General features: G+C 40.6%; 3 protein-coding genes, 1 long non-coding RNA gene and 2 pseudogenes across 10 annotated transcripts; 3 read left to right on the forward strand and 3 right to left on the reverse strand.

Annotated features, from left to right (window-relative positions):
* Nucleotides 1-15,338: 15,338 nt before the first annotated feature.
* On the reverse strand, nt 15,339-42,199 carry LOC101412438 (zinc finger protein 665). The gene is made up of 4 exons (XM_058279403.1): nt 41,247-42,199; nt 40,169-40,255; nt 24,902-25,028; nt 15,339-20,511 (listed from the first exon to the last, which is right to left on the reverse strand). Exons 2-4 carry the CDS (start codon nt 40,181-40,183, stop codon nt 17,900-17,902), a joined length of 2,754 nt encoding a protein of 917 aa, XP_058135386.1. The 5' UTR covers nt 40,184-40,255; nt 41,247-42,199; the 3' UTR covers nt 15,339-17,899.
* Nucleotides 42,200-49,285: 7,086 nt separating this feature from the next.
* LOC101415947 (zinc finger protein 665) lies at nt 49,286-131,828 on the reverse strand. Of its 6 annotated transcripts, XM_071209628.1 has the most exons (5): nt 131,445-131,826; nt 73,120-73,195; nt 65,587-65,646; nt 57,288-57,414; nt 49,286-51,425 (listed from the first exon to the last, which is right to left on the reverse strand). In XM_071209628.1, the coding sequence occupies exons 4-5, from the start codon at nt 57,406-57,408 to the stop codon at nt 49,942-49,944; spliced, it is 1,605 nt and encodes a 534-aa protein (XP_071065729.1). In that variant the 5' UTR covers nt 57,409-57,414; nt 65,587-65,646; nt 73,120-73,195; nt 131,445-131,826; the 3' UTR covers nt 49,286-49,941. The 6 variants fall into 6 exon arrangements, with proteins under 6 accessions (XP_071065729.1, XP_071065727.1, XP_071065726.1 ...); XM_071209626.1 differs by lacking the exons at nt 65,587-65,646; nt 73,120-73,195 and adding an exon at nt 58,795-58,835 and having other exon boundaries at nt 131,445-131,523; XM_071209625.1 differs by lacking the exons at nt 73,120-73,195; nt 131,445-131,826 and adding an exon at nt 58,795-58,835 and having other exon boundaries at nt 65,081-69,643.
* Nucleotides 85,033-89,761, forward strand: LOC131274221 (uncharacterized). Its single transcript, XR_011646438.1, has 3 exons — nt 85,033-85,123; nt 88,909-88,981; nt 89,523-89,761. It is a non-coding gene; the product is annotated as an uncharacterized lncRNA (long non-coding RNA).
* On the forward strand, nt 104,943-107,832 carry LOC101415230 (spermine synthase pseudogene; annotated as a pseudogene).
* A 22,321-nt stretch (nt 131,829-154,149) lies between the features above and the next one.
* Nucleotides 154,150-188,201, reverse strand: LOC139436937 (zinc finger protein 665-like). 2 transcript variants are annotated; one of them, XM_071209622.1, is made up of 4 exons: nt 187,845-188,176; nt 167,849-167,932; nt 166,742-166,868; nt 154,150-156,958 (listed from the first exon to the last, which is right to left on the reverse strand). In XM_071209622.1, exons 2-4 carry the CDS (start codon nt 167,849-167,851, stop codon nt 154,656-154,658), a joined length of 2,433 nt encoding a protein of 810 aa, XP_071065723.1. In that variant the 5' UTR covers nt 167,852-167,932; nt 187,845-188,176; the 3' UTR covers nt 154,150-154,655. The 2 variants fall into 2 exon arrangements, with proteins under 2 accessions (XP_071065723.1, XP_071065722.1); XM_071209621.1 differs by lacking the exon at nt 167,849-167,932 and having other exon boundaries at nt 187,845-188,201.
* An 18,738-nt stretch (nt 188,202-206,939) lies between these two features.
* LOC111763228 (endoribonuclease YbeY-like) lies at nt 206,940-207,846 on the forward strand (annotated as a pseudogene).
* The last annotated feature ends 27,380 nt before the right edge of the window (nt 207,847-235,226 follow it).

A 235,226-nucleotide genomic window follows, 5' to 3' on the forward strand; every position in this document is an offset into this window, starting at 1 on the left:
TCCAGTTTCCAGTAACACATTCGTCATTTCCTCCTAAGGCCTCATGGGAAGTACCTTTAATGTCCATATTTCTACCAACAGTCCCTTCAGAGCTGTCTAGGTTTTTTCTATCAAACACTTCACAATTCTCCCTCCTCTACCATTACCCAATTCCAAAGCCATTTCCACATTTTAGGTGTCTGTCATGGCTGCAGTCCTCTTTTCCTCACAAAAGGAACATGCCTCTTGTGGGGACCATGATTCTATTCCCACCACCACCACTATTCCTGATAGTTTCAAACTGAAAACAACCCATAGGCCCATTAACAGGGGAAGGTCTAATCTAATATTTGGGATTTACACAACAGACTTTTACACAACCATGCTAATATAGAGTCCACAACAACATGCAAAGTTAAATCCACAATCAACCTAAGGAAAGAAAAAGTCCAAATACAAAAGAGGTAATGCTCTATTATTAATATAAAAATTAAAATGAGTAAAAATGATCTAGGATGTTAGACATCAGAAAACACTATGTGCATACAAGGATGTGGATAAACCAGGAATTTCCTACATAGTTGATGGATGTGAAACTTCATCCAAACATTTTGGAAAACTGTTTAGCAATATCTCCTACAGCTGAGCTAGCATGAGCCCATGATCCACAAGTTTCATGACAGTGTATACACCCAACAAAAATTCTCACGAATCACTAAAACATGTTCTATATTTACATATGAGCAATATTAATAATGGCTCCAAACTAAAAAAAACACTCATATATGTATCAACCAAGGAATGATAAAACTGTTTGTTTGGGTGGATATTTACACAATGGAATTTGATCACCAGTAAGATGTAAAAATATAAATTCACAAACACATGGAATTTAAAAAGACAAATACAAAAGAATTCATGCTTTATGATTCCATTTCTATAAAGTACAGAATTGACAACAATGATCTCTGCTGTCAGATGGCAGAATAGTGCTTGCTCTTGGCAATAGTGAGTGGGAGCAGGCACAAGGAGACATCTGGGGGCTGATGATATTTTGTTCTTAGATCTAGGAGCTACAAACACAGGTGTGTCCACCTTGTGAAATTTCATTGAGCTGTGTACTCATCATGACCTGTGCATGTATACTTAAAATTTTTAAATGCTTATTGGCAATTAAAACCTAAGTTGTAAGAAAGAAACCTAATCAATGTTGGAAGCACTTTTATTGTTAGAGTACGTGTTAAAGGTATAAAGTAATTTTATATCTGCTTATTTTTAAAAAGTATATCGTAATTTCTATTTTAAAAATGCAAAGGGAGCAGATGTAGCTCAATGGTTTGAGCACCTGCTTCCCAGGTACGAGATTATGGGTTTACTCCCTGGTATCTCCTAAAAAAAAGAATATATATATATGCAGAGATACTGAATATATAGCACCCAGGCAAAATGGTAAAATGCAGAATTATTAAAATAAATGAACACAGAAATGAAGATGGAATAAGAAAATAAAATAGGTGTTATGAAGAGCACAAAAAAGTTTTGGTGAATTCTTCCAAAATAGAACAATTTGGGAACTCTTTTATTAGGAAGGTTTTATGTTTATTATATTAAACATAAAAGACTAATTACACCTGTTAAAGTCAAATATTGTTTGAGTATATTCAATTGGTTATATTTCCAAGAGGTATACGTGAAACAGAAGAACTAAAGCGGATAAATGAAAAATAGATTCCCTGTGATTGTAACTATTCAACTCGTATGGCAAGATAAATATCAGATAAAATAGATTTTGAGTTAAAGCATTTTGTCATTGTTGTAATTAGCAATATTTTACATTGAGCATTCTAAAATTTAAATGTAAACTGTAAGTAAATATAAGTAAATTACTTTAAAGTATAATTTCCCAACATTATTGCTTGATGGGTAACAACAAAAATGCACACGGAGACCCATGTCTGCACACGCTCAGCTACACATACTCACTTCTATGCTCCTGCAGGTACCACCACTTGCTGCGATAGACTGTTTCATAATTGTGCTTAGGATTCTGTGGGAGATAAAGGAGTCAACAAACAAACCCTGTGCAATAACAAACCATTTACATTTTCCTGGTAAGATCAGGGGATTTTGTGATTCTTACCCAGGAAAAGCAGAGTCTGGACACCCTGGGGTCACGGCTCAGGAGCACTAAGGGCTGACATTTGGGAAACAGGCAGTGATCAGTGCAGAAGTGCTCACCAGCCACCAACTGGGAGTATTTAAAAGAACCTGAACAACTCGCAAGGAGGAGGAGAGGGTGTGGAAACCACCAAGGTGCTCATCAGGACAAGGACGGTGTGGGGGGCTCTGGACTCAGGAGGAAATGGGAGAGGCTGGTCCCATGAGGGTGTCGGACCTGCTGCTTGTGCCTAGACTCAATGGAGACCAGGGAGTCGCTGGCCCAGAGCCTGAGCCCCCAACATCAGCCTCAGGGGCAGCGGCGGGGGCAGCAAGGCTGCAGGCCATGAGTCTGAACTTTTGTCAGGAGGCTCAGAAGAACAGTACCCCATATTTTCTAGTTCTGATGGTACCATTTCTCCAACTGCCAGTCACATAACAGGAAAGTGGTATTACCAGCAGGAGAGGAGCCAGCACAGGGATATTGGAAAGGTGACGTAATTGGGCACTTTCCCTGTAAGCTCTGCCCACCTGGAGTTCCCAGGTCACCTGGAAGACACTCAAGGGGTAGTAAGTATAGGGCAGAATTGGGACTTAACCTAGCTGGGCTGGTAATAAAGATAGAGCATTGGCCCATGGTACTATACTCAAAAGCAAATATGCTGGAGAAGTGGATGTGACTCAACTGATAGAGTGTCCACCTACCATATAGGAGGTCCAGGGTTCGAACCCAGGGCCTCCTGGCCCGTGAGATAAGCTGGCCCACACGCAGTGCTGCTGTGTGTGAGGAGTGCCCTCCCACGCAGGGGCATCCCCCATGTAGGGGAGCCCCACACACAAAGAGTGCGCCCCACAAGGAGAGAAAGCACAGCCCACCCAGGAGTGGCGCCGCACACAGACAGCTGACGCAGCAAGATGACTCAACAAAAAGAGACAGAGATTCCTGGTTCCTTCAAGAATGCAAGCGGACAGAAAAGAACACACAATGAATGGACTTGAGAGCAGACAGCTGGCGGGGGGGCAGGGAGGAGGGGGAGAAAAATAAATTTAAAAAATCTTTTAAAAAAAAGCAAATATGCTGTGTTCTTCAAATAATCTACACTTAGTATTTTTACACCTCATCATTTTGGTTTATATTGAAGGTATTTCATGATTTTTTTGGTAACAAGTTTCCATTTATTTGGATGGATTTACTCTGTAGGCCAATATGAAATATGAAAAAACTTTAGATAACTTCATAATTACATAGACACATTGTCTGCAATAAAATCCTGTAGGAACTTGCCCCAAGACAAGCTGGATTTAACGAATGCAAAAATGGCTCAATATTAGGACAGCAACAGGAAGACTCATTTGCTTTTATGTCAGGATCAAAAGTACACGGCACCTATCACAGCTTTTTTCTTTTTTTTCCAAAGATTTATTTTTTATTTATTTCTCTCCCCGCTCCCCTCCAATTGTCTGCTCTCTGTGTCCATTTGCTGTGTATTCTTCTGTGTCCGCTTGATTCTTGTCAGCAGCACCGGGAATCTGTGTCTCTTTTTGTTGCATCATCTTATTGTCAGCTCTCTGTGTGTGTGGTGCCACTCCTGAGCAGGCTGCACTTTTTTTCCTGCAGGATGGCTCTCCTCATGGGGTGCACTCCTTGCATGTGGGGCTCCCTACACAGGGGACACTCCTGTGTGGCACGGCACTCCTTGTGTGCGTCAGCACTGTGCGTGGCCCAGCTCATCACACGGTCAGGAGGCCCTGGGTTTGAACCCTGGACCTCCCATGTGGTAGGCCCTATCAGTTGAGCCAATCCACTTCCCCTATCACAGCAATTTTTTCTTTTTGAGTTAGGCCAGTAATTTATTCAGGTAGGGAGGAAAGAGAAATGGGAGAAAATTACAGATCAGGGATCCTGATCTGTAATCAGGAAGATGGTGAAAAGTGATAAAGAGGGGTTGATTAACAGGCTACGATTTCCTATTATAGGTTATAAATGCCCAGGTTTTACTTGTCTGGTGATTCAAGTTGGGGAGAAGCAGCTGGAGTCTGGGTCCAGAGGCAAGAGTGAACGAGAAAGCAAGAGCCTACCACAGCTTTTATTAAATAATGTCCCCTAACCAATGGGACATAAAGCACTAATTATATCCATGTATGACAGAAACTAAATTGTTACCAATTTCACATCATAGGCATACCTCTTTATTTGTATCTGAACTAAGTAAGTCTATTAGCAATGAGGTAAAATTTGTGAAGATATTAAAATAGAAATGCATATGCAAAATGGAAGTTCTAAGGCATGAAATCTTCTGCATTTTACAAACAGAACTAGGTTTTTTATTGATATTAAAATGTCTGAAACCAGGGAAAATATCACAATATACATGAGCCTGAGAACTGCTGCCCCAAAGCCATAACTACAATGGGAACTTTTCTTTAAATGTTGCTTCCCTAACTTTAAGAGGGTCAAATGACCTTGATTGTTTTCAATACAGACACAATTTCTGTCTCTACTAATTGTAGCATACACACAGAGTTAGAAAAAACATTTCCACTGAAGCAACTGCTATTCCAATTCCTTCTTCCTGCACAGGATTAGATGACTCCTGTAGATTCCTCTGCCCTATTCTTTATTATAAACACAGAGATTTTATACGCACACCTCTAGTAATCCAGTGGGTGGAGCACTGCATAGATGAAGGGGGTGAGCCAAGATGCTGCCTCACACATAGAGCAGCCCGGAAGTGACATTGGAGGAAAATCAATTGTTCTAAGAGCCTTTTAAATTGTTTCTCTAGACTGCTCTGGCCTCACTCTCCCTTACACCCTTACAGTCTCTCTGATAAGCCCACCTTGCTGAGACTCTTAGGTGAAAGTGGATTCCTTGGGAGATAATTGAAGGGAAGGTTGAATTCCATGTCTGTGTCTATATAAGGCAAACTCCAATTTATGGGGAAGATTGAATTAAGGACAGAGGAAATCCTAAGGGTATAAACCTTGGAAATAGCACAAATTGTTGAGAAAATTTCAGCCTTTAAAGGCTGTGGAACTGGTAGGGTAAAGCCAGTATCTCCAGGGGGTGAGCAAGACCTAGCTGATATATAGATTACATGCGGGGGGAAGCGGACTTGGCCCAGTGGATATGGCGTCCGTCTACCACATGGGAGGTCCGCGGTTCAAACCCCGGGCCTCCCTGACCTGTGTGGAGCTGGCCCACGTGCAGTACTGATGCGTGCAAGGAGTGCCTACCACACGGGTATGCCCCGAGTAGGGGAACCCCACGCCCAAGGAGTGCGCCCTGTAAGGAGAGCTTCCCAGTGCAAAAGAAAGTGCAACCTGCCCAGGAATGGCACCGCACACATGGAGAGTTGACGCAGCAAGATGATGCAACAAAAAGAAACACAAATTTCCATACTGCTGACAACAACAGAAGCAGACAAAAACAACGACACGCAGCAAATGGACACAGAGAACAGACAAATGGGGGGGGGGAGAAGGGGAGGGAAATAAATAAAATAAATCCTTAAAAAAAATTATTAAAAAAAAATAGATTACATGTGGGATAAATAAAAAAAATTACCCCAAAGCATATGTTTTATATTATGACTGGAAGAAGGTGGAATAAATAGAGCCCTAAAGAGTGGAGACATTGATTTGGCCCTGTAGGGCTGGAATCTGCTGGAATTAGTCAGTGGCAGGAGAAGCCATAGGGTCGCTTTCTCCTGTTTGTCCTTTTCCCCACTCAGATGGATCCTTTGGGTGTTTTCCACCATTCTGTGATGCATGGAACTCTAGTCTGTAGCACACATGCTCAGCTTGTACTATAGAGAATGGTTACTTTTTCTCAGGAGAGTTAACTACCTTTAGGCGGAGTCAAGTTTGACTTTTGCAGCATTCCTTTAATTTTCCACTTCCTAAATTGGCTTCTGCTGCTCCTTCTGTTTCTCTACCACCTAGATAGGAATCAATTATTATAAACATTTGGGAAAGCCAGAAACATAGATCATGTAAGGGATAACTAGAACCAGCCCCCAGTTTAAAATTAATTTTACACATTCCTCTTCCAACATCACTACATCACCTTGCTATGGAGACTCTCAGGAAAGGTTAGAAGCATCCTTTTAGACAAGCAGATTGCTCAGGGCAAGGTGAGAGTGAGAACCAGGACTTCTGTCCAAACAGCCCAGTCAACCTGTACATGATGGAGAGCTCAAGGAAAACTCCAGAAAGACTGTTTCAGCGATCCTGGAGGTTATTAAGAGGGAAGGACACATGCAAGAGAACAAAGTCTGAAAACTAAAGTCTCCAAAGGTAAAACAGTAACCTCCATTAGTGAGGGTTACATGAACTGATCCGGGTAGGGTCTAGGTCCTCTAGCATCTCCCTACAAGCTCCGTTCATCACCCAGGAACTGATCCTTTTTTTAGCACTGGACCTGTGGCTGCCCCAGAGAAATCTCTTTTCCAGACACGATCACTTACCCAGACTACCTGGATGTCTCCTTCCATTGCAGACTAGGCCTCTCAGCCTGAAATAGAGCCCCTTCCTCTGTAGGGATGGTAGCTCAGTATGATGTGCTGCTGCGTTTTGAGGAGGGAGGCAGCCCGACACTGAGATAAAGGTTTATAATCCTGTCCCTCACCTTCTCAGAGAATTGCAATGATCTTGTCATCTGCAGTGACGAACTGTGCAGGCTTGGGGAGCTGCAGATATTTTAGACTGATTTGCCAGTTTGCAGAACAATTGCAAGTTCCTAATGACCGTCACCAAAGAGACATCACCCAGCTCTTTCTGTGATCCCTGGAGGCAGATGGGCTCACAATTTAGATGTTTTTCATTCATCACCATCCTACCTTAAAATAGCAGAGATATGCAAGACAATTGTACTCTTGAAACATGTGATCATAATATCAATTGTATTTTAATCATTTAAACTGTCAATGCCGTGTTATAATTACATGACAATCATTTAACTGTCATGTAATTACAAATATCATATCAAGGACTTTCACAACTGGGAACATTACATTTGACATGTTCAGGGATGCAACAGAGACTTTACGTAGATTTCTTCATGGACTTAGAATATATTCATCTGAGGGTGTACATTACAAAGTTATTTTAATGCTACATTTATTTCAAATAACGTGATATGATTCTGTTATCAATGATAATTTTTCAATTTTTTAAGGTATTCATAATCTTAGCTACAAATAAAATATTTAGGAATTGTAAAAATCAAAAATTATATTAAAAATCTATACTGAGAGAATGTCCATTGAAATATGCTTTTTCTCACTGGATTTTCCTCAATAAGCATTTGTATTATTTTGGGGCTTATTCTGATTTTTTTTTTTTTTTTTTGGCTTGATAGCAGCTTATTGGCTCAGTCTGATGCTAGAGAGCTGCTTCCACCCAGGGCCTGTGTGGCTGGCGGCCGACCATCAGTGGCGTTCCTTTGGCTTTTCTATCACATGGTAACACACATGGTGGCATCTTTCTTTTCTGGGTTCCGCTGATTTCCAGCATCCTGCCACTCCCCATGGTTTCTCCCTCCACATCCCTTGTCCTTAGCTGTTGAGGACTTCAGCCATATGGATAAGGCTCCCTTCATTCAGTCTAGGTACCTTAACCAGCAGCACCTTCAAAGGCAAAGGGGCTAGTTCAGACCACAGAACAACAAAGAGTTTTTATAGCTCACTGAAAAGAGTAATCCACATACTGGGAAGGTACGTTTGAGGTATGCTATAGCAGTGACAGACTCCTCCCCTCCAAGGAAAATTAATAGGAATGAACAAGTGAATCAGCAAGCCAACAACTGAACTGCCCAGGAGGCACCTGCAAGCAGTGTAAGCTGAAGTACTGTGAAGGCGAGGCTGGACCAGATTACATTCAAGAATGAGCTCCAGGTCCTGAGGAGAGGGTCTGCTGGCCCTGCAATCAAGGGCAGATCACTCTGATCTTCTCAACTCAGGGTCCCTGCTTCCCTGATGAATTGAGGCCTGAGTGACAGTGTGCAGAATGAAGCCAGTTATAGGCCGTGCCCCTGGGGAGCACTCAAATGCCCATTTCCTCCCACCTGCCTATCCTGAGGGCTTACTGTCGATGGTAAGAGAGTAATAAACCTCTTCAGGAATCTACTTGTTCTTTATGGCTGCTTCCCCCAAACCCTTTCAAGATGTTTCTCCTTTGCACCTGGTGCCCACACTCCCTCTTCGAAAGCCCTTCCTTGGAGGCTCCTTTTGCCTTCCTGGTGGCTGCACTGGCCTTCTGGTTGCTCCCCTTGTCCCCTGAGGATGTTCGCATTGAGCTCACACCATCCTCACAGTTCCTGGATTCACCTAATGACCCTGCCCTGGACTGTGGCCAGCCACTCCAGGTCTCACCCTGGACTTTACCTGTGACTGTTCTACCTGTAATTTCAAAAGCATGCAGCACTGGTTCAGACAGACCCTCCCCATTCCCATCCCTCCCCAGGCAGAGTTCTACCTCATCAACCTCAGCTTATCCAGATGACGCCTTAGACCCCATGGCCCATCCTTATTTCTCCTGTGCATGTCATCTTAACTGCCCTGCCTCTCTCCCTGTTTGTACTCCTATGGCAAAAGCCCCAGCCCCACATCAAGTGTCTTCATCTAGGCTGCTAGATATTGGTGAAAGGGAAAACACACATGTGCACGTGCACATCCCCACACCCTCCTGACTAGGCTCCTACTCCACATATTCCTTTAGCATCCCACCTTTAACATAGCCTAAGTCATCTATTCTTGCCTCCAACTTCCTTGAGTCCTGTATGTTGTGGGACAGTCCCTCCTCCTAGAAAAGGCCCCATCTCTCCTCCTTTATCAAGGACTGTTATCCTTCAGTACCACCCCCAACATCAGCCTCCACTCTCAATCTTGATTTTTGCCATTTATGCACATATGTTCTACCTCCTTAAACAGCTTCCTCCACTCTTGACCCTGATTTTTTTTAAGCAAATTTTTTATTGTCTTTTTAAAAAGATACACAGATCATACAATATGTTACATTAAAAAATATAAGAGGTTTCCACATACCTCACCCCCACTCCTCTCACATCAACAACCTTTTTCATCAGTGTGGCACATTCATTGCATTTGGTGAATACATTTTGGAGCACTGCTACACCATATGGATTATACTTTACATTGTAGTTTACACTCTCTCCCAATCCATTCAGTGGGTTATGGCAGGATATATAATGTCCTGCATCTGTCCCTGCAATATCATACCTCCTCCTTAAACAGCCTCCTCAATCCCACATCCCTCTCCATTTATACCATCTCTCTGCCCTTCAGGACCAGCTTCTCACATGATCCACTTCCTCATGTCTCATGTACTGAGCCAACTCATCTGCTTCCCCTGACCAATGCTCTAGAATCTTAGGGAGTAGGGTCTATGGTTGTCTTATCACTAGAGCGCCAATACCTTACAGTTCTTGGCATTCGATAGGTGCACAATAAATACTTAATGAAAGAACTGAAAGGTCCTGAGGCCCAGCTATGAGCCCTTCTTTCCTGTGAGGCTCTTTTTTTGCAGGGCAGAGCTAGACAGGGACTGGGTCAGTTGCTTTCTGATCTACCCAGAGTCCAAGGGGTCCCAAATATAAAAGCCCTGGGGAAAAGACACTAGGACTCAGAGGTTTCATGTCCAAGGTTGTTCCAAGGAGACTGCTACTTCCTCACTGGTTCCGCTGTTTGGGCAGGGTGGGGGGTGAGAGAGAATCAGGGTTTAGTTAGGAGTCTCTCATTTTGCAGGTGCCAACTGTCTTGGCCACCACTCAGGTAACGGTTGACCACTTTCAGGGGGCAAAGAAGCTCATGTGCTTCTCTGTTCTCCCCCAACAAGTATGAGCTGGTTTAGACCCTAGAGAGATGCTATGTCCACCCCATGTTTGGAAGCCCCTCCCCAGCAAGAAGGATGTAGTGGCAAGCCAGGCCCCACTCCTGTCAATTCCTGGTTAAAATGGACACAATGGGGGTAGGGTTGAGCCTGTGTGTTAGTACAATTGTACATTTGCATGCTGGGGGGTTACTAGGCTCTGTGTGAACAAAGACACTAGGAGGAAGCAGGCTGTAAGTTTGCACTGTCCCTGAAATGATGTGCAGATTTTTGCCCCTGGTATTGCACACACTTCTTTTAATCCATTATCGTCAGTTGACTCCCAGGCCCAGAAGAGAAAACATTACCCTTTTCCTCCCAGTACCAAGCACCTGATCTCAGGCTCCATGCAGCCACGGAGGGCTGTGTCTAGTGATTAGCTGGGCTCTTAAGGCCCGGAACAGAGCCAGACTCCAGCAGTCCCAAGGCCTGGAGGGCTTCCAGCAGCTGCTCCTGCACAGAACCAATAAAGGAATTCAACAGGAAGGCAGGCAGTCCTCCTACATCATCCCACAGAGGACCCGGGGGCACTCGCACCAGGCGGAGCACCTCACCTGTGAAAGGAAGGGAACAAGGGACTCTAGGAATGCAGGTAGCCCATGGCCCCACCCCCAATCTCTCCAGCAAAATCTTTCTAGACAGCAGCCTCACTCATTAGCCTGGCAGAACAAGGTCCAAGGTTCATCCATCAGTGGAGCCGAGAGGTCGCAGCCCGGTGTAGGACATGATCCAAGACCTGCTATCCGGCTCCATAAATCTGAGTCCTTCCCCCCTACCCCCCTCAGCCTTCAGCAGCCCCATCTCCAGGAGGTATGCTTAGCCCTCACCAGAGATCTCAGGGCATGGTACCCTGACCAGCAGCACCACTTGGGAACTTATGAAAAATGCAAATTCTTGAGTTCCACCCCTATCCTGCAGCAATTCTGGATATGAAGCCCAGTAATGAGTATTTTTAATAAACTCCCCAGATTATTCTGATAGCTGCCAAAATTTGAGAATCGCTTTGTAGCAGTTTGACATAGTTATGAATTCCAAAAATAGAAACTGGATTATGTTTGTAAACTGGTCTGAACCTGGGTATGATTAAGTTATGATTAGGGTTTAGCCTAGGCCATGTCATTAGGGTGTTGAGTCCCCACTCCTTGGTGGATGGGGACTCACAGATAAAAGGCATGGCAAAGGACAGAGTTGAGGGTTTCTGATGTTGGAGTTTTGATGTTGGAGTTTGAATGCTGAAGCCTTAAGCTGGAGCCCCAGTAAGTCAGCATGCAGAGGAAAGAGAAACCAGCCTGAGGAAGAGAGGACCTGAGCCAGGAGAAGAACACAGAGGAATAGAGATGCCTCCTTAGACACGGCAGAAATCTCAGGGAGAGACAGCCATTCACCTGATAGTCTACAGCTGACCTTGTAGAGACAGGCAAGTCTAGAGAGCCTCATCGTCTACAGCCGACCTTGTGGAGGAAACAGAGGAGCTGAGCCCAGAGGACTCCAGGAAGCCTGAACCCTCACAGCCATTGGTAGCCATCTTGTTCCAACACGTGAAAATAGACTTTGGTGAGGGAAGTAACTTATGCTTTATGGCCTGGTTATCTGTAAGCTCCTACCCCAAATAAATACCCTTTATAAAAACCAACCAATTTCTGGTGTTTTGAATCAACACCCCTTTGGCTGACTAATACGTGCTTCTATACACAATCTGTCCCCCTTCTCCCCTAGCCTTAGTGCCAAGTCTTCTCCTCAAAGTGTCAGACCATATCTCCTACCCAAGAAAACAAGGGCCTAGGGTACTGCACCTGGCCATTATGCTGAGAGCACTAGGGAACAGGAGATAGAGCCAGAGGCCAGTGAAGGGGACAAGGAGAGACCAGCTGGCAGTGTGCTCTCACCAGGTGAGGGATGACACGCTTCCACCCAACCTGGGGAGAGGATGAAGTTGGAAGAGAGGGAAGGGGAGGGCTCGGGAACACTGGCTGTGGGGCCTGGCCTCCACGGTGGCCAGCTGCTTGGGCGTCAGGTGCCCAATTAAGAAGGAGCCATGACGTGCAGCCCTGCGCCCCAGGAGGAAGGCGGCTGCCTTGGGCAGGGCAGCCCCTGGCTTAGCCTGTCCTCCAGCCACTATCCTGTGTGTCCTCGAAGCCGTGGGGAAGCCCAGGCGCCCAATGAGCACATTCGCATCTGCGGGAGGAGCGGATTTGCTTCTCGCACCAAATAGTATGCCATATTTAATATTCCACGCCCAGCATTTCACAAATTGACCAGATTCCTCTATTAGAATATAATGACCTTCTTAATTCTTTTAACAGCTTTGGTGCACACAGCCATGTTTCCTGGCATTTCTCAGACTCTTTGCTTGACTACAGGGAAGGTCTTGTGATTAGTTTTACGGAATGAGTGGCCATGAAGACTCACTTCCAATTCAAACCACTTAAAGCCATAGCGTGACCTTCTTGCTCTCTTCTTACAAAATAATGACAGAAGCTCCCTTCTGGGATGGACAAAATATGACATGAAAACTCCTGCACTGGGGATTTAACACATACACACCAGAGGATCACCCAATGCAGAGTGGAGTAATTGTTAGAAAACAATCCATTTATTTATTTATTTTTTAATTTCTCTCCCCCTACCCCTCCCAGTTGTCTGCTCTCTGTGTCCATTCGCTTTGTGTTCTTCTGTGTCCGCTTCTATTCTTGTCAGCGCCTGGGAATCTGTTTTTGTTGTTGTTGTTGCGTCACCTTGCTGAATCAGTTCTCCATGTATGCAGCGCCATTCCTGGGCAGGCTGGACTTTCTTTTGCGCTGGGCAGCTCTCCTTACAGGGCACACTCCTTGTGTTGGGGTTCCTATGTGGGGGACAGCCCTGCGTGGTACAGCACTCCTTGCACGCATCAGCACTGTGCATGGGCCAGCTCCACACGGGTCAAGGAGGTCTGGATTTGAACCGCCGACCTCCCATGTGGTAGGCAGATGCTCTATCCATTGAGTCAAGTCCACTTCCCCGTTTATTTAAGTCTCTGGGATATTTTAAAAATTGTTTATATATTTTTACACATCACAGATCATTCCCATCTCAATCATATTCTTCACAAGGGATTTTGGAGGCAAAACTTTTAAAATTTGCTTTACCAACCCCTCTGTATACACTGCCAGGAGTAAAGGGTGACATAGGAAAGAGCAAGGGCAATAAATGTTGTCTTCCAACATCAACTGTTCCTCAGTGCTGCTCAGTGATTGCTATAAATCTGTCAGGTTTCTACTGCCCATCTCTCTAGCTATTATCTATTCTCTAAGACCACATTCTAGTCATGTGACCATTTTATTAAGAGGATAATACTGTGGCTGCCCCAGTGAAACTGAATAAATTGGGGTCCAATTCTAATTCCCAAAGTTTCAAAATTCATCTCCAACTTTGACACTAATTATGTCTCTGTGTCTTTCATGAACTGTTGTTCTTATGTTCCATTTTAAGGCTGGGGGCATGTTTTCCTGATGGTTCTGGTTAAACTTTCCAAGTTAGGGAAACCTATTTGGAATTTATATGGAAGAAATGAAGTAGAGGTTAGTCATCGCAGAACAACCTGTTGACCAGATGCAGACTTTGCAGATATCCCCACCAGCTCTAACCTCAGTCTAAGCAGCCAGAAGCTTGGAATTCTCCGACACTGCCATTGGCTCTGGCTTTCACTTCACTGTGAAGGTTCATGAAGAGGTTACGAGCATTAGATGTGTGATCCAACACCAGGAATCTTCCATACATTTTACTGCTCATGCTCCTGCCTAATTCATGCCTAAATTTACATCATATCTGTTATACTCAAAGTAACTGTAAGCATAAATTCCTGATCTCAGAATTACAGCTGAAATTTAATAAAAATAAATGGATACTTAATGGAAAGTTGAACATATTTTCAGGATATCCTTTCATTTTAGGGTTAGTTCCTGGAATATATTATATGTAAATTTTATATATACACACAATTTTTGATTGAAATGTTAATGTGCTTAAAATAATTTGAAACTTACACTCAAAGGAAAATGACTGCAACTGTAATTCAAAAAGGACATTCCTCCATTTTGAGAAGGAAAGGGTTGACAAAATTTATTCAGCATTCACTGCTTACCAAGCATTTTATTTAGTGCCACTAACAATACTAATGCAGCAAATACTAACACAGATTTTTTAAAGTTCCTTGCCTTATGGGAGTTTTCAGTCCAGAGCAGATGAGTGAACAAATGATTACATTAAAGTGTGATAAATGTGATAAAAGAACAGAATTCTAAATGCTTTTGGATCACAGAGGAGTGGAGCAAAATTCTGAGCAACCTGGCAATTTCTTAGAGGAATGACAACTGACCAGTCAAAGAAGGGATTACTTTCCAGGGAGTGGGGGAGAACCAAAGTAAGCAAATTATTTGTAGTTAACAAATGTGTAACCAAACTTGGGCTGTAGGCAAGGCATTAGAGAGCCAAGATAAGAAAAAAATGTAGATGCAGAAAAACACAGGAACTATGAATTTGTTTTGTCTTTAAACTATTCTATTTTGGGAGGATCTTAAGTTTAAGAAAAACCATTCCATAATATTGCATTATGTTTTGTTTTGTTTTTGATGTTTCCTTTCATGTAATTATAGATACTGTAACTAAAATAACAAAACTATTTTTAATGTTCAGTGTCATCCCAAAATCAAATCAGTTTTCATTTGTCCATGTTTTTATAACCTCAATTTTGACATATTTACATGGAAATCAGAAATAGTTTATTTTCTATATTATACGTTGACCTTACACTGTGTATGTTTTTCCATTTTGCTACAGTGATTTAATGAAAATTTTCTCTACAACCAATTACTGGGCCCAGTGCCCAGTTTTGAGCAACCAGCAGGACAATCCTAAAAATCCTGGTTTGAGACCGCCTGACTTTGAAACATATTACAAAGCTACAGTGGTCAAAATTTTACTTCCCTATCCTACAAACTTATAGAAAACTATTGGACCAAAGAGGGTGCAATATAGCCATAACTTTGTTTCCTCATTCCTGGCTTCAAATCACTGTTTGAAGTTTCAAACTTGAACAATACTTTTGTCACAATGTACAGCCAGGTATGCTATTCCTGGTAACCCTTAATCTACTTTGTGTTTCTACAAATTTGCTATTTCTAGCTATTTCATATATTCATATAAATGAAATCATACAGTAAAAAAAAAAAAAAAAAAAAAAATTACAACTGGGACACCTGGATATTGGCATGCAAAAGAATGAAGGTGGCCCTAATGTCATAGACAGAGACATAGAGAGACATTAAGAGATGAAGAATTTTCTCATTTTTTTTTATTATGATAGAAATAATGAAAATGCTCTAATAATGACTGAAGTGATGAATGCACAACTATGTGATTATACCAAATACCAAAGATTATACACTTTGGATGACTTGTATGCTTTAATATGTATCAATAAGATTGATTTGTTAAAAAAAATCAATTGGCCATACATGTGAAGGTCTGTTTTTGAAATCTTGATAAAAAAATAAAATGAATGTGGACTCCCACCTCAAATCATAGACAAAGACAAAACTCAAAATGGATCAAAGACCTAAATGTAAGAGCTATTAATAAAACAATCTTAGGAGAAAAGCTAGATGTAAATGATTAAGACATTGATTTAGGTGATACTCTCTTGGATATGACACCCAAACTTCAAGCAACCAAAGAAAAAATAGATTGTGTGGATGTCATCAAAATTAGAATTTTGTTTTGGTTAAAGGACACTATCAAGAAAGTGAAAGGACAACCCACAGAATGAGAGAAAAAATATAAATCATATATCTGCTAACGTTTAATATCCAGAATATATAAACAGCTCTTAACAACTCAATGATAAAAAAAGACAATTTAAGATGGGGAAAAGATTTGGATATTTCTCCAAAGAATGGCAAGCAAGCACATGAAAAGATGCTCAAAACCAACAGCCACTAAGGAATAAAGATGCAAACCACAACGAAATAACTTATTAGGACTTCAACAACATTAAAATAAAGTTATTTTAAAAAGCATCAGTCAGTGTTGACAAGCACTTGCGTGCATGTTTCCCAGATGGGAGGTCCTGGGTTAGGTTTCTGGTGCCTCCTAAACATGAAAAAACAACAAGCAAACAAACAAAAAACAACTTGGGAGCCAATGTGAGTGCTGGCTTCTCACATACAAGGTCCCAGGTTCAATCCCTGGCCCTGGTACCTTAAAAGAGTAACCATATGATCAAACAATATGACTCCTACAAAGAAACAAGAGAAGGGAAGGCATGCCAACAAAAACTTGCAAGTGCAGTTCATAGCAGTGTTGTTTATATTAACAAAATAGTGAATGAATCTACATGTGCAATTATGGATATATGGATAAGCAAAATATGAAATGTTTATAAAATGAAATATTTAGTCACAAAAAAGGAATGTAGTACCAATAAATGCAACAACATAAATGAGCCTTGAGAACACTATCCTAAGTGAAAGAAGGCACACAGGATAACCCCATATTGCATGACTGCATTTAGGTGAAATGTCCAGAATAGGTAAATCCGTAGAGGCCGAAAGTAGATTAGATGTTGTCAAGAGCTGGGGGATGGGGTTGATGGTTAGGGATTGGGAGTGACTGCTAATGGGAACAGGGATTCTTTCTGAGGTGATGAAAATGTTTTAGAAATAGTGTTCATGGTTGCGTAACTTTGTGAATATACTAAGAAACAATGAGCTGTACATTTGAAAAGAGATTTTCTGATATGTGTGTAATAAAAAAAAGAAAAACATCTAAGGTTCACATTGAACTCAACTTTAAATCTACTGACCCTGTTCTACAAGGACTTTGAGCCACATAATACAATAGCCAGGATCCATTATAGGAAAGGAGGGAAGAGATGAAATGATAATGGCAATGATAATGGCAACAAGAGGATCTAGAGATGTGTTTAAGATCAAATGAACATACTCTGTTCCCAAGGTCCCAGTGTGAGAACTGCAGGTCACCTGCCTCCACTTTGTAATATTTCAGTTCATCATTTTACATGATTCTGGTACTTTCATAAACTAAACATAATCTTTCTTCAGATGACCTATGTTGTATGTGTCACAGCCATAGGTGCTTTCTCATATCACACAAGACTTAAAATAATCCCTTGATTTCTGGATCCATTAAATATTTCACTGGAATAACATAAGGAAGATACATATATATATCTTGGAAATTTATTAGATTTGTAAAAGAGTAGTGTATCATAATGCCATAGTCACATATTGAGACTTTAATGTCTTCAAAGAATTGAACTAGTAAAATTATTATATTTATTGTATAAGTAGTCCACACATTTAGTTTTTTTAAAACAATTTTATTGATACATATTAATAAAACATACAATTCATCCAAACTATACAATCAATGGTATTTGGTATAATCACATTGTGCATTCTTCACTTCAATCACTATTAGAGCATTTTCAATATTTCAATAATAATAAGCAAAAAACAGAAATTATGTCGCAGTCTTGTAATGTCCTGGCCTGTTCTGTTTCCTGGTTAGCTAGAAGAATCCTTTCTGATAATCCAGTGGCCCTCTTTTGCACCACCAAATCTGTAGAGGACCCTGAACACATCGACGATAACTTAGATCATAGCTGTACATATATTCTGTCACTCCTAAAGATCTTATTCGTTATTCACATACAATATTGTATTTTAAAATCCCAAACTCTTATTCTACCATGGAACACATTACATTTTTAGTTTCTCTCTACTATAAAATTTTCTGATGATCCTCAATGCTAGAGCTTTGGATAAAAACAATGTTACATAATTTAGATTCACAATCTTTATTTTTCAGTATGTATTTAGTGATGTCTATTCAGCTGACCAAATTGGGTGTGAACTTTGTCAAACTCATTACATTTGTAAGATTTCTCCCTGGTATGAATTTTCTGATGTTTCACAAGGTTTGAACTTTTGATAAAATCCTTGCCACATTCATTACATTTGTGTTTTTTTTCTCCAGTGTGAATTTTCTGATGTTTCAGAAAGCTTGAAATTTGGGAAAAAGCCTTGCCACACACATTACAAATGTGTGGTTTTGGTCCACAAGGTGTATTCTGATGGCGAGAAAGGTGTGAGGACTGACTAAAGGCTCTGCCACATTTGTTACATTTATAAGGTTTCTCTCCAGTGTGAATTCTTCGGTGGATCTTGAGGCTAGAACATCGCCTAAAGGCCTTGCCACATGCAACACATTTGTATGGTTTCTCTCCAGTATGAGTTCTAACATGATCCCAAAGGTATGAACTTTTGGTAAAAGTTTTACCACAGTCACTACATTTGTAAGGTTTCTCTCCAGTATGAATTCTCTCATGATATGAAAGGTATGTACATTTGGTAAAAGCTCTACCACACTGATTACATTTATAAGGTTTCTCTCCAGTATGAATTCTCTTGTGATCCCAGAGTAATGAAGCTTTGTTAAAAGCTTTACCACATTCACTACATTTGTAAGGTTTCTCCCCAGTATGAATTTTCTGATGTTTCACAAGGTTTAAACTTTGGATAAAAACCTCGTCACATTTATTACATTTATTTGTTTTTTCTCCAGTGTGACTGCTCTGATGTTTCACAAGGCGTGAACTATGGACAAAAATCTTGCCACACACATTACAAATGTGTGGTTTAGCTCCACAAGGTATATTCTGATGTCGAGAAAGGTGTGAAGACTGCTTAAAGGCTTTGCCACATTCGTTACATTTGTAAGGTTTCTCTCCAGTGTGAATTCTTTGGTGGATCTTGAGGCTAGACCGTCGCCTAAAGAACTTGCCACATTCATTACATTCGTAAGGTTTCTTCCCACAGTGAATTTTCTGATGTTTTACAAGACTTGAACTTTGAATAAAAGCCTTGCCACATTCATTACATTTGTGTGGTTTTTCTCCAGTATGAAATCTGTGATGTTTCACAAGACTTGAAATATGGGTAAAACTCTTGCCACAGTCATTACATTTGTGTGTTTTTTCTCCAGTATGAATTCTCTGATGTTTCAAAAAGCTTGAGATTTGGGAAAAAGCCTTGCCACAGAGATTACATATGTGTGGTTTCTCTCCACAGTTTGTATTCTGATGCCGAGAGAGGTTTGAGGAATAATTAAAGGATTTGCCACAGTCATTACATTTGTAAGGTTTCTCTCCAGTGTGAATTCTTTCGTGGCTCTTGAGGCCAGAACATCGCCTAAAGGCCTTGCCACATGCAACACATTTGTATGGTTTCTCTCCAGTATGAGTTCTAACATGATCCCAAAGGTATGAACTTTTGGTAAAAGCTTTACCACAGTCACTACATTTGTAAGGTTTTTCTCCGGTATGAATTCTCTCATGATATGAAAGGTATGAACGTTTGGTAAAAGCTTTACCACACTGATTACATTTATAAGGTTTCTCTCCAGTATGAATTCTCTTGTGATCCCAAAGCAATGAAGCTTTGTTAAAAGCTTTATCACATTCACTACATTTGTAAGGTTTCTCTCCAGTATGAAGTCTCTCATGATCCACAAGGTATGAATGTCTGGTAAATGCTTTTCCACATTCATTACATTTGTAAGGTTTCTCTCCAGTATGAATTCTACAATGAATTGCAAGGTTTGAATTATGTCTATAGGCCTTGCCACATATGTTACATTTATATGGTTTCTCTCTGGTATGTATTCTTTGATGTGTTTTGAGCTTTGAGACCTGTTTGAAGGCTTTGCCACATTCATTACATTTGTAAGGTCTCTGCTCAGAATGAATTCTCTGATGATTAGTCAGGATGGAGTAATGGCTGAAAGCTTTCCCACATTCATCACAATTGTAAAGTTCTTCTTTAATGGGAGTTTTTTGCTGTTGTACAAGCAATGACTGATACATGAAAACCTTCCCATATTTACTGCACATATTTTTCTTGACACTAGGTGGAAATCTTTCAAGTGGGGAAATAGAGAAGTAATTTTTGATAGAGTTCCCAACTAGAGTATGTTCACAATTTTTCTCTTCAGTTTGAAATCTCTGCATTTCCACCAGATGTGGCTGAAATCCATGGCTATTTTCAAAACATTTGATATCCTTGTTCCCTGCATAGCTAATGTCATTTTTTAGCTGCAATGAATTCCTTAAAAATGTCTTTTCTTGTATGAAATACTGATTTGCATATTTTCTAACAAAAACACTCTGTTTAAGAAGGAAATTATTATAGGATTTGATGTGTTGATCTCTCCCCCAAGTGACACTTTTATTTTGGTTCTTAGGCACTTCTTCGTAAATTCTTTTTCCATGTCTCTGCGGACTCTCAAATTCATGCATACTTTCCCATACATCCCTGAAGTCAAAATCTTTAATGCCATGGCTCTTCAAAATCCCTGGTTGGCATAATTCTCCATTATTAATGTCTTTTTTGAGTAAAAATTCCTTGATTGCACATTTAGGAAAGATATCTGAAAGATTAAAAAGACCATAGCTTCCCATTAGCTAGATTTGGAAAAACAATATTTCATATTGGAAAACAAATTATTACAGCAAAAATGATACTTATAGTGAACAGAAGTAACAACCTTCTGAATCATGGTCTTCAAAATGTTTAGATTCACAGAGAGAAGATCCTTTAATAAAGATGATTACATGCAAATCAAATTATTTTATGGGAAGCCTACTTTCAAACCACTCACACTATGATAACTTACATAGGTCCTAAAACAAAGATTATTTTTCCACTGCCATCTCAAAGCACAGACCAACTGAAAGTAATTATATGGGTACCTAATATTTGGAGAGAAACAGATAGTGATTATCCCATACTTACTGCATCATTGCTGTATGCAAATAAGGAGGCACAACAATATGTAATGTAATGGTAAATAATACAGAAAACACTTATGTCATGTATAACATAAATGAATGGAAATTCAGCATTGCAAAACTAAAATGGTAAGAGGAAAATTAGGAAGAACTTAGAAAAACCATTGGAAAAATGTAAAAATATTTTTCTAAACATCTGTTGTAATTTTAACTATGCAGCATAAGCATGGCAACATTAATACTTGGTGCCTTACAATTATATTCCACAGTACATACTGGAAACCCATCACCTATAAGCCATAATAAAAGCCAAGCAATAAAACATTTTAATAACTCAAGCTAAATATCATAAGAAAAATAGTAAGTAATCACAACTTTACTAAATCATACTATGCGTAACTTTTTTTTCCAAAGTAGGCACCAGGTATTAAGGTCAGGATTTTGTACATGGGAAGCAGGCGCTCAACCATCTGAGCTATACCTACTCCCCATAAAATTCTAGAGTGTTTTTTAAAAACGTTTTATTTAAGGATGTACCAGGAATTGAACACAGGACCCTGACATGGAAAGCAGGAGCTCAATGACTGAACTATGTCTGCTCCCCAGTTTGTGGAATTCTAAGACATTCTTCTTTAAGAACAGAAGAAAGGACTTATGTTGCAGAAGGAGCACAAAATATGAAGAAAAAAAAAAAAGAAATTTTCCCCAAGGAAGCCAATATATTGGACTGTACATCACAAAGAATTTTATCAACTAGTTAATTACATTCCAATAACTAAAAGAAACCATGTACAAACAGGTAAAGAAAACAATGAGGACAAGGCCTTACAAAATAGACATTATAAACAGAGGAGTTATAAAATGGAACGACTGAAATTTGGCAGCTGAAAAATACAATAGCTGAGATGAAAAGAAGATGTGGCTCAAGCATTTGGGTGCCCGTTTACCACATGGGAGTTCCAGGTTCAGTTCCCAGTTCAGTTCCCAGTGCCTCCTAGAAAAGATAAGCAAGGCAGCAAGCTGACCTGCCAGGCTGGCGCGGGCTGGCACAGAGAGCTGATACAACAAGATGACACAACAAGGAGACACAAAAAACACAATGAGCCATAACAAAGCAGGGAATGGAGGTGACTCAAGCGATTGGGAGTCTCTCTCCCACATGGGAGGTCCCAGGTTCGGTTCCCAGTGCCTCCAAAAGAGAAGACAAGCAAACACAGAAAGCACACAACATATGGACACAGAGAGCAGACAGCGAGCATAAACAACTAGGGGAGGGGAAAATAAATGTATTAAGCAAAAGTACATGGTACTATATCAACGTGAAAAATCAGCCGTGATACTATAAAACAACAACGTGCAAAATGAAAAGGAAAGTAAGAAAACAATTTCGCTTATAATAGTTGTCAAAGAAAACCATATTGAGGAATAAAAGTAACCAAGGAGGCAAAGGAAATACACTGACAAGCACAAACACTGTTGAAAAAAAATTAAAGACTCAAATAAATGAAAAAATCTCATGTTCACAGACTGAATGAAGTAATACTGTAATGCTGGCAATATTCCCGAAAGTGACATACAGATTCAATGCAATCCCTATCAAAATATGAACGGACTTTTTCTGAGGACATGGAAAAAGTTGATCATAAAATTTACGTTGATTTGCAAGGCATCTTAAATTTAAAAGTTGGAGTGTTTAAAATTTCCTGATTACAAAACTTAAAATAACAAAAACAACTGTAAGCAGGGACTTGAACAGATGCAAACCAATGTTCATAATGACATTTTTTGCAATTGGCAGAAGATGAAAGCAATCCAATTGTCCATCAAGAGATGAATGGATAAATAAACTGTGATGTATATATATATAGTGGAATATTATTTAACTATAAAAAGGAATGAAGCCCTGATACATGCGACAATATGGGTGAACCTTGAAGACATCATGTTGAGTGAAATAAATGAGACAGAAAAGGACCAATATTTAGTATGACTACTCTCACTCGGCACAATTAGTATAGGCAAACTCAAAAAGTCAGAAACTAGAATACAGGTCACCAGGGGATAGAGACAGGGAATGGGAAGTTCATGTTTACAATGTATATGGTTCCTATTTAGAATAATGGAAATGTTTTGCTCATGGATGGTGGTGATGATACACAACATTATGAATATAATTAACAGTACTGAACTATATATTTGAATGTGATTAAAATAGGAAATGTTAGATTATATATATGTATAAAAATTCTGGAAAAAGTGAATGGAAACACACTACACAAACAGTGAACCCTAAGTGATACCATGGATGATAGTTAATAGTACAATTATAAAGATGTGCTATCATCAATTGAAACAATGTTCCATACCAAAGCAAGGTGTTAACTATAGGATATATAAGGGAATCATGTATTTTATGCATGATTTTCCTGTAAACCCACACCTTTTCTAATAACGGGAAAATTTTTCATAAAAAAGCTACAGTAATAAATATAGTATGCTTAGTAAAAAGAAGATATATAGATCAATGGAATAGAACTGAGTGTTGAAAAATAAACCAATATACCTATGGTCAATTCATTTTGACAAGGTGCCAAGACTATTCAATACCGGAAAGAATAGTTTCTACAAGTGGTACTGGACACCTGAAATCTCTATGTAAAAGAATGAGTTGGACACTACCCTCACATCATATAGAAAATTTAACTCTACATGGAAAACGATCTAAATACAAGAGCAAAAGCTATAATATGATAGAGGAATAGAGTAGAAAATTTTCATGACCTTGGGTTTGGCAATGGATTCTTGGATATGGCACCAATTGCACAAACAATAATAGAAAAGATCAATAAATAGGACTTCATCAAAATTAAAAACTTTTGCTCTGCATTAGGAAACCACAAAACAATGAGATATTACTTTAACCTTACAAAGATGGATGTTACTAAATGAAAAAAAAACAGAAAACAAGTTAGGAGAGGAAACGAAGAAAGTGGAATGGTGGTGCATTGTTGTAGGAATGAAAAATGTTGCAGTCATGAAAAGTAATATGGTAGTTTATCAAAAAATTAAAGATGGAATTACCATGGCAATTCCACTTCTAGATATACTATATGGACATAAAAGAATTGCTATAATGACACATGCTCAACATGGATGAAATCTGAAAACATGCAAAACAAAGAGTGAGTCACAAAAAACCTTTACCTCATATGATGATTCCATTCATAAGAAATGTCTCTAATAAGGAAAATCTATAAAGTCAGAATATAGTGGTTGTATAGGACTGGAGGAAAGGGAGTGATATGAGGATCAAAGCTGAAGGGCAAAAGGCTTCTTTCAGAGGTGACGCAAACATCTATGAATCTACTAAAAACCACTGAAAGGTACATTTTAAATGAGTGAATTCTATAATACATAGATTATACATCACTAAAACTGATGCAAGCAGTTGTGGATTAAGCAGTTGGGTGCCCACCTCCCACATAGGAGATCCCAGGTTCAGTTCCCAGTGTCTCCTAAAGAAGACGAAAAGAAAATGAGATGACTGCACTGAATTGATACAACCAGGAGACAAAACTAGGAGATGCAACTAGGAGACACAACCAGGAGACAAAAGCATGGAGTGGATGTGGCTCAAGTGAGTAGGTGCTGTCTCCCACATGGGAGGTTCCAGGTTCAGTTCCCATTGCCTTGTAAAGGTGCTAAGCAGACACAGAGAGCAGATAGCAAGTCCAAAAACAATTAGCAGACAGACAAGGGAGGGGAGAAAATTTTAAAAAAAAAAAAAGTTGTTTAAGAAAAAAGTTTTACATAAGGTTTTGTGCTTAGTCAAGCCCTTAGAACCACCACTAATCTAGCATGATGTATGCAGTTAAAGTTCAGATGCTATAATATGATGCTTTTCATTTCTGAAATCAATACAATTTAATCTCGGTTAAAAGCAAAGTTGAGGATTCCAAGTGACTCACAAAGAAAAAGACGAAGATACCCAAGGGCACCTCCTGACTTCTAGAAGGAAGTTATGCTCACCCAGGGAGACCAGGTTCCTGTAGTTCTCCATCATCACATCTCTATACAAGGACCTCTGCTCAGGGTCCAGGCATTCCCATTCCTCCTGAGAGAATTCTATGGCCACATCCTGGAATGTCACCAGTCCCTGAAATGAAAAACACATTTCACCAAGTCGCCATGGGGAGAGTTCTTACCCTGCACAAAATAACAGGAGATGTGTTAAGGATCAACTCAATTGATGTGAATGTTTTCACAGATCCATGGAAAGATAATTTTCAGCAAGATATATATCCCTAATTTTGTTTCACCATGCTTTTCACTAAAGGATATGAAATACACACAAAATCATTATGGATTTCAAATTTTTTAAAAACAATCTGATTGATACATATTAATAAAACATATACCAGTTTGCTTATCCATTCATCTGTTGATGGACATCTGCGTTGCTTCCAACTTTTGGCAATAGTGAATAATGCTGCTATGAACATTGGTGTGCATACATCTGTTTGTGTCCCTGCTTTCAATTCTTCTGGGTATATACCCAGCAGGGGGATGCTGGATCATGTGACAGTTCTATAGTTAGCTTCCTAAGGAACTTTTTTTTCAGTTTTTGTGTTTTCTTTTATTAATAAATCTTTTTTATTTTTAAAGAACCTTTAGATTACATAAATATTACATAAAAAATACAAGGGATTCTCATGTGCCCCACCCTCTCCCCTCCCACACTTTCCCACATTAACAACATCCTTCATTAGTGTGGTACATTTGTTACAATCGATGAAAACATTTAAATATTGCTACTAACTATGGACTACAGTTTACATTATAGTTTACACTCTCATACAATTTTGTAGGTTATGACAAAATATTCAAGGGCCTGTATCAGTCACTACAATGTCATGCAGTACAACTCCAATGTCCTGAAAATGCCCCCATATTACATATACCTATTCTTCCCTCTTCCATCCCTCAGAACCTCTGGTGGCGACTGCCTTTATATCAATGAAAAGAGTTCTTCCATTGCTAGAATAATAATAAGTCTACAGTAGAAAAATAAGTCCACTTTAGAACACTGTTCATTACCCAATCTTGAGAAGTTTGGGATGGAGATACCCACTCTGCTTCTAATTGAGAGAGAGCTTTTTTTTTTTTGGCATCTTTCACAATTGCCAAAAGATGGAAGCAATCCAAGTGTCCATCAAGAGAGGAATGGATAAGCAGACTGGTATATACATAGAATGGAATATTACTCAGCTGTAAGAAGGAATGGAGTATATTAACCCATTGGATAACATGGATGAATCTTGAAGATCTTACATTTAGTGAAGTAAGACAGGCACTGAAGGACAAATATTACTTGATCTCACTGATAAGCAAACAGCAGATTCATAGAGCTAGAGTTTGGAAGACAGGTTTACAGGAGATAGAAAAGGAGTAGAGGGTGGTGAGCCAATGCCTATATGGGCAAAATACATGATAAAGTAAAAGGCTGTAGTTGGGCAATGGTGCAATGTGATTAGGGCCGGCCATGCTGGTCTGTGAGGGGCAGTAGGTTGGGGGTGTTGCTTGGACTACTGATGGAACTGGAGGGAAGATCATGGGAAGGAGCAGGTGAACTCTGGGGATTTGCAGGTCTGTGGTTAAAACTACAATGTTGGGAATCTTCTTTTGGCAAATATGGTGTAGGGTGTCGGGTGTGGGGAGATATACAGAACAGGGTGTACCTGAAGCAGACTTCTATGGAATATGTAAGTGTTCATCTTGTGTGTGGGTGGAGAACCACACAATAAACAAGAAAATATTAAACTATCCTGGGGAGTCCTGCTATGTTCTCATTAGAGGGGCAACAATCTCTCAAGAACACAGGCAGTGGCTAATAAAAGAAAACAGACCAGTATGTCAAGCTCTCAATATTATTCCAAGTAAGTATGAATCTTATTATTCAAAAATTGAAAGTTAGTGGTTACCACAGGTTTTGGGGGGGAGGGGTAGAATAGAATAGATTGAACACAGGGCATTTTTAGGGCATTAGAATTGCTCTGCATGATCTTGCAATAACCAATACAGGCCATTTTAAATTCCATGAAAACCTATGAAAGTGTATGGTCCAAAATGTAAACCATAATGTAACCACTGACCATGTCAGTTGTAATGCTTCAATATTTGTATATCAATTTTAACAAATTTTCCATCTGCATGTAAAATGTTATTAATAGAGGAGAGGCAAAAGGGGGGAAGGCATTAGGTATATGGGAATCCCCTATATACTCTATGTGACTTTTCTGTAACCTAAAGCTTCTTTGAAGATAAAATGAAAAAAATAAGACATTGGGGGAATATACAGATGAAAAACTTACTGTACATACAATATAACATCTTACGTGATGAAAGACAAAATGTCAAAAATTTTTATTTAAAAATTTTTATTTTTTTGTACTTTTTAAAATGATTACTTCATTTTCTAATCAATTTCAGTTGGTTATTTTGTTGGCTTCATTTTTGGATAGGTTTTGAATAACAGAAGAGTCACAACTGTGGCAGGGGAGGATTACTGACTGATGGGGGATGCATGTGGAGGGGTACATCTGAGGCATGCCTCTCAGGCATATGAATATCTTCAACTGTTTATGAGGCATATTCTTGGTGGCTGCAGACCCACAAAATAACTGAAAGAATATTGAATTCCCAACCTGGGGAGTTCTGCTACATTCTCTAACAGGACAGCAAGAATCCCCTGAGTACAAAGGTAGTGCCTAGTGAAGGAAGACAGACTATTATGTCAGGCCCTTGATAGTGATGATTGTACTTATGAACCTTTTCTTGTGAAACTGAAACATAGCCTAGTATTACATATTGCCTAAGAGTTACCTCCTGAAAGCCTCCTTATTGCTCAAATGTGGCCTCTCTCTAAACCAAACTCGGCATATAAATGCACTATCTTCCCCATCATGGAACATGGCTCCTGGGGATGATCCTCCCTGGCACTGAAGAATTACTACCAAGCGCCAACTAGCAATGCATGTGGAAAGAGCCCTTGAACAAAAGGAGTAAATGGTAAATACAAATGAGTTTTTATGGCTAAGAGATTTTAAAGTGAGTAGGAGATCATTCCAGAGTTTATGCTTATGCATGTCTCAGCAGGATCTCATTGACCGCCACAGTAAACAGTGCTTCAAATAGCGGGGCTCCTGAGGGCTCTAGTGACATCCAGATACTATAAGCAGGGTAAACAGCTCAGAAATTCAGCATCCTTTCAATGGGCCTTATTTTGGAATTTATACTCCCTAGTATAACCAGAGTTAGAATCATTTATAGTTTACCTATACATGGCTCTTCTGCCCCTTTTATTTGAAATTATAATTAGCACTTGTTAAATATATGTCCTAGAGACTTAAATCTTTGGTCTGTCTCTGTGCCAGTTGAGCCCTTAATCTCAGCAGAATTCCAACACCAACTCTGAAGAGCACTGGACTCATCCAAGAGATGATGATGGACAATGACCACCCCAAGGAATGGAGTGTCTGCAACTGCAAGCAAGATATTTCCATCCACCTGCCCCATGGGATCTAAGCTTCCTCTCAATTAGAAACAGAGTAGGGGAAGCAGATGTAGCTCAAGCAGCTGAGCACCCGCCTACCACATGGCAGGTCCTTGGTTTGGTTCCCAATGCCTCCTTAAAAAAAAAAAAGAAGAGAAAGAAAAAGAAGACGAACAGAGACCACAGTGAGTGCAAATAATGGGGAGAGGGGGGATAAACAAATCTTTAAAACAAAACAAGTCAAAAAAGAAACAGAGTGGGCATCACCATCCCAAAATCCTCAAGATTGGGGAATGAACAAAGGACTAATGTAGACTTATTATTATTCTACTATAGACTTACTTTTTCTTTTTAAGATTTATTTTTTATTTATTTCTCCCCTCCCCCCCCCGCCTCCATTGTCTGTTCTCTGTGTCCATTCGCTGTGTTTTCTTCTGCATTTGCTTACATTATCAGGCAGCACTGGGAATCTGCGTCTCTTTTTTTGTTGTTGTTGCGTCATCTTGCTGCATCAGCTCTCCATGTGTGCGGTGCCACTCCTGGACAGACTGTGCTTTTCTTCACGCAGGGCAGCTCTCTTGAGGGGCGCCCTTGCATGGAACGGCACTCCTGTGCGGCAGCACTGCATGTGGGCCAGCTCACCACATGGGTCAGGAGGCCCTGGGGATCGAACCCTGGACCCTCCATATGGTAAACGGAGCTCCATCAGTTGAACCATGCCCGCTTTCCTAGACTTACTACTAATCCAGCAATGGAAGAACTCTTATCATTGATATAAAGGCAGTCACCACAGAGATTCTCAGGGGAGAGAGAGGGAAGAATAGGTGCAACATGGGGGCATTTTTGGGACACTGGATTTGTCCTGATTGACACTGCAATGACGGATAAAGGCCATTATATATTTTGTCATAACCTACAAAATTATGTGGGACACAGTGTAAAGTATCATGTGAACTGCTGTCCATATTTAGTGGTAATGCTTCAATATGTACCACACCAATGAAGGATGCTGTTAATGTGGCAAAGTCTGGGAGGAGGAGGAAGTGGGGCATACAGGTATCTCCCATATTTTTAATGTAACATTTACGTAATCTAAAGCTTTTTTAAAAATTAAAAAAAAAATAGCGCTTTTCCCTTTTGCAGACATGGCTGAAGCGGCAGAGGCCAAAATGAAGTTCAATCCCTTTGTGACTTCTCATCGGAGCAAGAACTGTAAAAGGCATTTCAATGCAACTTCCCACATTTGGAGGAAGATTATGTCTTCCCATCTTTCCAAGGAGCTGAGACAGAAATATAATGTTTGATCCATGTCTGTCCGAAAAGATGGTGTTCAGGTTGTGCAAAGACACTACAAAGGTCAGCAAATTGGCAAAGTAGTCCAGGTTAATGGAAGAAATACGTCATCTACATCAAACAGGTGCAGCGGGAAAAGGCTAATGGCACCACTGTCCATGTGGGCATTCACCCTAGCAAGGTGGTTATCACTAGGCTAAAACTGGATAAAGACCACAAAAATTTCCTTGAACATAAAGCCAAATCTTGCCAAGGAGGAAAAGAAAAGGGCAAATATAAGGAAGAAACAATTGTGAAGATGCAGGAATAAAAGAATCTCATATACAATTTGAATTAAAAACTGCTAAAATGAAAAAAAAATTAAATTAAGTTTAAAAATTAAAAAAATAAAATAAACAAAAAAGACATACACTCAACCCAAAGTGTGCAGTTAATGGTATTTGGTATAATCACAGAGTCACGTATTCATCACTTCAGTCAATATTAGGGTGTTTTTATTACTCCAATAATAATAAATAAATAAACAAAAAACAATCACCAGGGAAGCAGATGTGGCCCAATGGATAGGGTGTCCACCTAACACATGGGAGGTCTGCGGTTCAAACCCCGGGTCCTCCATGACCCGTGTGGAGCTGGCCCATGCACAGTGCTGATGCACGCAAGGAGTGCTGTGCCATGCAGGGGTATCACCTGTGTAGGGGAGCCCCACGTGCAAGAAGTGCGCTCTGTAAGGAGAGCCGCCCAGCGCAAAAGAAAGTGCAGCCTGCCCAAGAATGGCATTGCACACATGGAGAGCTGACACAACAAGATGACGCAACGAAAAGAAACACAGATTCCCGGTGCCACTGATAAGGATAGAAGCAGTCACAGAAGAACATACAGCGAATGGACATAGAGAGCAGACAACTGGGGGGGCGGGGAAAGGGGACAGAAATAAATTAAAAAATACATCTTTAAAAAAAAAAAATCACCACATAATCGCCCTATCCTTTCCCTGCCAGACATAGCTGTTTCAATATAATTTATTTGTATTTACATTTTGTATAGATGGAATCAAGCAATATATAATATGTATTGTCAAGTTTCTTCCACTTAGTTTTTTTCCTTTCTCTTTTTTTACCAATAATGGAGGACTATAATATATTAATATACATTATGGTCCATAGTTTGCTTTGCTTGCGTATGTTTGATAATAACACTTGTAACATTAATGTTCATTTGTTCTGTTTCAAAGAAAAACAGTGTGATATATGCATTATTACCTGTATTACTCAGCCAAAGGCGTGCTGATACAAAGTACCAGGAATCTGTTGGTTTTTATAAAGGTTATTTATTTGGGGTAAAAGCTTATAGTAACAAGGCCCTAAGAGTTCAACTCAAGGTTGGTTTCTCACCAGTCAGTTGTTATGTATTGAAGCAAAATGGTTGCTGATCTCTGCAAGATTTCAGCCTTCATCTGTCTGAGCTATAGGCTGGCATAGGGCTTATTTCTTTCAGTCATCTTTCCCCAGGGCTCCAGGATCAAACTTCTCTCCTCTGTCATGTCTACGGAGCTCTCTCTCTTCCTGTGTGAGTGTCTGTTTTTATCAGTCCACCAAGGGGAGAGGGACTCAACTCTGGGAGTCACACCCTACTAAAGTGGTCAAATCAAAACCCTAATCTTTTATCAAGTAAACCTAAAACTTTTGAGTTTAACACAGTCAAAGGGTATCACACCCAGAGGAACAAACCAGTTTACAAACACAATCTTTTTGGAATTCATAAATAATCTCAAACTGCCACATGACCCATATTCATATTTTTAAAACTTATTTTAATTTTAAAGAAGCTTTAGATTCCATAAATGATATATCAAAAATATAGGAAGATTCCTACCCTCTCCCCTTCCCCCACCCTTCTCTGTCAAAAACATCTATCATTAGTGTGGTACATTTGTTAAAATTGATGAACATATACTGAGGAAGCATTGTTACTAACCACAGCCAACTGTTCACATTATAGGTTATACTTTGCACCACATATTTTTACAGGTTTTGACAAAACATATAATGGCCTGTATCCATTATTGCAGCGTCACTGAGAACAACTGCAATAACCCAAAAATGCCTCACAATGCACCTATTCTCTCTCCCTCCCCTCAGAATCCCTGTTGATAACAGCCTTTATATCAATGATACAAGATCTTTCATTGCTAGAATAATAAGAAATCTACTTTAGTCCAGAGTTGCATTCCCTGTCTGTTCATTCTTCAATTTTGAGTATTTTAGGATGGTGATGCCCACTCTGTTTCTGATTGAGATGGGGCTTATATTCCCATGGTATTCATATTTCAGATGAGGTTTTGCTATGCTGTACTTTCCCAATTTCATTTTTTGGCTTTCCTTTTAGTAATATACAGGCCCTTAGACTTTCCCTTTCAATGAATATCATCATCATGCTTTCCCATCAAAAGGTATAAAATGCACACTAAACAACTATGGATTTCAAATTTTTGTTGTACATGCTACGGGATAGTTTCTAAATGAGCTAGAGCAGGACTACTGTCCTCAGGGAAAACAAAGTCCACAGTGGTTCAGAAAAGCCAGAATATACAAATTGTTGGGGGGACAGCAAGAGCAAACACTAACAGTTTTTGAACACTCATCATGTGCTCAGCATTACTCTAAATGCTTTATTTGACTAACTCCTATAATGACACAAAAATTTATTTAAAAGAAGATTAAATTTTACCTTAGAGAGGTGACAAATGAGTCAAAAGTATGTAGAAGGGAAGCAGATTTGGCTCAACTGATAGAGCATCCACCTACCATATGGGAGGTCCAGGGTTCAAACCCAGGGCCTCCTGACACATGTGATGAGCTGGCCCATGGGCAGAGCTGATGTGCGCAAGGAGTGCCCTGCCACACAGGGGTGTCCCTTACATAGGGGAGCCCCAGTGCAAGGAGTGCACCCTACAAGGAGAGCCGCCCTGCGCGAAAAAAGCACAGCCTGCCCAAGAGTGATGCTGTACACACGAAGAGCTGACATAGCAAGATGACGCAACAAAAAGAGATTCCCAGTGCTGCTGACAAGAATGCAAGCAGACATAGACAGCACACAGTGAAGGGACACAGAGCACAGACAACTGGGGGGGCGGTGGGGGGGGGGGAGATTTAATCTTTAAAAAAAAAAAAGGAGACATTGAGTGAACACGAAGAATTTAAACTCCTGAACAGAAAACTAACAGAGCACATGGGAATTGCAGCAGCTTGATATTATTTATGAATTCCAAAAAAAGAGAGAGAGATTATCTTTGTAAACTGGTCTGTTCCTCTGGGTGTGATACCCTTTGGTTGTATTAAATTCAAAGGTTTACATTGGCTTGATTAAATTAAGATTAGGGCTTTGATTCGACCACATATTAAGGGACACTCAGGGTTGAGTCCCCACGCCCTTGATTGGCTCTATAAATGGACATGCACACAGAAGCAGGCATGGGAATAGAGAGCACAGCAGACACAGCAGAGGAGAGAACTTCATCCTGGGGACCCAGAGAGAGATGAGTTATTTGCCTGATAGTTTGCAGGTAAGAAGATCAGAACATGAGCAGCTGAGCAGGCCTGAAAGAAATGAGCCCTCCAGCTGACAGCTGAGATCAGAATAAGCTGGCCCACCAGGCCTTAAGAGAGAGAGGAAGGCTGAACCTTTGTAGACATCACCTGCCATCTTGCTTGAACATGTGGCAACAGACTATGGTGAGAAAAGTAACATTGAGTTGGACTTTGTAACTGTAACAAGTTGGGCCTTGTAACTGTAACATTTTACCCCAAATAAATACCCTTTTTTTTTAACCCCTAAAAAACATATTTCTAGTACTTTGCATCAGAACCCATTTGACTAGCTAATATAGGAAGGAAAGTCACAATAGGTGAGATCAAAAGCACATTTGGGAGGTCCGCGGTTCAAACCCCGGGCCTCCCTGACCCGTGTGGAGCTGGCCATGTGCAGCGCTGATGCGCACAAGGAGTGCCCTGCCACGCAAGGGTGTCCCCCGCGTGGGGGAGCCCCACGCGCAAGGAGTGCGCCCGTGAGGAAAGCCGCCCAGCGTGAAAAGAAAGAGTAGCCTGCCCAGGAATGGCGCCGCCCACACTTCCCGTGCCGCTGACGTCAACAGAAGCGGACAAAGAAAGAAGACACAGCAAATAGACACCAAGAACAGACAACCAGGGGAGGAGGGGGAATTAAATAAATAAATAAATCTTTAAAAAAAAAAAAAAAAAAAAAAAAAAAAAAAAAAGCACATTAGGGGAAGTGGATTTGGCCCAACAGATAGGGCATCCGCCTAACACATGGGAGGTCCAAGGTTCAAACCCAGTACCTCCTGACCTGTGTGATGAGCTGGCCCATGCGCAGTGCTGCTGCGTGCAAGGAGTGCCAAGCCACGCCGGGGGTGTCCCCTGCATAGGGGAGCCCCACGTACAAGGGGTGTGCCCAGTAAGCAGAGGTGCCCAGCACAAAAAAAGTGCAGCCTGCCCAGGAATGGCATCGCACACATGGAGAGCTGATGCAGCAAGATGACGCAACAAAAAGAGACACAGATTCCAGGTGCTGCTGACAAGAATACAAGTGAACACAGAACACACAGCAAATGACACAGAGAACAGACAACTGGGGGAGAGGGGCGGGAAAGGGGAGAGAAATAAATAAATAAATAAATAAATAAATAAATCTTAAAAAAAAAAAAAGCACATTAGAGGGAAGCAGATGTGGCTCAAGTGATAAGGCCTACCATATGGGAGGACCTGGGTTTGATCCCTGGGACCTCCTGGTGAAAAAAAGGAAAGCACACCTGCATGGTGAATCAGTGCCTGTGCGGCGAGCCAAGTGCCCACATGGTGAGCCAAGTGCCCACGCAAATGTCTGTGTGGTGAGCTGAACGCCCTGTAGCGAGCCGAATACCTGCGTGGTGAGCTGAATGCCCATGCAAGTGCCTGAGTGGCAAAACAGTGCCTACACGATGAGCTGAGTGTCCGTGCAAGTGCCTGCATGGCAAGCCGAGTGCCCACGCAGCAAGCCAAGTGCCTGTGTGACGAGCCGAGTGCCCACACAGCAAGCCGATGCCCGCTCAGTGAGCCAGTGCCCATGCAAGTGAGTCACGCAACAAGACGATGATGCAACAAAAGAGAGACAAAGGAGAAAGACAAGGTGAAGCACAGCAGAGACAAGGAATTGGTGGTGCAATTGACAAGAAACCTCTTTCCACATCAGAGGTCCCAGGATCGAATCCCGGTGAATCCTAGAGGAGAAAGACAAGAAGAGAAGACAAAAAGAGAAATAGATACAGAAGATCACACAGTGAATAGACACAGCAAAAAACAGCAAGAGGGGGAGGGGCAGAAAAAGAAAAGCACATTAGAGGCATACAACAGCAGACTCAAAATGATAAGAATAATTGGTACCGAAGACAGAACAGCTGAAATTGAAGTGAGAAAAGAATGGAAAAATTTTTGAGCAGGGGCTCAGGGAGTTGAATGATAACATAAAATGCAACAACATACATGTCATGGGAGCTCCAGAAGAAGAAAAGAGAAAAGAGAACCCATAAAAGAATCCACCTTTGCAGGAAATATTAAAGGAAGCCTTAGAGACTGAAAGAAAAGGAAGAGAGATGTTTGGAGGAAAGTAGAGCAGAAAATATTGCACAAAGGACAACTAGAAGAGGAAAAAGACAGATGAAAATAAGATATGACAGATGAAAAACAAAGAATAAAATGGTGGCAGTAAATAATGCATTTACAGTAATATCACTGAATGTAAATGGACTAAACTCCCCAATCAAAAGACAGAACCCAACAGAAACGATTAAAAAAACATGAGCCATCCATATGCTGCTTACAAGAAACTCACCTTAGACCCAGGGATACAAACCGGCTGAAAGTGAAAGGTTGGGAAAAGATACTCCACTCAAAGAGAAACCAAAAAACAGCAAGGGTAGCTATACTAATATCAGACAAAACAGACTTTAAATAAAAAAGTTATAAGAGATACTAAGGCCATTATATATTAATAAATGGGACAATCCACCAGGAAGATATAACAGTCATAAATGTCTATGTACCTAACCAGGGTGACCCAAAATACATGACAAACTGGCAAAACTGAAGGTAGAAACAGATATCCTTACAATAATTGTTGGAGACTTCAATAAAGCACACACATCATTAGATAGAATAGCTAGACAGAAGATCAATAAGAAAACAGAGAACTTGAACAATATGATAAATGAGTTAGACCTAACAGACACGTAAAATGTTGCATCCAAACTCAGCAGGCTATATTCAGTCCATGGATCTTTCTCCAGGATAGACCCCATGTTAGGGCACGATACAGTTAAAGTCAATATAAGAAGATGGAAATTATACAAAGCACCTTCTTAGGTCATAGGGGAATGAAACTGGAAATCAATAAAGGATACAAAAGAGGTGTTTTTGCAAATGAGTAGAGGCTAAACAACACACACAAATAATCAGTGGGTCAAAGAAGAAATTGCAAGTGAAATAACTCAATATATTGAGACAAATGAAACTGAAAACAGAACTTATCAAAACTTAAGGGAAATGGAAAAAAAAATAGAGAAAAATCAACAAAACCAAAAGCTGGTGTTTTGGTTTTTTTTTTGACGATCAATAAAATTGACAACCCTCAGCTAGACTAACAAAGGAAAAAAAAGAGAGGAGATGCCAATAAATACAATCAGATGAAAGGGGGGAAGCTATGACTGACTCCACAGAAATAAAAAGGATAAGAAGAGGATATTTTGTGAAACTGTATGCCAACAAACTAGACAACCTAGATGAAATGGACAATTTCCTAGAAAAGCACAAACAACCAACACTGATGCTGCAAGAAATTTAAGAACTTAACAAACCAATCACATTTAGAGAGATAGAATCCATCATCAAAAATCTGCCAAAAATGAAGTGTAGGACCAGAAGCCTTCACAGGTGAATTCTATCAAGTATTTTGAAAAGAATTAACACCAATCCTGTTTAAACTCTTCCAAAAAATTTGAAGAGGAAGGAAAATCACCTAACACATTTTATGAAGCCATCATCACCCTAATACCAAAGCCAGATAAAGAAAATTACAGACCAATCTCTCTAATGAACAGATACAAAAATTCTCAACAATATACTTACAAATTGAATCCAGTAGCATATCAAAAGACTTATACATTATGACCAAGCGGGATTTATTTCTGGTATGCAAGGCTGGTTCAACATAAGAAAATCAATCAATGTGATTTAACACATTAACAAACTAAACCAAAAAACCCACATGATCGTCTGAAGTGATGCAGAAAAGGTATTCGACAAAATCTAGCATCTTTTCTTGATAGAAACACTTCAAAAGACAGGAATAGAAGGAAGCTTCCTCAATATGATAAAAGGCATATATGAAAAATCCACATCCAACATTGTACTTAATGGGGAAAGGTTGAAAGCTTTTCCTCTAAGATTAGGAGCCAGACAAGCACACTGAACCAATGTTCTTCAACATTGTACTGGAAGTTTTAGCTACAGCAATTAGACAAGAAAAACAAATTAAAGCAACCAAATAGGAAAAGAGGAAGCTAAAGACTTGAATGGATATTTCTGCAAAGAAGACATAAAATGGACAATAACCACTTGAAAAGATGTTCACCATCATTAGTTATTAAGAAAATGCAAATGTAAACCACAAGGAGATACCAAGTCACACCCACTAAAATGGCTACAAATAAAAAAATGGAAAATAACATGTTGGAAAGGATGTAGAAAAATAGGTGCACTCAGTAATTGTTGGTGGAAATCTAAAACGGTGTAGCCACTATAGAAGAAAGCTTAGGAGTTCCTTGGAAATTTGAGTATAGAATTACCTTATGATCTGGCAATCCCACTTCTAGGTATAATATATATACCTGAAAGAATTGAAAGCAGGGAATTGAACAAATATTTGTACACTAGTGTTCATAGTGGCATTATTCACAATTGCTGCAAAGGTGGAAACAATCCAAGTGTCCATTAACAGATGAATGAACAAAACGTGTTATAAACATACAATGAAATATTTTTTCAGCCATAAAAAGGAATTACATGACACAACATGGATGAATCTTGAAGACATGTTGAATGATATAACCCATACACAAAAGGAAAAATAGTGTATCATCTCACATATATGAAATTCATTAAGCCAAAAACTAGAATATAAGTTACCACAGGCTGGGGCCAGGTTAGGAAATGGGTAGTTAATGTTTAATTGGTAGAGTTTTTGTTTGGGGAGGTGGAAAACCATGGTGATGGTAGCACAACATTGTGAATATAATAAATAACACTGAATAGAATATGTGAATGTGGTTAAAAGGGAAATTTTAAGTTTTTTATATATATGTTACCAGAACAAAAATTTTTAAAAACCATGAAATTGTCCAATACAAAGAAAGAACCCTAATGTAAATCATGGACTAAAGTTAATCATACAATTATAATATTGTTTCATCAATTGTAACAAAGCTACCGTATTAATGCAAAGTATTACTAATAAGGAAAAAAGTTTGTGTGAGATAGGATAGATGGGAATTGCATATTTTTTGCATGATTTTTCTGTGTGCCTACAACTTTTTTTTAAAAAAAGAGGAAAAATAAAACCCAAATGGAATCCTAATTAACAACAAAAGTATCTAAAAATACTTTTGGTCTCTGAATCATATATTTCCAGTAAAAAAGACATAATAAATAAATCTTTAAGACTATGGAAACCATATGACTTATTTCCAAATGTTAATATAAATATTTATCTTATTTATGAAATGACAATATATCTTTTATACACACCATGGGCTCCTGGTCATGCACATACACATACACATGCATACACATTTAATTGCAATAAAAAGAGTAATCTGAGGACAGATTTTCTTGGGTTTTCATGATCTATCATTTTATATGCATATACATTTCCGTATTTTGGGGACAATGAACACGCACAAATTGCACTTAATTGTAACTAGGTTGTCATCATTACTCTAGATAACCTAATTAAAAAAAACAACAGTGGGGGAGTAGGTGTAGCTCAGGGGTTAAGAACCTGCTTCCCATGCAGGAGGTCCCAGGTTCAATCCCAGGTACCTCCTAAAATACAAAAACAAACCACAAAGGTGGAATCTGAAATTGGACACATACAATGATAAAATTGTCTGCTTCAGTGTGTTAGCTGAATTATAGACAGTTTCACCTACATAATCTGCTGCATGAGAGTTCCTGTGAGAATGTCATGGTCTTCTTCAGACGGGGTACTGAGAATGATTTAAAAGATTCTCTTACTACTAGACAATAGGTGGATTTCATATTTTAAAAGCAATTATGGAATGAAACACCCTCTATCATTGCTGTCCATCCCGAACCATGAATATTTGAGTCAAAAACACAGTGATTCACATGTTTAACTTCAAATACATTATAAAATCAGGCAAAGCAAGTATTTCATCACTCTTTTTTTTACAGAAATTTCTAGTGTTCCAGCATATTAATTCAGCTTATTAGCTAAATGCAGAGACAGTTTGAGATTACTTATGAATCTCAAAAAGAGAAAGATTATGTTGCTGAACTAATCTATTCTGCTGGGTGTGATACCGTTTAATTATACTGGGTTCCATTCAGGGGCCCTTGATCAAATTATCTGTTAAGATTAGGGTTTTGATTCAACTTGGTCAGTAAGGCATAACCTAGGTTGACTCCCAGCCCCCTTGGTGGGGATGATATAAAGGGACACTCACTACAGAAGGTACAGGAGAGAACTTTGTCATTTTTATCCTGCCATGTGACAGAAAGGAGAAGGCTCAAACAGCTTGACCCACAGGGAGAGCAGAACCATTTGGCTGACCTTGGGAAGAAGCAGCTATAGGAATCCCTGAGAGTAGCCTTAATCAGGAGAGATGGAGGACTGGAAGTCCAGAGGGAAAAATGAGGGACTCCAGAGAGAAAAGAAGAGACACCAGGTGGATATCAGCAACCAACATGTCGCAAATAATGTTGGTGAGAAAGCAACCTTGAGTTGGACTCTTTATGGCCTTGTAGCTGTAAGCTTTTACCTATAATACATACTCTTTATAAAAGCCAGCATATTTCTGGTACTTTGCATTGGCACCACTATGGCAGACTAATACAGTCAGTTTCATTAACTGTAGTCTACACGGAGCTGACAGTGCATTCGGGTGTGCATTCCTAAAGAATTGCTGGTGCCCACCTTGACTGACACCATGCAAGCCTTCCCTTCTCCACTCCATGCCTGGGTGGAAGCTTCCCATGGTGATCCCAAATGAGTATGAACAAACTTGTTAGGCAGGAAGCTTCAGAATCAGAGAAGATCAGGAAATTCAAGAAACGGCATTTAGGAAGGAGACAATAATCAACCAAGAATACGACTGTTACCTGGAGAAGAGACATTCTTGACACTTCTTTCTCAGGTAAGCTCTCCAGGCTTCTTTCTCAGGTAAGGTCAGTCTTGAAAAGTCAACCCTGAGTGTTGAAAATATGCTGTTTAATACTTTGATTGAACATGCCCCATTCCTGCGCCAAACCACACATAATAGAAGGACCGCAAATGGAAAAATACGGCCTTGCCCTGGCAACTGTAACAGGAGGTATGCAGGGGCAATATACTCCTTCACAGAAAGCAGCCGTGAGATTTCCACTTTCTTCTGAATGTCCTCCCCTCATAGTGAAACCAAAAACGTTGTTGCAAAACTGGGGATTTGGGCTGCATGGCAAAATAGATTTTTTTAAAAAAAGTAATCTGATGTACTGAAAGACTGGAAGAGTGTTTTAAATCAAAGGTTCAACGTGTCGCTGATAGGAAAAGTAAGATGACAAGGGAAAATTAGTAACTGGATTTACAAAAGGGGAGGTCTTTGGTGATTCTGAGAAAGAATGTTATCAGTGGAATGGTGGACGTGAAAGCGTCAGTATTTCCAAAACAGGGGTAAGGTCCACAGAGGGGCAGGCCAGCACCAATGGGTCCTGGTGAAGGAATTAAGAAGGGTCCTAAAAACTTTCCTGATGGCTCCCAAAACTGAGCTATCCTGGCCTGCCCAGGAATACAGCCCTTCAGCTAACGTCCCCTGCATCTGAAGAACTGCTGCCGTCTCTAAATCCCCATTCCCGAGGTCTCCCCACAGCGCTGCGGGCCCCCGGCTGAAACCTACGGCCCCACGGCCCCTCGCACACTCGCAGCCACTCACACCCCGCCCGCCTCCAGCGACCATTCCGGGCCTCCCAGCCCGAGGTTCTCGCGCCGTTTCACTGAACCGCCCTAATCCCCCCGTCCTGTATGCCGATACCCAATGAGGGGCGCCGTCTCATCTGGTACGACGAGCTAAAGGGATGAGACCTGGACGCAGATTGACTGTCAGCCCTTCCGCCCCAGCAAAGGCCGAGCTTCCTCCTCGAGGGCCTCCCGGGCCCCCAGGCCCCCTCGCCGTCTTTCCCAAGGCCCCTGTGTCCTCCCGACCTGCGCATCCTCGTTGCAGTGCTCGTTTATGACAACCGCGCTGGGGTAGAGCAAGTTGTGACTGTCCACCGCCGCCATCCTGTCCCCATCCCCGTCCGGTAGATTGAAGAAATGGCCCGTTCGGGTGAAGAAGGAAGCCTGGGAGGGGCGCTGGGGCCCTTCAGAGGGCCTGCCCCGCCGTCATTGGCCGCGCCACGCCCAGCTCTCGCTTCTTTGGTCCGGGCAAATCAAGGCCCGCTCGCAGCCCACTTTCCATTGGCCGAACGGACTGGCCTAATCCTGTGGGAGGGTACGCCTGAGGTGAGACGAAACTCTCGGTATCTTAGTAACAGAGGCCGTTCCCGCCTGCGTCGCCGCTGACAGTTGAGTGACGAGCAGTTACTCTCAGCCAATAAGAGGCGGGATTGGGCGCGGGCGCAGTCTGTTTCGCTTCCTCGAGTCCGGGAAGAGGCTTCTGCGCGTGTGCCGCTAGTGATGCCTGAAGTCGCTCCGGGGTGTTAGTAGAGGAAAATGAGAGATTTTTGCAAGACGAAGATCCAGAGGTCGAGGTCTGAAGAGGCAGGGGGGTTGTGGTCCGCCGTGCCCTCCTCAGCGAGGCCGCGGCGTTGGGGCTGTGACCCCAGCCTCATTCCACTGAGCCCCCTCGCCCGCAGTCTTAGGACCACCCTAAGGGGAGCAGGAATTGAAGGCCTAGATACCCCTGCCCCCTTTATCATGCCCACCTGAAGGGTTGTACTGAGCTAGGACCCCTGGACAGGTGTGAAGACTGCAAGCCTCTTTTCCAAATACTCCCATCGACACCGATCGGGAAAAATCTCCCCATAAGTGTATGTAGGAGAATTGCCGTCCCGGTCCTCCAGATTCCCAGGCTTCCCCACCGTAGACGCCGACTTAGGGGGCTTGCTCTAATATCAGACTGCACAGGGTCTTGGGTTGAGGCCCTTTATCCTTTAAGTACCTAGGAATTTTCAAAGATAAAACAGCAACTTTAGTAAGAAATAGCCAAATTATGGACCCTTAATTATGGTAAATTCCACTTCCTCACAACAACGCTTTAAGATGGGTCAAGGACCATTATTACCCCCATTTTATGGGTGAAGAAACGGAGGTATAGAGCATTTGAGGAATGTGAACCTAGGCAATCTGACTCTGAAGTACTGGTTGAAGAAAAGGGAAGCATTAAGAATAATAATGCAATTATACTTATTGTGGGATATGGGGTTGGTGGCAGATGCATTAATACAAAACAGCAAGAGATTCTGGGATTGGGAAACAATGTTGCTGCTTTTTTATGCTTTATAAAGGAGATTTATTTGGGGTAAAATTTTCAGGCCATAAAATGTCCAAACGAAGGCACCATCAGAGATGATGTCTCACTCCAGTCAGCTACTGGTGACCCTGGAATCCTGCCATGTGACCATCAAGCAGGTGGCAGGGCTCTCTCCACAGCCTTAGGCTACTCCTTTGGCCCAACCCCTTGAGGGCGTTCCATTCTTTCCGTGCCTCTGTGCTCTATTAATAATAAAACTGTGAGTACGGGGAAGCTGTATGGGAATTGTTTCTGTGTTAATTATCTGTAAACTTAAAACTTATTTTTTAAAAATATGTATATAACTATCAAAATTACTTTTGTGTGCTGCCTCGGCATTCATCTTAATTTGGCTGGCCCACTTAATAAGCTGCTTTCCACCCCTGGAGCCTGGACTCTCCAGAACCCAAACTCAACCTGCGGCCACTACCGACACCACCCGTACAACTCACTTGGAACCTATAACTGATTCCAAATGATAAGGTCACCATCCCCACTACCCTTGGACCCCCAGTTCCTTTCCCTTTGTCCTACATTTGCTTTAACCAGTCCTTGGCTTGCACGGGAAACCTACAAACTCCACCTTGGACCACAATAAAGGCACAAGCTCACAGGTCACTCACTGCTCTTGTGCTCCGCAGCTGCTGGTGCTCCCCCAGGCCAATTATGTTTCTTGTCAACCCCGCAGACCCCTCCCCCTGGACCTATGAGTAACATGTTGCATTTTCTTAGGGCATTATGGCTTCGGTTTCCTATGTGCTGCACCTGACCTCCACCCAGGCCCAAATTTAAAATCCAACTTAACCAACTCAAAATGTCTAAAACAAAATATCTATCTAAAAGTTAAAAGATGGGCTCAGCTGACATATCCTTCAGTTATTTTCAATGACCTTTTGTGCATCTATAAAGGCAAAACAGAGAAACTCACAACCTAATAAGTAGCAATCTATCCTTCAAAAAAACAAAAAATAAAAAGTTAAAAGAATCTCCGTGAATTCATGCTACCCATTAATGTGACTCTTTCCCTGCAAATAGTATGTTTTTATTTTTTGGATTAACTAACATGCTATAATCTTGATTGAAGCGGTGAATGCAGAATGATTGTAATAAATACTATGTACAGTTCACATGGAATGTATGCTTTATGTTTCAATAAAATCAATATAGTATAAAGAATCTCTGAATTCATGCTATATATGAAAAACATGAAACACCCCTTTGCTGTGAATAGTATGATTTTATCACTGTTTAATGTTAGGTGTTTTGGTTACTACCCTCCTATGTAAATTGTTTTTCCCATTCATATTCATTTCATTTTGAGAAATTCCTCCCTCATGTAGAAGTTTGATAGCTTTGATTATCTAGTTTTGCTTTGACTTCTGTTTTACTCTCATGTCATTGAGCTGTTTTGCATCTATTTTGGGCTAGAGCATAGAGTGTAAGAGAAAAACATCCCCAATACATAATTATTCTTTATGAGTATGCCCCAACTACATATAAATTTAAGGGCATTCAAACTTTTTATACATTTGACTTTTAATTATCATGTGTGAGAATCAATACATTCTGGTAAATATCATTTTTCCTGTCACTGATGAATGGACCAATCAAAACCCGACAACCAAGGAAGATTTCAGATACCTCTTTGTTGTAACCTCAAAATCATACAATACCTACTTCAATACTGTTAACAAAAGAACTGACTTTGGAGGAAGTTCAATTGCTATAAGAGGATTTTAATTGTTTAAATTGTTTCCCCTAGAGTGCCCTGGCCTCACTCTCCAGGTATGTCACACTTACAGTCTCTTTGATAAAGCCCACCTTGCTCACTGAGGCTTATGTGAAAGTAGATTCCCTGGGGGATACTTGCGGAGAGTTGAGTTTCATGACTGTGACTATATAAGGCAAACTCCAGTTTTATGGGGAAGACTGAATTAAGGACAGAGGAGATCCTAAGATTGTAAACCTTGGAAATAGCACAAATTGCTGAGAAAATGCCAGCCTTTGAAAGCTGTGGAACTGGTGGGGTAAATCCAGTATCAAAAAGGTGAGCGAGACCCAGCCGATACATAGATGAAACATGGAATAGATAAGAGTTATCCCAATGAACATGTTTTATAAGATGATTAGGAGGAGGTGGAATAAAGAGGCCTAAAGAAGAGTGGAGAAATTGAGTTGGCCCTGTAGGGCTGGAATCTCCTGGAATGGTGGGTGGGGGCAGTGGCCATAAAGTTGCATTGCCCTTTTGTCCTCTTGCCTAAACTGATCCTTTGGATTACTTCCATCATTTTGCGATGCAAGCCTGGAACTCTACTCCGTGGCACACATTCTCAGCTTGTATGCCCAGTGGCAGAAATGGGTTTCACATGATGGAAAACGATTACTTTTTTCTCAGGACACCTACTACTGCCTTACGGTGGAGTCAAGGAAATTTGACTTTTGCAGCATTCCTTTAATTTTCTAATTCCAGTGTTGCCTTCTGCTACTCTTTCTGTTTCTCCATCATTTGGACAGGAATCAATTCTTATAAATACTTGGGAAAACCAGAATCCCAAATCATGTAAGGGATACCTAGAACAAGCCCCAAGTATAAAGTGAATTTTATTCATTTCTCTTCCAACTGCACTAAATAAATTAAATTGGTTCAAAGAGATAACTTGCTAGGGGCACTCTCAGGAAGGGTTAGAATATCATCCTTCTAGGAAAGCAGATTGCACAGGGCAAGGGTCAGAGTGAAGACCAGGGCTTCTATCCAAATACCCCAGTTAATCCATACATGGTGGAGAACTCCAGGAAAAATCCATCAAGTACCCTGGAGATCATGAAGAGGGAAGGACACCTGCAAAAGAACAAAGTCTGAAAACTAAGGTTTACGTAGAAAAAAATAATGACTACCATTAGTGAGGGTTACATGAACCGATCTGGGTAGGGTCCAGGAGCTTTAGCCTCTCTCCGCAAGCTCCATTCATGAATCAATAATTGATCTTCTTTCCTGGGTGTCTTTGGCAGGGAATGTGTGGCTGCCCCAGAGAAATCCCTTTTCCAGACATGATCACTCACCAGACTCCTGATAGGCCTTTGTCCCTTACAGACAGGCCTCTCAGACTGAAATAGAACCCACCTGCCGTCAGGTCCTTCTCAGTATGATGTACCACTGCATTTTGGCGCAGGAGGCAGCCAGAACCTGAGAAAAAGGTTTGGAATCCTGCACCTCACCTTCTCAGAGATTGCAAATGATCATGTCACCTGCAGTTATGAACTGTGCAGGTCTGGGGAGCTGGGGATATTTTTGTCTCAGTTGCCAGGTTTTAAGAAGAATTCCAAGTTCCTAATGAGCATCAAGAAAGAGACATCACCAAGCTCTTTCTTTCCGTGATCCCTGGAGGCAGACACAGGTTCACATGGAAGGGAACAGAAAACGCTGAGGTCATCCCACATTTGTGGGCCCAGCAGTGAAACACATGTATCTCACTAGAATCTGTGCTTCCCGGAAAGTTCTACCCAAACTAATTAAATAATTTTAAGACCCATGAACTTCACTGTTACTTAAGTTGCAGGAGCTGAAATAGAATGTGATATCAATCATTGTTCTTAAAATCACTAAAGATTCATTTTATCAACTCAGTACATACTTGTGAGCTTTCTATTTTGAAACTTGCATTGACTACAGGTTGCAAGCATTGTGCAGAGGTCGTAGGTGCCCTTCCATTTTCCCATGGTTACAATGGTAGCTACTAATACTGCAATATCAAAACTAGGAAACAGACATTGGTAGGATGCGTATGTATGTTAGCAATTTACATTAATTTCCTTGGAGTTCTAAATAACTGAATCTAACCAAACTAGAACAGTTTTCATGGTCATAAGATATTCAGCTTCTATTAGCAGGGAAGGACAAAAGTCATCCAATTTAGATCTTTTTCGTTCACTACCATCCTACTTTAAAATGGCAGAGATATGGAAGACAGTTATACTCATGAAACGTGATCATATCAATTGTATTTTAACATTAGACAATAATAAAAGTGTCATGTAATCATAAATATCATACTCAAGGACTTTCACAACTGGGAAAACTACATTTGACAGGTTCAGGAATGCAACTGACTTCAGGTAGATTTCTTCATGGACTTAGAATACATTCATCTGAGGGTACACATTATAAATTGTTATTTTAATGCTACATTTGTTTCAAATAACCTGAAATTATTCTCATTATGTTATCAATGTTTTTTCAATTTGTTGGTTTTTTTATTTATTCGTTTTCTTTGCTAAAAATAAAATGTTTAGGATTTGTGAAAATCAAAAGTATATTAAAAATCTGTGTCTTTCTCACTTTTGATTTTCAATAGGAAAACACTTGTATTATTTTGGGATTTACTGTGATTTGTTTTTCACACTAAATAGTATGCCATATGTAATATTCTACACCCAGCATTTCACAAATAAAGGAGATTCCTCTATTAGAATATAATGACCTTCTTCATTCTTTTAACAGCTTTGGTGCACATAGCCACATTTCCTCCCATTTCTCAGACCCCTTGCTTGACTAGAAGCAAAGCCCCATGATTAATTTTACTGAATAAGTGTGGACATAACAACTCACTTCCAGTCCAAATCACTGAAAACCATAGAGTGACTTTCTTACTCTTCCTTTGCGATAGTGACAGAGGTTCCGTTCTGAGATGGACATGTCATGGAAACCCCTGCCCTGGGGATTTAACACATAAGCACCAGAGGATCACCCAATGCAGAATGGAGTAAATGATAGAAAACAATACTTTCATATAGTTGACCAGATGCAGACTTTGCAGATGTCCCCACCAGCGTTAGCCTCACACTCAAAGCAGCCAAAAGCAATACCTTCTCAGATACCTTGAGCTCTGGCTGCTCTCCCATTGTGTAGATTCACAGTGAGGTTAACAATATTAATTTTTGTGATCCATCAGATACATTTTTCTATTTATATCACTGCTCATATTCCTCCCAAATTCCTGCCTAAATTTATATAATAATTCTTATACTCAAAGTTTCTATATGCACAAATTCCTGACCTTAGAATAATAGCTGGGACAATAGGATATTGGGATGCAACAAAATGAATGTGGACCTCTACTTCATATCATAAACAAAGAAAAAAACTTAAAAACAAAAGACCTAAATGTAAGAACTACTAATATAATAATCTTATAAGAAAACCTAGCTGTAAATTCTCAAGACATTGGATTAGGCAATACTTTCTTAGATATGACAAACTACAAGAAAACAAAGAAAAAAGAGATTGCATGAATGTCATCAAAATTAGAAACATTTGTGATTAAAGGACACTATCAAGAAAGTGGAAGGACAACCCCAGAATAAGAGTAAAAATATAATATATCTGCTAACGTTCTAATATCCAGAATACAAGAACAGCTCTTATAACTCAACAATAAAAAGAGAAGCCAAGGTAAAATTGGGCAAAGGATTTGAAAAGCTATTTCGCCAAAGATATACAATGGCCAGCAAGGACACACAAAAAAGGTGCTCAATATCATTAGTGACTTCAGAACGCAAATGCAAACCACAATGAAATAACTTTTTAGGACTTCAGCATCAATAAAAATAAAAAGTTATTTTTAAAAATGCATTAATTAGTATTGACGATTATGTGGAGAAATTGGAACTTTCATACATTCCTCGTGGTAATGTAAAATGGTACAGTCTGGAAGTTCCTCAAATAGATAAGCATAGGAGTTACCATATGATCGAGAAATGACTCCTACAAATGTACCCAAGAGGATGGAAAGCATACAAATAAAACTTGCAAATGAACACTCGTAGCAGTGCTGTCATTATAGCAAGGAAAAAAATCTAAATGTCCAATAACAGATGCACAGATAAACATATGGTATATTCATGAAATGAAATATTTAGACACAAAAAGGAATGAAATGGTGATAAATGCAATATGGATAAGACTTGAAAACATTATTCTACGTGAAAGAAGGCACACAGGATAGCCCCATAATATATACTTGTATTTTGATAAAATGTCCTGAATAGGTAAATCCATAGAGGTAGAGAGTAGATTAGATGTTGCCAAGAGCTGGGGTTGGGGTTGATGGTTAGGGATTGGGAGTGACTGATAATGGGAACACAAATTCTTTCTGGAGTGATGAAAATATTCTGGAAATAGATAGTACTGATAGTTGCATTACTTTTTGAAAAGACTAAAAAACTATATTTGAAAAGAGATTTCATGGTATACGTGTAATAAAAAAAAAAAAAATCACCTAAGGCTCACACTGAACAAATAAATTTTGACCTACTGACCCTGTTCTACAAGGACTTGGAAACATATCACCTAATATCCACTGCAGTAAGGGAGGCAAGAGGTGATATTATGATGGCAATGACAGGAACTAGAGACATGATTTAAGGGAAAACAAACATACTGTGTTCCTGAAGTCCCAATATGAGAATTGCAGAGGAGTAACAAGTCACCTGCCTCTATCTTACAGTATTTCAGCTCATCATTGTACATCATTCTTGTACTGTCATGAACTAAAGATGTCCTTTCTTCATCTTTTAGAGAGGACCTAGGGTATATCTGTCATGGCCATAGGTGTTTTCTCGTATTACACAACTCTCAAAATAATCCCTTGATTTCTGGTTCCACTAAATTTTTCACTGAAAATGATATCATTACAGTGATATATATATATAAACACACACACACACATTAGACATGTAAATAACATGGAATTTACTAGATTTGCAAATGAGTAATGTAACATAATGCCATAATCACAAATTGAAGTTTAATGTCTTTGAAATATTGATCTCCTAGTAAAAATATTACATCATATTTATTATATAAGTACATCCAAACATTTAGTTTTTGTTAAACAAATTGATTTTATTGATAAACATTAATAAAGCATGCAATTCATTCAATGTATACAAGGAACAGTATTTGGTATAATCACATTGTTGTGCATTTATCACTTCAATCATTATTGGAGTATTTTCATTATTTCAATAATAATAAAAATAAACAAAAATCAGACAAATGTTTGTGTTAATGTCATAATGCCCTGACCTACTGTTTCTTGGTCAGCTGGGAGAGGTTCCTTTCTGATTATCCAGTTGCCCTCTCTGGCACCACTAAATCTATAGAAGAGGGCCCTCAACACTTTAGTTATAACTTCAATCATAGTTCTACATACAGTCTCTCACTCCCCAAGATCCTATTCATTATTCACATTCACACAATATTGCATTTTAAGATCATGAACTCCTGTTCTTCCATGGAACACATTATATTTGTAAAATGTCTCTCTACTATGAATTCTCCAATGATCCTCAAGGCTAAAGCTTTGGATAAAAACTTGGTTATATATTTTAGATTCCCAATCTTTCTTTTGGTAATATCACCATTTGATGATGTTTACTCAGGTAAGCAAATTCGTTGTGGACTTTGCCAAACTCATTACACTTCTCCCCAGGATGAATTGTCTGATGTTTCATAAGGCGTGAACTATGGAAAAAACCCTTTCCACACACATTACAAATGTATGGTTTCTCTCCACAAGCTGTATTCTGATGCCGAGAGAGGTATGAGGACCAACTAAAGGTTTTGTCACATTTGTTACATTTGTAAGGTTTCTCTCCAATGTGAATTCTTCGGTGGATCTTCAGGACAGACCGTAGTGTGAAGGCCTGGCCACATTTGTTACATTGGTAAGGTATCTTCCCACAATGAATCTTCTGATGTTTCATAAGACTGGAACTTTGAATATAAACCTTGCCACATCCATTACATTTGTGTGTTGTTTCTCCAGTGTGAATTCTCTGATGTTTCACAAGGTTTAAAATACGGGTAAAAGCCTTGCCACATTCATTACATTTGTGTGGTTTTTCTCCAGTATGAATTCTCTGATGTTTCACAAGGCCTGAAATGTATGAAAAATCCTTGCCACACACATTACATATGTGTGGTTTCTCTCCACAGTTGGTATTCTGATGCCGAGAGAGGTTTGAGGAGTCTTTAAAGGATTTGCCACAGACATTACATTTGTAAGGTTTCTCTCCAGTGTGAACTCTTCGGTGGATTCTCAGGCCAGAACATTGCTTAAAGGCCTTGCCACATGCAATGCATTTGTAAGGTTTCTCTCCTGTATGAGTTTTAGAGTGATCCCAAAGGTATGAATATTTGGTAAAAGTTTTACCACATTCATTACATTTGTAAGGTTTCTCTCCTGTGTGAATTCTTTCATGGGTCTTGAGGCCAAAACATCGCCTAAAGGCCTTGCCACAAGCAACACATCTGTATGGTTTCTCTCCAGTATGAGTCCATGTGTGTTCCAGAAGGCGTGAATATATGGTAAAAGCTTTACCACATTCACTACATTTGTAAGGTTTCTCTCCAGTATGAATTTTCTCATGATATGAAAGGGATGAATATCTGGTAAATACTTTCCCACATTCATTACATTTGTAAGGTTTCTCTCTGGTATGAGTTTTCTTGTGATTACAAAGGGATGAACGTTTGGTAAAAGCTTTATCACATTCACTACATTTGTAAAGTTTCTCATCCCTATGAACTCTCTCATGATCTGTAAGGGATGAATGTTCCGTAAAAGCTTTACCACATTCATTACTTTTGTAAGGTTTCTCTCCAGTATGAGTTCCCTTGTGTTTCCAAAGGTATGAATATTTGGCAAAAGCTTTATCAAATTCATGCATAATTTCCCAGACTTGCCTAAAGTCAAAATCCTCAATGCCATGGTTTTCCTGGTTTTTCAATATCAATGGTTGCCATAATTCTCCGTTATTAATGTCTTTTTTTGGTAGTAATTCATTTATTGCATACTTAGAAGATATATCTGAAAGATTAAAAAGAACAGAGGCTTCCTATTAACTAGAGTTGGAAGATTAGTATTTTATATTAGAAAACATAATATTACAGCAAAAGGGATACTTACAGTGATCAGAATTAACAAACTTCTTAATTATAGTCTTCAAAATCTTTAGGTACACAGAGATAAAAGGATTCTTCAATAAAGGGTGATTACATGTAACTCAAATTATTTTATGGGAAGCCTACTTTCAAACAATCTAGGACCAAACCACTCACACTATATAAAATTACATCTGTGCTAAAACAAAGAGTATTTTTCCATTACCATCTCAAAGCACACACTGATTGGCAGTAGCTTTTATGATATTTGGGGAGAAACAGACATTTTATTATTGCATATGTACTACATCATTGCTGTATGTAAATAAATACATAAATAAGTCAAAACACTATGTAATGTAATGGTAAGAAATACCAAAAAAACTTAACTAATGTATAATATAAATGAAAGGCAATTCAGAGTTACAAAAAATGGTAAGAAGAAAATTAAGAAGAACTTAAAAAAGAAACTATTGGAAAAACACCAAAATACTTTTCTGAACTGTTATAACTTTATCCATGCAGTTCAAGTATTACAACATTAACACTTAGTGCCTTGCAATTATATTCCACAGTCCATACTGGAAATCCATTGTCTACAAGTTACAAGAAAAATCAAGCAATAAAATATTTTAATAATTCAAGCTAAATACCATAGCCAAGTAATAAGTAACCACAATTATACTAAATTACAGTATGTGGAATTTTTTTTTTCACAGGAGGCACTGGGGGTTGAGGCCAGGACCTCATCCATGGGAAGCAGGAGCTCAAGTACTGAGCCACATTGCTACACAGTCTGTGGAATTCTAAGACATTGTTCTTTAAGAACAGAACAAAAAACTTATGTTGCAGAAGGAGCACAAAATATGAGAATTTAAAATAAGTTGGCGGCAGACTTGGCCCAGTGGTTAGGGTATCCGTCTACCACATGGGAGGTCCGCGGTTCAAACCCCCGGCCTCCTTGACCCATGTGGAGCTGGCCCATGTGCAGTGCTGATGCGCGCAAGGAGTGCCGTGCCATGCAGGGGTGTCCCCATGCAGGGGTGTCCCCACATAGGGGAGCCCCATGCGCAAGGAGTGCACCCCGTAAGGAGAGCCACCCAGCGCGAAAGAAAGTGCAGCCTGCCCAGGAATGGTGCCGCACACACGGAGAGCTGACACAACAAGATGATGCAACAAAAAGAAACACAGATTCCCGTGCTGCTCACAACAACAGAAGCGGACAAAGAAGGCACAGGAAATAGACTCAGAGAAAAAAAAACAGCGGTGGGGGGGGGAAGGGGAGAGAAATAAATAAATAAATAAATCTTAAAAAAAAAAAATAAGTTGAACATCACTGAAGGCTGAAATATCAGTCTTGGAAAAAAGAAAGTACGATAAAGATTATGAACTGCAGCAGGGTGATCCCAAACAAAAGGGGAAAATAGGGAACTCTTAAAAGTAGATCTCGCCATAAAAATAGCAAACAGGGAAAAATAAGCAGAATAAATTTCATCAAAATTCTAGAAGCTAATCAAATGAACTCTAAAGAAAAGGCAGCCAAATCTCAGTAGAAGAGCTATGTATATGTGTTTTAATTTGCACTGGCCATATCCCGTACTCACATTCAGCAGCGACCTTGAAGATAGAGCCATATTTTTGGTAAAAAGTGCCGAGTACCAGGAAGAAAATAAAACTTATTTTCAAAGAACTGTGGATTTTCTTTTCCCACCTGTCTGCTGGCTCCCTCAAGGGATAACTCATAGCTGTACCCTTTATGTTGCCTAATTCAGAATTCTCCCAAAGCCAAAGTGCTACTGGGAGGGAGGACAGGGAAAGTGTGTATTACTTAAACTTAAAGACAAATGTATTATCTGCTGATGCTGGAGCAAGGGATTCCATATGGGGTAAACAATAAACATACTGAAAAGTCTGAGGGGTTTGATGCTTTGGGGAATAAGAGTTTTGAAAGCCTTCTACATATTCTTTAAAACTAGAAGGTCATGTGTGTCCAGGGCTGGGTTCATATTGAGACAAACAGGAAAAGGCCAAAAGTCTCATCTCTGACTAAAAGTTTCTGGCACAAGGAGGAAGTTTTAAATTTCATGTCTGAGTATTAAAGGCTTTCACAAACATAAAAAGCCCATCTAAATAAGTGAGAGGTATTTGTTCTTGTTCTGTTTACTTAAGGAAATCTCTATCACATTATTAGCTGACAACTAAGCTAACCACACAGAGACTTCAGTAGCCACACCTGACAAAGAACACAGGCTTTACAGATTTCATTCAGAAAAGTTACCAAACAAGAATCACAACAAGAAGCAACTATAAACACTAAGTAGGTAAATCTGATTTCTAGAGGTGTCACATTATAATGAAATATCCAATTAAAAAAAAACCCAAACTTGTGTGGCATGCAAAGCAACTAGGAAGTATGGTCCATACACAAGAAGAGAAAAAAGTTAAAAGAAATTGTGAGGAAGCCAATACATTGGATTATACATCACAAAGACTTTTACCAACTAGTTAATTATATTCAAATAGGTAAAAGAAACCATGTACAAAAAGGTACAGAAAACATGGAGAACAAGACTTTTCAAAATAACAAATATAAATAGAGAAAAGGGTTATAAAATGGTATCAATAGAAATTTGGCAAGTGGAAAATACAGTAGGTGAGATGAAAAATGCAGGATAGGGATGCAATAGGAGTCCTGAAAAGGAAGAACAATCAGGAAACGTCATCATTCGGTGAGTTGAGATTACTCAATCTGATAATTTGAAACAAAAAATAATGAAGGAAAAAAAGAGATCCTAGAACAGTGGGACACCATCCAGTGTACTAACTTACACATAGAATGTAATAAGTAAGCTTGCATGATACTATATCAACATGAAAAATCAGTCGTGATTCTATGTAATGATAATATACAAAAGGAAAAGGATTCTAAGAAAACAATTCCATATATAATAGCTGTTAAAGAAAACAATATTGAGGGATAAACTCAACAAAGGAGGTAAAAATATACACTGAGAAGCACAAACATTGTTGCAAACAATTAAAGATTTAAATAACTGGAAGATATGCCATGTCCATAGAATGAAAGAATACTGTAAAGATGGCAATATTCCCAAAAGTTATCTACAGATGCAATACAATCCTTAACAAAATTTAAATGGACTATTTTTGAGGAAATGGGAAAAGGTGATCATAAAATTTACATTGATTTGCAAAGCATCTTAAATTAAAAATCTGGAGGGCTTAGTATTTCCTGATTATAAACCTTACTCAAAGAATCAGAATCTAGAATATCTACCATCAGGGGACAGGGTAGGGACAGAGAATGGGAAGCTTATGTTTAAAATGTACAGGGTTTTGGGGGTGGGGAGTGGGGTATATGGGAACCTCATATTTTTTAATGTAACATTTTGTGTGATCTATGTACCTTTAAAAAAAAAGACAATAAAAAATATTTTTTTAAAAATGTACAGGGTTCCTACATGGAATGACAGAAATGTTTTGCTAATGGATGGTGGTGATGGGAACAAAACATTGTGAATGTAATTAACAGCACTGAAATATATATTGCAATGTGAGTAAAAGGTGAAATATCAGATTATATACATGATAATGGAATAAAAATTCCAGAAAAAGCAATGGAAAGACCCTACATGATGAGCCTTAAGTTATACCAGGGGCAATAATTAATAGTACAATTAAAAAGATGTGCTGGGAAGAAGATGTGGCTCAAGCGATAGAGCTACTGCCTCCCACATGGGAGGCCCCAGGTTTGGTTCCCGGTGCCTCCTAAAGAAAAGGAGCAAAACAATGAACTGAGAGACAGGCAGGTGCAGCAAGCTGACACAACAAAATGATGCAATAAGAGACGCAAGGTGGAAAACATGAGAGACACAGCAAAGCAGGGAGCAAAGGCAGCTCCAGCAATTAGGCACCTCCCTCCCACGAGAGGTCCCTGTTTAGGTTCCTGGTGCCCCCTAAAAAGAAGACCAGCATACAACAGACACAGCAAATACAAAAACAACAAGGGGGTGGGTAGAAATATATAAATTTTTTAAATCTTGAAAAAAAAAGAAAAGAAAAAGATGTGCTATTATCAACTGAAACAAATTTTCTATACCAAAGCAAGGTGTTAACTATAGGGTATATATGGGAATCATGTGTTTTATGCATGATTTTTCTATAAGCCAACACCATCTCAAATAAGAGGGGGAAAAACACATGAAAAAGCTACAGTTATCAATACAGTATGCTTACTACTGGTACAGGGAAAATGTATAGATAAATGGAATAGAATTGAGAGTTCAAATGGTGACTTCATTTTGACAAGGTGCCAGGACAATTCAATGGAGAAAAATTAGTTCCTTCAAGTGGTATTGGGACACCTGAAAACCATATGTAGGGAGGTGGATGTGGCTCAAGCAATTGGGCTTCCATCTATCATATGGGAAGACCTGGGTTCAATACTCAGGGTCTCCTGGTAAAGGGATGCTAGGGCCATGCAGCAAGCAACACAGGAAGATGATAACACAATAAAAGAGAGATGAAGGGGAGAGTCAAGGTGAGACGCAACAGAAACCAGAAACTGAGGTGGTGCAAGCGACAGGGAACCTCTCTCCCTCTTCGGAGATCCCTGGGATTGAATCCCAGTGAAGCCTAGAGGAGAAAACAAGAGAAGACAAAAAGAAACAAACACAGAAGATCACACAGTGAGTGGACACAGATAGCAAAAACATTCTTTTACCATATGTAAAAGAATGAAGTTGGACACCACCCTCACATCAGTTAGAAAATTTAAATCAACATGGAAAAAGGATCTAAATACAAGAGGAAAAGTTATAAAATTACCAGAAGAATAGAAAATTTTCATAACCTTAGGTTTGGCAATGAATTCTTAGATGTAGCACCAATTGCACAAAAAAAAACAGAAGAGAAATAAATAGGATTTCATTAAAATTAAAAACTTTTGCTCAAAAGAAAGTCTGCATAAGGTAACTGCAAAACAAACTCAATAGATACTAATTTAACCTTATAAAGATGGATATTATTAAAACAAAACGAAAAAAAGAAAAAGAATAAAAGTTCGGAAAGGAAACAATTCCAGTTTCTCAAATTGGAACTGCAGGGCATTCTTGGTGGAAATTAAAAATTATGCAGCCACTGTGGAAAGTAACAACGTAGTTCCTCAGAAAATATTCACTTCTAGATATACTATTTGGCCATGCAAAGGAATGATGTACTGATACATATTTAACATGGGTGAACCTAGAAAACATGATGCAAAAGAAGTCAGTCACAAAAAAAACCTTTATGTCATATGATTTCATTCATAAGAAATGTCCCATATAGAAAAATGTATAGAATCAGAAACTAGATTAGTGGTTGCATAGGGCTGGAGGGAATAGAGGGACACAAGGGTCATAGCTGACGGGTAAAGCGTTTCTTTTAGAGGTGATACAAACATCTATGAATCTACTAAAAACCACTGAAGGTACATTTTAAATAAGTAAATTGTGTAGTATACAAATTATATAGTATACAAATCAATAAAGCTAACAAGAAAAAAGTTTGACATAAGATTTTATGCTTAGCCAAGTCCTTAGAACCATCTCTAACCTAGTGTGGAGTATGTGGTTAAAGTCTAGATGCTATAGTATGATGCTTTTCATTTTTGAAATCAACAGGAATTAATCTCAAGTAAAAGCAAAGTTGAAGATTCCAAGGACTAAAACGGGAAAAGGAAAAGATACCCAAGGGCACCTCCTGCCTTCTGGAAGGAAGTGATCCTCACCCAGGGAGACCAGGTTCCTGTAATTCTCCATCATCACATCCCAGTACAAAGCCCTCTGCTCAGGGTCCAGGCATTCCCATTCCTCCTGAGAGAATTCTATGGCCACATCCCGGAATGTCATCAGTCCCTGAAATGAAAAACACATTCACCAAGAGACCATAGGGAGAGTTCTTACCCTAATTGGTGTCAATGTTTTCATAGATCCATGCAAGATAATTTTCAGCTAGTTACATATGCCTAACTTTGTTTCATCACATTTTTCCATCATAGGATATGAAATATATACTAAATCACTATGGATTTCAAATTTTTTAAAATCAATTTTATCGACACATATTAATTAAACAATCTTTCCAAAGTGTACAATCAAGGATACTTGGCATAATCAAGAGTTGTCCTTTCAACACTTCAGTCAATATTAGGGTGTTTTCATTACTTTAATAACATTAATAGCAATAAACAGGAAACAAAAAACCTAACCCTTAATAATCACCACACAATCTATCCTATCCTTTCCATGCGAGACATAGCTGCTATTTGGTTTCTTTTTCTCCCCTCTCCCCCCACCCCACCCTGATGTTTTGCTCTGTGTCCATTCGCTATGTGATCTTCTGTGTCTGTTTTCTTCTTTTTGTCTTCTCTTCTCACTTTCTCCTCTAGGATTTACCAGGATTCAATCCCAAGGACCTCGATGGATGTGGAGAGAAGTTCCCTATCACCTGCATTACCTCTGTTCCTGGTTTCTGTTGCATCTTGCCCTGACTCTCTCCTTCATCTCTCTTTTGTTGCATCATCATGTTGCTGCATGGCTCACCTGGCTCACCCTGCGGGCCTGGGTTGCCACGCAGGCACACCTTTACCAGCAGGCCCCGGGGATAGAACCTGGGTCCTCCCAGATGGTAGACAGAAGCCCAATCACTTGAGCCTCATCTGCTTCCCTCAGTTTCCATCTAATTCATTTGTATTTACATTTTGTATAGATTGAGTCAGACAAAAACAAAAACCACAATGATGAAACCTGAACTTGGACCCAGGCTTTCAGATGGTAAAGATAAAATTGCTTCAGTGTCTTGGCTGAATTATAGCCCTTTTCACCTACAGCACTTGCTCTGTGAGAATCCCTATGGGAATATCATTGTACACTTGGGATGGGGTGCCGAGAATAATTTAAAGAATATCTTAGGGGAAGCAGATGTGGTTAAAGCTATTGAGCTCCTCACTACCACATGGAAGGTCCCTGGTTCAGTTCCCAGTGCCTCCTGAAGAAGATAGCAAGCTGGTGTGACAGGCAGGCATGGCAAGCTGATGCAACAAGAGACACAAGAAGAAAAAACATAATTAGAGATGCAACAAATCAGGGGAGTGGAGGTTCCTGGTGCCTCCTAAAGAGAGTGAGCAAGACAGTGAGCTGATGTGATGGGCAGGTATGTCAAGCTGATGCAACAAGAGACACTAGAAGAAAAACACAAAGAGAGACACAAAAAAGCAGGGAACAGAGGTGGCTCACGTGATTAGATGCCTCCTTCTGGGTTTGGTTCCTGGTGCCTCCTAAAGAAACAAGGAAGACGAACTGACACAGCAGGTGCAAACAACAAGGGGGTGGGGAGAAACAAAAAAAAATCTTAAAAAAAAAAACGTTTTCATATTAGACATTAGCAGGATTCCATATTTTAAAAGTAGGGAGGTGGATGTGGCTCAAGTGAAAAGGCCTCCACTTACCATATGGGAGGACCCAGGTTTGATCCCTGGGGCCTCCTGGTGAAAAAGAAGAGAAAGTGTGCCTGCATGGAGAACAGAGTGCCTGCAAGTGCCCACTGAGGGATCCAGTGCCCATGTGGCGAGCCAGTGTCCACAAGTGCCCACAGGGTAAGCCACAAGTGCCCACGTGGTGAGCCAGTGCCCGCCTGGCGAGCTGAGTGCCCACACAGTGAGCCAGTGCCCACGCAAGTGAGTCACGCAGCAAGATGATGACACAACAAAAGAGAGACAAAGGGGACAGTCAAGGTGAAGTGCAGCAGGGACCAAGAACAGAGGTGGTGCAACTGACAGGGAACCTCTCTCCATATCAGAGGTTCCCAGGATCGAATCCCAGTTAATCCTAGAGGAGAAAGACAAGAAGACAGAAAGAGAAATAGATACAGATCACATAGCAAACAGACACAAAAACAGCAGGGCAGGGGGAGGGAGAGGGGAAAAATAAATAAATAAATCCTTAAAAAAAAGGAATGATGTAATATAACATCTTCTATCACTGCTTCCTTTTTTTGAACTTTCCATTGTATCCCATACCACTAATAATTTGGAGCCAAAAACACAGTGATTCACATGCTTTATTTCAAATACATTATAAAATCAGACAGAGCAGGTATCTCATCACTTTTTTTTTTTAAAGATTTATTTTATTTATTCCCCACCCCCATTCTCCCCCCATTGGCTGCTCTCTGTGTTCATTTGCTGTGTGTTCTTCTGTGTATGCTTGTATTCTCATTAGGCGGCTCTGGGAACCAATCCTGGGATCTTCTTGAGCCACCTCAACTCCTTGTTCTGCTACATCTTCTTTTCTCTCTTCTGTGTCTCTTGTTATGTCATCTTGCTTCACCAGCTCTCTGTGTCGGGTGGCACTCTTGCGCAGGGTGGCTTTCCTACACTAGGCAGCATTCCCACACAGGGTGGCTCTCCTGCACAAGGCAGCATTCCCATGTGGGCTGGCACTCCACATGGGCCAGCTTGCCCTCACCAGGAGGCCCCAAGCACTGAACCCTGAACCTCCTGTATGGTAGATGGTAGCCCAATTGGTTGAGCCACATCTGTTTCCCTCATCATTCTTCTTTTACACAACTTCCCAGTGTTCCTGCACATTAATTCAGGTTATTAGCAAAATACAGTGTGACAGTTTGATATTATTTATGAATCCCAAGAGAAAGATTATGTTTGTGAACTAAACTATTCTCCTGGGAGTGATATGCTTTGATTATGTTGGATTCAGTTCAGGGGCCCCAGATTAAACACCTGTTAGGTCAGAAATTTGATTCAACCATATCAGCAAGGTGTGACTCAGCCTGAGACTCCGCCACTGTGGTGGGCAGATATAAACAAACACTACTCCAGAAGACACAGGAGAGAACTTTGTCATTTTGATCCTGCCACGTGGCAAACTAATACTATTAATTACGGTCTACAGAGAGCTGACAGTGCATCCGGATGTGCAATCTTAAAGAATCCCTGCTGTCCACCTTCAGTGACACCATGGGATCCATTCCTGTCTCCCATCCATGCCTGTGAAGGAAGACTTCCCAGAATGATTCTGAATGAGTAGGAATAAAGTTGTTAGGCAGGAAACTTCAAAATCAGAAGATTAAAAAGTTCAAGATAAGGCATTAAGTAAGGAAACAAAATAATCAACCAAGAACATCACTTCTACTGGGAAAGAGACATTCCTGACACTTCTTTCCTTAGGTAAGCTGTCTGGGGTTATTTCTCAGGCAAGATCAGTCTTGACAGTCTTGAGAAGTCAACCATGAGTGCTGAAAATATGCTGTTTAAGGCTTAGATTGAACATGCCCCTTTCCTGAACCCAGGCACTCATATTAGAGAGACCTCAATATAGAGAAAAAGATGGCCTTGAGCAGTCAACTGTAACAGGAGGTGTTCAGGGACAATATACTTGATCTTTTCCCACATTTTCTTCCAAATGTTTTCCCCTCCTAGCGAAACCCACAAATTTTGCTGCAAGACTGGGATTTGGGATACACAACAAGATCAATTTTTTTAAAAAAGTAACCTGATGTCCTACAAGACTGGAAGAACATTTCGAATCAAATGTTTCCACTGCCTTCCATCGGCACAGAAAGTTTAAAAATTATTTATTAAATAAATAAAAGGTCAACATGTTGCTGACAGGAAAAGTAAGCTAAGAGAAAATTAGTCATCTAGATGTACAAAAGGGGAGGTATTTGGTGACTCTGACAAAGAAAGCATCAGTGGAATGGTGGATGCGAAAATGTATTTCCAAAACAGGGCCAGTGTCCCACAAAGGAGGGGCAAGTCAGCTCCGAGGTGCCCTGGGAAAGGAATCAGTAGTGCTAAAAACATCTCTGACTCCTGAGCCTCAACAGACTCCAGCACCTACAATCTGATTTATTGGACTTACCACACTCAGCTAAGATGGAGGTGAAGAAGGACAACCACCACACCATGGAGCCTAGAGTGATTACAACTGAAAATGGGAGGATTGCATCCAGCATCCAGGTGGAATCTGAGCCTCCTCTTGACATAAAGGTGCAATGGACACAACCAATCCAGTGTCCACATAGAAGAGGTGGCATTGGATTGGGAAAAGTGGACATAATGGACAAAGGGTATGGGGAAAGGCAGGAAGAGATGAGAGGTGGAGGCGTCTTCGGGACATGGAGCTGCCCTGGATGGTGCTTCAGAGGTAATCACCGGACATTGTAAATCCTCACAGGGCCTACATGATGGAATAGAGGAGAGTATGGGCCATGATGTGAACCAATGTATATGAGGTGCAGAGGTGCCCAAAGATGTACTTACCAAATCCAATGGATGTGTCATGATGATGGGAACGAGTGTTGTTGGGGGGGGGGAGAGGGGGGTTGGGGGGGTGGGGTTGAATGGGACCTCACATATATATTTTTAATGTAATATTATTACAAAGTCAATAAAAAATAAAAAAATTAAAAAAAAAAAAACACATCTCTGACGGTGCCAAAACTCAACTTTCCTGGCCTGACCAGCAAATGCAGCCCTACAGCTAACTGGCCCCTGCATCTGAGGAACTGCCACATCTTTAAATCTCCTCACCTGTGCCTCTGTCTGGGAAAGGTTGAAACAATGGCTGCTGCTATCTTTTTCCAGAGCAGGATTGAAACAATAGCTGTCCACAGAAGACTGAGCTACTGAAATAGAAAACAGCCAGTAAAAAATTCTTTATCTGGCCAAAGTGTCCTTCAGTAATGAGGAGGAGTTTAAAATATTCACAGATAAACAGAAACTGGGAGAGTTCACCAAAAGAACAACCATATACGATTACTAAAGGGGAAAGCAGATGTGGCATAAGCTACTGGGCTCCCATTTACCACGTTGGGGTTCTGGACTCAATTCCCAGGGCCTCCTGGTGAAGGCAAAGCTGGCCCATGCTGTAGAAAGCTGGCCCATGCCACAAAGAGACACAACGAGATGACACAACCAAAAAGAAACACAGAGGAAAGACGATGAGAGACACAACTAGGGAGCCGAGGTGACTCAGGCAATTGGGTGCCTCTCTCCCATGTCAGAGGTCTCAGGAGGTCTCAGGACCAGATCCCAGTGCCTCCTAAAGGATGTGCAGTGAGTGGACAAAGAGAGAAGACAGGAAGTGCCAGTGGTGGTGTGTGTATGTGTGCATGTGTGTGTGTAATAAATAAAATAAATCCTAAAAAAAAAAAGAAAAAGAATTACTAAGGGGAATTCTGCAGGTTGAAAGGAAAAGAAAGGAAGAGTGGCCTGGAGTATTATGAAGAAATGAGGAACTTCACTAAGGGTAGCTATAAGTAAATGCAAAACCCAATAGTACTGTGTCTTTAAGGTATACATCTATTTCCAATGAGTCAAATTACAACTGAAGATAAAAAGGGTGTTTCTTGCAAATGGACATGAAATATAAATAGGCAAAGTGGGACAAAAACAAGATAAAGAGGGGAAAAAAAGGGACGTGTGAGCAGAGAACATGTCTGCTATTGTAGGTAAAATGGCAACTTCTCAAATTTGTAGGTTATAGATGTAGGTGGATTGAGAAGGGATCAGTCAGATACAATACAAAAGATCAAGTAAAAAGAATAGGAGGCTGTTTGCAATAAAGAAACATGAGACAAAAAAAAGATCTGACATATAAAATCAAAAGACACAATAACTGACATTATTACACCCTTTACAGTAATAACATTAATAGTAATGGGTTAAACTCTCCAATCAAATGACACACATTGGCACAATGTATAAAAAAGCTTGATCCAAATATACGGTTTTTTTTTTTTTACAAGTGGCTCATCTTAGAAAAATATAAATTAAAGCCATTCTTAGCTGTTTAACCCTGTCTGGTGTAGTCTTTCCTTTGACAAAGGGAGCCTGTCTACATCCAGAATAAGAGCATGTGCCCAGAACCTTGGAGCTGGGTCCAGCTTTGGCAGACTTCCCAGTGCACCATTCTTGGTTTTACAAAGGGGAAATTGAGGATGTGAGGGAGGATGGGGGGCTTCACCCACCACTCCCAACAATTATAGCTGATGTTAACTGGGCCCTTACATCAGACCAGATGCCCATCTTTACTTATTATAAATTTTTTTTTTTAAATTTCTCTTCCCTCCCCCCACCGTTGTCTGTTCTCTGTGTTCATTTGCCATGCGTTCTTCTGTGTCCGCTTGCATTCTTGTCAGCGGCACTGGGAATCTGTACTCTTTTTGTTGCGTCATCTTGCTGTGTCAGTTCTCCGTGTGTGCAGTACCACCCCTAGGCAGGCTGCATTTTTTTTGCACAGTGTATCTCTCCTTGCAGGGCACCCTCCTTGTGCATGGGGCTCCCCTACATGGGGGACACCCCAGCATGGCATGGCACCCTTGCACACATCAGCACTGTGCATGGGCCAGCTCACCACACACGTCAGGAGGCCCTGGATTTGAGCTATGGACCTCCCATATGGTAGGTGGACGCTCTATCAGTTGAGCCAAATCGGCTTCCCTTTTTTTAATTTTTTTTTTTTGTTATTTTAACGATGCTTAGTTATATTAAGGAAATCTGTCCTCCCAACCCCCAACCCTACTGTTTTTACTGTCTGTAACCATTCACTGTGTGATCTTCTGTATCTATTTCTTTTTTTGGTCTTCTCTTTTATCTTTTTTCTCCTCTAGCATTCGCCAGGATTCGATCCTGGGGACCTCTGATGTGGAGAGAGGTTCCCTGTTAGCTCTGCCACCCCAGTTCCTGGTTTCTGCTGTGCTTCACCTTTATTCTCCCCTTATCTCTCTTTTGTTGCATCATCATCTTACTGCATGACTCACATGCACAGGCACTGGATCACCACATGGGCACTCTTGACATGTGGGTACCCAGCTCGCCACACATGCAGAGGCTCACCACCCTGGCACGCTTTCTCCTCTTCTTTTTCATCAGGAGGCTCCAAGGATCAAACCCAGGTCCTCCCATATGATAGGAGGAGGCGCTATTACTTGAAACACATCTGCTTCTCAGAACTGTTATTAGCCCACATTTGATAAAAAACAGAGGCTCAAAGCCCTGAAGTAACTCTCCCAAGATCACTCAGCAAATGAAGCCGCCCACCCCCCTGGGCAATGGGGGAGAGGATGCACCGGGAAGGGGACAGGTTGCTAGGCTGCATTTCCCCCTGACACTGGCTGCTTTCCCCCTTAGGTGTTTTCCGCCCTCTCAAGGGTTTACAAACAATTGAGAAGAGCAATGACAAAGGCAGCCCGTTCCAGGGTTTCCCCACAGCGCCCAGGTCCCAAAGCTGAAACCCACGGCCCCTCCCCGCTCCAGCAGAGCCTCCCAGTATGAGGCTCACACCGCCATTCCACAGACCCGCCCTCACCCCGCAGTCTGTGCGGGCGATACCCAATCGAGGGCGCCGTGTCATCTGGTACGAGTTACTGAAAGGATGAGACCTGGATGCCGATTGGCTGTCGGCCCTGCCGCCCCAGCGAACGCAGAGCTTCCTCCTGAAGGGCCCCACGGCACCCAGACCCCCTTCTCCGTCTTTCCCGAGGCCCCAGCGTCCTCCCGACCTGCGCATCCTTCTTGCAGTGCTCGTATGACAACCGCGCTGGGGCAGAGCAAGTCGTCCCTGCCAACCGCTGCCATCTTGTCTCCCTCTTCCCACACGACAGAGGAAGAAACGTGCTGAAGCGAGAGAGGAGGAAAGGACCGCGAAGAGGCACTGGCGCCCTTTACAGGGCCTGCCCCGCCCAGCTCTCGTTCCTCTGATGCAGGCAGATCCAGGCCCCTCACGGCCGAGTTTCCTTTGGCGGAATGGACCAGCTTAGTCCTGAGGGAGCCTAGGACTGGGGTAAGAAGTCGAAATTCCCGGTATCTTAGTAACCAAGTTACTAAGGCCTATAAGGATATATATAGCGTCAAAAACCCAAGGAGAAATGACTATATTCTATGAAGCTTTTTAAGGCTTTTAATCTCAAGAGACAAAAGGAAAATAAAAAATGATTTGTTCCAAACCCAAAAGGAAAAATGCATCTTCAATAAATATTTAAGAAATAGCCAAATGATGGACACTTACCTATACTGAATTGCAGTCCCTTGCAAAAACCCTGAGATGTGTAAAGGACCATTATCAAGCCTGCCGAATGAAAGAGAAAACTGAAGTATAGAGTTGAAGGAATTTGTCCCAAGTATTTGAGCTTGGGCAGACTGACCCTGATATACCGCTTCAAGAAAAGCATTAGGAGTGATATATAAATTATAAAATTATACTTTGTGTGGGACTTGGGATTAGTTTGCAGTATCTGAGCTCATGTGGAGTGGGTGGCAGTTGCTAAAACAAAGCAGCAGAAGGTTCTGGGACTGGGAAACTTTTCTTTTTTTTTTTTTTTTTGCTTTTATTAAGGGGATTTATTTGGGGCAGAAGCCTCCAGTTTTGAGGCCATGAAATGTCCAAATCAAGGCACCATCAGAGATGCTTTCTCACCAGAGTAAGCTACTGGTGATCCTTGCATCCTACCATGTGACCATCAGGCATATGGCAGCTCTCTCCACAGCCTTCAGCTTTTCCTTTGGCCCAGCCCCTTAGGGGCCTCTTTCCCTGCCTCTATGTTCTGCTGATGAGTTCAATAACATATTTTTCTTCTTAGGATTCATAAAAGAATTTCAACCTGTCACAGAGATACTGGAGTCCTCTGTATTGTTTATGTGTTATTTTTGTCACTTTATAGTAACTTAGAAATTATTTCAAATTCAAAAGTTAAAAAACTATACTTAAAATGTCAGAGAAAAATGAAACTCCTGGAATGAACACTGTAACTGACCATTGGTGTCTGTGATTGGAGTCGTCTTTTTACTGTGGTTGTTACATGTTTTGGCACCCTATCCTAAAACCCGCTAAAGGACAGAGGAAAGGCCAAATGAAGATATTTGTAAACATAAATTCCTTTACAAGGTACTTTTTGTACCACAATGTATATTCACTGCCATGAAAGCAGAAAATAGTTGAGTTAATCCTCACAAGCAAGTTAAGATGATACTGCCCTGGCTCACATTTCTGAATTATCAGATTTCCATCCATTAGCCATTACTCTTATAGTTTTGCTAAAAGGGAGTGGATGTGGCTCAAGTGGTTGGGCATCTGTCTCCCACATGGGAAGTCCTGGGTTCGGTTCCCAATGCTTCCTAAAGAAGACAAGCAAGACAGCAAGCTGACGTGATGGACTGGTGCAGCAAGATGACCCCACTGGATGATGCAATGAGAAGTCACAATGAGAGATACACAAGCAGGCAGCAAATGTGGCTCAAGGGATTGGGTGCCTCCCTTCCACATGGGAGGTCCTGGGTTTGGTTCCCGGTGCCTGCTAAAAGAAGATGAGCAGACACAGAGATCAGACAATGAGGGCAAACAATGAGTGGAGAGGGGGAAGAAAGATATAAATAAATCTTAAAAAAATGAAACAAAAAACTTTTACTAACCACTCAAAACCAAATGAGACACTATACATAAAATGGGGAAAAACCCAATTGCATTCCCTCTTGTCAAAGATTTCCTTGTTCATTTTTTAATGATACACATTCATAAAGCATACAATCCATCTAAAGTGTATAATCAGTGGTACCTGGTATAATCACAGAGTTGTACATTCATCATGTTAATCAATATTAGTGTTTTCATTAACCCAATAATAATAATAAAATGAAACTCTACCCTTTAATAATCACCTCTTGTATTTATCATTCCCTCATCATAATATCTGCTATTCTGTTTCCATTTTTCTAGTTTATTTGTATTTATACTTTATATAGATGTAGTCAAACAACTTAGGAAACACTCCTGACCTGGGGTCTTGGCCTTTCCTTTCCTGTTCACCATTCTTTACATGTGTAAAATGGGAAGATTCAGTATTTGGGGTATATTATGGGGTATATTAACATTAGTTTATTAAGCAAGTCATTGTGAGAAACAACAAAATATCTTGACTAAGGAAAGTCAGAAAGCTATGTTATGTGAATAATGGTAGTTGCAGAGTAATATGTTTGGCATAGAGGAATACATAAATGAACATGTGTGTTCACTCTACATGTCTGTGTAAGAATGGAAGGAGCTCTGAAAAGGTTGAAATCAAGTTATCTTAGAAGTAGTGGGTTTCACGGGAAAAATCTTTTTTAAAAATCCCATTGTTTGTACTTTATCTGAACTTTTACAATAACCAAATTGTGCCTTTGTAATTGACACAAAATCCATTGCACATTGGTGATCACAGCAGCACTGCTCACATTTGCCAAAAGATAAAAGCAACCCAAGTGTCTATCAACTAAAGAATGGATAAACAAAATGTAGTCTATCCATACAATGGAAAATTACTCGCCCATATAAAGCAATGAAGTTATGATCCACACAATGAGATGAAGAACCTTGAAGACATCATGTGCATGAAATAAGGCAGACACAAAGAACAAATATTGTAGGATCTTACTTATATGAAATAAGAAGAACATATAAATTCATAGAGTATAGTTTACCGGAGGCTGGGATAGGGGTAGGGAATGGGGAGTGCAGCAGTTTGATATGGTTATAAATTCCAAAAATAGATACTGGATTATAACGTGGTCTGTACCTGGGTGTGACTGAGTTATGACTGGGGCTTTGACTGGGCCACGTCATTAGGGCATTGAGTCCCTACCCCTTGGTGAGTGGGGACTCACAGATAAAACGCATGGCAAAGGACAGACTTGAGAGGTTTTTATTGTTGGAGTTTTGATGTTGGAGTTCGATGCTGAAGCTGGAGCCCCAGGGAGAGAGACAGAGCCATTTGCCTGGTAGTCTACAGCTGACCTTGTGGAGAGAGGCAAAGCCGAGAGAGTCTCAGTCTACAGCTGACCTTGTGGAGAAAACAGAGGAGCTGAGCCCAGAGGAATCCAGGAAGCCTGAACCTTCATAGACATTGGCAGCCATCTTGCTCCAACACGTAAAACTAGGCTTTGGTGAGGGAAGTAACTTATGCTTATGGCCTGGTATCTGTAAACTCCTATTCCAAATAAATATCATTTATTGGTACTTTGCATCAGCATCCTTTTGGCTAATACAGAATTTGGTACCAAGGAGTGGGGAAGTGCTTTTGCAATTACCAAAATGCTAGAATGGTTTTATAAATGGGTAAGGGATATTTTTTGGAGGAAGTGTGAGATGCTTGGAAGAAAAGACCTACAGTTCTTTGAAAAGACTGTTGATAGCAATATGGATGCTAAAGAGACTTTATGATGCCTCAGAAGTAAATGATTGAAATTATTATTGGAACCTGGAGGAAAGACAGTCTGTGTTTTAACGTTACAGAGAACTTAGCAAGATTAACTCCTGGTGTTTTATGGAAGGTGGAATTTGACAATGGCGAGCTGGGCATTTAGCTGAAGACATTTCCAAAGTAAACCTGGAGAATGCAGCTTGGCTTCTCCTTGCAGCTTATAGCAAAATGCTAGATGAGAGAGAGATGCTGAGGACTGACTTGTTGGGCACAAAGAAAATAGAAACTAGGTCTGATGAGTCTCTACTTGCAGACGGCCTGATCCCAGCTTTCTCATTCTTTCTCTTTCTTTTCTTTTCTTTTCTTCCTTCCTTCCTTCCCTCCTTCCCTTCCTCCCTCCCTCCCTCCTTCCTTCCTTTCTTTCTTTCTCTCTCCTTTTTCTCTTTCTTTCATTCCCGAAACCCTTCAGGCCCAAATCTCTAACAAATGGTGCTTAACGTGGGGCCTGAAGAAGTGAGTCTTCCAAAACATTATTGGGAACAGTAGAAAGGATTCCTAGGAGGGTTGTGGATGATGTCCAAAGCAGTGTGACTCAAGTCTTCTTTTACATATGACAGACGCTTTACCCTATATTAAAAAGATAGTTGTTTCCAACCCCACTCCTCAAACACCCTTGATGCGCAGTTCATTGCAAGGATCTCAACAAGGGGATCCGGAAGCCATCCAATTCTTATCAGCCTTTCCGGTTATATCACAACCAACCCCATCAGATGCTAATAATCCTTAAGGAGGCGCTGAGTTCCATTATGACCCAATACCTTTTAAACTATTGAAAGATTTAAAACAGGCAAAATTACTAAATAAAGTCCTTGTTAGTGGAAAAAAACAACAAAAAACAGAAACTGATTCTGGAAATTCCAAGCTTCTAGAAATGAAGCTCCCAAATTAAAGTGCCCCATTGGAGGACTTAACTAAACTTAGAACTAGTAAATCAAGATTGAACATGCAGTTATCTAAGAAAGACTTGTGGAAAGTCTTATTGTCTGATGGCTTGGACCCCTGCTTCCTGCATGCTAAACTAACAGACTTTTGGAGAGAGCTGTATAACTAAACCACTGTCAGCTTGGACTAAAAGGGACATGGAAAGGACAGAATGAAGGAGAAACAGCTTTAAGAGGAAAACCATGGAAGCTGGGATCTGGAATTAACATATCACCTTGGGCCAAGAGAAGAACCCCACCCATTCTTCAGAGAGGGTGAGTTTGCACCAGCAGTTGAAGAGAGTAGATGTTCCTGTCAAGTGTTCTGGGAGAGTTTTACTGCCCCAGGGTACAGAGGATGGAGCATATTCCCCAAGGAGTAGGGCGGTTAAGGTCACCACCCCACAGGTCTGAGAGGGGTGTGACTGTTCCCCAAGGATTAGGGAAGGCCAGGTGGTCAATTCATTGCTCTGAGAGTATTGAGCCTGTATGCCAAAGATTAGGGGAAACGTCTTCATGTCACTACCCTAGGGGAGTTAAGACTCTAACCCAAAGATTGGGTAAGGTATGGCGATCACCCCAAAATTCTTTGAGGATGAGATCTGGAGCTTGATCAACACCCAGATGCTTGATGAGGATGGAACCAAGAAAATGGCCACTGGGCAAGCATGTGGAAAGGGTGGGTTCCCATAAGGCACCAAGGAGAAGAAACCATCATCTTAAGAATGACTCTCACCATGAGGTGCAGCGATGCTCAGAGATGTATTCACCAAATGCAATGAATGTGTATGATGATGGAGGAGAATGTTGCTATGGGGGGAGTAGTGGGGTGAGGGGGGTGGGGGGCACATGGGGACCTCTTATTTTTTTAATGTAATATTTTTAAAAATGAATTAAAAATAAATAAAAATGTCCCAGGGGAAAAAAAAAAAAAGAATGACTCAGACTGAAATTGAATAGAGGATGCCCTGCAGGTTCATTGAACTGTAGAGGACTGGTGATTCATGTTTTCCTCCCAATTTCTCCTTATTCTAATGAAATTGTTTATCCTTTTTCTATCCATTCGTGTATTGGAAGCAGATAAATTGTTTTGTAATTTCAGAGGTTTATAGCAGATGGAATATTGCCCCAAGACAAACTGTATTTCTTTAAATTGATTGTGATATGATTCAGTATTTGAATTGTTACTGATTTAAAGTTTTTTCCAAATATTGTAATGTCTTTTTGGAATTCAGAGGGTGGAGTGTAACAGTTTGATATGGTTATGAATTCCAAAAATAATAGTGGATTATGTTTGTAATCTGGTCTGTACCTGAGTGTGATTAAGTTATGATTGGGGCTTTGGGGCGGTGGGTGGGAACTCACAAATAAAAGGCATGGCGAAAGACAGACTTGAGGCTTTTAACATTGGAGTTTGATGCTGAAGCTGGAGCCCCAGGGAGAGAGACAAAGCTGTTCACCTGATGGTCTACAGCTGACCTTGTGGAGAAAACAGAGGAGCTGAGCCCAGAGGAACCCAGGAAGCCTGAACCCTCACAGCCGTCGGCAGCCATCTTGCTCCAACACATGAGAATAGACTTTAGTGAGGGAAGTAACTTATGCTTATGATCTCATATCTATAAGCTCCTACCCCAAATAAATACCCTTTATTTGGTATTTTGCAACACCCTTTTGGCTAATACAGGGAGTTAATGTTTAATTGGTACAGAGTTTCCCTGTGGAGTGATGGAAAAGTGCTGATAATGGATGGTGGTAATGATGTTCAACATTTTCAATGTCCATAGCACCACTAAATTATATATTTGAAAATGGTTAAGAAATTTTAGTTTGTATATGTTACCTGAATAAAAATTTCAAGTTAAACCATAAAACTATACAACACAGTGAATCCTAATTTAAATGATGGACTATAGTTAATGGTATAATAGTATTATCTCATCAATTGTAACAAAAATAACACACTAACGCAAACTAGTAATATGGAAAACTGCAAGCTCTATGCAAACTGTACTTTCTGCATAATTTTCCTGTGAACTTACAACTTCTCTAATAATACATATATCATAACTATCAAAATTATTTCTGTGGAGGTGGATGTGGCTTAAATGATTTGGCTTCAACCTACCACATGAGAGGTCTCAGGTTCAGTTCCCCGTACCTCCTGGAGAAGGTGAGCTGGTGCAGTAAGCTGGCACAGCAAGAAGGCGCAGCGAGCTTATGCAGCAATTGAGACACAAAGAGGTACGACAATGAGAGACACAACAAACCAGGGAGGTGAGGTAGCTCAAGTGATTGAGCACTTCTCTTTCACATGGGAGGTCCCAAGTTTAGTTCCCAGTGTCTTCTAAAGAGAGGAACAGACACAGAGAGCATACAGCGACTCAAACGAGGGGGCTGGGAATAAATATATAAATAAATCTTTTTTTAAATTATTTTTCTATGCTGCTTCAGCATCCATCTTACTTTGGTTGAGCCACCTGCCTCAACATGGACCTTTGGCCTAGTTAATCAGCTGCTTTCCACCTGAAGCCTAGACACCCCAGAGCCCAAACCCTGTGGCCACCCCCCACATTCCCCACACCCCTGACTTGGAACCTATAACTGCTCCCAAATGATAGTCACCTCCCCACCACCCTTGGACCTGAGTTCCTTTCCCTTTGATGCTACATTTGCTTTAACCAATCCTGACTCCCATGGGAAACCTACTAACTCCACCTTGGACCACAATAAAGGCACAAGCTCACTCTGCTCTTGTGCTCCCCAGCTGCTGGGTGAGCCGCAAGCCAATCACTTTTCCTGTCAACCCTGCAGACCCCTTTCTGGGACCTATGAGTAACACACTATATTTTCTCATACATTATGGCTTTGGTTTCCCATGTGCTGTACCTGACCTCTGCCCAGATCAAAATTAAAATCCAGCTTAACCAATTCAAAATATAACACAAACCTCAATAAAGTTTAAAGAATTTCTGTGAATTCATACTATTCATTAACATGACCACTCTTTTGCTGCAAACAGTATGTTTATTTGGTTCGGTTTTTTATTTTTATTTTCCTTGAAGGGATAAATGCAGAATTCTGTTAGGATAAAAAATGCTATAATTGTACATTTCAGCAGGAATGTATGCTTTATGAATACGTTTCAATAACTGATTAACAAATCAATATAGTATAAAGAATCTATGTGGGGAAGCAGATGTGGCTCAAGTGATAGGGCCTCTGCCTACCATATAGAAGGACCAGGGTTCGATCCCCGGGGCCTCCTGGTGAAAAAGAAGAGGAAGCATGCACAGCAAGCCAGTGCCCATGCTGTGAGCCAGTGCCCATGCAAGTGAGTCATGCAGCAAGATGATCGTGCAACAAAAAAGAGAGACAAAGGGGACAGACCAGGAACTGAGGTGGCAAAATTGACAGGGAACCTCTCTCCACATCAGAAATCCCCAGGATCAAATCCTGATGAATCCTAGAGGATAAAGATGAGAAAAGGAGACAAAAAGAGGAAAAGATACAGAACATCACACAGTGAATGGACACAGCAAAAATAGGGAGGGGGGGAGGACAGAGGGATAAATTTTTAAAAATCTGTGAATTCATGCTATCCACTAAAAACATGAAATACACATTGGCTGCAAATAATGTGGTATCAGTTTAATGTTCTGTGTTTTAGTTACTGCCCTTCTATGTAAATCACTTTTCTCCATTCTTATCAATTTCACTTTCCTTTTTTATATTTTCTTTGCTTCTACATTGAGAAATTCCTCCCTCATGTAGACGTTTGATAGTTTTTTCAATTGTCTAGCTTCACTATGGTTTGTGTTTTACTTTCATGTCTTTAATCTGTTTTAAATTTATTTTGGGCTACAGTGTACAGTGGAATTGAAAAACATCCAAAATATAATAATTCTTTTATAATTATGCTTCCAACTTGTTACAAATTTAAGTGCATTCAATTTTCTATTTTATGTTGGTGCCTCAATTATCATGTGTAGGATCCTATATGTGCTAGTAAATATCATTTTTCCATGTGTGTTTTACTAACAAATGGACCAACTAAAACCTGACAACCAAAAAAGATTTCAGATACTTTTTTGGTATAAGTAATCACAAAATCACACAATCCCTACTTCAGCACTGTGAATCTCCTGATGTTTTGTGTCTTGATTCATGAAGTGGGCCAGTTTTGGGGACTATATCATATCATCACAAAAGGCATGTTCAGGTCAAAATCCCTGGTGCTGTGAGTGAGAATCCATTTGTATACAGGGCTTTTGGGATGAGGGTGGCCCTTAGTACAACATGGCTGAAGTTCTTATATGCAAAGAATACCTGACACGGAAAAAGAAGCCAAGAGGAACAGCAAGAAGAGAAAAGAGGAGACACCACCATGTGCATTGTCATGTGACAGAAAAGCCAAGGAATCGCAAAGATTTGAACAGCCAGAAGATTCTGTCCTATATAAGAAGCAAGCCTTCTAACCCTTGGAACCTGGGATCATTAAATTCCTGTTGTTAAGGCAACCCATTGTATGGTATTTATTTCAGGAGGAGGGAGATGAAAACCACCATAGGCTCTGGTTTTCGTCCTGCACACACACAAAGAACAGGTCCAAACATTCACAGGAACAACATGCCCCCCAGATCCTCGCCTGTGACCAGGGCCACGCAAAGCCTCCTTGTCCTGGTGAGCATCTTCGTCTGTCTGTCCACCCCCTCCTCTAGCTTTCAGGCTTACAAGGCTAATTTTGATAATCCCGGTTAGTGGGTGTACACACCTCTGAACTAACTGCTGCATGTCTCCCAACAGTCAGCCCCTTTGTCCCCGTGAGCCATGACCCCAAAGTATCCAGGCTCTGCTCTGCCTGCATAAGGGATTAAAAATGCTCTGTTATCATCAGAAATCTACAAATTGTCCGTTTTTACATAATGTTCATTCATTGATTCATTCATGCTCCAGAGTCTTAAGAATAATAATGAATGGGAGGGGGGGGGGTAAGAGAAATAAACAAAAAATAAATCTTAAAAAAAAAAAAAAATCATGAAATAGTCACATTACAAGAAGATGCTCAACAAGGCAGACTGGGCTATTGTTCCAGTGATAAAAAGTAAAGAGTAATAGCAATCCAATGTGGGATCTCATGAAAGGATGATGAAATTACTTATATACTTGAAGTTTCATTAATGTTTGTAATGGGGAGGTGGATGTGGCTCAACTGATGGGGCACCCGCCTACCATGTGGGAGGTCCAGGGTTCAAACCAGGGCCTCCTGGCCCATGTGGTGGGCTGGCCAACGTGCAGTGCTGCCATGTGCAGGGAGTGCCATGCCACATAGGGGTGTCTCCCTCGTGGGGGAGCCCCATGGCGCAGGGAGGGCACTCCACCAGGACAGCTGCCCCGTGCAAAAAAATGTGCAGCCTGCCCAGGAGTGGCACACACATGGCGAGCTGATGCCGCAGGATGACGCAACAAGAAAGAGACACTGATTCCTGGTGCCGCCGAGAATGCAGGTGGAGGCAGAAGAACCCGCAGCAAGTGGACATAAGAGGGTAGGCAAAGGGGGGTGGGGTAGAAGGAGAGAGAAATAAATAAAATAAATTTTTTAAAAATCTAAAAAAAAAATGTTTGTAATGAAAAAGTTCCATTTCTGTGCCATAATAAAAGAGCAGGAAGGTGGATGTAGCGCAAGCAATTGAGCTCCTGCCTACCACACAAAGGTCCCTGGTTCAATTCCCGGTGCCTCCAAAAGAAGACAGCAAGCTGGAGCAATGGGCAGGAACAGTAAGCTGACCCAATAAGATGATGCAACAAGAGACAGAAGAAGAAAACCATAATGAGAGACACAACAAAGCAGGGAACAGGTGTCTCAAGCAATTAGGTACCTCCCTCCCACATCAGAGGTCCCACGTTCAGATACAGCAAATTGAAACAACAAGGGGAGGGGGAATAAATAAATAAATAATCTTTAACAACAACAAAAAAAATCAGGTTCAGAAACAATGTGGAGATTATGGGGTAGTCTTGGAGTATCTTGCAATTTAATATGTTAAATTCTCTTATCTGTTTATGGAATTAGAGGGAAAGTTCTACAGGGAAGGAGCACATTAAAGGATCATAGAAGTAACAGGGAAAAAATGTTCCTACTGTAGAATGAAGTGGCCTTTGGTGAAACTGGAGGTACTATGGACCAAGAGGGCGTCCTTGCCCAGTGAGCTCAGATTTAGTCAATAGGAAATTTTTGAGAAAAGGAAGGAAATGTTTAGCAAAGGCTAGCCCCATGAAGAAAGAAGTCAATTTGTTCAAATCTGTCTCCTAAGCTAGAAAGTGGAGGGCTATTAACTGGATTAAACAAAGGAAGATGGGAAAAGGATATTAGGGCTTTTGGCATAATTGGACTGGTTAGTAAGCACCGAAATTAATGACTCCAATTATCACTGGCAATGACTACATTTAAATTAAGCGCTATAAATTAGTTATTATTATTATGAGTGGTTTTGTTGTCAGACATGAGACCTCTTGCTCTCTCTTGGGTTCGGTTTATTCTTTCCTGGTGTTCCTGCCCCCATTGATTATGCTCAAAGGGGGTTTATGTCTCAAGGTTATTTTATGTTCTGCACGTGCTTCACTAGTCTCTGTTCTGTGGGGAAAGAAGAAAGCAGGAACTTGTCCTTGGGTTAGATAAGTTCTTGATTCTTCTTAAAAGAGAGAAGGGAAAGTTTTAAAAAGTTAATAAGAGAGTGGCTCTTCTAGTGGGTCAGTCGTGCCAGTTCCTTTGAGGGTGATTTTTACTATTATAATTAGGCAAAGTTTACATCTAGGTTACCTTTCTTTTAACTGCTGGAATATTTTAGGTTAAAGATAATTGACACAGGTCTGGCTGGAGCTGCTAACACAATACATTTCTCTCCATAGGCTTGTGACAAGAGCAAGGTAAGAGAAAGAGAAAGAAATGGAAATTTTGCAACCTAGTTAATTAGGGAGCTATTTTACCAGAAGGTGTTATGTAAAACAGGTTCAGGGTCCACTACAGAGGGGAGATTCAGTCTCAGGTAATAGAGGAATTGGAGGCAGTTAACAGTTTGATATTATTTATGAATTCCAAAAAATAGATCCTGGATTATGTGTGTAAACTAGTCTGTACCTGGGAGTCATTATACTATGATTAGGGCTTTGATTGGATGTCACTAGGGCACTGAGTCCCCATCCCTTGGAGGGTAGGGACTCACAGATAAAAGTCATGGCAAAGGACAGAGTTCAAGGTTTATGATGTTGGAGCTTGATCCTGAAGTCTTAAGCTAGAGTCCCAGGAAGTAAGCACACAGAGGAAAGAGAAGCAAGCAAGCCCCAGGAAGATAAGAATCCTGAGCCCAGATAGAAGCCAGCCCCAGGAAGAGAGAAACCCTGGAAGCCTGAACCCTTACAGACGTTGGCAGCCATCTTGCTCCAACACATGGAAATAGACTTTGGTGTGGGAAGTAACCTATGCTTTATGGCCTGGTTACTGTAAGCTCCTACCCCAAATAAATACCCTTTATAAAAGCCAACAGACTTCTGGTATTTTGCGTCAGTACCCCTTTGGCTGACTAATACACAAAACATCACATAAAAGGGACATTCAATAAGATTTAGTGCAGAGTTCTCACCAGAAAGCATGGAGGCAAGAAAACAGTGAATGAAACAATCAAGGGAAGCGGACTTGGCCCAGTGGTTAAGGCATCCGTCTACCACATGGGAGGTCTGCAGTTCAAACCCTGGGCGTCCTTGACCCGTGTGGAGATGGCCCATGTGCAGTGCTGATGTGCACAAGGAGTGCCCTGCCACACAGGAGTGTCTCCTGCGTAGGGGAGCCCCATGCGCAAGGAGTGAGCCCCATAAAGAGAGCCACCTATCACGAAAGAAAGTGCAGCCTGCCCAAGAATGGCGCCACCCACACAGAGAGTTGACACAAGATGACGCAACAAAAAGAAACACAGATTCCCGTGCTGCTGACAACAACAGAAGCGGATAAAGACATAGCAAATAGACACAGAGAACAGAGAACCGGGGTGGGGGGTGGGAGAGAAATAAGTAAATAAATAAAACTTAAAAAAAAAAAATCAAGATATTGAAAGAAAAATTGTGAGTTTAGAAATCTTTTTTCATCCAGTAAAACTGTCCTTCAAATATCAATGTAAGTTCAGGGAAGCTGACTTGGCTGAATGGATAGGGCGTCCGTCTACCACATGGGAGGGCCACAGTTCAAACCCTGGGCCTCCTTGACCCGTGTGGAGCTGGCCCATGTGCAGTGCTGATGCGCGCAAGGAGTGCTCTGCCACACAGGGGTGTCCCCTGTGTAGGGGAGCCCCATGTGCAAGTAGTGCATCCCATAAGGAGAGCTGCCCAGTGCAAAAGAAAGTTCAGCCTGCCCAGGAATGGCACCGCACACATGGAGAGCTGATGCGGCAAGAAGACTCAACAAAGCGGCAAGATGACTCAACAAAAAGAAACACAGATTCCCATGCTGCTGACAACGACAGAAGGGAACAAAGGAGAACACGCAGCAAATGGACACAGAGAACAGACAATTGGGGGGGCGGGGGAGAAGGGGAGATAAATAAATAAATCTTTTAAAAAAAAACCAAAAAACAAATATGAAGGTAAGTTCAAAATATTCACAAATGAACAGAAACTAAAAGTTTGTAAAAAAGAATTGGCATCTGTAGGAAATAAGGGAGACTTAGAGTCTGAAAGAAAAAGACGAGAGTAAAAGGCTTGGAAGAGAGTAGTTGCAGTAGTTTGATATTCTTTATGAATTCCAAAAATAGATATTAGATTATATTTGTGAACTGGTCTGTTCCTCTGTGCATATTAGATTGGATGGGACTCAGAGGTTTCACTCTTACGTGATTATATTATTATTAAAGAACCTCAGAGGGGAAGAAAAAAGACAGACAGAATGGAGAAAAAACATGAGCCATTCATATGCTGCCTACGAGAGATTCACATTATACACTGGCATACAAATTAGCTGAAAATGAAAGGTTGGAAAAAGATACTCCACACAAACTGTAACCAAAGAAAATGGAGGGACAGCTATACTATTAGACAAAATAGACTTTAATGCAAAAAGCAAATATAGAAGTCCACTCCATATTAATAAAAGGGGCAATCCACTGGGAAAAAATTATGGTCATAAATATCTATGCACCTAATCATAGTGCTCCAAAGTACATGAGACAAACTATGGCAAAACTGAAGGAAGAAACACAGCTCTACAATAATCATATGAAACTTCAACACCTGCTCACATCATTAGATAGAACTAGACAGAAGACCAACAAGGAAACAGAGAACTTAAACAACATGATAAACTAGCTGGACCTAACAGACATTGTACCCAAACTCAGTGAGTCATTTTTCTCAAGTGCCCATGAACCTTTCTCCAGGACAGACTACATGTTAGGTCACAGTGAAGTTCGCAATACATAGAAAAAGATCAAAATTATATAAAGCACCTTGTCAGATCATAATGGAATGAAACTGGAAATCAATAATAGGAAAGAGGTAAATTTACAAATGTATGGAGGCTAAACAAAACACACTTCTAAATAATCAGCAGGTCAAAGAGTAAATTGTAAGTGAAATTAGTAAATATATCCAGAGGAATGTTCAACTTCACTAGTGTTTAGGGAAATGCAAATCAAAGCTACAATGAAATATTTCATACCTATTAGAATGGCCACGATTAAAAAGACAGAAAACTACAAGTGTTGGAAAGTATATGGAGAGATAGGAACACTTATTCACTGTTGGTGGATGTAGAATGGTACAGCAGCTGAGGACTGTTTGGCAGTTCCTAAAGTTGAATATAAATCTGCCACATGATCTGGCAATACCACTACTGGTAAATACCCAGAAGTATTGAGAACTGTGACATGAACAGACATCTGCACACCAATGATCATGGTGACATTATTCATGACTGCCAAAAGTTGAAAACAACCTAAGTGTCCATCAACCGATGAATGGGATGAAAAAATGTGGTATATTCACACAATGGAACATTATGGAGCTGTAAGAAGAAATGAAGTCGTAAACCATGACAACATGGATGAACCTGGAGGGCATTAAGTTGAATGAAGACACAAAGGACGAATACTGTGTGATTGCACTACTATGAACTAAATATATTGTATAAAATCATGGAGTTAATAACTTGAATATGCGTCACCAGAAAACAGAATGAGGTTAGAGAATGGAAAGCTGAAAGTTAACTTGTGCAGAATTGGTAAACAGGATGTATGCTAATCTTTGGAAATAGAAAAGGTAAAATTGCAACATAATGTTAGTAACTAGCAGTACTATTATGTGTATATGAAAGTCTAAAGTCATGTATATTATGAAAGGATAGGTAAAAAATTTAACTTGGGTCTGTATAGCATACTAAAACTGCATGTGAAATGTATGGGTAAAATTGCATATCTAAGACTTTGAAACTGAACAAATATATGCGAATACTACAAGATGTTACTATCAAAACAAATTAAGTGAAAGAAAGCAGACACAAAGTACTAAATACTCTATGATTCCATTTATATAAAATGTAAATATAAATCAATTTACAGAAGCAGATATGGCTCAAGTGATTGAGATTCTGCCTACCACAGAGGAGGCCCAGATTTGGTTCCTGGTGCCTCCCAAAGGAGAACAAGACAGCGAGCTGACCCAACAGGCAGGCATGGAGAGTTGATTCAACAAGATGATGCAACAAGAGACACGAGGAAAATCATAATGGGTCAAAGCAGAGAGCAGAGGTGGCTCACATCATTAGGTGCCTCCTTCCCACAACAGGGGTCCTGGGTTCAGTTCCTAGTGCCTCCTAAAAAGACCAACATACAACAGACACAGCAAATGCAAACAACAAGGGGGTGGGGAGAAATAAATAAACCTTTAAAAAATCAATTTATAAAAATTAAATTTAATTACTGGTTATATAATGCTGTGGAACAACTGCTAAGGAGTATGGAGTTTTTCATTTTGAAGTAAGGAAATTGTTCTAAAATTTTTTTGTGGTGGTGAATGCACAACATTATGATGATACTAATAGCCACTGATTATACAATTTGGATAGATCATATGGTATGTGAATATACCTCAATAAAATTGAATAATAATAATATAATTTGTGCAAGAATAGCCAGAAGTAGCAGCTATGTATAGCAGGGAAAACATAGATTGAAGGTAAAGAATTTTCTTGTTTGCTTTTTATTGTTATTGAAATAATGAAAATGCTCTAATAATGATGGAAGTAATGAAGGCACAACTATGTGTATAAACCAAATACCATTGCTTGCACACTTTGGACAAACTGTAAGCTTTATTAATATGTATCAATAAAATTGATTTGTTTAAAAAAAAAAAAAACCCCGAGGATCCTGCATGGGAACATGAGGCATGGGCCTTATTTGCCACATCAACAGAAATCCAATGTTCTTCACTTACCATTATTCCCCTCTTAACAATCATTTAACGTTTTTCTTTAAGAAGTTTCCAAGTGTTGAATATTTGACCTTGAAAAACATATTCAATGTAGGAATCACTGGTATAAAGGCGATACACGTGCTAACTTCTTTACTTTTTATAAATCCATGAGGCAGACACTACTTTTGCTATCATTATAAAATTGATTTAAAAAAATGAGCAGTGAAAAGCTAAATATTTGTCAAAATGCACATGTTGCTTAGGGCAGAGTTGGGTTAACCAGGTTAACCTAGCTGGGCTGGTAACAAATAAACAACTTTGGACCATGGTACTATTCTCCATAGTAAACATGCTGTAGTGTTCTTCAAATAATCAAAATCCCTATTAGTTTTATTTTCACACCTTGTCATTTTCTTTTAGATTGGTGGTATTTCATGTTCTTTGTTGTAACAACTTTCCATTTATTTGGAAGGATTTTTTCTACAGGCCAATATCAATTATGGGAAATCTTTAGGTAATTTTTGTAGATACATTGTCTGCAACATAATCCTGTAGATTATGACACGTTGGATTTAATATTAGCTCAAAATTAGGATAGCAACAGAATGACTCAATTGCTTTGACGTCAGGATCAAAAAAAAAAAATACAATGGCACCTATCACAGGTATTATTGAATAATCTCTCCTAACCAATGGGAGGCAAAACACTAATTATAAAAATATGTATGGGGAAGTGGATGTGGCTCAAGCAATTGGGCTCTTGTCTACCACATAGAAGGTCCACAGTATGATACTCAGAGCCTCCTGGTGAAGGCAAGTTGGCCCATGCAGAGTGTCACTCCACACAGGAGTGCCACCCCGTGCAGGAGTGCCAGCCAACATGGAGAGCTAACGCAGCAAGATGACACAACAAAAAGACACAGAGGAGAAACAATAAGAGACTTAGCAAAAACCAGGGAGTTGAGGTGGCACAAGAGAATGATTGACTCTCTCCCACTCCAGTAGGTCCCAGGATCAGTCCCCAGAGCCACCTAATGAAAACACAAGCAGACACAGAACACACAGCAAATGGACACAGAGCAGATAATGGAGGGAGGAGGGAGAAATAAAGAAATAAATCTTTTTTTTAAAAGTATGGTTGACTCTAAATTAATTTCAGACCATGCTTATCTATTTATTAGTACCTACATTAAGAAAATGTATTAGCAATAAGGCATGATTTGTGAAGATATTAAAATAGAAAACACATATATGGAAAATGTAATACATGAGGCATGAAATCTTGGGCATTTTACTGAACAAGACTTTCTGATTGATATCAGAATGTTTCAAACCAGAGAAAATATAACAAGATACATGAGTCTGAAAGCTGCAGTCTCAAAGCCATAATTACGTGAACGTTTCCTTAAGTGTTGCTTCCCTAACTTTAAGAGGGTCAACTGACTTGGTTGTTTTCAATAGAGACATATTTCTTTCTCCATTAATGGCATCATGTACCCATAGTTAGGAAAAAACATTTCCACTGAAGCAATTGCTATTCCAGTTCCTTCTGCCTGCACAAGATAAGATGACTCCTATAGATTCCTCTGCCCTATTCCTTATTATAAGGACAGAGACTTTATATGCATACCTCTAATAATCTAGTGGGTCAAGCACTGCATAGATGGAGGGGGTGAGCCAAGACACCTCACACACAGAGCAGCCAGGAAGTGACACTGGAGGAAAATCAATTGTTCTAAGTGCCTATTAAAATGTTTCCCTAGAATGTCCTGGCCTCACTCTCCCAGTATGTTACCCTTACAGTCTCTTTGATAAAGCCCACCTTGTTTCATATGACAACTGGAAGGAGGTGACTAAAGAGACCTAAAAGGTAGAGAAATTGAGTTGACCCTAATAGGCCTGGAATATGCTAGAATTGGTCAGTGGGGGGAGGGGCAATAGGGCCACCTTCTCCTTTTTGTCCTCTTGCCCACCCTGATGAATCCCTTGGATTATTTCTATCATTACGTGATGCAAGCCTGGAACTCCAGTCTCTAGCACACATTCTCTGATTGTATGCCCAATGGCAGAAAAGTGTTTCACATGATGGACAATGGTTGCTTTTTCTCAGGCATTCAATATTCTACATTTTGTGTTGGTTTCTGTGGATCCTTCTGTTTTTCTACTACCTGGACAAGAATAAAGTTTTATAAACATTTGGGAAAACCAAAGACATAAATGATGTAAGGGATACCTAGAATCAGCCCCCAGCATGAGATTAATTTTTCACATCTTTTCAACTTTACTAAATAAATTATACTGGTGCAGACTGACACCTTGCTATGGGGACTCTCAGGAAAGGTTAGAATATCATCCTACTAGAAAGGCAAATTGCACAGAGCAAGGGCCAGAGTGAGGACCAGGGCTTCTGTCCAAATAGCCCAGTCAACTGTGCACAGTAGATAGCTCCAGGAAAAATCCATAGAAGAGTGTTTAAGGACCCTGGAGATGATTAAGAAGGAAGGCCACCTGCAAGAGAACAAAGTTCGAAAACTAAGGTTTATAAAGAAAAAAGTAATGACTACCATTAGTAAGGATTATGTGAAATGATCTGTTAGGTTCTAGGTCCTCTAGCGTCTCCCCACAAGCTCCATTCAACAATCAGGAACTGTTCCTCTTTTCTGTGTGTCCTTGGTACTCGACATGTGGCTGCCCCAGAGAAATCCCTTTTCCAGACATGATCACTTACCCAGTCTTTTGATTATGCCTCTGTGCCTTACCCATTAGGTCTCAGACTGAAAACAGAACCTGTACTCTGTCAGGACCATATAATAAGACATACCACTGTGTTTTGAGGAGGCAGCCTGATATTGAGAAAAAGATCTATAATCCTGTACCTCACCTGACCAGAGAACTGAACCTGCAGTGACGAACTGTGGAGGCTTGGGGAGCTAAGGATATTTTTGTCTCAGGTGCCAGTGTTGCAGAACAATTATATGTTCCTAGTGAGCAGCACCAAAGAGACATCACCGAGCTCTTTCTTTCTGTGATCCCTGGAGGCAGACAGGGACTCACATGGAAGGGAGCAGAAAATACTTTAGTCTCACATTATGGGCCAAGTGGGGAAGCATATGTATCTCATTAGAATCTGTGCTTCCCTGAAAAGTTCTACCAAAATCTTGTTAAGTAATTCTAATACCCCTCAGCTTCACTGTTATTTAAGATGCACGAGTTGAATTGGAGTGACACAGATAATGGAAGGTTTATCAATGGAGAGCAAAAAAACCCTCATATCAATAACTTTAAAAATCACTATAGATTCGTTTTCACAACTCAATATATACTCATGAGCTTTTTATTTTGAAATAATTATACTCTGACTGCAAGTTGCAAACATTGTGTAGAGAGGTCCTAGGTGTCCTTCATTGTTTTCCCCACAAAGGCATGGTGTTTCCATGGAAGCAAGTTACTTCCTTGACCACTGAGTCAAACTGTCCCTTGTGATTATCAGTGCGGATCACAATCTTGGCAGGGAAAACACACCTGCAGGCAGAATAATAACATATAGAAAAGAACAACCTGAGTAACAAGATTTATGATTATAGCTACTGATTTTTATAATAATAGTTCCAGTAAAGTTTGTTGGTGTTCATCAATCACTAGTTAATATAGAATGAGGTAAGGGTAATAGGTAACTTGATTTTGTGCTGAATGTCACGTATGTTAGGGGTATATATACTAGCCCCTCGACGTCTGATGAGCTTGAGAAATCAATGCTCTCAGATCCCCTGAACCCAATCTTTCTTTGTCTTTCATTCCTGATACCCTCGGGCCACCGACTCCCACAGGTGGCGCCCAAACTCTTGGGACCCGAGGCAGAGGATTCATCAAGACACGGCAGCGTAGAATCTTCCACCTCTGGATCGGGAACGCGGAAAGCTGAAAAGCCTTTTTTAAGGTAAGGAGCGTCGAAATTAATTAATCCGGGTAGATTGCTGCTTCATATTACTAAGCTTTGCTTTCCGCTAGCATCACGGTATGGGTAATCAGCCAGGATGCTTGGAAGAATATTCACAAGTTTTAAAAATGCTTTTACATATGGTTCGCGTCACAATAAAAACAGCAGATTTACTTGAGCTTTTTGCCTTAATTCAGAAACACTGTTACTGGTTTCAGCCTCAGGGGTGTAATGTTTTAAATTTGAAACAGTGGAAATGTGTAATGAAAGTTTCAGGAAAAGTATATTACAGAGGGGAATCCATGCCTTTATCTGTGTGGGCTTTGTGCCAGCAAATTGCTGCCGCCTTAGATCCTTTACTGTCTGAAGAAGGAGAGAAAGATGAAATTACTATATTTTCTAAGCCCATAAGTAAATTTGAAATGAAAGAAAGTAAATTGGAACAAGAACAGGAGGTTGAGGCAAATGGGGAACCATCACGCTTTTTTCCCCCTCATACTGATATTAACCCTTTCATTAATAAAAGCTCAGTGAAGTGTCCTAATGAAATATCTTCTGTGTATCTAGTACAACCCTCTACACCTACTGAATTGCCTTCTGTTACTAAGCCTAAATTAGAAATGTTTTCAGATGTTGCCGATGCTTTGCCTTATGTTAAACAATAATTATCTGCTTTCCCTGTAACATTACATGTGATACCATCAGATACAAAGAATCTGCAAGGGGGTGTCAAGTTTCATCCTGAGCCAAAAACTTTTAAACTATTGAAAGATTTAAAACGGGCAAAGATACTAAATAATGTCCTTGTTAGTGAAATCAGACTTGTAAGAAAATTCTCTGTTATAGTGTTAACTAAGATAGGAAACTATTCTGGCAGCAACTCTGCAACCCCCCTGCTGTCTACATGACAATGTAGCTGTGGGCTAGTGGGGGTTAACAGAGTTAAGCCACTAGAAAAAAAAAGAGAAAAACATGGCAACATTGGTGCTCTGTTTTATTTCCATGCTAATTCTAATTGGGCTTATTTAACCAAGATAATAAAATTAGTACAAAATTTTTATCAAGGATTAAAAAGGAATTTTCAGTTTTAAATCAATACTTTACTCCTGAACTTCAAGTCTCAGTATAGTCTTAAAGAGTAATAATACGAAAATGTGTGTTAACGGTCTGTCTAAACTGCTAAATTAGAGTTTTAACTACATTTTTGCTGCTCAAGTTATCGTAACTGATTGCTGATAACTAATAAAAATGTTTCCAAGCCCAAGCTTGCATGTTACAGGCAACATGGATTCCAGAAGAAATCTTAAGAAGTGATATTTAAAATGTGATGTAATGGAGAGCTTAAAAGCAGCTATACCAAGAAAGTAAGAATTATGAGTTAATTGTAAACTGTATGTTTCTGTTACTGTGTTGTGATTGTTCTGTGTTTTGTTCGTTCAATGACAGTGTATATTTTGATACCTCCGGATGGTAATATAAATTAATAAAAAATTTATACAAGAGCTCTATTCAAATGGCCAAAAATTAAATAAGCGCTTATATTAATAAATAAGTTTAAATGTTAATAAGATCTCTACAATGATAAAAATTGTGAGTCTTGATTAACAAAATTACTGTAAGTCTTTTTATAAAAAGTTGTTCTTGCCTAGATTGAAATGAATAGCTTATTTTTCTTCACAGGATAATATGACGGATGTAAAGCTTAAATGAATATTAAAAAGGTTAAAACTTTGTGAGAATGCTAATTGAAATTTAATAAGTTTATGCAAAAAAGTGTTTTGCCCTAAAGTAGGATGGCTAATTTTCATAAACACTTAGAACTTAAATGCATGTTTTAGAAAGTATTTAGAAAGTATTAAATGCATGTTTTAGAAAGTATTAGAACTTAAATGCATGTTTTAGAAAGTATTTAGAAAATGCAAGTTTTAGAAAGTATTGTGGAAACTTTAAGTAAAAAAAAAAATGTGTTCTGTAAAAGTAAAATTTGTCTTAAAATAATATAATTATAGTCTATATGGTTATAAATAATTATAAAAAGTCTTATGAAGCATTGTTTAAATTAAAGTGTTTAAGTGGCTAATTCCAAAAGGTCATTATTAAACAAACCTGAATTAATAATAATAATAATAATAATAAAAGGTAATTTTATAACAGAAAAGCTTGGCTGCAGCCAGCCTCCTTTGACAACTAGCTTCTAGGAAACTGTTTCTAATATTGCATGCAACTAAGTATTTGAAGTGAAGAAAAGTTTATTATTTTAACAAGCTTGTTTAAGTGTTGCCGGTATTATGTTATAAGAAGTTTGCTTGATAACTTCGTATGTGGGCTATATGAAATGTGTTTTTATTATTAAAAACAGGAAATGATTTTGTCCTAAGATAAAATAATTGGTTATTAAGAAAGAGTAAAATATGGAACAAAACCTGAGTGAATACTGAAAGTGCAGAAGGTTCGCAGAAAAGAAATTTTTATAATTAAAGTTAAATAAAATTTGATGGGTCTATCTGTAAAATTTTAAAAGCTTTTAATGTCAAGTAATATACTAATGCAAAGTTAAAATTTTGTTCTTTCTCAAAGCCTCTCAAATCATTAATCTGTTTTGGTAAAAGTTTTTATCCTCAATAATCAGTATACAAAGAAAGTCTGTTTTATCAAAATAGCTTCTTGTGCTTTAACCTCATCATTTCCTCGGTGTTTCAAGAAGGAAAAGTTTTATCTCTTTTAAAGGAACATAATGTTCAAAACTGCTTTCTCAAAATCAAATCCTGAAAAGTAGCCTTTTATTCCAAACTAATTATAAAAGATTTGTTCTTTTACCTTGAAAGAAAAATTATAAGTTGAATAAAAGGTTTTAAAGTGTTATCAAATTAACAAGTTTTTTCTTTCCTTTAACCCTCTGTTAATAAAAGTGTATGAGTAAAAGATTTCTATGAATGCATAAAAGTGTATAAAGTTACCAATATTTCAGCATAATATTAAAAAGAAAAGTACAATGTGGTTAATTATGGTTTTAATTATTATAAAAGTGTGTCACGGAAACAACCTCTTATCATAGATTAAAGTAACAACACTGTAGTATGCAGCAATCCCAAACACTGCTAGTTGCAAAAGTTAATGTCCAGCTGTGTTGCCATCACTTTGTTTTAAAACTTGCTAAGACTTTCTTTAGTGTATTCTTAGACAAATCAAGCCAGCCGCATTCTTCTATCTGTAAAAAACCCAACAATAAACTTTTGCAGTGCTTTTCAGGGCTATGTGCATAGCCCAACTATCTTGTACAGTATTTAATATAGTAATAGTAATAAAAAAGCAGCATACGTTACTTCTCAAAAAGAACAGACTTGGCAGACTCCATGTCTGCTCAGCGTACTGAACTTGCTGCCATCATTAAGGTGTTAACAATATTTAAGGAACCTTTGAATATTGTCTCTGATTCTGAATATGTATGCCTTACTGTTAAGCATATTGAAACGGCTCATATTTTTGTTACTGATGAATTATCTCAACTTTTTGCTGATTTGCAACATCTCATTAGATTAAGACAGCATCCTATTTACATTACACATATACATTCTCATACATCTTTGCCTGGTCCTATGACAGCAAGTAATGCTCGAGCTGATTTATTAGTGGGGTGTTTACAAAGTGCTTGTGATTACCATGCTTTAACTCACATTAATGCTGAAGGCCTGCAAAATAAATATGAAAAGTTAACAAGACTACAAGCGCAGGAAATTATTCATACTTGTCCTACCTGTGGACCACTAACAGCAGTGCCTTTTCAGGCTGGAACTAATCCCAGAGGCCTGACTCCTAATATATTATGGCAGATGGATGTTACTCACATTCCATCCTTTGGTAAACTACAATATGTTCATGTTTGTATTGACACTTATTCTCATTTCATGTGGGCTACTGCTCAAAGTGGGGAATGGTTTCATCATGTTTGCTCACATCTCTGGTCTGCTTTTGCTGTAATGGGATGCCCTCTAAAAATTAAAACTGATAATGGACCCTCTTACATTAGTAAATCCTTTGCTTCCTTTTGTAGGAAATATGCTATTGAACATGTTACCGGCATTCCCCATAATCCTACAGGTCAAGCTATTGTTGAAAGATGCCATCATACCCTCAAGACTATGCTTTTAAAACAAAAAGGGGGAGATGATGGTATGGTATCACCTAAAGATCAATTGGCTAAAGCTTTATTTACCTTAAATTTTCTTAACGTTTATGATTCTATGACAACGGCTGAATGCCATTTTGGACATTCTCAAACATCCACAGAAATTGCAGAATCTGAGAATCAACCAGTATTTTGGAAAGATGTTTTAAGTAATGAATGGAGAAAAAAGCAGGGTTAAAGTATGGGGCGGAGGTTATGCTCTTATCATTTCAGAAAATGGAGAAGAAATCTGGCTTCCGGCAAAAAGGATTAAACCTAGGACTGAAGAAGTGGAGTCTTCTACACATATGGATCCTACTGATAGTGAGTGAAACCGGCAATGGTAATTACACATATTGGGCTTATATCCCTAATCCCCCATTACTTCAAGTGTTAACCTGGAAAGATCCTTCTTTTCCTGTCTATTTAAATAAAACTCATATATTTCCTGGACCCGTGGATGATAGACTACCACTTAAACCACGAGAAGAAGAACAAAGGATTTATAATCTCCTTCCATTTGATATCTGACCTCTTTGCATTGGCAATCACCTACCATGTATGGCTGTGAAAAATAGAACTATGATCAATTTTAGCCATGATAATACTAAAACTTTGGTAACTTTATTCCCATCCTATCAATACCAAGAATATAAGTATCCAAGTTATAGTTGTCCTAAGAGGAATGCTGGTGATATGCAAAGATGGTATGAATGCCATATGGGAAGAGGATCTGTCATTTTTAATGATTCCTATGGAATAGCTTGGGAAAGTGCCCCTATGGGGAATCCCAACAAATATAAGGGCAGATTTATTTAGTATGGTTTAAATAGCAAAGGACAACAAGTTAGTAATGTACAATATCCTTTCCATGAATCTTTGTTTCTTGATGAAAAAATAATTTTTACTAAAAATAATAGTGATTGGAAAAATATAGGGAAATGGGTTCCTTTTCCATGATGCAATAGCACTGGAGTTCACAATCAAAAACAAATATGGAAAGTCTTCTTAGGAGTGGCATCTACTTCTGAATGGAAAGGTAATAAAAGTATGGATGGACAATATTTACATTTAGATCAAATTCATCATTTTCAATCATGTGTCAGAGATCCATATGTGTTTGTGGTAGGGAAGGCTACCATAACTGAAAATGCTTTGTTCTATAAGGATGGTGCTTTGTATACTTGCTTGTCTGAGAATATTTTACAGAATGGAGATATTATCACCATGGCTCGCCAAAGACGAGGAGTGTGGATCCCGGTGAAAATGAATCAGATGTGGCAGTCATCTCCTGAGAGTCATCTTCTTTTCCATCTGGCCCAAGAACTGTTGAAACGATCTAAGAGATTTTTGGGACTTTTCATAGCTGGCATTCTTGGCCTCATTGGTGTCATCACTGCTGCTGTCACTGCTGCTGCTGCATTGCATGAGACGGTGCAGACACAGCAATACGTGCATGATTGGCACAAGAATGCAAGTGACTTATGGCATAGTCAAGAGCATATTGATGAAGGACTTAATGACAGTTAGTGATTTGGAATCTGCTGTTTCACACTTAGGAGATCAAGTTTATAATTTGAATTTGTTAAGAGGATTGAAATGTGATTGGAATGAAAGTAATTTTTGTATTACTCCTTTGGATTATAACATTTCTATGTTTCAATGGAATAAGATCAGAAATCATTTGTTAGGTCACAAAGGCAATATGTCATTAGAAATTGAAGAATTGAAGAAAAAGATTTTAGAAATGTCTCATAATCAGATATATGTAGATAATGATAAGGACATCTTTAATGATTTGATTTCACATTTAAATAAGTTTAATCCTGTTGATTGGTGGAAGTCTCAGCATTTCTTATCTGCCTTAGGCATAGGGATATGTGTATTAATGCTGTTGCTCATGGCTGTCGCTTGCCTGGGTAAAAGTGTTTGCCAGAGATTGCACTGTGTGGACACAATGGGACAGGCTAATAACTTAGTACTTGCTAAAACACTACAATAGTACCCCATAGTCAGTGAGCTTGGCTGGTAGTCAATGACGGGTAAGACCCCCTGGGGGGCAATCTAAGACAGGCACAGTCACCTGTCTTAGTCACAGACTAAAACAAAAAGGGGGAAATGTGGGAAACAAAGGCATGTTGTTTCCATGGAAGCAAGTTACTTCCTTGACCACTGAGTCAAACTGTCCCTTGTGATTATCAGTGCGGATCACAATCTTGGCTGGGAAAGCACACCTGCAGGCAGAACAATAACATATAGAACAGAACAACCTGAGTAACAAGATTTATGATTATAGTTACTGATTTTTATAATAATAGTTCCAGTAAAGTTTGTTGGTGTTCATCAATCACTAGTTAATATAGAATGAGGTAAGGGTAATAGGTAACTTGATATTGTGCTGAATGTCACGTACGTTAGGGGTATATATACTAGCCCCTCGACTCAATAAAGTTGTCTGATGAGCTTGAGAAATCAATGCTCTCAGATCCCCTGAACCCAATCTTTCTTTGTCTTTCATTCCTGATACCCTCGGGTCACTGACTCCCACAACAAACATTTAGGTTTTTAAAAAATAAATCATAGAGCTACATATTAATAAAACATATAATTCATCCAAATTGTACAATCAATGATATTTGGTATAATCATGTTATGCATTCTTCATTTCAATTACTAGAGAATTTTCATTACTTCCATAATAATAAAAATAAACAAAAAGCAGACAAAAGTTTTTCTCAGTCTCATAATGCCCTAGCCTGCTGTTTCTGGGCTGGCTGAGAAAGGAATCTTTTCTGATAATCCAGTGGCCCTCTGTACCACCACCAATTTTGTAAGAGGACCATGAACACACTAATTATAACTTTAAAAAAATTTATTTTTATTTCTTTCCCCTTCCTGCCCCTCCCCCCCCAGCTGTCTGCTCTCTATGTTTGCTGTGTGTTCTTCTGTGACCACTTCTATCCTTATCGGTGGCACCAGGAATCTGTGTTTCTTTTTGTTGCATCATCTTGTTGGGTCAGTTCTCCGTGTGTGCAGCACCATTCTTTGGCTGCACTTTCTTTCACACTAGGCGGCTCTCCTTATGGGCGCACTCCTTGCGTGTGAGGCTCCCCTACATGGGGGACACCCCTACGTGGCAGGGCACTCCTTGCACGCATCAGCACTGCGCATGGGCCAGCTCCACATGGGTCAAGGAGGCCCAGGGTTTGAACTGCAGACCTCCCATGTGGTAGGCGGATGCCCTATCCATTGGGCCAAGTCTGCTTCCCAATTATAACTTATACTATATTTGTACATATACTCTGTCACTCACCATGATCATATTCATTATTCACACTCACACAATATTGCATTAAGTTCCTATATTCTTGTTCTTCCAGCGTTAATTACATTTGTACAATTTCTATCTGTTATGACTTCTCTGATGATCCCCAAGGACACAGCTTTGGATAAAAACATTGTTATGTATTTTAGATTCACAATTTTTCTTTTTCAGTATGTATTTTGAGATGTCTATTCTGGTTTGCAAATTGGGTGTAGGCTGTCACATTCATTACATTTGTAAGATCTCTCTCCAGAAAGAATTTTCTGATGTTTCACAATACTTGAACTATGGATAAAAGCCTTGCACACCCATCACATTCGTGTGATTTCTCTCCACAGTTTATATTCTGATGCTGAGGGAAGTTTGAGGAATCTCTAAGGAATTTGCCACAGATATTACATTTGTAAGGTTTCTCTCCAGTGTGAATTCTTTGGTGGTACTTGATGCCAGAACTTAGCCTAAAAGCCCTGCTACATTCAAAACATTTGAGTAGTTTCTCCCCAATACGAGTACTCTTGTATTCCCGAAGGTATCAATGGTTGGTAAAACTACCAGATTCATTACATTTGTATGGTTTCTCTCCGGGATGAATTCTCTTGTGATAAAAATTGTATAAACATTTGGTAAAAGCTTTTTCACATTCATTACATGTGTAAGGTTTCTCTGTTATGAACTGTCTCGTGATCCATAAGGGATGAACAACATCGGTAAACGCTTTACCACATTCATTATACGTTTAAGGTTTCACCCCAGTATGAATTTTCTAATGTCACACAAGGACTGAACTATGGGTAAAATCCTCACTGCAAACATTACATATATGTGATTTCTCCCCACAGGGAGTATAGTGATGCCGTGAGAGGTATGAGGAATCTTTAAAGGATTTGTCAAAGACATTACATTTGTAAGGTTTCCCTCCAGTGTCTATTCTTTGGTGGTACTTGAGACCAGAACTTCAACTAAAAGCCTTGCCACATTCAACAGATTTATATGGTTTCTCTCCAGTAGGAGTTCTCTTGTGAACCCAAAGGTTTGAGCCTTTGGCATATCCTTTACCCCGTTACTACATTTGTAAGGTTTCTCTCCAGTATGAATTCTCTCATGATTTGAAAGGTTTGAACGTTTGGCAAAAGATTTACCACATCCTTTACATTGTTAAGGTTTCTCCTCAGTATGAACTTTCTTATGATCTGTAAGGGATGAATGTTTGCTATAAGATTTACTACATTCATTATTTTATAAGGTTTCTTGCTAGTATGAGTTCTCTTGTGTTTCCAAAGGTATGAGTAGTTGGTAAATGCTTTATCACATTTGTTACATTCGTAAGGTTTCTTTCTAGTATGAATTATACAATGACTTGCAAGATTTGAATTATGTCTGTCGGCCTTACCACATACATTACATTTATATGGTTTCTCTCTGGTATGAATTATTTGATGTGTTTTGAGCTTTGGGACCTGTTTAAAGTCTTTGCCACATTCATTATATTTGTAAGGTCTCTGTTCAGAATGAATTCTCTGATGATTAGTAAGATTGAGTAATGGCTAAAAGCCTTCCCACATTCATCATATTTGTAAGGTTTTTCTCTAATTGGAGTTTTCTGCTGTTATGCAAGCAATGACCGATGCATGAAAACCTTTCTATATTTATTGCAAATGTTGATTTTGACACTAGGAGGAAATCTTGGAAATGGTGAAACTGAGAAACAATTTTTGATAGACTTCTTAACTTGAGTACATATGAAATCTCTGCATATCTGCTAAATCTGACTGAAATTCAACTCTATTTTCAAAACATTTGACATCCTTGTTCCCTGCACAGCTTATGCTTTTTTTTAGCTTACACGACTTTCTTAAAAATGGCTTCCAAAGTCTGAAATATTGATTCGCACATTTTCTACAGGAAACATTCTGCTTAAGAGCCAAATTATTACAGGACTTGATGTGCTGTTGATCTCTGATACAAGTTACACTTTTATTTTGGGTCCTAGGCGCTCCTTTGCAATTTCTTTTGCCATGCCCCCACTGACTCTCAAATCCATACATGCTTTCCTAGACTTCTATAGCAGTTTGATATGATTGATGAATTCCAAAAGAAATATTGGCTTATGTTTGTAAACTGATCATTTCCTCTGGGCGTATTAGATTATATTAGATTCATAGATTTACTTGATCAAGTCATTATTTAAACCTCTTGTGCCAGGAGGGCATTGGTGGGTGGGGACTCACAGATAAAAAGCATGGCAGGGGAAGCAGATGTGGCTCAACTGATAAGAGAGTCCATCTACCATATGGAGGGTCCAGGGTTTGATCTTCAGAGCCTCCTGACCCATTTGGTAAGTTGGCCCATGTGCAGTGCTGATGCATGCAAGGAGTGCTGTGCCATGCAGGGGTGCCCCTGTGTAAGGGTACCCCACATCCAAGGAGTACACCCCGCAAGGAGAGCCACCCCACGTGAAAAAAGCACAGCCCACCTAGGAGTGGTGCCACACAGAGAACTGAAACAGCAAGATGAAAAAAAAAAAAAAAAAGAGACACAGTTTCACAGTGCCACTGGATAATGCAAGCAGACACAGAAGAACACACAGGGAATGGTCACAGAAAGCAGACAATGAGGAAGAAGGGGAGAGAAATAAATCTTAAAAAAAAAAAAAAAGGATGGCAAAGAACAGAGGTAAGGTAAACGTTCTTAATATTGAAGTTTTGGTGTTGGGAGTTTGATGCTGGTCTTAAGCTGGAGCCCAGGGGAGAGACACAGAGCCATTCGCCTGATAATCTACAGCTGACCTTGTGGAGAAAACAGAGGAGCTGAGCCCAGAGGAACCCAGGAAGCCTGAGCTGATGTCAGCAGCCATCTTGCTCCAACACATGAAAATAGACTTTGGTGAGGGAAGTAACTTATGCTTTATGGGATGGTATCTGTAAGCTCCGATCCCGAATAAATACCCTTTATAAAAACCAACCAATTTCTGGTATTTTGCATCAGCACCCCTTTGGCTGACTAATACAACTTCCTTGAAGTCAAAATCCTCAATGCCATGGCTTTCATGGCTTTTCAGTATTACTGGTTGGCATAATTCTCCCTCATTAATGCAGTGTTTTGGTAATAATTCCTTGATTACTTGCTATTTCGGAGATCTGAAAGATAAAAAAAGACCACAGGCTTCCTATTAACTAGAGTTGGGACATGACTATTTTATATTGGAAAACATAATATTATAGCAAAAATGGTACTTACAATGAACAGAATTAAGAAACTTCTCAAACATGGTCTTCAAAATGTTTAGGTAATTAGTGTAATAAACCACATTGATAAATTGAAGGAGAAAAACCACATGATCCTCACTATTAATGCAGAAAAGGCACTTGATAAATTTAGCACCCTTTCTTGATTTAAAAAACACTCCAAAAGATAGGAAATAGAAGGAAGCTTTGTCATTATGGTAGAGTACAGTGACCAAAAGCCTACAGGTAACATTATACTCAAATGGTGAAATACTGAAAGCTTTCCCTCTGAGACCAAGAATATGACAAGGATGACCACTGTCACATTATTCAACATTGTCCTAGAAGTTCTAGTGAAAGCTATTAGGCTAGATAAGAAATAAAAGGTACCCAAACAGCAAAGAAGTAAAACTCACTGTGATGGTTAGGCTAATGTGTCAACTCAGCCAGGTAATTGTACCCAGTTGTTTTTTTCAAGCAAGCACTGGGCTAACTGTAATACAAGGGCATTTATGGACTTCAGGCACCATTGACTTTACTGCAGTACTAAATCATAGACGGCTGATTACAATTACATCAATCTGGGAGATTGCCATCAGTAATGAGTGATGCTTTCTCCAATCAGTTGAATGCCTTAAAAGGAGAAGTGATTCCAGCACTGAGGGAGAATTTCCCAGCTCATCTTTGGACAGCCAACGACTCCCAGAACTCATCAAGGACCTTCACTGGACTTTCACTGGAGACTCTTTCACAGGCAGCCTGCCTGACGACCCTGGACTTATGCATCCCCACAGTTACGTGAGAGACTCTAATAAAATCTCTTACTATTGACAGATATCTCATTGATTCTGTTTCCATAGAGAATCCTTAATAATACAGTCAATATTGCCTGTTTATATTATCCTATATCTAGAAAATGCTAAAAAATCCATAATATAGCTACTAGAAATAATAAGTTCAGCAAAGTGGCAGAACACAAGATTAATAAGCAAAAAACCATTAGTATTTCTATACACTACTGATGTGCAATCTGAGGAGGAAATTAGAAAAAAATTCCATTTATAATACTGTCTAAAACAATCAAATATTTAGGAATTATCTTGTCCAAGGAAATAAAGGATCTCATATTCAGAAAACTACAAGACATTGCTAACAAAAAAAAAATGTAGTCCATGCTTAGTAGCAATGCTCCAAAATGTGTTCATCGATTGCAATGAAGGTACCACACTAATGAAGGAGGTTGTTGATGTGGGGAAGGGTGGGGAATGGGGCATGTGAAAATCCCTTGTAGTTTTTTGTGTGCCATTTTATGTAATCTAATTATCTTTTAAAAATAAATAGTTTTTTTGTGATTATATATGTTCAAAAAAAAATACAATTTACAAAAATGATGGGGGTGGGGGATGAAAAGTGAGTTATATGGGAACCTCTTATGCTTTTTAATGTAATGTTCTTTGTGATCTATTAACTTTAAAAATGTGTAATATAAAAAATAAATAAGACATTTTTTCAAAACTGAAGACTTCAATAAATGGAAGAACAAGCCATATTCACAGATTGCAAGACAAAATATCATTTAGATGTCAATTCTACCCAAACAGATAAACAGTTTCAATGCAACCCCTATAAAAATGCCAATATCCTTTTTTGCTGATATGAAAAAGCCAATAATGGTATTTATTTGGAAGGATAAGGGGCCACAAATAGCCAAAAATGTCTTAAAAGAGAAGAAAAATTTGGAGGACTCTCCATTTCTGACTTTAAAGCATACTGCTTAGCTACAGTGGTAAAAACAGCACAGTCCTGGCATAAAGACATAGATTGACCAATGGAACTGAACTAAGAATTCAGAAATAGACCCTCACATTTACAGTAAAGTGATCTTCAACAAGGCTGTTCAGCCCACCCAGCTGGGCCAGAACAGTCTATTGAACAAATGGTGCTGGGACAACTGGATAGCTGTAACATAAAGTAATAAAGAGGACCCCATCTCACACCTTATACAAAAACTAACTCAAAATGGATGAAGGACCTAAATTAAAAAAAAAACAACCATTAAACTGCTAGAAGAAAAGGTAGGAAAACATCTTCTAGAAGTTGTGATGGATGGTACTTTCTTAAATCTTACACCTAAAAAATGAACAACAAAAGAAAAATAAATGGGACTGCCTCAAAATAAAATACTTTTATATCTCAAAGGACATTGTCTAATGGGTGAAAAGGAAGCTAAATGAAACAAAATATTTTACCACCTCATATCCAGTACAGGTTTTTTGCTTTGGTTTTTGTTTTTAAGATTTATTTATTTCTCTCCCCTTCACCCCTACCCCGGTTGTCCGTTCTCTGTGTCTATTTGCTGCGTCTTCTTTGTCTGCTTCTGTTGTTGTCAGCGGCATGAGAATCTGTGTTTCTTTTTGCTGTGACATCTTGTATCATTTCTCCGTGTGGGCGGCGCCATTCTTAGGCAGGCTGCACTTTCTTTGGCGCTGGGCGGCTCTCCTTACGGGGCTTACTCCTTGCGCGTGGGGCTCCCCTACGCAGGGACACCCGGCATGGCACGGCATTCTTTGTACTCAGCAGCACTGAGCATGGGCCAGTTCCACACGGGTCAAGGAGGCCCAGGGTTTGAACCGCAGACCTCCCATGTAGTAGAACGGAAGCCCTAACTGCTGGGCCAAGTCCACTTCCCCAGTACAGGTTTAATATCCATGTAAAATAAAGAGACCATACAACTCAACAGTAAAAAGACAAAATATCCAATTTTAAAATGGGCAAAAGACTTGAAAGACAATTGTCTAAGGAAATACATATGGCAGAAAAACATATGAAAAAATATTCAACATGACTAGTTATTAGGGGAACGCAAATCAAAATTACAATGAGGTATCATTTCACACCTATCAGAATGGCCACCCCTAAAATGTCAGAAAATTGTAAATGTTAGAGAGGATGTAGAGATAGAACACTTATTCACTATATGTGGGATAATAGAATGGTACAGCCACCATGGAGGACTTTTTGGCAATTCCTAAGGAAGTTGAATATGGACTTGCCATGTGATCCAGCAATATCATTATTGCGTATACCCAAAAGAACTGAGAACAGAGATGAGAACAGGCATCTTCACACCAAGGTTCACAGTGCCATCATACATGATTGCCAAAAGCTAGAAACAATTGAGGTGATCATCAACTGTAGAATGGATAAACAAATTGAGTTTTATTTCCAAAATGGAATATTATGCAGCAGTATAAATAAATGAAGTCATAAAGCAGATGAAAACATGGATGAAACTAGAGGACATTATGTTGAGTGAGGCAAGACAGACACAAAAGGACGAATACTCTATTACAAACTACAGGTATAATATAAGTTCATAGAATTAATAATTAGAATATAAGTCCCCAGTAAACAAACTACAAACTACAGGTATAATATAAGTTCATAGAACTTATATTACAAACTACAGGTATAATATAAGTTCATAGAATTAATAATTAGAATATAAGTCCCCAGTAAACAGAATGAGGATAGAGAATGGAAAGCTCACTCACTCACAAACCACTCACACTATAAAAACTAATTCTTACAACTTATGACCAAACCACTCAGTCTATTTAACTTACATCTGTGACAAAATAAAGAATATTTTTCCCTGCCATCTCAAAGCATAGACCAAGTGGCAGTAGATATATGGATGTCTGATATCTGAAAAGAAATAGATATTTTATTTTGGTATATTTATGGCATCATTACTATATGCAAATAAATACTAAGGCACAGCACTGAGTAATGTAATGGTATATAATATGGAAAAAACTTACCTCAGGTATAATATAAATAATTGGCAATTCAGAGTTGCAAAATTAAAACAGTAAGAGGAAAATTAGGAAAAACTTAGAAAAACCATTGGAAAACCACCAAAATATTTTCTGAACAGCTGTTATAACTTTATCCATGCAGTATAATCATTGCCAACATGGACACTCAGCAACTTACATTTATATTCCACAGTACATACTGGAAATCCATCATCTATAAGTCATAATAAAAACCAAGCAAAAAAATATTTTAATAACGAGGGAAATAAAATAGACAAGTAATAAATAACCACAATTATACTAAATTACAGTCTGTGGAATTCTAAGGCATTCTTTCATAAGAACAGGTTTATATTGCAGAAGGAGCACAAAACATGACAATTTGAAATATGTTGAACATGACTGACTGATAAAATATCAATCTTGTAAAAAAAGAAAGTGTGATAGAGATTATGAATTGTAGAAGGGTGATGCCAAACAGAAGACTAGGGAACTGTTAAAAGTGCATCCCACCAAAAAAAACCAGCAAATAAACTGGCAAAAACTAGCAGAATACATCTCATCACAACTCTGGAAGCTAATCAAATGAACACCTGTGGGAAACAAAGACATGTTTCCTTAAAGTAAATTACTTCTTTGACCACTGGGATATGCTGTTTCCATGGCTATGCATGCAGATCACAAGTCTAGCAAGAGGCAGTGTACTTTCAGATGGAACAGAGCAACTTGGGCAACAAGATTTATAAGCATGTTTCTTGACAATATAATAGAACAATAAGATTATATACTTTAAGTTATAATCATGTAGTCCCAGTATACCAAAAATATATTATTATAGGAGCTGAGGTAATGGGTATAGCTAACTAGGATAATTGCTTGCTCTCACGATCACTTGGGGTATAAAGGAAAGCCCCTGAGACCAATAAACTTGTCTGATGAGTCTGTGCTCTCAGACCCCCTGATCCCATCTTTCTCTTTGTCTTTCTTTCCCGATACCCTTCAGGTCGACGATTCCGACAAACACCTAAGAAAAAGGCAACTGAATCTCAGTAGGAGAGCTCTATAGTATTTTATTTTATGCTACCCAAGTCCTGTACTTCCACTATTCAGTAGTAGCCTTGAAGACAGCAGCTCATGTTCCCAGTAAAAGTGCTGAATACCTGGGAAGAGATGAAGCTTATTGTCAAAGAACTGTGGATTTTCCATTTAAACATGTCTGCTGACTGGTGGCTCCCTCAAGGGATAACTCAGAGCGGTGGCTTCTATTTTGCCTAATTCAGAATTCTCCCATAGCAGAAGCCACTACGGGGAGGGAGGACAGGGAGTGTGTAGCACTTAAATTTAAAGACAAATGTATGACCTGCTGATGCTGGAACAAAGGATTCCATTTGGGACAAATAGACATCTTGAAAAGTCTGAGTTCGATGCTTTGGGGAAAAAGGCTTTGAGAACTTCCTACATATTCTTGGGAATCTAGAAGGTCACATGTGTGTCCACAGCTGGGTCTATACTGAGAAAAAACAGAAAAGGGTAAAGGTCTCATGCCTGACTAACTTTCAGCACAAGCAGGAAGTGAAAATTAAAGCAGTTTTAAACCTCATGCCTGAGTGTTAAAGGCATCTTCCAACATAAAAAGTCCATCTCAAAACAGTGGGAGACATTTTTGTTGTTGATCCATTTAGTTAACGAAATCTCCATCAAATTATTAGCTGACAACTAAGCTAACCACACAGAGACTTCAGTAGCTGCGCATGAAAAAGGATGCAGAATTTACAAGTTTCATTCAGAAACGTTATCAGACTACACAAACCACAACAAGAAGTAACTATGAACACTAGGAAAGGAGGGAAATCTGATTTCTGCAGGTGTCACATTACTATTGAAAATGTCCAGTTTAAAAAAAAAAAAAACTTGTGTGACATGCAAAACAACAAGGAAGTATGGTCCATACACAAGAAGGAAAATAAAAAATTAATAGAAATTGTCCCCAAGGAGGCCAATATATCTATCTGTCCACATATCACAAAGACTTTAAATCAACTAGTTATGTTCACTTTGGCAAAAGAAACCAAGTACAAAGGGCTAAAGAAAACAAAAGGACAAGACCTTTTGAAATAGTGAATATAAATAGACAGGGGTTATACAATGGAATTAACTGAAACGTGACAGGTGAAAAATACAAGAGCTGAGATTTAAAAAAAAGGATAGGGATTCAATAGGAGACTGGAAAAGGCCGAAGAAATAATCAGTGCATTTCATGATTGGTGAATTGAGATTACTCAATTTGATGATCTGAAACAAAAAAGAATAAAGAAAAAAGGACAGATCCTAGGAGAACATTGGGACACCATTCAGTGTGTACTAACATACACACAGTGCACGGTACTATACCAAGATGAAAAATCAGCTGTGATTCTATACAACCAGATGTGCAAAATGAACAGGAAAGTAAGGAAGCAATTCCATCTATAACAGCTGTCAAAGAAAACCATATTGAGGAATAAACTTAACCAAAAAGGTAAAAGAAATACAATGACAAACAGAAACACTCGAAAAAAAATTAAAGCCTTAAAGAAATGAAAGATATCCCATGTTCATAGACTGAAAGAAGTATACTGTAAAGCTGGCACTATTCCCCAAAGTAATCTACAGATTCAATGCCATTCCTAGGAAAATCTAGAGTCAAAAAGTAGATTAGTGGTTGTGTAGGGCTGGAGGACACGGAGGGATACAAGGGTTACAGCTGAAGGGTAAGGGACTACTTTCAGAGGTGATGCAAATATCTATGAATATACTAAAAACCATTGAAGGGAACAGATGCAGTTTAGTGGTTCACCAACTGCCTCCTACATATGAGATCATGGTTAAAAAAAAAAAAAACCACTGAAGGGTACATTTTAAATGAGTGAACTGTATAGAATATGGATTATATATCAATGAGGCTGTTAAGATTTGATATAACGTTTTGTGCTTAGTCATCCTTAGAACCACCACTAATCTAGCCTGAAGTGTGTGGTTAGAGTCCAGATGGTATAGGAAGATGCTTTTCATTTGGGGAATCAACACAATTTAATCTCATTTAAAAGCAAAGTTGATCCCGAGTGACTCACAAGGGAAAAGGCAGATACCTTAGGGTACCTCCTGACTTCTGGAAGGAAGTTATGCTCACCCAGGGAGACTAGGTTCCTGTAGTTCTCCAACATCACATCCTTGTACAAAGCCCTCTGCTCAAGGTCTAGAAATTCCCATTCCTCCTAAGAGAAGTCTATGGCCCCATTCTGGAATGTCAACAGTCCCTGAAATGAAAAATAACATCTCACCAAGTAGCCATGGGGAGAGTCTCTACCTTCCCAGAAAATGATAGATGTGTTAAGGATCAACTCAACTGATGAATGTTTTCACAGATCCATGTAAGATAATTCTGAGCTAGTTATATATACCTAAATTTGTTTCATTATGCTTTTCCCTCAAAGGATATGAAATACATACTAAATTACTGTTGATTTCAGATTTTTAAAATCAATTTTATTGATAAATACTAATAATACACTCCATGCAAAGTGTACAATCAATAGTATTTGGCATAACCACAGAGTCATGCATTCATCATTTCAGTAAATATCAGGATGCTCTCAATACTCCAGTAATAATAATAGTAAAAGTCAACAAAAAAAACAAAAATATAAGAATATTTCTATTTCAAAAAATGGAGTCAAACAGTATGTAGTAGTGGTTGTTAACTTTCTTCCACTTAGTACATTTCCTTCCTTTTTAACTATTGATGCAAGATTATTAATGTATTATATACATTACAGCCCATAGTTTGCTTTTCTTGTATTCTTTCTTGATATTAAGATCTTGTAACATTAGCATATATTTGTTCTGTTTCAAAGAAAAAGTTTTAACTCAATTTAATCATATTCAAGTTTCACACAATGGGCATACCCACACTTGCTCACAAGGGCCTGCCTCCCCCTTAACTGCTTTCCCGGGTCGGTTGAGAGGTGCCAGGCATCCCTGGGACACGCGCTCACCACCATACGTGCATAAGAGGCGAGCAATAGAAGGGCCCAATGTACAGTTACTCTGGTAAAAGCCTGTAGGTTTCCTTGGAGAAAGGTGGGAGAAAGATTAACATTATAAATTTTTGACAGTTTAAGAGGATCCTTCCCAAGGGGACCTCGTTCAAGAGCCTCTGGGTCTATAAACTGTCCCAAGTCTGGGCATTGATTAAGGGGCCGTGATTCTCTGCATCTGTAATTTTAGAGTTTTGTTCACTCCACCTAGAATTCTTTTACTTACACAGATCCAGAAGATATTTAGTAGACTGCCCATCTATTTCACTTCTAGGTACCCCAAGATGTATTAGCCAACACCATAACTCTATGTATCTCAGACCACTTTGAGTGCGCCTTTGAATCTGCCTTTCATTGCAGTAGCCACAACCACCTTATCTTGGTGATTAACTGTCAATACTTGACCTTTACAGGCCCCAGATCCAATCATCCCCATAATGTTTAAGGATTCTAATTCCATTACAACCCTCCCTACAGTAACATCTGGACTACAAAGAGCAACCACAGAGCTCTTTAGGGAAGATGGAGTTAATCTTACAAATGTATTCCTAACAGTCCGGGTTAAAGGTATGTCCTCTGGACATTCCTGGAGTGGTTGGGCAGGTTTTAAATAGTAAATCCATTCCAGCATTCCAATCTCCCTAAGCCTTTGAATTCCCTCTTCATTGTGCACCTGGGCAAATCAGATATCTCAACCTCAGACATGCTAGGCCATCTTTTGGTCTGTGTTTCAGTCAGCCACTGGAACAAACTGTTGAAGAGCTTTCTAACCCCTCATGCTACTGCACTGAATCCAGAATTCTGCTTAATGGGCCCATATCAATAAATTCAGCATGATCCAACTTTATATTCCTTCCACCATTATCTCATACCCTTAGTATTCATTCCTACACATATTCCTCTGATTTCTGTCTATATAAGTTGGAAAACTCATGTAGTTCTTTCAAAGTATATTGTACTTCCTTATGGATCACACTCTGGATTTCACTTTTGAGGGCTTGTTATGATTTTAGTGTAGTAAGTGAGGGTGGGTGAGGATTAGAAGTTTCTCGCAAGCTAGTGACCTCAGGGCATTCCTTTGCATTTTTCTGGGGAGAGAGGATTAATCTCTTTAGGCAGGGGTTGGAAAGCAGATTCCTTAGTACAGACTGGAAGCTGGGCAGTGCATACTGGAGTCAGGCTGAAACCTGCCTTAGGGTCTTAGGGCTGGGAAGGTGTCCAACTCCCTGGGGCAGGATGAGTAATACAGGGTTGATAAAGAGTGGTATCCACAGGGCAGGCCATCAGAGGTTTATCTCTTAAAGTCTCCGTAGAATTTAGGGTTGCAAAGCCCCCATGAATATTATTATCATTCCATATGTCTCCAGCCCAATCCTTTGGGTTCTACTCCTTTCCAATCAATACCTTCACTTTAACCACAGATACTCTGCAGGGTTGAAATTTTAGTTTCTTTTGTACTGCTACTTGTACAATGAGAGCCTGAGTTTGGTTCTCAGATATCTCAAGCCTGTGGCTGCAAAAGACAGGATTCTCCTTCAGGTCACACATAGAAACTTACATCATTAATGCGGTGTTTAAGTTTCAAATTTTAAGTCTTTAGCTCATCTCTTTATTTTGTAACTGAGTCCATAGTACCTAGGAGGAGTCAGCCAACATCATTACACCTTTTGACTTCACAAAACTCTGTTAAGGGGTTGAAAACACTCTCACCCAGATCTTTGCTTCTTATTAAGTTTGGAAATAGGGGAATCCAGTGATGATAATTTACGTATCTACATTGTCAGCTCATGCCATGGACTGTTAGTGGCCTCTTCATATTTGGAAAGGGAGTCATTAGTACCCTTGAGTCCAAGAGAGCCAATTGTGAAACTCCCAGAACCACCTCAGATATCTCATGTTTAAGATTCTCTTCCTCAGGAACCACCACACTCCTGGTACCAAGCTGTATTAGTCAGCGTTCTTTTGGGAAACAGAATCTACAGAAGATATCTGTAAATGATATGAGACTTATAAGATTCTCTCACGTGACCGTGGTGATACACAAGCCCAGGTTCCACAGGGAGGCTGCAAACCAGGGGCTCTGATAACAGTCCAATGAAGTTCCTTGATGAGTTTCTGGAAGATGTTGGCTGTCCAAAGACAAGCTCGGAAATTCTCTCTGAATGCTAAACTTCCCCGTTTAAGGCATTCATCTGATTGGATAAAGTGTCACTTATTGCTGATGGCAATATCTCTGGCCAATGTAGATGTAATCAGCCATCTATGTAGAAAACGGATGACTATGGCTCGTAATCGTCCTTGTATTACAATTAGCCCAGGGCTTGCTTGAGCAAACAACTGGGCACAAATTATCTGGCCAAGTTGACACATTTACCTAACCATCAGTCTCTAAGGAGAATTTTGTCTTCCTTTAATAAACTTTTATGTCAGTGTAAGAGTTACTCAAGTAAAGCATTTAGAGTAATGCTGACTCCCCGCCAGCCACAGCCTGACACGCCGCGCGGTCCCCAGTCTCCCGCGGCCGCCTCCCCCAGGCATGGCACAGGGCCTCACCGCACCATGGCAGCAGCGCGGCACAGCACCCTCGACTTCACGCTCACCGCCAAAGCTGATGGCAAGACCATTCTAAAAGGCCTCCAGTCCATTTTCCAGGAGCAGGGGATGACAGAGTCAGTGTACACCTGGCAGGACCACGGCTATTTGGCAACTTACACCAACAAAAATGGCAGCTTTGCCAATTTGAGAATTTATCCACATGGATTGGTGTTGCTGGACCTTCAGAGTTATGACAACGATGCACAAGGCAAAGAAGAAATTGACAATCTTTTGAATAAAGTAGAAGAAAGAATGAAAGAACTGAGTCAGGACAGTACTGGAAGGGTGAAGCGATTACCACCCATAGTTCGAGGAGGGGCCATTGACAGATACTGGCCCACTGCTGATGGGCGCCTGGTTGAGTATGACATAGATGAAGTGGTGTATGATGAAGACTCGCCTTATCAGAACATTAAAATTCTACACTCAAAGCAGTTTGGAAATATTCTCATCCTCAGCAGGGATGTTAATTTGGCAGAGAGTGATTTGGCATATACCCAGGCCATCATGGGCAGTGGAAAAGAAGATTATACTGGCAAAGATGTACTGATTCTGGGAGGTGGAGATGGGGGCATCTTATGTGAGATAGTCAAACTGAAACCAAAGATGGTCACTATGGTAGAGATTGACCAAATGGTGATTGATGGGTGTAAGAAATATATGCGAAAAACTTGTGGTGACATCTTAGACAATCTTAAAGGAGAATGCTATCAGGTTCTAATAGAAGACTGCATTCCAGTACTGAAGAAGTACGCCAAAGAAAGGAGGAAGTTTGATTATGTGATTAATGATTTGACAGCTGTTCCAATCTCCACGTCTCCAGAAGAAGATTCCACATGGGAGTTTCTCAGACTGATTCTTGACCTTTCAATGAAAGTTTTGAAACAGGATGGGAAATATTTTACACAGGGGAACTGTGTCAATTTGACAGAAGCCCTGTCGCTCTATGAAGAACAGCTTGGGCGCCTGTATTGTCCCGTGGAATTCTCGAAGGAGATCGTCTGTGTCCCTTCCTACTTGGAGTTGTGGGTATTTTACACTGTTTGGAAGACAGCTAAGCCTTGAAGATTAAGATCACCTAGTCATGAGTTCCCCAAATAGCCATCCTGACCTTTATATGCTGTAGATGACACCGAAACAAGTCAGGCAATTGATTGTGAATTCCTTTAAAGTTTTTTTTTAATTATTATTTTTAATTTAAAAAAAGGCAATGGAAAATGTATATTTTGATGAACTAGGGTGTTATTTTTTGAAAGTCAGCTAAAGGATGATTAGGCAGCCCAGTGAAGGCTGCTCAATGCACTGAACCCCTAGAATGTGATTTTTGTTACTTTTTATTTCTGTGTGGGCTCTTTTGCTTTAGTTTCGGTAAGCCTTCAATTTGGATGTTAGAAAGAATGAAATCATTGTTTTGTTCTTGAGGGAAGTTCTTGATAGTGTTTCTTGTCAAAAAGTTGACTTAGATATTGAAATTTGGTGCTTATAAGAGTTAAAAAAAATGAATAGCATAGAGTAATGCTGAGCTCATGATAAGTATTCAAAAATGTTAGCCTTTCCTCTTACTGAACTATTTTTAGATTCTGACTTTCTGAACCATGGTGGAGTTGGTTATACCTGAATATACAGTGTGTACAACATCCTATCTATCACTTCCATATAGGACCTTTGTGGAATATATTTCACTTGTGTCTTTTATCATTCACAAAAATCTGAAATCCATTGTGATTTAGTGGGTATTTCATATCCTTTGATGGAAAAGCATGATGATATTGATTGAAAGTTAAAGGTCCCGTATATTACTAGAAGGAAAGCTAAATAATATAACATACAAAAGTATAGAATACTGAAACTTTATGTGAAATTTGAATATGGTTAAATTGAGTATATAAGACTTTTACTTTGAAACAGAATAAATGTATGCTAATGTTATAAGATCTTAATATCAAGTAAGAATACAAGGAAAGCAAACTATGGACTGTAATGTACATAATACATTAATAATCTTGCATTAATGGTTAAAAAAGAAGGAAATGTACTAAGTGGAAGAAAGTTAACAAACCGTACTACATACTGTTTGACTCCATATTTTTAAAATATAAATATTTTTATATTTTTGGTTTTTTTGTTGACTTTTACTATGATTATTACTGGAGGATTGACAGCACCCTGATATTTACTGAAATGATGAATGCAGAAAAGAGATGTATCTTGGAGGATGACAGATTATTGTAAACTTAACCAAATGGTGACTCCAACTGCAGCTGCTGCCCCAGATGGGGTATCCATACTTGAGCAAATCAACACATCCCCTGGTAAATGGTATGCAGCTGTTGACCTGGCAAACACTTTTTTCTCAATTGCCATTAGTAAGGACCACCAGAAACAGTTTGCTTTCAGCTGGCAAGGCCAGCAATATACCTTCACTGTCCAGCCTCAGGGGTATATCAACTCTCCAGCCCCATGTCATAATATTGCCCGCAGGGACCTTGTTCATCTCTCCCTCCCACAAGACATCACACTGGCCCATTATATTGATGGTATCAGGACCTAATGAGTAAGAAGTAGCAAAGATTCCAGACTTATTGGTAAGGCATTTGTGTGAGAGGATGGGAGATAAATCCAACAAAAATACAGGGGCCTTCAACCTCAGTGAAATTTCTAGATGTCCAGTGGTGTGGGGTATGTTGAGATATCTCCTCTTATATGAAGGATAAGCTATTGCATCTGGCCCCTCCTATGAGCAAAAAAGAAGACAATGCTTAGTTAGTCTCTTCAGATTTTGGAGACAACAGATTTCTCATTTGGGTGTGCTACCCCAGCCCATTTACCAAGTGACAAGAAAAGCTGCTAGTTTGGATTGGGGACCAGAACAAGAGGAGGCTCTATGACAGGTCCAGGCTGCTGTACAAGCTGAACTACCACTTGGAGCATATGATCAAGCAAATCCAATTGTGCTGGAAGTTTCAGTGGCCAATAGAGATGCCACCTGGAGCCTTTGGCAGGCCCCTGTAGGAGAATCACAATGCAGACCCTTAGGATTTTGGAGCAAAGCCCTGCCATCCTCTGCAGACAACTACTCTCCTTTTGAGAAACAGCTTTTGGCCTGCTACTGGCCTTAGTAGAGACTGAATACTCAACCATGGGCCATCAAGTTACCATGAGACCTGAGTTGCCTATCATGAACTGGGTATTGTCTGACCCACCAAACCATAAAGTTGGGCATGCACACCAGCACTCCATAATAAAAGTGGAAGTGGTATATATGAGAAAGGGCTCGAGGGGGTCCTGAAGGCACAAGTTACATGAGGGCCTTAGTAGAGACCAAATGTTTAACCACGGGCCATCAAGCTACCATGAGATCTGAGTGCCTATCATGAGCTGGGTATTGTCTTTGGACAGCCCATGTCTCCCAGAAACTCATCAAGAACCTTCACTGGACTTTCATCAGAGCCCCTGGTTTGCAGTCTCCCTGCAGAATTTGGACTTACGTATCCCCAAAGTCACATGAGTGAGTCTTATAAATCTCACACTATTTACAGGTATCTCCTGTTGATTCTATTTCCCAAAAGAACCCAAACTAATACAGAGATGAACAAACTGAGTCAAAAGTACATAGACGGAATGGATGTGGGTCAATTGGTTGAGAACCCACCTCCCACATGGGAGGTCATAGATTTGGTTCCAGTGCCTCATGAAAAAATAAAAACAACAAGCAAAAAAGCCATCTCAGGGAAGCCAATATGGCTCAGTGGTTGTGTGCCATACACAAGGTCCAGGGTTCAATCCCTGCCCCCACTACCTTAAAAAAAAAAGTATGTAGAGAATTTGCCTCAGAGGAAACAGTTAATAAATGACAGAGAGCACGCTTGAACCCAGGAAGTGGGGCTTTAGAATTGAACCTAAAGGATCAAATGAGGCTAAGCCAGGCGAGCAGCCCATGTAACTAGAGCAGTTGCTCAGCGCATTGTCGGATGAGAAAACTCTCTGGCAAGCACATGCTTTGGGGAACACCCTAAAGATGGCACCGAAGCCTGAGGCAAAAGCATGTGGGTCTGCCCCTGTACTTGCCTCAACCCCCAGCAACAAGAGCAAATGAGCCTACCAGTCTCACTGAATTAGCATAGCCAATCAGCTATAGACACGCCTGCTAACAGCATATAAAAGCTATAGCACTTCCTGAATAAACCAGACCTGCGTCAAGAACCAGTGTCTCTGGAGTGGTTACTGAGTGTTCTTTTGCTCTGTCGTCCTTACCTCTGCCTGGTCCCAGTTCCCCGACCCAAGTGGGCAACAACTGGCGCCCAAACAGGGACCCTGCAGTAATCCTACAGTGAGCCGCCCCGCGGCCGTCTCATCTATAGTCAGTAAGTGACCCTTGCCATGGGTAATCTCACCTCACACGAAAAGGCCCCCCAGGCATGTGCCCTGCATGCTCTCTTGGCAAGTAGGCATGTAAAAATCTCTGAAAAGGAACTAAGCCAATATTGGGATCTTGTTGTGTGCTTTAACCCCTGGCTTTCTACCACTGCTTTGTGGGATCCCGCCACTTGGGCAAAACTGCTTAAGCGCGTGCGTTCAGCAGAAGTTGATGAAGGAAAAACCTTTCCTCTCGGTCTCATTCCTGCTCTCTTAGCTATCCATGCTTGCCTTACGGGTGCCCCATTAGAAAAGCCTCCCCCAATCCTCCTTACAGTCATGGCTGTTGCTCCTTCTGCCCCGGCACCTCCTTATGAGCTGCCTAATCCTCAGTTCCTATACCCATCTCTAAAAGAAGTCCTTAACAACTCTGAGATTCCCCTCCCTCACCAACGAAAGCCTCTGAAACTTCCCCTTCACTTTCCCTGCCAGCTGCCGGTAACTCCTCTAAGCAAAAATCTTCCATTTGCTCAACAGCAGCGGGACCCTCTAACTGCAACCTCCCTGCTTCCCCTCCTGTCGAGGAGGAGGAGTTAATCAGCTTTACCGTGGCAGAACCTCCGCCTCCCTCTGCCTCCACTTCCTGGCTGATGGCCATTTTACCTTCTATCCCCACTTCCTGGCCGGTGGCCATTTTACAAGCTGTACCTTCTACCCCCATTGCCACTTCCGATCCCAATCTGCCTGGCCCGTATATTGATCTTTATACTTAAGCTTGCCAGCACCGCAATACGCTTCCTCTTCCCTGCCAATGGCCGCAAGTCTTCCCTGTCAATCAGAATCGCAGCCCAGCACTACCTAATATTTGGTACCTGCACAAGCTGTTCTTAGAAAAGCTGTTCAAGAAGATGGGCTTAGCAGCCCATGTGTTCAAATGCTTTTAGATAATATTTCAATTGACCAAAATTGTCCCACCGATTGGAAAAACTTGACTAGAGCCATCCTGCCTATTGGAGGCTATATCACTTGGAAAGTTCTATATTATGATGAGGCAGAAATAGTTGGGCAGCGTAATATAGCAAATAACATTAATATTCCTCCCGATGCCCTGAAGGGAGAGGGAAAATGGTCTCTAACTATAGTACAAGCTGCTGGCCCTGCTAATTATTTTGATCAGTACTGAGCCTGTGCCAAAAAGGCTTTCCAACAAATTAATCCCAAAGGGAAGCCTGTTCAACTAACCAAGCTAATCCAAGGATCCAATGAAGACTTCTCTAACTTCTATGGCTGTGTAAAAGAGACAGTAACAGAAAGGTCTCCCATGCTGCAGCCACGGATGCATTACTCAAAGATCTACTCTGGGAGGGAGCAAATTCAGAATGCTGCGGAGCAATTACACCATTGCACAAAAGCACTCCTGTTATATTCAACACATTCGTTCCCATACTGGATTCCCAGGTCCTCTTGCCAGCGGCAATGCCCTAGCAGACTCTTCACTAGCCCTCCGACTCTTAACCACAGATACTGATCAAGCAAGAGAACTCCATGCAAAATTCCACATGTCTGCTCACTCCCTATGCCAACTATTTCCTTCTTTAACACACCAACAGTGCAAATACCTAACCCACGCATGCAAACACCATGGCCCTCTTCTTCCGCTGGGCCCACTTCAGCCATGAGGAGTTAACCCTCGCGGCTTGCGTCCGAATGCCACTTGGCAAATGGACGTTATTCACGTACCAACCTTTGAAAAGACAAAATTTCTTCATGTAATAGTGGACACCTTCTCCAAATATGTTTTTGCTACTGCATTAGCTGGGGAAAAAACCAAACATGTTATCACTACCTGTCTTCAGGCTTTTAATCAAATGGGCATACCATGGACAATAAAAACGGATAATGGGCCCTGCTATTCTTCTAAGCAATTCCAGGAATTCTGCAAAACATGGCACATTACACACAGAACAAGTATACCATATAATCCACAAGGTCAAGCCATCATAGAATGTACACACACTATGCTCAAACAACAAATCAAAAAACAACAGGGGGAATTACCCTGAGACACTCCCAGAGATACCTTAAACAAAGTCCTAATTACCCAAAATTATTTTTCATTCGATGATTCAGGCTACAACCCCGCCAGCCGACATTGGAGTGGGCTTAAAGATGCCCCAACCCCCCTGCCTCTAGTTACATGGAAAGACCCCCTCACCAATGAATGGAAAGGGCCCCACCCCCTATTAACCCAAGGAAAAGGGTATGCTTGTATCTTTCCAGAGAATGCAGAACAGCCAATCTGGGTTCCCAGCTGGCTCGTCCGACCAGCCACCAAGGATGAGCTCTGCACCTAGCAACCCCCCTGCAACTGACGCCAACAGCCATACCTCTCCTCTGCACCAGATCGAAGGAGAACAACCCATCAAATGACCACGTGCCCGACGACCACGGAGACACGCACCTCAACGACTAGTCAACTGGGGAGACATCAAAAATTTATGCCGCGAAGCTCAACGCCTCACACCCCTAAATCCAACACCCGAGCAACAGCTTTAAATGCCACTCTATTCACTGATGTTCTCAATAAGTTACGTTCCTTCTCCCTCCCCAACCTTGTTACCTTTGCTATCGTTGAAAGTGCCTTTATTATCGGTGTGTTTTGTCTCAGATGTGTAATGCTTCAGTTGTGTAATATGCAAAAAGATATTAAGGCCTTAGCAATTGTTCAGCAGGCAACGGTAAGGGCTCTGGAAGCAGAAGAAGGCAATGCAGAAACCCTATCACAAGCCACAAATATATTCGGCCTTGCTGTTCTGCAAAAACTGCAGAACAAAAATCGTCAATAGTATTGCCACAGAGCTTGACTGGTAGCCAATGACGGGAAAGATCCTCAGAGGAGGACAACTTAAGACAGGCACAGTCACCTTGGCCCACCTGCTATACAATTTTGGCTCTGTGCCTTGCTTCTTGAATTAAAAGGAAAGGGGGAAATGAGGCTAAGCCAGGGGAGCAGCCTATGTAACTAGCACAGCCACTCAGCGCATTGTTGGATGAGAAAACTCTCTGGCAAGCACATGCTTTGGGGAACACCCTAAAGATGGCACCGAAGCCTGAGGCGAAAGCATGTGGGTCTGCCCCTGTACTTGTCTCACCCCCCAGCAACAAGAGCAAATGAGCCTACCAGCCTCGCTGAATTAGCATAGCCAATCAGCTATAGACACGCCTGCTAACAGCATATAAAAGCTATAGCGCTTCCTGAATAAACCAGACCTGCGTCAAGAACCAGAGTCTCTGGAGTGGTTAGCGAGTGTTCTTTTGCTCCGTCGTCCTTACCTCTGCCTGGTCCCAGTTCCCCGACCCAAGTGGGCAACAACCAAACATATAAGGAACGCATGCAGCATTAAAAAAAAATTGGAAGAAGGTTTCTTAACTGAACAAACAGGATACAAGTTCAAGATGAACAACATGGAACTTGGTCCAAGTTCAATATGTATGTGCACAGACATACAAATACATAATGCATTCCTATTAACAGTAGTAATAGTAGTAGTACTAATTCACTAATGTGATAATTTACAAAATGTTTAAGGTCATGGAAAACGTGATATAGTTTTAAATACTAATATATATATATTCAACTTATTTATGAAAAGAAAATATGTCTAGTACATACCATGGGGGTCCTGGAAATACCCATAACCATACAGACACACACACACAAATAAGTGCAATAAAAATACTACACTGAAAATGAGATTTTCTTGGATTTTATCATCATTTTATATGCTATCTATTTCAGCATTATTGGAAAAATTAACATGCACAAATTGTACTTAAGTGGAACTAGGTTGTCAACATTATTCTAGATAACCAAGTGAAAAAAAAAAATAGTAGAACCTGAACTTGGACAGAACCTGAATTTTTAGGTGGTACCATGACCAGGAATCAAACCTAGGACCTCATACATGGGAAGCTGTGGGAAGCTGCCTCTGGCACTAGTATTGTATCGGCCATCTTGTTACCAAACGCCATCTCAGATACTAACCCAGTTAGGTTTCTATTCCCCCATCCTCACTGAAGTAAGTTAAGTTTCTATTTCGCTTTACGCCACTCCCCCGGGCTCCGATTGGGCACTCCCTAAAGCCCGCGTAAGTTTTTCTGTGGACGTTGCCAAACAACCATCTGCGCATGCGTGTGGGGCGAAAACCGAAAATCTAGTCACTTAATCATTTACCAACACATGCTCTGTGGTCAGTATGTACTACCTTCTCCCTTCCTAGTTATAAATACCCCTGACCGACCCTCAATAAACAAGACTTGATCAGAATCCTGTCTTGTCTCCATTCTTCGTGTCTCTTGTCCCCATCTCTGTGTCGTCTGCTTTGTTTCTAAATTCCCCAAACTTGGTCGGATAGGAGACATCCTGTTGTGTTGGCCTGGCCTGCGGGCAGGCCGGGTCAGGAAGCAAGTGCTCAACTGCTTAAAATACACCCACACTCTTGTAATCAGGATTTAATGGGCAAATTTTAATGTACATTCTTCACTAATATATAGTGATTATATTTTTAAAAAGACACATGACATCCCTAGCATTCAAGGTCATTACAGTATATTTTCAATATATTACAAGAAATGAAAATTATATGCCAATCTCTCTACTAATGAACATAAATGCAAAAATTTTCTACAAAACACTCACAAATCGAATCCAACAGCTTATCCAAACCTTAGACATCATGACAAAGTAGAATTTATTCCTGATATGCAAGGCTGGTTCAACATAAGAAAATCAATCAACATAATACACCATATTAACAAATTGAAGGAAAAAAGCACATGATCACCTCAATTGATGCAGAAAAGGCATTCCAAAAAGTTGCATCCTTTCTTGATAAAAACACTTTGAAAGATAGAAATAAAAGGAAAATAACTCAATATGATCATAAGTATATATGAAAAACCCAGACATCACCATACTCAATAGGGAAAATTGGAAAATTTTCCTGATAATATCAGGAAGAAGATAAAGGTGCCCACTGTCATGATTGTTATTCAACATTGTAATAGAAGTGCTAGCTAAAACAATTAGACAAGAAAAAATTAATAAAGGCATCCAAATAGGAAAAGAGGAAGTAAAACTCCTTTTGCAGATGACATGGTTCTATATTTAGAAAATTCTGAAATGCCTTCAATAAGGAAACTTGAGCAATAAATGAGTTCAGCAAAGTGGAGGATATAAGCTCAACACACATAAATCAGTAATGCTTTTGTACACTAGTACTGAATAATCTGTGGAGGAAATTCCACTTGCAATAAAAGCAACCAAAAGACTCAAATAGAGGAAGTGGAAATGGCTCAAGTGATAAGGACTCTGCCTATCACTTGAATGAACCTGGGTTCAATCCCTGGGGCCTCCTGGTGAAAACAAAGCAAAAGCGTGCCTGTGTGGTGAGCCAGTGCTTGCATGGTGAGCCGAGTGCCTGTGCGGTGAGCCGAGTGCCTGCGCGGTGAGCCAAGTGCCTGCACCGTAATCCAAGTGCCCATGCAGCAAGCCGAGTGCCCATGCAAGTGCCCGCATGGTGAGCCAAAGTGCCCACATGAGTGCCCAAATGGCAAGCTGAATGCCCACGTGAGTGCCTGCATGGCAAGCCAAGTGCCCAAACAGCAAGCTGAGTGCCCACGCAGCAAGCCAGTGCCTGCACAAGTGAGTCATGCAGCAAGATGATGATGCAACAAAAGAGAGACAAAGGGGAGAATCAAAGTGAAGAGCAGCAGAAACAAGGAACTGAGGTAATGCAACTGACAGGGAATCTCTCTCCATATGAGAGGCACCCAGGATCAAATCTCGGTGAATCCTAGAGGAGAGAGACGAGAACACCAAAAAAGATATAAATACAGAAGATCACACAGCAAATGGACAGACAGCAAAAACAGCAGGGCAAGGGTGGGGAAGGGGAGGGGGAGAAAAATAAAGATAGATAGATAGATAGATAGATAGATAGATAGATAGATAGATAGATAGATAGATAGATAAAATAGTTTAAAAATCACTTAAAAAAGAAGACTCAAATACCTAGGAATCCATTTAACCAAAGAAGTACAGGACCTATATGCAGAAAACTACAAAACAATGCTAAAAGAAATCAGTGAACACCTAAACAAATGGAAAGACATTCTGTGTTCATGAACTGGAAGACCAAGTACTGTGAAGATGTCAATCCTACCAAACTGACTTATAGATTCAATGCAATACCAATCAAAATTCTAACAGCCTACTATAGAGAAATAGGAAAGGCAATTACCAAATATATTTGGAAGAAAAAGTGCACCCAAATAGCTAAAAGCATTCTAAAAAAATAACAGTGACATGGGAGGAGTTTTACTTCCTGACCTTGAAATATATTACAAATACTAACAGTACTGGCACAAAGATAAGATACATTAATCAGTGGATTAGAATTAAGAGTCCAGAAATAACCACCCATATCTATGGTCAACTGGTTTTTGGCAACCCTACCAAAACCAAGTTAACTGGACAAAACAGTCTTTTTAACAAATGGTGCTGGGAGATCTGGATATCTATAACCAAAAAGATACAAGAGGACCTCTATCTTATTCCCTATATAAGAATCAATTCAAAATGGAACTAAGACTTAAATATAAAAGCCTGGACCATAAAACTACTATACGAAAATGTAGGGAAAGATCATAAAGACCTTGTGGTAGATGTTGGTCTTGGACCTTATACCCAAAGCATGGGCAACAAAAGAAAAAAATGGGACATCCTCAAAATTAAACTTTTGCACTTCACAGGACTTTATCAAAAGGGTAAAAAGGCAGCAGACTCGATGGGAAAAAATATTTGGAAATCACACATCAGATAAGTGTTTAATATCCATGACAGAGAAAGAGATGTTACAACTCAACAATAACAAGACAAAAGATCTGATTGAAAAATGGGCTAAAGATTGAAGAGACATGCTGCCTCCCACAACAAGCAGAGGCCACAAGCCAGCAGGGAGTGGATGTGGCTCAGACTGCTGGGCACTCTCCTCTCGTGTGGGAGGTCCCGGTTTCAGTTCCTGGTACCTCCTGGAGAAGGTGAGCAAACAATGAGCAGATAGACGAGAGAACCATGTGGTGAGAGGTAAATAAAAGAAAAATAAAGTAAATAAAATAAATCTTTAAAAAAGGAAAAACTGAATAGACAGACATTTGTCCAAAGAAATACAAATGGGAAAAAAAAGCACATGAAAAAGTGTTCAACGTCTCTAGTGATTAGGTAAATGAAAATCAAAACGACAATGAGGTACCATTTCACACCTATCACACCTATTAAAAAGACAGAAAACTACAAGCGTTGGAGAGGATGTGCAAACATAGGAACACTTGTTCATTGCTGGTGGGAATGCAGAATGGTACAGTCACTGTGGAGAACTGTTTGGCAGTTCCTAAAGAAGTTGAGTATAGGTTTGCCATGTGACCCTGAGATAAGAACAGAGAGCAATGACACAAATAGGCATCTGCACACCAATGTTCAAAGTGGTGTTCTTCACAACTGCCAAAAGTTGAAAACAACCCAGGTGTCCCATCAACCAAGGAATGAATAAACAAAACTGTGGTGTATTCACACAATGGAATGTTACATAGCTATAAGAAGAAATGAAGTCGTAAACAATAGAGAAAACATGGATGAAACTGAAGGACGTTATGTGAGTGAAGCAAGCCAGACAGAAAAGGACAAATACAGTATGACTGGGTTACTATGAAGAAAATATGTTGTATAACATATTATACGGTTTTATTACATAAATCAATTATAAAGATGAAATGTGAGAGAAGCAGATGTGACTCAACAATTGGGCATCCGCCTACAATACTGGAGGTCACAGGTTCAATTCCTGGTGCCTCCTAAAGAAAACCAGCAAGACAGCAAGCTGACACAAGGAGACAAAACAAGAAAACAGAATGAAACAACAAGCAGCGAGCAGAGGTGGCTCAAGCCATTGGGTACCTCCCTTACACATGGGAGGTCCTAGGTTTGGTTCACACTTCTAAAAAAGTACACAAGCACACAACGAACAGATAGTGGTTATGTAGGAATAGGGAAGGCATGCTAAGGGGTGTGGAGTTTTTCTTTTTGGAGTAATGAAAAGATTCTAAGATATTTTGTGATGATGAACGCAAAACATTGTGATTATACTAAAAGTCATTGATTATATACGCTACATAGATGGTATGGTATGTGAATATATCTCAGTAAAACTGCTTAATAAATAATTGTGAAATGATAGCAAAAAATAGCAGCTATGTACAGTAGGGGAAACAGATTGGTGAATTTTCTACTTTTTTATTATATTATTGAAATAATGAAAATGCTCTAATGATTGAAACGATGAATGCGCAATTATGTGATTATACCAAATACTATTGATTGTACAATGAATTCTCTGCTTTATTAATTTGTAAATTGATTTATGAAAATAAATATCAGTATAATTGGCTTAAAAAAAACAAATGTATGGGATACAGGAAAGGCACTGTGGGGAGGGAAATTTATAGCCCTAAACACATATATAAAAAATGAGGAAAGAGATAAAATGAAAGACCTAAATGAACAACTGGAGAAACTAGAAAAAGAACAGCAAACCATTCCCAAAGCAAACATGGATAAGCTGACAATATTGTGTACAATTTGAAGAAGGAAAGGATGAAATATGACTATTTAAAATCTGAATAGAATTATCTATATGTTTATATGTATAATTATAGGTATATCATGTGCCCTATACTAATTATAATATAAATTATGTAAAAATATATAGATCGGTGATTGTATATATGGTACTGACAGAAAGATAAACAGAGCAATGGAATCAAATCACATTTTTAGCCAATTGATTTTTGACAAGGCTCCCAAGTCCACTCAACTGAGACAGAATAGTCTCTGGGACAAATGACGACGGAAAAACAGAATATCTGTTTGCTTTTGCAGGAGGATCCCTATCTCACACCATATAAAAAATGGAACAAGGACCTAAATATAAGAAACAGGACAATAAAACTCCTAGAAGAAAACAAAGGGAAGAATCTTCAGAATTTTGTTAAGCAATGGTTCCTTAGACTTTACATTCAAAGAACAAGCAACGAAAGAAAAAACAAATAGGACTGCAACAAAATTAAAAACATTCATGCATCAGAGAACTATATCAACGAAAAGACAACTTTCTTAATGGGAGAAAATTTTGGAATCCATGTATCTAATAAGGGTTTAATATCCAGAACATATAAAGAAATCCTATAACCAATGATAAAAAGACAACCCGATTTTAAAAATGGGCAAAATATTTGAAAAGACATTTCTCCAGAGGATATACAAATGGGTAAAAATGACATGAAAAGATGCTCAAAACCTTCAGTGGCCACTGCCTCCACATTGATGATATAAGTTCCTCCATTGCTAGAATCACATCTGTAGAATCACAGTAAGTATGAGATCAGGGAGAAGGAAAACAGGCATAATCCAGAGTATTTTTGGGACTTGGGAATTGTGCTGAATGACATTGCAATGACAGAACAGGCCATTATATATCTTGCGATAACATACAGAATTGTGTGGGAGAGTATAAACTACAATGTAAACTATAATCCATGCTTAGTGGCAAAGCTCCAAAATGTGTTCATCAATTGCAATGAATGTACCACACTAATGAAGGATGTTGTTAAAGTGGGTAAATGTGTACAGAACATATATTTAGGTTGATTGTAAAGTTCTGTCACTTGAGGGTGGAAATAGTACCACAATATTGTGAATTAGCATTGAATGATAGACAGGAAAGTGATTAAAAGGGGAAATTTTAGATCATAACTGTGTTAATGAAATAAAAATTGAAAGATAAAACAAGATTATATAATATAGTTGAACCCTACTGTAACTGACATTATAGTTTGTGGGAGTGCGAGCCACCGTTACTAAGCCGGCGCGGCAGCAGGCGTGTGCACAGCCTGAAGCCGCAGTTCAGGGTGGCTGGAATGGGCAATCACGCCCTCAGCCTGGTACGGGCGAAACGCCCTCAGCCTACCCGGGCAAGATACATCTATAACGGATGCCTCCTGCTATCTCCCGCCTAGCCTAACATCTGGCCAGCTCTCACTTCCCCTTCCCCCCCCCCCCCCCCAAACTCCACCTTCCAATCTGCCTAGAACCGCCCAGCTGATAATCCTTGCCCTTACAAGGCGAAGTCATCAGTCCTAGCCTATCACCCTTCGCCCCGTCCCCCAGTACTGCTCTCAGCCCCGCCTCCCTCAAGACACTATATATGCCTTGTACTTCCCCAATAAAGTTAGACCTGCGCCATCAGCCTCGTCTCCGTGGTCGTCTCTCCGCCGGGCCGCGTCGTCCTCACCTCCCGTGAACCCCACGAAGCCCCGCAGAGGCTTCAATAGTTAAAAGTATAAGTTTGAGAATGTTTTTACAGTAATTACAACAAAGAGTACAATGATAATATAAGGTGCTTATTATATATGAGGAAAAATACACCTAATGTAAACTATTGACTATAGTAAATAGTACAGTCTTAATATTCCTACATCAATTGTAAAAAAGGTACCACACTAACGCAAAGTGTCAACAATGGGGGGCATAAGCAGGAAACACTATTTTTTACATGATTTTTCTGTAAACCTAGAACTTGTATAATTTTTTAAAAATTATACAAGGACTACCTCCTGAGACTATGAGTGGGCCTGGGGACTTGTACACAATTGCAGGGTTGGCAGCAGCCAGAAGAAGGGCCAGACCATTCCCAGTCAACAGCAAAGTAGAGCACACAGTCTGAGGGAAGGGGGCTGCCCAGTTAGGGAAGACCTCTCTCACAGCTTCCATGGAGGAAGAAACAAGGTCTTTGGCTGAGAGATAAGATGGGGAAGGAGGCGCTGGACTTTGGAGGGGGTCTGGAGGAAAAGGTATGGAAGAGACGAGGGAATGCAAGAGGAACTGGGCCAGAAAACTGAAGTGACACCAGTCAATTTGGGTTTATGATTTCCTCCACCTGTAAGGAGGCACAGTGAGGCATCTCTGATGTTCCTGTAAATGCATTCATTACTAACACCATTTTATGCTCCGGTTGTCATGTCATATCTTATTTTTGTCTGTCTGGTTTAGTCATCTTTTGTGCTATTCTCTCTTTTATACTCCTTCCAAGACTCTCGTCTTTTGCTTTCAGACTTCAAGACTTCCTTTAATATTTCCCTCAAAGGTGGATTCTTTTTTACAAACTCTCTTAGTTTCTGTTTGTTTATGGTATTATTCACTATTGCCAAAAGATGGAAACAACCCAGGTGTACATCAACCAATAAATGGATCAACAATTGTGGTATATACAAATGATGGAATATTACGTAGCTGTAAAAAGAAATGAAATTGCAAAGAATATGATAATATGGATGAACCTGGAGGACATAATGTTGAGTAAATCAAGCCAGACACAAAAAGACATACTAGGGAAGCAGACTTGGCTCAACGGATAGAGTGTCCACCTACCACATGGGAGGTCCATGGTTCAAACCCAGGGCCTCCTTGACCCGTGTGGAGCTGGCCCACGTACAATGCTGATGTGCCCAAGGAGTGCCATGTCACGCAGGGGTGTCCCGCATGAAGGGGACCCCACGTGCAAGGAGTATGCCCCGCAAGAAGTACACCCCATAAGGAGAGCCACCCAGCGCAATAGAAAGTTCAGCCTGCCCAGGAATGGCGTGGCACACACAGAGAGCTGACACGGCAAGATGACCCAACAAAGAGAGACACAGATTCCCGGTGCCACTGACAAGAATACAAGTGGACACAGAAGAACACACAATGAATGGACACAGAGAGCAGACAACTGTGGGTGGGGGGAAGGGGAGAGATAAATAAAAATAAATCTTAAAAAAAAAAAAAAAGACATACTATATAACTGTACTATGAACTAAATATATTGTGTAAACTCATAGAGTTTATAACTTGATTATGGGTCACCAGAAAACAGAATGAGGTTAAAGAATGAAAAGCTGAGAGTTAACCTGTGCAGAATTAGTTTTAAAAAAAGGATGTGTATTAATCTTTGGAAATGAACAGAAAAGGTGAAAGCCCAACATGTCTGTAACTAGTGGTACTATTATGTGGGAATGAAAGTGGTTTAAAGGAAAAGTCTAAGGGTATGTATATTACTAAAAGGAAAGCTAAAAAATTTAACATGGAACTGTATAGAATAAAAAACTGCAGGTGAAATCTGAATGTGGGTACAATTACATATGATTGTTTTTCTTTGAAATTGAGCAACTGTATGCTCATACTACAAGATGTATCACAAAAAAAGAAAAAAAAAAAAAAACTATCCTAAGTGAAATAAACCAGACACAAAGTACTATATATTGTATGCTGACATTTATCTAAAGTGTAAATATAAATCAATTTATAAAGGTTAAGTTAGATTGGTGGTTACATAGGGCTAAAGGAGGACTACTAAGGGCTGTTGAGTTTCCCTTTGCGAGGAGTAAAATTGTTCCAGTTTGTGGTATGAAACTGATTTGGCTCAATGATTAGAGCATCCACCTACCACATGGGAGGTCCAAGGTTCAAACCCAGGGCCTCCTAACCCATGTGATGAGCTGGCCCACACAAGTGTTGATGCACACAAGGAGTCCCTGCCACGCAGGGGTGTCCCCTGTGTAGGGGAGCCCCACGCACAAGGAGTGCATCCCATAAGAAGAGCCGCCCCACATGAAAAAAGCGCAGCCTGCCCAGAAGTGGCACCGCACTTACGGGGAGCCGATGCAGCAAGATGATGCAACAAAGAGACACAGATTCCCAGCACCACTGACAAGAATCCAAGTGCACACAGAAGAACACACACAGTGAATGGACACAGAGAGCAGACAATGGTGGGAGGGGGAGAGAAATAAAATAAAAATAACAAACTTTGTGGTGATAAATGCACAACATTGTGATTGTACTAAATGCCACTGATTATACACTTTGGATAGATCATATGGTATATGAATATATCTCAATAAAACTACTTAATAAATAAGTAATTGAGAGAAGCGGACTTGGCCCAGTGGATAGGGCATCCATCTACCACATGGGAGGTCCGCTGTTCAAACTCCCGGCCTCCTTGACCCGTGTGGAGCTGGCCCACGCACAGTGCTGATGCGTGCAAGGAGTGCCGTGCCACTAGGGGAGCCCCACGTGCAAGGAGTGTGCCCCGTAAGGAGAGCCACCCAGTGTGAAAGAAAGTTCAGCCTGCCCAGGAATGGTGCCACACGCACAGAGAGCTGACGTAGCAAGATGACGCAACAAAAAGAGACACAGATTCCCGTGCCGCTGACAACAACAGAAGCAGACAAAGAAGAACATGCAGCAAATGGACACAGACAACAGACAACTGGGGCGGGGAGGGGGAGGGGAGAGAAATAAATAAAATAAATAATTAAAAATAAATTTTAAAAAAAAGTAATTGAGAAAGAATAGCCAGAAATAGCTATGTACAGCAGGGGAAGGATAGAGAAATTGAGAAGTGAAAAATTTTGTTGTTTGTTTTTTATTTGTTATAATTGAAATAATGAAAATGCTCTAATGATGATTGCGGTAATAAATACTCAACAAAGCGATTATACCAAATTCCATTGATTTACATTTGGATGAATTGTATGCTTTATTAATATGTATTAATAAAATTGACTTGGGAAAGAAAGGAAAAGGAAAAGGAAGGAAAGAAGAAAGAATTCAAATGATGCTTTCACAGAGAGAGTTCAGGAAGAAACAAGTGTGTGAGGTGTCTCTGGTAAAGGGCTGCAGAGAAGGGGTTCTTAAGCCTGGAGATCATGGTTCCCCAGAGTACCAAAAGATGGGATCTGGTGCCAGGGGAAAAAGGGGTGGCAGACATTGTGAATCTGCTAAAATTATGCATACTTTTATAGGATAGCAATTTAGAGTTTTCACCAGATTCTCAAAGGGGTTCATGAACTGAAGAGTAAAAACCTGCTGATACATAAACAAGCCTATATCTGTTGCCACAGGACCTCTGTGTAATTCCCCTAAGTCCTGGCTCAATGTTTATGGAATAAATGAATTGCATAAGTGCTATTTTCCATTTCTCATAACTTGAAAAAAATCCAGATTAATTTATACTTTCTCCAGGAAGCCTTCCTTGACAACTCCCCATCCCACGCAAACACGGATGGCTCCTTTTCAGCTCCGAGCAGCCTGAACCACAAATGGGGATGGCTTGAATATAGGACAGGAGTGATTTTAAGGCACAGTCCAGGTCTGATCCTGGATCTCCCTCTGACCAACTGAGGCAAGTATCTTAAAAGAGCCTGCTTCATTTTCCTCATCTGTGAAATGTGGCCAACACCAGTAACCAGATCATAAGGAGGCTATGAAGATTCGAGTTAACATGATCAAGGCAAGTGGAATGGGCCCTGGGATGCTGTGTGAATACCAGCTCTTCTGATCAGACCCAGCTCTGGGTTCCCAGCACTGCCTGGCCCACAGAAGCCTTCAGGACTGTCTGTCAGAAAGAAGTGTCGGGCCTTTGGGCAGGAACTGCCATCATACAGTAATTCACCAAAATGACAACCACAAAGGGAAAGATGCGAGAATCCAGCTAAATGTTCTCTTGGCCTTTTAGAAAACATGGAGTCATTCCTGTGCCCATATAAGTGAGGATCCACAAGAAAGATTATGTTGTAGACATCAAGGGAATGGTAACTGTTCACAAAGGATTGCCCCACAAATGTTGACCATAGTAAAACCAGATGTCTAAAGTATAATCCAGGAAGCGAATATGGTTCAGGCAACAGGGCTCCCACCTACTACAAGAGGTCCGGGTTCGGTTCCCAGTGCCTATTAAAGAAGATGAGCAAGACAGCAAGCTGACATGACAGGCTGGGGCAGCAAGAGATGCAAAAAAATGACACAGTGAGATGATGCAACCAAGAGACTCAGTGAGGAAACACAATTAGAGATGCAACGAAGCAGGGAGCAGAGGTGGCTCAGGCAATAAGGAGACTCCCTTCCACATGGGAGGTTCCAGGTTTGGTTCCTGGTGTCTCCTAAAGAGACAACCAGCACACACCATACAGAAGAATAATGAGGCAGGGAGAAATTAAAAAAAATAAGCCTTAAAAAACAAAAGTATAATCCAGCATGCTGCAGGTGTTGTTGGACGCAAACAAGTTCAGGGCAAGACTCATGCCAAAGGAATGAATATTGAGCATAGGAAGAAGTGTAGAGAGACAGACAGACAGACTTTCAACATGTGAATGAAAATGTTCAGGAAAAGGAAGCCACAGAGAAGATACCCAGGGTTTGAGTTAAATGCCACCCTGCCACACCCAGAGAAGCATACTGTTTTAAGAACTAGTGAAGGGAAGGGGACTTGGCCCAGTGGTTAGGGCGTCCACCTACCACATGGGAGGTCTGCGGTTCAAGCCCTGGGCCTCCTCTACCTGTGTGGAGCTGGCCCGTGCGCAGTGCTGATGCGTGCAAAGAGTGCCCTGCCACGCAGGGGTGACCCCCTCGTAGGGGAGCCCACGCGCAAGGAGTGCGCCCCATAAGGAGAGATGCCCAGTGCGAAAGAAAGTACAGCCTACCCAGGAATGGTGCCGCACACACGGAGAGCTGACACAATAAGATGATGCAACAAAAGAAACACAGATTCCCGTGCTGCAAGACGCAGCAAACAGACACAGAGAAAAGACAACCGGGGTAGGAGGGGAGGGGAGAGAAATAAATAAATAAATATTTTTTAAAAAAGAACCAGTGAAGAGGAGCCTGAGCTGCTGAACCCTATTCCCTATGACGTCATGATATAATTGATATAAAAAAGACACTTAAGACTCTGGATTTGGCGTTGGGGGGAGGTGTTAAGTGGAGTGAGTGTGGTTTCCTTCACTGAGAATGCTGAGCAGGTAAGGACCCCTGGATCCAGAGGTATGGAAACAGTTTCTTTACAAAAACAGAACTAGGGTTCTTTGCCAATCCCAGGTTTAAGTGATAGCTTACAAGATCCTTCCAGCATCTGACCCTCAGATGCTTCTTCACCTTTATTTCCTGACATCAATAGCTCATTGCCTGGCTCTTGCCAGACCACAGGTTGCATATTCTGGCTTCAGGACCTCTGTGCTGGTCTCCTCTGCCTGGAATACAAGAGGCCTGCTCTCGTCCCTCACATATCTGCCCAAATGTCACCTTTTCACTAAGGCTTTTGCTGATCATTCTATCTCGTCCCTCACATATCTGCCCAAATGTCACCTTTTCACTAAGGCTTTTGCTGATCATTCTATCTAAAAATGCAAACCACTCCCTGGTCCTCCCCTTCTCTCTCACTTTCTTGCTTCCTTCACTTCCATAGCACTTCTCACCATCTACCTGCGTCTATGGAAAAAAAAAAAAAAGTCCATGGCCACAATCCACTATATCCCACCATATTCCCCTGAATCTTCACTTTCTAACCATGATGTCACTGGCAAGCAGAATGATAACCCCCACCCCCAAGAACCAAAGCAAAGGGTTGCAAATGTGACCATGGGTCAGGACACTGAGGGACGATTTTCTGGGAGGACTGGGTCACATGGATTCTTAAAAGTTGAGAACTTTTCCTGGCTGTGTGGTCAGGGAGAGAGGTGACTACAAAAGAGCATTAGAGGGCAGTAGGAATGAGGCAGGCTTACCAGATGCAGCGAGTCAAGGAATACAGAAAACCTCTAGGAGATGGAAAAGGGAACTAAGTTTCTGGCAGTTTGTACCAGCAGCAATAGAAAATACAGTGACCAATGGTACCAAGCTTGCTCTTGCCTCAGGCCTTTTCCGTTAGAATGTGCTGGCAGCCCCAAGATTATTACCCCTTGGGCCAGCTTATTCTTTACTCTGGGGGTCCTCATGGCACTGCAGGATGCTGAGCAGCATTCCTGGCTTTTACCCACTAGATACCTGTAGGACAGCCAGCCTCAGTTGTGGAAACTAAAATGGTCTTCAGACATTACCCAGTCTCCCCATGGGGCAAAATCATCACAGGTAAAGAACCCCTGGCACTGTCTATCTTCTCTCCCCTGGAAAGCTCCTACCCACCAAGAGAGGCCTTCCCTGATTGCCCTCCTAAAACAGCTTCTCCCCATTTCCCTCTCTATTTGCAGTGCCCTCTACCTAAAGAGCCTCATGGTTCCTTTCCTTGCCTCTATGGGGTTTTTGCCCAAATATCACCTATTCAGCAAGGTGTCCCCTAATCACTTCTTTTTTTTTTTTTTTAAGAAAAAAAAAGGTTTTATTCATTTTAATTATAAACAAATTCCTATCCAAATGTTTTTTCTTTTTTTTTTCTTCTTTTTTTTTTAAATATTTATTTATTATTTTTTTTTAATTACATTAAAAAAATATATATGAGGTCCCATTCAACCCCACCGTCCCCGCCCCCCACTCCCCCCACAGCAACACTCTCTCCCATCATCGTGATACATCCATTGCACCTGGTAAGTTCATCTCTGAGCATCACTGCACCCCATAGTCAATGGTCCACATCATAGCCCAGACTCTCTCACGTTCCATCCAGTGGGCCCTGGGGGGATCTACAGTGTCCCGTAATTGTCCGTGAAGCACTATCCAGGACAACTCCACGTCCCGAAAATGCCTCCACATCTCATCTCTTCCTCCCGTTCCCCACACCCAGGAGCCCCCATGGCTACCGTTCCCACACCCATTCCACATTTTCTCTGTGGACAATGGATTGGTTGTGTCCATTGCACACCTATGTCAAGTGAGGGCTTAGATTCCACATGGGTACTGGATGCACTCTTCCCGCTTCTAGTTGTAGACACTCTAGGCTCCATGTTGTGGTGGTTGACCTTCTTCAACTCCATGTTAGCTGAGTGGAGTAAGTCCAATAAGTCAAAGTGTAGGAGCTGAAGTCTGTTGAGGCTCTGGGCCTGGGTGTCATATTATCAGTCCAGAGATTCAAATCCCCTACATATATCTTAAACCCAGCACCAACTACAATTCCAATAAAATAGCATGCAAGTCTTGTGAAAAGAGATCCCCTCTGAGTCCATTTCCATCACGCAGAAACACCAGCTCCAAAGAAGGGCCATCTGTCATGGCAGTGAACCCCTTCTGCCATGACCATAGAACCCGTGGGTCTCTTTATCCCTCAAAAGAACCAATACCTGGGGTTATATCTACCTTATCTGTCTCTTAGACTCTGTTCAGTTGTACATAGGGGTATTCCTTCTGACAACCTCCAGACTCTTTTTTAGAGACTCACAGCCTTATAATCTCATTTCTCCTTTCCATTTCCTCCTTACATTAGGTCAAACCGCTTCCCGAAGTCATGTTATTATATGTAGACAGGTATAGTCTGCTGTTCCGCATTGAATCTTTAATTCAAGGTCATTTTCTAATTGCTTCTTCAGCTGGTATGTGGTAGTGATCCCTCGGTGCCAGGGAGGCTCATCCCCGGGTGTTGTGTCCCACGCTGGGGGGAATGCATCACATCTACACGCTGAGTTTGGCTGTGAGAGTGGCCACATTTGAGTAACATGAAGGCTGTCAGGAGGAAACCCCCAGGCACAATGCTACTCTAGGCCTTGTTCTTATTGCAGGTGCATAGGCTCAAAAGTGTAGCCATTAGTATCAAGAGCCCACTGTTGGGCCCTCCTTCCTTCCTGGTTCTTGCCGTTGCACCTGGAGGATTGCCACTGCTCTCCCAGGACCCCTAATCACTTCTAAAAATTGTTCCCCAAACCCTTTTCCTTCTTTATTTTTGTCCATAGTACTTACCCTCAACTTACATACTACCCAATTTTCTTGTAATTTTTCTTGTTTATCTCCCATCTTAACCCTGATAAGTTCCAGGAGGCCAGGATATGTTGTCCATCTTGTTCCCTGCTGCCTACGTGGGCTGAGGACAGTGCACAGCAGAGGCCCTACTGTCACAACATCCTGTTTGTTTCCTGGCAACCACATCCCACACGGGCAAATATATTAATAGAATATTTACCTCTATCTACATGCTTCACACCTGTCTCCTGCAGAGCCACCGATGTCATTCCTAGTGCCCCAGTACCAAACCTAACTCATGGCAAATGTTTACTGAACAAATCAATTCATACAACTGCCCTTCCAATTAGATAATTATCCCCAATTGACAGAAGAGAACCCATGGTTTAACTAGCGTGCCCATGTCAATTAGCAAGAAGTTGAAAGAGCCAGAAATACAAGCTGACTAAAACTGTCTTCCTTTCTCTTGACAAGCTGCCAGCTAATTATTTGTGTGCCTCCTGGCTCTGTCCATGATGCTGAAAAGCAACATAAACTACAAGAGGCTTTCTGAGGGGAGTGAGGGGTAGGAGGTTAGGGGACAGGTACAGTAGAGAGGGACACGAGTGAAAAGAGGTCTTTAGACCCTGACTGTTTTAACTAGCAATCTCACCCCTGATATTCCCCTCCCCTCTCCCCCTCACCTGGCTACCAAGCACCTAAGGGGCTAACTGGGCAGTAGTTCCTTATCTCCATCCTCTTTCCTGGCCCTTACAACAGCCAGGTATCTAATTATAGCAAAAGAAAACACTTCCAATCAGGCAGCCCTAATGGTGACCTCAGCAAATCTCTCACTTGATCTTCCCGGGGTTTTCCTCCAACCTACCCCAGCCCGTAAGAAGCCGTTCTCCCTTATTTTCGGGAAGTTGGGTTTTACTCCCCCCCCCCCCCCCCCCCACTCCTGTAACAGTTACTGAATAAAGCCATCCTTGCCTGTTTAACTCAGTCCGGTGGCGTTTTTACTATGACAAAGGGGAGCTTCTCTGACTTCAGAATCAGAGCCATGTACCCAAAACCTGGGACCTGGGCCCAGTTCCGGCGGATTTCCTAGTGCACCCTCCTCGGTTTTATAAACGGAGTAACTGAGGACGAGAGGGAGGATGGGGGGCCTTCACCCATCATTCCCAACAATTAAAGCTTACATTGACTGGGCCCTTACATTAGGCCAGACGCCAGGTTTTACCTGTGTTAACGCAGTCAATTCAATCCTCACAACCACCGAGGCCAGGAGGACTGTTATTAGCCCACATCTGACAGAAAAGAGAGGCTCAGAGGCGTGGAGTAACTCGCCCAAGGTCACACAGTGGGTGGGAGGTGGCACGGAGACGGGCACCAGGTCCACCAGGAAGCCCTCACCTTCTCAGGGCCTCCATCCCCTACAACCCACTCATGAGAAAAACGGGAACCCGCTTAGGCAGCGCCCACTTCCATCGACGACGAGGTAAAGGATGGAGAGGAAAGGGAGCGGGATGCTACACTGCAATATGTCCTGCAAGGCTGGTTTCCCCCTAAGGATTTTTACGCCTCCACCTCTCCCCGCTCGGGATCCACAATTGACGAGAAGAGCAATGGCGGAGGCAGCCCAATCACGAGGTCTCCCCACAGCGTTCCGGCCCCATGAAGGGAAAACACACGGCCCCTCCCCGCACCAGCGGCCATTCAGGGTTTCCCCGTCAGAGGCTTTCGCGCCATTTCTCAGGCCCGCCCTCACCCCCGCAGTCCCGGAAGCCGACACCCAATCCGAGGCACCGTCTCATCGGTTCAGAAGCGAGGAGGGATGAGACCTGGACACAGATTGGCTGTCGGCCCTGCCACCCCAGCAAACGCCGAGCTTCCTCCTCTACGGGCCGCCCGGGCCCCCAAACCCCCCTCGCCATCTTTCCCGAGGCACCTGTGTCCCCCTGACCTGCGCATCCTCCTTGCAGTGCTCGTCTATGACCACCGCGCTGGGGCAGAACAAGTCATCACTGCCCACCGCCGCCATCTTGTCTCCCTCTTCCCGGAGGACCGAGGAAGAAACGTGCTGAGACGAGAGAGGAGGAGAGGCCCGCCGAGAGGCGCCGGGGCCCTTTACAGGGCCTGCCCCGCTGTCAGTGGCCGCGCCCCGCCCCGCCCATCTCGCGTTCCCCAGGTCTAGGCAAATCAAGGCCCGCTCACGGCCCATTTTCCATTGGTCGAATGGACTAGCTTCGGCAGAGGGCGCCTAGGACCCGGGATAAGGAGACGAAATTCCCGGTATCTTAGTAACCGAGGGCGTTCCTGGCCGCTTCGCCGCGGACAACTCAGTGACAAGCACTTACTTCCAGCCAATGAGAGGCTGGATTGGGCGCAGGCACAGGCTGTTCCGCTTCCGTGAGGGGGGAGGCTTCTGCGCATGTGCGGCTAGGAATGCCTAAAGTCCCTAGGGCCTGTTGAGGGGAGGAGGCTAAGAGAGATTTTTGCGCCAGGGAGGTGCAGGAAACGGAGTGTGGCGGCCAGAAGGCTGTGGTTCATCGTCTTCTCCTCAGTGAAGGTGCAGGGTTGGGTCTGTGATCCCACCTTCAGTCCACTCAGCCGCCCTCCTAGTCTTAGGACCACCCTAAGGGGAGCTGGTATTGAATACCCCTGCCCCCTTTATCATGCCCACCTGAAGGGCTGTGCTGAGCTAGGACACCTGGACAGTGTGACTACCCCAAGCTTCTTTTCCAAACACCCCCATTTACTCTGATCAGGAAATGTGTGTGTGTGTGTGTGTGTGTGTGTGTGTGTGTGTGTATAGGGGTATTTCAGCCCCTGCCCTCCAGATTCCCAGGCTTCCCCACCCGAGACACTGACTCCCCATATCTTCTCTCAGTTAGAGGGTCCTGCTCTGATGTCATTCTGCACAGGGTCCTGGGTTGGGGCCTTTTATCCTTTAGTAACTAGGGCCTAGGAATTTTCAAAGGCCAATAAGGACAGGATATCAAAACCCCAGGAAACAGGATATACAGTGGTACCTCCGTACTCTCTGTTCATTGTTTCCAGGAGACACAAGGACTATCAAGATGAGTACCAAACAAATTTTTCCATGAGGAACAATGTAAATAAATTTAATACAGTCCCAAACCAAAGACAAAGCACATATTAAAGCAATATGTAGAAAGATAGGGTTGTATGTCATTACATGAGAAATAAACCTATAAATTAATAAATATTTAGATAAAATAAAATCTGCACTTTACCTACACTGAAAAGAGTCCATGGCCTAATGGGTGGTGGGAGGAGAGTGGTGAGGAAAGGTTACATGAAATGTTGCTTGGAAGGAGAGTCCCGCTCCAATAGAGCATTGGCAGTTGTGCTTCAGTTCTCTTTTCTGCCTTCTTTCAACTTGCACCACAGGCTCTGACAAATTCTTTGTCACCTTCACTAAAAACTTATCCAATGAGGACTGCTTCTGTCTTCAGAATTCCTCAAAAGTGTGAAATTGTTTGGTCATTCAATAAATTCACATTTCTGTTTGTCAGAGCTTTGTCCAAATGGTACTTCTCCACAAAGTTTTAATTTCTGCCCATTTTGCACACATTTCTTCTCTTTCTCTTTATGAGGCATGGGGAACCAAACCTGGGACTCCCATGTGGGAGAGAAGCACTCAATTGCTTGAGCCACTTCAGCTCCCTCACATTTCTTTTATCAAGGAACTGGGGAAATCCTCCCTTATCTGAAGAAATCTCTTCAGCCACCTCTTGTTGCTCCTTCTTCTGTAGTTCCTTCAGCTCCTCAGTGCTGAGCACTTCACGATGTCTGACCACTAACTACTAAGAATCAGCAGCATCGACCTCCAGACACATGGATTGACCCAAAGATACAACATCCTGCACAACTGTACCCTCTGTACCTATAGACTTGGGGTCAGCCTCAAACCCTTCCACGTCTCTCTGAGTCACAGGTTCTGACCACAAATTCTTCCATGTCAAATTCATTGTCCTATAAGAGAGTTTGTTCCAGGCCTTATCAGTAAGTTTAAGGCCATGCAGGATATTGAAGTGCTCCTTCCAGAATACTGTGAGGGTTGATCAGGTGTCAGAGGTGATCTCAAAGCCCCTCTGGAAAAGTGTCTTTGTGTACAACTTTTTTTTTTTTAAGATTGATTGATTGATTGATTTCTCTCCCCTTACCTCCCACCCCAGTTGTCTGTTCTCTGGGTCTATTTGCTGCGTCTTCTTTGTCTGCTTCTGTTGTCAGCAGCACAGGAATCTGGGTTTCTTTTTGCTGCATCATCTTGTTGTGTCATTTCTCCATGTGGGCAGCACCATTCTTAGCCAGGCTACACTTTCTTTCGTGCTGGGCAGCTCTCCTTACGGGGCGCACTCCTTGCGTGTGGGGCTCCCCTACGCATGGGACACCCCTGCGTGACATGGCACTCCTTACGCGCATAAGCACTGTGCATGGGCCAGCTCCACACAGGTCAAGGAGGCCCGGGGTTTGAACCGCAGACCTCCCCTGTGGTAGGCAGATGCCCTAACTGTTGTAGAATTTGAGAGAGGTTCAATTATTTGTTTATAGAGAGGCCAGGACTCAGGAATGATTTTGAGAAGGAAAAATAGTTTATTGATGGCCGGCTGGACTCGGGAGCTTTCTGTTTCAATCCCGAGCCCCGAACAAGATTTTTGAGTCCCTTTTATACAGAGAGGAAAGGTCAAATAGTCCTTTTGTTTCAGTTCTCAATAGGCTTGAATTAGCATATATCTTCCACATCCTAGGTAAGCTTTTAGCATGGACTTCATACATTCTAGATAAGCTTTTAGCACATTTAGCTTGCATTTTCCCTGAATATTTAAAGTTTATAGACTTTGCATTGTTAAACTGTTTCCTGGGACAGGAGTCGTTGCCATGGTCACCAAGGGCAGGACTGCAGCCTTTTACCATTCCACACTCACAAGTCAGGACAGACAGCTTAGGTTAAGGTTATCTCTGAAGAGACAAAGAGCCTCCCACCCATAGCCCACATCATAACCACTGGGCCAAGTCTGCTGCCTGTATACAACTTTTGGAAGTTTGCAATTACCTGCTTGTCCATGGGCTGGATGAGAGGAATAGTGTTGGGGGAGGGGGCAGGAACCTTACAGTGATGAAGCTGAACTCCTTCAACAAGTCATCTTCCAAGTCTGGAGGGTGGACAGGTGCATTGTCCAAAAGTAGGAGAGCTTTCAGAGGCAAATCTTTCTCTAGGAAATATTTTTTCACTGGGGTACCAAACACTTCATTTATCCACTCAGTGAAAAATTGCCTCGTGACCCAAGCTTTGCTGTTTACCTTCCACATCACATGGAGTTTGCTTTTTATGACATTATGCTTCTTGAAAACTCGCACGTTTTCACTATGATAGACTAGTAGAGGCTTGAGTTTTAAGTCCCCACTAGCATTCCCACACAATAGAGTGGGTCTATCCTTCATTGGTTTGTGGCCTGGTAACGCCTTCTCCCTTTTTGTGATGTAGGTTCTACTGGGCATTTTTCCCAAAAAAACTCAGGTCTCATCACAGTTAAAAACTTGGTAGGGAATAAAACCCTCAGCTTCTACGTAGTCTTGAAATTCACTGACAAGTTCATCAGCAGCCTTTTTATTAGCACTTGCTGCCTCACCATGCCTCATGACACTATGGATGCTGATACTCTTTTTAAAATTATCAAAGCAGCTGTGACTGGTCTTAAAAACTTCAACACTCTCATCACTCAATTTCAGTTTTTCAAAAAATCAGCATGCCACACTTTTGGTGAAAACTTTACCACAGGGGTTAGGCAGAACTTATATTTATTATGTCTGCAGAGGTAGGAGCCAAGGTCAGTCTAAAGTGACTCAGACTCTACTGTGCTACAGTTTCACTCTTACTTAAATACCTAAATTACTACTTAGCATTTGCTTTGATTATGCATTAGCTTTGATGCATACAGATGAACATACATAGATAGTTATATAATTGTATGATTAGTATGTTCAGGAAATCACACTTGTACATATATTGCATCATCAAAAAAGGGGTGGATAACTCCACCCCTGGGGGGAATTTTACTATGTTAATTAAGCAAGTTCAAGTGTGAACAGCCAGCAGCTTCTTCTGCACAGGTCCAACCAACTGGTTGAAGCTGATTTTTATATTTCATTGTTTCAACATGATGTTCTTGACCACAAAAAATGGAATTTGGTACCCAGAGAGGGTTGCATCTCATTATCTTAAAATTTACATATAATTTTTTCCTTTGTATCCTAGCAACAGGGAGAGCAACAAGTTACTTTCAGGTATTCAGTCATCCTATATCCATCAAAAGCATTAGGAATAATATAAAAATTATACTATACTATAATATACTACATAATTTTATATAAAATTATACTTGCTACATCAAGCACATGTGGAATGGGTGGCAGGTGCAGTAAAACAAAACAGCAAGAGATTCTAGGATTGGGAATTTTTTGCCTCTTATTAAAGGGACTTACACTTTTGAGGCTGTGAAATATCCAAACTAAAGCACTATCAGAGATGCTTTCTCACCAGAGTCAGCTACTAGTGATCCTAGCATCCTGCCATGTGACCATCAGGCATATGGCAGGGCTCTCTCCACAGCCTTGAGCTATTTCTTCAGCTCAGCTTTTTGGGGGCCTCTTTCACTGTGACTGTGCTCTTCTGTTCAAAACTCCTGGACCTCTCTCACCCTCTAAGAAGCTGTAGGTGAACCTGGAGTCCCCTCTCTCACACAGCTGGGTCAAAATGGCAGAGCTCCCTTTCTCTGGGTGTCTCAGTTTATATAAGGCCCAGCAAGAGGCAGAAACCCAATCTGTGTCATGCCTCACTGATGCAGGCCAATTAAAAGTGCCCTACACCCACAGGAATGGATCAGTTCAATAACATGACCTTTTCCTGTTTGGGATTCATAAAAGAATTTCAAACTGTCACAGAGATACATTGGAGTCCTGTGTGTTGTTTCTGTATTATTTTCTTGACTTTCCTGTAAGTTAGAAATTATTTCAAATTTAAAAGTAAAAACTATACTTAAATATCAGAGAAAAATGAAACTCCTGAAATGAACACTGGAACCAATGGACCATTATTCTCTTTGATGGGAGTCTTCTTTTCACCATGGTTTTCTACATGCTTTGGGACCCTAGCCTAGAGCCCACTAAAGGACACTTAGAGGTGGCCAAGTGAAGATATTTGCAAAGATTAAGGAAGTCCAGAATTTCTTTACAAGGAATTTTGAACCACACTGTATATTCCCTGCCATGAAAGCAGAAAATAGTTGAATTAATCCTTACAAAGCAAATTAGGACATTATTGTCCTGGGTCACATTTGTGGATTATCAGATTTACATCCATTATCCATTACTTTTAAGCTTTTGCTCAGCAAATACTCAAAACCTAATTAGACACTATACATAAAATTGGAATGAAGCCAATTATTTTTCCTCTCGTCAAGATTTCCTTCTTCACTTTTATTTTTTATTTTTAAAAAGATTTATTTATTTTATTTATCTCCCCTCCCCCCCCACCCCAGTTGTCTGTTCTTTGTGTCTATTTGCTGCATCTTCTTTGCCCATTTCTGTTGTTGTCAGCGGCACAGGAATCTGTGTTTCTTTTTGTTGCGTCATCTTGTTGTGTCAGCTCTCCGTGTGTGCGGTGCCATTCCTATGCAGGCTGCACTTTATTTCGCGCTGGGTGGCTCTCCTTACGGTTCGCACTCCCTGCGCATGGGGCTCCCCTACGCGGGGAACTCCCCCGTGTGGCATGGCACTCCTTGGGCGCATAAGCACTGCGCATGGGCCAGCTCCCCACAGGTCAAGGAGGCCCCGGGGTTTGAACCTTGGACCTCCCATGTGGTAGACGGACACCCTAACCACTGGGCCAAGTCCGCCACCCTCCTTCTTTTTAAAAATCAATTTTATTGATACATATTCATAAAGGATACACTCTATTCAAAGTAGACAATCAATGATATTTGGTATAAAATCAGAGTTGTGCATTCATCACTTCAATGAATATTAGTGTTTTCATTACTCCAACAATAATAACCAAAAACAAACAAAACTTGGAAAGCAGATGTGGCTCAAGTGATAGGGCCTCTGCCTACCATGTGGGAGGACCTGGGTTCGATCCCTAGGGCCTCCTGGTGAAAAAGAAGAAGAAAAAGCATGCCTGTGCAGTGAGCCAGTGCCCATGTGGCAAGACGAGTTCCTGCATGGGTGCCCAAGCAGTGAGGCAAGTGACCATGCAGTGAGCCAAGTGTCCACACCAGTGCCCATGTGGTGAGCCAAGTGCCTCTGCAGCAAGCTGAATGCCTGTGCAGCGAGCCAGTGCCTGTGCAAGGGAGTCATGCAGCAAGATGATGACCCAACAAAAGAGAGATGAAGGGGAGAATGAAGGTGAAGCACAGCAGAAACCAGGAACTGAGGTGGTACAATTAACAGGGAACCACTCTCCACATCAGAGGTCCCCATGATCGAATCCCAGTGAATCCTAGAAGAGAAAGACCAGAAGACAAAAAGAGAAACAGATACAGAAGATCACACAGTGAATGGACACAGACAGCAAAAACAGCAGGGTGGGGGCAGGGGTGGGGGAGGGGAAGAAAAATAAATAAAATTTTTTAAAAAAGGAAAATATTGGGGGGAAAAAACTACCCTTTAATAATCACCTCTCATGTCTTTATCATTGCCCTGCCATAATAGCTGCTGTACTCTTTGTTTTTCTAGTTAATTTGTGTTTAGATTTTGTACAGATAGAATCTAACAATGTCTAGTAGGAAACAGTCTTGACTTGAGACATGGGTCTTTCCTTCCCTGATCATCCTTCTTTACATGTGTAAAGTGGGAAGATCCATTATTTGTGGTGATTAAAATAGAGTATACTAAAGCAATTTATCATGAGAAACAGTACTACACATACACATACTAAGAGGAAAGTCAAAGATATATGTTGCATGAATAATGGTAGTAACGGAGTATAGCAGTGTGATGTGGTTATGAATTCCAAAAATAGATATTGAATTATGTTTGTAATCTGGTCTATACCCAGGTGTGATTAAGTTATGATTAGGGCTTTGATTGGGTCATGTCATTAGGGTGTTGAGTCCCCACCCTTTGGTGGGTGAGGAGTCACAGATAAAAGGCATGGCAAAGGACAGAGTTAAACATTTTTGATGTTGTAGTTTGATGCTGAAGCCTTAAGCTGGAGCCCTGGGAAGTAAGCTCACAGAGGAAACAGAAGCAAGCCCCAGGAAGAAAGGAACCCTGAGCCCAGGAAGAAGCAAGCCCTGGGAAGAGAGGAACCCTGAACCCAGAAAGAAGCAAGACCCTGGAAGGGAGGAACCCAGGCAGCCTGAGCCCTTGCAGACATCAGCAGCCATCTCGCTCCAATGTGTGAAAATAGACTGTGTTGAGGGAAATAACTTATGCTTTATGGCCTTGTATCTGTAAGCTCCTACCCCAAATAAATACCCTTTATAAAAATGAAACAATTTCTGGTATTTTGCATTAGCACCCCTTTGGCTAATACACAGAGTAATAGTTTGGCATGAAGAAATAGTGAACATCAAGATATAAAATTGCTTCGGAGGTAGTGGGGGACAAGGGAAAAACATTTTTTTTTTTATTAGAAGGTTCTGGGGATTAAACACAGGACCTTGTACATAAAAAGCATGTGCTCAACCACTGAGCTACTCCCTCTCCACAGGACTTCCCCACCCCCCATTTTGCTTTTGCTTTGTGTGTCTGAACTTTTACAATAACCAAATGCTGCCTTTGTAATTTAAACAAAATCTTTTGCACATTGATGACCATAGCAGCATTACTCACATTTGACAAAAGATAGAAACAACCAAAGGGTCCATGAACAGATGAATGGATAAACAAAATGTGGTCTATCCATACATTGGAAAATTATTCGGCCATATAAAGCAATGAAGTTCTGATACATGTGACGATATGGAAGACCCTTAAAGAAATTCTGTGATATCAAAGTGTATTTTGTGATGTACTAAGGATACTGGTCCTGAAGTCTACCAAATATTATAGTGCATTTTAGCCTAATTCATTACCTGTATGAAGTTATAAAAGTAGCCGTAGAAGACTAGGAATTATGTCATTTGTATTAAACCCAGATCTACTTCTGAGTATGTGGTACATGCTGTTGTGAAAAATGTTTTACCTTTTACCTTTGTCAGTTTGTAATGAGAGGATTTCCTTTTACCCTTTGTTTTTTTTTTTTTTGTTTTTTTTTTTTAATTTTTTTATTTTTTATTGACTTTGTAATAATATTACATTAAAAATATATATGTGAGGTCCCATTCAACCCCACCCCCCCACCCCCCTCCTTTTACCCTTTGTAGCTCAGAGAGCACCTGATGTATCATCTCAAACACAATAAACATGCTCCTGAAAAAAATAAAAAACAAAAAAATTAAAAAAAAAATAAAGAAATTCTGTGAGTGTAATAAGGCAGATACAAAGGCACAAATATTGTGGGATCTCACTTATATGCAATAATTAGAATATGCAAATTCATAGAAACACAAACTAGAATATAGTTTACCAGAGGCCGGGGTGGTGGTAAAGAATGGGGAGTTAATGCTTAATTGGTACTGAGTTTGCATGTGGGGTGATGGAAAGTGTTGGTGATAGATGGTGGTGAAGTTGCACAACATTGTCAATGTAATTAGCACCACTGAATTGCATATTTGGAAATAGTTAAGAATATTTAGTTTGTAGATGTTACCTGAATAAAAATTTTAAGATAAACCATAGAACTGTATAACAAACAGTGAACCCTAATGTAAACCATGGACTAGAGTTAATAGTAAAATACTACTACTACTAATAATAATAATGTTTCATCAGTTGTAACAAAGGTAACACACTAATACAAAGTGTTAATAATAGGGAACTGAGTGTGGGGGAAGCTACAGGGGAAACTCTATACTTACTGCATGGTTTTTCTGTAAATCTACAAGATCTCTAACTTAAATAAATAAATATATATATATGTATGTATCATAACTATCAGAATTACTTTTGTGTGCTGCCTCAGCATCGTCTGCTTCAGAATCCATCTTTGGCTGAGCCACTTGCCTCAACACTGACCTCTGGGCCCATTTACTAACAAGCTTTCCACCCCTGGGGCCTAGTCTCTCCAGAGCCCAAACCCGTACCTGCACCTACCACCCACACCACCCACATCCCTCACTTGGAAACCACAGCTGATCCCAAATGATAAGGTCACCATCTCCAGCACCCTTGGACCCCAGTCCCTTTCCCTTTGATCCTACATATGCTTTAACCAATCCTTGACTCAGCAATAAACCTACTAACTCCACCCTGGACCACAGTAAAGGCATAAGGTCATGGGTCCCTCTCACTCTGCTCTTGTGCTCCCCAACTGCTGGGTGAGCCCCCAAGCCTGTCACATTTCCTGTCGACCCCTCAGGCCACTCTCTCTGGGACCTGTGAGGAACACACTGCATTTTCTCAAGGACTATGGCTTTGGTTTCCCATGTGCTGCACCTGACTTCCACCCAGATCAAATTTAAAATCCAACCCAACCAATTAAAAAAATATAAAACAAAATTCAATAAAGTTTAAAGAGATTAACATGATGCTCTCTTTTGGTGCAAATAGTATGTTTTGTTTTGCTTTGTTTTGGGTTAATGAACATGCTATAATCTTGATTGAAGTGATGAATACAGAAGTCTGTGATTATAATCAATGCCACTGAATACACTTTAGAGGGAATGTATGCTTTATGAATACATTAATAGAATTGATTATTACAGCAAATTCAATATAGTATAAATAATCTCAGAATTCATGCTGTCCATTAAAAACAGGAAACATGCTTTTGTTGGGTGTTTCAGTTACTGCACATTATGTAAATCTTTTTTCCCACATTGATAACCATTTCACTTTATGTTTATATATTTTCTGTTGCTTTTAAATTATGAAATTCCTTCCTCATCTGTAAGTCTGATATAATTTTTTAGATCAAAAATGTTCACTATGGTTTGTGTTTTACTTTCATGTCTTTAAGCTGTTTTATATAAATTTAAGTGCATTGAAATTTGTTTGATTTTGGATTCTCAGTTATGTGTGGTATACTGTATATACTGGTAAAAATCATTTTTCCCATGTGTCACTAACAAATGGACCAACCAAAACCTGACAACCAAAAAAGATTTCAGATACTTCTTTGGTATAAGTAGTCCCCAAATCACACAATCCCTACTTCAGCACTGTGAACCTCCTGAGGTTTTGTGTCTTGATTCATGATGTGGGCCAGTACTGGGGACTGCATCATGTCCCCACAAAAGGCATGTTCAGGGAAGTGGACATGGTTAAACTGATAAGAGTGCCCACCTACCATATGAAGGGTCCAGGGTTCAATACCCAGGGCTTACCCGTGTGGTAAGCTGATCCACGTGCAGTGCTGCTGCATGCAAGGAGTGCCGTGCCATGCAGGGGCACTCCCCACGTAAGGGAGCCCCATGCGCAAGGAGTGCGCCCTGCAAAGGAAGCCACCCGAGGTGAAAAAAAGCACAGCCTGCCCAAGAATGGCATCGCACACATGGAGAGATGATGCCACAAGATGATGCAATAAAAAAGAGACGCAGTTTCCCAATGCCGCTGACAATGCAAGCAGATGCAGAACACACAGCAAATGGACACAGAGAGCAGACAATGGGGGGGGGGGGGGGGGAGGGAAATACATAAATAAATAAATCTTAAAAAAAAAAAAGGCATGTTCAGGTCCCAATCCCTGGTGCTGTGAGTGAGAACCCCTTTGTATACAGGGCCTTTGGGATGAGGGTGGGCCTTAGTACAACATGGGTAAAGTTCTTATATGCAAAGAATATTTGACACAGAAAGAGACACCATGGGGAAGAGCAAGAAGCTGGAAGTCCATGGAAACCAGAAGATAAAGAAGACAGTGCCATGTGTACTGCCAAGTAATGGAAAACCAAGGAACCCCAAAAGAATTTTGACCACTGAGAAGATACTGATCCTTGGAAGAAGCAAGCCTAACAGCCTTGAAACCAGAAGCCAATAAATTCCTCTTAAGCCAACTCATTGTATGGTATTTGTTCGAGCAGGAGGGAGACTAAAACCACCAACTTCAGGGTTTTCATCTTGCACACATGCAAATGGCAGGTCCAAACATTCACGGGAACAAGATGCCCCCTAATCCTTCCATGACCAGGGCCACGCAAAGCATCCTTGTCTTGGTGAGCACCTTCGTCTGTCTTTCCACCCTCTCCTCTAGCTTTCAGGCTTACGTGGCTCTTTTTGATAATCCCAGTTAGTGGGTGTACACACCTCTGCACTAATTGCTGCATGTTTCTCAACAGTCTGCCCCATTGTCCTCATGAGGCATGAACCCAAAGTATCCAGGCTCTGCTTTGCCTGAATAAGGGATACAAAATGCTCTGTTATTATCAGAAATCTACCAATTGTCTGTTTTTGCACAATGTTCATTGATTTATTCACTCGTGCTCCATAGAGTCTTAAGAATAAGCATGAGACAGTCACATTACAAGAGGATGCGCAACAGGCAGACTGGGCTACTGTTTCAGTAATAAATAACAAAGAGTAATAGCAGTCCTAAGTGGGATATCATGAAAGAATGGTGAAATTACTTACATATTAATAGTTGAGGTTTCATTAATGTTTGTAATGAAGAAGTTCAGATTCTATGCCATAATAAAAGAGCAAGTCCAGAAACAATCTGGAGATTAGAAGCAGTATTGGATTGCCTAACTTTTAATTTAATATGTTAAATTTTCTCTTATCTTATGGAAGTAGAGGAAAAGTTCTACATGGAAGCAGCGTGCTAAGAGTAGAAGTAAAGACCATACAAGTAACTGAGGAACAAAACGTTACCAAGTTAGAACAAAGTGGCTTGAGGTGAAACTGGAGGTACTGTGGACCAAAAGGGAGTCATTACCCAATGTTGTCAGAGTTAATCAGTAGACAGGAGGATTTTGAGAAAATAAAATGTTTATTTTGCAAAGGTTAGCCCTGTGAAGACAGGAGTCCTTTTGCTCAGATTTGTCTCTACAAGCTAAAAAGTATAGGGCTATTCAATGGATTAAACAAAGGAAGATGGGAGAGGGATATTAGGGCTTTTGGCATAATGAACTTGGTTAATAAGCATTGAAATTAATGACTCCAGTTAGTTATTATCACTGGCAATAACTACATTAAAATTAAATGCTGTAAATTGATTATAATTATGAGTGGATTTGTAGTCAGACATTAGACCTCTTGCTCTCTCTCAGGTCTGGTTTATTCTTTCCTGGTGTTTCTGCCCCCATTGATTACGCTCACAGGGGGTTTATGTCTCAGGGTTATTTTATGTTCTGCACCTGCTTCACTAGTTCAGTTCTGTGGGGAAAGAAGAAAGCAGGAACTTGTCCTTGGGTTAGATAAGTCCCTTAATTTACTTAAAAGAGAGAAGGGAACGTTTTAAGAAGTTATTAAGGGAATGGCTCTTCTAGTGATTCAGTCGTGCCACTTTCATTGAGTGTGATTTTTACTATTATAATTAGGCAAAGTTTACACCTAGGTTAACTTTCTTTTAGCTGCTAGAATATTTTAGTTAAAGGTAATTGACATAGGTCTGGCTGAAGCTGCTAACACAATACATTTCTCTCCATAGACTTTTGCTAAGAGCAGGATAAGAAAGAAAGTGAAGTGGAAATTTTGCAATCTAGTTAGGAGGGAGCCATTTTACCAGCAGGTGTTATGAAAAACAGGTCAGGGTCCACTACAGAGGGGAAATTGAGATTCAGGTAATAGAGAAATTGGAGGCCATGGTGTGCATTTTGTATGTTATGTCCTTAGGGTGAGTAGTTTTTCAAAATAAGATTTATTGAAGGAAGATTTACATAATTAACATTTTCATGTAAAAAATGGCCAGACTGAAAATGAGTGGTAATAAGAATTGCACAAAATGAAATACTAGATGACATTTTAAAAAAAGATTTATTATTTTATTTATTCCTACCCACCCTATCCCCCCCATCACCTGCACTCACTGTCTGCTGTGCCCATTTGTTGTGCATTCATCTGTGTCTGTTTATCTTCTCTTTAGGAGGTACCAGGAACCAATCCTGGGACCTCTGACATGGGAAAGAGGCACCTAATTGCTTGAACCACCTCAGCTTCCTGGTGTGTTGTGTCTCTCACTGCTTTCCTCTGTGTCTCTTTTTTGTCTTGTCAGTTCACAGCACAGGCCAGCTCTCCATGGTGGCGGCCAGCTTTGCCTTCACCAGGACCCTGCATATTGTAGACAGGAGCCCAATCGCTTGAGTCACATCTTCTTCCCTGAATGACATTTTAAAGACTTGAGGCATATGTCAACAAACGAAAAAGAAACATTGTCTAGGATAAACTGAAAGACTCGTGGGATGTGTAGAAGGTAACTCGTATCCAGAAAGGAGAAGTTGGGAGGAAAACAAGACTCAGTGGTCCTCAAAAAGTCTCAAACCCAGATGGGCAAACTCCATTAGATTTCAAGGTCTGAGTTATAAATGGATCAGTTTTGTTTTTTTTTCTGGGCCTGAGGGAGTGGCAGTCTCACCCCTTCTGAGTACCTGTGCAGAGGCCACGCTCTCCCAGAACCCTAGGCTGTAAGTCCCATACTCTGAGCATTGGTGTGGCAGTCAAACACTCAGCAAAATAAAACAGGCAGCCCTTCAACATTTAGCTAGAGAATCTCCTCTGAATATCCTCCTGGCTGATTATCCCAGTACATCACTCAATTTTACCATATTCTCTGCCACTTGGTAGGTGGGGACTCACAGAGAAAACAATATGGCAGAGGGGTTTTAGTTTTTTATGCTGGAACTCTGGGGAGAGATCCAAGCCTTTTGCCTAACAGTTTGCAGTTGAAGAGACCTGAACAGCTAAGAAAGCCCAGACAGAAACAAGCCTCAAGGAGAGTAGAGCAGTTTGATATGGTTATGAATTCCAAAAATAGATATTGGATTATGTTTGTAATCTGATCTGTACCTGGGCCTGATTGAGTTATGATTAGGGCTTTAATCCAGCCACGTTATTAGGGCATTGAGTCCCCATCCCTTGGTGGGTGGGTATTCACAGATAGAAGGCATGGCAAAGGACAGAGTTGAGGGTTGTTAATGGATGTTTTGATATTGGAGTTTGATGCTGAACACTTAAGCTGGAGCCCCAGGAAGTCAGCATGCAGAGGAAAGAGAAGCCAGCCCCAGGAAGGAAGGAAAGAAACTTGAACCCAGAAAGTCTGGACCCTTGCAGACATCAGCAGCCATCTTGCTCCAAATAGACTTTGGTGAGGGAAGTAACTTATGCTTTATGGCCTGGTATCTGTAAGCTCCAATCCCAAATACATACCCTTTATAAAAACCAACCAATTTCTGGTATTTTGCATAAGCACCCCTTTGGCTGACTAATACAGAGAGACAAGCCTTATGCTAACCTACAGCTGAGAACGGAAGGAGCTGGGGCCATGGAATCTTAGGAGGAAGAGGATGGTTGAACCCTCAGAGACTGGCAACCATCTTGCTCCAACATGAGGCAGCAGGCTTTGGTGAGGGAAGTAACTTACACTTTAAGGCCTTGTGACTGTAAGCCTCTGCCCGAAATAAATACCCTTTATAAATGCCATCAGCACCCCTTTAGCTGACTAATACAGCAGTTTGTCTTTTTACTGTTGAGTTGTATGATCTTATATATCATGTGAGTGCCAAATATTTTCTCCCATCGAATCGGCTGCCTTTTCACCCTTTTGAAAAAATCCCATGAGATTCAAAAGTGTGGAATTTTGTGGAAGTACCAATTATCTATTTTTTTCCTTTGGTTGTGCTATGGGTGTAAAGTTTAAGAAACTACCACCTACACCAAGACCTTGAATATGTTTTCCTACATTTTCTTCTAGGAGTTTTATGATTGTCCCTTTTATATTTAGGTCTTTGATCCATTTTGAGTTAATTTTTTTATAAAGTGTGAGATGGGGTCCTCTTTCCTTTGAATATGGCTACCCAGTTCTCTCAGCACTATTTGTTGAACAGACTGTTCTGGCCAACCTGGATGGGCTTAACAGCCTTCTCAGTTCAGTTCTATTGGCCAATCTGTCTGTCTTTATGCCAGTAGCATGCTGCTTTTACCACTGTAGCTAAGTAATATGCTTTACTGTCAGGAAGGGAGAGTCATCCAACTTTGTTCTTCTCTTTTAAAACATTTTTGGTTATTTTGGGGCTGTTACAATTCCAAATAAATTTGATTATTTTCTTTTCCATTTCTGCAAAAGGGCTGTTGGGATTTTTATTGGAATTGCATTGAATCTATAAATCAGTTTGGGTAGAGTTGACATCTTAACAATATTGAGTCATCCAGTCCATGTAATGCTGATGTTCATAGAGGTAGTATTCACGATTGCCAAAGGTTGGAAATGACCCAGGTGTCCAACAAATGATGAATGGATAAATAAACTGTGGTGTATACACAAGATCGAATATTATTCAGTGGTAAGAAGAAATGAAGTCGTGAAGCATATGACAACATGGATAAACCTGGAGGACATAATGTTGAATGAAGCAAGCCAGATACAAAAGGACAAATACTATATGAACTAAATATATTATGTAAAGCTGTGAAGTTAATAATTAGAAAACAGGTCACCAGAAAATAGATGATGGAGAATGGAAAGCTGAGGGATAATCTGTGCATAATTGATTAAAAGACTGTTTGTAAATCTTTGTAAATAAATGGAAATGGTGAGAGCACATCAAGGTGGTTGACTAGCAGAGTTATTAATGTGTATGACAGTGGATGAAAGGGAAAGGCTAAGGACATTTCTATAACTAGAAGGAAAGCTAAAAAATGTAATAAAGGCTGTACAACATAGTGAAACCTCATGTGAAATAGGAATATGGATAATATTGCATATATAGGCTGCTATTTACAAAATATAAATGCAAATAAACAAGAGAGAGGAAAAGATAATAGCAGCTATGTATGGTAGGGGAAGCATAGAGAGATTGAGAGGTGATCACTAATGTTTGTTTCATTTTGTTTTTAGTATTATTACTGGAATAATGAAAATGCTCTAAACATGACTGAAGTGATAAATGCACAACTATGTGATTATATGGAATACAAATGACTGTAAACTTTGGGTGTACTTATGCTTTATTAATATGTATCAATAAAATTTATTTGTTAAAAAATTTTAAATACACATTAGAGGCACATAACAGCTCACTCAAAATGATGTAAGAAAGAATAAGTGATACAGAATACAGGACAGCTGAAATTAAACAGGGAGAGAAGAGAATGGAAAAAATTGAGCAAGGGGTCATGGAGTTGAATGGTAACACAAAACACAACAACATACATGTCATTAGAGTTCGAGACCATAAAAGGGGTAGAAAGAGTATTTGAGGAAATAATGGCTGAAAATGGCCCAACTCTCATGAAAGAAATGAAATTACATATCCAAGAAGTGCATTGATATCTCAATCAGAACAAATCTAAGCAGAGATACTCCAAAACACTTACTACGCAAAATGTTAAACTTCAAAGATAAAGAGAAAAATCTGGGAGTGGATATAGCTCAAGTGGTAGAGCACCTGCTCCCCATGAACAAGGTCCCAGGTTTGATCCCTGGTACCTCCTAAAAAAAAAAAACAAAAAAACCAATTTGGGGGATCTGGTGTAGTTCAGTGATTGAGTAATGGCTTCACACACACAAGCTGCCAGTCCCTAGTCCAAAAAAAAAAAAAAAAAAAATTCTGAGAGCAGCAAGGGAGAAGCAAACCATTACATAAAAGAGACATGCAGTAAGATTTAGTGCAGATTTCTCATCAGAAAGCATGGAGGCGAGAAGACAGCAAATGATCAGGATACTGAAAGAGAAAACTTGCAAGCCAAGAATTTTTTTTCATACTATCAGCTGAGAATTCTTCATCCAGAAAAACTGTCCTTCAAATATGAAGGTGAGTTCAAAATATTCACAAAAGAACAGAAACTAAGAGTTTATAGAAAAATAATCCCTGGGTGGTGCGGCAGGGACAATTACCGGACATTGTATGTCCTCCCATGGCCCACTGGATGGAATGTGGGAGAGTGTGGGCTATGATGTGGACCATTGACCATGAGGTGCAGCAGTGCTCAGAGATATATTCACCAAATGCAATGAATGTCTCATGATGATGGAGGAGATTGTTGTTATGGGGGGAGGAGTAGGGTAAGGGGGGTGGGGGATACATGGGGACCTCATATTTTCTGAATGTAATAAATAAATAATCGACATTGCAGGAAATATTAAAGGGAGCCTTATAGTTTGAAAGAAAAAGAGAGAAGAAAGAGGCTTGGAGGATAGCATAGAAGACAAGAATAAGCAGAAAGGATAACTGAAAGAATAAAAAGACAGATGAAAATGAGATATGACATCAAAACCCAAGAATAAAATGGTGGAAATAAATAAGGCATTTACATTAATATCATTAAATGTAAATGGGTTAAAGTCCCCAGTCAAAAGATATAGGTAGGAGCAGGTGTGGTCCAAGCAGCTGTGTGCCTGCCTCCTACATGGGAGGTCCCAGGTTTGGTTCCTGGTGCCCCTAGAAAAAAACAAAAGCAAATAACAAGCAAACAAATGAAAAGGCAACTCGTGGGAGCCAGCCAACCACATACATAGTTCAGGTTCAATCCTAGGTATGTCATTGAAAAAAAACAAAACAAAACAAACCTGGTTTGTTTGAGAACATCAATAAAATTTAAAAATCCCTAGCTAGACTAACAAAGAAAAAAAGAGAGAAGATAACCATAATCAAAAATTAAAGGGGGGAAGTTACAGCTAATGCCACAGAAATAAAAAGGATCATAAGAGGATATTATGAGAAACTATGCCAACAAACTAGACAACCTAGATGAAAGGACAAATTCCTAGAAATGCACAGTCTACACTGATGCTACAAGAAATACATGAACTTAACAAACCAATCACATTTAAAGAGATTGAATCAGTCATGAAATATCACCCAACAAAGAAAAGCCCAGGACCAGCTGATTTTACAGGTGAATTCTTACAAACTATTTGAAAAGAATTTATACCAAACCTATTTAAACTCTTCCAAAAATTGAAGAGGATAGAAAACCGTCCAACACAATTTATGAAGCCAACTCAGGGGGCAAAATACTATAGATTACATGTGGAATAAATAGGACAGTCAACTCAAAGAATACATTATATATGATGACTGGAAGGAGGTGGAATAAACAGAGGCCCAAAGAAGAATGGAGAAATTGAATTGACCCTGTAGGGCTGGAGTCTGCCATAATTTGATGGTGGGGGGAAGGGGCCATAGGGTCACCTTCTCCCTTTTGCCCTCTTCCCCACCCTGATGGATCCTTTGGATTATTTCCATCATTCTGTGATGCAAGCCTGGAACTTTAGTCTGTAGCATGCATGCTCAGCTCGTAGGCACGGTGAGAGAAATGGGTTTTCATGATGGAGATTTTTTTTCTCAGGCATTCAATTTTCTACTTTTTGTGTTGGTTTCTACAGCCTGGATTGGAATAATTTTTTATAAACATTTAGAAAAGTCAGAAACATAAATCATGTAATAGATACCTAGAACCAGTCCCCAGTATAAAATTAATTTTACTCATTCCCCTTACAACTTTACTAAATCAATTATATTGGTGCAGATAGACACCTTGCTATGGACACACTCAAGAAAGGTCAAATATCATCCTTCTAGAAAAGAAGACTGCACAGGGCAAGGGTCAGTGTAAGTACCAGGGCTTCTGTACAAATAGCCCAGTTAATTTGTACATGATGGATAGCTCCAGGAAAATTTCGTTAAGAGTATTAAAGGACATTGGAGAGTGTTAAGAGGAAAGGACACCTGCAAGAGAACAAAGTCTGAAAGCGAAGGTTTACATAGAAAAATGATGACTACCATCAGTGAGGGTTACGTGAACTGATCCCGGTAGGGTCTAGGTGCTCTACTCTCCCCACAAACTCCGCTCATCATCCAGGAATTGATCCTCTTTCCTGTGTGTCCTTGGCACTGCACCTGTGGCTGCCCCAGAGAAATCCTTTTCCAAATATGATCACTTATCTAGACTCCTTGGATGCCTCTGTCCTTTACAGACTAGGCCTCTCAGACTGAAGTAGACCCCGTCTGCTGTCAGAACCATCTTAGTAAGATGTACCACTGCATTTTGGGGCAGAAAGCAGCCCAATACCGAGAAAAAGGTTTGTAATTCTGTCCCTCACCTTCTCAGAGAATTGCAAAGATCATGTCACCTGCAGTGATGAACTGTGCAGGCTTGGGGAGCTGAGTTTATTTTTGACTCAGGTGCCAGTTTACAGAACAAATGCAGGTTTGTAATGACCATAACCAAAGAAACATCACCAAGCTCTTTCATTCCATGATCCCTGGAGGCAGATGGGCTCACATGGAAAAATAGCAGAAAATGCTGAGGTTTCACACCTGGGGCCCCAGCAGTGAAGCACATGTATCTCACTAGACTCTGTGCTTCCTGAAAAGATGTACCCAAAATCGACTTATTAGGACATTCTGAGACTCTGAGCTTCACTGTTTTTCTTCTGAGCTTCACTGTTATTTAAGATGCAATAGTTGAAATAGAATGACGCTGTTCAAGTTTGATATTATTTATGAATTTTAAAAATAGATACTGGATTATGTCTGTAAACTGTTTTGTTCCTCTGGGCATATTAGATTATATTGGGTTCAGAGCTTTCACTTTTACATGATTAAATAATATTAAGGCTTTGTTTGGGTCACATCAGTAGGATATTGAGTCCCCACCCCCTTGGTGGGCAGGACCTCAGACCAACCACATTGGCTGTCCCAATGAAATTGAACATGTAATTGGGGTCAAATTCTAATTCCTTCAAAGTTTCAAAATTCATCTTCAACTTTGATACCAATTTTGTCTCTGTATATTCTCTGCACTATTGTCCTTACTTCACTACCTCTACCACACTCCATTCTAAGGCTAGGTTTACGCTTTCCAGAATATACTTCCCTGTATGATTCTGGCTAAACTTTGCAGGTAGGGAGATATATTTGGAATTTGTATGGAAGAAGTGAAGCAGAAGCCATTTATCATAGGACACCCCAGTGACCAGATGTAGATTTGCAGATGTCCCCACCAGCTCTAACCTCAGTTCAAGCAGCCAGAAGTAGTACCTTCTCAGACATTGACTTGGGTTCTGGCTTTCCAACCCCATGTGCAGATTCATGAAGAAGTTAGTGTTAATTGTGTGATCCAACACCAGCCATCTTCCATGCATTTCACTGCTCATACTCCTACCCTAATTCATGCCTAAATTTATATATTTGTTATAAAAAAGCAACTACAGCACCAATTCCTGATCTCAGAATAGCTGAGAGAGCTGGATATTGGCAGCAAAAGAATGAAGGTGGACCTTTACCTCATGTCATAGCCAATAATACTAACAATAATAAAAAAAATAACTCAAAATGAATCAAAGACCTAAATGTAAGAGCTAATAATATAACAACCTTAGAAAGAATGGGAGGTGTACATCTTCAAGACATTGGTTTAGGCAATTGTTTCTTAAATATGACACCCAAACTACAAGCAACCAAAGAAAAAAGAGATTGAGTGGGTGTCATCAAAATTAAAAACTTTTGTGCTTCTAAGGACGGTATCAAGAAAATGAAAGGACAATCAACAGTGAGAGAAAAAACTGCAAATCAACTATCTATAAAAGTTTGTATATCCAGAATAGATAAAGAGCCTTACAACTGAATAATAGGAGGACAAGCCAATTTCAAAATGGGCAAAGGATTTGAATAGATATTTCTCCAAAGATATACAAATGGCCAGCAAGCACATGAAAAGATGTTTGTCATTAGTCACTAAGGAATACAAATTCAAGCCACAATGAAATAACCTATTAGGACTTCAAGAAAAAGAAAAACAGTGATAATTAATAAAAAAGGCATTAATTAGTGTTAACAAGTAGGTGGAGAAACTGGAACTTTCATACATTGCTTGTGGGAATGTAAAATGGTTGTATTAGTCAAAGAGGGGGTGATGCAAAGTATACCAGAAGTCTGTTGGCTTTTATAACGGGTATTTCTTTTAGGCAGAAGCTTACAGTCACAAGGCCATAAAGAGTTGTTACAAAATACTTTTTAAAAAAGAGAGTAATTTACTTCCATCTGTTGCCATGCATTGGAGCGGGATGGCTGCTGGGCTCTGTGTGTTCACCTTTCTCTTCCTCCTAAGGTTCCATGGTCCCAGTTCCTTCCCATCTCAGCTATAAGCTGGCATAAGGCTTTGTCTCTCTGCCTCAGGCTCGATTCTTTCCAGGCTCATCTGCTTTGTTCTCTCCAAAGGTCAGCTGTAGACTATCAGGCTCACTGTCTTCCTGGGGCCTCTGCCATGTCTATGGAGCCATCTCTATTTCTCTGTTCTTCTCCTGGGACTCCAGTATCAAAACTCAAACTCTCTCCTTTGCTGTCATTTTTCTCTGTGAGTCCTACTTACATAAGCAAAGCTTTAATCATAATTTAATCAAGTAAAAGTGAAACCTCTGAGTCTATTACAATCTAATATACCAAAAATACAGATTAGTTTACAAACACAATTCAGTATTTTTGGAATTCATAAACAGTACCAAACTGCTACAGTGCCCTTTTGAGAAACTGACTAAACATGGAACTGTAAGGCAGAACTGAAAATGCAGTTATCTAGGAAAGACTTGTGGAAAGTCTTACTGTCTGATGGCTTGGACCCTTGCCTCTTGCATGTTAAATCAACAAGCTAGAGACCTGTATGAACAAAATCAGTCATCCTGGACTAAAACAGACATCGATAGGACCTATGGAAGGGAAGATGACTTTAAGAGGAAAATCATGAAAGCTGAGATCTCGAATTAAGACATCTCCTTGGGCCAAGAGAGGAACTCCACCCATGTGTACAGAGAGGGTAAGTTTGCCCTGGCAGTTGAAGAGGATGTTCCTGGCCACTGTTGTTTTGCCACCCCAGGTACAGAGAGGGTAGAGCACTTCAACACCCCATAGGTCTGAGAGCAGTGGGCCTGACTCCCACGGACTAGGGAAGGCCAGGTCACCACCTCGGTGCTCTGAGGTTGGGAGTATATGCCAAAACTTAGGATGTTGTCTTCACTGAATTAGGGGGATTGAGACTCCATCCCAAAGACTGGGTGAAGTATGGTCATCACTCCAATGCTTTTGGAAGGTGAGGTCGAGCTGGGAAAGGGTCAGTTCCCACAAGGGCGCAGGGAGAAGAAACCATCATCTTGAGAATGAATCTCAGACTTTGAAGTCTAATGGAGTATGCCTCAGAGGTTTACTGAACTGTAGGTGCTTTCTAATGTCATACAACTTCTCAGAACAATGCCTTGATTCCTGGATGCAGTAAATTTTCTATTTGAGTAATATAAGGAAAAAATATATATCTTAGAAATTTATGAAGTTTGTAAAAGAATCAGTTAACATAATGCCGTAATCGCAAATGAAGAATTTAATGCCTTTTAAAAATTGATCTTCTAGTACAATTATTACAACATATTTATTGTATAAGTAATTCCACACATTTAGTTTTTTTAAACAAATAAATTTTATTGATACATATTAATAAAGCATACAATCCATCCATCCATCGTGTACAATGAATGATATTTGGTTTAATCACAGTTGTGCATTTATCACCTTGATCGTTATTAGAGCATTTCTATTACATCAATAATACTACTAATAAAAAACAAAAAACAGACAAATGTTTGTCTCAGTCTTGTATTGTCTTAGTCTGCTCTATTTTATGGACAGCTGGGAAAGGTTCCTTTCTGATAATCCAGTGGCTCTCTGTGGTACCCCAAATTTACAGAAGAGGACCCTGAACACAGTAATTATAACTTACACCATCGTTGCACATATAGTCACTCCCCACGATCTTATTCGTTATTCACATTCACATAATTGGAAAATCCCATACCCTTGTTCTTCCAGGTAACATTCATTACATTTGTTGTTTCTCTCTACCATGAATCCTATGATGATCCCAAAGGCTAGAGCTTTTGAGGAAAACATTGTTATGTATTTTAGATTCACAATCTTTCTTTTTCAGCATGTATTTTGTGATGTATATTCAGGTTAGCAAATTGGGTGTAGGCTTTGCCACATTCATTACATTTGTAAGGTTTCTCTCCAGAATGAATTTTCTGATGTTTCACAAGCCTTGAACTATGGGTAAAAGCCTTGCCACACACATTACATATATGTGGTTTCTCTCCACAAGGTGTATTCTGATGTCGAGAGAGATTTGAGGAATAATGAAAGGATTTTCCACAGATGTTACATTTATAAGGTTTCTCTCCAGTGTGAACTCTTTGATGGCACTTGAGGCCAGAACTTCGCATAAAAGCCTTGCCACATTCCACACATTTGTGTGGTTTCTCTCCAGTGTGGATTCTCTTGTGATCCCAAAGGTATGAAGGTTTGGTAAAAGCTTTACCACATTCACTGCATTTGTAAGGTTTCTCTCCAGTATGAATTCTCTCATGATAAAAAAGGTATAAATGTTTCGTAAAAGCTTTACCACATTCATTACATTTGTAAGGCTTCTCTCCAGTATGGAGCCTCTCATGATCCGTAAGGGATGAACGTTCATTAAAAGCTTTACCACATTCATTACATTTGTAAGGCTTCTCTCCAGTGTGAATTCTCTTGTGTTTCCAAAGGGATGAATAATTACTAAAAGTTTTATCACATTCATTACATTTGTAAGGTTTCTTTCCAGTATGAATTATACAATGGCTTGCAAAGTTTGAGTTATATCTGTAGGCCTTGCCACATACATTACATTTATATGGTTTCTCCCTAGTATGGACTCTTCGATGTCTCGTGAGGACTGAGAGCTGGTTAAAAGTTTTGCCGCATTCATTACATTTGTAAGGTTTCTCCCCAGTGTGAATTTTCTGATGTTTCACAAGGCTTAAGCTATGGGTAAAAGCCTTATGACACACATTACATATGTGTGGTTTCTCTGCACAGTTTGTATTCTGATGCCGAAAGAGGTTGGAAGAATCCTTAAAGGATTTGCCACAGAGATTACACTTGTAAGTGTGAATTTTTTGGTGGCTTTTGAAGTGAGAATTTCGCATAAAAGCCTTGCCACATTCAACACATTTGAATGGTTTCTCTCCAGTATGAATTCTCTTGTGTTCCCAAAGGTTTGAACGTTTGGTAAAACGTTTACCACATTCACTACATTTGAAAGGTTTCTCTCCGCTATGAATTCTCTCATGATTTGAAAGGTTTGAACGTTTGGCAAAAGCTTTACCACATTCTTTACATTTGTAAGGTTTCTCTCCAGTATGAACTCTCTTATGATCTGTAAGGGATGAACGTTTGCTAAAAGTTTTACCACATTCATTACATTTGTAAGGTTTCTCACCAGTATGAGTTCTCTTGTGTTTCCAAAGGTATGAAGAATCACTAAAAGCTTTATCACATTCACTACATTTGTAGGGTTTCTCTCCAGTATGAATTCTACAATGAATTACAAGGTTTGAATTATGTCTGTAGGACTTGCCACACACATTACAGTTATATGGTTTCCCTCTGGTATGGTTTCTTTGATGTGTTTTGAGCTTTGAGACCTGTTTAAAGGCTTTGCCACATTCATTACATTTGTAAGGTCTCTGCTCAGAATGAATGCTCTGATGACTAGTAAGGACTGAGTAATAGCTGAAAGCCTTCCCACATTCATTACATTTGTATGGTTTTTCTCTAATTGGAGTTTTCTGCTGTTGAGTAAGCAATGACTGATGCATGAAAACCTTCCCATATTTATTGCAAATGTTGGTTTTGACACTAGGAGGAAATCTTTGAAGTGGTGAAACTAAGAAACCATTTTTGATAGGCTTTCTAACATGATTACATTCATACATTTTCTGCTCAGTTTGAAATCTATTCATTGCAGCCAGAGGTGACTGAAATCCAAAACTACTTTCAATACTTTTGACGTCCTTGTTCCCTGCATAGCCTATGTTATTTTTTATCTTCAATGAATTCCTCAAAAATGGCTGATCATGTGTAGAATACTGAAATGCACTTTTTCTAACAAAAGCCTTTCTCTTTAGTGGAAAATTATTACAGGATTTGATGTACTGTTGATTTCTTCTCCAAGTGACACCTTTATTTTGGGTCCTAGGCACGCCTCTGCAATTTCTTTTTCCATGTCCCCGCTGACTCTCAAACCCGTGCAATCTTTCCCAGACTTCCCTGACATCAAAATCTTCAAAGCTATAGCTTTCATGGCTTTTCAATATCACTTGTTGGCATAATTCTCCTTTATTAGTGTAGTTTTTCGGTAATAATTCCTTTATTGCACATTTCAGAGAGATATCTGAAAGACAAAAAAGACCACAGGCTTCCTATTAACTGGAGTTGGAACATGATTATTTTCTATTGGAAAACATAGTATTATACCAAAATTGATACTTACAATGAACAGAAGTAAGAAACTTCTCAATAATGGTTTTCAAAATACTTAGGTAGTTAATATAACAAGCCACACTGATACATTGAAGAAGAGAAAACAAAATGATACTCTACTGATGCAGAAAAGGCACTGCATGAATTATAGTACCCTTTCTTGAAAAAAACACCACAAAAGATAGGAATAAAAGGAAGCTTTCTCAATATGGTAAAGTATATCAATGAAAAACCTACAGCTAGCATTATACTCAATGTGAAAGACTGAAAGCCTGCTGAAATCAGGAATAAGACAAGGATGTCTACTGTCACCATAATTATTCAATATTTTTTTTTTTTAGCTTTTTATTTTTTTTTTTAATATTTTTTTTTTTTATTGACTTTGTAATAATATTACATTAAAAATATATATGTGAGGTCCCATTCAACCCCACCCCCACCCCCCACCTCTCCCCCCCCCCCCCCCCAGCAACACTCGTTCCCATCATCATGACACATCCATTGGATTTGATAAGTACATCTTTGGGCACCTCTGCACCTCATAGTCAATGGTCCACATCATGGCCCATACTCTCCTCCATTCCATCCAGTGGGCCCTGTGAGGATTTACAATGTCCGGTGATTGCCTCTGAAGCACCATCCAGGGCAGCTCCATGTCCCAAAGCCTCCACCTCTCATCTCTTCCTGCCTTTCCCGATACCCATCAGCCACCATGTCCACTTTTCCCAATCCAATGCCACCTCTTCTATGTGGACATTGGATTGGTTGTGTCCATTGCACCTCTATGTCAAGAGGAGGCTCAGATTCCACATGGATGCTGGATGCAATCCTCCCACTTTCAGTTGTAATCACTCTAGGCTCCATGGTGTGGTGGTTGTCCTTCTTCAACTCCATCTTAGCTGAGTGTGGTAAGTCCAATAAATCATATTGTAGGTGCTGGAGTCTGTTGAGGCTCAGGACCTGGCTATCACATTGTCAGTCCAGAGATTCAAATCCCCTAAATATATCTTAAACCCCAACGTTAACTGCACCTCCAGCACATTAGCATGAAAGTCTTATGAAGGAAGATCCCATCTGAGTCCAGATTCATCACACATAAACACCAGTTCCAAAAAGGGGCCATCTGACCTGGTAGTTAACCCCATCGGCCATGACCATAACTCCCATGGGTCTCTTTAGCCCTCGAAGGAACCGATATCTGGGGGTTGTATCTGCTTTATCTGTCTCCCTGACTCTGCTCAGTTGTGCATGAGGGCAATCCTTCTGCCAGCCTCCAGACTCTTTTTTAGAAACTCGTAGCCATATAAACTCATTTCTCTTTTCCATTTCCCCCTTACTTTAGTTCAAACAGCATTTTAAAGTCATGTTATTTTATGTAGACAGGGATATTCTGCTGATCCACATAATTATTCAATATTGTGCTAGAAGTTCTAGTGAGAGCAATAAGGCTAGGTAAGAAATAAAAGGCACCCAAAATGAAAGAAGTAGAACTCTTATTATTCCTATATCTAGAAAGCCCTGAAAATTCCACAACAAAGCTACCAGAATGAATAGACAAGCTTCAGCAAAGTGGTGGGATACAAGATTAATAAGCAAAAATCAACAGCATTTCTATATAGTACTGATGTGCAATCTGAGGAAGAAATTAAAAAAAAATTCCATTTATAAAAGTAACTAAAAAAGTATTTAGGAATAATCTTAACCGAGGACATAAAGGACCTGTATTCAGAAAACTAAAAACATTGCTAAAAGTAACAGAATACTACCTAAATAACTGAAAAAATATTCTGTATTCATGGATTAGAAAACTAAATATAGTTTGGATGTCAATTCTACCCAAACCAATATATAGTTTCAATGATAATTCCAATAAAAATACCAATATCCTTTTTTGCAGATACTGAAAAACCAGTAATGAAATTTATTTGGAAAGATAAGTTGGAGGACTCTCCTTTGCTGACTTTAAAGCATAATACTTAGCTACTGTGATTAAAAAAAGCATGGTCCTAGCATAAAGACAGACAGATTGACCAATGGAACCGAATTGAGAATTTAGAAATAGATTGTCACATCTACAGTCAAGTGATTTTTCACAAGGCTGTTTGGTCCACCTAGCTGGGTCAGAACACTCTATTCAACAAATGGTGGGGGGAGAAGTGGAGAGCCATAACAAAAAGTAACAAAGAGGGCTCCATCTCATAACTTATACAAAAATTAACTGAAAATGGATCAAGGATCTAAATATAAAATAAAAAACCATAAAATTTAAGAAATTTCTGGCTATTTGGGGTTTACAATTCCAAATAAATTTGATTATTGCCTTTTCCATTTCTGAAAAAAGGGCTGTTGGGATTGCTTTGAATATGTAAATCAGTTTGAGTAAAATTGACATCTTAACAATATTTAGTCATCCAAACCATGTAATGCCAATGTTCACAGCGGGATTATTCATGATAGCCAAAAGTTGAAAATGACCCAGGTGTCCATCAACTAAAGAATAGATAAACAAACAGCAGTGGATATACAAGGTAGAATACTATGCAGTGGAAAAAAGAAATGAAGTCATAAAGCATATAACATGGATGAACCTGGAGGATATTATGTCGAGTGAAGCAAGCTAGACACAAAAGGACAAATGCTATATCATTGTGCTATTATGAACTAAATATATTATGTAAACTCATGGAATTATTAATTAGAATATAGGTCGCCAGAAAATAGAATGAGGGTAGAGAATGGAAAGGTGATGGTTAACTTGTGCAGAATGAGTTAAAAGGTTTTTTGTAAATCTTTGGAAATGAATGGAAATGGTAAGAGTACATCATGCTGTTTGTCACTGGCAGAGCTGTTATATGGGTATGACAGTGTTTGAAAAGGAAAGCCTAAGCACATTTACATTACTAGAAAGAAGGCTAAAAAATATAACATGGGATGGTATAACATAGTGAAACCTGATGTAATATACGAATATGGGTGATACTGCATATATAAGACTGTTTTTATAAAATATAAATACAAATAAACTAAAGAGAAAAAAATAGAATAGTAGCTATGTACAGTAATGGAATCAGAGATTGAGAGGTGAAGAGTTTGTTTTGTTGGCTTTGGTTTTTATTATTATTACTGGAATAATTCAAATGCTGTAAAAATGAGAAGATAAATGCACAACTATGTGATTATATAGAATACCACTGATTGTACACTTTGGATAGATTTATGGTTTATTAATATGTATCAATAAAATTGATTTGTTTAAAAAAATGTTTATGTACACAGAGTGAGCAGAATCCTTCAATAAAGAGTGATTTCATGCAATTCACATTAAGGGAAGCCTAGTTTCAACCATCCTATGACCAAACCACTCAGATGATATAAACTTACATCTGAGTAATTTTTCCACTGCCATCTCAAAGTGTATACCAAGTGGCAGTAGAAGTATGAGCATCTGATATGAGGAAAGAAATAGATATTTTATAATTGCATGTTTACTACATCATTGCTGTGTGCAAATAAATACTAAGGTAGAGCACTATATAATGTAATGGGATATAATACAGAAAAAACTTATTTCAGGTGTAACATAAATGGCAATTCTGAGGTGCAAAACTAAAACAGTAAGAAGAAAATTAGGAAGAACTTAGAAAACCTAATGAAAAACCAGCAGCATATTTTTCTGAGCAGTTATTGTAATTTTATCCATGTACTTTAAAGCATTGCAATATTAACACTTAGTGATTTAAAGTTATATTCCACAATATATACTGGAAATCCATCATATATAAATAATAATAAAAACCTAACAATAAGCATTTTAATAACTCAAGATAAATACTATAAATAAGTAATAAATAACCACAATTATACTAAATAACAGTCTGGAATTTTAAGACATTCTTCCTTCAGAAAAGAAGAAAGGACTTATATTCCAGAAGGAGCACAAAATATGAGACTTTGAAATATGTTGAACATCACTGTCTGTTGAAATATCAATCTAGGAAAAAAGAAAGTATGACAAAGATTATGAATTGCCCAAGGGTGATGCCAAACAAAAGGGAAGAATAGGGAACTCTTATGAACACTTAAGAAAAGGCAGGTAAATCTTGGTAGGAGAGCTCTGTAGGGTTTTAATTTCAATGGCCACATACTAAGCTCCTCTATTCACCACTGGACTTGAAGACAGATATTCATGGTAAAAGTGCTAAGTTTCTGGGGGCAGATAAAGTTTATTCTCAAAGAAGTGTGGATTTTCTATTTTAACGTATCTGCTCACTCTCTCAAGGAATAACTCATAGCTGCTGCCTTTATTTTGCCTAATTTAGAATTTTCCCAGAGAAGTATTTTTGGGAGGGAAGATGGGGAAAGTGTGTAGCACTTAAATTTAAAGACCAATGTATTAACTGCTGATGCTAGAGAAAGGGATTTCATTTGGGGCAAACAACAGATATACTGAAAAGTGTGAGGAGTTTGATGCTTTGGGGGATAAGGGCTCCCATAAATTCTTTTCAAAAAATTATTATTATTTAACAAGTCAATTTTATTGATACATATAATAAAACATACAATTCTTGCAAAGTGTTCAATCAACGGTATTTGGTACAATCATAGTTGTGCATTCATCACTTCAATCATTATTAGAGCATTTTCACTATTTTTTTTTTAAGATTTATTTATTTATTTATTCCCACCCCTCCCCCACCACCACCCTGGTTATCTGTTCTCTGTGTCTATTTGCTGCATCTTCTTCTTTGTCCGCTTCTGTTCTCATCAGCGACACAGGAATCTGTGCTTCTATTTGTTGCGTCATCTGGTGTCAGCTCTCCATGTGTGCGGCGCCATTCCTGGGCAGGCTGCACTTTCTTTTGCGCTGGGCAGCTCTCCTTACAGGGTACACTCCTTGCACATGGGGGTCCCCTACGCAGGGGACACCCCTGCATGGCATGGCACTCCTTGCGCGCATCAGCACTGCGCATGGGCCAGCTCCACATGGGTCAAGGAGGCCAGGGGTTTGAACTGCGGACCTCCCATGTGGTAGACGGATGCCCTAACCACTGGGCCAAGTCTGCTTCCCCATTTTGATTATTTTAACATTAATAATAATAAAAATATAAAACAAACTAGAAAATTTTCACTTGTTAATCTCCATCTGAATTTTAGAAGTGCCAAATTACAATGTTGAAATTTTACACTATAAAAAATAAAATAAAATTCATAGAATTGGTCCAGCATTCAAAGCAACTAGGAAGTACAGTTCATACAAGCAAAGAAAAAGAAATGCCAGGAAACAGATGTGGCTCAACCAATTGGGCTCCCACTACCATATATGAGGTCCAGGGTTCGATGCCCAGGGCCTCCTGGTGAGGGCAAGCTGGCCCACATGGAGTGCTGGCCCACTTAGGAAAGCTGCCTCATGCAGGAGTGCTGCCCTGTGTGGGAAAGCCTCCCCACACAGTAGAGCTGGCCGACACAGAGAGCTGGTGCAGCAAGATGATGCAACAAGAGACAAAGAGGAGAAAAAATAAGAAGATGTAGCAGAATAGGGAGTTGAGGTGGCACAAGAGAGTAATCACCTCTCTCCCAGTCCAGAAGGTCCCAGGTTTGGTCTCCAGAACCACCTAATGACAATATAAGCAGACACAGAGAGCAGACAACAGGGGGAATGGGAGCGGGGTGGGAAATAAAATAAATCTTAAAAACAAAGAAATTTACCTTTAAAAAAAAAACCCAAAAACATAAAAAGAACTACCATAGAAATTTTTCCCGAGGAAGCCAAAATACTGGACTACGTAGTACTAAGACTTTAAATCACTCATTAACTATGTTCAAAGAGATTTAAAAAAAAAAGTATAGAGAATATACATATATATAGGAGTTATAAAATGCAATCAACAAATTTGGCAGCTGAAAAATGGCTGACATGAAAATACAGGATAGGGGTTCAATAGGAGATTTTGAAAGGCAGAAATACTTACTGAAATTCATGTCTGGTGACTTGAGATTACTCAATTTGATGATCTTAAACAAAAAAGAATGAAAGAAAAAGAACAGATCCTAGGAGAACAGTGAGACACCATCCAGTGTACTATTGTACACATAGGATTATATTAAGCAAAATTACACAATACTGTATCAGCATGAAAAATCAGTTGTGATTCTATACAATCACAAGATGCAAATGAAAAGGAATGGGGAACGGATGTGGCTCAAGCAGTTGGGCAATTTCCTCCTATAGTTTAGTTCCCAGTGCCTCCTAAAGAAGACGAGCTAATGCAACTAGGAAAGACATGAGGAGACCCAACAAGCAGGAAGGGGATGTGGCTCAAGAGACTGGGTACCCAGCTCCCACATGGAACTTACCACGTTCAGTTCCCAGTGCTGCCTATAAAAAAAAGACCAGCAGACACAGTGAGTGCAAACAATGAGCAGACAGATGAGGTAGCCATTTCTGGGAGGGCAGAAAAAGAAATAAAGTTAAAAAAAAAAAAAAAGGAAAGTAAGAGAAGAATTCCATTTATAATAGCTGCAAAGAAAACAATAGTGAGGAATAAACTTAACCAAGGAGGTAAAAGAAATACACTGACAAACAGAAACATTGTTGAAAATATTGAAGCCTTAAATGAATAAAGGTAACCAATGGTTATGGATTGAAAGAGGTAATGCTGTACATCTGGCAATATTCCCGCAAGTGATCCCCAGATTCAATGCAATCACTGTCAAAATATAAAATCGTCTTTTATGGAGGAAATGAAAGAAGTTGATACTAAAATTTGTGTTGCTTTGCAAGGTATTTGTTGTAGTTCGATATTATTTATGAGTTCCAAAGATATATTGTATTATGTTTGTAAACTGGTAGTTACTCGAGGCATGATACCCTTTGATTGTATTAAATTCAGAGGTTTTACTTTTACTATATTAAATCAAGATTAGGGCTTTGATTTAATGACATCATTAGGGAGACTCAGTTGAGTCCCCACCCCCTGGATATGGATATATATGTGGATACTCACTCAGGGAGAACACAGAAAAAGACATAGCAGAGGAAGAGAGATAGCTCCATAGACATGGCAGAGGACCCAGGAAGTAAGAGATGAGCCTGGCAGTTTGCACCTGAAGAGAACAGAGCAGCTGAGAAGCCCTGAGAGACAAGGTTTTGTGAGGAGACCAGAGTCGCTGAGTCCAGAAAGAAATAAGCCCTGGGGAGGGAGAAGCCTTATGCCAGTCAACAGCTGAGATTTGAAGAAACTGGGCTCCTGGAGCCTTAAGAGGAAGAGGAAGGTTGAACCCTTGCAAACATTGCCCACCATCTTGCTTCAATACATGGCAAATGATTGTGGGTGATAAAGTACCTCTTATATTACCTCGAGTTGGACTCTTTAGGGCCATATAACTATAAGCTTCTAATCCAAATACTCTTTTAACAGCCAAGAGATTTCTTGTAGTTTGCATCAGCACCCCATTGGCTGACTAATACAGCATCTTAAAGCAGAGTCAGAATCTAGAATATAGGTCACCAGGGGACAGGGAAAGAACAGGGAATGGAAAGTTTGTTTAAAGAGTACAAGGATCCTATTTGGAATGATGGAAATGTTTTGCTAATGGATGGTGGTGATGGTAACACAACACTGTGAATATAATTAACAGCACTGAAATATATGTCTGAATGTGACTGACTGAAAGGGAAAATGTTAGATTATACATATGGTAATGGAATAAAAATTCCTGAAAAAAATTCATGGAAATACACTACACAAACAGTTAACCCTAAGTTATGCCATGGATGATAGTTAAAAGTACAATTACAAAGATGTGCTGTTATCATTGAAACCAATGTACCACACCAATGCAAGTTGTTAAAAATAGGGTGGTATATGGGAATCATGTATTTTATCTTACAGGGGGGAAAATATTCATGAGAAAGGTACTGTAATGAAATGAAAACAGTGTGTTTAGTACTACCATAAGGCAGATATATAGATCAATGGAATAGAACTGAGAATTGAAAAATAAACCCATATATTTATGGTCAATTCATTTTGACAAACTGCCAGGATAATTCAATGCAGGAAAGAATAGTTTATTCAAGTGGTACTGGGATACCTGAAATTCATATGCAAAAGAATGAAGTTGGATACTACCCTCAAACCAATACAAAATTTAACTCAAAGTGAAAAACGGACTTAATTATAAGAGCTATAAATTGCACAAACAATTTGCTCAAGAGAAGTATGCATTAGGGAAGTGCAAAACAAACTCACAGTGAGGGAAGCAAATGTGGTTCAAGTGATCAAGCTCCTGCCTATGACATGGGAAGTCCATGGTTTGGTTCCCAGTACCTCCTAAAGAAGACAGCAAGTTGGAGCAATGGGCAGGCGCAGCAAGCCGACACAAGAAGGAACAATAGACACAAGAAGAAAAATATAAGAGACACAACAAAGCAGGGAGCAGAGGTTCCCAGTGCCACCTAAAGAAGACCAGCAAGACAGTGAGCCAACAGGACGGGTAAGCATGACAAGCTGACACAAGATGGTACAAGAGACACAGGAAGAAAAAGCATAATGGGAGACACACAGCAAAGCAGGGAGCGCAGGTGGATCAAGTGATTAGGAGCCTCCCTCCCACACTGGAGGTCCTGGGTTCAGTTCCTGGTGCATCCTAAAGAAACAAAGAATGGGAAGCAGATTTGGCTCAATGGATAGAGCATCCACCTACCACATGGGAGGTCCAGGGTTCAAATCCAGGGCCTCCTGACCCCTATGATGAGCTGGCTCACACAGGGGTATCCCCCGCATAGGGAAGTCCCACATGCAATGAGTGTACCCCATAAGGAGAGCTGCCCAGCACGAAAAAAGTACAGCCTGCCCAGGAGTGGCTCCGCACACACAGAGAGCCGACACAAGATGACGCAACAAAGAGACACAGATTCCTGGTGCTGTTGACAAGAATCCAAGCGGACACAGAAGAACACACAGAGAGCAAACAATTGGGGGAGGGGGAGAAGGGGAGAGAAATAAATAAAAAATAGATCTTAAAAAAAAAAAAAAAGAAACATAAAGAAGACAAACAGATAGCAACTGCAAACAACAGGAGGGTGGGGAGAAATAAATAAAACAGATCATAAAAAATGGCTGTGGCTCAATTGATTGGGCTCCTGTCTACCATTTAGGAGGCCCTGGGTTCATGTCCTAGGGCCTCCTTGTGAAGACAAGCTGGCCCGTACCCAGAGAGCTGGCGCAGCAAGATGATGCAACAAAGGGAGACAAGTAGACATAGAAGAATGCACAGCAAGCAGTGGAGGGGAGGGGGAAAAAAAAACAACTGCCTTTTAAAAATAAGCTTTTTTTCAATTTAAATAAAAAAAAATTAAAACATAGTGAATGGTTAAAAACAAAAACAAAAACACTGAAGGGTGCATTTTAAATGAGTGAATTGTATAGTATGTGACATATATCAATGAGGCTGTTAAGAAAAAAGGCTGACATAAGGTTTTGTGCTAACTCAAGTTCTTAGAATCACTACTAACCTAGTATGAAGTGTGTGGTTAAAGTCCACATGCTATAGTATGACGCTTGTCATTTCTGAAACCAATACAAGTTAATCTCAGGTAAAACCAAAGTTGAGGATCCCAAAGTGACTCACAAGGGAAAAAACAAAGATACCCAAGGGCACCTCCTGACTTCTATAAGGAAGTTATGCTCACCCAGAGAGACGAGGTTCCTGTAGTTCTCCAACATCACATCCCAGTACAAAGCCCTCTGCTCAGGGTCCAGGCATTCCCACTCCTCCTGAGAGAATTCTATGGCCACATCCCGGAATGTCACCAGTCCCTGAAATGAAAACACATTTCACCAAGTGGCCATGGGGAGAGTTCTTACCCTCCCATAAAATGAGAGGAGACATGCTAAGGATCAACTCAACCGATGTGAATGTTTTGACAGATCCATGTAAGATAATTGTGAGCTAGATATATATATGATATATATGCCTAATTTTGTTTCATAATGCTTTTCCAGGGATATGAAATACACATTAAATTGCTATTGGTTTCAAAATTTTAAAAAATAAAATTTGTTATATACTAATAAACATATACTCCATCCAAAGTTATAATCAATAGTTCTTTGTTATAATCAGGAGTCATGCATTCATCATGTCAATATTACGGTATTTTCATTATTCCAACATTAATAGTAGTAAACAGAAAGTACCCCTTAATAATCTCCACACAGTCCCTCTGTCATTACCCTGTCAGACATAGCTGCCATTCTGTTTCCATCTAATTTATTTATATTTATATTTTGTAGAGATGGAGACAAAGAGTATGTAGTACTTTTTGTCTAGTTTATTCTACTTAGTACATTTCTTTAAAAATTAATAATTAACAATACATTATTAATATAATTAAATATTATTAATGTATTATATACATTACGGTACTAGTTTGCTTTCACTTGTATTTTTGCTTGATATTAAGATCTTGTAACAATGTACATTTGTTCTGTTTCAATGAAAAACAGTCTTATATTATAGGCAAGACTACCCATATTCATATTTCACATGAGGTTTTGCTATGCTATACTTTCCCATGTTACATACAATGCTTAGTTTTCCTTTTAGTAATATACAGGACCTTAGACTTTCCTTTTCAAACAACATCATCATCAAGCTTTTCCATCAAAGGATGTGAAATACACGCTAAATCACAACTGACTTCACATTTTTGTAAACGATGAAAGTAACATACAAATGAAATACATTCCAATATGCACCCTTTATATGGAAGTGTTACATATGGTGGTGTACATACCATGGGATAGCTTCTAAATGAGCTAGAGCAGGAGTGGTGTCCTCAGGGATGACCAAGTGCACAGGGGTTCAGTAAAGTTAGGTTCTACAAATTGTTGAGGGGACAGCAAGGACAAAGACTAAGTTTCTGAACATTTATCATGTGCTCAGCATTACTCTAAATGCTTACCTTAACTCCATCATGACACAAAAGTTTATGAAAGGTTGGGAAACCGACTTGGCCCAGTGGTTAGGGCGTCCGTCTACCACATGGGAGGTCCGTGGTTCAAACTCCAGGCCTCCTTGACCCGTGTGCAGCTGGCCCATGCGCAGTGCTGATGTGCGCAAGGAGTGCCCGCCCATGCAGGGGTGTCCCCCGTGTAGGGGAGCCCTACGCACAAGGAGTGCACCCGTAAGGAGAGCCACCCAGCGCGAAAGAAAGTGCAGCCTGCCTAGGAATGGTGCCGCCCACACTTCCCGTGCCGCTGACGACAACAGAAGCGGACAAAGAAACAAGACGCAGCAAATAGACACAGAGAACAGACAACCGGGGGGGGGGGGGGGGGATATTAATTAAATAAATAAACAATTCTTTAAAAAAAAAAAAAGAAGTTTATGAAAGGAAGACAAAACTCTACCTTAGGGATAAGACAATAGTCAAAGCATGTAAAGAAATTGCAGAGCCAGCACTTGAACCCAGACAGTTGGGCTTTATATTGAACCTAAAGGTTCAAACAGGTAAGGAACACATCAAGCATTAAAAGTATACTGAGACACAGAAAGAAGCAGCAGAGAGAGAGAAAAACCCAGAAGCTGGAATGTAACATGAAGGCTACTTCAGCTCGAAGCTGAAAGAGCTGACGCCCATAAGAGAAGGGAGATGAGCAGACCCTACTGTGTGCCTGACTGCCCTCACTGGAGCTGTGGGAGAAAGTGAGCCTGGAGAAGGCAGAGACTGGCCACCATTTTGCTTTGCAACATGGCAGTAGTCCAGGATCACCAGCAGCATACCCTGGAAATAAAGACTTTTTGTGACCTGAAGAGCCAATGGAATGCAGTGCTGTGGCTGAGAGTTCTGCCAAATCCCTGTGGTGAAATACAGAAGGAAGCAGAGATGGATGTTTAGAAAATGTTGCCAAACAGACTACTCAGATGCAAATATAAAAAAGAACATGCTGAAACTGGCTTAGAAAACAGAAGCTAGCTAGCTGCACTAGACAACGTCTTAGGGAAAAAAAAACATTCTTCATCTAACTCATAAATGGGAAACTGAATCTCCAGGCTTAACTGGCACATGTGCTTAGTTTTCCTGTTTGTTCCTTTGAACTTTGCATTGCTAAACAACTGTAACAACATTATGAAGAGTATGCATGAGTGAAGCAGGGGGTGACCTTTTGGAAGCAAGGTGACAGCATCTCTATGAAAGAGGCTATGGATGATTACAAGGCAACATTCTGAATGGATGGTATACCTTCACTACCCGCAATGATGGATACAAGACATTAAATATTATGTCATAACTTATAAAATTGTGCAGGGGATTAAACTATAATGTAAACTATTAAAAAGTATATTGGATCTATGTACCTTAAAAAAAAAAGAAATAAAAAAAAAGATTTTAAAGCAGTATATTGGCAGGGGGAAGCAGATGTGGCTCAAGCAGTTGGGTGCCTGCCTCCCATACGGAAGGTCCTGAGTTCAGTTCCTGATGCGAAGATGACCAGACTGAAACAGTGAGCTGAAGCAAAGGGCTAGTGTAAGGAGATGATACAAGGTGATGTCCCAATGAGATGACACAAGTAAGAGACACAACAAGCATGGACTAGATGTGGCTCAAGCAATTGGGAGCCACCCGCCCACATGGAGGTCCCAGGTTCAGTTCCCAGGGCCTTCTAAAAGACTAGCAGACACAGAGAGCAGACAGTGAGTACTGAGTATGGGGAGGGGGGAATAAATAAGTACATTGGCTCCTAATGCCTCCTGAAAAAACAAAAATGAACAAGCAAAACAAACAAAAAAACCAACTCAGGTAAGCTGATGTGGCTCAGTGGTTGAGCACTGGCTTCCCACATACAAGGTCTCAGGTTCATTACACAGCCCCCGGTACTTCAAAAAAAAAAAAAAAAAAAAAAGGAAATTGGCAGAACATTTCTTAATGGAGTAAACTGGAAGTAAGTTCAAGGTGTGCAACACGGAACTTGGTAAAGGTTCATTATATATATGTACACACACAATGAATTACTACTATTACTAGTATTAACTCGCTAATGTAATACCATAATACCGTACAAATCCTTTAAAGCCATGAACATGACATCTTTTCAATAAATACCAAATTTATTTATGAAATGACAATACGTCTTTGAACACTCCACAGGATCGAGGGCACACACATATACACATACATATGCACAAACTAAACAAACTGGAAGTAGGTTGTCAGCATTTATTCTGGATAACCTAGTAAAAAAATAAGAGAGGAACCTGAAATTGGACACACACTTTCCAATGGCAAAGATAAAATTTTCTGCTTCAATGTCTCAGCTAAATTACAGTCATTTTCACCTAATGCACCTGCTGCATGAGAGTCCCTAGGGTGTATGCTAATTTTTGGAAAGGAACAGAACAGGTGAAAGCCCAGCATAATGTCTGTAACAAGCCACACTAATATGTGGGTATGAAAGTGATTTAAACGTAAAGTCTAGGGGAAGTGAATGTGGCTCAAGCAGTTGGGTGCCCACTTACCACATGGGAGGTCCCGGGTTCAGTTTCTGGTGTCGCCTAAAGAAGATGAGTAAGACAGCAAGCACAAACAATTGGGGGAGGAGGGGAATAAAGTAAATCTTTTTTTTTCTTTTTTTTAAAAAGGTAAAGTCTAAGGTCATGTGTATTACTAAAAGGAAAGCTAAAAAATGTAACATGGAACAGCAGAGCAGAGCAAAACTGCATGTTAAACATGAATATGGGTAATATTGTATACATGATCCTGTTTTTATTTTAGAATGAACAAATATAAATTAACACAAGATGTTACTATAAGACAAAAAAATAACATTATGCTAAGTGAAAGAAACCAGACACAAAGTAAATCACCTTGAGTTTCCCACACTATCCTCAAAATGTCCTTCCCCCTTAGTGAAACCCACAAATTTTGTCGGAAGATGTCATTATAACATCATGTAGGAGCATTCCAATGTCCCAAAAAGGCCCCATATTACACCTATTTTCCCTCTCCCTCCTCTCAGAACCTCCAGTTGTCACTGCCTCCGCATCAATGACAAAAGGTCCTCCATTGCTAGAATGACAAAAAGTCTATAGTAGAAGTAATGGTAAATTTACTTTAGTCCTGTTGTTCATTCCCCAATCTTGAGGATTTTGGGATGGTGATGACCACTCTACCTCTGAGATAGGGGGTTTAGATTTCATGAGGCAGATGGATGGAACTCTGCTTGCAGTTGCAGACACTCTGTTCCTTGGGATGGGCATTGCCTATCATCATCTCCTTGTTAGTTGTTGTGGGTAAGTGCACTGAACTGGTGAGTAGGTGTTCCAAGTCTGCTGAGATTCAGGGCCAACTGGCACATGGATGGACCAAAGATTTAAGTCTCTTGGACATACAACTATCAATTATAATACTATGTAGGGAAGTCACAAATGAGTAACTCTGCCACACTCGGGAGCATAAATTCCAAAGTAGAGCCCACTGGTAGGGCACCAAATTCCTGAGCTGTCTACACTGCCTATACTGTCTGGATGTCTTTTAGAGAAGAGGAAGATGAAGAAGAGGAAGAAGATGAGAAGGAGGAAGAGAAGGCAACCAAAACAACTTAAAATATGAATGACTAAATAAATTGGGGTCCATTCATTTAAGAGGATTGTATACAATAATTAAAATCATATTCACGAATTTTAAATTTTATTTATTTCCTGACCCCTGCCCTGCCTTGTAGTTTGCACCCACTGTCTGCTCTGTGTCTGTACTGGCAACCAATTCTGGGACCTCCAGTATGGGAGAGAGGCAATCAGTGAGAGATGCAGCAGACCAGGGAATGAGGTGGCTTGGGCAGTTGAACGTCTCTCTCCCACAAATATTTTTTTAAAAGATTTATTTTATTTATTCCCCACCCCCCACTTTGCACTCACTGCTCTCTGTTTGTCATCTTTTTAGAAGTCACTGGGAACTGAACCTGGGACCTCCCATGTGGAAGGCCAGCTGCTTGTGCCACATTTGCTTCCCTTGTACAAATGATATTTTATGACAGGTAAAACTTTCTAGCACAGTATGTGTAAAATTACCTATATCAGTCTTATGGTTCCATACGTGTACAACAGATTTAAGAAGTCATATAAAACTGAGAAAAATTAGTGATTATTTTGCACGGAGATTATTCATGATTTTTATTTTCTTTATCAATTATAGCATTTTAAAATATCCTATTTTACATTTAGGTATTTATAGTTATATTACTCTGTGTTATATTTGTATTTCTATACCTTGTATTTTATAACTAGACTGCATTGTTTATTATATTAGAAAAAGGAAAACAGAAACAAACTATACTATGATTGATATATCATTGGAAAAAATCTTGCACTGTAGTAAAATAGAATCATGATTCAGAAAAGCTCGTCTTTCTTGGAAAGACTTTTTCAGAGTTTAATGTCACATTTAACAATCATAAAAACCAACAGTTATAGTATAGTACCATGCACTGGGCATGAATTTAAGTGTTTTATGTATGTTAACTCATTTAATCCTCAAAATAACCCTATGAGGTAATGAATACAATTATTCCTGAGAAACTGAGGCAGAGAGGGTTTAAGTAACTTTCTCAAGATCACACTGATGATAACAGGCAGAAACTGTATTTCAATCCAAGTAGTTTAGTTCCAGAGACTGGGCTCTTAATGCTTACTTTTATACCCCTACTGCAACCAAGCAAAATCATAAACCAAAGAAATACACCAGGAACAATGATGTAACCATACAGAACAACTGGAAAGGGATCTGGAATGCAGGGGCATACTGGCTGTATGAATGTGCAATTAAGTAAAACCTTTCAAAATGTTGCCTGGGGCTGTGTGAGGCAGAATGTGAAATAATAGTTAACTTAGTTTTATCCCACATTTCAGGAGGCTAATAATAAATAGATAACTCAAGACGTGTAACTTTTATCCCAACACCCCCTTTCCCTCCTTCTTTAAGAAATTGTCATGTTTTAGTCCAGATTGTATTTTCAAAGGCCTCTACTATGCCACAGACTCAGGAGCTGATTCTTCATAATCATGTACTACTGCTTCCAAGGATTTTATTACAAAAACAATATATGTTTATATTACATATATACACATATAACAGAGTATGACTGCAGAGACTTCTCTCCCATCCAGAAACAGTCTCTTCAATAAATGGTGCTGGGAGAACTGGATCTCTATAACTAAAAGAATGAAAAAGGACCCCTATCTCACTCCCTATACAAGAATCAACTCAAAATGGATTAAAGACCTAAATATAAAAACCAGGACCATAAAACTACTAGAAGAAAATGTAGGGAAACATCTTAAAGACCTTGTGGTGGGTGGTGGTTTCTTGGACCTTATACCCAAAGCACGTTCAAAAAAAGAAAAATAGATAAATGTGACCTCCTCAAAATTAAACTCTGTTTCAAGTGTTTATGACACTGTCTCCCATTACTTTGTCAAAATGGTGAAAAGGCAGCCAACACAACAGGAGAAAATATTTCAAAATCACATGTCCTATAATGGCTTTAATATTCATCATATAAAAAGAAATGTTAGAACTCAAAAATAAAAAGACAAATAATCCAATTTAAAAATGGGCAAAAGACCTGAATAGACATTTGTTCAAAGAAGAAAACACACACAAATGTTCATTACTAATGATTAAGGAAATGCAAATCAAAACTACAATGAGATATTTCATACCTGTCAGAATGGCCACTATTAAAAGAGAACTACAAGTGTTGGAGAGGATGTGTAGAGATAGAAACACTTACTCACTGTTGGTGGGAATGCAGAATGGTACGGCCACTGTGGAGGACTGTTTGGCAGTTTCTAAAAAAGTTGCATATAGATTTGCCATGTGACCCTGCAATACAAGTACTGGGTATATAACCAGAAGAACTGAGAGCAGTGACATGATGTTCACAGCAGCATTATTCATGATTGCCAATATCAAGAATTATTAGGGAAATGAAAAGCAAAACTGTTGTGAGATACCATTTCACAACCACTCATTCATTGCTGCTGGAATGCAAAATGGTGGCCCTGCATAGGAAGACTGGCAGTTCCTCAAAGAGCTAAGTACAGATTTACCACGTGATACAGCAATCCCCTACTAGGTGTATACCAAAAGAATGAATAAAAGGTCTCGAACAGATATTTGCAGAAAGATGCTCATAAAGGCATCATTCACAATCACTAAAAAAAGTGACCCAAGTGTCATTCAACTGATGAATAAAGAAAATGTGGTATATACATATAATGGAATATTATTCAGCTGCAAAAAGGAAGGAACTCTTCATACATGGGACAACCTAGATGGACCTTGAAGACATTATGAGGGAAATTAAGTCAGACACAGAGACAAATATTGCATGATCTCACTGATATGACATAATTTGAATAAGCAAACTCAAAAGAGTTAAATTCAGAATATAGGTTATGAGGTATTGGGTTGGGGGTAGAGGATGGGGACTTAATGCTTAATTTGTACAGAATATATATTTAGATTGACTGTAAAGAATTTTTTTTTAAACATATCAGTTTTACTGATACATATTAATAAACATTCAATTCATCCAAAGTGTACAATCAGTGGTATCTGCTATAATTAGTTGAACATTCATCACTTCAATCATTATCGAACATTCTCATTATTTCAATAATTATAAATAAAAAACAGACAAAAAAACAAGAAAATTCCTCACCTCTCAATCTCTCTATGTTTCACCCACTGTACATGGCTACTGTTTGTGGCTATTCTATCCTAAGTATATGATCAGTGGCTTTTAGTATAATCACAGTGTTATATATTCATCATCTCAAAAATTTTAGAACAATTTCATTAGTCCAAAAAGAAAGACTCCAAACCCCTTAGCATTCCCACCTCAGACATACATAACTACTAATCTCAACTTTATAAATTGATATATATAAATGAAATCATACAATATTCTGTGTCTGGTCTCCACTTACCATAGCTTTTTTTTTTGTCTGACATTAACATTTTGTACTATTAACTTACATTTATTCAGCTTCAAAGAAAAATGGTCTTATATATGCAATTCTACCTATATTCATATTTTACATAATATATTTATAGTATGCTACATAATATATTTAGTTCATAATAGGGCAATCATACAGTATTTCTCCTTTTGTGTCTGGCTTGCTTTACTTAACATAATGTCCTCTAGGTTCATCCATGTTGTCATGTTTCACAACTTCATTTCTTCTTTTTTTTTTTGCTTTTAAATTAACTTTACTTTGTATATTTAGAAATTGAAAATATAAACAATTAAAAAGAAAACAGTTAAATAAAAACATACATTTTCCAATTAAATGTGCTGATACATATAAATTTTTTAAAAATCATACAATATGTTACACAATATTATTTGGTTCAATCATACGGTATTTGTCCTTTTGTGTCTGGCTTGCTTTGCTCAGCAGAATGTCCTCCAGGTTCATCCAGGTTGTCATATGCTTTACGACTTCATTTCTTCTTACAACTCCATAACATTCCATCATGTGAATACACCAGTTTGTTTACCCATTCATCTGTTGATGGACCCTTAGGTTGTTCCCAAATTTTGGCAATCGTGAATAATTCCACTATGGATATTGGTGTGCAGATGTCTGTTTGTGTCACTGCTCTCAGTTCTGGGTATATACCTAGCAATGGTATTGCCAGGTTCCAACGCAAGTCTACATTCAGGTTCCTAAGGAACTGCCAAACAGTCCTCCATAGTGGCTGTGCCATTCTACATTTCTACCAACAATGAATAAGGATTCCTATCTCTCCACATCCTCTCCAACATTTACAGTTATTCTGACTTTTTTAATATCAGCCAGTCTAACAGGTGTGAAATGATATCTCATTGTACTTTTGATTTGCATTTCCCTAATTGCTAGTGGTATTGAACATTTTTTCGTGTTTCATCGCCATTTGTATTTCTTCTTTGGACAGTTGTCTTTTCAAGTATTTTGCCAATTTCTTACCCAGATAGCTTGTCTTTTTATTGTTGAGTTCTATGATCTAATATATCACAGATATTAAACCCTTATCAAATATGCTATTGCCAAATATTTGGGAAGTCAATTCTACCCAAACTGATTTACAGATTCAGTGTAATCCCAATAAAAATCCCAAAAGTCTTTTTTGCAGAAATCAAAAAGCCAATAATCAAATTTATTTGGAAGGGTAAGGGGCCCCAAATAGCAAAAAAAAGAACAAAGTTGGAAAACTCTCACTTCCTGACTTTAAAGCATATTACTTATCTATAGTGGTAAAAACAGCATGGTACCAATTGTAAAGTTTTGACACTTAACGGTGGTAATGGTAACACAAGATTTTATTGTGAGTGCAATCAACAGCACTGAATTATACACATGAATGTGGTTAAAGGGGCAAATATTAGATCATAAATGTGTTAATAAAATAAAAATTCAAAGATATAACTTAGGTTTGCATAAGTGAACACTTCTGCAATTGGATTATAGTTAACAGTACAAGTATGAGAATAACAAAGGTACCACACTAACGTGTTAATAGCAGAGTGGTATATCGGGAAAAACACACCTAATGTAAACTATGGACTATAGTAAATATTACAATTTTAATATTCCTACATCAATTGTAAAAAATGTACCACATTGGGGAACAGATGTGGCTTTAGCAATTGAGTGTCTGCTTCCCACATGGGAGGTTCTGGGTTTGGTTCCTGGTGCCTCCTTAAAAACAAAACAACAAAAAGGTACCTCACTAATGCAAAGTTTCAACAATGGGGGGGTATATGGGAACACTGTATTTTTACATGATTCTTCTGTAAGCCTATAACTACTATAATTTAATGAAAAAAAGTTTAAGTGATGATGCCAGAGGATGCATGCTCTCCTGAGACTATGAGTGGGGCTAGGGACTTGGACCCAATCCCAGGGTTGGCAGCGGGTCAGACCACCCCGTCATCAGCAAAGCAGAAGACACACATCAGATGCATGGAGGAAGAAACAAGGTCTTTGCCTAAAGAATATGGAGTTTGGCTTTTGAGGGAGTCTAGAGGAAAAGGTATGGAAGAGACAAATAAGAGAATGCAAGAGGAACCGAGTGAGGAATCTAAAGTGACACCAGGCAATTTTGGGTTTATGTTTTCCTCCACCCATGAGGCAGAGCTGCATGTGATGAGGCCATGTGGGAGAAGAAAAAGAGTCAAGAGGGATGGAGAGATGGAGGGACAGAGGAAGAAGGGAGAGGGAAAGGATGGGAGGGAGGGAAGGAGGAAGGAAGGAAGATCCTCTATCTCTGAACCTTGATTCTGCCTTTATCCCAGTTGTTCTCATTATTTTGGAGGACTGGGACCCGTTAAAGATTCTAATTACAACCAGGCATCCATCCTGGAAAATTTTACCAATACATCCGGGGATTGCTTTTTCTCTAGATCCTCTTAACTTCCTTTTCCCTCTGGTTCACTCTTTCACTCTTTTCCTCTCTCTCCAAGTCCACCCTCTGCATCCTCCATATTGCCCTTATTCTGCCCTCATTTTGTCTGTTCCTCAGACATACACACTTTTTAAAAAAATTTCTCTCTCCTTCCCCCCCACCCGAGTTGTCTGTTCTCTTTGTCTATTTGCTGCATCTTCTTTTTCGTCCGCTTCTGTTGTCAGCAGCACGGGAATCTGTGTTTCTTTTTGTTGTTGTTGTTGTGTCATCTTGTTGTGTCAGCTCTCCGTGTGTGCAGCACCATTCCTGGGCAGGCAGCACTTTCTTTTCATGCTGGGCGGCTCTCCTTATGGGGCGCACTCCTTGCACGTGGGGCTCCCCTACGCGGGGGACATCCCCTGCGTGGCATGGCACTCCTTGCGTGCATCAGCACTGCACATGGGCCAGCTCCACATGGAGACATAGACTCTTATCCTCTCTAGGAGGTCTTCCATCCCGCCACAAACTCCCATTCCCACCCCAGTCATGTACTTTCATAGATAAGGAATATAGACGTCCTCTGCCCAGGAAGATCACTTTTCTCTGGGGTACTGAGACTATAAACATTCCATGACAAACAGCCAGTGGGATGTGGTGTCACAGGATAGGTGTGGGTCATCCCCCCAGAGCTGGGGTGAAGGGCCTCCCCAAGGTATGGACTGCGACCAGGAGGGCAAGGGAGGGCCAGCGCCGACTGCTGATCTGAACAAAGGGGCACTCAGCCTGTAGAATCCCATGATCAGGGCCCTGGGACCTCTCAGCTGAGGCTGGATCCTGAAAGCTGAGGTTCCTTCCAGACTGAGAACTTATCCAAATGAGCAAGCACTGGCACTGTGTGAGTAGCTGATGGAAACTGGGGTGTGAAATGCAAAAAACTCTGCCTCAGCAGAAATGTGCAGCTTAGTCTTGCCTCCCCTTATTTTCCATCCCTCATTTCCTCCAGGCAAAGAGCAACCCAGGGCTCAGTTCAGGGAACTTCATGGGGCCAAGATCTGGGCTGTGGGGCTGGGGACTGAGAAGATGTTTTAAATAAATACTTCTGCTTATGTACATATAAACTAGTTTTTATTTCTTTTAACATTTTTTTCCTAGTCCACACTTCTTGAAATGAATTCAAATACCTTGCAGCAGGAAGCGGATGTGGCTCAACTGATAGAGCATCTGCCTACCATATGGAAGGTCCAGGGTTCTATACCCAGGGCCTCCTGACCCATGTGGTGAGCTGGCCCACGCATAGTACTGTCGCGTGCAAGGACTGCCATACCACACAGGGGTGCCCCATGCACAAGGAATGTGCCCCGCAAGAAGAGCCACCCCACGAGAAAAAAGTACAGCCTGCCCAGGAGTGGCACCGCACACACCAAGAGGTGACGCAGCAAGATGATGCAACAAAAAAGAGACACGGTTTCCCAGTGCCACTTGATAATACAAGTGGACGCAGAAGAATACACAGTGAATGGACACAGAAAGCAGACAACGGGGGGAAGGGGAAATAAATAAAATAAATCTTAAAAAAAAATATATTGATTGGCATCCTGTATTTGCTTAAGTCCTTAAATAGTAATTATTTTTAGAAATCTTGAATTTACTTTTATTAGTTATTTGGAAATGTATTTTTAATGTGAAAAGGAAAATTACATATTCTTTAATTTCAGTTTTATTGTAATGCATGAAGGAATGGCAGGGAGGTTATACAGTGCTAATTCAGATTTCAAAATCTAAGATACCTGCAAATTCTTAGGAATACTTACACTACCAGACTGCAACAGTATGTAAAATAACCAAATTCTTAAGTAATGACTTACAAATAAAAATAAATTAAAATAGCTTTAAATGTACTTTTCACAAGTAACTAGTATATATTTTTATATCACATTTATGCTTAAGCATGAAAGTATAGTCCTCCGATGGAAATATGAGCAATCTCTCTTTCAAGCAATATATAGGAATAATACTCAAGACCAAGGGGAAATATACCACTTATTTTTGCAAATGTATTTATGTATATATAGTCAACTCCATGTTAGATGAGGACTTCATGATGTTTCCCACAGGTCAGATATAGTTCCATTTCATCAAAAGTAGCTAATATCTACAGGTAATTTGTAAGTAGGTGGCATTCCAATCAAACTAAAATGAACCCTACAAATTCCTGTAAACAAAAGTTTCCAGTGGACTAAGAACTGTAATTAACGCAATCATTCAGAGGATTACGGTTGTTCAGTAAGACATGTAAGTTCAAACCTGTTAACACAAGGTAATCGTTTTATATTAATTTATATGTAATTACATTGAAATTATTTTCCCAGCTTAACAGGAAGTCCACACAAAAAATGTGGATTAAAAAAAAATCCTAGAAGCTAATTGCACCATCCTTCTTTGCTGACAATGTGCTAAAATATTTGCATTCACGATGGTTGTAGGGTCTTAGAGACCTGGCTCACTCATCACTGGTCTACTCATATACCTCCAAATATATGCCAAGAAGAGCATATGGAGGCCCAGAATGAGCCATTCTGCTACACAAAGCAACACGAAGCAGAAGGAAATGTGGACGAGGTCCTGTAGGAACCAGAGGCTTAAGGGTATTACATTGGCCTATGATTCTTGTAACCAATCTTCAGTTCATCAAATGCTATAAGGTGCCGGATGGTGAAAAAGTGAAGCACCATGGCGAGGAGCAGCACCATCGTACCCCAGAAGGCAGCTAGGTGAAGGCCATGGCCAGGAGGAGCAGCAGTCAACAGCATGGGTGGCAGGGGAGAAAGGAAACCCAGGGCCCACTAGAGATAAGATATTTAATCCATTGTTTTCCTTTTTATTTCTGAATGTTTTGTGTTAAGTGCAGATAATAAGACTTGTAGATGGTATCCTCTTTCAGAGATATTTGAATTTACCTTGAAATAATAAAATATTAGGGAAGTGGTTGTTGCTTAACTGATAGAGCGTCCGCCTACCATATGGAGGGTCCAGGATTTGATACCCAGGGCCTCCTGACCCATGTGGTGAGCTGGCCCATGCACAGTGCTGATGCACGCAAGGAGTGCCATGCCTTTCCGGAGTGTCCCCCATGTAGGGGTACTCCATGTGCAAGGAGTGCGTCCCACAAGGAGAGCCCTGGTGAAAAAAGTGCAGCCCATCCAGGAGCAGCACCCCATACATGGAGAGCTGACACAGCAAGATAATGCAACAAAAAAAGCAACACAGCTTCCCGGTGCCACATCACAAGAATACAAGCGGATACAGAAGAACACACAGCAAATGCACAGAGAGAGCAGACAACGGGGAGGAAGGGGAGAGAAATAAATTAAAAAATCTTTAAAAAATAAAATAATAAAATATTAACTTGTTATATTTCAGAGACATTTGACAGGATATTGTTTTTTATGTTAACTGTGAAATTAAATAAGAAAACAGAATTTTCAAGTCTTCAAAACCATCTTTTATATCCTTAATATTTAATTAGAAAAATGCCAGTTAATATATCCTTTTCTGTTACCTGTCAAAATTCTGAAGATGATGCTAGCAGAATTTTGGCCCTACCAGATCACAACTACCCACTGAAGAAATTTTGAAAGGATGATTTCCAACAGAGAGCACCATTCTTTTTTTTTTTTTTTTAGATTTATTTATTTATTTCTCTCCCCTTCCCCCCCACCCTGGTTGTCTGTTCTCTGTGTCTATTTGCTGCGTCTTCTTTGTCCGCTTCTGTTGTCGTCAGCAGCATAGGAATCTGTGCTTCTGTTCCTTGCGTCATCTTGTTGTCAGTTCTCCGTGTGTGTGGCACCATTCCTGGGCAGGCTGCACTTTCTTTTGCGCTGGGCGGCTCTCCTTACGGGGCACATTCCTTGTGCATGGGGCTCCCCTACGCAGGGGACACCCCTGCGTGGCAGGGCACTCCTTGTGCGCATCAGCACTGCGCATGGGCCGGCTCCACATGGGTCAAGGAGGCCGGGAGTTTGAACCACAGACCTCCCATGTGGTAGATGGACGCCCTAACCCCTGGGCCAAGACCGCCACCTACCATTCTTATTTACCCAGAAATAATATCAGTGTCTCCACCTCTCAAGGGTTTGGAGATTTTTTGCAAATATTATACAGAAATTTATTTTTAAAAGTAATCAGATGCGCGACTTTCAAATGGATGGAAATCCTGGAAGATATATTTCTCTTGAGCAAGAGAACAGAAACTACTTTGACGTTCACACAGGAAAAGCAAGGCAAGGACCAGCCCCACCCCAACTTCTTTGGTCCCAGGTGTGAGTTCAGTATCCATCTGCTCAAGCCACTCAAATGTACTTTGAAGTAGACTCAGATTAAAGAGCCAGGAAGACAAGGGGGTCTTGCTATCTGAATGGCCTAGTTTTTCTTTACCCCATCTCACCTGAACATGGGAGACCACAAAAACCTACCTTCTTGAACAAATATTCTGCTTCCACTTAACATGTTCTGGTAATTCACCAAATCTACTAAACTGATTTCCCTTGGACTTACACCAGATACATTATGAGCCCATAAGATGTCTGAGTAAACCAAAGTCTGTCACAGGCTCTTTTGGTCAAAGGGATGTTCCGTGTCCTTCCTGGTACCTTCCACAGAGTACTGTGGGACTGCTCTACTCACTCTTTGTTGGAACCTGACCATGTTTTAGCTGGGAAATACTGGCTTAGGAAAGCCCTCTGTGGGTGAACCTTCTCCCAGAATTTACCCTCCAGACAAAAGCACCTACAGGGGGGCGGATGTGGCTCAGGTGGTTGAGTTCCTGCTTCCTACATGGGAGGTCCCAGGTTCAGTCCCTGGTGCCTCTTAAAAACAAAAACAAACAAAGAAGCAAACAAACAAAAAAACAACTCAGGGGAGCCAATGAGACTCAGTGCTTGCATGCCAGCTTCCCACATACAAGGTACTGGTTTCAATCCCAGGCCCAACCTCAAAAAAAAAAAAAAAAAAGGCAGTTATAGGCAACCAAGCTTCCAGTCTCTTCCCCAGTGCATTATTGCTGACTGAGAACTTTTTAATAAATGCAAGTGCTGCTTTCAGACTGGAGTTCAAGTTAGAGCCACTGCAGTGGGGCATCTCTGCTATTACTGTAAATGCTTTCTTTACTACCACCACTTTTATTCTTGGTTTTCATATGTCAGATCTTATTTTTATCTGTCTTATTCTTCTAGTTATCTTTTGTGCTATTCTCTCTTCTATATTCTCCTCCAAGACTCATTCTCTTATCTTTTTCTTTCAGACTCTAAGAATTCCTTTAATGCTTTCTGCAAAGGTGGATTTTTTTTACAAACTCAGATTCTGTTTGTCTGTGGCTTTATTCACAAGTGCCAAAGTATGGAAACAACCCAGGTGTACAGCAACTGATGAAATGGATAAACAAATTGTGGTGTATACATGGTGGAATATTATGCAGCTATAAGAAGAAATTAAGTTGTAAAGCATATGACAACATGGATGAACCTGAAGGACATTATGTTGAGTGAAGCAAGCCAGACACAAAAGGACAAAGACTGTATAACTGCACTACTATAAACTAAATATATTGTGCATACTCATATGAAGTTAATAACTTGAATAAGGGTCACCAGAAAATACAATGAGGTAAGAGAATGGAAAGCTGAAGGTTAACTTGTACAGAATAATAAAGGATGTATGTTAATTTTTGCAAATCAACAGAAAAGGTGAAAGCCCAACATAATGTCTGTAACTAGCAGTAGTATTACATGGGTATGAAAGTGGCTTAAAGGGAAAGTCTAAGGTCATGCATATTACTAAAAGGACACCTAAAAATGCAACATGGTTCTTAAGCCTGGAGACCATTATTCCCCCGAGAACCCAAAGATGGGCTCTGGTGTTAGGAGAAAAGGGGTGGGGAAGCTGTGAATCTGCTATAATGATGTATACTTTCATGAGGCAGCAATCTAGAGTTTTCATAGTGAAGACCTGTTGATACATATACATAAGCCCATAGCTGTAGCCACAGGCCCTCTGTGTAATTCCCTAAATCCTTGCTCAATGTTTATGGAATAAATGAATTGCATAGTCATGATTTTCCACTTCTCATAACTTGACAAAATCCCAGGTTAAATTATACTTCCTCCAGGAAGCCTTCCTTCACAACTCCCCATCCAATACAAACAAGGATGGCTCCTTTACATCTCTGAGCAGCCTGTACCACAACTAGAAACTGCATGAATACAGGACAGCAGGGATTACAAGGAGGAGCCCAGGTTTGATTCTGGACTTCCTCTGACCAACTGAGTCAAGTCATTTAAAAGAGCCTGTGCTTCAGTTTCCTAATCTGTGAAATGTGGCCAAAACCAGTATCCCAATCACAGGGAGGCTGTAAAGACTTTAGGGTTAAAGTGACCAAGGCTACTAGAATTGGGTCCTGGGGTGCTGTGTGAGCATAAGTTTTTCTGATCTGATCAAGCTCTGGGTTCTCAGCACTACTTTAGCCCATAGAAGGCTTCGGGATTGTTTGTCAGAAAGAAGTGTGGAGGCCTTTTAGCAGGAACTGCCATCCTACAGTAATTCACCAAAATGACACACACAAAGGGAGAGAGGAGGGGCACCAGCTAGAAGTTCTCTAGGCCTTTTAGAAAACATGGGAGTCATTCCTGTGACCACATAAATTGCATCTGTAAGAAACTTTATGTTGTAGACATTAAGGGAATAGCACTGTTCAAAAAGGATCATCCGGGAAGCATACTTGGCCCAGTGGTTAAGGTGTCCGTCTATCACATGGGAGGTCTGCGGTTCAAACCCCGGGCCTCCTTGACCAGTGTGAAGCTGGCCCACATGCAGTGCTGATGAGCCCAAGGAGTGCCGTGCTACCCCGGGGTATCCCCACATAGGGGAGCCCCACCCGCAAGGAGTGTACCCCGTAAAGAGAGCCACCCAGTGTGAAAGAAAGTGCAACCTGCCCAGGAGTGGCACCGCACACACAGAGAGCTGACACAGCAAGATGAAACAACAAAAAGAAACACAGATTCCCATGCCGCTGACAATAACAGAAATGGACAAAGAACACACAGCAAATAGACACAGAGAACAGACAACCGGGGCGATGGGGAGAGAAATAAATTTTTAAAAATAATAAAAAATAAATAAATCTTAAAAAAAAAAAAAAAGGATCATCCCACAAATGTGATCATAGCAAAACCAGATGTCTAAAGTATAATCTAGCATGTGCAGGTGTTATTGGAAACAAACAAGTTTGGGACAAGATTCCTGCCAAATGAATGAATGGTAAGCATAGGAAGCGCTCTAAGAGCAGAGGGAGAAAGAAAGAGAGACACACACAGACTTTAAGCATACGAATGAAAAGAATAGAAATAGGAAGCCACAGAGAAAGTACACTAGGTTTGAGTTTAACTGCCAGCCTCCTCTACCCAGAGAAGCACACTGCTGTGAGAACCAGCGGAGAAGAGCCTGAGCTGCTGAACCCTATTCCCTATGATGTCATGGCATAATCCATGTAAAAGAGATATTTAAGACTATGAATTTGGGGGTGGGGTAATTTGGGATAAGTGTGGTTTCCTTCACTAAGAATGCTGGGTGGGAACCCAGAGTTCCAGAAATATATGGAAATGAATGGTTTCTTTACAAAAACAGACCTAAGGCTCTGGTGTGACTCTTTTGCCAATACCAGGTTTAAGTGATAGCTCACAAGGTCCTTCCAGGATCTGGCCCTCAGATGCTTATTCACTTTCATTTCCTAACATCAACAGCTCATTTCATGGCCTCACCACCCTGGCCCTCCTGATCTTGTCAGACCTCAGGCTGTACATTCTGGCTTCAGGACCTCTGTACTGGTCTCCTCTGCCTAGAATACAAGCGGTCTGCTCTCTCTGCTCACTTCTCTGCCCAAATGTCACCTTTGCATAAGGCCTTTCCTGGCCATTCTATCTAAACTGTAACCCACTCCCTGGTCCTCCCTTTCCTTCCTTTCTCATGAGACACTTGTTACCATCTATCAACCTCTATATTGTATTTGTCTCCACAAGGAAGTGAGCTACACCAGGGTAGAGATTTTTCCCTGTTTTGTTTGCTGTTTTGTAGCCTAATCACACAGACCAATACCCAGCACTCCATAAATATGAATACTTGGTGAATGAGTAGTTCACCTTCATTGACCTCAATGCAATAAAATTAAAAGGACTGAATAAACAAACAAAAGGAAGGCTGATTAACAAAAAAGCATGCATGGCCACAATCTTTCATTTCCCACCACTTTCCCCTCAATCTTCACCTTCTAACCACAGTGTAACTAGAAGGCAGAATGATGACCACCCCCAAGCTGTCACCGAGCCAATCCCTGCGATTATGCTACTGTACAAAGCAGAAGAGAGTGCAGATGTGATCAACAGTCAGGACCCTGAGAGGAGATTATCTTGGAAGACTGGATCACATGGCTCCTTAAAACTAGAGAACCTTTCCTGACTGTGGTCAGAGGGAGAGGTGACTAGGGAAGAGCATTAGAAGGAGGAGGAACTGGCTTTCAGATGGAGGAAGACAAGGAATGCAGAAAAAACCTAGAAGATGGAAAAGGAAGGGAATGGTTTTCCAGGGCTTCCCGAAAGGAATACAGCCCTGCTGATACCCTGATTTTGGTCTGGCAAGCCACTTCTCAGACTTCTGACCTGAAGAACTACCCTGCAGAAAATAAGTTTCTGTCATTTTAAGCCAACAGTTCTTGGCAGTTTGGACCAACAGCAGTAGAAATACAGTTACGAAGGTACCAAGTTTGCCCGTGCCTCAGGGCTTTCCCGTTAGAATGTGCTGGCAGCCCCAGCACTATGACCCCTTGGAGCCCATCACTCTTTCCTCTGGGGGCCCTCATGGGAAGCAAGATGTTGAGCAGCAACCCCAGCTTCTACCCACTAGATGCCAGTAGCACCCCTACCCTCAACTGTGACAACTAAAAACATCTTCAGACATTACCCATCTCCCCATGATTTTGCCGCATGGGCACTGTTTATCCCTTGGCACTGTTTATCTCCTCTCCCCTGGAAAGCTCCTACCCACCAAGAGAGGCCTTCCCTGATTGCCCTTCTAAAGCGGCAACTCCCCCACCCCTCTCTACTTGCTGTGCCCCATACCTAAAGAGCCGCATGGCTAGTTTCCTTGTCTCCACTGGGTCTTTGCTCAAATATCACCTATTCAATCCTAACTGGGACCTCAACAAATCTCTCACTCATCCCTTGCTATCTTCCTGGAGTTTGCTTCCAACTCACCCCAGCCCTTAAAAAGCAAATTTCCTTTGTTGCTAGAAGTTCAGTTTTACTCTTTCCCCCCACTCTGTTACAGAATAAAGCCAAAAGCCTGTCTGACTCCAGAATCAGAGTCATTTACCCAGAACCGCGGAGCTGGGCCCAGCTTTCGTGGATTTCCCAGTGCACCCCGATCAGTTTTATAAACCGGGAAACTGAGGACGAGAGGGAGGATGAGGCTTCACCCACCACTCCCAACAATTTACAGCTAATACTGACTGGGCCCTTATTCAGGCCAGACACCGCGCTTTACTTGTAGTAAGGCAATCAGTCCTTAAAAGCACCCACCGAGGCCAGGAAGACTGTTATTAGCCCACATTTGATAGAAAACAGAGGCTCAGAGCCGTGAAGTAACTCGCCTAAGGTCACGCAGCGGTGGGAGGTGGCGCGGCGACGGGCACCAGATCCACCAGGAAGCCCTTACCCTGCTCAGGGCCTCGGGACGGGCTCAGGGCCCCCATCCCCTACAACCCACTCGGGAGGAAAAGGGGAGCCCGCTCAGGCAGCCGTCCACCCCCCTGGGCGACGGGGAGAGGTTGGAGGGGGAAAAGGGGGCTGCTACACCGCCTTGCAATTCGTCCTGAAACTGGCTGTTCCTCCTGAGGTTTTCACGTCCGCCCCTTAGAGGGTCTACAAACAGCTGACGAGGAATAGAGTAATAGCGAAGGTAGTTCACTGCCGAGAACTACCCACGGGGCTGCTGCCCGGCTGCTGAAACGCACGAAAGAAAAACACACGGTCCCTCTCTTTCACACAGCCACTCACGGGTCCGCCCCCCTCCAGCGGCCATTCAGGGCCTCCCAGTCCGAAGCTCACGCGCCATTCCACAGACCCGCCCTCATCCCCGCCGTCCCGGGAGCTGATACCCAATCGGTGGCGCGGTCTCATCGGGTACGAGTTACTGGAGGAATGAGAACTGGACGCAGATTGGCTGTCAGCCCTGTCGACCCAGCGAACTCCGAGCTTCCTCCTCCAGCGCCTCCGGGGCCCCCAGCCCACCCTCGCCGTCTTTCCCGACGCACCTGTATCCTCCCGACCTGCGCATTCTGGTTGCATTGCTCGTCTATGACAACCGCGCTAGGGCAGAGCAAGTCATCACTGTCCACCGCCGCCATCTTGTCTCCCTCTTCCCGGAGGACGGAGGAAGAAACGTGCTGAGGCGAGAGAGGAGGAGAGGCCCGCGAAGAGACGCTGGGGCCCTTTACAGGGCCTTCCCCGTCGTCATTGGCCGCCCTCCGCCCCGCCCAGTTCTCGTTTCTTTGATCCGGGCAAATCAAGGCCTGCTCACGGCCCATTTTTCATTGGACCAGCTTAGTCCTGAGGGAGCCTAGGACTAGGGTAAGGAGAGGAAATTCCCGGTATCTTAGTAACCGAGGGCGTTCCCGCCTGCGTCGCCGCTGACAACTGCCAGACGAGCAGTAGCTTCCAGCCAATGCGGGGCGAGATTGGGCGGGGGCGCAGCCTGTTCCGCTTCCGGGCGTCGAGGAAGAGGCTTCTGCGCTTGTGACGTTGGGGATGCAAAAGTCGCTGAGGAGTGTGAGGGGAGAGTGATGAGAGCGGTTTTTGCGGGAGCGAGGTCCAGGAAACGGAGTCTGAAGAAGGCAGGGAGGCTGTGGTCCCGCGTCTCCTCAACGAGGGCTCAGGGTTGGGTCTGCGATCCCACCTTCACTCCACTCAGTCCTCCACCCGTTATCTTAGGACCACCCTAAGGGGAGCGGGAATCGAAGGCTTGGATACCCCTGCCCCCTTTATGAAGCCCACCTGAAAGGCTGTGCTGAACTAGGACCCTGGACAGGTGTGACTACCCCAAGCTTCTTTTCCATACACCTTCATTCACTCCGATCAGGAAATTTCTCCCCATAAAAGTATCTGCGCGCGTGTGTGTGTATGTAGGGGTATTTCAGCCCCTGTCCTCCAAATTCCCAGGCTTCCCCACCTGAGCCACTGACTTCCCGTATCTTCTCTTAGTTAGAGGGTCTCTAATGTCAGACTGCACAGGGTCTTCGGTTGGGTCCTTTTATCCTTTAGTACCTAGGGCCTAGGAATTTTCATAGGCAGATATAGATATAGGTATATGTCATCAAAATCACAGGAAACATAGGATATGATAAAATTGTATTTCAGGAGAAACGACTACATTCTATGAAGCATTTTGGAGTTTTTAATCTCAGAGACAAAAGTAAGATAAATTAGTGGTTCCAAATACGGAAAGAAAACTGCAACTTTAATAAGTTTAAGATACAGCCAAATGATGGAAACTTATAGTAAATCCCACTTCCTCACAACAAGCCTATGAGATGGGTAAAGGACCATTATCATCCCCATTTTATGGGTGAGGAAACTGAGGTATAGAGCATTTGAAGAATTTGTCCCAGGTCTTTGAACTTGGGCAGACTGACACCGATGTTCTGCTTGAAAGAAAGTATTAGGAATGATATAAAAATTATGTAAAATTATACTTTGTGTGGGATTCGGGATTAGTTTGCTATTTCTGAGCTCATGTGGAGTGGGTGGCAAGTGCAGTAAGCAAAACATTTTAGGATTGGGCACTTTTTTTTTTTGGCTTTTATTAAGGGGATTTATTGGGGGGAAGCTTACACTTTTGAGACCATGAAATGTCCAAATTAAAGCACCATCAGAGATTCTTTCTCAATCGAATGAGCTACTGGTGGTCCTCGCATCCTGCCATGTGACCGTCAGGCATGTGGTAGGGACTCTCCAGAACCTTGAGGGACTCCTTTGGTTCAGCCCCTTAAGGGCCCCTTTCCCTGCCTCTGCTCTGCTGATTCCAAACTCCAGGACCTCTCTCAACCTCTTAGCAATTGTAGGTGAACCTGGAGTCCTCTCTCTCACGTGACTGGGTCATAATGGCAGAGCTTTCTTTCTCTGTGTTTGTATTCCCGTGTCTCCATTTATATAAGGCCCAATAAGAAGCAGAAAGCCAATCTGTGCCTTGCCTCACTGATGTCATTAAAAAGTCCCCACACCCACAAGACTGGATTAGATCAATAACTTTTTCTGCATAAAAGAACTGCAATGTGTCACAGAGATGTTCTTGAATCCTGTGTATTATTAATTATTTTATGACTTTTCTGTGAGTTAGAAATTTATTCAAATTTTAAAGTTAACAGTGTTTTGTAGTTTTCTGAATACAGGTTCTTTATGTCCTTGGTTAATTTTATTCCTAAAAATGGGATTGTTTTAGTCACTATTATGAATGGAATTCCTTTTCTGATTTCCTTCTCAGATTGCACATCGGTAGTGTATAGAATCACTCTTGATTTTTGTGTATTGAACTTGTATCCCACCGCTTTGCGGAACTCGTCTATCAATTCTAGTAGCTTTTTTGTCGATTTTTTGGGATTTTCTACATATAGGCTCATGTCATCAGTGAGTAGTGAAAGTTTTACTTCTTCCTTTCCTATTTGGGTGCCTTTTCTTTGTATAGGCTAATTGCTCTAGCTAGAACTTCTAGTACAATATTGAATATTAATGGTGACAGTGGGCATCCTTGTCTTGTTCCTGAACTCAGAGGGAAAGCTTTCATTCTTTCACCATTTAGTACAATGCTAGCTAGTTTTTCATATATGCACTTTATCACATTGAGGAAGCTTACTTCTATTCCTGTCTTTTGGAATGCTTTTTTTCAAGAAAGGGTGTTATATTTTGTCAAATTCCTTTTATACATCAATCAAGAGAATCATGTAATTTTTCTTCTTCAGTTATTCAATGTGCTTTATTACACTACTTGATTTTCTTATGTTGAACCACCCTTGCATACCTGTGATAAAACCCACTTGATCATGATGTGTAATTCTTTCAATGTGCTTTTGGATTCTGTTTGCAAGTATTTTATTGAGGATTTTTGCATCTATGTTGATTAGATATATTGGTCTGTAGTTTTCTTTTTTCATAGTATCTTTATCTGGTTTTGTTATTAGGGTGATGTTGGCTTCATAGAATGAGTTTGGTAGCATTCTTTCCTGTTCAATTTTTTGAAGAAGCTTGAGCAAGAGGTATTCATCTTGAATGATTGATAGAAGTCACCTGTGAACTCATCTGGTCCCAGGCTTTTCATCTTTGGGAGGGTTTTTTTGTTTTTGTTTTTTGTTTTTAAAGCTGGTTCTTTCTTTTTTTAGATTTTTAATTTTAATTTTTATTTCTCTCCCCTTCCTCTCCTCCCCCCTCCCCCAGTTGTCTGCTCTCTGTGTCCATTCACTCTGTGTTCTTCTGTGTCTACTTATATTCTCATCAGCAGCACCAGGAATCTGTGTCTCTTTTTGTTGCATCATCTTGCTGCATCTGCTCTCCATGTGTGCGGTGCCACTCCTGGGAAGGCTGCACTTTTTTCACGCTGAGCAGCTCTCCTTATGGGGTGCACTCCTTGCATATGGGGCTCCCCTACGTGGGGGACACTACTGCGTGGCACAGCACTCCTTGTGCGCATCAGCACTGTGTGTGGGCCAGCTCATCACACGGGTCAGGAGGCCCTGGGTTTGAACCTTGGACCTCCCATGTGGTAGCTGGATGCTGTATCCATTGAGCTAAATCCGCTTCCCTTTGGAAGGTTTTTGATGAATGTTTTAATCTCTTCACTTGTGATTGGTTTGTTCGGACTTTCTCTTTCTTCTAAAGTCAGTGTAGTTGGTTTGTGTGTTTCTAGGAATTTACCCATCTCTTATATATTTTCAAGTTTTTTGGCATACAGTTGTTCATAGTATCCTCTTATAATCTCTTATTTCTGCAGGGTTAGTGGTAATGTCCCCACTCTAATTTCTGATTTTATTTGTATCTTCTGTCTTTTTTCTTTGTTAGTCTAGCTAAGGGTTTGTTGATTTTGTTGATCTTCTTAAAGAACCAGCTTTTGGCTTTGTTGATTCTCTCTATTGTTTTGTTCTTGATTTCATTTATTTCTGCCCTGATCTTTACTATTTCTTTCCTTTGTTTTGGTTGGGACTAATTTGCTGTTTTTTCCTAGTTCTTCCAAGTATGCAGTTAGATCATCAATTTTAGTTCTTTCTCCTTTTTTAAAAAAGATTTATTTTTATTTCTTTCTCACCCCTCCCCCCCATTGTCTGCACTATGTGTCCATTCACTGTGTGTTCTTCTGCATCCTTGTATTATCAGATGGCAGTGGGAAACTGCATCTCTTTTTTGTTGTGTCATCTTGCTGTGTCAGCTTTCCTTGTAGGGTGCTCTCCTTGCGCATGGGGTCCCCTGCATGGCATGGCACTCCTTGCACACAACAGCACTGTGCGTGGGCCAGCTCACCACACGGGTCAGGAAGCCCTGGGTATAGAACCTGGACTCTCCATATGGTAGGCGGATGCTCTATCAGTTAAGCCATGTCTGCTTCCCTCTTCTTTTTTAATGTAAGCAGTGAGGGCTATAGAGTTCCTTCTCAGCACTGCCTTTGTGGCGTCCCATAGGATTTGATATATTGTGTTCTCATTTTCATTCATCTCAAGATATTTGCTGAATTCTCTTGAAATTTCTTCTTTGACCCACAAATTGTTTAGGAGTGTGTTGTTTAATCTCCATATGTTTATGAATTTTCCCTTTTTCTATCCATTATTGATTTCCAGCTTCATTCCATTATGATCAGAGAAAGTGTTTTCTATAATATCAGTCTTTTTAAATTTATTGAGACTTGTCTTGTGATCCAACATATGGTCTATCTTGGAGAAGGAGCCATGAGCACTTAAAAAGAATGTATATTGCCAAACTCAGCGTGTAGATGCGATGCATTCCCCCCAGCGTGGGACACGACACCCGGGGATGAGCCTCCCTGGCACCGAGGGATCACTACCACATACCAGCTGAAGAAGCAACTAGAAAATGACCTTGAATTAAAGATTCAATGCGGAACAGCAGAATATACCTGTCTACATATAATAACATGACTTCGGGAAGCGGTTTGACCTAATGTAAGGGGGAAATGGAAAGGAGAAATGAGATTATAAGGCTGTGAGTCTCTAAAAAAGAGTCTGGAGGTTGTCAGAAGGAATACCCCTATGTACAACTGAACAGAGTCTAAGAGACAGATAAGGTAGATACAACCCCAGGTATTGGTTCTTTTGAGGGATAAAGAGACCCACGGGTTCTATGGTCATGGCAGAAGGGGTTCACTGCCATGACAGATGGCCCTTCTTTGGAGCTGGTGTTTCTGCGTGATGGAAATGGACTCAGAGGGGATCTCTTTTCACAAGACTTGCATGCTACTTTATTGGAATTGTAGTTGGTGCTGAGTTTAAGATATATGTAGGGGATTTGAATCTCTGGACTGATAATATGACACCCAGGCCCAGAGCCTCAACAGACTTCAGCTCCTACACTTTGACTTTTTGGACTTACTCCACTCAGCTAACATGGAGTTGAAGAAGGTCAACCACCACAACATGGAGCCTAGAGTGTCTACAACTAGAAGCGGGAAGAGTGCATCCAGTACCCATGTGGAATCTAAGCCCTCACTTGACATAGGTGTGCAATGGACACAACCAATCCAATGTCCACAGAGGAAATGTGAAATGGGTGTGGGAACGGTAGCCATGGGGGCTGCTGGGTGTGGGGAACGGGAGGAAGAGATGAGATGTGGAGGCGTTTTCGGGACGTGGAGTTGTCCTGGGTAGTGCTTCACGGACAATTACGGGACACTGTAGATCCCCCCAGGGCCCACTGGATGGAACGTGAGAGAGTCTGGGCTATGATGTGGACCATTGACTATGGGGTGCAGTGATGCTCAGAGATGAACTTACCAGGTGCAATGGATGTATCACGATGATGGGAGAGCGTGTTGCTGTGGGGGGAGTGGGGGGCGGGGGCGGTGGGGTTGAATGGGACCTCATATATTTTTTTTAATGTAATTAAAAAATAATAATAATAAAAATAAAAATAAAAAAATAAAAATAAAAACAACTACAAAAAAAAAAAAAAGAATGTATATCCTGCTCTTTTGGGGTACAGTGCTCTATAGATTATTCCTTTGGCTCAGCTGTCTCTACCTCTTTCCTAGTATGGCTTGTAATTTTTTGCTGTTGGTAGGCATCTGTTATATTGGTGATATTATTCTGATGGCCAGTTTCTCTCTCTTGCTGATTGTTATTACTTTTTTCACAGCTCTTCTTTGATATTTTGTTCAACTCATCCTGAGTCTTTAAGATTACCCAGCTTTAGTTATCAAAATTGTGCCAGGGACTCACTACTAGAGTTCAGACTTTCTCCCAGAAGTGGGTTAAAGGGAGCTCTAAAAGCAGTTTTTGTCAATATAATTTCCACACAGGCCAGCAGATGATGCCTGTTGGCACACCTTTCCATGGAGGTGTATCTCTCTCACTTTTCCTTTGTTTTCATCTGGCCAGAGCCAAGATTCAAAGTGGGCTCTCCAGGCTGAATTCGCTGAAGAAAAGCCCCAGACTCCCCCTCCCTTTTCCCTTTTAACAGCTGACAGGGAGGAAGACAAATGCTACCCTCTCAATCAGCTGCGATGAGCCAGGGTGAGCCAGGGGTTTTGCCACGGCTGAATATCTCTGGGCTGGGGGACGAAGCCCTTCCCAGCAGCCAGGAAGTTTAGTAACTCACAGTTTGTTGTTTCAGCTTCTTTATCTCTCTGTCCCTCACCCACCTGGACATTGTGAAGCACTGTGCTGGTCTGCTGACCTCCCAAAGAAGGTCCCCCCTGTAGCTTTTGGCCCTTCTCCATTGTTTTTGTGAGAGAGCTGACCCTTATCTGTCTAATCTGATGCCATCTTCCCACAGTCAAATATTTAGGAATAAACTTCACCAATGACATGAAGGACTATATTCAGAAAACTACAAAACACTGCTAAAAGAAACTGAGGAAGTCGTAAATAAATGGAAGGACATTCCATGTTTATGGATTGGTAGACTAAATATCGTTAAGATGTCAATTCTACCCAAACTTATTTACAGATTAAATACAATCCTAATTAATGAAAATCCCAAAAGCCTGTTTGCAGAAATTGAAAATCCAATAGTCAAATTTATTTGGAAGGGTAAGGGACCTCAAATAGCCAAAATTGTCTTTAAAAAAAAGAATGAAGTTGGAGGACTCTCAGTTACTAACTTTAAAGCATATCACTTAGCGACAGTGGTAAAAAACAAACAAACAAAACCATGGTACTGGCATGGGAACAGACAGATTGACCAAGGAAACCAAGAACTCAGAAATTGACCCTCACATCAAAAGTCAAGTGATTTTTGACAAGGCTGTTAAGCCCACCCAGCTGGGCCAGAAGAGTCTACTCAACAAATGGTGCTGGGAAAACTGGATAGCCATATCCAAAAGAAAGAAGTCCCCTATCACACCTTATACAAAAATTAACTCAAAGTGGATCAAGGGCCTACATATAAAAACAACAACCATAAAATTCCTAGAAGAAAATGTAGGAAAACACCTTCAAGACCTTGTGGTAGGTGGTAGTTTCTTAAACCTTATGCCCAAAGCATGAGTAACAAAAGAAAGAATAGATGAAGGTTTCTCCTCAAAATTCAACACTTTTGCATCTCAAAGAACTTTAACAAAAGGGTGAAAAGGCAGCCGACTCAATGGGAGAAAATATTTGGTAATCACATCTGATAAGGGCTTAATATCCATGGTATATAAGGAGTTAATACAATTCAACAATAAAAAGACAAACTGTCCAATTAAAAACTGAATGAAATACTTCAAAAGGCAACTGTCCAAAGAAGAAATAAAAATGGTGATAAGGGAAGAGTATGTGGCTCAAGTGATAGAGCTTCCACCTACCATATGGGAGGACCCTGGTTCGATCCCTGGGGCCTCCTGGTGAAAAAGAAGAAGAGAAAGCATGCCTGCACAGCAAGCCAGTGCCCACGCGAATGCCCACATGGTGAGCCAGTGCCCGCGTGGTGAGCCAGTGCCTGTGCAAGTGAGTCACACAGCAAGATGATGATACATCAAAAGAGAGACAAGGGGAGAGTCAAGGTGAAGTGCAGCAGAGACCAGAAACTGAGGTGGTGCAATTGGCAGGGAACCTCTCTCCAGAGGTCTCCAGGATTGAATCCTGGTGAATCCTAGAAGAGAGAAAATGAGAAGACAACACAGACAGCAAAAACAGCAGGGCAGGAGGAGGGGAAGGGAGAATAAATAAATAAATAAATAATCTTTTTTAAAAATGGTGATGAAACACATGAAAAAATGTTCAGTATCACTACTGATTAGGGAAATGCAAATCAAAAGTACAATGAGATACTATTTCATACCTGTTAGACCGGCTGCTATTAAAAAGTCAGAAAACTGTAAATGTTGGAGAGGATGTGGAGTGATAGGAACGCTTATTCACTTTTGGTGGAAATGTAGAATGGTATAGCCACTGTGGAGGATTGTTTGGTAGTTCCTAAGGAAGTTGAATATAGACTTGCCATGGGACCCAGCAGTGCCATTGCTAGGTATATACCCAGAAGATCTGAGAGCAGTGACATGGATATCTGCATACTGATATTCATAGCATTGTTATTCCCATTAGCAAAATCTTAGAAACAACCCAGATGTCCATCAACTGATGAATGGATAAACAAATTATGGTGTAGTCACACGATGGAATATTGTGCAGTGAGAAGAAGAAATGAAGCTGTAAAACGTGACAACATGGATGAATTTGGAGGAGACTATGTTGAGTGAAGCAAGCCGGACACAAAAGGACAAATACTGTATGATTACCCTATTATGAACTAAATATATTATGTGAAATATGAACATGGATAGAATTGTATATATAAGGCCGTTTTTCTTTGAAGCTAAACAAATCTAGTACAAAATGTTAACATCAGACAAAAAATAAATTATACCAAGTGAAGGAGACCAGATACTACATATTGTGTACTACAATATGAAGTAAACAATGAGACTACTAAGTGAGGAGACCAGACACTACATATTGCATACTATATTGAGACCAGACACTAATTGAGTACTATATTGAGTACTACATATTGTACTATATTGAGTACTACATATTGTGTGGTTCCATTTATATAAAATGTAAATATAAATCAATTTATAAAGATGAAAGATTAGTGGTTATGTAGGTCTGAAGAAGGAATTCTAAGGGTGTGGAGTCTTTCTTTTTGGAGTAGCAAAATAGTTCTAAAATTTTTTAGATGATGAATATACAACATTGTGATTATACTAAAAGCCATTGATTATACACTTTGGATAGAATAGCCAGAAATAGCGCCTTTGTACAGTGGGGGAAGCATAGCGAGATTGAGAGGTGAGGAATTTTCTTGGGGTTATTTTGTCTTTTTTCTTTATAATTATTGAAATAATGAAAATAATGATTGAAGTGATGAACGCACAACTATGTGATTATAGCAAATACCATTGATTGTACACTTTGGATGAATTGTATGTTTATTAATATGTATCAATAAAATTTATTTGTTTTTTAAAAAGTTATAAAACTATACTTGGGAAACCAATGTGGCTCAAGAAATTGGGAGCCAGCCTACCACATGGGAGGTCCTCGGTTTGGTTCTTGATGCCTCCTAAAGAAAAACACCAAATAGATAATGAGCATTCAATGAGCAAAAATAACAAACAGTTAATGAGCACAAACAACGAGCAAAACAGACAAGGGAGCTCTCTCGGGAGGGGGATTTTTTAAAAAATCAGAGAAAAATGAAACTCCTGGAATGAACACTGGAACCAATGGACCATTGTTCTCTTTGATGGGAGTCTTCTTCTTACCATGGTTTTCCAAATGTTTTAGGCCTTAGCCTACTGCCCACTAAACGACAATTAGAGGAAAGACCAAGTGAAGATATTTGTGAAGGTTAAGGAAGTTCAGAATTTCCTTACAAGGCATTATTTGTACCACACTGTATAATGACTACTGTGAAAGCAGAAACTAGTTGAATTAATGCTCACAAAGCAAATTAGGACAATATTGTCCTGGGTCACATTTGGGGATTATCAGATTTCTATCCATTATCCATAAGCTTTTGCTCAGCAAATACTCAAAACCTAATTAGACACTATACATAAAATTGGGATGAAGCCAGTTATTTTCCCTCTTCCTTGTCAAGATTTCATTCTTAATTTTAAAAAATCAAGTTTATTGATACATACTCATAAAGTATACAATCCATCCAAAGTGTACAATCAATGGTATTTGGTACAATCACAGAGTTCTGCATTCATCACTCCAATAATAGAATGTATATTAGTCAGCCAAAGGGATGCTGATGCAAAGTAGCAGAAATCTGTTGAGTTTTATAAAGGGTATTTATTTGGGGTAGCAGCTTACAGTCACAATGCCCTAAAAAGTCCAGTTCAAATTACCATAAGAAGTACTTTCTCACCCAAAGTCATTGGCCATGGGTTGGAGCAAGATGGGTGCCGGTCTCTACAGGGGATTAGCCTTCCTCTTCAGGCCTTGTCATCCCAGCTTCTTCTGGTCTCAGCTGTAGGCTGGTATAAGGCTTGTCTCTCTCCCTGAGTCTTGTTTCTTCCTGGGCTTAGCTGCTTTGTTCTTTCCACAAGATCAGCTGTAGACTGTCAGGCACTCTCTCTTCCTGGGGCCTCTGCCGTGTCTATGGAGCCATCTCTATTCCTCTGTATTCTCCTGTGTATTTACTTCCCTGGGCTCCAGCATCAAAACTTAAACTCCCTCCTCTGAGTGCCATTTTCTCTGTGAGTCCCTGCCACTTTGGTGATCGGGGACCCAATGTCCTACTGACATGGCCAAATCAAAGCTTAATCATAATTTAATCAAGGAAAAGTAAAACCTCTGAATCTAATATGATCTAATATGCCAAGAGGAATAGACCAGTTTACAAACATAATCCAATGTCTTTTTTTGGAATTCGTAAGTAATATCAAACTGCCACAGAGTGTTTTCATTACTCCAATAATAAAAAACAAACAAAACTCTACACTTTAATAATCACCTCTCAGGAAATAGATGTGGCTCAAGCAATTGAGCTCCTGCCTACCACATACTGCCCTTATTGTAAATCTTTTTTCCCCATTCCTATCCATTTCACTTTCCCTTTTTGTATTTTCTGTTGCTTTTAAATTGAGAAATTTCTCCCTCATCTAAAGTTTGACAAATAGTTTTCTTAGATTGTCTAATTTTGCTTTGATTTGTATTTTACTTTCATGTCTTTAAGCTGTTTTGCACTTATTTTGGGCTACAGCTTTGAGTGGAATTGAAAAACACCCCAAAATGTAATAATTCTTTTATGATTATGCCCCAACTTGATATAAATTTAAGTACATTCAAATTTTTTTATATTGGATTCTCAATTATCATGTGTGGGATCCTGCCAAAGTACCCAGACCCCTCATAGTCTTAGGAGAATATGCCATCCTTCTGGCATTGCATCATCAACTTAAAAAAAAATTTTTTTTTTAAATTATAGATGTTGCAGGTTTAAAGAAAAATCATGTAAAAATACAGTGTTCCCAAATCCCCCTATTGTTGACAGCATTAGTGTGGTACCTTTTTGTTTTTTGTTTTTAAGGAAGCACTGGGAACCAAACGCAGGACCTCCCATATGGGAAGCAGGCACTTAACTTCTTGAGCCACATCCACTCCCCAGTATGGTACCTTTTGTACAATGGATGTAGGAATATTAAAATTGTACTGTTTTCTTTTTCTTTTTTGTACTATTTTCTATAACTCAGTTACCTTAGGTGTAGTGTTCCCTATATACCACTCTTTTACTAACACCTAACATTAGTGTGGTACCTTAGTTATAATTCATCTAAGAACATTCTCATACTTGTACTATTAACAATTACAATAGCATTCACTGTGTTAAAAATCCTAAGTTTCATCTTTGAATTTTTATTTTTTTAACACATTTATAATCTAAAATTTTCCCTTTAACCACATACATATGTATAATTCAATGCTGTTAATTACACTCAAAATACAATATTTTGTTACCATCAGCACCGTGAAGTGTCAAAACTTTACAATCAACCTAAACATATATTCTGTACATATTAAGCATTAAATCCCCATTCTCTACCCCCAACCCAACGCCTGGTAACCTATGTTCTAGAATTTATGAGTGTGTTTATTCCAATTATGTCATATCAGTGAGATCATAAAATATTTGTCTCTTTGTATCTGGCTTAATTTCACTCATAATGTCCTAAAGATTCATCAGGGTTGCCCCATGTATGAAGACTTCCTTCCTTTTTGCAGCTTAATAATATTCCATTATAGGTATATATATATATATATATATATATATATATATATATATATACACCACATTTTCTTTATCCGTTCATCAGCTGATCCACACTTGGGTCGCTTCTCTCTTTTGGTGATTGTGAATGTGCTGCTGCTTTGAACATCTTTCTGCAAATAGCTGTTTGAGATACTGCATTTGATTTTTTGTGTATATACCTAGTAGTATGTAGCTGTGTCATTTGGTAATTCTGTACTTACCTTTCTGAGGAACTGCCAAACTGTCTTCCTATACGACTGCACCATTTTGCCTTCCCACCAGCCATAAATGAGTGGTTGTGAAATGGTCTCTCATAGTGGTTTTGCTTGTCATTTCCCTAATAGCTAGTGATTTTGAGCATCTTTTCATGTCCTTTTTATGCATTTGTATATCCTCTTTGGAGAAATATCTATTCAAATCGTTTGCCCATTTTTAAAACCATGTTGTTTTGTTTTTTATTGTTGAGTTATAGGATTTCTTTATGTGTTCTGGATATTAAGCCCTTATAGATACATGGATTCCAAATATTTTCTCCCATTTAGTAGGTTGTTTTCTCACTGATAAAGTTCTTTGTTGCAGAACTGTTTTTAATTTTGGTGCAGGTGTATTTATATTTTCTTTTGTTGCTTGTGCTTTGAATATAATGTCTACGAAACCATTGCCTAACACAAAATCCTGAAGATTCTTCTGTTCATTTTCTTTTAGAAGTTTTATAGTCCTGGTTCTTATATTTAGATTCCATTTTATGTATGTAGTGAGATATGTATCTTCCTTCATTCCTTTGCATATGGATACTCAGTTTTCCCAGCATCATTTGTCCTAAGGGTTATTCTGTCCCAGTTGAGTGGACTTTGCACTGTTGCCAAAAATCAATTGGCTGTAAATGTGATTTGATTCCACTACTCTATCTATTCTTCTAACAGTACCTTAGTGTTTTGTTTTTTCTTACATACACATGCAGATATATATTTTTTATATTATAAAATATATATAAATAACATAATCATTTCAGGATACATGATATACCCATAATTATACATGTAAACACACAGAGATAACTCTATTGTTCAGATTTTAAACAATTGTATTTCATCATTTATTTCTTCACATTTATACATATTGTCAGCTTATCCATGCTTACTTTGGGAATTGCTTCTTGTTCTTTTTCTAGTTTCTCCAGTTCATTTATATCTTTGCTTTTATCTCTTCATTTTTTATATAGGATTTAGGGCTATAAATTTTCCTCTCTGCACTACTTTTCCTGTATCATAATTTTTTTTAATAAATCAATTTTATTGATATGTATTAATAAAGCATACAGTTCATCCAAAGTGTATAATCAATGGTATTTGCTATAATCACATAGTTGTGCATTCATCACTTGTCTTTATTAGAGCATTTTCATTATTTCAATAATAAGAACATACAAACAAGAAAATTCTTCACTTCTCCATCTCTTTATGTTGCCAATTGTACTTCTTTGGACAAATATCTATTCAAGTCTTCTGCTCATTTTCTAATTGGGATGTTTGTCATTTTATTGTTGAATTGTAACTTCTCTTTATATATCATGGATATTAAAACCTTACTGGAGGTAAGCAGATGTGGCTCAAGTGATAAGGCCTCCGCCTATCAAATGAGAGGACCTGGGTTCCATCCCTGGGGCCTCCTGGTGAAAAAGAAGATAAAGCATGCCTACGCAGCAAGCCAGTTCCCGCGTGACAAGCCAAGTGCCTGTGCAATGAGCCAAGTGTCCACGCAGTGAGCTGAGTGCCTGCGCAACAAGCCAAGTGCTCATGTGGGTGCCTGCATGGTGAGCCAAGTGCCCACATGGTGAGTTGAGTGCCCACACGAGCACCTGCGTGGCAAGCAAAGTGCCCATGTGGTGAGCTGAGTGCCCATATGAGTGCCTGTATGGTGAGCCAGTGCCTGTGCAGCAAGCCAGTGCCCACACAGTGAGCCAAATACCCATGCAAGTGCCCCCGTGGTGAGCCAAGTGCTCACATGGGAACCAAGTGCCCATGTGGGTGCCCACATGTTGAGCCAGTGACCACATGGCAAGCCAGTACCTGCGTGGTGAGCTGAGTGCCCTCACAGCAAGCTGAATGCCTACATGGTAAGCCAGTGCCCACACAAGTGAGTCACACAGCAAGATGATGATGCAATAAAAAAGAAATGAAGGGGAGAGTCAAGGTGAAACACAGCAGAGACCAGAAACTGAGGTGGTACAATAGACAGGGAACCTCTTTCCACATCAGAGGTTCCCAGGATTGAATCCTGGTGAGTCCTAGAGCAGAAAGATGAGAAGTGAAGACAAAAAGAGAAATAGATACAGAAGATTACACAGCGAATAGACACAGACAGCAAAAACCGCAGGGCAGGGGAGAGGGGGGCAAAAAACCTTTATTGAGCAAGTGATTTCCAAAATTTTCGCCCATTGAGTTGGCTGCCTTTTCACTGTTTTTTGTTTTTGTTTTTTCTTTTCATTGTTTTGACAAAGTCCTGTGAGGTGCAATTAATTTTGAGGAGGTCCCATTTATCTATTTTTTCTTTTGTTGTGCATGCTTTGGGTATAAGGTCCAAGAAACCAAGACCTACTACAAGGTCTTGAAGATGTTTCCCTGCATTTTCTTCTAGTAGTTTTATGGTCCTGGCTTTTATATTTAGGCCTTTAATCCATTTTGAGTTGATTCTTGTATACAGAAGGAGATAGTGGTCCTCTTTCATTCTTTTGGTTATAGATATCCAGTTCTCCCAACACCATTTGTTGGAGATACAGTTTTGTCCTCTGCTTGGCTTTGGTAGGTTTGTCAAAAACCAGTTGACCATGGAGGTAAGGGGTTTTTTCTGTACTCTCAATTCTATTCCACTGATCAATGTGTCTATCTTTATGCCAGTACCATGCTATTTTGACCACTGTAACTTTGTAATATGTTTCAAAGTCAGGCAATGAAAACCCTCCCATATTGCTCTTGTTTTATTTTAGAATGCTTTTGGCTGTTCAGGTGTACTTTCCCTTCCAAACAAATTTGTTAATTGCCTTATTTCTGAAAATTAGGCTGATGGAATTTTAATTGGTATTAAATTGAATCTATAAATCAGTTTGGGTAGGACTGACATCTTCATAATATTTAGTCTTCTAATCCATGAACACGGAATGTCTTTCCCTGTATTTAGGTCTTCATTGATTTCTTTTAGCATTGTTTTTTGTAGTTTTCTGCATATAAGTCCTGTACTTCTTTGGTTAAATAGATTCCTAAGTATGTGAGTCTTTTTGTAGCTAATGTAAATGGAATTTTTTCCCTGATTGCCTCCACAGATTGTTTAACACTTGTGTACAAAAACATTACTGATTTTTGCATGTTGATCTTGTATCCTGCCACTTTGCTGAACAGATATATTAGCTCAAGTAGCTTTGTAGTAGACATTTCAGAATTTTCTAAATATAGGATCATGTCATCAGCAAAAGTGAGAGTTTTACTTCCTCTTTTCCTATTTGGATGCATTTAATTTTTTTTTCTTATCTAATTGCCCTAGTTAGAATGTCTATTACAATGCTGAATAACAATGACGACAGTGGGCATCCTTGTCATTTTCCTGATCTTAAAGGGAAATCTTTCTACCTTTCCCCATTGAGTACGATGTTAGCTGTGTGTTTTTCATATATGCATTTTATCATATTGAGAAATTTTCCTTCTCTTCCTTCCTTTGAAAATGTTTTTATCAGGAAAGTATGGTGGAAAATTTTGAATGCCTTTTCTGCATCGATTGAGATAATGATGTGGTTTTTTTTTTCTTTCAATTTGTTCATGTGCTGCATTACATTGATTGATTTTCTTATGTTGAATCAGGCTTGCATAGTGGAAATAAATCCCATTTGATCATGATGTATAAGTCTTTTGATAGGCTCGTGGATTTGATTTGCAAGTATTTTATTGAGAATTTTTCATCTACTGTATGTTCATTAGAGAGATTGGTCTGTAATTTCTTCTTTTTTCCTTTTTTTAAACTTTATTTTCTACATTTAATAATTGAAAATATAAATAATTAAAAAAGAAAAAGAAAATACAATTGAATAAAAACATACATTTCTCAATTAAATGTACTGATACATGTAAAATTTTTTTGAATCATACATTTTACACAATATATTTGGTTCATAGTAACACAATCATACAGTATTTGTCCTTTTGTGTCTCATTGCCTTCACTCAACATAATGTCCTCCAAGTTCATCCATGTTGTCATATGCTTTATGACTTCATTTCTTCTTACAGCTGCATAATATTCCATCATGTGAATATACCACAGTTTGATTATCTATTCATTGGTTGATGGACACCTAGGTTGTTTTCAACTTTCAGCAATCATTAATAATTCCACTATGAGCACAGATGAGTGGATTCTATTCATGTCACTCCTCTCCATTCTTCTGGGTATATACCCAATAGTGATATTGCAGGGTCAGTCACATGGCAAATCTATATTCAACTTCTTTAGGGACAGCCAAACAGTTCTCCACAGTGACTGTACCATTCTGCATTCCCACTAACAGTGAATAAGTGTTCTTATCTCTCCACATTGTCTCCAATGCTTGTAGTTCTCTGTCTCTTTAATAATGGTCATTCTGATAGGTATGAAATGATATCTCATTGTAGTTTTTTTTAAGATTTATTTTTTAAAATTTATTTCTCTCCTCTCTCCCCCCACCAGTTGTCTGCTCTCTGTGTCCATTCACTGTGTTCTTCTAGCTCTGCTTGCATTCTTGTCAGCGGCACTGGGAATCTGTGCCCCTCTTTGTTGCATCATCTTGCAGTGTCAGCTCTCTGTGTGTGCGGCCCCATTCCTGGGAAGGCTGCACTTTTTTTACACTGAGTGGCTCTCCTTAAGGGGCACACTCCTTGCACATGGGGCTCCGCTATGCGGAGGACACCCCTGTATGGCACAGCACTCCTTGTGCACATTAGCACTGCACATGGGTCAGCTTCACCACACAGGTCAGGAGGCCCTGCGTTTGAACCTTGGACCTCCCAGGTGGTAGGCAGATGCTCTATCCATTGAGTCAAATCCACTTCTCTCATTGTAGTTTTGATTTGCATTTCCCTAATCATTAGTGATTTTGAGCATTTTTTCATGTGTGTGTTTGGTTTGTTTGTTTTTGGGTGGTTTTTTTTTTTTTTTGCTATTTGTACTTCTTCTTTGGGCAAATGTCTGTTTAGGTATTTAGGTGTTTTCTCCATTTTTTTTTTTTTTAAGATTTATTTATTTATTTCTCTCACCTCTCTCCCCCACCCCAATTGTCTGTTCTCTGTGTCTATTTGCTGTGTCCTGTTTCTTTGTCTGCTTCTGTTGTTGTCAGCAGCACGGGAATCTGTTTCTTTTTGTTGCATCATCTTGTTGCATCAGCTCTCTGTGTGGGTGGCGCCATTCTTAGGCAGGCTGCATTTTCTTTCGCGCTGGGTGGCTCTCCTTACGCGGCGCACTCCTTGCACGTGGGGCTCCCCTACATGGGGGACACCCTTGCGTGGCACGGCACTCCTTGCACACATCAGCACTGTGCATAGGCCAGCTCCACACGAGTCAAGGAGAATGGATGCCCTAACCACTGGGCCAAGTCCGTTTCCCTCCATTTTTTAATTGAGTCGTTTGTCTTTTTATTGCTGAGTTGTAATGTAACATCTCTTAATATATCCTGGATGTTAAACCATTATCAGACATGTGATTTCCAAATATTTTCTCCCATTGAGTCAGTTGCCTTTTTACCCTTTTGACAAACTCCTGTGAGGTGCAAAAGTTTAATTCTGATGAGGTTTCATTTATTTTTTCTTTTGTTGCATGTACTTTGGGTGTGAGGTCCAAGAAACTAACACCTACTACAAGGTCTACATTTTCTTCTAGTAGTCTTATGGTCCTGTACTTTATATTTAGGTCTTTGATCCATTTTGAATTGAGTCTTGTGTAGAGAAGAAGATAGGAGTCCTCTTTCATTCTCTTGGTTATATATATAGCCACATTCAAAAATAGAATTTAGTGATGTTGATTACATTCACAATGTTATGCTACCATCACCCATTACCAAAATTTTCCATCTCCCCAAACAGAAGCTCTGTACAGCATTAACTTTCCATTCCCTAAACCAGCCTTGGCCCCTGGTAACTTATATTCTAGTTTCTGGCTAAATGAATTTGCATATTCTAATTATTTTATATAAGTGAGATTATACAATATTTGTTTTTTTGTGTCTGGCTTATATCATGTGTATAAGTCAGCCAAAGGGGTGCTGATGCAAAATACCAGAAGTTGGTTGGTTTTTATAAAGGGTATTTATTTGGGGTAGGAGCTTACAGTTACCAGGCCATAAAGCATTAGTTATTTCCCTCACCAAAGTCTATTTCCATATGTTGGAGCAAGATGGCTGCTGATGTCTGTGAGGGTTCAGGCTTCCTGGGTTCCTCTGGGCTCAGCTCCTCTGGTTTCTCCGTAAAGTCAGTTGTAGGCTTTCAGGTGAATGGCTCTGTCTCTCTCCCTGGGGTTTCTGCCGTGTCTAAGGAGTCCTCTATATTCCTCTGTGGTCTTCTCCTGGCTCAGTTCCTCTCTTCCTGAGGCTTGTTTCTCTTTCCTCTGCATACTGACTTCCTGGGGCTCCAAATTAAGACTTCAGCATCAGATTCCAACATCAAAACTCCAACATCAGAAACCCTCAGCCGGGCTCGGGCACCGTCCTCTGGGCCGGACCACAGCTCCTCCGCAGGCAGCCGGCTTGCTGCCGATTCTGGCATGCCTGCCTTCGTGGCTTTTCTTCATGTCTTATACCTTTCCTATGATACACTGTAAATCCCAGTACATTTTCAACGAATCCCGCTGAGTAAATGCCCAGGTATTCTTAGTACTATGAGTTTGGTGCTTAGAAACCTGCTGTGAGTCATCCCCATTAAGCGAGCTCTACTTCACAACAAGATTGAAATCGTAAGGAGTATTTTAGGGGTGCAGAAATTTGACCTGGGAATCATCTGTATTGACAACAAGGATATCCAGCACATTAATAGAACCTACAGAGAGAAAAATGTCCCAACTGATGTGCTTTCTTTTCCATTTCATGAGAATCTGAGAGCAGGTAAAATTCCCCAGCCGGATTTTCCAGATGACTATAATTTGGGAGACGTTTTCCTAGAAGTGGAGTTTATCTTCCAGCAGTGTAAAGAAAACGAAGATTGCTATGATGTCCTTTTTTTTTTTTTTAAAGATTTATTTATTTATTTAATTTCCCCCCCTCCCCTGGTTGTCTGTTCTTGGTGTCTATTTGCTGCGTCTTGTTTCTTTGTCCGCTTCTGTTGTCGTCAGCGGCACGGGAAGTGTGGGCGGCGCCATTCCTGGGCAGGCTGCTCTTTCTTTTCACGCTGGGCGGCTCTCCTCACGGGTGCACTCCTTGCGCGTGGGGCTCCTCCACGCAGGGGACACCCTTGCGTGGCACGGCACTCCTTGCGCGCATCAGCGCTGCGCATGGCCAGCTCCACACGGGTCAAGGAGGCCCGGGGTTTGAACCGCGGACCTCCCATATGGTAGACGGACGCCCTAACCACTGGGCCAAAGTCCGTTTCCCAGCTATGATGTCCTGATGGTGACTGCCACCCACGGGCTCTGCCGCCTGCTGGGGTACACACATGGCACAGAGGCAGAGTGGCAACAGAGGTATCAGAAGGAGAGGCAGGTGCTGGAGGAGCTCAGCCAGCGCACGGGAACCAGGCTCCAGCCCTAAGCAGCGGCCTCTTCTGACCCGCGCGAGCCCAGGACATGGGGTGCTGGGGTGCTGGGGTCCCAGGACAGCAAGCGGGGGTCAGGGGCTCTTTGAACCGTGGACTCCACTGTTGGCTGCCATCCTCTGGGGCTGTGGAGACTCCAACCCGCACTGGGGTTAACCTCCAAGAGTGAAACAACTATTTTCTTAAAACAAGAAGGAAAAATTCATTTCTTTGTGTATAATGTAGCAGTTTTGTTTTGTTTCAGTATTATTGCAAATAAAATAACTCCTAAACCCTGTAAAAAAAAAAAAAAAAAGAAAGAAAGAAACCCTCAACTCTGTTCTTTGCCATGTCTTTTATCTGTGAGTCCCCACCCACCAAGGGGCCAGTGGTGGCCTCAGTTCTCAGGAGGTCAATGGTAAGGTCTTCTGAGGGTGTCCCGGGCCTTCCTTTGACTCTGAACGGGATTCTCATTCTAAATGAGATTCTTGTGACTGGGAGCTCATAGGGTATTTCTAGCAGCCTTCATCTCAGGAGGTTTCTGGGCAGGGTCTTTCCACCATGTGGCACCTTCTATTATCAGTCTCTCTACTAATCCAGCCATGTGGTCTGTCAGCCATTATGTCTGTCCGCCATGTTATCTTCCTGGCCAGCCACCTTCCCCCTTTCACTATACTAACCTGCCTTATATGTATCTATATTTATTGAATATATCTTTGAATTAAGTGCTTGAAGTACAGAAACAATATTATGTTTCTGGCATCTCCATCAATACTTCCTCATTGAACATATGTATTTTTTTAAATGAAAATAAATTAAAAATGAGGAGACTTAGCTCTTGCTATTTCCCAAATTTTATTTGGCCTCAGGAAAAATGTTTTCTTCTCAATGAAGAGAATGATACAACATAAAGAATAGTTGCTATAAGGAAAACAAACAGGAAGAAATGGATTAGTAGAGAAATTGATAATAGAAAGTGCCAAACATAGTTCCTGACTGATAGCAGATGCACAACGATTGTATTCATAGTTGTGAGTCAATTGAAGGGTTATTCTTTAAACATAATTAGACTTTTTTTCTTTTAGTAGTAATTAATGGCTCCATCCTTTCCATAATTAATCTTATGTATTTTTGTATATTTATGAAAAAGAAACAGTAATATTATAAAGGTATTCACTATTTTACTTTTACATTTTCTAACTGATCTTCTTGTGGTACAACAATGGAAAAAGGAGGCCAAGGCATATGCTGTTATTACGGGAAATTGAGAGTTAGAAGTTTTAAAAGGCTGATCTAATATCTAACCACTTGTGAGTAGGGAACAACTGCTGCCATTCAAATATCCTCGCTCTGTTACCAGTATTCTTGGGACTCTTCTGTGATTCCTAATCTGGTTTGCAAGTTTATCAGCTTATGTCTTTTAGTTCAAGAGGAATTAAAACCATAGCAGTCAGGGTACAATTCTACATGCAATATTGTGAAAAATATTCATTTAAAGCTTGACCACACGGGTCTATTTCTACATAGTTAATAGGCCCATGTAACAGGTATACTATCTGCTACTTTGCATGTAATTTAAAACATTTTCAGTGTTATGAAAACACAGGGATTTGCCTAATTTGCATGGTGTCATGCTTATCAGGAAGACCTTTACCTTATTCCAGAGGTATAATTTGCACCAATGCATTCATGCTTGAAATGGCTGGAACAGAGGTATCTTTCATTCATTCACAAGAAAACACTAGTTTTAAATCCAGCTATACTAGAGTGATTACAACTGAAAATGGGAGGATTGCATCCAGCATCCATGTGGAATCTGAGCCTCCTCTTGACATAGAGGTGCAATGGACACAACCAATCCAATGTCCACATAGAAGAGGTGGCATTGGATTGGGAAAAGTGGACATGGTGGACGATGGGTATGGGGAAAGGCAGGAAGAGATGAGAGGTGGAGGCGTCTTTGGGACATGGAGCTGCCCTGGATGGTGCTTCAGAGGTAATCACCGGACATTGTAAATCCTCACAGGGCCCACTGGATGGAACGGAGGAGAGTATGGGCCATGATGTGAACCATTGTCTATGAGGTGCAGAGGTGCCCAAAGATGTACTTACCAAATCCAATGGATGTGTCATGATGATGGGAACGAGTGTTGTTGGGGGGGGGAGGGGGGGGCGGGGGGGTGGGGTTGAATGGGACCTCACATATATATTTTTAATGTAATATTATTACAAAGTCAATTTAAAAAAAAATAAATCCAGCTATAACCTACAGAGATAACACCTTAATTTGTACTAAGGTGTGTGGGCGGTTGAGCCATCACTGAAAAGAAGACATGGAGAACCGCTCAGGGATTGCCCTCAGATTTTCTCTCACTGATTACAATACAGAGGTGGGCCCAGCAGAGAGAGAGTACAGGGATGTAAGGATGATAGCTATGGGGACAGCAGGAAGCACCTGAAAAAAGATTGTTTTCCTGTGGGTCTTCTTGGATATTTTGTTTGCTGCAAAATAGAATCTGTGGCTTTATGATAGACTAGGACTCCAAGTTATTGCATCCAAACTCCTTCATTAGGTAAATGAGCAGGCAATAGCTTGATGCCTGGATTTTCACTAAACTTTCAAAACAAGCTTTGGATATAACTTTTTTAATTTAAGAAATGAGAAAATTATGCATAGAAGCTAAAGAACTTGTCAAAATTCTAAGCCAAGTTTTAACCCTGATGCTACATCTTTGTTTCAATCATTCCTTTTAGGTGGATAGTAAATTAAATCAAGGAAGGTTAATTCTTTCAATTATTAGAATTGTGATCAGTTGGTCCTTTAGAGCAGAAAAAAGTTAATCAGAATGAGTTATTCTTTTTTGTCTCTCTTCACAGTCATGAATTTATTCAGTACTTCAATGGCGGGAACATGCTTAGTCAGTGGGAATGGGTTGGAGCTTGGGTAAGACCCGAGGGCCAAAAGGGATGGCTAGGGGGTGATGGGCTAGGGGCAGTGAATTCTAGGGGTGTGGGAGGGAGGTTGGTGGTGCCATGTGGCTTTTTTTTTTTTAAGATTTATTTATTTATTTTACTCCCCTGTCCTCCCCACCCCAGTTTTCTGTTCTCTGTGTCTATTTGCTGCATCTTCTTTGTCCACTTCTGTTGTTGTCAGCGGCACAGGAATCTGTGTTTCTTTTTGTTGCATCATCTTGTTGTGTCAGCTCTCCATGTGTGCAACACCATTCCTGGGCAGGCTGTACTTCCTTTCGCGCTGGGCGTCTCTCCTTACGGGGCGCACTCCTTGCACATGGGACTCCCCTATGCGGGGACACCCCCGGGTGGCAGGGCACTCCTTGCACGCATCAGCACTGCACGTGGACCAGCTGCACATGGGTCAAGGAGGCCTAGGGTTTGAACCGCAGACCTCCCATGTGGTAGGCAGACACCCTAACCACTGGGCCAAGTCCATTCCTGAGAACTTACATTTATTATGTCTGCAGACAGGAGACAAGGTTGGTCTAAAGCGACTCAGACCTGATAACCTGTGCTGCAGTTTTACTTTTGCTTAAACACCTAAGTTACTACTTAGCATTTCCTTTGATTATGCATTAGCTTTTATGCATATGTATGAACATACATAGCTAGTTACATATTATTAGTATTATTAGTATGTTCAGGAAATTACGCTTGCACATACATTGCATGATCAAAAAAGTGGCAGCTAACTTCACCCCTGGGTGGGAATTTTACTATGTTAATTAAGCAAGTTGAAGTGTGGATAGCAAGGGGCTTCTTCTGCGCAGGTCCAGCCAACTGGTTGAAGCCAGTTTTCATACTTCATTGCCTCAACAGGATGTTCTTGACTACCAAAAGTGGAACTTGGCACCAAGAGAGGGCTGCATCTCATTACCTTCTAATTTACATATAATTAATTCCTTTGCATCCTAGCAACGGGAAAAAACAAGTTACTTTCAGGTATTTGGTCATCCTACATCCATCAGTATAACTTAGGATTCACTGCGTAGTGTGTTTCCATGGTTATTTCCTGAAATTTTTATTCTATTACCATATATATATAATCTAACATTTCCCCTTTTAATAACATTCAGATATATATTTCAGTACTGTTAATTACATTCACAATGTTGTGTTACCATCACCACTATCCATTAGCAAAACATTTCTATTATTCTATATAGGAACCCTATACATTTTAAACATAAACTTCCCATTCCCTGTTCCTACCCTGTCTCCTGGTGACATGGATTCTAGATTTTGACTCTATGAGTTTCCTTTATCTAATTTTTTCAAATGAGAGTGATCATACAATCCTGGTCCTTTCTGTCTCATTTATTTCACCCAACATGATATCTTCAAAATTTATCCCTATTGTCACATGTATCATATCTTCAAAGTTTATCCCTTTTGTCACATGTATCAGGGCTTCATTCTTTTTTACAGCTGAATAATATTCCACTGTATGTACATATCACTATCAATTCATTTGTTGATGGACACTTGGGTTGCTTCCATCTTCTGGCAGTTGTGAAAAATTCTATAATGAACATTGGTGTGCAAATATCTATTGCTGCTTTCAATTTTTTTTTATTTTTTATTTTTTTATTTTTAAATTTTTCTTCCCCCCTCCCCTGCCCCTGCTCCCACCCTGCCTTGCTGTTTCTGCTGTCTGTGTCCATTCACTGTGTGATATTCTGTATCTATTTCTCTTTTTGTCTTCTCATCTTTCTTCTCTAGGATTCACCAGGATTCAATCCTGGAGACTTCTGATGTGGAGAGAGGTTCCTTGTCAATTGCATCTACTCAGTTCCTGGTCTCTGTTGTGCTTCACCTTGACTCTCCCCTTCATCTCTCTTTTGTTGCATCATCATCTTGCTGTGTGACTCACTTGTGCAGGCACTGGCTTACTGTGCTCACTCTACTTGCTGCATAGGCACTTGGCATGCCGTGCAGGCACTGGCTCACTGCGCAGGCACTGGCTTACCATGCAGGCCTTTCATATGGGCACTCAGCTCACCACAGGGGCACTTGGCTCGCCATGTGGGCACTGGCTAACTGCGCAGGCACTTGGCTTACTATATGGGCACTCAACTTGCCATGTGGGCACTGGCTCACCACACAGGCACTGGCTTACCACGCAGACACACAGGCACTGGGCTCACTGCACAAGCACTGGCTCACCATTTGGGCACTGGTTCACCACATGGACACTCATATGGGCACTCAGCTCACCACACAGGCACTCCATGAGCACTCGGCTCACCATTCAGGGACTCAGCTTCTGTGTGGCCACTTGGCTCACTGCATGGACACTTGGCTACTGCGTGGGCACTCAGCTAGCTGTGCTGGCACTGGCTTGCTGCACAGGCATGCCTTCTCTTCTTTTTCACTAGGAGACCCCAGGTATCAAACCTGGGTCCTCCCATATGGTAGGCGGAGGCCTTTTCACTTGAGCCACATCTGCTTCCCTCAGTTGTTTTTCTTATAAGTTTTGTAATCAGGAAATTTTAAGTACTCCAAATTTTTTATTTAAGATGCCTTGCAAATCAACCTAACTTTTAGCATCAGCTTTTTCAATTTCCTCAAAAAGACCATTTAGATTTTGATAGGGATTGCATTGAATCTGTAGATCACTTTGGCAATACTGCCAGCTTTATGCTATTACTTCTTTCAATCTATGAACATGGGATATCTTTAAGTTTATTGAAGGCTTTGATTTCTTTCAACAATGTTTGTGCTTGTCAGATATTTCTTTTGCTTCCATGGTTACATTTATTCCTCAGTATTGTTTTCATTGACAGCTATTAAAAATGGATTTATTTTCTTACTTTCTTTTAATTTTGCAAATTGTAGTTGTTTGGAACCACAACTGGCTTTTCATGTTAATATAGAACTGTCCAATTTTGTTTAAGGCAATCCTATGTGTAAGTTAGTACACTGGATGGTGTCCCACTCTTCTCCTATGACCTCTTCTTTTTTCTTCATTCTTTTTGTTTCAGATTATCAGATTGAGTAATCTCAATTGATTAATCATTAAGTTACCTGAATATTTCTTCTCCCTTTTCACATTTCCTATTGAATCCCCACCCTGTATTTTTCATCTCAGCTATTGTATTTTTCAGCTGCCAAATTTCAGTTGATTCCATTTTATAACTCCTGTCTCTATTTATATTCTCCATTTGGAAAGACTTTCTTCTCATTGTTTTCTTTATCTCTTTATACATGGTTTCTTTCTGCTATTTGATCATAATTAACTAGTCAATAAAATTCTTTGTGATGTATAGTACAATATATTGGCTTCCTCAGGGACAATTTCTATTAATTATTTTTTCTTTCTAGTGTATGGGCCATATTTCATAGTTGCTTTGCATGCCACAGAAGTTTTGTTTTGTTTTGTTTCATTTTTAAACTGGACATTTTTAGTATTTCAATGGGGCACCTCAGAAAATCAGATTGCCCTCCTTACTAATATTTGTAGTTGCTTCTTGTGGTTCTTGATTTTTTGTAACATTTCTGAGTGAAATTTGTAAACTCTACATTCTTAGTCATGCTTGGCTACTGAAGTCTCTGTGTGGTTAGTTTTGTTGTCAGCCAATAATTTGATAGAGTTTTCCTTAAATAAATGAAGCAACAACAAAAAAGTCTCATACTCTCTTCTAGCAATGGAAGAACTTATATCATTGATGTGGAGGCAGTGGCCACTGGAGGTTCTGAGGGGGAGGGAGAGGGAAAAACAGGTGTATATGGGGGCATTCTTGGGACTTGGGAATTGTCCTGAATGATGTTGCAATGACAGATATAGGCCATTAAATATCTTGCCATAACTTACAAAATTGTGTGGGAGAGAGTGTGAACTATAATGTAACCTATAATCCATGCTTAGTGGCAATGCTCCAAAATGTGTTAACTGTAACAAATGTGCCACACTAATAAAGGACGTGGCTAATGTGGGAAAATATGGGAGGGGTAGGGAACGGGGCATATGAGAATCCCCTATATTTTCTATTTTACATTTATGTAATCTAAGTACCTTTAATAATAAAAATAAAGTATACATTTTTTAAAAATCTCATACTCTTATAGATGGGCTTTATTTTTAAACATTTATTTTATTTATCTCTCCCCCCCAATTGTTTGCAGTCACTGTCTACTCTCTGTGTCCATTTGCTGTGTGCTCTCTGTGTCTGCTCATCTCCCTTTAGGAGGCACCAGACCCAGGACCTCCCATGCGGAAGAGAGGTGCTCAATCACCTGAACCACTTCAGCTCCCTGGTTTGTTGTGTCTGTCATTGTCTTTCCTCTCTGTTTCTCTTTTTGTTGCATCATCTTGTTGCATCAGCTCACCATACCTACCCACAGCACCAGCTCACCATCTCCACATGATACCAGGAACCAAACCTGGGACCTCCCATGTGATAGAAGCCCAGTTGCTTGAGCTACATCTGCTTCCCCTAGGTGGGCTTTTCATGTTGGAGAATGCATTTAACACTCAGACATGAAGTGGAAAACTTCCTGCCTGTGCAGAAAGTTATTCAGAGGTGAGACCTTTGACTTTTTCCAGTTTTTCTCAGTATAGACCCATCCCTGGACACCCACATGGCCTTCTAGAGTCCCACGAATATCTAGGAGGTTTTCAAAGCCCTTATTCCCCAAAGCATCAAACTCCTCAGACTTCAGTATGTCTTTTATCTGCCCCAAATGGAATCCCTTGCTCCATCATTAGCAGATAATACATTTGTCTTTAAATTTATGTGCTACACACTCTCAGTAGAGCATCTGCTGTGGAAGAATTCTGAATTAGGTACATTCCATTCATTTAAATCTTCTATTTATTTAAGTCATTCCATTTATTTAAGTCTTCTTTGGTTTCTTTTAGCAATATTCTATAGATTTCTGAATACAGGTCCTTTTTGTCCTTGATTAAGTTTGTTCCTAAATATTTGATTGCTTTCATTGCTATTATAAATGGATTTTTTTTCTGATTTCCTTCTCAGATTGCATATCAATAGTGTATAGAAACGCTTATAATTTTTGTGAATTAATCTTGTATCCCGCCAATTTGCTGAACTCTTCTATTAATTCTAGTAGCTTTGTTACAGATTTTTAAGGATTTTTTGGATATAGGATCATATCATCAGCAAATAATGATAGTTTTTTTCTTCCTTTACTATTTGGGTAGCTTTTATTTATCTAGTCTAATTGCTCTGGCTAGAACACCTAGCTCAATATTGAATAACAGAGGTCACAGTGGGCATCTTTGTCTTGTTCCAGATCTCAGTGGAAAAGGTTTCAGTCTTTCACTGTTCAGTACAATGCTAGCTGTAGGTTTTTTGTAGAGTCACTTTGCCACATTGAGAAAGCCTCCATCTATTTCTATCTTTTGAAGAAAGAGTGCTATATTTTGTCAAATGCCTTTTCTGCATCAATAGAGATCATATGGTCTTTCTTCTTTAATTTATCAATGTGGTTTATTCCACTAATTACCTAAACATTTTGAAGACCATGACTGTTTTTTTTTTTTTTTTTTTTTTTTTTACTTTTTAAAAAAAGATACTTTGATTACATAAATGTTACATAAAAAATACAGGGGGAAGCAGGTTTGGCTCAATGGATAGGGTGTCCGCCTACCACATGGGAAGTCCAAGGTTCAAATCCAGAGCCTCCTGACCCATGTGATGGGCTGGCTCATGTGCAGTGCTGATGCACACAAGGGGTGCCATGCCACACAGGGGTGTCCCTCGTGTAGGGAAGCCCCACGTGCAAGGAGCGTGTCCTGTAAGGAGAGCCACCCAGCGCGAAAGAAAGTGGAGCCTGCCCAGGAATGGCACCACACACACGGAGAGCTGACGCAGCAAGATGATGCAACAAAAAGAGTCACTGACAAGAATCCAAGCAGACACAGAAGAACACACAGTGAATGGACACAGAAAGCAGACAACTGTGGGGGGCAGGAAAGGGGAAAAGAAAAAATAAATGTAAACTATATATATATATATATAGGGGATTCCCATATGCCCCACTCCCTACACCTCCCACACTTATTAACAACATGGTTCATTAGTGTGGTACATTTGTTACAATTGAACACATTTGGGAGCATTCCCACTAAGTGTGGATTATAGTTTACGTTATACTTTGAACTCTTTCCCACACAATTTTTTAGTTATGACAAGATATATAATGGTCTGTATCTGTCATTGCAACATCATTCAGGACAATTCCAATGTCATGAAATGCCCCCATATTACACCTATTTTTCCCTCTTCCTCCCCTCAGAAACTCTTGTGGCCACTGCCTCCATATCAATGATAAAAGTTCTTCCAGTGTTAGAAAAAGAATAAGTCTATAATAGAATAACAGTATGTCTACTCTAGCCCATCATTCATTCCACAATCCTGAGGATTCTGGGATGGTGATGCCCACTCTTGCCTCTAATTGAGAGGGGGCTTAGATCCCATGGCACAGATGGATGGGACTATCTTGCCTGAAGTTGGAGACTCTCTCTCTTCCTTGGGATGGTCATTCTCCATCATCATTTCCTTGTTAGTTGTCCTGGGTGAGTCCAATAAACTGGAGAGTAAGTTTTGCAACTCTGTTGAGATTCAGAGCCCAAATGGCACATGGAAAGCCCAAAGATTTAAGTCCCTTGGACATAACGCCTGTCAACTCTAATACTAACTATAGGTTCAAATAGAAGGGGTAGCAGTGCCAGGTATAGGGAAATCACAACTCTGAGTCCAACTCTCTTATACTGGGGAACATAAATTCCAAATTAGGGCCCCCTGGTAAGGGGCCAAACTCCTGAGCTATCTGCCCTGACTATAGTGTCTGGATATCTCCAGAACCCTCAGAAGCCCCACTATTTGAGGCAATATTTACTGTGGCAGTCAATGAGATCCTGCTGAGATGTGCATAAGCATAATCTCTGGGATGACCTCCCGACTCACTTTGAAGTCTCTTAGCCATATAAACTCATTTTGTCTTTCCCCTTTCCCCTTTTGGTCAAGCTCTTTGTCCAGTTTCATTCCTAGTTCGTGCTTGGTAGTAATCCCTCAGTACCAGGGAGACTCATCCCTGGGAGTTATGTCCCATGCCAGGGGGAAGGTAATGCATTTTACGCTGTGTTTGACTTATTACACTAATTACTTCATGTGGTTTATTATGCTAATTACCAAAACATTTTGTTGTTGTTTTGTTTTTTAAGATTTATTTTATTTATTTTTTATTTTTCTTCCCTTCCTTGCCCACCCCCCCATTTTCTGCTCTCTCTATCCATTCGCTGTATGTTCTTCTGTGTCCACTTTATTTCTTGTCAGCAGCACCTAGAATCTGTGTCTCCTTTTGTTGCGTCATCTTGCTGCATCAGCTCTCTGTGTGTGCGGCACCACTCCTGGGCAGGCTGCACTTTTTTTTTTCTCTCAGGGTAGCTCTCCTTGCAGAGTGCGCCTTGCACGTGGGGCTCCCCTACACAGGGGACACCCCTGCATGGCACAGTACTCCTTGTGCACACCAGCACTGCACATGGGTCAGCCCATCACATGGGTTAGGAGGCCCTGGGTTTGAACCCTGGACCTCCCATGTGGTAGGCAGACACTCTATCAGTTGAGCCAAATCTGCTTCCCCAATAAGGTTTTAATATCTAGAATATATAAAGATATCTTCCAACTCACAATAAAAAGGTAAAGAACCCAGTCAAAAACGGAGAAAAGACTCCTTTATTTTTTTAAAGATTTTATTTCACCCTCCCCCCCCACCCCCCGTTTGTGCTTGCTGTCTGCTCTCTGTGTCCATTCATTGTTCACTCTCTGTGTTTGCTTGTCTTCTCTTTAGGAGGCACCAGGCACCAGACCCAAACCTGGATCTCCCATGTGGGAGAGAGGCACTCAATCACTTGAGCCACCTCCCTTCCCTGCTTTGTTGTATCTCATTGTGTTTCCCCTTTGTTTCTCCTTGTTGCATCATCTTGTTGCATTGACTTGCTGCTCCAGCCCCTTGCACCAGGTTGCTGTCTTGATCTCTATCAGGCACCAGGAACCAAACCTGGGACCTCCCATGTGGTAGGCTGGTGCCCAAATGCTTGAGCCACATCCACTTCCCAAGACTCTAAACTTCCTCATTGCAAATATTAATGAAACAAAATGGCAGCAGTTAACAATCATGACTTGCTTTACCCTTGCAAGTTTGTCACAGACAAGCACTACAACGAGGATGGGCAGGTCGGGAGGATACAGGGGCCTCAGGAGAGAGGGTGAGGAGGATCTGGGGGCTGGGAGGCCCTAGAGGAGGAAGCTCTGGGGTCACTGGGGCGGCTGGGTTGACAGGTAACCTGCGTCCAGATCTCATCCCTCCAGCTCCTCTGACCCAACGAGATGGCACTCCGGATTGGGTATCCGAGCCCCAGTCAGCAGAGGTAAGTGCGGGTCTGAGAAATTGTGTGAGGACCTCAGACAGGGAAGCCCTGAAGGGCCTCTGGAGGTGGGAGGGGCTGTGGGTTCCTGTGAGTGGGTGAGGGGCCATGGGTTTTCCCTTTGTGGGTTTCATCTGTGGGGCTGCCACGCTGGGGAGACCCCAGGAATGGGCTGCCTTCACCATTGCTCTTCTTGTCAGTTGTTGTAGACCCCCAAGAGGAGGGGGTGGTTAAACCCCAGGGGAGCCTAGTCTTGCAGGGCTGAGTGCAGTGTAGCAGCCCTCTTCCCCCTCCATCCTCTCCCCTGTCATCCAGGCCTTAATACAAATAAAACTTGATGTCTGGCCTGATATAAGGGCCCAGTCTGTATCAGCTGTAAATCTTGGGAGTGGTGGGTGAAGTCCCATCCTTCCTCTCGTCCTCAGTTTCCCCATTCATAAAACCGAGGAGGATGCACTGGGAAATCTGCCAAAGCTGAGCCCAGCTCCAAGGTTCTGGTACATGGCTCTGATTCTGGAGTCAGGCAGGCTCCTCTTTGTCAAAGGAGAAATGGCACAGGACAGGGTTAACCAGGCAAGGATGGCTTTATTCAGTAGCTGATATAGCAGTGGAGAGAGAGTAAAACTCAATTTCTTGTAAAAAGTGTAAGAAAGAAATCTTCTTTTGGAAGAAAATAAGGCTCACCTGATTGTGGAGAAGAAAAGAATTTATTCTCAATCTTGCAAGGGGCACACAACCAGAAAATGTGGCTGGCACCCCAACAAAGATTAATGACACAATTTTTACCCCTAAGCCTAGCATGCAAGCCCTTCCTCTGTTTCTCCATAGATTGGATACTTTAGAAGTTTCAACCTATCTGAAAAGATTTAACTTTCCCATGCAAAAGTTTGTGGTCAACCATTTCTTCCATCACATTCCAATCATTTTACTTTTTGCCTGCTCCCCTTTGCCAAATAAGGAATGGAATTTAGTGCTGAATTGGTATTGACTTAGCTCTTTCTTGGGCATCTTATTTTATTGCCTGTAGGACTGGCTTAAGCTGGTTTCCTTTGTTCCTGCTTAATCCGGAATTGGGAGATGGAGGCAGTAGGCTGCTAGGTTGCATTAATTAATATTTTCTTCTTATGTGAAAACTAAACTAATCTTCATTTCTTACAATTGCCCCTCTTTTTTAAAGCTCTTTTTAATTTTCACATTTCCATTCTTCAAATTTTCTAAGCGCTGTCTTACACTCTTCATCATAAGGATCTCCTTTAAGGGGGTTCTGATTGTTTTGCTTACACTGTATGGGCATTTGTTTGGTTAGGGCAGTTTCAATGAGTCTTTGGAATTAGCCTTTGGGCACATGGAATGATACAACATCCAACTGTGGTAAGTACCCCGGCTGAGATAATGAGGGAAGTTAAGATGGACAGTGCAACCCCTTTTCATTTTCCAAACCAATTTTCAAGCCATTCTGTGAGTGAATTGCTAATGCCAGAATTCTCTACTAATTCCTTGTAAAGCTTTAGTGGTAGTTGCATCAGGGACAGTGTTATTTGGGATGAATGTATAGCAACTACCTCCAATCATAACAAAGACTCCCCCTTTCTCAGCTAGCATTATATCTAAGGCCATTCTATTTTCCCATGTCATTGTGCTAGTAGCATCTAATTGTTGCAATTTCTTTAACTGCATTCCTGGTGTAATTAATAAATCTCTGTTGAGTATAATAAATATAATTAATCAAATCTACATTTTTATTAATGGTGACCACCAGAACAAGAATGACTCAAACTCAGCTGCTACCTGATTTCTAGCCTTAAGTTTACCTGGGACTCCTCGGGGAACTTCTCTATTGTTTAGAAAGATCCGCTCATCAATAGAACCAATTAAACTTCTCTTCTCTCTCCCTCCCTGGGATGTTATTTTCGCTTCTTTTTCCAATGCCAAGGTGAATGGGATAGCCAATTGGACCAGAGCACAGGTTCTGCCTTACCTTTTAGACAGTATTGGTTGGAGAACACCCTTTCCACAGTAGCACCACAGGTCTGCTCGAGGTCTGACTAAACTGGAGAAATCGTCAGTATGATCACTACTTACATTTCACACTTGTGTACATGAGGCCATAGTTCCAAGGTCCTGGAATCCTTTTCCCTGTCAAGAGAGACAAGCAGAGTGATTCTCTGGGCCCAGGTGGGAGGCAGGTATGGCCTTGATATTTCTGTTTTTGACTGGTGGGAAGAGAGAGGACAACATACTACAGTTTTCACCAGGAGTAGCATTTTGGAAGAGGAGTATCATGCACTTAAACTCTTTTCATGCTTTCCCATACCTAGCAGAAAGGGTACAATATGAGCTATGGGCTGGCCTGTTGCACAAGCGTAACAGTTGCTTTTGTTTAGACTCTGGACTGTGTATTTGATTCATTCTACCCAGGCTTTTGTGTCCCCATATCCCATCTCTATTTCTATGGTTTGCTTTAAATCTTCTGCCTTAAGTATCCTAACTGCTTTGGGATCATTTTGAATTGGAGAACTGGCCTTTGGTGGTTTATCCTGTGGTATTTCTGAAGGGTTAGCTGGAGAGGGCATTGTTGATGTCATATCTACAGGGGGAGGAAGGACTCAAATACAGAACCTCCCCAGAGGATCTTTACCTGAAACATCTGCTCCCATTCCATATACTCTACCAACTACTTGGTCCTTGGTGCTCCTCTCAGTTTCTAATTTGTCTGCTTTTTTAATAGTTATTACTGCTGAATTGCATTGATGGCTTTTGAAGTCTGCTGGAGTATTACCTTTATAAAAGTTTATCTTACCCTTTAATGGCTTCAAACTTGGTGAGACCCAACCCATATTCACAGTCTATCCCTTATACTGGGTAGGCCACCATACATCATCCCAGGAGGAGCAAGGTGGGGGGATCGACTGTAACCATTCCCCACTGGCTCTGGGCATAGGTATTTATTTTTCCCACTCAGCCATCGCTGGTGCTCTAAATTCCCACAGTCTATTGCGTGGCAGGCGTCAAACTGCACCGTCTGGGACTCCAGACCTTCAGTCACGTTTATAACTAATTTGGTGGGGCTAGTTGCTTCTCAGGTTTGAAACATCATGGTTAGTAAGATTATTTTCACCTGTAACTTAAGGTCTGACTTTCTCCTTTGGTATTCTGATAGGACTAGGGCCATTGTTGACTAGGACAATACACAGCTTAACGCCCTACCCCACTCCCCCCAGTTATTGTTTTTTTTTTTTTTTAGTGTGATCTTTAAGGGATCTGGGGCTGAAATTATTTTCCAAGACTCAGACAAAGTTGTTGGGTACTTATCGTCCAGTTCAGGTACTGGTCCCTTTACTCGAGTGTAATGAGTCCAGCCTTTTTCTGCCATTTGGACTGCTGTTTCAGTTGTCAGCAAGACTTGATAAGGTCCTTCCCAGGTCAGTTGGAGTTTGGACTCTTTCCACGACTTGATTAGGACCCAGTTGCCAGGTCAGTGTTGGTGGACAGCAAATTCAAGAGGCAGAGTCTGAGCCAGCAAACCCCGATGTCTGAGGGATGAAAAAGTAGAAGACAAGGCCAGTATATAATTTTGAAGACAGAGATCTTTCAACTCAAAGGAGGGGAGTTCTTCAGGCCTCCCAGGGAAGAGCAGACCAAAAAGCATTTTATAAGGAGAAATTCTTGGTTCCTTCCTAGGGGCAGTTCGGATTCTTAACAGAGATATAGGTAAACATTTAACCTATGGTAATTTGGTTTCTAAAACCAACTTAGAGAGGTTTTTTTAAGGCTTGGTTCATTCTTTCCACTTTCCCTGAGGATGGCAGGTGTCAGGGTATATGGAAGTTCCATGTGACACCTAGACCCTGCATAATATTTTGCAACACTCTGGATGTAACGGGACTACTATTGTCTGAATCTATATTTTCTACTAACTCATATCAGGGAATGATTTGTTCAAGGATAATTTTTGAAGTCCCTGATGCTGTAGCTGAAGCAAGAGGGTATGCTTTAACCCACCCTGTCAGGTGATCCACAATAATTAGAACATATGTTAGTCGACCTATGGGGGGCATTTCAGTATAATCAACCTGAATGCTCTGAGGCTGGGCTCCCTCCCACCTGGCAGTTGCTTTCTTAAAACTTTCTTATTAACTTTCTGACAGATAATGTACCATTCACTTATTTGTTTGGCTATACTATAAAGGCCCATACACCCAAAATGCTTGAGGACCAGGTCACACATGGCCTGTACTCCCCAGTGATTTCCTTGGTGCAAAACCGCTAGTACTTCCCTCATTATTTGCTTATTCAACATCTGCTGGCCGTCTGGGAGGAGCCACTTCCCTTGGCTATCTAAGGTTGCCCCGATTGTTCTAGTTCTTTTACTTCCTTTTCAGAGAATACAGCGATTCCGATTTCTTTGGGGATGGAGGGTATCAGGACCATTAGTTCCAGAGGGGAACAGAGAGAAGTCTCTTTGGCTTTTTCGTTCTCCAATCTGTTGCCTTTTGCTTCAAAAGTGTGACATTTCTAATGCCCATTTATATGTACCACGGATATTTCCCTTGGTAAGAGCAGACTGGCAAACACTTGTTTTACCAGTTCCACATGGGCTAATTTTTTTCCTCTGCTATTGATCAATCCCCTTTCTTCCCAAATTTTTCCAAAGATGTGGACCACGCCAAAGGCATATTTAGAATTTGTGTAGACTGTACCATCTTTTCCCCCTAATAATTTAAGGACTTGATTTAATACATACAGCTTACAAGTTTGAGCTGATCAATCATTGGGCAGTCGGCCAGCTTCTTTCACCTCACAAGTTAGTCCATCAACAACAGCATAACCATTGTGCCTTTTTCCTTCTAGAACTCTAGAAGACCCACCTATAAACAATTTTTCCCCCAAATGTAAGGAAAGGTCCCCTTGGTCAGGCTGGACTCAGGTTTGGTATTTTATTAAGTCTAAACAATTATGTTCAGGAGTTTCTACCTGGTTGGGACCTTTCCAAAGGAAAGAAACTGGGTTCAGACTATGATCAATTGTCAGTATTAAATAGTCTTTTTCCATTAGAATCACTTCATATTTCAGAATTTGGGAATTCGTTAACCATCTTCCTGCTTTTTGAGACAAAATAGGCCTGACCTAATGAGGGGTGCTAACAACTGAGGCCCCTCCAAAGGTCAGTGTCCTGCTTTCTTCTATAAAGAGAGCAGTTGCTGCCACAGCCTGAATACACCCTGGCCATCCCTGGAGACAGGGTCCAGGATTCTGGAAAGGAAGGCCACAGGCTTCCTTTGGCCTTCCCAGATCTGGGTTAGGACTCCCAAGGCTGTCCCCTTATCCACTGTCACAAACAGATGGAAAGGGTCCTCAAGGGAGGGGAGGGCTAGAACAGGGGCTTGCACTGATGCCTGTTTGAGCCCCTCTAAGGCCTTATTTCCTCCTCCTTCCATTCTAATTTGTCAGGATCTGCCTCCAACAGTTTTTGATATAACCCCTTGGTTTAGGATGCATAATAGTCTATCCATAATCTACAATATCCCACCAATCCCCAAAATCTTCTTAGTTATTTTTGTCCAGGGAAGAGGTAATTCAGAAATGGCCTGAATTTTTTCTGGATTTATCTTCCTCCTTCCCTCAGTAATGAGATCACCCAGGTATTATATTTCCTTTTCCACAAATTGTAGCTTACTTTTTGACACTCTTAGCCCTTGATCTCCCAGGAAATTCAATAAGCTCTTTGTAGTTCAGACCACTATCTGCCTTTCTTCACCTGATAATAGCATATCATTTTCATATTGTAAAAGGGAAATTTCAGATGGAACTGCAAATTTCTCCAATACTTTTTCAGTTCCTGCCCAAAGAGGTTGGGGGATTCTGTGAAGCCTTGGGGTAAAACTGTCCACCTATATTGCTGTTTTCTTCCTGTAGAGGATCCTCCCACTCAAAGGCAAACAAGTCTCTACTCTCTAGATCAAGGGGACAGGCCCAAAAGGCATCCTTTAGATCTATTACACTAAATCATTTATGATGGAAGGGGATCTTACTAAGGAGAGTGTATGGATTTGGGACTACTGGGTGTTGAACCTGAATGATTTGATTAATGGTCCTCAGATCCTATACCATCCTCCAACTACTGTCCAATTTCTGAATGGGCAAGATAGAAGAATCGAAGGGGGACATTCAGGGCTCCAAGAATCCATCTTGAAGGAAGCCTTCGATGGTGGGTTTAAGTCCCCTTATGGGCACTGGGATGTTGTCTTCAACAATTTCCCCTTCCTTTTTCAATTTGATTTTAATAGGGGGTACCTGTAAACCCCCTCTATTCCCTTCTCTCATCCACACTTCCTCTCTGATATCTTTTTCATCTTCTTCAGTGAGCATGGCTAAGGCTACCTCTATCTGCCCATTGCTTACTTCCAAATCCAAACTCATGAATACTATTAAGTCCCTTGCAACAAATTACTCCCAGCTTCTGGGATGTACAACAAAGGGTTTACAATTTGATTGTTTTCCCAACAAATATTAGTAGGAGAAAGAATGGGGACCTCAAATCTTTCTCCTTTTACCCCAAGACTGTAAGGAAACTGCCAGAGAGTTGGTTCCTCTGGGAAGATAAGTCACAGAGGATCAGGCTGCACCAGTGTCCACTAGAAATGTAATTTCTTCCTGATATGGGCCAACCATTAGATTTACTAAAGGCTCCAGGTGGGCTTTAGAAGTGAGGAGACTCAGACTCCCCTAATCCTCAAAATTCATGAGGGGTGGGGTTACCCAACTCTTTCTTTAAACTCTGGCATTCCCTTTTGAACTGACTAGGCCTCCCACAGTGATAGCACCCTGCAGAGCCTTGCCTTCTCCTAGCCCCCTTATCTAAATAAGCCTATTTTGCATCTTTATCTCACCTCTGCCTGTTCCCTCCCTGACTCATCTCCAATCTTTTCCTAACCATTTGATCATCTGTGCTTATCATAACCTTTGCTTTCTGTTTCTGCTTTTCCTCCTCTCTCCTTACAAACACTTTCTGGGACTCTCTCAATAACTTTTCCAATGGCTTATCCATCCTTCCTTCTATTTTCTGAATCTTCTTCTGAATGACAGGCCAAGACCCTTCCACATAGCTGACTTTTAACATCCCCTGAGCCACAGGATCATCAGGGTTCATCCCTGAATATTTCCTCACTTGGTCCCTCAATTGCTGCAGGTAAACAGAAGGAGTTTTATTCTTCTCCTGGGCTACTTCAAAAGCCTTATTCAAGTTTTGAGAATTGGGTACCACCAATTTGATCCCCTGTATAATGAGGTCTCTAAGATTTTTCATTTGTGCTCTGTCCCCCAGGACATTATTTTCCCAATTAGGGTCTGTGTTTGGGAACTTCTGTTCTGCTGCTATTACCCCCTGTCCAGGTGGATGCTGCCTTTCCCACTCCTTCATAGCTGTCCTCTGCACCATTCCCCTTTTTTCTCCCATAAAGAGGATATTGAGTTTGGACATAAGTTCAGGCCAGGTGTATAAACTAGAACCTAGGAATTAATCTATTTGTTCAGCCAGCCCCCTTGGATCTTCCATTAGTGATTTCATCTCCTTTTTGAAGCTCCTTACTTCAGTAGTTGCCAGTGGGCATTTATATAGACAGTTTCCCCTGGACCCATTCGTACTTCTCTCAGTGGATAAGAAGGCTCAATGGAGTTTTGTTCTTTCACTCTCTTCTCCTCAGATGCTCTGGGGAGTGGAAAATTTTGTATATCCTTCTTACACTGTTCCAGTTCTTTCTTCAGCTGTTGGTGGGTCGTAACCAGTGGGGCTGTTGGCCCTACTTGATTACCCAGTTCCCTAGGGTTTACAGTGGGTTCTACTGGGCCCTCCAAGTGTAATGGCCTTTCTCCTGGGAGGGGAGGAGGAACATAAGGAGGAAGTAGAGTAGACAGGGGTCCCAGGGTTTAGTTTCTACAGTTTTTGTTTCTGCAGCCTTAATTTTTGGAAGCTTAGTCTCAAGGTTTAGATTTTCAGCTTTCATAGGATAGAAAGTGGCCCCCTTTCCCTTTTTTTTTTTTTAAGATTTATTTGTTTACTTATTTCTCTCCCCTTTCCCCCACCCTGGTTGTCTGTTCTCTGTGTCTGTTTGCTGCGTCTTCTTTGTCTGCTTTTGTTGTTGTCAGTGGCATGGGAATCTGTGTTTCTTTTTGTTGCATCATCCTGCTGTGTCAGCTCTTCGTGTATGTGGCACCATTCCTGGGCAGGCTGCACTTACTTTCATGCTGGGCGGCTCTCCTTACAGGGCACACTCCTTGTACATGGGGCTCCCCTATGAGGGGGACACCACTGCGTGGCAGGGCACTCCTTGCACGCATCAGCACTATGCATGGGCCAGCTCCACACGGGTCAAGGAGGCCCAGGGTTTGAACTGCAGACCTCCCATGTGGTAGATGGACACCCTAACCACTGGGCCAAGTCTGCTGCCACCCCACCCCCCCTTTCCCTTTAACCAGCACATGGCATAGTCATACTCTTCTTTGGAGAAGGGTGTTTTTCCATTAACATACAGTACAAGGTCAGCACAAAGCCAATCCTCATCTGCCCCGCACTTTGGCCAGAGTACATCAGGCAGTAAAATACTTTCCTTGGTCCAGATACAACAACAGTATTTAATCATTTTCTCCTTATCTTTTCCCTTGGTCCCATCACTATCAGTCCAATGCCTTAACATCCTCCCTAATGGACTAGCTGGAGGAATGTCTCCAGGGGATTCTACAGATATCCCCTTCCCCTTTTTCCCAGTTGACTGACTGCCTCTATTTCCCATTCTGAATCTTGTCTGGGTCTCTTTCTCTTGAATCTTTTGCTTTGTCTGTCTCCGGCCCTTTCCCTCACCAGAGAGGGGAAATGTGAATTGGGACTCCACACTCACTTCACACCATAAACAATGTGTCTCATGCATGCACAGTTAACCTCAGACTCATCAGAATTCCCCACCACCAAGGTAATACTTAATAGTCTTTGTTCTTGTCTTGGTTCATGCATGGAGAAAAGAAAAATTTTCCCTTCCCTTTTTCTCATCCACCATCAGCAGATCTAAGCATCTGTTCTTGGGCCTCTTGGCTGCCAGAGGTGAGGCTCCCACTGGGTGGAGTCCAAGACCACTTAAACAGTGGGGAGTGCCTCCCTGTATTCCAACCCAGGGGTCCACTCTCTGAAGCTTCAGAATCCTGGGCAAGCCCCCAAAGCTGTAAGAAAGAAATCTTCTGGAAGAAAATAAGGCTTACCTGATTGTGGAGAAGAAAAGAATTTATTCTCAATCTTGCAAGAAGGGTTGCACAACAAGAAAACATGGCTGGCACCCTGAATAAAGAAAAAAGGCACAATTTATACCCCTAAGCCCAGCACGCAAGCCCTTCCTCTGTTTCTCCATAGATTGGATAATTCAGAAGTTACAACCTATCTGAGAAGATCTAACTTTCCTGTGCAAAAGTTTGTGATTAGCCTCTCCCCCATCACATTCCAACCATTTTAGTTTTTGCCAAATAAGGAATGGAATTTAGTGTTGAATTGGTATTGACTTAGCTCTTTCTTTGGGTGTCTTTTTTTTTTTTTTTTTTTTTTTACCGCCTATAGGACTGGCTTAAGCTGGTTTCCTTTGCTCCTGCTTAACCCCGGGAGTGGGAGACGGAGGCAGTAGGCTGCCAGGTTACATTAATTAATATTTTCTTCCTTTATATGAAAACTAAACTAATCTTCATTTCTTACAAAAAGGAAAACAGCTTTTTAAGGAATGAGGGTGAGTTGGCAGCAAACCATGGAAAGATAGCAAGGGACGAGTGGGGGGCTTGCTGAGGTTCCATGAGGACTGTTGCCATAGGTGGGGAGGGATTTCCAGCAGTCACCATCAGGGCTGCCTGGTGAGGAATGTTTTCTTTTGCCATCATTAGGCCACCTGGCTGTGGCAAGGGCCAGGAGAGAGGGCAGGGAGATGAGGAGCTCCCCATTTAGGAATACTCAGGGGCCTGGTAGGCAGGTGAGAGGGAGAGGGGAGGGGAAGATCAGGGATGAGATTGCTAGTTACAACTGTCAGGGTCTGAAGTCCTCCTTCCATTGTATTCCTCTCTGTCCTGTACCTGTCCCCTAGCGCCCTCCTTCCCCCTTATAGTTGGTGTTGCTTTTTGCTTTTCAGCATCTTGGAGGGAGCACAAAAGTGATTAGCTGGGAGACTGGCAAGAGAAAGGAAAACAGTCTTAGCTTGTACTCACTTCTTGCTGACTGACTTGGGCAAGCTACTTAAGCTTTGACTTCTGTCAATTGGGGATAACTAGTTGGCACAACAGTTATATGAATCGATTTGTTCAGTGTAAGAAATGGAGATTAGTTTAGTTTTCACATAAAGGAAGAAAAAATTAATGTAACCTGGCAGCCTACTGCCTCCGTCTCCCACTCCCGGGTTAAGCAGGAACAAAAGAAACCAGCTTAAGCCAGTCCTATAGGCAGTAAAAAAAGATGCACAAGGAAAAGTTAGTCAATACCAATTCAACACTAAATTCCATTCCTTATTTGGCAAAAGGGAGCAGGTGAAAACTAAAATGGTTAGAATGTGATGGGGGAAACAGTTAATCAAAAACTTTTGCATGGGAAAGTTAAATCTTCTCTGGTAGGCTGTAACCTCTGAAGTATCCAATCTATGGAGAAATAGAAGAAGGGCTTGCATGCTAGGCTTAGGGGTATAAATTGTGTCATTTTTCTTTGTTTGGGGCACCAGCCATGTTTTCTGGTTGTGCGCCCCTTCTTGCAAGATTGAGAATAAATTCTTTTCTTCTCCACAATCAGGTGAGCCTTATTCTTCCAGAAGAAGATTTCTTTCTTATATTCAGTAAATATTTGCCATGAGTCAGGCATGGTGCTGGGGCAATAGCAGTGATATCAGTTGCTCTGCAGGAGACAGGTGTGAAGCATGTAGGCAGAGCTAAATATATTTGCCTAGGTGAGACATGCTGGGCAGGAAACAGTATGCTGTGACAGTGGATCAGTGACCATCTGGGGCCACTTCTGGGTACTGTCCTTAGCACAGGTGGACATCAGGGAAGAAGATGGACATGTCCTGGCCTTGTGGAGCTTATCAGGGTAAAGATGGGAGATAGACAAGAAACAAAACAAGGAAATTGGGTAGGATGTGAGTTGGGATAAGTATTATTGAGAAAAGTTAAGAAGTATGAGGGGTGGGGGAACAGTTTTACAAAGTCTTTAGGGTGACATTTGAGCAATTACTTATTTATTCAGTACTTTTATTGAGATATATTCATATACCATGCAATCTATCCAAAATCTATAATCAGTGGCTTTTAGTAAAGTCACAATGTTGTGAATTCATCACCACAAAAAATTTTGGAACAATTTCATTACTCCAGAAGGAAAACTCAACACACTTAGCAGTCCTTCCCCAGCCCTACATATCCACAAGTCTAACTTCACTTTTATAAATTGATTTATATTTACATTTTATATGCCATTATACAAGATGTAGTACTTTGTGTCTGGTTTCTTTCACATAGTATAATTTTTTTTTTTGTCTGATAGTATCATAGCATGAACAAATATTTGTTCATTTTAAAAAACAGTATTATGTAATTTTGCCCATATTCATATGTCACATGTGGTTTTGTTATGCTTTACAGGTCTATGTTACATTTTTAAAGTTTCCTTTTAGTAATATACATGACTTTAGACTTTCCCTTTAAACCACTTACATGCGCACCTAATGGTACAACTAGTTACAGACATTATGTTGGGCTTTCATCTTTTCTGTTCATTTCCAAAGATTAACACACATCCCTTTTTTCTTTTCTTTTTTCTTTATGTATTCTGCACAAGTTAACCCTCAGCTTTCCATTCTCTACCTCATTCTATATTCTGGTGACCCATATTCAAATTATCTTCATTGGTTTACGTAAAATATTTGGTTCATAGTAGTGCAAGTATACAATATTTGCCCTTTTGTGTCTGACTTGCTTCATTCAACATGATGTCCTCCAGGTTCACCCATGTTGCCTTATGCTTTATGACTTCATTTCTTCATACAGCTGCATAATATTCCATTGTGTGTGTATACCACAATTTATTTATTCATCATCAGTTGATGTACACCTGGTTGTTTCCATATTTTGGTGATCATGATTAATGCCACAAACAAACAGAAATGAAGAGTATGTAAAAGAGAATCCACTTTGCAGGGAATTTTATAGGAAGCCTTAGAACTGGAAAGAAAAAGACAGGAGAGGGAGTCTTGGAGGAGATTACAGAAGACAGAATAGCACAAAGGATGATTAAAAAAGAGTCAGAAGACACACAAAAATAAGATATGACATGAAAACCAAGGAAGAAAGTGGTAGAAGTAAAGCTTACATTTACAGTAATATCAGAGATGCCTCACTGCAGTGGTTCTCCCTGAATGCCACTCTGTGAAAGCACCACTTAGTTTTTTAAAAAATGCAACTTCCTGGCCCCTTTCCCAAGATTCTGGTTCTGTCACTCTAGGCTGAGGTAGTTTTGGTTCATCCTAACTGTGGGTGACTGTTTTGAGAACCACTCTCAGCAGTAATGCACTGGGGAAGAGACCCTTGGTTAACATCTAATGCTGAGGCTCATCCCAGGTTACTGGAAGTTTGGTCATCCGTAACTGCTTTTTTTTTTTTAAGGTAGTAGGGCTGGGGATTTAACCCAGGACCTCGTATGTGGGATGCTGATGCTGAACCACTGAGACACATCAGCTCCCCTGAGTTGGTTTTGTTGTTTGCTTGTTTGCTTTAGGCAGCACCAGTAACGAAATCTGGGACCTTCTATGTGTGAAACAGGCACTCAACTGCTTGAGCTACATTGACTCCCCTCTAGATGCTTTTTCCTGGAGGACAAGTTCTGGGAGAAGGGTCACCAAGAGAGGGCTTTCCTAAGCCAGTATTTCCCCACTAAAACATGGTCAGGGACCAATGAAGGGTTTGTAGAGCAGTTCCAAAGTGCCCTGTGGAGGGTACCAGGAAGGAAGCAGAATGTCCCTTTGACTGAAAGAGCTGGTGACAGACTTGGGTTTACTCAGACATCTTATGGGCTCATAATGTGTCTGGTGTAAGTCTCATAGGAATCACTTTGTTGATTTGGAGAATTGCCAAGCACATGTTAAATGAAAGCAGAATATTGGCGTCGGACTTGGCCCAGTGGTTAGGGCGTCCATCTACCAAGTGGGAGGTCCACGGTTCAAACCCTGGGCCTCCTTGACCCGTGTGGAGCTGGCCCATGCACAGTGTTGATGTGCGCAAGGAGTGCCCTGCCACGCAGGGGTGTCCCGCGTGTAGGGGAGCCCCATGCACAAGGAGTGTGTCCCAGAAGGAGAGTCACCCAGCGCGAAAGAAAATGCAGCCTGCCCAGGAATGGCATTGCCCACACGGAGAGCTGACACAACAAGATGATGCAATGAAAAGAAACAGATTCCCATGCCACTGATGACAACAGAAGCGGACAAAGATGATGCAGCAAATAGATACAGAGAACAGACAACCGGAGTGGGGGGGAAGGGGATAGAAATAAATAAATAAATCTTTTTTTTTTTTTTAAAGGAAAAGAATGGATTAAATATCTCATCTCTAGAGGCCCAGGGCTGCCTTTCTCTGCTGCCACCCATGCTGTTGGCTGTTGCTCCTCCTGGCCATGGCCTTCACCCTCGTGGCCTTCTGCTGTACACTGGTGCTGCTGCTCACCACCATGCTTCTCTTCACCATCTAGTCCCTTAGAGCAATTGATGAACAAAGACTGATGACAAGAATCCTATAGGCCAGTGTAATACCCTGAACCCTCTGGTTCCTTCAGGACCTCATCCCGAGGTCAACAGAAGTGGCCAAAAAAGACGCAGCAAAGTAGACACAGAGAACAGACAACCAGGATGGGGAGGGGGGGAAGGGGAGAGAAATAAATAAATCTTAAAAAGAAAAGTGTGGATAAACAGGTTAAAGAAGTAAATAAGACTAGTTTGTATCTACACAGGCAAAGGTGTTTATTTAAAACATCTTCTCAGCCCCCCACCCCCACAGCCCAGATCTTGGCCCCATGAAGTTCCCCGCACTGAGCCCTGGGTTGCTCTGCCCAGCGGGGGAGGGGGGATGGAAAATGAGGGGAGGGACACTAAGCTGCACTTGCAGTTTCGCCTGTCACACCCTGGTTTCCATCACTTGCGCAGACAGCTCCAACTCTTGCTCCTTTAGATCAGAAAGCTCTATTGGTGGAAGGAACCTCAGCGTTCCCGGATCCAGTCACAGCCCAGGTCCCAGCGCCCTGCACGCTGCGTCCTGGGGTCCTGCAGCCCCCAGCCCTCCTGAGTCGCCCCTTCCTCGGGGCCTCTGCCATCGCCCCGGGCCTCTGTTGCCCGCCTGGTCCAGCCCACGCCTTTGGGAGGTCCCTCACCCCGGCTCTGGGGAGGTGACCCTCACCTGTTCCGTGACTCCGTGTTTCCTCTGTGCGAGTCGCGTCCCACTGGCCGCCTGTTCTGGTTGTTTCCATCCCCAGTGCCCAGTGGGAAGTGCTCTTCCTGGGCAGGGGACATCGGGTCCTTACCTGTGAATGTGCAGGGTGGAGTTGGGGGCTGGGGGAGTGGGAGAGGGTGAAGGAGCGGCTGAGGGAGGATGAGAAAGCCTGAAAATCTAGGGAGTAAAGGCGGAATGAGGGCAAATCAGGGCAAAGAGAAGATGGAGTGGGTGGATTTAGAACAAGAGTGACAGACTGAACCAGAGGAAGAAGCAGAGAAGAAAAGGAAGGGAAATCTAGAGGAAAAGTAATCCCTGAATTAACTGGTAAAATTGAGTAGCTATGTCAGTGTGGCAGTATATCCGGAGAGGATGCTGGTTTGTAATTAGAATCTTAACCAGGTCCCATTCCTCCAAAATGATAACTGGGATAAAGGCAAAATCATAAGGTTCAGAGATAACAGCTCTTCTTCCTACTCTTCTTTTCCTTCCTCCAACCTTTCTCTGTGTCTGTCAGGAATTTCTCCATTTAGGGATCTGTGCACCCAGGAGGCTACTCTTTCTTCTGAGTTTTAAACATCTCATTTATTTATTCTCCCTCCTCCCAGCCGCCATTGTTTGAGGTCAATATGTGCTGTGTCTTCTTTTTAAGAGCCACCAGGAACAGAACCTGGGACCTACCATGTGGGAGAGGTGCTCAATCGCTTGAGCCACCTCGACTTCCTAGTCTGTAGTCTCTTTGTCTTTCCTCTTTTTGTCCCTTTGTTGCAGCCTTCTCCAGGAGGCAAGAGGAACTGAAACTGAGACCTCCCATGTGGTAGGTGGAAGCCCAATAGCTTGAGCCATATCTGCATCCCTCTGCTGAGTTTAGACTCTTTCTGCCAAAGTGGGTCTGCTCAGCCCAGGCTGCCACTCCAGATGTCACCTCGCTGAGTTTCTGGTTGAACTTTATACTTGCAAGAGGAAACCTGGGAACATTAGCCCCTAAAGTGAAAGCTGTGCCAGGGCGTGCACCAGGGTCACTGACCCTCTCATTCATCCATCCACTAGGCACCTTTGTAGCCTCTACTGTGTGGCAATATTTTTGTCAATGAAGGGAGGGACCATAGGGTCAACTTCTCCCTTTCATCCTCTTCCCCACCCTGATGAATCCTTTGGATTATTCCCATTATTCTGTGATGCAAGCCTGGAATTCTAGTCCATAGCACACATGCTAAGCTTGTAGGCCTAAGCACACTATGAAAACCAGGAAACAGACATTGGTAGGATGTGTGTGTGTGTCTATGTGTGCTATTTAGATTTCCTTGGCGCTCTAAATAACAATCTAAACAGGGTGGTGGACTTGGCCCAGTGGTTAGGGTGTCCGTCTACCACATGGGAGGTCCACAGTTCAAACCCTGGGCCTCCTTGACCCGTGTGGAGCTAGCCCATGTGCAGTGCTGATGCATGCAAGGAGTGCCCTGCCATACGGGGGTGTCCCCTGCATAGGGGAGCCCCACACGCAAGGAGTATACCCCATAAGGAGAGCCACCCAGCACGAAACAAAGTGCAGCC

Source organism: Dasypus novemcinctus, chromosome 18 (genome assembly GCF_030445035.2).
Source record: "Dasypus novemcinctus isolate mDasNov1 chromosome 18, mDasNov1.1.hap2, whole genome shotgun sequence".
Lineage (NCBI taxonomy): Eukaryota > Metazoa > Chordata > Mammalia > Cingulata > Dasypodidae > Dasypus > Dasypus novemcinctus.

Coding starts and splice junctions, on each gene's coding strand:
- LOC101412438 (XM_058279403.1), bottom strand. Junction 20,512..24,901: donor CAGGAACCTGGTCTCCCTGG/GTGAGCATAACT, acceptor TTAATCTTTCAG/ATATCTTTCCTAAATGTGCA.
- LOC101415947 (XM_071209623.1), bottom strand. CDS start 131,702: ATGGGCCGTGAGCGGGCCTTGATTTGCCTAGACCTGGGGAACGCGAGA. Junction 57,415..131,444: donor ACTGCAAGGAGGATGCGCAG/GTCAGGGGGACA, acceptor TTTTCATTTCAG/GGACTGATGACATTCCGGGA. Junction 51,426..57,287: donor CAGGAACCTGGTCTCCCTGG/GTGAGGATCACT, acceptor TTAATCTTTCAG/ATATATCTTCTAAGTATGCA.
- LOC139436937 (XM_071209621.1), bottom strand. CDS start 188,117: ATGGGCCGTGAGCAGGCCTTGATTTGCCCGGATCAAAGAAACGAGAAC. Junction 166,869..187,844: donor CGCAGGTCGGGAGGATACAG/GTGCGTCGGGAA, acceptor TTTTCATTTCAG/GGACTGGTGACATTCCGGGA. Junction 156,959..166,741: donor CAGGAACCTCGTCTCTCTGG/GTGAGCATAACT, acceptor TTTGTCTTTCAG/ATATCTCTCTGAAATGTGCA.